This window comes from Phascolarctos cinereus, unplaced genomic scaffold (assembly GCF_003287225.1).
Source record: "Phascolarctos cinereus isolate Bilbo 61053 unplaced genomic scaffold, phaCin_HiC Scaffold_5;HRSCAF=322, whole genome shotgun sequence".
In the NCBI taxonomy this organism is placed as follows: Eukaryota; Metazoa; Chordata; class Mammalia; order Diprotodontia; family Phascolarctidae; genus Phascolarctos; species Phascolarctos cinereus.
Genome location: NW_027555958.1, coordinates 405,177,512 through 405,465,869, shown reverse-complemented (window position 1 = coordinate 405,465,869; position 288,358 = coordinate 405,177,512). Strand labels below are relative to the sequence as shown.

The 288,358-nt window shown below is 40.1% G+C and overlaps 4 protein-coding genes and 1 pseudogene across 4 annotated transcripts; 1 reads left to right on the top strand and 4 right to left on the bottom strand.

The window, feature by feature from the left end:
- Positions 1 to 23,166: 23,166 nt before the first annotated feature.
- GLUL (glutamate-ammonia ligase) lies at positions 23,167 to 34,345 on the bottom strand. The gene is made up of 7 exons (XM_020984358.2): positions 34,170 to 34,345; positions 31,417 to 31,595; positions 30,071 to 30,232; positions 27,774 to 27,920; positions 27,290 to 27,417; positions 26,599 to 26,798; positions 23,167 to 25,543 (listed from the first exon to the last, which is right to left on the bottom strand). The coding sequence occupies exons 2-7, from the start codon at positions 31,580 to 31,582 to the stop codon at positions 25,225 to 25,227; spliced, it is 1,122 nt and encodes a 373-aa protein (XP_020840017.1). The 5' UTR covers positions 31,583 to 31,595; positions 34,170 to 34,345; the 3' UTR covers positions 23,167 to 25,224.
- A 10,901-nt stretch (positions 34,346 to 45,246) lies between these two features.
- TEDDM1 (transmembrane epididymal protein 1) lies at positions 45,247 to 46,170 on the bottom strand. The gene has a single exon (XM_020984282.1). The coding sequence runs from the start codon at positions 46,168 to 46,170 to the stop codon at positions 45,247 to 45,249; it is 924 nt and encodes a 307-aa protein (XP_020839941.1).
- A 74,643-nt stretch (positions 46,171 to 120,813) lies between these two features.
- On the top strand, positions 120,814 to 245,044 carry RGSL1 (regulator of G protein signaling like 1). The gene is made up of 26 exons (XM_078155784.1): positions 120,814 to 120,857; positions 121,997 to 122,124; positions 132,469 to 132,617; positions 159,676 to 159,804; positions 167,864 to 167,938; positions 168,651 to 168,780; positions 170,345 to 170,449; positions 171,646 to 171,807; positions 172,881 to 173,908; positions 180,656 to 180,718; positions 181,186 to 181,420; positions 181,879 to 181,989; positions 182,625 to 182,736; positions 197,184 to 197,377; positions 202,078 to 202,195; positions 204,884 to 205,001; positions 205,881 to 206,010; positions 210,888 to 211,071; positions 212,819 to 212,957; positions 213,130 to 213,254; positions 228,303 to 228,412; positions 229,491 to 229,583; positions 236,814 to 236,871; positions 237,332 to 237,422; positions 237,733 to 237,839; positions 244,920 to 245,044. Exons 1-25 carry the CDS (start codon positions 120,814 to 120,816, stop codon positions 237,745 to 237,747), a joined length of 3,846 nt encoding a protein of 1,281 aa, XP_078011910.1. The 3' UTR covers positions 237,748 to 237,839; positions 244,920 to 245,044.
- An 8,938-nt stretch (positions 245,045 to 253,982) lies between these two features.
- Positions 253,983 to 254,847, bottom strand: LOC110206763 (F-box only protein 3 pseudogene; annotated as a pseudogene).
- Positions 254,848 to 257,739: 2,892 nt separating this feature from the next.
- Positions 257,740 to 284,682, bottom strand: RNASEL (ribonuclease L). Its single transcript, XM_020984364.2, has 7 exons — positions 284,505 to 284,682; positions 277,147 to 278,774; positions 271,845 to 271,930; positions 267,275 to 267,480; positions 267,029 to 267,146; positions 260,705 to 260,835; positions 257,740 to 258,396 (listed from the first exon to the last, which is right to left on the bottom strand). The coding sequence occupies exons 2-7, from the start codon at positions 278,612 to 278,614 to the stop codon at positions 258,267 to 258,269; spliced, it is 2,139 nt and encodes a 712-aa protein (XP_020840023.1). The 5' UTR covers positions 278,615 to 278,774; positions 284,505 to 284,682; the 3' UTR covers positions 257,740 to 258,266.
- Positions 284,683 to 288,358: the final 3,676 nt, after the last annotated feature.

Below are 288,358 nucleotides of genomic sequence, written 5' to 3'. Positions count from 1 at the left end.
AGATGGAGAGGGAGGGAGGAAGGGAGGGACTGGCTCATGAGGTCCTCACTCTCCTAATATTCATCATGAAAGTTTCTTATCTGGAAGATTCTAGCAAAGAAAAGGGTATGGGAAGAAGGATGTCTAAAGCAGACATAGTCTGTTGCAAGAAAAGCTAGGAACTCGCTCCCCACCCCCACTAGATTTTATTTCAGACTATTACAAGCTGCTTGGAGAAAAATCCCAGACCTGGGTTATTTTTCTCTATGATTTTGCTTTCAGTTCAGTCACACAACAGTGGAATACAAATCACTGGCTCTGATCCTTAGCAACTGGGTAGTCTGGACAAAGTCAGTAAACCCACCTGCACCTCAGTTTCCTGCACTTCTACAAAATGGAAGGGTTGGACTCTTAGATGGCCCCCAAAGTCCCTTCCAGGTCTAAATCTTCGGTCTTATGCCCTCTGGCAAGTTTATCATCACCATCTGAGGTCAGAGCTAGAAGGGATCAAGAGGTCATCTAGAAAAGTGACTTGTCCCAAGTCACACAGCTAATTAGTTAGTAGCAGAATTAGGTCTAGAAACCCAAGTGTTGTGACCCTCAGTCTAATCCTCTTTCCAACACATAATACTATCTTCCATCCACAAAGTCAGCATTATTAACAACCAGTCCATTCTATTTGCAAAGAATAAATTAGTCCTACTCATTCCTTACGTAGGTTCTTCCCGTATTTGATGCTCCATCAGGGGAGACTGAGAATATTACCTCTGTCTTCTTGGTACAGTTGGCACTACTCTCTCCATGCTGTATGTGTGAGGCGTGCTAAAATCACAGCTACTGAAGACCGAGGAAAGAAAGCTCTTGCCACCAAAGTCCTTGGCACTGTCAAATGACAGTCAACATCGGGTATTTTAGTGTAAATTAGATTAAAGAAGAGGCATTAGCTCAGACCATGTGACATTTCCATCTGACTTGCACCTGAAGCCTTCTACAATTATGAGCTCCTTTAAAAGCAAGGACTTTTAAAGTCCAGTGCTCTAGTCCAGCACTTTGTATGTGCTAAGTGCTGAATAAACACATTTTTTCATTCATCCACACACCATACATGTATGTTGTCCAGTTCCCTCTGTTGTTAGAAACTCTCAGTATGGAACTCCTTCCAAAATTGAAGATAAACAACTCATCTGAAACAGTCTCAGAAAGTTGCCTGAATGACTGAGAGGTCAAGTGCAAGAGTCACTGATCCATGTCACAGGCTGAACCTGAACCTAAATTTCTTGAATCCAAGCCTGGTTCTCTAGCCACTGCCTACATGCAACCTCTCATTGCCATAATACTAGTGAAAAAAACTGGAATTTACCAAGTTGTCCAAGCCATAGACATGCCCAGGGACAGTTATAGAACCAGTAAGTCTTACCTCATGAGAGGCAGTATGAACTAGGGGAAAGGGCCTTAGGATTTGAGTCCTGACTCTGCCTCTTACCAGATTGTCACCTGATCCAAGTAATTTAAGCTCTCTAAGATTCTATTTCTTCATTAGTAAGGTTGCATTGATATTTTCTCTAACTATCTACCTCATTCATGGTTCAGGAAACACGAATTCATTTGAAGCAACTAGGTGTTTGCTTACAATTGCTTCACTTGGGCTCTAATCACACTTTAATCATGTTAGTTCCACATTTTCCAGCATGGACACAATCCTTCCTACATTATTAGGGCAAGAACTTGTACCCGAAGGTCAAATGGACAATGTGTAAGCACTGAAAGGAAAATGTATGGGAGAGTGCTTTGTAACAATAGAACAAGAAAAGGAATGAGAAATTATTTTAATGATTTAATTCAGTGACCTATAGCTGCCTTTCCCTGTTCTCTGGAACAACCAAACCAGATATAAACAGCTAAACTTTAGTATTCCCTTGGGGCTCTAAATCCTATGATCCTATGAGATTAGCCTGAGAACCTAGAAAGGCTATTTATGTAAGAATGGACAAAGGCAGAGATGGCTTGGTCCAGCCAGCATTCACACAAACCATACACACACAGACACACACAGACACACACACACACACACACACACACACATACGCACTCGCCCACAGCTCCTTGGGTAGAAAGTCATGGTCACAGTGGGCAGAAAGCTGAAGTAACCAAGGCAAGAGCTACTCTAGACCAAATTGGTGACATGGAATTGAAAGGAACCTCGAGATGGATCTAGAAGTATACAGGATCACAGAGGCCATCTAATCCAAGGACATCATTTTACAGATGAGGAAACTGAGGAACAGGTGGGCTAAGTGACTTGTTTAAAGTCACATAGGTAATACCAGAGGTAGGATTTGAATCCAAGTCCTCTGACTCCAGAACCAAATCTCTAACTACTTGTACCACATTGCCTCCCAGTGACTATGTTATTATAGTATATATAGTATAGGCCAGAGATGTCAAACATGCCACACATGGCAATCCTCTCAAGTACAGCCCAAACTAGATTAAAATGTAGCTGGGAATTATTTAACAAAATAAACAAAAATCCAATGGAACATAAATAATGTAAATATGTGGCTTTCTACATCAGTACATAGTTTGCTCCCTGGATTTTTCACCATGCCTGTGGCCTGATTGCTTGGTTCCTCCTAGACCCTCTTTGAGGGTAAGCACTATCTGTTACACTTTCTTTCTACTTGCACTTGTATTCTCTTAGCACAGTGCCTGGCCCAAGTAAATCCATAACAAATGGATGGTGACTTGTTGAAGTAGAAGTTTCTAAGCTCTTTCACTGCCTTTTTTTTTTGTTCTTAACAGAGCCTATTTCATATCATACTTATTTATATACATATTCTAGCTCCTTATTAGATTTCAAACTTCTGAAGGGCAGGAAGTGTCATTTAAAAAAAAGAAAAGCTTTCACCAGAACCCATGACAAAGTTTTACATCTAGTACATACTATAAAAATGCATATTGAATTATATTTAACTGAATTCTCTGTGAGGCAATGGAGTGGGGTGAGGCATATAAAAGTATGAACAAGGCTGTCCGAGAAGGAGATTCTCTCAAGAAGTCAAATTTTAAAAGGATAGTTATAAAAAATGGAAGGCTAATCAATGAAAAAAGGAAGGAAGGAAAGAACAAAGGAAGGAAGGAAAAAATGAAGGAAAGAAGAGAGGAAGAAAGGAAGGGAAGGAAGTGAAGGAGGAAGGAAGGAAGGGAAGAAGGAAGAAAGGAAGAGAAGAAGGAAAGCAGGAAGGGAAGAATGGAGAGAGGAAGGAAGGATGAAAAAGGCCCCCAAACAGTAAGAATAGTGCCAGAATAGCAAAAATTCATTAAGGACAACAACAAGAAATAAAGTTTTTTGGCTGAGTCTATAACAGGGAAGAACAAACAAGAAAAGTACAGCTTGTGGTTGAAGGTACATGACATCATGTTAACTAATGATTGAGGAAACCAAGCGGCTGAGCTCCTGTCAATTTCTTCTCCTTGATGAATCTGGAAAAATCCCCTTTTACAGCTGGAAGATGCCCCAGAGGCCAGTTTGTCCAAACTGTATCTGAAAATATATCCCCTTAAGAACATACCTGACGAATGCATGAAGGCCTCGAGTGAGGGGGGATTCACTACCTCTCAAAGACACTTTTTTTTTGATAACTCTGATCATTGGGAAGCTTCTCCTGTCGAGCCTAGATTGGCCTCTCTGCAACTCCCACCTATTGCTCCTAGTCCTTAACCAATCAATATAGTGAATAATGAGGCTATGTGGCTCTGGGCAAGTCACTTAGCCTCTCCCAGTCTCAGTTTCCTCATCTGTAAAATGGGGACACCTGTCTCCCAAAGTTGTGTAAGGATTAAGTGAATTAACATAGGTAAAGTGCTTTGTAAACCCTAAAGTGCTATACAAATGCTAACTATTATTATTCTGTATGATGGACTTCAAATACTTAAACACAGCTATGTTCTTTGACCCCCTGATTCTTCTCTTTTCCAAATGAAAAATCTCCAGCTCCTCCAAAGGGTCTTCATTTGATAGGCACTTGAGGTCTTTCACCCTTCTAGTCGTCCTTCTCTGGGCTCTCGCTAGCTCATGAATGTCTTTCTCAAAATATAGTACTGTTGGGGTGCTTGGGTGCTTATGCTTGGGTGCTTATGTTTGGGTGCTTGTACGTGGGCCCCAATTTCTCCCTAGCCTCAGAAACACTGTCCCTTGATAATCATTTAAGATCAATTGAGCCCCAATAAGGGCCAAAAACCTAAATTAATCTTTTTCCCTCTGAGTGAACTAAAAACACCCCTTCCTGTGTCAGCAAATTCCAGGATCACATAGAGCTGATCAGTATTCTTCCTGTTGTTATCACTGGGCCCAGGATGTCTGGCACCAGATACTCTCTTGAATAATGGGACTTTTCTTATCTTGAGTTTCAATTGAGAACTGACCACTCCTTAACCACTCCCTAATCCCACCCTGAATCTCCTAGTTAGCATATTTGGCACATGTTTTATTGTATTTTATCCTATATAAACTTTAACTGTACCTCTCTAAGGTTGCAGGGTCCTTAAGAATCCTTGCCCGCTGAAAAGCATAACAATAAATCTTTGCCACCTTGAATTAAAGAATGCTTGAGTCTGTGAATTCATTCCAGAGGACCCGTCCTGTACTCTGGTCTTTGAGGGGTCACAACCTCTCAACCTCTCAGCCCACAACAGTACCTCAAACTGAACACAGTTAGACCATACTCCAGATTTGGTGCAACCAGAGTAGAGTAGAGTAGGACCACAATTTCCTCATTCCAGGTCTTTCTTAATGATGTCTAACGTCATATGTGCTTTTTTGGATATCATATCATTGCATTGACTTATATTGTTGAGATTCAAGTTTCCTGAGACCCCAACACTTTTTTAAAAACCAATTGTCCCCCATCTCATACTTGTGAATTTGATTTTTTTCCCCCCAATCCAAACTTAGGATGTCACACTTATCCCTATGTGATTTCATCTTTTTTTAAAAATTTGACCCAACATTCTAGCCTGTCAAGATACTCATAAGTTATGGTTGCCACTGAGCATGAAGCTATATAACAACAGCAACAACAACAGCTAGCATTTATATAGTGTCTAGTATGTGCCAGGCCTCGTGCTAAACATTTAACAAATATTACTTCATTTGATCCTCACAGCAACGTTGGGAGGGATATGCTATTATTCTTCCCATTTCACAGTTGGGAAAACCAAGGCAGTCAGAGGTTACCTCATCCAACTTTGTGTCATCTTCAAGTCTGATGAGCATGCAATCTATGCCTTCAACTAAATCATTGATAAAAATGTTAAATAACACAGATCCTTAAGATATTCTATTGGATGGTCATCCTTCCAAGCTGACTTTAAACCAGGAAATACTGCTTTTGGGGTCTAGAATTTCAATCAGTTCTGAATCTGGTTGCTCTATTATCATCAGGCCACATCTCTCCATCTTTTCCACAAGAAGAACATGAAAGACTTCTTCAAATTTTCCGTTAAAATCTGGACAAGCCAGGTCTCTCTAGTATTGTACCCTGAATGATCAGTTTTTCCAAAAAAGTATTAAGGTTAGCTTGGCATGACTTGATCTTGATGAAACCATGTTGACTCTTTGTGATCACCACTTCCTTTTCAAGATGTTCACTAACCACCCTTTCAGTAATATGTTCAGAATATTGTCAAGAATAGCATTATGGATAGAGTCAGATGGACCTAGATTCCAATTATTCTTCTGAGACTTACTAACTGAATGAAAATAGACAAGTAACAACCCCTCTACACTTCAGGAGATGCTCCAAGACTCTAAGTTATGTAGATGGGCTTCATCAGTGAAGGAAGTTCCCGCACCTACAATAAAGAAAGTTCCCACACCTACAATAAAGAAGGATTGCCTCTTTACTAGAAAATGTAGACAAACAGGGTTATGGGGTAAAACTCAGGCTGGGTGAGGCTATTGTAAGGAATCACCTAACTGTTTGAAATGAGTTCATGTTTCCAGGGTTACACCCTTGGCAACTGAAATAAACTTGCTTAACGATTGAAGAATTACATCAATAAACTTGGAGAAATCAAGGAAAATGAGAGATTCCAGAAAACTGTTAATAGTCTAGTGCTTCTCAGATATTGGAAAAGGTGTATTATAAGCTTGTTACTCCAAGGAAATTTCCCAAATAGATCATTAAATAAAATGTGAGTACTTAGACAGTAAGGTGGGATTCATTCACTGATTACTTCATTCTTTCATTCACTAACCATTTATTTTTTAAGAGAATCTATAGTGTGCAGAGCACTGTGTTAAGCTCTAGGGAAGATCCTAAATTTCATAAAATGGGATCGCTATCCATGCGATTTGCAATTTAAAATGGGTAACAATACACGTGACAACAAAGTATAATTCAAAACAGTCTCTTTTGCTAGTTTGTCATCCCTCTCTGATCCCCTAAATATCAGTCTCCTCTGGTCCTTTTCTCTCTCTATGCTGTGTTCTTTAATGAGCTCACCGTCTTCCATGGCTTCAACTATCTTCTCTATGAATCATGAGCCTTGATCTCTCTCCTGAAGTCTAGCTCTGATGAGGATGGGATCTAGACCCCAGAAAGAAAAAAACCCTGGACTTTCCCATATGGCCAAATTTCTGGTGTTCCCACCACCCCAGGCTATAATCCAATCAACTGGCCTTTTATTGTGGCTACATCCAATCTCCCCTCCATTGTCTTGCCTCCCTATGGCCCCAGGCCACTTCCCACCCTTGGTAATTCTATTACCACATTACTTGGCTACTCCTAGATCCCTCCCACAGGCTTTCTGTATATAAGGTCCATCTTGTCTCCATTAAGATACTGAGATTCTTATAATCTAGCCATTGCTCTGATTCCTAAAATCTAGCCAATAGACCACAGATGCTCATATTCCTTAAGAGTCTAGCTAATATGGCAAATCTTCAATAAACCTTGTCTTTGGCTGAAAGAAGGCTTGGGTCGAATTCTTTTGGATAGCACCAGCATGTTGTGATTTTGGGGTCCCAGCACCCCTGAGCCACTAAACTGCATCAATATCATTTGGGTCCTCTTCAAGAATTAAGGACAATAACAAGTTGCACACATCTCCAACTGCCACCTGGATACCATGTCAGCTTCTCAAACTCAACATGTCCATAGTGGAATTCATCATCTTTGACTCTTCATGACCCATGAATTATCCATATGATCCAATATCATCTAATCAGTTAACAATATCAGCTGGATGTTCCTTCACATTGCTGACTGTCACCATTTATATAGCCACCACACTTGATCAGGACAGTTTCTCTCCTAGTCTATATTTTATACAGCTACCAAAGCAATCTGCCTAAAGCATAGGTCTGATCATGTTATTCCCACCAGAGATTAAATTAGGAAAGAACTTCTACCCTGGGGCTCCAGGCCCCACCGGCCTCCTGTCCATTCACTACTGCCCTGAGGGTGTCCTTTACCTTTCCCTCTTCACTAATCCAATCAATCCTCTAATCTGCTGCCAAAGAGATTTTGCCTAAAGTATGTCTAACTATGTCACATACATGGCTCCTTCAGTAAACAAAAGGCTCACTACCACCTGTAGGATCAAATGTAAAGTCCTGTAACTTGCATTTAAAGCCCTTCAAAAGAATGAAATAGTTTTTAAAAAAATCTTTGTATCAAATTTCTCTGATAAGGGTTTAGTATCTTAGACATAAACAATTTGCAGAAATACGTATAACTAAAAGCTATTCCCCAATAGATGAAGTCAAAGGATATGAACAAACAATTCTCAAAAGAAGAATTGCAGGGGCAGCTAGGTGGCACAGTGGATAGAGCACCAACCCTGAAGCCAGGAGGACCTGAGTTCAAATTCAACCTCAGACCAAACACTGGATATTTACTAGCTGTGTGACCCGGGGCAAGTCACTTAACCCCAATTGCCTAAAAGCAAAAAATAAAAAATTTTTAAAAATTAAAAAAAAAGAATTGCAAATATTAACAACCACACCAAAGAATTCTCCAAATCATCAATAAGAGAGATGCAAATCAAAACAACCTTGACATTCTACCTCATATTCTGCAAATTGGCAAAGATGACAAAAAATGGAAATAGTCAATGTTGGAGGGATCATGGGTAGATAGGCACACTGATGCATTAAAGCTGGGAATCTGTGCAACCATTTTAGAAAGCAATTTGGAATTAGGCAAATAAAGTGATATTAATGTCCACACTCTTGGTCCTAGATTGTTCATTACTGGGCTTGTATACTAAGAAGGACTTTGGTTAAAAAAAAAAGTCCTCATATACAACAAAGTTATTTATAGCCACACTTTTTGTGATAGCAAAGAATTGGAAACAAAGCAGATGGCCATCAATTGGGAAATGACTAAACAAATAGTGGTACATAAATGGAATAGAATAGAATATGGCTATGCTGAAAGAAATGACAAATGGGATGACTGTAGAGACGCATGGAGTGATCTACATGAACTGATTCAGAGTAAAGTAAGCAGACCCAAGAAAACAAGGACTATAACAATATAAATGGAGACAACAACCACATATAAAAAAAATTAAATTGAATGCTGCAAAATTATAAAGAACAAGCATGGCTCAAAAGAATAGACATGCAGGGCAGTTAAGTGGTACAATGGATAGAGCACCAGCCTTGAAGTCTGGAGGACCTGAGTTCAAATCTGGCCTCAGACCAAACACTTGACATTTGCTAGCTGTGTGTCCCTGGGCAAGTCACTTACCCCCAGTTGCCTTTAAAAAAAAAAAAAGGATATGAGAAGACACTCTAACCCCACACTTTTGTAGTAGAGGGAGGTCCACAAGTATTGCACATTGCTCACATTTCCAGACTTTTTCAGTGCATTAGTTAGTTATGCTGCTTTCCATCTCTGTTTTTCTTTTTTTTTTTAATTTTTTTTTAAGTGTTATTTGTGTTTCACAGTCCTCTGGGAAGGAGAACGGGAGAGATACTGGAGAAAAATATAATGTAAGAAACAAATACGTAAATAAAACATCAGAGGATAGATAGATAGATAGATAGATAGATAGATAGATAGATAGATAGATAGATAAAACATTTCACTACCTTGCCCCTTCCTGGGCCCCTTTTCAGTTTTCTTACACCTTACTTCTCACCACCTACTCTACAATTCAACAGCATTGGCCTTTTTGCTTTCCCTCAAACACTAGATGCCATCTCTCCATTCTGTGTCTTTTAACTGATAATTCTCACACCCGGAAAGTCTCCTATCTCCTTAGGCTTCCTTGAAGACTCAGCTTAAATCCCACCTCCTGTGAGAAGTTGATAAGATAAAATGAAGAGTGTGTACAAAAATACTGTTAGTCTAGTGTGAGAATCAGAAGGACCAATCAGATTCTATCTTGTGAATTCTGACTCCATCTTGTGCTGCCATATGTACTCTCCATTTTGTTGTTTTTCTGTTATTCCATACATAGGGAAATTAGATTATATAAGCCATCTATTGTTTCATACATGCAGGTGGATGTAATTAATCAACATCTTTTCATTTTATGTATAGAGGACCCCAAAATGTACTCATTCCCCACCCAACTCAGAAAGGCTTTTAAATTTCTTCCAACTAGAAATTAGATTATCTAATTTTGTAACCTGATTGTTTTTGTTAAAATTAATTGGACTTTTGGACTTATTTGATTAATTGAGGTTTTTTTTGTGATTAAAAATCTGCTTTACTCTGTATTCAGGGTCTCTGGACTGACTGGAAGTCCACTGACACATTCTTTCTGACTGCTTAGCCAATAATTCTGGGATTATGCTGGAATTATGCTCGGATTGTTTTCTCAATTATTATGTTACAAAGCCTTTCCAGGACCCTCTCCCACCCCACTCTCCCTTCCAGCTAGTGTTTCTCTCTGAGATTATGTTCCTTTAACACTATATAAATCTCGTATGTACAATCTTTTTGCATGTTGTAGCCTCCATTAAGATATAAGCTCCTTGAATTCATGTATTTGCCTTTCTTTTGTATGCTTGACCTTATCACATTTCTGGATCTTAATAAGTGCTTATTAACCAACTGACTAGGTTCCTTCCCCCTCCCTTCTGTTCTGAAACCATCAACCAAGATCAAACCAAATCTACTGTTGTTACTGAATGGGGTGTTCCAGTCTACTCCCATTGGCCCCACTCAAAAACCTGTAACTCTCTGGCCAAAGTGCCCTTCCCTGGCTTCTACTTCTTGCCAGAAGGGGAAATAGGAGGTTGGGACCCGAGGTCACTCTGCTGTCCTCAGAGAGAGCTAATAACTGGCTACAGTGATATTTATCTGATCCCTTAAATATTATGAGTCAAAGGGATATGATTATGTTCAATCTAATTTCTGATTGCTTTTTCATTACTATGGGGAAGGAAGATTCCAAGTTTATATCCACAGCTTCAATCCTTTCCACCCAAATATCAGTTTCACAGTGAACACACATACCAAGTCACAATGAATTCCATTTATCTAAATATAGCAAGATAGAAATCAGAGAAAGTATAGATAGGAGAAAATATGCTAGACAATACAGAGAAAAGGAGCTCTCCTATTGGGAGTGAGATAATTCAGCTCAATGAGGAGAGGGTCCTGGATCTCACCCAAGGGTGAGAAACTTGCTAAAACTCTAGTATAGCAAGATGTGAATAGGGACATGATGGACACTGCCAACTCTTCTCTTATTTTCCCATTCCTTCAGCAACCTAAAGTGGGGTTGGCCTCTTCCATCTTCCTCTAAAAGATAAAAGCCAAAAGCACTGGAAATGACTAGAAACTTGAAAACCTGAAGAAAGCTGGAGCTTGTCCTCTCTCACCAACTCTGCCCCACCTCTCACTCAAGGCAAGACATTCATCTCCACCAATAAGGAGTTTTGTTGTTCAATCGTTTCAGTAGTGTCCAACTTTTTGCAACCCCATTTGGAGTTTTCTTGGCAAAGATGCTGGAGTGGTTTGCCATTTCCTTCTCCAGCTCATTTTACAGATGAAGAAATTGAGGCAAACAAGGCTAAGTAACTTGCCCAGTGTCACCCAGTTAGTATGGGTCTAAGGCCAGATTTGAACTCAGGTCTTCCTGACTCCAGGCTCAGAACTCTATCTACTGCACCAGAAATAAGGAGAGAGTCCCATATCAATAGGCTTTGGGACAAGGGTTACATACATATATGGTATCCACTATATAGTGTAAATGGAAGGTAATTTTGGATAAAAGGGAATGAGGTGGGGAAAGCCTTCTGAAGAAGATGGGTCCTTGAGTCTTGAAGGAAACCTGAGAAGCTATAAAATTGGAGATGAGTGGGGAGGGCATTGTAGTCCTGGAGGACAGCTAGTGAAAGATACCCATTACAGGGAGAGATGGAATGCAATGTGTGAGGATAGCAAGTAAGTTGGTGTCACTGGATAGTAGAGAGAATGGGGAGAGAAAAACACAAGAAGACTGGAGAGCTAGGAAGAAGCTAGTCCAGAGGTTCCTGAAGTGGGTGGTACCACCCCCTGGGGGGTGCTGGAGAGATCCAGGGGAGTGGTAGTAGCCTCAGGTGCAATTGGCCAGCGTTGAATAAAAATAAGGGGGTGATGGAAGCATAAGGAAAGAGAAGAGAAGAAAATTTTGAAAAACCTTTCATACACGTTTCATCTATTGTATAACAGAGTTAGAGGCATAGTGATTACATTAATTTCCAAATAAACACACGAAATGCAAGTTACAACCCGTCAGCGGTCAAGTATGTCAAAAGGTCTTAACAAGCAAGTGTTGGCAGGTGAGTACCATACATTGGTGGGAAGCCTAGCATGCATCAGCAGGAACACGAGCATGTAATGACTCGTTTACAATACCAGACTATATGGTAACATGATGCAATATTGCATCATCAAAAATTCAATGCAGGGAAAAAACCAAATTTACAATGAATTATTAAATTTAAGATGTGTCATTTTTTTTTAAAAATTATATTTTTTTGAAATGATGCAAATTTCAAAAAAAAAAATTAAAGGGTTAAAGATTTCCAGAAAGGCACTGAGCATTTTTTTTTAAGGGAATGGTAAGCCAAATAAGTCTGGGAACCTCCGGGCTAGTCAGTCAATAAACATTTATTAAGGCCTACCACATACCAGGTATTGTGCTAAGCACTGAGGATACAAAGAGGCAAAAGATAGTCCCTGCTTCAAGGAGCTCACAAGCTAATGAACAAATAGGTATAATCAGGAAATTGTGCAAAAGAAAATAATTAACAGAAAGAAGGCAGTAGAATTAAGAGGGATTGGGGAAAGAATCCTACAGAAGACGGGATTTTAGTTGAGACCTAAAGGAAGCCAGGGAAGCCAAGAGGAAGAGATGAGAGAGGAGATCATTGTAAGTAGGGCAGACATCCGGTGAAAATGCCCAGAGCTGAAAGGTATATGTTTTGTTAATGGAACAAACAGGATGTCAATATCACTGGATCAAACGTGGATAAGGTTGTAGAGGGCAAAATGCCAAACTAACCTTTAATCAATCATGGAATTAATTGACATAGCAAGCACTTCATAAATAGCTTTTCAATTGCTTGTTTTTCTACTCAAAAAGCTTCAGGAGTTCACCTTTGTTTCTAAGATGAAATGCAATCTCCCCAACCCAACATTTATGGTTCTCCACAGTTCAGTTCCAGATGACTATCGAAGCCCTTTCATACACTCTCTGTTCCAGATAAACTGGACAACACCAGCAATTCTTTGGAGCGTTCATACAAGCACCACCACCCCAGCCTTAGAATGGATTCTTTTCTCACCTCTCTATCTTTCAGATTCCTTATCTTCCTTCTAGAATCAGCTCTAGAGCTACCTTCTTCTCTTAGCCTTCCCTGATCCTTCCTAGTTCATAATGTTGTCTCTGAGCTCAAACACTCCTGGAGCACATTGTCTAAAATCCGTTTGCTGCTTATAGAAGATTTATTGGGTCCAGCACATACATTCATCCTACCCCAGCCTACTAGAGTCTGTGTAAGCTCCTGTGGGCAGAGAAGTTTTCATTTTTGACCAGGAGAAGCAGTTAATAGATATTTGTTATACTGTTTAATGGCAACCGCCTGAGGAGAGCAGCATGAATTGCTTAGAAGAGATAGAATGGGAAAGATTGTTAGTGACAATGGTGAGTCAGGAGAGGCTTCATGTAAGAGGTAGCATTTGGAGTGGATTTGAAGGAGTTAAAATTCAGGTGAAAAGTTGGGGAAGGACATTTTGGCGAGAGGGAACAGTTTGAGAAAAAGGCATCAAGATAGGGAAGCCCAGGAGACAGGGCAGAGTGAGCAAAAGGGTAGTAGAAAGAATCAAAGAGACAGAAGATCTGGGTGAGAATGCTCCTCGCTGCTTGCTACTTGGTACCTGTGGGAGCTCCCTGGACAAATCTCTTCACTTCTCTTGCCACTGGACTCCAATGACTGGAGGAGAGAGGGAGGCTGACAACTTTGTACAGCTCTACCCCAGTCAAATCCAATCCACTTACAAGTGAGGGTATCACCCTCCTGATGTCATTGGTCCTCTTCGAGAACAAAGGAGGAACAGCAGCGAACAAGGGAGGCAGAGGAGAGTGATGTAAAACACAATCAGGAGCAGACACATGTTCACTAAGAATGACTCACAACAAATCAGCCTCATTCACTTTTTTGATAAGATTACATTACAAGGGTAAACTGAGGCACCTATAGGTAGAATCTATTTTGATTACAACTAAGCTTTGATAAAGGTTGCCCAATAGACTATGAGCTCCTTTAAAAAATTAAGTTTTTATTGATGTCTTTTGTTTTTTATATTAGCATAGTTTCCCCTTGGGTCCTACTGAACCCCTATGAAATAACTTACATGAAGTCCTTTGTAAACCTTAAAGTGTTAAGTAAATGCTAGCTAGTATTTTGCAAACAAATTGTCCATGTTTTGATCTTCTTTGTCACCAAAGTAAGATAATATAGTCTGACTCTTTTTGCGCTGCTTGCTCATGATCCCAGACAACTACTTGAGTTTTAAACTCTTTGTTAAGGTAAGATTCTGCTTCCAATGTGGAGAATGTATTGTCCCAAGCTTTGGGTGTTTGTATAGCTGTTTTCAGAGATACTTCTAGGGACCTGTAAATTTCAGTTCTTTCAAGGTGGTATGATAAGGGTCCAGGTGTTTACTCTTTTCCTGGCCTGAGCTCTGGTCTTTGAGTGACCAACCACAAGCAGTCTTTTCTCTCTTGGAACTGTGAGGAGGATTCCATCTACACCACCACTACAAGCTCCACCTCACCAGCACTCCTCCTCACCCCAGGACCGCCACCCAGAACTGTGACCCAGATCCAAGCACGGCAAAGCAAGAGATTCCTGCCTCAGCACCGGAAAAGAGATCCCTGCAGTCCCCCTCTGATCAGTTGCTTGATTCCCCCTTGGTCTGTGGGCTGGAAGCTCAGGACACAGCCACCGCCTTGGCACCTGCGCTCTGCGCCCTGGAATTGGCTCTGACCTAGCTCTTCTCTCACCGCGAAAACAGACTTTTCCCACTGACCTTCTAAGTTGTCTTTGGCATTCGTGGATTGAGGAGTCTGGAAACCGCCAGAGCTGCCAGTGATTCAGTCCTCTGAGGCCTGCTCAAGGTTCCCTATGGCCTGCATCCCATGCTGAACTGTGCTCCTCTATCCGCCTGGTGTGATATACCTTTCTGATCAACCTTCCAGGCTGTCTTGGGCTGGACATTTGTTTTACTCTGTCTTTTTGTGGGTTCTGCTGCTTTAGAATTTGTTTAGAGCCATTTTTTTATGGGTATTTGGAGGGGTTTGGGGGAGAGCTCAAGCAAGTCACTGCTTTCACGCTGCCATCTTGGCTCTGCCCCCCCAAACAAATTATCTATAGATATTTTAAAGATTATCATATTGATTAAGAATAACATTTATTAAGAATTGGAAATTGAGGGGATGCCCATCAATTGGGGGAATGGCTAAACAAGTTGTAGTATATGACTGTGAGGGAATACTACTGCACTATAATATATAATGAGTGGGAATGGTTACAGAAAAACCTAAGAAGACTTACAGGAACTGATTTAAAATGAAGTGAGAACTAGGGAAACACCACACATAGTAACAGCAATATTGCAACAATGATCAACTTACCTACTCTGATCAAGGCAATGACACCAGACAATTCCAAAGGACCCAAGATGAAAAATGCTATCCACCTCCAGAGAGAGAACTGATGAAACTCCAAGTAAAGAATGAAACATATTTTTTTTTACTTTCTTTATTTTTCTTGCTTTTTTTTTGCAACATGGCTAATATGAAATGTTTTGTATGATTTCACTTACATAATTGATATCCCGCTTGCTTTTTCAATGGGTGGGAGAAGGGTTGGAGAGAAGGAGAGAATTTAGAACTCAAAATTGTATAAAATCAGTGCTTAAAAATTAATAAATAATAAATTGAGGAGAGGAGTTAAATTCCTTCAGAGGGCTGAATGTGTGGAAGTTAAAGTGAGGCTGATTTTGGTTCAATACACTCACAGGATCACAGATTTAAACCTGGAAAGGACAGTAGAATTCATCTAGTATTATTCCATTTTACAGATGAGAAAATTGAGTTTTTAACTAAAGGATTAACTTATTTGTCTAAGGTCACATGGGGAGTTAGCCAGGGAGTCAAGTTTTGAACTCAAGGCCTCTGATCCCAAGTCCAGCTAGCTTTTTGCTATATCACTGAAGAACTTTCTTCTGTTCAAAAATGTAATGGCCTTCTTTATAAGGTAGTGAACTATGCTTTTCTTTCCCCCCAACCCCAATTTGAAATGTTTGAAGAAAGTCTAGATGATCAGTCAGAGGAATACTCTGGGGGGAGGGGAGATTTCCTGAATTGGATAAGAGGTCAGCTTCAAAGGCCCCTTCAAATTCTATAACTGAACGCACATGAAAAAATTCTTTGAAAAACAAAGGGCAACGTGGTGGGAGATTTTTGTTAATTGAAGAAAAAAAATTTGGAAAAAAATAGGACTTTTTTGGGTTAATTTTATTGATTTTTAATTGAGAAAAGATTATTTTGGAAAAAATAAAAAACTGGGCTAGCCATAGTCTCACTGCACTGGGACTAGAGGGAGGGAGGGATCATGTACATGGGCCGCAGATCGTCATGCCACACACAGCTTCCTAGAAAACGGGAAGGAAAAAAATGTCTTTTCCATTCTCCAGGCCCCTGTCTCCTCACTTCTTTTCCTGTCTCAGTGAAGGCAGTTTGCAGGTGTGAAGGCCAAACAAAGTCAAGCGTGTTTGTTTTCCCCAGAGAACACTGTGTGCCACGCTGGCTGCTTGTACTTCCTCCTCCTACCGAACTGCCGCCTCCTTGTACTGGGGAAACAGGAGCCTAACCCATGGGCTGTCGGCTTTTGGCTTCGGGCTCTGGGCTCCCCACCGAGCCTGCCCCTCCCTTCTCGGGGTGGGGGAAGAGGAGGCCTTGGAGGGAGGGGGAAGAGGGGGAAGGAGGAGGTCTGGGAGAGGGAGGGGGCGAAGGGAGAGGAAAAAGGGAAAGTGGGGAGGAGGGAGAGAGGGAGGGACAGGAGGGGGGGGACAACAAATGAAGAGGTGTTGTGCCATTCTCCAAACAAGGCTGCTGCTGGGGCTAGGGTAAGATCCAGAGCCTGGCATACTAACTTAGATGGGGAGGTGTGAGGAGAACCTGGGCAGGAACCCTCAGGTCACTAACTTGGTTATTTAAACCCTGGGCTAGGAACAAGCAGGAAAGAAAAAAAATAAGTATTTCCCCACTCCCCTTTCCTCCTCTTTCTCTATTCCTTTGTCTCTTACTCTTCCCTTTCCATGTTTCTCTCCTTTTCTCTATTCCTCTTTCTCTTCCTCTCCCCTTCCCTCCAGTAGTGATCTTCAAATTGGCACAGTGTCATTCTTCAAGATGTGAGTTACATAATGTGGCTTATGAAAACAAAATTACCCCAAGCTTGCCAGCCTGGGTAAAGTCCACAGTCTTCTGAAAAGAATAACACCCATTTGGCTAAAGGCTGTTGCAGGAAAGGATGTCCCGATTCTGACATACCTGAGAGATCCAAAGTCCTCCATAGGCTAACCTCATCAATGAGACTGGGGCTCTTAGACAGTCCTGAAGCAACAGAGACTGAGGAAGGAGTGATTGAGAGGAAAAGGGAGGGGGAAGAAGAGAGGAAAGAGAGACAGAGACAGATAGACAAAGCAGAGAGAGAATAAATAGGCAGACAGAAAGGAAGAGTTAGTGACAAAAAAAAGACAGAGACAGAAAGACAAAGAGACCGTGAAAGAAACAGAGAAAGACAGAGGCTCAGAAAATCAAAGGGGGACAGGAGAGAGAGAGAGAGGGAGAGAGAGAGAGAGAGTGATGATCAAAGAGACAGAGAAGAGAGAAAGAAGGGAAAAGACAGGAGAGAGACAAAATGAGAGGAGAGATAGAGACAGAGAGAATCCGCAAAAATGAGGCAGACCGAACAAGCAAGGAGATAGGGGAACAGGGTGAGAACTAACCCAAAGATGTCTTCATTCTTCCCATGTTGTCACTTGGCTTAGGCCTCTCACAGCAGCTTCCTTGACAAGTTTCAACAATTCAATTTAGTGATATTTCCTGGAGGTTTTGAGGCTGTGTAGAAAACAGAGCCAAACAAATGCCTTCAGGACCTGAAAGTAATTGTTGTAGGGTAACATTGGCTTTTGGGAGACTTCAAAAGTCCCTGGCACAATCTGCCTGGCTTCTGGCAGTCCACAGGGAACAAACAAGAGGAAGGAGGACTTTGGGTAAGTATCTCCTTCCCACGGTGGGTCCCTTGACACAAGAAAAAGGACTTAACAGCGAGAATTAGATCATTAATCAGAGAATGCTAGAGCCCAAAGACACCTCAGAGATTATATAGTCCAATCTTCTTATTTTACATGTTAAGAAATACACATACAGATGAATTGACTGGTTCAGGGTCATCCAGATAGATGGTAAATGTCTGGATTTGATCTTAAAATACTTGAGTTGAAGTTCCCTTCTCTTTCCATTTATACCATAGGAGGAAACTAAGACCAGTGTCAGATTCAAGGATGATGCAGATGGGGTGGGTTAGGGAGGGTGATGCTGATGGTATATAATGGAAGGACTGAAAGGGACCTTAAAGATGATTTAATCTGACCCACTCACATAGTAGATACTTAATAAATGTTTGTTAATTGACTAATTGATTGAACTGTAATCAAATCAATACTGCCATGGCTACCAGAAAGAAAAATGTCAGTCAGTTCCCTTAGGTTCCATCCGTCAACTTATTTGATTTCCCATACCAAAGCACCCCAAGTGACTGACACTCCCCTTTTTTAAAAATTCTCCCCCTCCTCCCATAAGGCTGTAAAAACTTTTTGAGGTCAGAGTCTCTTTTGTATGTGTATCCATAGCACTTAATATGCTGCTTAGTACATAATTAATTAATTAATGTTTTTTACATTCATTCAAGACTCCTTGTCTTTGTCCTCTGATAGATCCTTCTCTGGACTCCATCCATCTACTGCAGATCTGTCTTTTTACTTTATGTGAGTACTAATAAAGTACACGTTCTCATTCTCACTACCAACTTTTCTTTAGGTTTAGAAATACAGGCCTTTGTTTCAGGAAAACATTTGGTGTCAATAAAAGCACTGAGCAGTTGCCCAAAAGCAAACCAGCCTGCTCTCATCCTATTCAATTTTAGTCTCATTTGACTATCAGTGCCAAGATAGATAGACCAGCTCTAAGAAGTTTCCATTCAGTCACATATCACAGAAAAGCCAATAGGCTTGACCCCTCTACTGGACTTGTGCTAAACTTGTGTAGTTGGGCTAAACTGATTTCCTTGATGATGGCTTTCATTTAGGAAGCCCTGAAATGTTCTTTGTCTTAATATAATCAATAAAATGTCACCAATGTGATTTGAAGAACCTCACTATCAACAGAATATAAATGCCTTGAGGGTAGGAATGAATTCATTCTTGTCTTCGTAGCATCACTATATGGTACATCTTGGGGACTTAATAAATTATTGTTGATTAACTGAACTATAGGGAATCTCTCTTCCATTTGGGATCTATGCTGGACATTCTCAATGACAGTGGCAAACAACATTATCAATTATACATCTCCCAGTTTTGTGCCTCACTTGATATTAAAATTGCATGCTATGAAGCAAAATTCTGTTATTACATCATCTTTCAAAGGAATTTTGTGTAATTTTAACATTTTCATGGCATGGTTCATAGATGGCAGTCCTTAAGGTATTTTTTGCTCTATTGGGTCCATTTATTTTAATAATCAACAGATAAGCAAAGTGAGATCTTTTCATCTTCTATTCAATCATACATTCATGACTCTAAAAGTGTGGTCTGCTATGGAATAGGGTTTGAGGAAGCCAGTTTTCTTCTCATACTTTAATCAAGAATGGCTTCCCTATGAGTTTGGATTTTTCTCAGAAGTGATTTTGAAGAAGTTTTCTCAATCCAGTTTTTTTTTTGGTAGTAACAATTAGATTTCATCTGTATTAAAAAAAAAAGTTAAGGTTTGTGAGGATTGGAACAGCCTAATAGTAGGATTTGCTGAGGGTCCTCAACCTTTCCAGACTTGAAGACCTTGCTAGGAAGCTTGGAAATTTGATATAGTAGTTGGGTAATTTGATATAGTAGAAAACAAATTGATCTCTCTGGAAGAAAACCATTTCAAATTTCAACTCTGATAATTTTCTCATTTGTAAAATGGGGATAATAATATCAATCTCATAGGTTTTGTTTTTGTTTTTTTCCAATGACAATCAATAGATACATGTGTAGACTTTGCAGCTACTTTCCCAACTCCCATTCCCAATGGCAGCCTGGGTCCACAGAGTATTGCTATTACTTATCCCCTCAGAGACTAGGAGAAATTTTTTTTCTACTGCTATATATATAGCTCGTGGGCCGAACCAGTACACTCTTACCCAGGGAGCTGGACTTTGATATCTGTTAAGGTTTCCAGCCTCTAGATCAATGATCTTACTTCAAACCATTTCATTTCAGGAAACTGAAACCCAGAGGTTTGTTACACGACTTGCCCAAGATCACACAGGTAATAAAACAAGGGAATTAGAATTTGAAACCAGGTCTTATGACTACAAAATCTAAAGTTCTTCTCATGACTGATAGATATTCTGTACAACATACATCAACAAAAAATGTGAATGCTTATTATGTCTAATAGATGTACTCTAATCACATATCAATTTCCCTAACAAGGATAGCCTTTGCTTTAAGGATGGGGAAATAGCTGTAGGTATTTAGATTAGGGGGGGGTAGGAGTGGGGGGGGGCAAGGTGCAGTGGATACAGTGCTGAGCCTGGAGTCAGGAAGATTCACCTTTCTAAGTTCCGATCTGTCCTCAGACACTTATTAGCTGTGTGAACCTAGGCAAGTCAATTAACCCTGTTTGTCTCAGCTTCCTGATCTGTAAAATGAGCTGGGGAACAAAATGGCAAACAACTCCAGTATCTTTGCCAAGAAAGCCCCAAAGGGGGTCAGGAAGAGTTGGACATGACTGAAAAAACAATTGAGCAACATTTAGGTACAATTGGGGGGGTCAGGAACAGTGTGATGCTACATCTTAATATGTTTTGATTTGTACTTTCAAAATGTACAGTTTAAGGATTACTTGTAATTTTCTTTCGATTACCTCTTGTTGGTGCTAGGGCTGGTGAAGACTGGAATGACTAGCATCTGATGGATTTGGGTAGAAATAATTACAGTCTGTGAATTAATCAGAGATGCCTAATTTTCTAAGATAGCCAACTACATAAGGCATAATGAATCCCTTTGGGAAGCACCATTCCACCACTCAGATATGGTACTTCATAAAGCAAACTGACTTTCTGGCCCAATTCATCATTTCAAGAAAGTGAAAATACCCCCCTTCTCCACAATATCCTGGCCCTTTCTCCCCTATTCCCTCTCAGTTTTATATAGGACTTCTTTGACTTCTCCACAATGTCCCCAGTAAATTCATCTTTGGGAAATGTCATCTTGTAAAAGCCAATCAACCTTAGTAGTCACACCCCATCAGTACCCTCTGATTGGAGGACCGAATCAACTACTTAACTAACTCCTTAAGGTGAGACTGCAGAGACATCCCATTACCCACTAAAGCTCATTTTTTAAAAAATTTCTTTGATTCCTCCACCTGGCCTTCCATTAATCCTTCCTCACTTCTCCCACCCCAATATTTTCCCTAACTCCCCCCCTTCAGTTTTCTTTTGTTCACCTTCCTCTACCAAAAGCAATCTCCTTAAGGGCAGGGGCTATCTTTTTTTGTGTGTTTGTATCCCCACTTAGCACTGTGCTTGGCACACCAGCAGGCACTTAATCAATGTTGATCAACTTATTATCTCTTCTATAAACCAGAGTAATACACTTTTCTTTTAAAGATTCAAGCTCAGAAGAAAGGGAGTCTTTAATATCCCAGCAGTTCTAAGAGTAAGGGTTTGTTTCCTTATTTTACTAAACACTCAAGCTAGGGACAAATTGGTTTGACAAAACCCAACTGGAGAGTTGCAGTCTTGGGATACAACTTAAAATAGTTAAGTTTAATGCCAGCACAAGATAGTGGTATTAGCTGTCTGGATTCCTAAGTTTCTTTTCAGACTTTGGATTTTACTGGCCAAGTGTCTAGTGACAACAAGGGAAGGAAGGATTCATCCAAAACCTTATTGGTTTAGGAACTGGGACAGGCAAAGATGTTACCCTTAGCACCTACAGCTCTACCAGAAGAGTTTCATCTTCGAGGTTTGTGGCTATGCCTGACTTTTTAATCTTTTATCCTGACAGAATTCAATGGAATATGTTCTTGACGTCTGGAGTGGGTTGAGTTCCTTAAACTACTATTATCCTAGAAGATCCAACCAGTTCTGTCTCTAACACTGAAGGTGTGGTTACCAATTTGTCAGGGATAAGTTATCAATTAACTCAAAAGTCTGTTAAATGAGCAGAGCCACAAAACACGCCTGAAAACACAAATTGGTGACTGCGGCTCAGAGCAAACACCAGGTGGAGATGGGAATATGGTAATTCATTCCTACTCTCATTCTGACTGCAGTAGTATCCCTTTCCACCAGAAGGCAAATTGGAACCAGTGAAATGGCCTAGAATCCCAAGACTTAAAAGTATTAAAAATCAGCTAGAAGCATGGGAGACAAGAGATGAGGTAGCTAGGTGATTGGTTGAACAAGTCGACAGTGACTTTATTTTGGACAATAAACCACATTAACCTTGATAAAAGATTTTTTTTAAGTAATGACTGAGAATATAGGTTACAATATTAGTCAGTTTCCCATCCATCTCTTTAGCAAAAGCTTCTTGAAAAGAGTCTAGAAGGGCAATCCTGGACCTTTAAAGATTAAATTCAGAACTTTTTGGAAGTGACATTGGACAGAGCTTGAGAGAAGCTGTCCCTCTATGGATGTAACCACATCCTGTGAGATTTCAATTTAGTACTGCCTTTGCTAATCTCTATTTTCTGTTGCTTTTTCAACTACTGGTCATAATTGATAACTTTTTTCTCTGGTGAGGCAATTAAGGTTAAGTGACTTGCCTACGGTCACACAGCTAGTAACTTTTTTCTTAAAGCACTATGTCAAATGAAAATAATAGTGGGACTGGGGAGCAGACTGGGTCCGTATTACTTAGGGTTATGACCAAATTTAGAGCTACAATTTAAAGGTAATCTAGTCCAATCCCCCATAATGCCACCAAAATTAGTCAGGAACGGTAAATAACTTAAGGTCAGGTAGACACATTCAATCATTGGAAACCAGGTCCTGCCTCCAAGTCCTCCCTCATTCCACACACCCGCCCCCCCCCCCAGTACTTAGTTGAGAGCAGGGACTGCTTTGTTGCATGCCAAGCTAAGTAAATTAGAGTTGAATTCTACTACAAATTCCAGTGAAAGTTTTTCAGAGTAGAGGAAGTTATACCACCAATGGTTGGAATACCCAGAACAAGGCCTGGAAGCTTCTGAAAGACAAAGTAAATGTCTCTACAACACACAAACTCTCCTGGCTATTAGGTTAAGCAAGAACATTTCAATTTGCTATTTAATAAGACTTCTCCTAAAACAGACTTTTTTCTTCTCTGAAATGATGACAATAGCATCCCTAAGCAGTATGTTCAGATTAATTGTTTAATTCTCTAGTTCACAAACTCTCCGGGCAATTAGAGTATGAGGTTAAGTACACAAATATCTATTAAAGAAGCAAGAACGTTTCAAGTAATTTACTATTTAATGATAAGACTTCTCTAAAAGAGGTAATAAGACCTTTTTCTTCTCTGAAATGATGACAATAGCATCCCTAAGCAGTATGTTCAGATAATTGTTTATCTAGTTCTCAAAAACCATCAGCTCCCAAGCAGAGTGAGGTACATGGAACTTGTGATTTGAAGGGCAGGGGAAAGGAGGACCTTTTCTTTTTTTGTAAAGGGAAGACAGGTTAGCCTCATATATAGGTATATACAAAACTTGGTAAGAATGTCAATGGAATCTATAAAGTCTGGGTTGATTTACAGGAGCTATCCTAGCAATAAGTAGCTTGTTTAAAATACAGCAGTATTAAGTTCTGAACATGCTGTACATGGCCGAAAGAATTCTTCATGGTAAGGGTAATGGGAAAAAAAAAAAACTAGCTCGAGGTCAAAGCCAGGAAATCCACACAACCCTGTCCAATGGTGTCCAACTAACCAAGCCAGTAATGGCGTAATAAACCAGAGAAACCAGCAAGGGAGAGAGCTGGAAATTAAGGGTATTTTTTTTTATTATAAAAGGAAAAAAAACTAATCAGGAATCTTTTGACAAAAAGGCAAAGGAAGATCTGGCACTCAGAAAAGATACCAGGGTACAAAATCACAAATGCCTGAATCCAGTTCTGTTAAGCCCAACCTCATCACTAAAAGGCAAGGGGATGGTTTGAGCATACTAGGGCATACATGCATGCAACTCTGAAAAACTGTACAACTTAGAAACCTTATAAACATTAGAATCTAAAATTGTTTTGCCTTTATAAAGGTTTTTTAATATATCAAAAGGCCTGCTTTAGTGACATGCTAGTCCCACCAGAAAATAAACACCCACAACCCTTCCCCGCCTTGTCAGTAACATGGTTGACCAGCCAACTCATACTTTTTACCAACCCCCCCCCCAACTCCCACCCACCCCCATTCCTTTCCCATATATGTGCGCTTCTCTCAATGTGTGCTTGTTAAAATCACAGCCACCAGGTGCTTCCTGCTGCCTTTAGCTGTGACCACTTCTACATGGACAGGGCCAAGAGGTTAAGCTCAAAAGATGGCCAGCCACCAAAGCTGGCTTTTTTATACCAATTCCCTTCTAGCACAGTCTTTTCTTCTTAGCAGAGCTCTTTCCCTGCTTCTGACCACACCTTCCCACCTGCGCTGCCTGTCTACCTCTGACCCATGTACATATATACCCCATAAAGTTTTTTTGTTTTTAAATTTAAATATAAAAATACTACTCTGCTTTGGGTGAAGGGAGGATGAGTGGGCAAGATTCCTTTTCTCTTTTCTAAAGCTGAGCAGTCCCCATTGGTTCACAAAGCCTATGGCCTAGCTTCTGGCCAAAGGGTTTCCCCACTAGGCCAGGGAAAATATAAGAGGCCCATACAGAGGTTTGTTTTCCTGTAAGCTGAGACCACCACTCCTTACTAATTCTTAGCTTTTAAGAAAAGTAGATTAGAGTCTCATGAATTTAATACTCTTCTCTCTCCCTTCCAAAAAACTCAATAAATTCCTCCTCCTACCCACCTTCCACTCTCCCCCAACCCTCCCCTATCTCAAATACTTATTCTTTTATTTTTTTCCTTTGAAGTCACAAGTCTATGTTGATGTACAAACTTGATTAGATGGAAGCAGTGGTTATGTTCCCCAACCCCCTTTTTCCCCACTAACATACTATTTCTCAGTCTTCAAAAAGTCATCAATGATGGGAAAAAAAAAAAGATTAAAAACATCCCCCAACCCTACTCCCCTTCCCCCACAAAGAAAAAAAAAAAGCAAGGAGTTATCTGTGGGCACAAAAATCATGGTATTTTGTGCCCTGAGTTACATCTAATAGGGAAAATTGGAAGAGGGGAAAGGTGAGGTTGGAAGAGGGAGTGAGAAAAGGGTTATGGGGTGAGGGATACATAAGGTATCTGTAGGTCTAGTCCACTTAGTTTTTATACTGAAAGGGTTCTTCTCCTGTCTCATTGAGAAGACAGGTACGGATAAGCGCCTCTGTCACTGCGTAAGGGTCACAGTTGGCAGAGGGACGGCGATCTTCAAAGTAGCCTTTCTTGTCCTGCCCAACCATCCTAGGAATTCGAATGCTGGCTCCTCGGTTGGCCACACCAGCAGAGAACTCATTGATGTTAGATGTCTCATTGAAACCTGTCAGGCGACGGGCATTGTCCAGACCCCCCTTGGGGTCATAAGCTCGGATGTGATACTTGTGTCTCTTACTTAGCCTCTCGATGGCTTCTTCAATAAACCTGAACAAAAAGCATGTGCAAGATGAGGTCAGAGAAACAGCCGTTGAAAGGCAAAGATGGTGGAAAGGAGCTGATATGGGGATCAAATGGGGAGTTCTCAACCTGGTTTTTCCCCAATATACTTTTATGTCATTAAATACTTCCTAATTTAAATGCAAAAACTTTTTCTTTTTTTAAAATTTGAGTTCTAAATTCTCTCCCTCTTTGAGAAGGCAATCAATTTCTCAACCTGTTTTTAAGTAAAAGCACTGTGGCTCATGGCTCAAGACTTTATAGTATAATAAGAGAAGTGTCTAAGTCATAGGAGACCCAGAATTTGAGGCAGATTAACCAGGGACAAGGCATTTAACTCATCTCTCATCTGCAAAAAGAGACTAGTATCTATCCTTCCTCACAACCCTGGAAATACACTCTGTAAATGTAAGCCACTAGGTATAGACCAGCTCTATAAACTCATTAATTCTATTCCCTCCTCATTTATGATTTATATCAGCCTGTATTAGTACAAATTTGGTTTTTAGTCATTGAAATTTAATGCCAAGATGAGGAAATGAATCTCCCTCTTTTAGCTGGAGAGGGGAATTATGGGTAAGGAATGTAGTACAGCTGTGAGATTGCAATCCCTATCTTGGTTGGGTAGTGGGCTGTGTGTTGTGCCTTGGATGGGCAACTGGAAAAGAGCAAAAAGGTATCAATAACTTTAAATGTCAATCGTTGCTCACTGAATTTTCTTCCTTGACCAGCATTTAACACCAAGTCACTGAATTTGTTCCTCTGAAAAGAGTACTCTTCCCAAATGTGCCACATGCTTTAAGGACCATAGTCAAACTGAGAATCCCAAACATAACCAAAAAAGTTATTTTCTTTCCAGCTAGAAGGATCAATGTGAACAGGATGTGCCTTAGGGAAGCACGGGGGACCTATTTCTAGCTATCTGGACTTCCTAAACTGCCCTCTATTCTCATTTCTCCCACATCTCCATATCCCCCCTTCCTCTGCCTCCATGGTAAAAGACTAAATATCAGCAAAGCGACCCAGAAGAATCAGTTTCTTACTTTAAACCATTCTCTTCTCTCATGGCCTTGGTACTGAAGTTAGTATGGCAACCAGCTCCGTTCCAGTTTCCAGGGATTGGCTTGGGATCAAATGTTACAATCATTCCAAAATCTTCACACACGCGATGGAGGATGAAGCGGGCAACCCAGAGGTGATCTCCCATTTCAATCCCTTCACACGGTCCTATCTGGAACTCCCACTGAAGAGAACACCAACAGGATTCATTTGGTTTCAAAATTTAGCTGCCACCATCCCCCTCCAGTTCAGAGACCATCACAAGTCAGAAGTGTGTCCTTTCCAATGTCTCCACTGTTTGTACTCTCCCACTCCCACCTTCAAATTACTCCGGGTGTATTTCATCTTGCCTGCCTCATAGTAGGTGCTTAATGAATTGACTTGTTGATTTATCAGTGTACATGTTACCATCCAGTAGAAGGTAAGCTCCTTGAGGGCAGAGTTTTGTTTTTGATTTTTAACTTTGTATTTTCAAAGTGTAGGTGTCAGGAAGAGACCCCTTCCCTTCAAAATCACTTATTCCCCATCTCCATCCCTAAACTTTTACCACAGAAATCAAGGATGCCTTGTGTAAAAGCTGTAGTTTCTACCAGCTGTCCTGTCCTACCCTGGCCCAGTGATTCAGAAGCAACTTCCTCTACCCAGTTTCCTCTAGGACCAAAGGGAAGTCTTTACCTGAGATGGCATTGCTTCTGCATTCGTTCCCACAATTTTGACTCCAGCATATAGACAAGCACGGTAATGAGCTTCTGCTATATCTCTCCCATAAGCTTTATCGGCTCCCACACCGCAGTAATATGGACCTATGGGCATGGGAGGATAGGAGGCAAACACATAAGGCAGAAATATAAGAGGAAATTCAAGCCCTTTTCCAAGCCCAAGCCCGTTTAAGGAGGGAAAGAGTGTCCTTAAGACCTGCACAGCTATCCGTTGGTTGACTATTATTCCTTTAGTCTGGAGATGACCCCTCTCCCTTCCTCACAGGCCTTGGCTGGGTCTCCAGCACCCACCAATCCTCCCTCCACATTATAATGTAAGATCTTTGTTACTAGGATCTGACTACATGTAGACACAGCAGGATTGGCCCCCGGGGATAATGTCATAGCTTTCTGATGAAGGTGAAGGAACTAGCTGGGTTCTGTAGTGAAGGAGAGCTTACCCTGGGGCCCCGGGAACCCATTGGAAGGCCAACCAAAAGGGTGTCCATCTGTTCCCATGAGAGTGTACTCTTGCTCCATACCAAACCAAGGTTTCTGGTTGGTCACCATATCCATTATCCGTTTACAGGTATGCCTCAAATTGGTCTCTGCAATAGAAGAAAAACATAAAGAAACCTTTAGGAACAGAACGTTACTTGTCACATCTGACTAGCTATGTGAACTTTGAACTCCAGATTTGATGCAGAGCTCACATTCTACACATATCTGAAGGCCAAAGAAAAGTTTGTTCTAATTACAAAAGAAAGCTGTCCTTGGATTTATCACATGCATTAAGTCTTATTCTTTCCCAAAAGAAGTATGGCTGGAAAACTGAATTTGAAGCCAGAAGGACTAGGTTCAAAGCCCCCTCAGAAACAAGTAGCTACGTGACCCTAGGCAAGTTATCCACAGGCTCCCCCCCAAAAGGCTAACCAAAACCAAATTTTAACTCATTAAAAATATAGACAATTCAAGTTAAAGGTCAAGGACTTAGAAGAAAGCAATTTAAACCTTATTATCTCTCTCTATACTGGATTACTTCTCCAGAACAAGACAACACTGGGTGAGAACACAGATTATCTTTCTTTCTTTTTTTTTTTTTTAAGTGAGGCAATTGGGGTTAAGTGACTTGCCCAAAGTCACACAACTAGGAAGTATTATGTGTCTGAGACTGGAATTGAACTCAGGTCCTCCTGACTCCAGGGCCAGTGCTCTATCCACTGCACCACCTAGCTGCCCCCCACAGATTACCTTTCATTCAATGACATTGTCCCTACAAGGATGTTCAAATGTCTCATGCATGGATTAGGTCAACAACTGTGTGGGTGTGAGGGATAGAGAAACAATTTAAGATGTGATCCCTGTTCTTTGAATAATATTTGTAAAAAGCCCTTTAGCATACTGTAAAAACCCCATATGGGGTTTTCTTGGCAAAGATACTAGAGTGGTTTGCCATTTCCTTCTCCACATAATTTTACAGATAAGGTAAACTGAGGCAAAGAAGGTTGAGAAAGTCACTTGCCTAGGGTCACAAACCTAAGTGTTTGAGGCCAGATTTGAACTCAGGTCTTCCTGACTCCAGGCCTAGCACTCTATAACCACTACGTCACTTAGTCTGGCACGTAATAAAGCACTATATAAATGCTTGTTTTCTCTTCCCCCATAATAGTGATACTAAATAAAACTGAGGCTCAGAGAAAAAGAAATGGGTCGAAAAACAATTCAAAAGTTGTTAAATGCTAACTGGAACAGGCTAATATAGCCCAAAACTCCTCTCATTGTCTAAGTGAGATAGGTATGGAGCCCTAAAACATCACTTGGTAAAGAAGGTACGTGGACTGGGCCTGAGAAGATGGGAAAGGAGGGAAAGCTTATTCAAAAGGAGCATAGAGACTTCAGTTCAACCCCAGAACTCTTTATCAATCCAGTCTACACATTAATTAAGCAAGTATGAATCATATAGGCAGCCTCTGATAAAGACCTCCAATGACAACAAAAAGCTGCTTTTAAGGATTTCACATTCTAACAAGGGAGAGACAATAATTAAGTGGAAAAGCAGTGACTAGTAGCTAGGGAGAGCTGTAAAGGCCTCCCAGAGAGAGAGTACTGGAGATGAGTCTCTCAAGGAAAGGAAGCCAGGGGTTTTAAGAGGAGGAGATTACTAGGGAAAAGATTGCAGGGAATGGGAGACCGGCCAGTATAAAAGGCAGGAAATGGAGTCTCCATTACTCTCAAGCCAAATTCATTTTTTTCCTTATGTTTGGCCACAAATCTGCCTCCCCATAACTTTTAGCCATTAGTCCCAAGTAGAATCTCTCTTCCACATAAAGACCTTTTTCAAATACTTGCAAGACTGCCATGCTTCCTTCTTCAGTCTTTATCTTTTCCAGTCTAAAAAATATCTCCACTTTCTTCCACTGATCTTCATGACAAAGTTGAGTTCCCTTATTATCCTCTCTTCCAGGGGTACTCCTATTTGTCCCAAGTTCATGCTAAAAAAGATCTTTCCTTCCTACCTTTACAAATCTCTCTCCCATTTAGCCCCTTCTTTTTATTTGCATGGTGGCTCCTTATTCAGGATTGCAAGGAACCCTTGCCTGGGCTACTCTAAATACCTTTAACTGGTTCTCCCCTCCTCAAGGGCCAAGAGTTTATTAATCACTTTATCTTGCTCCATTATTTTGAAGACGGGGGGGGGGGGGGGGGGGGAGGATTCCCCTCATTCCCTATCAGAAGAAAAAAAAAGAACTATCCTTACCTGCAGGCTTGCGGTTATACTTGAAAACTTCACAGAAAACCAGTTTGTTGGGGTCCTTTCGGAAGGGGTCTCGGAACAGAGCAGCAGGAACAAGGTACATGTCACTGTTGGAGCCTTCAGACTGATAAGTGCTAGAGCCATCAAAATTCCATTCAGGTAGATCTGGGAGGGGTGGGGAGAGAAGAGATGGAGGTGAGCCAATCAATTCAGTTAAAAAATGAACATGTGTTTTCCAATCTAGATTATCATTCCCCCAACCTTCAACCTAATTGTTCCTTTTCTTCTATAGAGAAAATGAATTCTTGAGATGAGAGACAGAGAGCTCATTTTACAGATGAGGAAATGGAGGCCAACATGGTTAAGTGACTCACTTGTTGTCCAGGGTCACACAGCTAGTAAGTGTCCCAAGTCTTTCCTGCCTCTAAGCCAGTGCTCTATCCATTAAGCCACCTAGCTGACCTAACTTATAAAGTACAAAGGCTTTTACTATTGTTTTATATACATATGAAGTGACTTTGCCCATTCACTACTCCCCTCACTCCTCCTCAAGAAGATAAAAATTTGAGGTGGCGCAGTGGATAGAGCACTGGTCCTGGATTCAGGAGGACCTGAGTTCAAATCCGGTCTGAGAAAAATAACACTTACTAGCTGTGTGACTCTGGGCAACTCACTTACCCCCATTGCTTAGCCAAAAACAAAACAAAAAAAAAAACAAAAAAAAAGTGTCTAAGGCAGGATTCCAGCACTCATCCACTAACCTGCCTAGTGGTGGAGAGAAGACAAAACAAAAGAAATAAACAAGATAAAAATTATTTTCTAAGCTAGTTGGAGTCACTGTCCTGTTCTATTCTATAGAAGGAAGGTGCTGTGTGATCCTCCACAAATCACTTAACATCTGAGAAGTTTCCTCATTTGTAAAATATGGATCATAACTATATCTCCTTCACAAGGCTAAAATGAGATGAATATAAAGCACTTGCAACCTTAAAGCAAAGTCAGATGCCAACTATTATTACTACTGCCCTTGGATTCATACAGGAATAAAACTGAAGGTCAGACCAATTCACCAGGATCATAGATTTTTAATCTCTAATAATGATACCTGCAGTCAATGGGAAGGGGCAACTCCTCTCCTACAGATTTTGATTTAAATAAAAGAGGCCCCCATTCTTTGTCTCTAATTGGAATTCACTAAGTTTATCTGGTAGGAATTGGGCTAAGGGTTGCCTAGACTTTACTCTCAGAGTTCAGAGGATGATAGAATACAAAAACAGTCAAAGGAAAATGGTCAGAATGAAAATGGAAAGAAGTGTTAGCTGCAGGGATAGATCTCAGATCCCTCTTACCATCTATGCTCTTCGGTTCACTGTCTAGGGTCCGAGTTTTACAGCGCAGTCCCTCACCAGTGCCATCGATCCAAATGTACATAGCCAGGACTTTGTTCCCTTGAGGCAGGTTCATGTACATCTGCTTGATATTTTTGTTCAAGTGAGAACTGGCTGAGGTGGCCATGTTGGAAGCTGTCCTGGATAGTTATAAAGCAGGGGGAGAAGAAGGAAAGAGAGGGAGGGTGGGGAAAAAAAAAAAGAAAAATAACAGCATGAGAACACTGACCCCAAGCTGGCCTGTTGCTAGGATCCCTTAGAAAAACAGATTTATCCAGACAGGTAGAAGCATACCCAAAACATTAACACCCAAGCTGTCAATTAATATTTATTCATTTAACAAATATTGACCATATATATATATGTATGTATGTATGTATAAAACACACTAGTAGTTGGGTGGATGGAAATCAAGGAAGGCTTCAAAGATGATAGCTCCCCGCATAGAGATATACAGATATTGAATCAGTTTCAGTTATGCCTCTTCTCACATGGCATAACAAGGCCACAAATTCTATGAAATGCAAGAACAGAAAAGGTAGGAGGGCCTAGAGAAAAAAACCAAACAACTTTTTAAAATTAGAAGGCCAGCAGTAGAAATAGTTCAATCCCATAACACAGCTTAAGACAGGTAGATGCATTTTTCTTCATTCCTCTAAAGTGGTGAAGGAGCAACCATCCAATTTAAAAGTTGGGATCAAATCTAAATCTGCCAACCCTGCCCCAACTAGGGATAATTTCAAATCAGCCAGGAACATGGGTCAAGGATTACTCTATAATCAAAAGATGAAGGAGTCCTGAAAAACCATAGGACACCCAAAGATAACAATTCTAGCTTCTTTTAAAGAAGCAATACACTCCCAAATTTAAGAGAGAAAGTACAGTTAGGAGGGCAGAATAGTTAATGGGATCTTCCGGTGGATAACTTTGAACAGAGAAGCAACTGTTTTTCCATGGGTAACCACAACCCAGTTCCCACTTACCAAAACAGGTACTCCTGCCTTTGGGGGAAATTCACCTGGTCGGTCAAGTAATATTTGAGAAGTCAAACCTTCAGGCCAGGTCCTCCAGGACACCATTGCCCAAATGGGCCTTAAGTCAAAGACACACCTCAACCTCTTTCCCAATACCAGAGAAATCCATTTCTCCTTGGACTCTTCCCAGGAACCTCCCTTCCAACTAACTAGTCAGGTCTAGTCAATTCAACACGGGGCACTTTTTTAAAAGAAAGTACTTCCTCTACTGGCCAACGATTTTTTACTTCTGTGTCCCTAACCTCAGGCTAAACCACGTAAGGTAGGAACACCTGCAGGGACTTAAAAGTGGTCTGGGGTGGAACCCGCTGCTCCCCCGCATCTTTCTTCTTCTTTTTCTTCTTCTTCCTCTTCTTTCTTCTAGAACCCCCCTCCCCCTGTCTCCTCCTCTTCTCCACTCACCCCGTACATTGCGGGATAAGGAAATCGATCTGATTAGGCCTACGCTTCAACCGTCTCTTTCTCAGCTTCTGTCCATGCCTTTCCTCATAGTCACTAGTCTCATACTGATCGCTGTGGTTCCGCTTTTCCCCCTTTCCCCTCCGGACCCGAGGAGAAGAAGATCGAGAAGCAAGGTGAGGAGATATCGATCGAGGAGAAACAGTCTGGGAGGAAACTGCCTTCATAATCACTAAAGGGGTCCCCCCTGATGACTTCAATGTCCGAGGAATATAGGAGCTGTACGAGGAGGCGGATGACCCTGGAGTCTTCTGGGCTTTCCACCCTTTTCTCCCTCCCTTTCCCCCTCGCTTCTTTCCCTTCCAGTGGTTGGCAAGGAGATGGACCCCCTGCCCTCCTCCCCCCACCCTTCCCCTCCAGCTCCTGATTTTACGATCTTACAGATAACTGTAAGAAGGAGCATGCCCCTCCTTAAAAAAGAGGGTGCCGGGGGGAGGGTGAGGCAGCCAGGCAGAATGTAAAAGAGGCCAGGCCGGCTGCCTTCTGTCTCTGGCCTCTTCCAGTCTCCGCCGACTCTCAAGGTAACGCAGCAGCTAAGGAGGTCCCATTGTTTGGTCACAAATGGAAGCCTCGAATTGCCCCGGAATTTCCCCGGGACCTAGCGGGCAGTTGCAAGCAGCTGATGGGGTGCACAAGTAACAGTGAACTATGACCAGGCGCGCTGCTGTCTTTCCAATAAAATTTTAAAATAAAAGCTAAAAAGCTTTCTCCTCCCTCCTCCTAGAAGGACGAGGGACCTAATAAAACACACTCCGGTTTTCACAAACACAAAGAAAATAACAAAACAGAAACGCCGCGACCACAATCCAGATCCTCAAACATCGGGTCCCCAATGTCCAAGGCACTGTGAGTGTAAGGGCAACCACAGAAAAGGCCCTTAGGGGAGGTCCTGCGGCGAACATAACATACACACCAAGAAAAACAACACCCTCTTCCCTCTCCTTCCCGCCCCCCCTCCCCCAGTCTTTCCATGGAGGCGCCCGCCCTTAGAGTGCCCAGCATCATCACAATCCTTGGAAATAAGAAAGAGCATTCTTTGATGCTTGGGTGCGACTTCGCACCAAGAGGAAGGGGTGAGCCTAAGTGGGAACAAGAAAGACCTTCGGGCTTGGGGACAGGGAGGCGGGGTTAGGGAAAGGAAGAAACAAGTTTTGCAAAACATCCTTTGCAGGGTCCCTTCCCGCCCCTCTAAGGAAGGCTCTGGGTAGGCTGGCAGGTTACCTGGGTATGAAAGGACGCGGAAGCTAGCTGTCAAAGTGGGGGGCGCGGGCCGATCGTTCTGCTGGCTTGCTGGCCGAAGGCTCTAGCTGGTGGCCGTGGAGGTAGCTTTGAGGAATATGACCCACAGAAAAGCTTCCATTCTCAGCTCTGCCTGGTTCGCCAGCCTGCTTAGCTCCATTTATTCCCAGTACAAGGCCAGCCCACGCAAGCCCTGATTGGCTGCCAGCAGCCAAGCGCCCGACCTGCTCAGCTGATGCGGCGCGCAACAGTCCAGGCCATTGGGCAGGGGGTGGTGCCTGCCAAGGGGGCGGAGGGCTGGTGCCGGAGGGAGAAAGAAAGGGAAATGGGGGATGGGGCGAGCAGGGTGGGAGAAGCCGAGAAAGAGAAAGCAGGGCTGGGGGTGGGGAGGGTCATCTGAGCCAGCGCGCGCCTGGCCCGCCCGGGGAGGACCCCGCCCACTGCAGCTGAGAGCGAGAAAAACAACCCGGGCTGCACAGGGACGGGGACTTCCCTCCAGCTGCTGCAGCAGCCCGACCCCTGCCATGCAATCAGCATATTGTGTTCTCTCCCCCACCACCCCCTTTCCTCGGGCTGCAAAGCTCAAGAACCTGGCTCAGTTTGGGGTGGCTGCGCCGCGCCCTCCTTCCTTCCCCCGTTCACTCCCTGCCTTTGCCAGATCGCCCACTCCCCTCTGCACCCCGGAGGGTCTGTGCAACTTCTGTAAGGCCTGCGATCACGCCTCCCTCTCTGGGGCCCCCAGGAGCTGAGCCCCCGGGGCTTCCCCTCCCCCCCGAACTAGGGCAGGGTTGAAATGAGCCGAAATTTCCCCACCCTTCCAGCATAATGGTGCTGTGAAATGCTGCCCCCTCCAGAAGTGCATTTGCATTAGGCTCTTTCTTCGCTGTTGTTCCCACTTTTCCCCTTTAAATTGAGAGAGAAACAAGCGTGGGAAGGAGATAGGGTAAAAGTGTGAGACTTGGCTGGGTTGCAGCTCGGACCGACAGCAGGGCTTGGGGAGGACACAGAGAGACTAAAAAAGTCGGCCGGGATTCCTAAGGCCTGGAGGTTGTGGGTTGTTGTTTTTTTCTCTTCTCCCAAATGTTCTTGGAAAGTGACCTGAGCCCAATCTTTTCAAAATGTGCATGAATTAATCTTCCCTGTTCTCATAAAAATGAGAAGCTGACACTCCAAGCATGGAGGGGCACTTCCCCTTGCCCCATTTCCACTCCTAACTTCATTGGATTCTGAGCCCCTAAAATTATCTGTAAAATGGGGATAATAGCCTCTCCTGCGTACTTACCTCACTAGTATGTGAAAGCACTTTGAAAGTACCCAACTTGTAAAAATGCAAAAAAATGCCATTTGATGTATTAACTAAATGGTACTGTTATGTAGTCACTAGAAAACCAATTTATGATTAATAGCACTTCATCTTTAGGAAGTTTTAAGGCTTTACAAACCTCTTGCTCAAGGAGCTTGAAGAAAGTAGAATTCTTCTGCTCTGGCTTCTTAATTTGGAAGGAAAAAAAAGATGGGGAAACGACTTCTGCTCAATGTCTAGGCCGTGGAAGAGAAATCTGGCCTATGAGGGACCACATGCTTACATACTTGATCTCATTGGGTCCTCAGAATCCCCATTTCCTAAAATGTCGATAACAATATTTAAAAGATACTTAAGTAACATACCTTTTGTATGTTTAAAATAGGATTGTTCAGTACTTGAGAAGTTCTGAAAAAGCAAATAAATGCAAGCGGTGGGAGTGAAAGGAATATTGAACTGAGAGCCAAGAGTTTTTAGTTGTCCTTAAGTAACGAGCTGTATGTGACTTTGATGTAGGGGAAAGTGCTACTATACTCCAAATGAAGAGACCTGAATTCAGGTTTCTCCTCTGCTCCGTACCTCCTATGTGACCTTGAGTAAGTCATGCAACTCTTCCGGGCCTCAGTTTCCTCAGCTGTGAAATAAGGGGGTTGAATTAAAAGGTCCCTTCCAGCTCTAACATTTTATTTTTCTGTGAGGGAAGAGATGGAGATTTTTAAAAGCCAACAAAAAATGATGCTGTTGTTTTACTTCAAAGGAAAACTTTTGAATGTCCAGTTCTTGAAAGAGAAGGCCAAAGGGTTTTATTTTGCCTTTCTAGGACTTAAATAGGGACCTCAGGCCGTTAGTGAGATAATTCATTTATTCCTTCTTTCAAAGGCCATTTACTAAGCAAGTTCACTAAGCACTTGGGGGTTCAAAGCCAAAAGAATGAAAAGGTCCTTGCCTTCGGGGAGTTTACATTCTAATGGCTCATTACTTCCAATGGCTTTATAAATTTTCAATGTAATATCAAAGTAAGCTCATAATCAGTCATAGAGTATTGCCCATAATTATTATGAGTTTTTAATGCCAGAATTTGTTGTCCACTGTCAAGTGTCATCATCCCCACCCACTTTTAGCACTTGTTATATACCGGTAGTTTTAATAGCTTTTGGGATAAAAAAGAACTAGGCCGTCAGCTCCTTAAGTCAGCTAGCCTGCAGTGTGTCAGACACTTTAGTAAGTGCTAAATATACAAAGAAGGCAAAAGACCCACAATCCTTGCTCTCAAACTCAGTCTAGTGGGGGAGACAACAGGCAAAGAAACCATGTACAAATAAGCTATATATACATACACACACATCTATATACATAGACATATATACATATATATATATGACAAATTGGAAATGATCAAGAAAGAGAAGGGCTAAGAATAAAGAGAGCAGGAAAGGCTTTCTTAAAGGAAGATGTTACAGAGGATAACTACTAATATTTCCCACCATTATTAGTATATGAGTATATTCTTAAAGGTTTGGGGTATCTTTGTTGTCTTTTTTGGTTGATTCCTGAAAGTGAAGGTGTATTTACACTAATCCACAGTTTGACTCGTAGTGTAGGGTCCTAGGCTTTGGGTCTACATTCTAGGACCATAAAGTGGATTAAGAGTCAAACAAAGCTACTTCAGAACCAAACCTGTATTCTTTGCCTCCGCAGCATCATATTCTAACCATTTGAGCCAACCAGCCCATGCATGAGGATCCCAACCCAAACCCTAAAGAAAGTCAATCCTACAGGGTGTATTAGTGTATGGAGAAGGAAAGTTTGACTGGTTTGTCTTTCGGAACCCCAAGGCAAGTAGAGAAACTGAATGTTGGACAGCATTTTTTCCTCCATTTCTGCTCTGACCACCAGGAGTCCAGATGTCCTTTGCCCCATCTCTCTTCCCTCAGAAAAGAGCTGAGGATATCCGTACCCTTGGATTCTCGTTCTCAGCATCTCCTGGGACATAAATACCAGTGGTCTCATGGAGGGATAAGTCAAAGCTGTAGCTCTGAAATCATATTTTTTCTTTAGAGCAGAGTGAGCCAAAAGAGAAGCCAGATCAGGTTTTTTTCCATTTTGCTACTCATCTGTCTTGCATACAGTCACGTCACTTTTCTGGGTCCATTTCTTTCTTTCCTTCCTTCCTTCCTCCTTCCTTCCTCCTTCCTTCCTTCCTTCCTTCCTTCCTTCCTTCCTTCCTTCCTTCCTTCCTTCCTTCCTGCCTTCCTTCCTTCCTCCTTCCTTCCTTCCTTCCATCCTTCCTTCCTTCCTGCCTTCCTGCCTTTCTGACTGTTCCAATTTTATTTTATTTTTTCTCACCAATTTTTTATTGATTTAGTATTTTATTTTCCCCGAGTAACATGTAAAAACAATTTTAAACATTTGTTTTTAAAACTTTGAATTCCAAATTCTCTCCCTTCCTCCTTCCCCACCCCACCCTGCATTGAGAAGGCAAGCAATTCGATATAGGTTATACATGTGTAGTCATTCGAAACATTTCCATAATAGTCACGTTGTGGAAGAAAACATAGACTGAAAAAAAATCCTCAAGAAAAATAATGTAAAAAACATATGCTTCAATATGTATTCATACACCATCAGTTCTTTCTCTGGGAATGGATGGCATTTTTCATCATAAGTACTTCAGAGTTATCTTGGATCATTGTATTGCTGAGGATAGCTAAGTCATTCACAGCTTACAATATTGCTGTTACTTTGTACACAGTACATTTCATTTTGCATCAGCCCGTGCAAGTCTTTCCAGGTTTTTATAAGAGCATCCTGCTCATCATTCTTTATAGTACAATAGCATTCTATCACAATCACAACCCATAATTTGTTCAGCCATTCCCCCCAGTTGATGGACATCTCCTCAATTTCCAATTCTTTGCTCCCAGAAAAGAGCCGCTATAAATATTTTTGTACATATAGGTCTTTTCTTTTTAATCTCTTTTGGGATACAGACCTAGTAATGGTATTGTTAGGTCAAAGGGTATGATAGCCTTTTGGACATAGTTTCTGGGTCCATTTCCTCTGCAAGATGAGAACTTTAGTCTAAATGGAGGAGGTGGGGGTGGAATGGGGAGATGAATAAGGATTTACATGGCATTTGCTAAGTGCTAGATACTTTTTATTTATTCTCATTATTCTTTTTTTACAAATATTACAACCATGTTCATAGGTGCTATTATTTTTCCCATTTTATAGTTGAGGAAATGGAGGAAAACAGCAATTAAATGACTTGCCCAGGGTTACACAGTTAATAAGTATCTTATTATAAGAAGCCAGATTTGAAAGCAGGTCTTCCTGATTCCAGGCCCAGCACTATAACCATTGTGCCACCTGCTGCCAAATGCTAAATTACTTTTTGACCCTATTGGGTCTAAGATTCTATAATATGGGGATGGGGAGGGGTGGATAAGCAGGAAACATATTATGTACAGGTATGACCTTTTTATACTCTAGCAAGGACATGGCTTATGAGTATAAATTTGAATGGGGGGGAGAGAAAGTTTCGTAGTCGGTGATGCCTCAGTTACAGATCAAGACAATGCATTTAATGAGGGAATGAAAGAGTTTCTGACATGGGGATTTGTGGTGCTAAGAGTCTAAATGACTTTACAATCCTGGACACCGAGGTTGAGACTTCTGCAGGGTCAGAGTATGTGGAGAACTGGGCCTTGAACCCCTCTCTTCCTGATGCCAGGCCAGCTGTTCATTCACTTCAAACACTGGGCCGTTTTTATCTGAGACCTAGTTATCCCAGGTAAATTTCAGGCAATATTTGGTGACTGACTCTTTGTGCTTTGTGAGATGTAGGAATTTGGAGCTGGAGAGGATTTTTCAAAGACACAGAGGTTTCACTAATGACATACAAACTGCTACACTGGTCGTTTTAAAGTTTCAGCTTACATTTAAGAACATTTTTCTGATATTCAAATGACTTTTATGGGTACCCAGTGAAACCCATGTAAGCCCATTTAAACACACAGATTTAACTCCCAGAAGGGGAAAAAAAAAGGCACCAAACCCAAAGCTGGGGAACCCGAAAGAGAATCAGTGTCAGGAATATAAATGTAAACTTGTTCAGTAGTATTCAACTCTCCATGAGCCCATTTGGGGTTTTCTTGGAAAAGATACTGAAGTCGTTTGCTATTTCCTTCTCCAGCTCATTCTACAGATGAGGAAACTGAGGCAAACAGGGTGAAGTGACCTGCCCAAGGTCACACAGCTAGTGTCTGAGGCAGGATTTGAACTCAGAAAAATAAGTCTTCAGGCCCAGCGCTCTATCGACTGCACCCCACCTAGCTGCCCTCAAATGTAAAGCGGTCTTTTCTTTTTTAGAAGTCAACTCTACTCCTTCCCAAAAGTCAATACATTGGCTTCTAGGGAAGTAGCTTTCTTCTAAATTGATGGATTTTTTAATAAGAGTTACAGTAGTCCATTCTCACAAGCACATTTCCTCGAACACAATGAATGGAAGAATTCAACAGAGGTCTGATTGCACTTCTTTGCACAAGAAGCATAATTTTGGGCACACAGGTGGTAGCTTGGTGACAGCAATTGATCTTCAAGCCAAGGAGAGTGAGAAATCCAAAGGTGAATATAAATTACTCTTCAAATATAAAAATACACGTAGAAGCAAGGAGAAATCAGTTTCATCTCAGATACAAAGGAGGGAAGATATTTAAAATTTAATCAAATTTAATAAACAAAATTTAATCAAATCTATTGGGAAATTACTTAGCCTGTGTGGATTTGGAGTGAACACCTAGGTTCCTCTACCATCTTTCCTTAAGCAGTTACTTGAGGAGGTCATTAATCTCCTTGTGCCTCAGTTTCCCCATCAGTAAAATGAAGAGCTAAAACTACATAGCATCTAAGATCCCTTCCAACTCTAAATACCTCAATAGATAGGGATTGTGGGACTCAGAGTCAGGGAAACCTGAGTTTGAACCCTACCTCACAAGTTTACTAGCAAGTCACTTTACTTCTTTTTGGCCTCGGTTTCCTCCAATGTAAAATGGGGATAACAATAGCCCCTACCTCCCTGGGTGGTCATGGGGATCAAATGAGATCTAATTGTAAAGACCTAAAAAATAATCTAATCAAAGGCGTTTAAGAATTACTTAAGTGCTAAGTGCTGTGTTAAATGCTGGAGGTTCAAAAGTGAAAACAAACCTTAACCCTTAGGGATCTTATATTCTAAAGAAGGAACCAACATGTAAATTTTGTGTATACATTAGGGAAGGAAGGAAAAGGAATAAGCATTTCTATAACACCTACTAAGTGCCAGAAACAAATATTGTCTCATTTGATCCTCACAACCCTAAGACCTGGAGGCCGTTATTATCCCCATTTTATCGATGATGAAATGGAGACAAACCATTTTTTTTAAGTGACTTTGCCAGGCTTTCACAGCTACAACCATAGGAGGTTGGGGGGGGGGGGGAACGACACATCATTATCCCCATTATACAAATGAGGAAACTGAGGCAGATGTTTAAATGGTTTTCCCAGATTCTCACAACTATTAAGTTGATATTCATCAACTTCAAAAGTATCATTTTGGTTCCTCCTTCATTGTGATGAATATCCCTCGAGTACAGAGGCCAAATCTTTTAAATATTCTATAAATAGACAGGGCTAGACTTGAAGTAAAGAAGACACTGGTTTTCTAAATCCTGTCTCAGACAATTGCTAGCTTGTGTGACCCCTGGGCCAGTCACTTAACCTCTGTCTGCCTCAGTTTCCTCATCTGTAAAAACAGGCATAATTTTCCTGCACTTAGCATAGTGCTTAGAAAATAGTAGGCACTTCATAAATGCTTATTGATTGTTCACAAGGTTGTTATAAAGATAAAATGAGGTAATCAATCAGTCCACAAGTATTTGGCCAGGATCCTCTACTACCAGGCCCTGGATTCATTAGGAATATATTTGAAATTCTTTGTAAACACAGATTCAAAGACTCATCTAAATGTCAAATATTAGTATTATTTGTCATTGCCTAACTGGATGTTCACATGCAGGGTTTGCATAAAGTTCACCAATACTTGTCAATAAGAATTTTACCCAGATTAAGAAAAGGTATTTTTCCCTAGCTTCTATGGGCACTTAATGATTTTTTTCCCCTTTCATCCACGTGAACGTATAAATCTCTTTTGATTATCCAGGCTTGCCCTGAACATTATTAGAACCCATTAGAAAAACCAGAAATCTGAGGAGATTGAAAAACAAGGCTGGGGTTGGATTTATTGCTTTGCTTTTACTTTTTTCCCCAAGGAAATTCCAAATGGGTTTTTTCCCCTCCCTGTTTCTAAGAATTCCACTATTTTGAATCTCTGTTCATTCTGTATGAGCAGCCCAAGGTTTAATGGGAAACAGCCCCATAGCATGCTTTCTGGATATTCCCGCAAAGCAGCCCAGGGCTGGCCTCCCTGTTCCCATCCCCCACTTCTCTGGGTTAGTCACCTCTTGTTTATGAAGACTGGAAATTCTGGTCAGGCTAGTGTGAAGATGGTACCCCCTAGTGGAATTGGGTAGAAAATGCACATCTTTTGCAAGGCTTCAATTGAATAAATTCAACAGGGTTGTAGTGAATGGTACTGGATTTGGAGTTAGGAAGGTTTGCATTCAAATACCAACTTTGAGACTTACTACCTTTGTGACCCTGGGCAAATCATTAAAGTTCCTGGAGGCATTTTCAGTGCCTAGTCAATCAGTGGACATTTATTAAATGTCTACTGTATGCCAGGCACTGGGCAAAGCATTGGGCACTGGGCTTGGCATACAGCAAGTGTTTAATAAATGCTGATTGACTGAGCTTCAAGAAACTCTCTATGACTTATCTATTAAGCTATAGACTCCTAACTGCCTTGGTAGAGGTCATTTCTGTGTCCTTGAAATGCTATCTAACTTAGGACATCTTACATAGGGGGCTGTACAATGCTAGAAAACTCTAGAGTCAGGAAGATCTGAGTTGAAATATGACCTCAGACACTTACCAGCTAGTATGACCTTAGGTAGATCACCTCACTTCTATTATCCTCAGTTTCTTCGACTGTAAAATGGGGATAATAACATCAACTACTTCCTAATGTTGTGAGATAACATTTATAAAAAGTGCTTAGCACAATGTCTGGCATACAGTGGGCATCATATAAATGCTTACTCCCTTCCCTTCCTCTACCTGCCTATCATTTTTCTTTCTTTCCTATATGTTATCATTCCTTTAAGGTGAGATTTTGTGACTATAGGAAATCCCTCATAAAAATGCGCTCAGCTTAGCATGTATATTACAATGGAAAGAACCTCGAATTTGAAATCAGAGGAATTGTGTTCAAATTCTGGCGCTGTTATTACTTCCTGAGTGACCTCAGGAAACGTACATAATCTCTCTGGGCCTCAATTTTCAAATCTACAAAATGGAGAGGTTTGAACCCGAAGGAAGATTTTTAAGGTCCTTTCCAATCTTGGAACATGTTCCCTTACAGGGAAGGGCACTGATAGAGAGAGAATACCTTGAAGGCTAAGGACACGTTAGTGGGGATTTATTGGTAGAAAGCATCAGCTCTGATGGTCTGAGATAGGATGAGAATCTGATGATTGTCAGATCTCCTTATTCAGCCCTAATTTCTCTGCTGACCTCCAGTCAAGAATCTCCAATGGTGTCTATTAGACATCTTGAACCAGACAGACATCTTAGACTCAGCTTGTCCCAAGTGGAACTCAGGTGGGATTTGAACTCAGGTCCTCAAGACTCCAGGGTAGGCAGTCTATCTACTGTGCCACCAGGCTGCTCACTGGCCTCCTGGCTGTCCTCTAAGCAAAATGCTTCATCTCGTGGTTTCAGGCATTTTCTCTTGCTGTCACCTCCTGGCTTTCATGTTCCAGCTAAAATCCCACTTTTTTCAGGAAGCTTTCCCCACCCCTTCTTAATCCTAGTGCCCTCCCTCTAGTGATTACTTCCTATTTATCCTCTATATATCTTATTTGTACATATTTATAAGACTGAGCTCCTCAAGGGTGGGGTTGGATTTTTTTCTTTATTTCTGTCTTTAGAGTTTAAAACAGTTCTGAACGCACAGTAGACGCTTAGTAAATGTTTAATGACTGACTGAGAGGATCATAGAAGAGTTGGAAGAAACCTTAGAAGTCATCTTGTCCAACTCTCCTTAATTTTACAAATGAGGAAACAGAGGCCCGGGGAGATGAAGTCATTTTCCCAAGGGAGTAGGAGGAAGAGGTAGGATTCAAACCCAGGTCCCCTGACTCACATCTGGCATTCTTTCTGCTGTTGAGAAATGAATTTTGACAGAGGGGAAGTTGTCGGGGAAAGTTTAAAACATAGCGTGCTTCTGAGAAAGACAAATCCAGCTGAGGCAGTGATATGAGGGATCCTGGGGCATGTAGCAAAATACTGATCACATCAGAAACTTGAGGGATAACAGATGGAGAAAGAGATTCAAAATACAAAAAGTAGAGGTTGAGAAGACAGAATTAATAGTTTGATTGCTTTTATGTTTAGTACTTTATTGGATTCTCACAACAGTGCTAAGGAAAATCAGAGAATTATCAGTCCCATATTACAGATGAGAAAATGAAGGCAACTTGGCCAGAAATGCATAAATAACAAGGAGAATTAGGAGGAGTCCCATTCATAGTCTTCATCTGACCCCAAACCCAGATATTTGAGGAGAGATAGTGCAAAGACACTATTTGCAAGAGCCTAGGATAATTTTATTGTGCTATAGATTTGTCTTAGGTCTCTTCAGTTCCACTGCCTTTTCATTCTCCACCTTCTTCCATGACCAAGAAGGTTCAGTGATGGTGCAGACACAGATCAGAGGGCTTTATGGCACTCTAGAAGCAAAGACCACTTAGATAAACCTCTCCTCCTGTTTGGGAATTGATTCAGGCTTTGGGGTTGTGACAGCATTGGGTAGAATGAAGACGTGAGACAGGGCTATCCATCAACCCTGGGAGGGGGTGCTACAGACCATCTTTATCTAGGGGAAACTGGGAATGAAGGAATGCTAACAGGCCTTTGTTGAACACTTGCTGTGAGTGGAACATTCTACCAGGTACTGTTGAATGAACACAGAGAGTCCCATCCCTTGAGCCCACAATCTAATTGGTGAAATGCTGTACCCAGGAAGGAAGCACTTGTAAGTTGTATCAGCAAAGGCCAAAATAAGAAGATGGACCATTTGTCGGACGCCAAAGGGATGTGAAATGCCAGAGTAACACTATGGAGTGAAGCTCATCAGAAAAGCATTCCTAGAGGGGATGATTTTTGCCTTAAAAGCGTAGTGGATATGGATTGGGAGAAAGAAGAAACAGGAATTAGGGGATTATATAAAAAGTACAGGGTCAGGACCTAAGAATTTGGAATGTGGTGTGGCCATGCAAGCTTGGCCTGACCTGAACCCAGGGGAGCATCAGGGGATAAAAATGGAGACATATAGGGAAGCCCTTTTTGGAGGAAGAGCATAAATGTCAATCTAAAATGTTCCTTTACCTCCCCTTATCCTGCCTCCCTTCTTCCAATTTGTCCTCTTCCCTACATTCCTCCCTCCTCTTACCTCACTACCCCCACCCCGACCCCTCCAGGCAGATGTTAGATAGATAGATGGGAAGGATTGCTGCCTTCACTTGGGAATCAATGGGAGAGAGAAACACCCAGAGCAAGAAGCCAGGAAAAAAGGGAAGTATGAGGGAATCCAAGTTACTCTTTGACCCTGAAGTTTCTAGGACCTAAGGTGGGCTCTGCAAAAAAGAGGGTCCTCTGGATGTGACCTTCCAACTCTGCCTCCTGTAGCTCTTCATCTGGAGTTTCGGGAAGGCACAGGTGATACTTAGCCTCATTGTTCCCACCTAAGTCTGGGGCCAGGCCACAGTACTGGTGCCAAAGGATAGAGAAGGTGTAGATGACCCCTAGAATCAAAGCACCTGCTACTAGGTGCCAGCAGAAGAAGGTGGTGAGGAACATGATGTTTTCTGTGGTGTAGTGATGCCATGCGCGGGCAGTGACTGGGTAGAAGAGCATGAAGGCCATGTGCATCAACCATGTCCCAGTCACCAAGAAAAGCCAGGTCTTGATTAACCAAAGCTGGGGTTGGTTGGGAACCCAGAGCTCTATGGTCATTGCCAAGGCAAGCAGGGAGATGGAAAACAAGAGGAGGATATGGCTCTGTTTCTCCAGCCCTTCCATGTGCCACAGGTGACAGAACATCAGCGGGACCAGCACGAGTGTTGCCAAGATCTGGGCTGCCACCTCCAGGCCCAGCCGTCTCTTGGCCAGGCAGACCCGGCTCACCAGATCCACGAGTCCGCTCAAGATGAAGACAGTGAACATGGTGAAATGCTGCCACATCATGGGGAATATGATGCTAAAATACGGGTCATTGTAGTCTGTCACAATCATGGTGGCGTGAAGGCTTGAGATCTCATGCAGGAATGAGATGGTGCCAAACAGCACCTTCAGCAGCGCACCCACAGGTAGCTGCCATAGCCAGCCCGTCCTTTGGCTCGTGGGAGGGTGTGGGGAAAGCTGGTCCCTGAGCAGCGACAGCGATGTCAGCACTCCTTGGTAGATCCCAAAGATGAAGATGGCAAGGCCCGGGATCATATGACCACCAAAGTCACCCATGGTCAGGGAGGCGTCTGAGATTGAAGAGTGTCCTCTTCAGTGAGTGGGCGCAAGTGTCTCCACTCACCCAGAGGAGCTGGAGGATCTGAGTGGACAAAGAATAGCTGGCTGTTTTCTCCAGGCCACACCCACCTTTACCCCCACCCCCACCCCCACCCCCCACTGCTTATATGGGGCAGATAAATCCTTAAGGGTTTAGCCCAGGGCTATGCTAGGTCTTTCTGTCAGTGTGTCCTAGAACACCGAGTTCAGCTGAAAAAATGCCTCCCTAACCCCTGTACCCCATCCTGTGGTCTCCCTTCTGTGCCTTTTCTCAGGGACCCTGCTAGCTCACTTCATTCTTCTTCCACTTTTGAGTTTCCTTCATAATTCTCTGCTCCCCCAACCCACAGAGCAGAGGAGGAGAGGTGAGTGACATACTTAAGGAAGGTGGGGAGGGGGCAATCACACTATCTGTAGCACAGGCAGGCTTTAACTTGTACAAATGCCAGTCACGGAACCGTAGAATCTCAGAGTTGGAAGGGATATCATTGGCCATCTCACCCCACCTCTACATCTGACTGTGCTTAATAAAGAGCTATTGATTTATTGATTGGTCAAGCATTCCTTCCATAACACACTGGACAAGCAAATCATCCAGCTTCTGCATGAGACCTTCAGGGGTGTGGAATCACCTCCCTTCTCAAGTACCCCATCCCCTTAATTGGTAGGCAGCCTTTCTACACAGCAAATTTAATCTGCCTCCTAGCAATTTCCACTTTCTAAGTTCTTATCTCTGAGGCTCAGCAGGGAAAGAATAATCCCTCTTCCACTCAACCGCCCCTCAAAGAGAATGGTCCTAACATGTGGCCAGATAAATTCTCTTTTTTTTTTCCTTTTTAGGCAATTGGGATTAAGTGACTTGCCCAGGGTCATACAGTTAGCAAGTGTCAAGTGATTGGTCTGAGGTCAAATTTGAACTCAGGTCCTCCTGACTTCAGGGCCGGTGCTTTATCCACTGCACCACCTAGCTGCCCCCAGGTAAATTCTCTCTGGGCACGTGCACTGACACACTTGTATTCTCAGAGTCAGCTTTGCCTATTGTTCCTTGTGTGGCACTATTTAATGGGTACCAAGAAAAATGAATACTGCATTTGGATTCAAAGGAGCTGTATTCGAATCCTGGCCAAATCACCTTACATCTCTTAGCCTCAGTATCCTTATCTAGAAAATGAAGAGGTTGGACAAGTCTTCAAAGGTGACTTCCATGTTCTCAATCTACTATCCTATATGCCATACCACCCCTCAAATTTTCCTCCACTGTAGAGGTACCAGAAATTTGCCATTAGAAATTCATGCCTTTGGTAACCTTATTTTGTACTTAAGGGAAAAGGGATAAAATGAGATCTCTTGGCTGGACGATCATTACGGCCCCTTTGAGCTATCAGGTTATATGGTTGTAGTCTTTAGGCAGAAGCTGGTCATAGTATAGATTAGTATAGATTTGCCTTTTGGGGAGAAACATTAGGAGGGAATAAGGTTAAATGAGTAGAAAGACTTCCTAACCCAGGAAAACTGGTTAGCTTTGGATGTTGTCACCTAGAGGAGAAAGTCTAGGGATCCAGGTATTATAGATGTGGCACTAGAATGGATCTCATATATAACAGAGCTGGGAAGGACCTTAGAGGCTAGTTATCTGTGGAATAAGAAGAGAATGCTAAGCCTGGAGTCAGGGAGAGCTAAGTTCAGATCTTGACATCAGATGCTTATGTGACATGATTGGGCAAGTCACTTAGCCTCTCTCTGCCTCAGTTTCCTCAACTGTAAAATGAGAGTAATAATGGCAATTCCCAAGGTTGTTGTGAGGATCAAGTGAGGTAAATTTTGTAAAACACTTACTGTCAGGCTTGTAGTAGGCACTTAATAATTAATTTCCTTCTAAAGATGAAAAAAACCTTGAAGGCAATTATGGTCAACTGTTTCATTCTACAGATAAAGAAACTAGAGTCCTTCAGACATCAGAGAATTAAGTGAATCCCCCAAGGTCATAGATGTAGTAGGTGACAAAGGCAGAATTTTAACCTTCTGACTACAGAAGTTGTGATCTTTCCATTTTAACAAGCTCCTGAGGTATCTGAAGGTTATGGTCCTGTTTTCTCTGGCTAAAGTCCTACTTGAAGGTGGGGGGGTAGGGGGATGACCAAGAAGATCTCTGAAATGTCCTTTTGCACATCCTACAAAAAGATAGTGTCAAGTCAGGTAGTTTGCATCAAAGGAGCAGAGGGAGGGGATAAAGACAGTAGGTGATAAGGGGTGTGGAAAGAGCCCACTGCCCCAAATGATTCTGAGCCAAGGAGGACAGGTTTCACAGCTTTGAGGTCACAGCTACTGCTAGTATTAGCATTTTGCCTTCATTTACCATATTTGGATCTTTTCAAGTCTTCCCTACATAAGATGTCAGTGTGGAACAAGCTGATGAGCTCTAAGAGGCCCATGGACAAAATCATTACATTAGCTTAGAATAAAGCTAAGGTCAAAGGTTCAGTCCCTGTGAGGGCCAGTTGGCTGCAATGTGTTCCATGATCACAGGTTGCACCCTGCCCCCCCCCAGTTATCTATCCTTCATGTACATGTTCCCAAGAGGCCCAAGTGGGAAAAAAATATGGAAGACCTGGGAACTAGCTGGGTAATCTCTGGCCATTCATTAATCTGTTTCCTTATCTGTAAAGCCTCAGCCCCACATTCCCTGTTGGACCTCTCCACCTGCAGGTGTCATTAGCATCTCAAAATCAACATGTCTGAAATAGAACCTGGTGTATTTCCCAAAAACAATCATTCTCTCCTTTCTGCTAATCATTTCTTTTTAGGGTATCACCATTCTTCTAATCGTTCAGAATTCAGAATCATAACCCTCATTCAGGACCTCATCACCTCTTGCCTGGACTTTTCTTCCTGCTTCCAGTGTCTCCCATCTCCAGCCTATCCTTTCCACAGGTGCCAAATAATATTCCTAAAATGCAGGTCTGATTGTGTCTCTTTCCAATTTACTCCCAACGCCTATTGCCTCTAGGATCCCATATAAACTCTATACAGCTTTGCATTTCCATCCCTCCTCAATTGTTTGGTTTCCCACCAACCTTTCCAGACATATTTCATATTCCTGCTCGTCACAAAGTTGATGTTCCAGACAAACTGGCCAAAATTTGATGTACCAGCTCCCTGTTAGTGCCCTGGCACAGATTACCTCCCTCTCCCCTATCTGTGGAATGTAAATCTTCCACACCATCTCAGAGAATCTCCAGTTTCCTTCGAGTTTGGCTTGGGAGTTGCCTCGTATGTAAGACTTTTTCTGCTTTCTACCCCCCCCATCCTCTCTTCTAGTGCTCCCACCCTCCTGAAATTGCTTTTTTTAAACCTCATCTCCATATAGTGTATCCTTCTAGTGAACTGGAAGCTTCATGTTTTTTTTTTAGTTTTGGGTCCCCCAGTATTTAGCACATAGTAGGCACTTAATACACATTGACTGAATGGGCATTGATTTATCTAAGCTCACAAAGCTAGAAAGATGAAGAGCCAAGTTTTAAACCCAGACCCTTTGACTCTCATAAGTCATCTCCCCATGCTGGTTAGGAACTTTACATATTTATTTTACATGTCTGTGTCCACCTTATGCATTCACTAGACTGTATGCTAGGAGGCAAGGTAGATAGAGTACTGGGCTTTGGATCAAGAAGAGCTGAGTTCAAATCCTGCCTCAGACACCTACTAGCTGAGTGACCTTAGGTGAGTCACTTAGTCTCTCTGCCTACATGTTCTTGTCTACAAATGGGGATAATAACAGCATCTACTTCCCAGGGTTGTTGTGAAGATAAAATGAGTTACTGTTTATAAAGCACTGTCCAAACTTTGAAGTGCTTTATAAATGCTAGATACCATTACTGTTATTAATATTATTATTATTATTACTAAAGATAGATAGGATGGTGGATCATAGATGGAGAATTGGAAGGGACCTTAGAATTTCTCTAGTACAGTCCTCTTGTTTTATAGATAGGGAAACCGAGGCCCACAGAGTTAAGTGAATTGTCTGAAGTCACAGATGTAGTTTCTCTGACTCCAAATCCACCTCTATTTTCAAAATATCCTGGAATAATCAGTCCATCAACAAGCATTTAATCAAGGCCTATTAGGTTCCAGGGACTGTCGAGGCTCTGGGAAATGCAAAGACAAAAATAGAGTAGTCCTTCCCTTTCAGGTGTTTACATTCTTGAGAGGTTTATCATGAGAATGAGAAAAAAGATCGTGGCAATGATGATGAAGACACCTCTGGAAGGAGCTTTAGTATAGAGCAGCAAAATCATCTTCTCCGAGCTATAACCTTAGGGCTAAGTGCTTGAATAAGAGTCTAAGTAGTCTGGCACTTGAAATAGGCAAGATGTTGGCCTAGAGAGGGATATATTTCCATCCGTCTGTTGCTTCTGACACCTGGGAAGACTGAGGAGACATGAGGTGGAAGGAATGGGTACATATATTTATTTTTTAATTAATTAATTTTCTTTCAGTTAACAAACATTGATTTTCTTTCTCTCTCAATTACTCCCATTGGGGAAAAGAAAAAATAAAATCTTTATTGCAAATATGTATGGCTAAGCAAAGCAAATTCCTGCATTGTTCATGTCTAAAAAATGTCTTTCTCATTTTGCATCTTGAGTCTATCACTTCTCTGTCAGGAGGTGGACATCACATTTCATCTTTGGTCTTCTGGAAGCATGGTTGTTCAAACTTCTCAAGTCTTTCAAAGTTGTTTTTCTTTATAACTTTGTTATTGCATACATTCTGTTGTTACAGTATATGTTCTTTTGGTTCTGCTTACTTCACTTTGCATCAGTTTATACAGGTCTTCTTAGTTTTCTCTAGTTTCTACTAGCGCCAGCACACATCTCTGCTAGCCTAGTTGTTTGTTGCCAATATGACTAGGATGCCAACAGTGGGTGAAGGAAAGGGCCAGAAATGATGGTGGATGTAAACACTGGGGCTGGAGAGGCATTAGAGGCAGAATAAAATTCAAGCTGGCCCCATGAAGGGTCTCCAAGAGGGATATTTGTGTCCTTCCCTGGCAAAGTCTCAGTAATGCGTTCTGTTCCCATAAGGCATGCTTATCCTGACCCTGTGGCTTTGAAGATAGAGATCACCCATCTCAAACCATCAGCTCCCCAGCTGTAGCAGAGAGGGAAAGCCGAAAGAGGGTGAATGATTACCAACAGAGGCAGCTTCAAAGCAATGAAATAGAGCAGAACTGGGAGGTTGCTCCACATGAAATCAACTGTCCCTTTGCCCTCCCAAAGTCATTTGGTGTGAGTTCCCAGTTCATTCTCAAGGGGTCTCGTAGCTGATGCCATACTCTTGCCAAAGTGAAATACTTTCCTGAACAACTTTCAGGAAAGGAAGGTCTGATCTGAAAGGGGGAAAATGATCCCCAGCCAAGTGAATTCAACACATTGTTATTGGACACCTACTATATTCTTAGCACTATTGTAGTGGGGATATAATAGGGGATATAGACTGTAAAAATGGCACAGTCCCTGATCATAGGAAGTGTACAATTTAGTTGGCCAGGGACAGTTTGGGCAGAGTCACCTCCAGAAAGCTATCTAGAACCATCAACATGACTACAGGAAATTGGCATGGAATGAAGCTTTTTAAAGGCACTCAAGAATTCACTGCCATCTTGAAATCTGTGAGCAGATTTCATCAGTATCAACAAAAAAAATAAAGTACTTCAAACTTCTATTTCATTCCTCATTGAGACTAGGCTTTAAATATATTAAATGAAGGCGCTTATGAAGAGAGCTCCAAGGTGCTAGAAGGTGCTAGAAGGCTAATGTAGCCACCACAAAACAGCTTTGTGGACCCATCCCATATTGACAAGAATGACAAAAGTTAAAACCCACTTTGTTAATAATAATTGTAACTTGAGGTTCAAGCAATGGGAAAATACATATCATCAGTATTATGCAATCTTGTTTTACTTATGTGTATGTATATATATATATATATATATTTGGCGAGGTAGTCAGGGTTAAGTGACTTGCCCAGGGTCACACAGCTGGTATCATGTGTCTGAGGCCAGATTTGAACACAGGTCCTTCTGACTTCAGGACCAGTGCTCTATCCACTGTGTCACCTAGCTGCCCCTCAAAATATTTTTACTTAAACACCAAAGAAAGAACACTTCCATATGCACAGCAAAATACAGAAAAAGGATCATATATGAAACTGTGAACTTCCATTTCATAGCATTCACTTAAAAAAATTCACTTAAATACTTTCGAAACTGTTCTGCTTACCTGTGTTTCCTTCTGAAAATCCTTCTGTTGTTCTCTTTTGTGCATTTTGCAATGCTTTTTTTAAAAACAATATGCTTTTGTGCATTAGGATTTTCTTAAATAATTTCTTTTGTCATTTCCTACAGTGCAATAATATTAAATTAAATTTATATACCACAGTTGTTCTTTTTTGTGCATTTAAAAATGTTTCAATGATCCTTTTTTTTGCATTACTATTATTAATTCTCCCTCCTTTTCCTATCCCCAATTAAAAAAACAAGAAGAAAAAAAATTGTTGTAACAATTAGGCATAGTTAAGCATTGGACATGCCAAAAATTTTGTGTTTCTTTCTGTACCTTAAGTCCATATGCTTATTCATAAGACCTCTGGAAACATCATTCATCATTGCATTGGTCAGAATTCTCAAGTCTTTCAAAGCTGTTTCTTTTCATACTCTTGTTGCCCTAGTATAAATTGTTCTCCTGATTCTATTGACATTAATCTCCATTGGTTCATTCTATCGAAGATTTTCTAAAATAATCTCTTCTGCCATTTCCTTACAATGCAATATTATTCAATTAAACTCATATACCCCATTTTATTTGAGTTTTCCTCAGTTGATGGGTAGTCATCCCCTTAGATTCTAGTTCTTCGCTTTTCATTTTTTTCTTTTAACCCACCCTTCAGGATCAAAGTTTGTTTTGATTGCTCCTTTACCTGATGAGTTTGATGTATCTCTACATTAAACTCTGTCTGAATGTTTAATACTCTTGTCTGTTTCAGATGAGTGAGGTTCATCTGATGCCTATACCTTCCACCTTTTTTGCCATGCTTGCATATTCTATTTCTCACATACTTCAGTTATGAGAAATAGCACATTCTATCCCCTTCTTCTACCTTTTATCCTTTCCATTTACCTTCCATTCTCTTTACCCTTCTAAAACCCTCAGAACAGAACCAATATATCCCCATGTCCTCTTTTTTCAAATTTAACTCCTCAATGTCCTTTAAAGATGTAGAGATTCTGAAAAAACACTTATTCTTTCTCCCTCATTAGAATGATAGCACTGCATTATCATATCCCTCCTAACTACTCAAATAAATTTACTTTCTGAGTTTCTCTTGATTCTTGTATTTGCATTTCAAAGTTCCTATTCAGTTCTGGTCTGTTCATCAGAAATGCTTGAAGTCCTCCTGTTTCTTTAAAAGTCCATTTTCCCTGTAGTATTATACTCAAATTTTCAGATTAAGTTATTCTCTGTTGTAAGCCTGGCTCTTTTGTCTTTTGGGCTATTGTTTTCCAAGATCTCTTTTCATTAATAGGAGAAGATGCCAGGTCTTATGTGATCCTGGCCATTTGTAGTTGGTATTTGAACTCCTTCTTTCTGAATATGCAATACATGCTGTTCTGCTATAACTTGACCTATATAATTTCTGAAAGCACTACACTGTGCAAAATTGTGCAAAAAAAAAAAGAGAGAGAGAGAGCATATGAGGAAAATGGGGTTGGGGGCACAATGTTTAAAAACTTCTTCACTGACATTAAAACAAAAAAAAATTAGGAATCTAAAAATGGTAGCATAGTTTTATTTGTGTTACATGTTAAGAAATACGTAAATACTGCAATAAATAGTAGTCAAATCCACAGCCCCAGGCTTCTGTTCTGACTGTGGCAGGAAGCATGAGCCAGTTGGGTAGGGGCATGTCTCATCTGTGGGTCTCAGATGAGAGGCCATGGCAAAAGGGGGTGTGGGAAAGTCAGGGTGAAGGTGGTAAGGACCTTTTCAGCTTACAATTCCTATCGCATCAAAAGATATACAATAAAAATTTAATTTTACCTGGACAAAAATCTGAAGTTTGCTTGTAGAAGTGTGTGTCAGAAGGGTTGCAATTTATGAGAGCAGCTAGGTTTCACAATGTATAGAGTATTGGACCTGGGGTCAGGAAGGTCTGAGTTCAAATCTGGCCTCAGATACTTACTAGCTGTGTGACCTTAGGAAAGTCACTTAACCCTTTTTTGGCCTCAGTTTTCTCATCTGTAAAATGGAGATTATAATAGCACCTAACTCACAGAGTTGTTGTGAGGATGAAATGAGATGATACTTGTAAAGTGCTTACTACAGTGCCTAGCACGTAGTAAATGATATATAATTGTCAGCTATTGTTGTTGTGGATAAAAATTCACTAATAAAAAATAAAGAATATCACCATCAAGTTGGAACAATTTCTCATTTAAAAAATATGAATTATAGTAGAACTGGCTATTTTTTTCTTTTATGTGGGAGCACTCTATTTTGGCTAGGAAATTCTTAGGACTTTTCCCTTTTGGGTTTCTTTCAGCAGGCAGCTGATTAGTGGATTCTATTTTTACTTTGTGGTCTCATGCCAATAGAGAAGTTTCCATTTACAATCTTTAAAATGTAGGGTCCAGGCATGTTTTCTTCTTCTCATGGTTTTCAGTGAATCCAAATGATTCCTAAATTATATTTCCTTGATCTGCTTTTCAGGTCAATTGATTTTTATATCAAATAGCTTCCATTTTCTTCTATTTTTCAATACTTGAATTTTGTTTTAGTATTTCTTAGTATCTTGTGGAGTCATTGATTCCTGTTTCTTCCATTCCAGTTTTCAGGGAGACTGTTTTGGGGTTAGGTTTACCTCCTTCTATGCTAAGCTATTTATTCTTTCTCCATTTTTTCCTTCCAAGAGCTTTTATTTAATTTTGTTAAACCTTTTAAATTATTTCTTCTAGGTGTTCTTGTTTTCCTTGTGTAAAACCACTTTCCCCCTTGCATTACTGCTTGCATGGTTATGAAGTTGTTCTTTACTTGGGGACATCTAAATATCTACAATTTTTTTTAAAGATTAGTGGCACTGTCTTTAACTTACTCATCTCTCCAGGCTTAGTTCATGAATTAGAACTTTGTCCAAGGACCCGGCTCTGCCCCCTGGTATGGTTCTGGTGAAATTGGGTGGAAGGACAATGTTTGGTCCCATCTTGTATTCTTACACTGATCCAGAGTATTAGATCTCAGAATAGAAAGCCAGGGACCTTGGAGACTGGAGGTGTCTGAGCATGGCTATTCCATTTTCCCATGTATCCAGAGCTCTAAGGACCCTACCCTGAGACTTTCTGAGCTCTTTCTGGGGCTTTCTGACCTCCTTTGGGTTCATTGGAGAGAGCCCTCTATTATTGCTCTGACGTTGCTAATCACTGGCTTTTCTGGTTTGCCCTTTTCCTATTGCCTATGGGCTGCTAGCTGACCCTTTGTGGAGTTCTTGAATGGAAGAAATTACTTATAGTTTCTTATTAGACTTCTTGGTTGTTAGTGGGCGTGAATTTCAGGTTTCTGATGGCATTGGTATGTTTGAGTTGAGTGATCAGTCGCTGTTAAGACAGCTACCTTAACTGGAAACCCCTCTTCCACTTATTTTTAATGGAAATGACCTTTCAGAACCACAAGCTCATTGGTACATAGTCACTGTAATCTTTGGAAATTTCTTTGAAATTTCAGTGCTGTTGTTTATCAGAAAACTCAAAAGGAAGACCTTTAGCCCGTGTAGCATTCCACCTTGGAAAAAGGTCTTTGGTATCCCTCACAGGAAGCATCTTGTGCAACAGTTAGGGCTTTCACTAAGGTACTCCTCCAACTTAATCTTGGCGTGAAGGTGACCCTGAATTCTCAGTGGCTACAATGGCTATATTAAGCAAAGCTTAAGTTATGTCAGGTCCCACTATGCCCTGAGGGTAAAACCAGATTAGTAACTTTCCAAGAAGCTCTTCACCAGAAGATTGGCCACAAAGGTGATGCCCCTATGGCAGCTCTTGAAGACTGTCTACTATTGGTTTCAAGTTTCATTTCAAGAGGAAATGTCCCAAGCAGAGGAAATTATCATTCTTCCAAAGTATTGGAGCATGGCAGGCAATTTAAGATGGAATTTCAAAACTCCCTGGGTAGAAAAACAAAGATTTATTGAATCAAATCAAATTTCAAAAGAAATTTGAGGGTAACCAATGGGCCTAAATAACCATCAGTGAGTTAGTGGGGTATCTAATCCTAGCATGTGAAGACTTCCCTCGGCACAATGGGTGGATGAGAACAATTTGTTCCAAAGGCCATGAAGGCAACTGAAGCAGATGATGTAAAACACTTAGAGCCTGGCAGACATTGAAGATGCCAAGGTCATCCACTGCATCTCAGGCCATCTCCAGTTGCCTTGACTTTTGTCTTACCACTGGACTTTGGAAGAGAGAGTGAGGCTGATGACTTTGTGCTACTCTGCCTCACTTAAATCCAATTTACTCATGAGTCAAAACTTCACTCAGTGATGACATTGATCCTCTTCAAAAACAAAGGACAAATAACGACAATATGAGAGGCTATAAGCTTTGAGATCAAGCACTGACCCTGGAGCTAGGAAGAACTGAATTCAAATTCAGCCTCAGGAGCTCTCTAGCCATATGACCCTGTTTGCTTTAATTTCCTCAGCTGTAAAATGGGGATAATAACAACCCTTTCCTTCAGAGTTGTTAAGAAAATCAAATGAGACAATATTTCTGAGAAAGTGCTTCACATAGTGCCTGGTACGTAGTAGGCACTGTATAAATTCTTATTCCCTTCCTTCGTAAAGACAGGAGCTATCATACGTCTTTATGTCCCACAGTGCCTAACTGATTGATACAAGGTAAGTCATCAATGAATACTTGTTGAATTGAATTTTAAAAGAAGGATAGGGCTACATTTTTTTTTTTAGGTTTTCAGATCTCATGTAAGACAATGGTAGCAGCATTCTTTCTGAAAAAATGAGATATTCTTTTTTCTTTTAAATATTTCCTCAGATGGGCCAGTTTCAAGAACATCAGTGTTTCACAGAATACTACTACTTCCTAATATTTATAAAATATTAGACTTCAGACCACTTTTAATTAAAACTCTCACGAAATCTTAGGGACCTTGAGATATAACCCACTCCAGCAGACCCCAAAGTGTGGTTCTCAAATTGCAAAACACGAAAATAAGCCTCCTCCATGACCACTGGGCTCGTCACTCATCTGCTCAAAAAATCTTTGGTGAGTGTCTTAAGCTTTTGAACAAAGGTCACACGTCTTTGTCTGGCAACCAAGGACCTTCACAATCTGGCGCCAACCTTATCTCATGTTATTCTTCTCTAGGTACTTTATGTGGCAGCCAAACTGGACTATCCTTTATCTACCAAACACAGCCTGTGTGTTCCCACCTCTGTGCCCTGACTTACATTATTTCTTGTGCCTGGGACATCCTCTCTCACCATATTCACCCATTGTATTCCTCCTCAATACTTTAAAATCCAACTCAAATATTACCCTCTTCCATGAGGTCATAGGCTCACAAGTCACACGATCATTCATATAGAGATAAAAGGGATTATGGAAGCCATCGAGTCCAAACCCCTTTATTTTACAAATGAAGAAACTGAGGTCCATGAAATTAAGTGACTTGCCCAAAGTCACAAAGATAGTGTCAGAAATAGAATTTGAACCCAGGCCCTTTGCCTCTAGAGCTAGGTCTCTATCTACTATGTCAAGCTGCCTATTTGAGCCAGCCAGGTGGCACGATGGATAAAGCACCAGACCTGGAGCCAGGAAGACCTGAGTTCAAATGTGACCCCAGACACTAACTATGTGACTTTGAATCAGTCACTTAACTGCTTTTTGCCTCAGTTTCCTCATCTGAAAACAGAGGTAATAATAACACCTACCTCTCAGAGTTGTTGTGAGAATCAAGTTAGATAATAATTATAAAGCACTCAGTGCAGTCCCTGGCACATAGTAAGCACTAAATAAATTTAAACTATTATTATTACTGCCACCTTTTTGTTAATGATGTTTTCCATGGAGAACCTTATATAATATTTTGTTTTACATTGAATACATTTATCAAATCCTATTGTATCTCTTTTGTCTTTTCATAAGACTTTGTTTTAAAATTTTGCATTAATATCTATCAATGATGTTGGTCTATAGTTCTCTTTCTCTGCATTATCCTTTCTGGGCTTAAGTATTAGGACCATATTTGACTCATAAAAGGAGTTTGGTAGGGTACTTTATTTCTCAGTTATTAAAAATTATTTGCATAGAAATTATCAATTGCTCTTTAAAGATTCAATGGAATTCACCAGATGTACTTCATTCTCTGGAACTATTTCCAACCCTCCCCCACCCCCCTGCCCTTTTCACCTGTCACCACCCCCTCCTCACAACCCCCAATTTAGTAATACCTTTATCTATTGTACAATTTTATTTTCTGAGACTAGGTTGCTCCAGATCTCTAGCACAGCAGAAAAAATCATTGTTTTTAAAGCACAGAGATCTGTTTTCAAATCCTGCCTCTGCTACTTAGTTCCTATGTGACTTTTAGGCAAGTCTTCCAACTTCCATAATTCTCACTTTCCTCACCTATGAAATGGAACATTGAAATAGAGACTTCTGAGGTCCCTTCCAGTTTTAGAGCTATGATATGCTATCAATTTGGGTATTTTATATTTTGTAGGTAATCATTCACTACCTTTAGGTTTTGCTAACATCTAATCATGCACCATAGGTTCTTTTCATTCATAATTTTTTATGATCATGCTATTATGTATTATAGTTATCTATCTGTGCAAGGAAGAGCAATGTGATAGGAAGAGATCCAGGCTTAGAGTCAGGCAGACCCTGGGTTCAAGTACTGTCTCTGACATAGAATCATCTATAGCCTCTTTTATTAAAAAAAATTAAATGATTTTTATTACAATTAGTTATCACTACAATTTTCTTTTCAATTTTTTAATTTTTATTTTCACTTCCAATTTTTCTCCTTTCCTCTACCCCTTCCCAAGATATGTGGTACACATTATACATGTGAAGTCATGCAAAACATATTTCCGCAGTCCCTGGGTCTCTTAGTGTTCCCAGTAACTCTTTCTAGGGATGGGGAATCTTCGTTCTCAAGGCCACATGTGGCCCTCTAGGTCCTCAAGTGCAGCCCTTTGACTGAATCCAAACTCCACAGAACAAATCCTTTTATTAAGGGGATTGGTTCTGTGAAGTTTGGATTAAGGATTGCCCCTACTAAGTTATAAGTTTCATGTGGTGGTTACTATTTCTTATCTAAAGCACCCAATGTGGCACTCTGTGCTTAGCAGTGACTTACTAAATGTTTGATGTTGATGAGAGGAAGAGACCCAGGAAAAAGAATAGAATTTCAGCCAAAAGAGGCATAAACAGTGAGATAAGACCCAGGTAGACACACTGACCTTGACAGAGACAGAGGGAGGCAGACACCAAAGAGAGATACATGAAAGGAAGGCACAAATAGAGGGACTTGGAGCCAGATGAAATGTGCCTCTCTTCAGGTACCACTGGTCCCAACCTTTCTTGTTTGCAGTTGGGATAAACGAATTCTGAGGGTCAGCTCTATCACTAAAAGCAAACGCTGGCCCATCTCCAGACCCTGGCCCCCTTCCAGAGGGCATCTACCCCATCCTGGCTACTGCTTCAAAGGTACCCCCGAGTCCATTGGCAGCCCTCTTGATCTTTCTGTGTTTGCTCATTAAAGTTAATTTGGGACATTAAAAGATCAGAACTAATGATTCCATTAAGTCAGAGCTTTCTGGATGCAGCAACTTTGGGAGGGGGGAAGAAAGGGAAAAAAAGCAGGATGAAAACAGGGCAGAGGGTTTCAGTACAAGGTCACTGAATGCTGTACCTATTCAAATCCTTGAGCTATACCTGATTTCCTGTTCTGTAGCAAGGCACTGAGCCCTACCCTCTCTATCTGTCCTGGTCAGTGACAATAGGAATGCCAAATGTCATTAAATGGTCCCCTTCCCACCTCCATACATTTAAGGAACATACTTCTGCTTCTTTCCCCAGGTGATTCATGTAAGTAGGGATTTTCATCTTTTGTATTTGATTTCTTAGGCCTAGCAAAATGCCTAGGACTTGGTAGGTCCTTGATATGTCCTGATTGATTGATTGAATCTTCTTCACTAGAACAGAGGACCACCCAAATTGGATTCCCCCGGAGACTAAGGACAAGGCGGGGAGTGGATTTTGCCTAGAGAACTAGATCAGGAATTTTCAGATACTTTTTTTCATCTACTGATGACTTCTGTGTGGGCAGAGAGAAAAAACAAATCCACTCATTACCCACTGACCCCAATCTCCATGTTCTCTAAAATTTGTGCCATGGCAACTGCTTTTTATGCCGTCAGTGAATGATCTTTGGGGGCCAGTGTGGTACAGCGGAAAGATCTCTAGAGTCTGAGGATCTGGGTTCCAATTCTGCCCCTGAAGCTTACTATCTGTGTGACCTTCCTTGGCAAGTCACTTAACCCAAAAGACATTCTTCTTTCTTCCTCAATGAGTTCTGTGCTTGGCTCACCCCAGCTCTTGATTTCATACTAGAGGATTTCAGCATATGTATTGATGCTTCTCCAAGCATCCTCAATGGTCCACCCACCTAAACTCCTCAGGATTAGGGATTGCAGGTACCACTATGGCTTGTAATTTAAACTCCCTTCTGTGTATGTACTATGGGCAGCTAGGTGGCACAGTACACAGAGTGCCAGGTTTGGGGTCAGAAAGATCTGAGTTCAATTCTGGCCTCAGACATTTACTAGTTGTGTGACCCTGAGCAAGTCATTTAACTCTGTTTGCCTCAGTTTCCTCATCTGTAAAATGATCTGGAAATGGCAAACCACTCCAGTATCTTTGCTAAGAAAACCTCAAATGGGGTCTTGAAGAGTTAGATATGAATGAAAAGACTCAACAGCAAATGAATGCATGTACTCTAGAATCTCTAGCTGCACTGGCTTCCTTGTTGTTTCTTGAACTCCGAACTCTGTCTCCTCCCTTTTCACTGACTATCTCCCAGGTCTGGAGTGATTTCCCCCCTTACATTTCCTTTCTGGCTTCCTTGACTTCTTGAAAGATTCAGCTCAAATCTTACCATCCACAGGAGGCCTTTTCTGGTTTCCTTCTCTAGGTAGTGTCTTCCCTCTAAGATTCCCTTCCAATTACACTGTATACACCTTGCATGTGGGTATAAGTCATTCACATGTTATCTCCACCATTAGACTGTGAGCTCCTTGAGGGAAGGGACCGTTTTTGCTCTTCTGGGTATCCTCAGTGCTTAGCACAGTGCCTAACACACAGTAAATGCTTACTAAATGCTCATTGTCTGACTGACAACTTTCCTGGATCTCTCATCTGCCATAAGGGGTTGTACTAAATACTCTCTGGAGTCCCTTCAAGGTGTTTATCTATGAATACAGGAATGACTAAATGGATGGATAGATGATCCTAAGTATGGTATGCCTATTCATTCCTACCAGAAATGAAAGTGTGGGTGTCATTATCAAAATACTAATGCTGTAAGACACATTTTAAAGGAACCTGTATATTCCTCTCACTTACTATGGATCTAACCAACTGTGATATCATGCAACATAGTATAGGCAAAATTCTTTTCAGATCTTAAAGCCTTATATAAAAGTTAGTTATTATTATTATTTTCCCCCCACAAGAAAAAGAGATGTTATGAATTGAGTGGTTGAAGTAATGATATACTACACCCATGGCAAGAGATGGTGGGGTACAGCAGATAAAGGGCCAGCCTTGGAATGAGGAGGACCTGGGTTCCCGTCCTGCCTTTGGCCATGGACAAGTTCTTTAAGTTTTTAAGGTTGCCCTATGCAGTTCTATAAGACAGTAAATTACAGATCAGTTGTACATCTATATCAGTGGAAGGAGTTTACCCACCAGGAGTATCCTGTGTTGGTGAAATCATAGGTTTGGACCAAAAATATCTATGGCATTCTTGTCATCATAATTTAGGAATGTATTCAAAGAAAGGAAATGAGATTAGTTTGCCATAATGTGTCACTAATATAACCACACTGACACCAAATCATCCATTCAACATTCCTTTGTTCAATGCTTACTATGTACAGTACAGTGTGCTATGCCATGGGAATAAATACAAGAATAAATGTGACAGAGTTTCTGCCCTCAAGGAATTTGCAATAATTCATTTAATTATCCATTCTGGATTTTTTCCTGGAATTAATGCAGTGTTACTCTCTGACCTATAGCTTTTAGAATCAACTTTTTTTCCCCTTGCAAAAATGGAAATAACATTGCCCAGCTCCTATCTTTTGGCACTTTTCCCATTCTCCATGATTTCTCAGAGATTACGTATCTTCAAGTTCTTCCAGGTTCCTGGTACATAGAGACATAAACTTATTTAAAGAGACCAGGTACTCTCTCCTTTTCTTTCTAATTAGGATTTTTTTTGTGTGTGTGATTGAAACATTAGAATGGTTTGCCTTAGAGCTGTCCATCTCCTTTCAGATCTTGGTCCATGGAATCATGGAATCTTTTCTGCTCTCTGATTTTTTTTTTAATATGTCTTATAAAATCTAGCACACATATATGACCATGGCTAGCTTTTCCTCCTTTCATTCTGTGGATTTCCAAGGTGACATGAAATCTTTCTCCTAAGGTTCTTATCACTCACTTCCAAATCACCAACCAAATATTTGTTGGTGGTTGTTATTCCAGAGTATCAGTTTCTATTCCTTGTTTGCTCTCTCTTCTGAGATCTGACATTTATGCTGGAGCTGAGCAAGAATTTAGCTACCCTTTAGCAGAAAGGCATTTCCAGTAAATGTCCAAATAGCTGCCCTTCCCCCATGGCTGCTGTATCTTGCTCTTTGTCAGTCCAGACAGCATGCTATAAGTGGAAAGAAATCAGCTTGGATACTAGTTTGAATTCTGCCTCCAACACTAGCTCTGTGGCCAATCGGCTAATCTCTGTGAACTTCTGTTTTCTCATCTGTGAAGTGGGGATAATAACATATGCATTACTCACTTCACAAGGTTGTTGTTGAGAAAGCAATTTGTAAACCTTGAACCCCATAAACTTGACAACTACTCTTATGTCAGTTCTGTAATTTGGTCACAGTAGTACCAATGAATGATAAGTTTAGATTTAGAAAGAACCTGAAGAGGTCATCCAGTACAACCCTTTCATTTTACAGATAAGGAAATTGAGGCAGAGGACAGCTAAATTAATTACTCAAGATGACCTATCAGAGAAGGTATTTGAATCCGGGTCTTCTGACTCCAGAGAAAGTTTCCTTTCCAATATACCAAAATGGGACAGCTGTGAGAGATGTTTTAAAGGTAGAAATTATAAAACTTTACATTTGTGTGCATTTTGTAATTTATAAAGTACCCCCACACTTACTCTTCACAGGGACTAAATCCTCAATCTCTCACACAATCCCCTGATGGACCCTGAGGAGCACATCCAGGGGAAGAGTTATTATCCTGATTTTACAGATAAAGGAACTCAGGCTTAGAAACATAAAGTCACCCGGTGGCGAATCCAGGTCAGGACACTAGCATACCTGTTGTTCTTTCTACAATTTGTTTTGTGCAAAAAGAAGTTTCTGACATCATGGAAGTATTCAGTCCTGGCCCTCTTTATGTCCCAAATCAACCTAAATGATCAAACACTGAAAGATCAGAAGGTCTGCTAAGGGGGCTCAGAGCTTTGAAGCATTAGCCAAGATGAGGCAGATGCCACCTGGAAAGAGAGCAGAGTCCTCTGATCCCTACCCCTCAAAACCTGTACATAGACTTGCTCAACCAATTGAATGTGTGGGAAAAGAGTGTGGAAGAGCAGGCTAGTAGTAATCAAATTTTTGGTCACAAACAACTTTTTACCCTTCCTTCTCTTATCAGCTGAACAAAAGACTCCCTCGGGGTCAATGTCCTTTGGCCACTCAGTGCTTATATTACTGGTGCTCATCAAACCATGAAGATAAAGGCTGGGCTTGGGAGTGGGAGCTGCAGGCAAGTAAGGAATAGGGTCCTACATAGTCTTCATCAAAAAGGCTTTTCCATGTTCCTTTCTCCACACTTCCTCTGTCAAGTGGGAGAGATGATAGATGGAATCATAGAGTTGGAATGGAAAGTGATGTTAGAGGTCATAGAATCCAACTCCTCCCTTTTAGAAATTAAAAAAGTCACTGTACATATCTTGCATGTACATTTTTTTTCCATTATATTTTCACCATTAGAATGTAAGATCCTTGAAGGCAGGGACTGTTTTACTCTCTCCTTGTATTTGTATTCCCAGAATTAGCACAATACCTTGATCATAGTAAATGATTAATAAATTCTTCTTGACTTGATTTGGCCTGAGTGAATTGGATTTAAGTGAGGCAGAGATGCAAAAGTCATCAGGCTCACTTTCTCTTCTAGAGTCATCAAAGTCCAGTGGCGAGATCAAAGTCAAGATGACTGAAGACAGCCCGGTATGCACTGGATGACCTAGGCATCTTCAATGTCTCCACAACACAAGCTCTCCACAACACCTGCTTCAGCTGTCTTCATCACTATTGGAACAAATTGTTCTCATTCACTTATTCTGTGGGGGAATTCTTCATAAGGTTGGGGTAGACATTCCTCTAATTCACCAACAGGTTTTCAGTTACCCTCAACCTGGTTTATAGGTTTCACTAGACTTCCAGAGGGGTCTATGACACACATATACATAAAGGTGAAGAACCCCTACCCTGAAAAATAGGGGCGTCTAGATGGTGCAGTGGATACAGTACTGGGCCTGGGAATCAAAAAGACTCCCCTCTCTGAATTCAACTCTGGCCTCATACAATTACTAGCTGTGTGACCCTAGGCAAGTCACTTAACCCTGTTTGCCTCAGTTTCCTCATCTGTAAAATGGGTTGGAGAAAGAAATGGCAAACCACTCCAATATCTTTGCCAAGAAAACCCCAAATGGGGTCATGAAGAGTCAGACATGACTGAAACAACTGAACAACAACAACCTAAAAAATAAACTGAATGATAAAATTAATTTTTTGTTAGAATAATATTTTCAATAACTTTTAAACTGTGTCTGATTCCTGTACTTTTATATAGTTTGTCTTTAATTCCTAATCTTCACTTAGCAGGCTTTATTTTAACTTTTTTTTTCATTCTTACATAACCTTCCAGTGGTTTACTCTTCCCTAGCTACTTTTTTTTGTTATTGTTGTCTTCTGGTCATTTCCCCTCAAACTATCACCTCCCACTCATTGAACCCTTCTTTGTAACAAAGAAATAACAAAGCAAAATCAGCTGACCAGCAACCGTATCTGACAGCATTCTACCACATTCTTTATCTGTGGTCCCCACTTTTTTTTTTCTGAGAAAAGGAAAATATTTCAGCATCAGTTCTCTGAGACTGAGATGGGTCATTACAACTAAATAAAATTAAATGGCTTTTTCATTTTGTTTTGTAATAACTGTGATTACTATTTTCCTGATTCTGCTTACTTTACTTTGTATCAGTTCAGACAGGTTTTCCCATGTTCCTCTCACTTCCTCACATTCGTTGTTTCGTATGATACGATAATATTCCATTTCATTCATGTATAATTCAGAGGCAACTAAGATGAGGAGTTGCAGAATAAGTGGCTGCTATGCATTGGTAAAGGTAGTTTCTGCACTAGGAATTTCCCTACAAGAAAACCCCACTTGTCTCTCTACTTGTCATTCATTTGACTGGTCTCTACTTGTTCCCAGGTATTTGCTACCGCAAAATGATCTTTCAGGAATATTTTTTGGGGGGGTGGGGGGTGGGCAATGGGGTTAAGTGACTGGCCCAAGCTCACACAGCTAGTAAGCATTATGTGTCTAAGGCCAAATTTGAACTCAGGTCCTCCTGAATCCAGGGCCAGTGCTCTATCCACCTAGCTGCACCACCTAGCTGCCCCCCCCAGGAATGTTTTAGTATGTATGGTGACTATTATTCTATTTTTAAACTTTTTGAAGGTATATGTCCCATAGTGGGATTGATGGATGAAAGGACATCATAGACAGCTTAGTAACTTTCCTGACATAATTTCAAATTGTTTTCCAACATGGCTGGAACCATTCACAGCTCTGTTGTTGTTCAGTCATTTCAATTGTGTCCAACTCTCCATGACCCCATTTGGGGTTTTTGTGGCAAAGATGCTGGAGTGGTTTGCCATTTCCTTCTCCAGATCATTTTATAGATGAGGAAACTGAGTCAGAGTTAAGTAACTTGCCCAGGATCACACAGCTAGTAGTAAGTATCTGAGATCAGATTTGAGCTCAGGTCTTCCTGATTCTACACCCAGCACTCTATGCACTGCACCACTTGACTTCCCCATTCATAGTTCTACCAACAGTATAACTGTCTTCTCACAGCCCTTCAAGCTCTGATTATTTCCATCTTTATCCAGGGCCTTCTTCTCATTACTCTGTACGCTCTCTCATTTGGTGCCCTCATTATCAGCCCTGAGTTCAATTATCATGACTATAAAGATGACTCCCAGATAAATATGTATATCCAGCCCTAATCTCTCTCCTTAGTTTTAGTGCTATACCACCAATTGTTTATTTGACATTTTGAACTGATTGTCCCATAGATACCTAAGACTCAGTAAGCTTAAAGCAGAACTTATCTTTCTCCTCAAATTAATTCCTTTTCTGAACTTTTCTTTTTCTCTACATGGCACCATCATCCTTCCAGTCACCCAGGTTAGCAACTGTGGCATCATCTTTGACTCTTTACTCTCTTGTGGCATATATCTAGCCAACGACTAAATCTCATTTTTATCTCCCAATATCTTTTGCATGGAAGGCAATCAGTAATCACTTCTTTGTATTCATTCAGCCATAACCTAATTCAAGCCCTCATCATGTCCAACCTAGAGTATTACAATTGCTTCCTAATTGCCTCAAATCTCTCTCTATTCTAATCTGTCCTCCACTCAGCTGACAAAGTGATTTTCCTAGAGCAAAGGTCTGAACATGTCACTCCACTACTCAGTAAATGCCAGGGGTCCTTATTTGGACCAAATATAAATCTTGTTTTGCATTAGCCTGACTTCATCCTACCTCTTCAGCCTTCTTTAACATCACTCCCCTCCATGCCTTCTAGAATCCTGTAATACAGGATATTTATTATTACTCACACAAAAGACTCCATTTCCTATCTCTGTGTCTTTGCACTGGCTGTCCTATATGCCTGAAATGCTGTCCCTCCTCACTCAATTTCTCAGAATCCCAGGTTTCCTTCAAGATTCAGTTCATGTGCCTCCTTCTGTATGAAACCTTTCCTGTTCTCTTCAGCTACTAATGCTTTTCCCTCCAAGGCCACTTTTTATTTGTGTCATGTGCTTTGTAAATACCTAGTTATGTGTTTATACATATGTATGTCATGCTTGCCAATAGAATGTCAGCTCCTCGAGGTCAGCAACTGGTTTGCTTCTGTCTTTGTTTACTTAGCACCTTGTACTGAGTTGAAATCTAGCCATGGAATTTCTATCCATGGCTAGAACTAGAGTCAAAGCAGAACTTGGGTCATCTTCGATATGACTGCCCATAAAAGGGAAGGGAATTAGCAGTTATATAGAATCTATGATGTGCCAGGCACTGTGCTAAGCACTTTATAAATATTATCTCTGTTTGATCCTTTCAACAACCCTGGGAAGTAGGTAGTACTATTATCTTCATTCTACAATTTAAGAAACTGAGGCAGACAAGGGTTAAATGATTTGCATGGATCACACAGTTACTAAATGTCTGGGGTCACATTTGAACTCAGGTCTTCCTGATTCCCAGGCTTACTGATGCATCTACTGTACCATCTGGCTGCCTTGTCCTCCTACAGCTTACTTGGTCATTGGGCTCTTCTTCCAGTAGGGTGTCTCTGTTGGACAGGGGGATCAGCTGGTACCTAAAGTGGCACTTTTATGGGCAGCTACAGTCTTTTTTCCACCCTTAAGCCACTGATGGGGCAAGGGTGGCAATGGTATACTGGCTTTCTGTGTTAACAAGTTTTGTCAGCTAGGGCAATAACCAGCAGAACCTTTTTCCCATTGACTCATCTCTGAGGTTATCACCTCTAGGTAGAAGATGAGAAAAGCTTCTTGTTGTTGCTGAGTCATTTCAGTCATATCTGAGTCTTCATGGCCCCATTTGGGGTTTTCTTAGCAAAGATACTGGAGTGGTTTGTGTTTCCTTCTCCAGCTCATTTTACAGATGAAGAAACTGAAGGAAACAGGGTTAAGTGACTTGCCCAAGGTCACACAGTTAATGTCTAAGGCCAGATTTGAACTCAGGAAGACAAGTGTTTCTGATTCCAAGCCTGACATTCTATCTACTGCACCATCTAGCTGATAAATAGAGTGTGTTTCAAAAGTCTCAGGCCCAAAAAAAGAACTCTTGGAAGAGCTTAAAAAGGATTTAAAAATCAAATAAGAAAGGTAGAAAAACTGGGGAAAGAAATGAAGGTAAAACAAAAGAATCAAGAAGAAAGAATTAACAGCCTGGTAAAGGAAGCACAAAAAAAAAAAAGAAAAAGACATACAAAAATTCACCAAAGAAAATGACTCCTTAAAAATTAGAACTGGACAAATGGAAAAGGAGGTACAAAAGCTAACTGAAGAAAATAATTCCTAATTGGGCAAGTGGAACTAATGACTCCATGAGACATCAAGAAACAATAAAACAAAATCATAAAAATGAAAAAATACAAGAAAAATGTGAAATATGTCATTGCAAAAACAATTGATCTGGAAAATAGATCCAGGAGAGATAACTTAAGAATTATTGGACTTTGGACTACCTGAAAGCTTTGATGAAAAAAAAAGAGCCTGGGCATCATATTTCAAGAAATTTTATAATTTTGATTATATTAAATAATGAGATTTTCACAAACAAAACCAATGCAAGTAAGATTAGAAGAAAAGAAGAAAACTGGGGAAAACATTAATAGCAAGTTTCTCTGATAAAGGCCTCATTACTCAAATATGTAGAGAACTGAGTCAAATTTATGAGAATACAAGTCCTTCCCCAATTGGTAAGTGGTCAAAGGATATGAACAGGCAGTTTTCAGAAGAAAAAAAAAATCAATGCTATCTATAGTCATATGAAGAAATGCCCTAAAATCACTATTGATTACAAAAATGTAAATTAAAACAACTCTGAGGTACCACACTACACCTATAAGATTGGCTAATATGAAAGAAAAGGAAAATGATAAATATTGGAAGGGATACGGAGAAATTGGGACACTAATGTGCTATTGGTGGAGTTGTGAATTGATCCAACCATTCTGGAGAGCAATTTGGAACTATGCCCAAAAGGCTATAAAACTGTGCATACTCTTTGATCCAGCAATACCACTACTAGGTCTATATCCCAGAGATTTAAAAAAGAAAAAAAGGAAAAGGACCTACTTATACAAAAAAAACCTTATAGCAGCATTTCAAAGAACTGAAAATTGAAGGGATGCTCATGAATTGGGTAATGGCTGAACAAGTTGTGGTATGTGATTGTAAAGGAATACTATTGTATTATAAGAAATGATGAGTAGGATGCTCTCAGAAAAACCTGGAAAGATTTACATGAACTGATGCAGAGTAAAATGAGCAGAACCAGAAGATTGTACAGCAATGTAGTGAGTGACTACAGAATGATTTAGCTATTCTCAGCAATACAAAGATCTAAAACAATTTTAAAGGATTTACAATGAAAAATTATATCCACCTCCAGAGAAGGAACTGATGGAGTCTGAATGTGTATCGAAGCATACTCTCTTTTTTTTTTTGTTCTGTTGTTTCCTTTTACAACATGACTAATAAGGAAATGAGCTTTGCTGATTGTACATATATAACCCATATGAAATTGCTTATTGTTTCAGACAGGGGGAGGATATGGAGAGGAGCAAGGAATTTGGAACTCAAAATTCTAAAAACTGAATGTTAAAAATTATTTTTTTACATGTAATTAGGAAAAAATAAAATATTCAAAAATTTTTTAAAATTTTTCCTAGATCAAAAGTCCCTTTCCTCCTTAAGCCTTAAGATGATTGTTTCAATTCAATCATCTTCTTCTCCCATAGTCCTTTGAGAAATTTAGCAAACCAGTGGCTAGGGACAGAGGTGCGAATGCAGTTTATGCTCTAGGGGCACATCCCTTTTCCTTCAAACCTCTTCCTAAGCATTAAGATATTTATACCTCCAGCCCTTTCTAGGGTTAAGGAAAAGTCTTTTTGTATCTGAAAGCTTTCACCTTTACCTTTGAATTTCTCCTTCTTTTCAGCCTCAGTAGATCTCCCTCCAGCTTCTGGGGATGTTTCTCTGGAATACTCCCCATCATCATCACCACTACCACCACTAAATATCTGTTTTCATGTGGTTTCAAGCCTTTCCTGAACCTGGGAAATCCTGGGAATAAGGATTAAAATTATGTAGAAGTCCACTCTGAGAAAGGAAGGAAGATGGGAGAGGCTGAGATGAAAGGCTTGGCTCCTGATTCTCAATGCCAACTGTTTCTGCCAAAAGTGGTAGCATTTTCTTGTCATCTGGTGTTCATTGGGGTTTTATTTTCTTTAAAAATAAATGTGCCTCAGTGATTCTTCAATACAGGTCTGTGTGGTTGCCTGAATCAGGCTCTTTGGCTCTGGGTGATTAAAATGCATCATACTGCAAATGCAATAACAATCGTTCACATTCACATAAGATCTCACAGTTTAGATAAGTGCTTTCCTCAAATAGCTCTGAGAAGTATGGCCATTGTTACTGTTTTAGAGATGCGGAAACATAGTTTCCCAAGAGTAAGAATGGTTTCCTTATTTGAACTTATGTGCCTTACATTTACTAAGTGCTTGATGAATATGCGTTGATTGATTGCCTGGTACCACGGCCACATGGCTCAGTAGACGCCAGCAGTTTCTCTGGCTATTCATCCATTCTATCATTCACTGAATCAGCAAACACACCAGCTAATAGCTATTTCATTTATATAACACTTGAAGGTTTGCAAAGTGCTTGACAGATAGTACTTCATTTGATTCTCACAACCACCCTGGGAGGAAAGTGCTATTATTAACCCCATTTTAGAGATGAGGAAAGTGAGGCAGAGGTTTAATGACTTGCCCAGGATCACACAGCTAGGAAGTGTCTGAGGCCAGAATGTTTATAAAGTATCTACTATGAGGCAAGACCTTTGATTGGGAGATGACTTGGAGGTATTTTTCAAACTGTTAGAAGGTGACTTTTAAGCCTACATTTTACTCTATTGAATTAAATTACTTTTATGTAAGGGGTGCATATACATGTATGCATAGCCTATGTAGGGTATGTATCCAGTTTTTTACTTTAATAGCACTAAGACTTTTGAGGCACTTTGTATGCTATTTCTTTTGATATCACTACAATCTTAGGAGGTAGTTGCCACAGGTATTGTTATGAGTCTGTTTATGGTGGCTGGAATGGAGCTATGAACAGATGTTTCTATAGAGTCTCCTCTGTTCACCCTTCTCCAAGGGAGAATTGGATTTCTGATATGAGGGGAGCAGGAGATTGGGGCTCCTTAAGTTGCTTTCAATCTGGTGAGAGGGATAAGATTTGTGTGCAAATAATTATATAATAATAATAATATAATGATAACTGGTTTTAAAGTAGCCAAATCACCTTGCATTTAGAGCGTCTCAAAAGTCTTAGCTCACTTGTTGATCTTTTTTTGTTTGTTTGTTTGTTTTGGTGGGGCAATTAGGATTAAATGACTTTGCCCAGGGTCACACAGCTAGTAAGTGTCAAGTATCTGGTCTGAGACTGGATTTGAACTCAGGTCCTCTTGGACTCCAGAGCCAGTGCTCTATCCACTGCACCACCTAGCTGCCCCCAGTTTTTAGCTCTAATAGCTTAAAACTATGCTAAGACTTTTGAGATACCCTTTATGCCATTTCTTCTAATATCATTACAATCCTGTGAGGTGGGTACCACAGGTATTATGATCCTCATTTTTAAAATAAGGAAATTGAGACATTTGATATGTGTTAGGGGCAGGATTTCATTTGAGGTCCTTCCTCATCTCCAGCTCCAATGATCTTTCCACTACCATGCCTAGCTCTCCATAATACAAATAGAATATGATAAGGCCATTAAGTAGAGGCATGAACAAGAGGTGATATTTCTGGGAGGGAAAACTCACTTTTGGCTAAGGGTATCAGAGAAATCTTCATGGACAAAGTTACATCTGTGGTGAGACTTGAAGGATAGGTAGGATTTGAGTCAATTAGTCAATGTTCATTGAGCACCTACTATGTGCCAGGTACTGGGCTAAGTGCTGGGAATACAAAGAAAGGCAAAAGACAGTCCCTGTCCTCAAGGAGTTCACAATCTAATGGGGGGGGGGAGCAGAGGAGGATATAATATGCAAACAATTCTGTACAAACACACTATATAGAGGATAAACTGGAGACAATCAACAGAGGAAAAGTATTAGCATTAAGGAAGATCAGGAAAGGCAGAAGTAGGGGACAATATTCTAATATGCAGGGAATGCCATGAATACAAATTCTGTACCTCTAAGGATATGTTCTGTGGGACACTGAATGTCCTTTTCATACTACATGTTTAGTTTACTTGTTTATTTGTTTTTAGTACGTAATAAATCCCACAAGTTTCTTTCAGAACTGTGCTATTTGTCTATGCTTCCTTCTGAGCTTCCTTTTGTTTTTCTGTCCATTAAAATCTCTTTCAAGGGTCCCCCTTTTTTATTATCACTATTTCTAATCCCCTTTCCCCAATTAAATGAAAAAAAGAAGTGGGGAAGGGAACCCTTGTAACAAATAAACATAGTCAAGCAAAATGCCAGGAGTCAGGAAGACTCATCTTCCAGAGCTCAAATCTGGTCTCAGATACTTACTAGCCATATGACCCTAGGTAAGTCACTTAACCCTGTTTGCCTCAGTTTCCTTATCTGTAAAATGTGCTGGTTTATTTAAACAAATTGTTGATGCCGCAATGTGGGAAATGGATAAAAGAATAGTTACTGACACAGATTATCTTTATTTCCCAAGGAAGTTTAAATGATGTAAATAATAGGGAGGAAAGAAAAAAAAGTCTTAATATACTTCAGCCAGTAAGCGCTTGCCAAAAAGATAGGCAGCTAAAGGTTAACGATGGTATAAAATATAAGCACTAGGCTCACACTCCCAACTCTCACTCTCACTGGAAGGTGAGGTCCTCACAGCTCATCAGGCTATATATCTCTTTGTAGAGTTCTATTGACAACCCTGAAGTGTTAGATGGTTTTTCTACTACAATTGCCTAAGAGCCTCCATCCAGTGTGCCACCCCCAACATCAATGGATTCATTACTATCTTTCCAATATCAGTTTGATTAGTTGATCTCTCTTCAAGATCAATTAACCAATTAGTGTCAATTAGGTTTTAGCTAAGTGGCACAATGATCAGAGTGCTGGGCCTAATGTCAGGAAGACTCATTTTCATGAGCTCAAATCTGACCTCACATACTTACTAGCTGTGTGACCATGGGCAAGTCACTTAATCCTGTTTGCTTCATTTTTCTCATGTATAAAATGAGCTGGAGAAGGAAATGGCAAACCACTCCAGCATCTTTGCCAAGAAAACCCCAAATGGGGTCATGAAGAGTCAGAAAGATCTGAAACAGCTCAACAACAGCAAAGGTTTTAGAGGAATATTTACTTAGAAAGTATCACAACTACCTGATACAAACATCTTCCCCCAAACTGGGGTACCTTCTCTCCTCTGTAAACAGGCACTCAGTCCTTGAGAGAGAGTAACCTCAAATACAAAGTATTCTCCCTACCAACTTTGCTCCTGGGTGTGGCCTGGTTGATGGATGACTCAAGCCCTTGCTTGCAGGATACAATGTCTTAGTTGTGGAGTCACTCGACTGGTAGGCCGAGTCAAGCAGATCATCTCCAGGGCCTATTCCTCTCTGACCTCAGCTGCTGCAGCTACAGGCAAACTCTGCTACGAATTTTGAATTACTGGACCTTCATCCTACTGAAAACTCATGACATTGTTACTCAGTCTGTTCCATCTCTGATGCTCATTCTCCCTAAGGTCAGGAAACAATAAACACAACAGAAACAGAACATTAGTGCCTCGTATTCATGTAGATGGTGGGTGGATGAGAGAGGAGTCCTGAGACCCCTTTAGCATCTAGAATCCAACAGCAGTTCTAGCCTCTCACAATAGAAGGCAGAGAGAGGTTTCTTCTGATCAAGTCTTTTTATGCACCAGCCTATTGATTTCCTCTTTGTTACCAGCAAGGAAAGAGTTAAGAGGGTATCTGAATTGAGGATAAGGACCCTTCCATTACATATACCCAGAAACAAGCTCATCAAGTCTTCATGTGAATTGATACCAGAAAGAGTAGTTCATGCTCCAGGTCAGAGGTGTCAACGTGTGGCCCACAGGCAATGATTGGGGCCCAAACTAGGTAAAAATGTAATTGGGAAATACTTGACAAAATAAATAAAAATACAATAAAATATGGGTAATATTACATTTAAAACTAAGTTGACATGAGACCTGTGGGGATTGTTATGTACAGGTTAGTGGCCCTGCTTCTATTTGAATATGACACCACTGCTCCAGGCATTCAGCCCTAGCCAGTATCTCTACTACAGTGGCTTGAAATGTATATAGAGGGAAAGATACCAAAGGCTTAAGGGGAAAATATCAAATTTTTTTGTTGCCAAAAAGTTGATTTAGAAAATATCAGTAACACCCAATCCACCTTCTGTGCAAAATTTTAATGAGAATAATCTATGTATACATTAAAGTACATTCTTTTTTTGTGTGAGGCAGTTAGGGTTACGTGACTTGCCCAAGGTCACACAGCTAATGAGTATCAAATAGCTGAGCCCAGATTTGAACTCAGGTCCCCCGAATCCAAGGCCAGAGCTCTATCCACTGCACCACCTAGCTACCCCCTTGCATTAAGTACATTCTTAATGAAGACATGAGGAAGGAATAGAGATTTTCCCAAACAATAGTGCAGAGTGGAACAAATACTTCTAGTCATGAGATTAACTGGAAGGTGTAGAATATAAGATCCTACTGTACTTATTTTTTGTTGATTATTTAAAAAAAATTTGGTTTGGTAGAGCAAAATAGAAACTTAAAGGCTCTTTTCCAAAAAGTTGTCTCTGTTGTCTACATTAATATCTTATAAAACTACTTGACAAATGTAATGCCAGAAATCACTTCTTCAATAGCCTTCTAATTATTAAGTGAGACCTAAAACAAGGATGCTTAGGAAAGATGTTTGCCATCAACATGGAGAATATCCCACAGAGAATAAAAATGGCAGCAGACATCTTTTTGGCTGGCCAAGTCCTTCAAGTGCTACTGTGTGTAGAGGACATTATGTTGTTTATGTCAAGTACCAGAATAGTGCAGAGTGTCCTAGATGAGGCCTGAAGTCACTAGATGAGTTTGGTGTAACTGTCTACACAGGGGAAAAACCACAGAGGGTAAAGAATACCTATGGATGGACAACCAATAGCACTGGTTTTCATATCCCCGGGGCTTAGCATAGTCCTGGGCACATAATTGTAGATGCTTAACAAATTCTTATTAAATAACTGATTGCTCCATTAACATATATATCATGAACAGATATTGTAGATAGTCAAAGAGTGGGCCCAGAACCAAGCAGTGTGAATAGGCTAGATTTCCTTTGAAAAAACTACACAATTTTTCCCCCCTTTTTTTGGCAATTGGGGTTAAGTGACTTGCCCAGGGTCATACATCTAGTAAGTGTCAAGTGTTTGGTCTGAGGCCGGATTTGAACTCATCCTCCTGACTTCAGAGCCAGTGCCACCTAGCTGCCCCTACAGTTCTTTTAATCACCTCAAATTTCTTTCTAAAACAGAGGCTCACCTTTTTTTTCCAATTTAATTCATCTGATGATAGCTGTGAATCATGGAACCACAGTCTCCAAGGAATTAAAGCTGCAGTTCTCCTGAGAGGCAATGAAGAAGCACAGAGTGGGCATGAGTAGGTTGCAATTCCCAGAGGAAAAACTTGCCAGGAAAAGTAGCATAAAAACCTCATGGAGTATGGAGTATGACTGGAAATGGTGGTAGGCTAGTCATGCAGTGAGGACCTCAAGTTACATGGTCCATTGGTATCCAGCAATGTTGAGGGCTAAATGGGGAGACCCCCAGCATATTGGAGGGCTTCCCAGTTCAGATTTTTAGAATAACCCAGACAAGAATCATAGAAGATGAATAGTATGGATGGGTTTTGATCTGAATTCGAGGAAGTATCCACATAGGGAGGATCTTGGATCCACCAAAACATGGAGATATGTAGGTTTCCTGGAAAGCCATACTGGAACAACTCCCTAACAGACATATTCTTTCTGTCCTTCGACACAGAAATTGAGCAAGTTTTCCTTTGGAAAGAACGTGGGTCTTTGAATCTGTGCCTGGGCCCCAGGTCTGATTTAAATTATGACGCCACAAGGGTCTATTCTGCTGTCCCTTAGCCCTTTTGGGGAGTTGACTCAAGGCCCTGAGTGTCACTAGATCAGTGTATATGGGATAGGTCCTGAGGTCACTAAGCTCATTGGCACAGAGGTGACCTAAGAGAAATGTCCCCTCCCTTCCAGGAAACCAGCTGCCTTTTCTGGGCACTGAGTCCTGGAAGTGAAGATCTCATCATGAAGATGATGATGATGAGAGTGGGCAGGTCTCTTCAATAACAGGATTATGAGCATTAATACTAATTAAGGAGCTTAGTGGGATATTTGAGGGATGTACTTAGTTGTAACCACAAAGGGGATTGATCTCGTAAATTGCACAGGCTCCAAACTCTAAGTTCTTTTGGCTTTTCTTAGAGTGCCTCTTCTGTGTCGACCCTTATTCTCTCTAGAAGAAGAGAAATCAAAATCCCTTTCAGCTGGCTGGACTCAGTGCCCAGCCAAACTTTCCCTGTGACTGGTCATGAGGACAGAAGGGGCAGGGTTGTAAAATGCTCTCTTCCCACCTGTATACGTATTGAAGGCTCACACACACACTTCCTTACTTTGCAGGAAGAAGGAAAGCCAAATTAGGTTTTATCATTATATTGTTCTTATTAGCTTGCATCATAGGTTTGCAAAGCACTTTATGTGCTTGATCTCATTTGTTATTCACAAAAACACTGTGAAGAAGGTGTTCTCGTTGTCCCCATTCCACAGAGGAGGAAATTCAGCCTGACAATTGCAGGGGGTAAGGGGTGTGGCTGCAGCTTCAGCTACTGAAGATCCCCCCAAAAAGAAAGTTCTTGGAACTAGTTCAGTATCAGAACCTGATATGAATTTATCACTGGGAATGACAAAGAATGGACATTCTCATCAGCTTTGCTGCTGCACTCTAAGGACCTTTGGATCTGACTTAAAAATCTGACTTTTGATCTGAGCTGCATATGTGTTCTGTGCAGCTTAATTTCTCGTATGAGAACATGAGCTACTAGAGAGCAGGGTCTGCCTTGCTTATCTCTGCATTTCCAAGGTTCACACAGTTCACTATTTGTAGTTTAGTGACATTCATTCAGTTTGCCTTTTGTGGCCTCTCCCCTCCCTGTGGGGCCAAAGCCCTAAAAAGATGGGAGTGACAGGAGAGATGGAATTTTGGTTATGTTAATGTTGTTATATTTGGCACAGAACTGCCCAAGGAGTGAGGGGACTGGTTCAAGACCATCCCTGACATGTATGTGTCAGTAGGTACTGGCTAAATGACCCTAGCACAGTTACCACCTCTCTGTGCCCCCAGGCCACTCTGAGTCTGTTGGTTGCAGAGCAATCTGCATTGGCAGTGAATTTCCTCCCTGGGAGTTCACTGTAGTAAAAAAGCCACAGACAGAAACATTTATAAGGCACTTACTGTATGCCAAGTACTGAAAGCATGAACAGAAGTGAGGCAGCCCTGGCTGTCAAAGAGCGCCCCTTCTAACTGAGAGTGCAACACACAAAGGAGTTCAGCTGTAGGGTAGGTGGAAACGGTAACATGGCAGATGGCAAGGTTCATGATTGCTCAGCGTGTAGCAGATGATCATGTGGCCATACCTGGGAGGGGTCCTGCTGGTCTACTGGGCACAGCAGCAGGGCAGATGATGAAACCCAAAGATTAGGGCCTGGTGGCAAGGTAAATCATAAGGCCTGGTCAGGGTCTTCCACTGTAATAAAGATCCTTTCTCATTAAAGGGATATGAGCAACTATGTCTGTCTCATAGCAATGGACCCGGAGTGTGCTGAACCCATGACCATTGGGAAGGGGAAATCCTGCTGGGATCTGGGCAGACCGTCTATCTTCTCTCCCTAACTAAATCTCAGCTCCTGGAGCAGTGATAGAAGCAGAATAGGTAGTCAATTTATGCTTGTTGGTTGTTCTTCATGCTTCAGTGGGGATCACGTAATATTGTCTGTTTGTACATATGGCGTATCTTCTGCTAGACTGAGCCTCCAGGACAGTGTTTAATCTGTGACCTGCACAGACCCCTGAGGGCAGGGCTGGTGTCATATCTAGGCATTTTATTTCTCCCAGTACCTAACACAATGTTCTGCCTATGAAAGGTTTTTGATAAATGCATGATGAATGAATGAATTTTTAATGGAAATGTAGCTCTAATACAGGGATGTTGGTGATGTGAAGTCTTAGTATTTCTAGCTTCCCCTTCTATTACAAGTCTTTCCTGATTTCTCCAGTTGCTAGTTCTCCCCTTGCTCTCTAAAAACTCCTTAATTTGTATGCATTTTCTATTTAGGTATCTGCATACATCTGCTGATTCCTTTTTGTCTTTGTGCCACTGGGAGCTGACCTGACATTTGGCACACAGTAGGCATTTTCTAAATGAGTGAAGAAGTATTCTTTCCTTTGGGCTCCTGGAAAGTATGTTTTGAATCGTCTCAGGAAAGAAAATAGACTCTGTGATAACTCAGAGATTTTTCAAGAAAGGAAAGGGTGGCCAGACCTCTCTGAAGTTGGCAGAAAGAATCTCTCTCTTCTCAGAGGAGACCTACGAAGGCTCAGGGATCATCATCTGTGCTTGACTGAACTGGGGGAAGGAGAACTTTTTCCCAGAAAGCCCTCCAGGGAGAAACTAGTGTGAATCCAAGTGACTACGTGTCCACCTCCCACCAAGGTCTCCATGTTGATAAGCTGCCAGGAATGCAGGTGTCCTGGCAAGAGATCTGAGACTGTATCCTTTACAGACTACAAAGTATCAGGCATCTATCCCTCCCGGGCATGGAGAGCAAGGGCCAGGGGGAGAGTGACCATCCTCAGATCCCAAGCCAGTGTACACTTAGTGACTGATGTCTGAGGTTTGTTCAGCTAATTCTACATCTGTTCTGCCTGCCCCAACCCCATGACAGGGGGAGTTGAGCTATTAGCATCTGGGAAGGTCGGGGAGTGAAACCATGGAATAGGCACTTTTGTGACAGATAGCAAGAAGAAAGCAGAACTACTTTACCTAAATGCAGTTGGATAAGACCTGCAAACAGGACAGTAGGGTTCTCCAAGAGAGCAATTAGGCATGGAGCTAGGTCAGGAGTTTTTAACCTTGGGTCCGTGGACCCCCAAAGGGTTTGAAGACAGATTTCAGTAGGTCTATGAACTTTCGAGGGAAAAAAGAAATACAGTACATCTTTATTTTGCAATAATTGGTTTCCTTTCTAATCCTATGCATTTTTCTTTTAAAATTCAGTTAAAGACATTATTCTGAGGAACCCATAAGTTTCACTAGAATGCCAAAGGGGTCCAAGACACACACAAAAAGGGGTTTTTTAGAAATTTTTATATTTTTTTTATTTTTAGTATTGGGGTTAAGTGACTTGCCCAGGGTCACACAGCTACTGTCAAGTGTTTGGTCTGAGGTCGGATTTGAACTCAGGTCCTCCTGACTTCAGGGCCAGTGCTTTATCCACTGTGCCACCTAGCTGCCACCTTTCTTAAAAAATTTTTATTTTTTATTTTTATTTTTAGTACTCACAAAAAGTTTTAAACCCCCTGGTTTAAACTGAAGGATACAGCCATTTATGAATGAATGAATGAATGAAAAGGCTTATTTATTATTTCTTAGCACTTATTTGTTAAGTGCTAACTATGGACAAAGTAATGAACTAAGCACAGGGGACAAGTGCAAAAGTGAGAAATCCTTGCCTTCAAGGTGCTTACATTCTAGTAGGAGGAGCCGATGCTAGTGGACCTGTCATGCAGAGGTCACAGAAGCAAAGTGGATACCCAAACCCGGAGGTGCAGAGGGTGACCATCATGAACTGTGTCCTTTTTCTGCTATAAAAATTGCAGCTGGTTGCCATCCTTTGTTTAAACTGAATCTGCAACTTTCATGTGAAATAATAATAGTGGCTAGCATTTATATGGCACTTTAAGGTTTGCACAGTACTTTACATGTATTATCCCACTTGGTCCTCACAAGGGTAGGGGCTATTGTTATCCCTGTTTTACAGATGAGGAAACTGAGGCTGCGAGAGGTTCAGTGACTTGACCGGTTGGCTTGAAGAGCCCTGGAAAGTCTGCTTGTCCCCACATAACTTCCCTCTGCCTGCTGCCTGAATTTCTCACCTGTAGAATCATCCTTCTAGCACAGGCAGTGTAGGTCCTTGTTAAAATGCAGTTGTGCTACTTGGAATCACAAACAGCCCCAGTGGCTTTGTCAGAGCAGCTTTGGAAGGGGAGGGCAGGGCCCTTGGGCAGGGACCTGGAATAGTTGTCCATGCAGATATGCTTTTAATAGAGGGAGAGAAGCTGACCCGGGAGGCTTCTGAAATGGCTCAAGCCTGATGTATCCTCAGTGGGAGAGCACGGGCAGCCAGTATGTAGGAAAATCACACAATTCTACAAGTGGAGAAGATTCTAAAGGTCACCTGGTCCACTCCCTACCTAATACACCTCCACAGGATCCTTGGCAGTTAGGCTTCTAGCATCCATCTAAATGCCTGTAAAGATCAGGAGCTCACGGGGAAGCTAGGTGGATAGAGCACTGGCCCTGAAGTCAGGAGGACCCGAGTTCAAATTTGACCTCAGACCAAACCCTTGACATTTACTAGTTGTGTGACCCTGGGCAAGTCACTTAGCCCCAATTGCTTAAAAAAAACAAAAAACAGACAAAAAATGGTTGGGAGCTTACTCCTTAAGGAGGCAGAGCTTTCTGGACAGCTCTTATTGTCAGCAAATTCTTTCTTACGCTGAACTAAAGTCTGCCTGTTCAAATAATAGTAACATTAAACAAAAATTAAACTAAAAACAAGAGTAATAGCTAACATTTATGTAGCACCGCAGTTATTATTTCGTTTGATTCTCACAACCCTGAGAGGCAGGTACTACTATCATCCTCATCTTCCAGATGATGAAACTGAGGCAGATAGCACTGAAATTACTTGCCCAGGATCACACAGTTAGAAAATGTCTGAGGCCTAATTCGAACTCAGATCTTCCTGACTGGAGGCCCTTCTCTCCACCCACTGAACCGGCAGCTGCCGTCTCTGCCCCTTTATTCTAGTGCTAGTCTCTGGAGCCACGACAACTCACCCATATCCATGTTCCACATGATAGCTTTTCAGATATTTTATAATAATAATCATAATTGGCTATCATTATGATGTTTCATCTGTCCTGTGTGGATGCCACGTCCACCCCCAACACGCACACTTATCTTCTCAAGACCAAGGTGGTTCCTTCACTTGTCGTGGTTCTCTTTGTTGTGGTTGTATGTTTAATGCTTTTGTCTTCCTCTAGAGATAAGACCCTTCTCTCTTCAAATATGATATCCAGAATTATGCTCCAGATTTGGTCTGAGCCATCTAAAAGTCAGTGGACAATGACTTTTCTTGGCATTTTGCTTCCAAGACAGCATTAGCTTTTATGACTGCCAGGTGATATCCATGACTCATACTGAGTTTGCCATTAAGAAGTGGTGGGAAGGGGAAAGAGGAGAATAAGCGTTTATTTATATAGCACCCACTATGAGCCAGGCACTAGGCTAAGCACTGTTTTACAAAACTATTTTGATCCTTACAACAACCCTGGGAGGTAGGTGTTATCATTATCCCCACTTTGCAGATGAGGCAACCAGGGCAAATAGAGGTTAAGTGACTTTCATATACACCTCATCAGTGTCTGAGTCCAAATTTTACCTCTGGACTTCCTGAATGCCTATTCCCTCCCTCCTCCCTCCTCCCTCCTCCCTCTTCCCTCCTCCTTCCTCCCTCCTCCCTCTTCCCTCCTCCCTCCTCCCTCCTCCTCCTCCTCCTCCCTCCTCCCTCCTCCCTCCTCCCTCTTCCCTCCTCCCTCCTCCCTCCTCCCTCTCCCTCCTCCTTCCTCCCTCCTCCCTCTTCCCTCCTCCTTCCTCCCTCCTCCCTCTTCCCTCCTCCTTCCTCCCTCCTCCCTCTTCCCTCCTCCTTCCTCCCTCCTCCCTTTTTGATTACAAACTTGGTGTGAGTCATCAATATGATACTTGATCGTGTAAGACCTCAACATTTTTTTAGGTTGTTTTCACATGAACTACTACCAAGCCTGAGCTCACCTATACTGTACTGGGGCAAATAAATGATTTTGAGGAAAACTGAGTGAAGGACCTTACATTTATCCTAGTACCTACCTTTCTGAGGTTAGGTTTTAGTGACCTTAGAATAAGAAATCTAGGCTCTACAGACTCCTAGATTCTATGCTTTTATATTTCATAAAATTCTAGGATTTCAGTTAGAGGAAAATTAATTCTGTTTCCAGCTCAATCATTAACTGGCCAGCAATCTGCTCTCCAGATATCCCCAACAAGAGGTCATGACTGCATCCTCTTGATGGGTGATGGGGAACCTCCTGCTTCCTGAGGCAACCGCCCCCCCCATGTTGGGACTGCTATAAGTGTTGGTGGGTCACATCAGTTTGAAGTCTGTGTCTCTGCTCCTTCCACTTATTGCCCTCTGGGGCCAAGCCAAACAAGTCTGATCCTGCTTCCATGTGGTCTTCCTTCAAACACAACATTTATCAAGCATTGACTGTGTGCAGAGGACATTCTGGGTGCAGGGACCAGCAAGACAAAGGTACAGAGTCTGGATGCCCTCCAGCGGGAGTTGTACTGGGAGGGGGGACCAGGTTGGCTAGACTAAAAAGTGTATGGAAAGGAGTAGCAGCTAACCAACAGGCAGCTAGGTTGCACAATAGAAAGAGTGTCTAGCCTGGAATCAGAATGACCTGAGTTCAAATCTGACCTCAGACTGGTATTATCTGTGTGACCCTGGTCAAGTCACTTAACCCTGTTTGCCTCAGTTTCTTCATCTGTAAAATGAGCTGGAGAAGGAATGGCAAACCACTCCAGTATCTCTGCCAAGAAAAAGAGTTGGATGTGAATGAAACAACACAACAACAAACAGCTAAAGTGGAAAAGTGGGAGGTACCATATTGGGTTGGAGTCTGTGATAGGTGAAGGTATTTGAACTGCTATTAAAGATTTTTTTTTGAGAGGGAAGTGGCATGACCATATTTGTCCATTAAAAGTGTGTGTCCTGGTAGTGGTATGAAGGACAATTTGTGGGAGGGAGCAGAGGTGAGGAAAACCTCCGCCATGTTGGGAGGCTATTGCCGTAGACTAGGTGGGTGATAATGAGAGCTCGTATCAGGGTGGTGGCAATGTGCCAGATGTGAGAGCTGTTACAAAGGTATGAGCGTAGGAATCAGAAAAGCCTGGGTTCTGACTCCTGCTTCAGACACTTAACCTCAGCCACATGATTAACCTCTCTTTGCCTCAGTTTCCTCATCTTTAAAATGGAAATAATATCATGGGATTGCTGTGAGGATAGAGTAAGAAAATATACATATGTAAGACAAGTGGTGAACCTTAAAGTGTTATATAAAACACTGTTCATAAATGTATTATTAATAAATAATCAACAACAGTAGCATATTATTATCAAAGTTATTATTAAGATTATTAATAAACAACAATGGATTAACAATTAACCAACAAATATTAATAAAACAATATATGAAATATTCTTTATATAATAAAACTATTATTCAAGTTAAGGTGGACAGGGCTTGGGAATTATTTGTATATGAAAGAAAAGAGTCAGAGGTTACAAACATGGGGGACAGGGTGGATGTAAATGTTATAGACAGCAGTAGGAAATTCCTCTCTAATAGAGCTGGAAGGGACTGCAGAGATTTTCTGGTTGAACCCTGTCGTTTTCCAGGTGAGAAATCTGAGGCCCCTTCTATGGGATTTAATACTCTCAGCTCTGAAGCTTCTGCTCTGGGGCCTCACTGTCCAGATGGTGAGGGAGGGACATGGCTCACCATATCCATCTGTCCCCAGTGACCCTTCATCCTATGCATTTGTCCTTATGTGTCCCGGCTGATGCTGCATCCTACTCAGCACCACTAGGTCCCTCTATCTGTCATTTTAGCTGAGTGACCTTCTTACCCACTCACTTTCTAGCTGAAACCATGATCAGATCAATATTGCCATTGCTCCTAGAGAGGTCCTGCCAATCTAGACCCTCAGGATTCCATTCACTGCTTCCCAAACCAAACACCCCTCCTTGGTCACCTCTCTCCAATATATGTTTTCTCTTCATATTAAAATGTAAATTCCTTGGAGGCAGGGACTTTATGGGTTTTGTATTTGTATCCTCAGGGCTCAGCACAGTACTCAGCACATGATAAGCATTCTTCATTCATTCATTCATTCATTCATTCATTCATAGAGATGAGGGGGCCATCTCCAGTCATCCTGATCTATATCTTGCCACTGGACCCAGATGGCTCCAGAGAAGAAAGTGAGGCTAGTGGCTTTGCACAACTCTCCCTCACTTAAATCCAATTCTCTTGCAAGTCATGTCATCATCTTCCTGAAGCCATGGTCCTCTTTGAAAGCACAGGACAAACAACAACACAGAGACGAAATTATTTGCCCAGGGTCACATAAGAGGTAAATAGCAAAGCCGGGATTCAATTTCAGGTCCTTGCCTCCAAATTTAGTGCTCTTCTCATTATACCATTCAGCCTCAAAAGTCAGGAGGAGGGTCAAGATCAAGGGGACAGGGAATAAACTCAGTTTGGGGGTTCTTGAAGTTTAAGGGTGCTACTGAAACTCCCAGGTCCTTTTCGCATTGTATAGTAACACCTCAGCCACCCTGGCCTTGTCTACTTTGTTCTGTTTTTCCGTGAGTTTTCTGATAGAGTTCCTCTAAGAAAATTCTTGCCTTAAATTGGCCTAATTAGGCAGAAGTAAATGATCCCCAGAGGGCTGGTGGTAGGGGCTGTCTCAGAGAACTGCTAGAGAACACCTGAGAAGAGCGACTCACTCATCCCTTTAAACATAGGGCTTTTAAAGCACCGTGCAATTTTAGAGTTAGAAGGGACCTTTGAGATCTCATCCCACCCCCTACTTTAACAGGTGAGGAAACTGAGACCTATCCAAGGTCACATAGATGAGGTAGCAGAGGCATATTTCAGACGTGGGTCTTCTGCCTCCAACTACAAAAATCACCAGACTTTCTACTCCCACCTTGCTCTCCCTCACAGTCACCCATTTGCCATTTAGAGGTGGCTTGGTATAGGTGAAAGTATGTATGGAATGTGGAGGGGGAGGCTAGGCTAGGCTTAGAGTGGAAAGAGACCTGGATTCAAATCCTTCCTTTGTCACTTATTTGCTGGGTCACCATGTACATACAACTCAGACCCATAACCTTTCCTGAGCCTAAGTCTCCTTATCTGTGAAAAGGGGATAATAAAACCTGTAGTACTCTCTTATGGGCTGTTAGGAGGATAAAATAGGCCCAAGATATTGTGCAGTCTTTAAAGTGCTATATAGGGGCAGTGGATAGAACACTGGACCTGGGGTCAGGAGAACCTGAGTTCAAATGCAGCATCAGACACATAATACTCACTAGCTGTGTGACTCTGGGCAAGTCATTTAATCCCAATTGCCTCACCAAAACATAATAATAATGAAGTGTCTTATAAATGTTAGCTATTATTACTGTGCATATTCATTCATCCTTTTAAGGTGTATCCCAAAGAATCTAGAACTTAATTGTCTACAGGTTCATTTTCTTCATTTTTTTCCTGTGTGCTCATCTTGTCTGTCCCAACAAAATTGTAGGTTTCATGATGTCCCAGGGATCATGTCTTATACTTTAGGGAATCTGTCACAGCCTAATGTACATTCTGAGTGCTCTGGCTAACAACAGGCCAAGCAGACAAAGAGTTTTCAATAAAGAGGACTGTGGTGAATGGGCTGATTTCACTGTGTGCACTACTGGGTGGGTATGAGGAACAGATGGACAGATGTGCAATTGCTTCATCAAAATAATACTTTTTTAAATTATTATTATTATTATTATTATTATTATTATTATTATTATTATTATTATTATTATTATTATTATTATTATTATTAAACTTGTTAACAAGATACTTTAACCCTTATGAGTTAGCCAGTCAAGCCAAGGCTTTCTGTGGTCCATTTAATTCTGAAAAACTACCCAAGCTGTTTGCATGTAAAGGGAGGTGGAAGGTAGCAGTCTTACCTTGGACCCGTCCATTCAAATCAAAACCAATACAGATTGAAGCCTCAGGGTCAGGAAGAATTACCTGTTAATTCCTCTAGCTTTGCATGGACTTCAGAACGCGATTTATATAATTTTACCAAATCCAGTAGCACAAGAGCATTCTGAATCACTTACAGCAGGTTTGTTTGTACTACGTGGCCTAGGGAAAAAAACATAATTGGGGAATAGTGATGGTACATATGAATATTTGCACTGAATTTGGAAACCGGAGCTGAGTTTAAATACCAATTTTGTTACTTACTACCTGTGACTTTAGTTCCCTCAGCTGCAAAATGAGAGGGTTGGGCTAAGTGATCCCTAAGGCCCTTTACAACTTTAAATACCATGTCCATGTGAACTTTCATCATAATGACCATGAGGGGTAGTAAGGGTTATAATTAACCCCATTTCACAGAAGAGGAGACACTAAATAATTTGCCCAAGGCCACACACCTAGCAAAGGATAATAAAACGGTGCTTCCCTAGGCAGATAAATCCATCTGCAAATCATGTTGCCTCCCCTCCAGCCTTCATCCCCATCTCACCTAGAAGTTTGCCTTTGGGACAGTGAACTCTGATGGGTAAGCATTTACGCTATTTTTCCAGGAAGCAGTCCTCTAAGACATTTCTGGGCAGCTAGATGGCGCAGTAAATAGAGTACTGGGAGTGGAATGAGACTCATCTTTACGAATTCAAATCCAACCCCAGACACTTACTAGTTGTGCTACCCTGGGCAAGTCACTCAACCCTGTTTGAATCACTTTTCTCATCTATAAAATGAGCTGGAGAAGGAAATGGCAAACTGCTCCAGTATCTTTGCCAGGAAAACCCCGAAAAAGGGGTCATTAAGAGCTGGACATGACTGAACAACAAAAAGACATTTCTCAACCGTCTATGTATTATGTCATCTCTAGCTGCTCTTTATGTGTTATCTTTCCCAATTGAAAACTAAGCACCTTGCAGTCAGGGACTGTCTTGTTTGCTTATGTTTGTGTTTCTAGGATTTAATATAGTTCCTGGCACTCTGCTAGTTAAAGCACTGATCAACGCTTTATTTATGTAACTATATATCTTATTTATGCAAAAACATCATGGAAAATTTGCCAAAGACACAAAGAAATGATCTCTGGGCTACTGCCTTCAACTTACATTGCAACATTGAGTCCCCAAGAAGGCAACTGACAACTGCAGGTTACAGGAGGGGAGTGATTCTGGGGGGATATACTAACAGCGATTTAGCTCTTGAGCACCTATCAATTTGCTCCTCATTAACAATCAGCCGGCACACTTAACCAGCTTTTAGTAACATGCTCTCAGCTGTTTTAGTAAAAATTGTTCATACAAACCATTCTCTCCACAAGCCTGAGGCACGCTCCGTCTGAAACGCACCAAGTGCTCATGGGAAGAGTGGACTCAAAATCATGGGACACTGGTAGTGAGGCATGCCTATGGGATACACATGCTGCAAAGAGTAACTCACAACTTGGGACTTTGAAGTCCCTTCCCTTTTTGTCAAGTCCTCACACAACTCCCCTTCCTTAGGTGGGTCACCTCTCCTGGCCAAGCTAGGTACCCAGATTGGCTACTTTGGGGACTCCATAGCTGGTAGTTTCCTCTGTCATGAGATGCCACATTCTCTGAAGCTTCTTGGGCAACTTGCATTGGAATGTCTCTGCACTGACTCCTACCGGTCCTGTCTTTCGAACAACATGATGAATGAGGGAGGGGAGGACAGCACAGAAAATCCCTCTCTCTCTCCCCACTTCCTGACCTCTGATATGAGTGGGAAGGTCTACTTCCCTGACTCCCAAGCTGGTAACCTGAACCTATAGTCCTCCCCACAGGTGCAGCGGGGAACAGCTGAAATTCCTCCTACCATTGAAAGCTGGAGAGGATACTTGGCTTATTTGTTTGGTCTTCACCTTGTTCCCCCTTTGACCCAATCAAAGAAGTTCACACCGTGTAAAGAGATCACAGAGCATAAAGGAATCTTGTTTACACAATGAAACTCCATCATATGTAGTTACACTCTGGTATTATGTCAGCTATGTCTGGAAAAGTTGAGAACCAGGATATACACACATATGGGTATATGTATATATGTCTATACACACACGTGTGCTTGTGTATATATACACAATTGATTTCCAAATGTTTCTAATGGAACATTCAGGCCTTAGGTATGTTTTCATAACAAGTTCTCAAAATTAGATTAAAGATTTTGCATATAAAATTACATTAATAATTGTAAAGAAATTTTAAATCATCTTTTTCCTATTTTGAAATCTCTGCCTGGTAATTTTAGGAGACAGAAGGGTTCGTTTTTCAAGTCAGGCCCTCATGGTTTTGTTTTTTTTTTTTACTTCTTCCTTCAGCCTGTTGATGGCAGTGTCCATATGAGGTGCAGGGTTTAGGGAATGATAGAAACAATAAAAGGTATACAAAAACTGAAATTTTCTGAAGTTTCAGATGAATTATGGGTTCCTGATTGGATGTTCTTTTTATGGAAGAAGTTAGATGGCTCAGTAGATAGAATGTTGGACCTGGAGTCAAGAAGAGCTGAGTGCAAATCCAGCCTCAGATACTTAGAAGCTAGATGACCCTGCGTAAGTCACTTGTTTTGGCCTTAATCCACTGGAAAAGGAAATGGTAAGCCACTCCAGTATCTTTGCCAAGAAAACTGCATGGACAGTATTGGCATGCTGTGGTTTACAGGGTCATGAAGAGTTAGACACGATTTAACAACAACAACAATTTGATGTTCTTTTTATAGCTCCGTTGTTAATAGGGTTAGAACCATAAGGTCTGAACTGGTTTTCATCATGTGAACTGGAAATTGGAAAACCAAATTTAGCAGGTTTTACTAGATTGTATTGAGTCTTGTTACTGGCAGATTTTAGTAGAATTCCCTAGGAATCTCTGCAAGTGACTTGGAATCAGAGAAGCAGATCTACTACTAGGAGACACCCCTTCAGAGCTAGACAAACATGAAGGAAAGGGTGGGAGCAGGCAGAAGATGTACCTTGTATTTGCACTGGACACAGGAGGTTGAACACACACACAGAGAAAGAAAGAAAAGAATTCTGGTATAGAAATAGATGAAACTGATTTGGGGCAGGGGAGGAATGGCAATAACATAATGTCCAGAAGGGAAAACTTTTGTCCTGAAAGCAAAGCAAATTTCCTGATCCTTAAAGGGAGATTAAAGGAGGTGGAGGGCGGGGGGAGATGAGGAAGGAGGAAGGAAGGAAACAAAAAAAATTGTAAGCTAAGTGGAGTACATCTCAGGATATGGCTGAACAAATTATGATGTAGGAATATTATTATTATTGCACTATAAGAAATGATGAGAAGTAATTTCAGAGAATCCTGAACAATACGAACTGATGCACAGTGAATAAAACTATGAGAACAATTTATGCAAGATTAAACTACATCATAAAGAAGTAGAACTTTGAAAGACTTATGAACTCTGATCAATGCAGTGAGTAACCACATATCAAGAGGAAGCATGTTATCTACCTTCTGACAAAGGTGATGGAGTCAGGGACAAAAAGAGATACGCAGATTACAACATGGGCAATGCATGGACTTGCTTTTCTTGACTCTGCTGCTTTGCTTCGAGAGGTTTTCTCCCCATTCTGTTTCAAACTGGAAAGAAGGGTTAGCAATAGTGATGGAGAGAGAAAGAGAGAGAGAGAGAGAGAGAGAGAGAGAGAGAGAGAGAGAGAGAGAGAGAGAGAGAGAGAGTCATTGAAACTATTTTTTTTAAACATGGAAAGAAATAGAAGGAAGTTCAAAAGGACACATAGGCAAACAGGACAGTTTTGAAAATAATTGAAATACATGTATATATATATATTTTTTTAAAAAAAAGCAAATTCATGGAGTTCATGGTTTCATATAAAATCCTCTTTCGAGGTCATGATGTGTGTATGAAAATGATCTTTTTAAATTTAAGTTCAGGATTAAAAAGATAATAAAAATAATAAAAAGATAATAAAATAAAAAAATAAAAGAATCCACTCTTGCCTTCAGCCTATGATGCTGTTGCACTTCTCAGATTTCCAATGAGAAGTAACTCCTTATCTCTCCTACCTACCTAGCACTCTGCTTATATTATTGGTCCTATCTGTTGCCAAGCCCATCTGCAGAATTTGTTATACTAAGGGAGCTTTTGAAATAGTTATTGGTATGGCCCCAAGTTTTGTGTTAAATATTTTGTTCTATTATTCTCATAAATCATTAAGTTGTCAGTGAAATTCTAATGTTTCAGTGAAAAAAAAGTACTGGCATATCAAAAATAAATAAATAAATAACATTAGTGATTCCATTTTGCCTTTATCCATCATTTTGTGAAGCTAAGTTTCAGCTGCTTGTAAGTCGCCTGATTTTGAATAAGTTATAAGAGTATTCACCTCCCAAAGGTCACCGGACTTAAGGAATGTCACCAACCACCCTTCCCACCTTAGTGTCTCAAGATCCCCTCCACCAATAAGAAACCAGGTGTTTCAATCCTATTTTTTTTTTTACTCCCTTCAAATTGTATATTAAACTGTGCAGAAACCAAGGTTCTGGATCATTGGCTACTGAGAACCTTGGCCCTGATTTGTTTCTGCAACCACATGCATTGCTAAATAAGGTCTGGTTGGAAAAAAAAAATCACATCATCCCTTCCCCTTCCACCCAGCCAAACTGAATTGCTCCCTGTGCTCTGTTCGAATGCCACTATCTCCCACTTGTATGCCTTTGCTCAATCCCTTATGCCTACCCAGTACCTTCCCCTTTCTCCCTGTTAAAGTGTTCCCCTTCATTCAGAGGACCTTCACGTTCTGTCTTCTCCAGGAAGCCTTCCCTGCTATTCCTCTGCTTGCACCTTTCCCATGTGAAAATTACCTTTGCCCCTTCAAATCTCTCATGGTACTTTGCCTGGACCTCTCCTTCACACTTGTTTTACTGTTTTGTGTTTCATGTCATCCTTTCATTCCTCTCTGGGCTCTGCCCCTATATCTTCAGGCTTCTTTCTCCACCATTTCCCAGAACCCTTTTCACTGTTGAAGATACTGTCAACACTATGTCCCAGCAGCCTCCTCATCCTAGAAGATCCCTCCACCCCTATATTCTCTTCCTCTGATTAGTCAGTTCCTCCTGGAAAATCCATTTTAAGGTCAGCCATATTCATTAAATAAATGATTGAAAAGTTTATCTGACTCACAGATCTGTGTTCATCCATGATAATAATGGAACCATAACATCTAGACTGTAAAAGCTCATTAACTGATATGAGGAAAAGCTAAAGGCATTAAGAAAGGGAAGCAGCTGGGCCTGACTAAATGCATATGGAAGAAATCCGGAAAGATCATCATGGTGTGGTCCCTACCCTCCCACCCACCTCCTCACCCCACAGTGGAAAGGCTCACAGAAGACAACAACAAGCCCAGCATATACCAAACCTTAAGCCTACTTTCACATTTCTTTAGAATTGTTATGCGAGTGGTCTGTGTGAACCTAGGATCTCTTTGATGGAAATGGAAGAAGGGAACAGGCAGGCTTTTCGTGGATGTTTTTCCTTAAAGCAAAGTACATCTTTATAGTCACACAACAGACTGAGAAGGGTAAAGAACATCTGGTCTTTCTGCTCTTTCTATTGTTTATTGATTTTTTTTCAAGGTTATTTGCCTCAAATTTTTAGCTCTCTCTTAGAACATCACATTCTCAAAGACTCAAAGCTGCTGGTGACCCATATGTCAATGGAGAGATACACAGTTGGAGGCGAACAGAATGCAGCATACAATGAGGATTTAGACCCAGGAAGCACAAATAGGGGTAGCAGAGAAGAAATGAATGATCAAGAAGGGAGATGGGAAGAACGACAGATGAAAAGTCTGAGCACTGCACTGAGACATGCAGAATGTAAACAGGCCGAAAATGGGATGAAAGGAGTCCTGCCAGCACCAGATTTTAAACTGTACCACAAACCAGTAATCACCAAAACTATTTGGTACAGCTTAAAAAAATAGGAAAGTTGATCAGTGGAAGAGATTAAAAGCGCAAGATCCAGAAGCAGTCAACACAATAGCATGATGTTCATTATAGCCAACGTCACAAACCGCTTGCATAAGGACTCGCCATTCAATAAAAACTGCGGGGAAAATTGGAAAGCAGCCTGAAAGAACTTGGGCGTAGATCAACATCTCACCCCATATACCAATAAGCTCCCAGTGGATCCTTGAAAGGATCCATTAGATCTCTTAGAACCAAAGGGCAAAGTGGAAATAGAATCCACTGGTCACCTCCTGAAAGAAACTCCAAAAGGAAAACTCCCGAGAACATCACTGCCAAAATCTAGAGCTTCCAGGTCAAAGCTACCACAAACAGCTAAAAAGAAAGGTCAGATGGAAAAGGTCAGATCATAAATGAGTTAGAGAGAATGGAAGGAGATCTTTTACAACTTTTTTTTAAAATTACAATTTACCTTTTCAATCAGCAAAAATCTACCTTTTTGCCTTCCCAGCATCTCCTCCACACTACTTGAGAACTAAAGAAAAACAAACCCTGTTACAAACAAGTAGAGTCAATCAAAATCAATTTCCACATTGGCCATGTCCAAAAAAAATTTGCCTTATTTGGTACTCTGAGTTCTTCACCTTGCTGTCATGAAGTAAGTGCATGTTTCATCATTAGTCCTCTGGAATCATGGCTTATCATTATACTGATGAGATCCTGATTCTTTCAAAACTCTTTGCTTGTACTTTGCTGCTATCACTGTACACATTGTTCTCCTGGTTTCATTCATTTTATTGTGTGTCAGTTTACAAAAGTCTTCCCAAGTTTCTCTGATATCATCACCTTCATTATTTCTTACAACACAATAGTATTACATCACATTTATGTATGATAACTTGTTCTTCTATTCTTCAATTTGTGGGGACCCCCCTCAGATTCCCATTCTTTTCTCCTCAAAAGAGCTATAAATATGTTTGTACATCCTTAGAATTTGTTTTGATTAGGACTAATCCCTCCCTTGATCTGCCCTTTTAATTCCCCCTTCCTCTTTCTTCCTTTTTCTCCTTTTTCCCCATTGAATGAAATATATTTCTGTACCCAACTCTGTGTGTGTGTGTGTGTGTGTGTGTGTGTGTGTGTGTGTATTCTTCCTTACTTTAACCAGTTCATATGAGAGTGAGGCTGAGGTGTGAGCTGTTCCCCTCTACTCCCTCCTCTTTTATAGAGATATCTACTTGTGTACCCTAATTATGTGAAATAATTTCCCCATCCTTCCTCTCCCCCTTTCCCCTGCCTGCCGTTGTATTCTTCTTTTCTTCCTTTTCCATTCTTCTTCCATGATCATCAGAACATAACAGAACTGTTTCCAGGATTTGTCTAACTAGACCCTATCTTTTACCCCTGATGATGATAGAGCTCAGAGGAAACACAATTATCATCTACCTATATTAGAATATAGGCAGTTCATCCTTGTTTAGTCATTATCATTGTTTGTTTACATTTCCTGCTTTATGTTTCTCTTAAATCCTGTGTTTGAATTTCAAGGTTTCTATGCAGCTCTTGTCTTTTCATCACGCATGATTGAAAGGCCTCTATTTCATTAAAATTTGATTTTCTCCTTCGTAGGATTATACTCAGTTTTGATGCAGAAGGATATGTCAGCCCATATCCTTTTCCTTCTGTAATGTGGTATTCTAAGTTCTCCAATTTTTGTTTTTTTGTAGTGGCTGCTAAATCACATGGGATTCTGATTTGGCTCCTGGTACTTACATTCTTTCTTGTCTGCTTGTGGTAGCTTTGACCTGGAAGCTCTAGATTTTGGTGGTGATGTTCTTGGGAGTTTTCATTTTGGAGTTTCTTTCAGGAGGTGACCAGTGGATTCTGTTTCCATTTTGCCCTCTGGTTCTAAGAGATCTGGGCAGTTTTCTCTTAAGATTTCTAGAAATGTGATGTCTAGGCTCTTCTTTTGTTGTTGTTCTTATGTTCAGATAGTCCAATGATTCTAAAATTTTTTGTCCTTGATCTATTTTCCAGTTGTTTTTGCTATGAGATACCTTTTCCCCCCTATTTTTTCAATCATTTGACTTTGTTTTTAATATTTCTTGCTGTCTTGTGGAGTCATTGGCTTCTATTTGGCCCATTCTAATTTTCAGAGAGTGCGTTGATGGAGCAAAGTTTTGTACCTCTTTTTGCAAAGTGGTTAATTCCCTTTCCAATCTTTCTTCCATAGCACTCATTTCTTTTCCAGGTTTTTTTTTCCTCAAACACTCTCATTTCATTAAAAAAATGTTTTTTAAATGACTGTCTTATTTCTTTCATGAATTCTGGTTGTTTATGCCCAAGTTATATTTTTCTCAGAGGTTTTGCTTGTAGATAGATGTTTTAGAGTTGTTCTTTTCTTCTGTGTTTATATCTTGAGCACCCCTGACACCATAATAGCTCAATATGGTAAAGTTCTTTTTCTGTTTGCTCATTCCAGTCTACTTCCTGATTTTGGACTTGAAATTAGGGCTAGGTTCTATAGTACTTCTGGAAGGAAGGTCTGTGCAGGTCCTGTTGCTACTTTCTTGGGGTATTGAGTGTTGTATTATTCCAGCATTTCAGGGACAGGCTGTGAACCTGCAAGTTTTCAGTGTTCCCAGAAAGGTTTGATCCAGGCCAAAGTCTGATTGTCACCACCACCATCACCACGGACCCCAGTCTGAGCTTTGTAAGTTGCTGGCATAAATTTCAGTCAGATCAACAATAGTATGCTGCTAAACTTAGCACCTATCAGCCAGCCAGGAAGTTCTACTGGTTCAAAGTGACAGAACCACAGGCTCCCATTTGGTCTGGGATTCTTGCCTTGGTCATTCCTCTGCAGGCTGGGGCTAGATGCTGGAATGAAGATCCCACTCTGCTCTTGGGGTCTGAGCCAAACTGCTGTCTTTTTTTTTTTTTTCTCACTTAGTACATAGCCCAAGACCTCCCTATGTGGGAACACCATCTTCCTGTGCAGGTCCCTTTCTCAGTCCACCATGGATCTGTGACTCAGAACTGGGTGGTGGGCAGTAAAGATGCTAGTTTACACCTGGGCCATTGCAGTGACCCAATATGGGTTTGGGTATGCCCAGTATAGGTGTGGGACCTTCTCTTGCTCTGGTGCTCAGCCTCTCCAAGAGCTGCTGTGCTTCCCACATAGCATGCCTTCATCAGTATTATGGACAATATCTGCCTTCTTTCTGTTCCATGGATCAACTGCCCTGCCTTCGCAATTGTGGTAACATGTAGGCTCTTAAGTTGAAGGAGATAGTAGAAGTCATCAACATGAGCTTCCTATCCAAAGCAGGAGTCATCCCACAGCATCCCAGATGAATGATCTTCCATCTCCTGTTTGAATACTTCCAGTGACTCATTCTAGTTTTAGGACATTCCTATGTTACCACATACCAAAGTTCTTTTATATATTTATATATTAAGCCCAACATCAATCCTTTCTCTAACTTCTGTAATATCCACTCATTTGATATCATCCCCTCAAGAATCATGCAATTCGTTACGGGCAGCAACTGGTTAGGAGATCATCTTAAGGTGGGCATTTTCATTTTCTAAGGGGCCTGTTGTACATGGTCAGTCGACAACATTTGCTTAGCATTGGCTGTGGAAAAAGCACTGTGTTAGGCACTGAGTGGAAGAAGCAAAATAAAGATAGGACATGAAAATCTGTTTGTAATCTAGCCAGTAAACTGCAAACCCAAAGTCTAAAAACAGGATTCCTACAAAAGAATGACATTACAGTGCATTAAAGACAAGAATGAACTGAGGCTGATGATGAATGCAGAAAACAACAAAGAAGGACCATTTTCATCCTTTAGCTACCCTCAGTCATTTTAAAGCGGCAGACCTAGGGAAGCTTTATCCTAGGGTACTAAAATAATGGGTGGATGTAGTTACTGAGCCGCACAATGATCTTTGAAAAACCACAGAGAACAGGAAAGGTGTTATAGGAGTGGGAATGGTCAAATGTCTCAATTTTAAAGAATGGAAAAGGGTGGAGTCTTTTAACAATAGCCAGTGAGTTTGACTTCAATTCCTGGCAAAATTCTCAAATGTATTATTAAAGAGATGGCTTGTGAATGTTGAGGAAAATAAAGATCATGGACAGCCAACATGTTTTCTTTTAAAAACAGGTCATGCCAGACCAATCCCATTTCCTCCTTTGACAGAGTTACTAGACTGGTATTCCAGGGTGATACTGTAAACAGATTATGTTTGGATTTCAGCAAAGCTTCCCTTGCTGTCCTTGTGAACAAGAGGGAGAGGTACAGGCCAGATCAGGTGAATTCAGAATTACTTAAATGCCTGGACCCAAAGTACAGACGTTAATGGGTCAATGTGAACCATCCTAGAGGAAAGTCTCTATTGAAATGCATCAGACACCTTTCCGTGACCCTTTACTGTTCAATGTTTTATAAGCAGTTTACAAGAAGACATGAATAGCAATGCTGACAAAGTCTTATCAGAGCTAAGATGGAGATCAGATAACAGCCAAGGTCCAAAAAAATGTCTAAAAGCTGGAATGCTGGACCAAGACTAATAAGATGAAAGCTAATAAGCATAAATGCAAAGACTCATACTTGGCTCCAAAAAATCAGCTATACAAGTCTAGGGAGAGGGAGAGGTGATAAGACAGCATTTGGTGTGAACAATCTTTGGGCATTTCAGTCAATCAGTCAAACACTAAGTGTTTATTAAGCACCTACTATGTGCCAAGCATTGTGCTAGGTGCTGGGATATAAATATGAGTTAATGGTATGCCATGGGAGCCAAAAAATGAATGTGAATTTAGTGTGCATTAAGAGAAGACTTATGCCCAAAGAAAACAGACATGAGTTGTGTTCAACCCTGCCCTGGTCATTCTACTGTATTGACAATATCTGCAGTTTCTAGACTATCGTCCTTAGACCTGGGCACAAAAACCTAAGAAAGCCATATTCATGGGAAGGGACTGGAAACTGTGCTGGGTGAGGATCAGCTGAAGGGAGGAGGGATGATTATCCTTGAGGAGAGAAGACTTGGGGAGGGGGGAAATGATAGCAGTCTTCAAAAATTTAAGGACTAGCATTTGGAAGAGGGAATATACCCATTCTGCTTGGTCACAAAAAGAGAACAACATGCAGAAATTTGACATCAATTTCAGCTAAATATAAGGGAAAACATTTCTAGTGATTAGAGCTGTCCAAAAGTGGAATGTGCTGCCCCAGGAGATCTTAGCATAAAGAGTTAGAAAAGGCTTGAGAAAACATCTGGGTTAATACCTGTGTAGCAGGAGGCCCAGGGCAGTCTAGGGACATCAGTAGGCACCTGGCATTCTAGACATCAGGGATGGGATTATAAGTGCATGAAAAGGGCACCAGAAGGAGCCCAGCTCGTACCCACTTCCATGAACAATTGCTGCTTAATAGACTAAGAATTTTTTCCACAGATATTTTCCTGGGGAAAAAAAGAAAAGAAAAGAAAAGGGAACCATCTGGGGAAAAGGAAGCCTGCCAATTATGGGTGACCTAGACTGTTTCTCCAGGTTGTGGAGAATCTTCTGAGGAGGTAGAGACCTCAAGGCCTGGCCAAATTTGTACAAGGGAGGGACTGAGGAAGGGCTAGGGAGAATCAACCAACATTATGCTCAAAGTAGCTCATTGTTGCTCCCAAGCTGCCTGTCAAGATAGTCCTGCAATCTAGGAAACAGAAAGTGTTTGATGACTTGTCCCTTGGGGTTACCATGTTAATCTCTATGTCTGAAAGACTTGCATCTGAAACTAGGAAACATTGAAGCCTCTAGCATTGCCTCCCAATAAGAAAGTGGCAAAACTTCCACTCCAAAATGTAGTTACCTGGGTATCTGAAAGGGCACTGTGCCCTCAGCATCCAACAGTCAAGTATGGCATGATCGATGTGAAGCCTCCCAATACTAGTGATGATTCAACAATCAATAAACTTTAAGTGGTTACTATGTGCCAGGCACTGTGCTAAGCACTGAAGATGCACACGCACACACACAAAAGATACTCCCTGACCACAAGAATCTTACAATCTAATGAAGAGTGAAGTGTCGGAAGGGAAGGGCTAGGAAGGTACCTGATGCAAGGGCAAAGTGGAGAAGCCAGAGAAGACCCAAAGTAGTGCAGCCAGGTAAGAAATTATATCCTTAAATGGAGGCTGGGAGCTAATGGACCCATCCTCTAATCAGAGGCTGAGGGGAGTGACAAGGTGGACCCACAGGTGGGGGGAAGTCTCCTGGTTCTGCATCCCTTCCAGATTCCTCCCCAGCTCTGACTTTTATCCCTGACACTCAGCACTCCTCTGACATGTATTTCAGCTTCCTTTTTCTTGAGAGCTCATATCGCCTGCCTGGCACTGCAGTAAATTTAAGAAGGTTCAATCGCTGTCCCTACAATAGGGATTACACATTCAAGGTAGAAGGGCTATAGGTGGTCATTTAGTCATGAGCCTCTTGGACATTTGAAACAATAATCCAAGGTATTCAGCTAAAAAGTCTTTAATGGTGCCTTAAGCAGTAAATAATTGCAGAGAGTATAATGAGCAGTATATTAAATTACCTTGAAAGTGTGCAACACTTTTTTTTTTGAAAGAAGTCAATGGAACAAAAGGTACTGGCAACCACATATGTAGTTCAACCCACTCATTTCATAGATGGGGAAACTGAAGCCAGCTTCTCATCCAGTAGTGCCTCCTATATCCCATAGGCTCCCAGCTTACACTGGCCAGTTGCCCACTATTCCCATAACCGACTTTTTTCCAGTCTCAGCAACCCATCCCTTTCTCTCCTTGGAGAAATGCAAAGGAAGTGGTCCAATTGGAAAAATAACAAAAGGTACTTTTTAAAATGGCAAGAGCATTGGATTTTAAGTCTAGGGCTTGCATTAAAATCCTGCCTCTGATATTTATTACATGTGACCCTAAATTAACCTCCAGGGGCCTCAGTTTTCTCACCTCTCAAATGAGGAGGTTGGACTACATGAATTTTGAGGTTCTTTCCAGCTTTCACTCTATAGTGCTGTGCTATAATCCTCCATGCCAGACCAATTACAACAGCCTACCCCACTGGTCTTTGCTTCCCATACAACCGAAACAGGAAGAATGGACCTGTCTTCACTGTTCTCTGTCTGCAGGGTATTCCCACAAGTGGAAGGAGCAACTGATAAGAGCTGTAGAAAGCCAGAGAGTATAACATCATCACAGTGCTAATTCACAAACCAAATGAAACCTTATTAACTTGGTCATACAAACAAAATGGAACGAGGTAGTTCTGGCCTGGGAGGAGGAAATCCCCTGGAAGTGAAGCTTTGGGGAGGAGCAGCACCTAAGCCACTATTCAAATCAGGAGGGGTGCACTCAACTCCTAATTGGCTAAATGATGCCTTCCTGGTGGCTTTAGCAGAGACTGGTGGGGCATTACCACTTACTCTGGTATTTATGATGTTACTGGCTGGATTTTGTCAATGAGGAAGTGACACCCTGAGAGTTGGGGTTCGGGGAAGGGCAGTCCCTCTTTTCTGCCACGAAGGCTGTCTATTACACCACTTTGCTGCAATCACTCATGATAAAATAGGCTGGAAAGCTGGAGGGAGGAGACCATTGTGTACTGTCATTTACAGGAAAAACAAATGTTTTCTTTGAGTTGTTCCTGGTATTTGTCATTGATGGGGCATCTATAGCAGGTAACAATGACAATGTCCTATTTACTCCTGTTTATTTTTATGTTTTCCAGCCACTTTTCACAGTCACTGACCCTCGAACTTGGAAGAGACCCTAAAGGCCATCTAGACCAAGTCACACCTGAACAAGAATCCTGGCAAGAGTATATCCGACACCCAGCAGCATGCCCTTGCCCTTACATATGTTGTCTCATTTGATCTTCAGAAACACCCTGTGAGGAAGGTGCTATTAGCCCCATTTTACAAATGAGGACATAGAGAGGTCAAGTGATTTGTCTGGGTCATATAGTAACTGAGGGAGGATTTGAACTCATGTCTTCCTAACCGCAGGACCAGCACTCTGTCCACTAAACTACCTAGATAACTTACTGGTACAGTAGAAAAAAGCATACATTCTCGAGTCAGAGTGTCTGGGTTCAAATTCTATTTTGGATTTTTTGTTGTTGTTGTTTTTACTGCCTGTGTGACTTGGGGCCAAGTCATGAAGGAAAAGGGCAGGGGATGGATAGACTAGTAGATTTCCAAGTTCCCTTCTGTCTTCCGGTCCATGACCTTACTAAAAAGATCCCTTCTAGCTCTAAAACAATGGCCTTGTGATCCTTATCTGGTCTGCATTTGTTTCTAAAAGGTAACAGGAGGAAAGGACAAAAAGAAAAGATGGAATCTACACAGCTTTTTTTTTTAAGAATTTTTTTTCTCTATTACATGTAAAAACAATTTAAAAAATTTGTTTTTTATTTTTGAGTTCCCAAACCCCTTCACCCCCTTGAGAAAGCAAGCACTTTGATATAAATTAAACATGTACAGTCATGCAAAACATTTCCATATTAGCCATATTGCAAAAGAGAACAGAACAAAAAAAGTTACAAAAGTATGCTTTGATCTGCATTCAGACTCCATCAGTTCTTTCACTGGAGGTGGATAGCATTTTTCAGTATAAGTCCTTCAGAATTATCTCTACACAGCTTTGAGAGAATCTCTTTTTAACTGAGTTTTTAAAAATTGAATTTGATTTTTTTTTAGTTATCAAGCATTTTTTTTTCTCCTCATCTTGCTCTCCTCACTGGGAAAAAAAAAATAATGGTCACATAACAAGTAAGTATAGTCAAGGAAAACAAATCCCAATGTTGACCATGTTCAACAATGTCTCATTCTGCATCTTGAAGTGAGCAGCGTTTTCTTTCTCATCAGTCCTTTGGAATTATGGTTGATCGTTGCAGTGATGAGAGTTCTCAAGTCTTTCAAAATTACTCATTCTACGAGGTTGATGTTAAAGTATCAGCTGTTCTCCTGATTCTGCTCACTTCCCAGTTTTTTTGAAATTGGCTTGTATTTTCATTTCCAGTTTGGCTAGGCTTGCCTGCTTAGGAAGGAGAGGTATAGCTAATTCCATTAAATCTCTCCAATCACCTCCTGGGCTGGCCTAGCCTGTCTGCTGTGAAAGGAGTAAAATGCCACTTCATCCTATTTGCTTCACAGGTAACCTGCCTGAGGGGCCTAATAGCCTGAGAGGACTCTTCCCTGAGTTTGAACCTCTGGAAAAGCTGATAACCTAACTGAACTCATTCCTTGAGGATTAACAAACTCCCTTCTCCTCAGACCCTTCCCTGTTTCAGTGATTGACTCCCTGGCTGTTGTTATTCAAACACATCCTCAGTCCTCAACTGCCTACTCCCCCATTCCCACTCCCCTCAATCTACTTCCCCCAAAATCTCCCTCTAAAGACACCTGGTCCTTCACTATGTTCTAGAATGCCTGCTCTATAAGCAACAAATTTGCTTTTATCTTAAACCATTTGCTTTCCTATTCCTACTCCTTCCGTCTTCTGCCTTTCACTGAAATCTGGTTCCATCTTGGTGACACAGTGTCCCTGGCCATGTTTTCCCATACTGGTTGCACTTTCATCCATCTCATTTTTTCCCCGGTCCAACTTGTTGAGGTAAGGGAATTGGAATACTCTCTCCTTCCCCCATTGCCATTTTCAAGCTCTTCCTATTAATCTCACATCACCCAAACGCTACATGTCACTGTATCTTCCATACTCCTGTCTCACATGAAGAGATAACCCTGCTCCTTGCCAAGGCAAAGCCCTCTGTATGCACAAGTGATCCAGTTGCATCCCATCTTCTCGCTCTACTATGCCCACTCTCTTACTCGTCTTCAATCTCTGCTTACTGGCCACTTCCCTCCTACTTACAAATATGCACATTCTCCCCCCATCCCCATCCTCAAAAAAACTGCCACTTGAGCCGTTCCTCCCTACCTGGTATCATCCCATATCTCTTTTGCCATTTGTGGCTAAACTCCTTTAAAAGGCCATCCATAGTGGGTGCCTCTACTGCCTTTCTTCTCCCTCTTTTTGAACCTCTACAATCTGGCTTCCAGCTGTAATTACTCTCTCCAAAATTACCAGTGATCTCTTAATTACCAAATCCAATAGCCTTTTCTGAAGAGTCAGACGTGAAAGGACTGAACAACAACAAAAACGGCCTTTTTCAGTCATCGTCCTTCTTGACCTGTCTGCAATGGTTGACCCTGTGGATCACCCTCTTCTCCTTGATACTCTCTTTTTCAGTTTCCGTGATACCACACTATCTTGGTGCTCCTAAGTCTCTGTTTATTACTTCATCATCCAGGGTCATGTCCACTAACAGGGTGTGTACTGCATGGTTCTGTCCTGGATCCTTTCTCCTCTCCCTCTATGCCATTTCTCCTGGACATCTCAATTACTCTCATGGATTCTATTATCATCTCTATGTTGATAATTCACAGATCTACTTATCCAGCTCTAAACTTTCTCCTAACCCCCAGACTCACATCTTCAACTGCTCATTAGATATCTTGAATTGTACGCCCCATAGACATCTTAAACTTAACATGTCTAAAACTAAACTCAATTATCTTACCTACCTCAAAGAGTTCTTCTGAGGATCAAATGAGATATTTGGAAAAAGTGCTTAGCACAGAGCCTGGCACAAAGTCAGTGCTATTTAAACACTCCTTTTCATCCTTTACTTCTTCTCTTCTCTTCCCTCTTTCTTCTTCTCTTCCCATCCTTCCATACTCCCTTCCCCTTTCTGCCCAAGCTTTCCCCTCATCATATCTTTCTTATTATTGTGGAGGGAACCACCATCCTCCCAGTCACTTAGTCTTGCAACTCAGGACTGGACCTTTCAGTCTCTCACTCATATCCAATTTGTTGCTATGTCCTATCAACATTTTTATCTTTTTTTTTTATTAGTTTTATTGTCTTTTTTCACATTAACATTTCCCCCAGTATCTCTTCCCCCTTGCCCTCTCAAAGAATCATCCTATGTAACAAATAGTATTTTTTAAAAAGGAAAAAAATATCAGTGCTGTTGTTTAGTTGCGTCCAATTCTTTGTGACCCCATTTGGGTTTTTGTTTGTTTCTGGCAAAGATGCTGAGATGGTTTGCCACTTCCTTCTCCAGCTCATTTTATAGATGAGGAAACTGAGGCAAACAGGGTTGAGTGACTTGCTCAGGGTCACACAGCTAGCAAGCGTCTCAAGCCAGATTTTAACTAAGGAAGATGAGTCTTCCTGACCTCAGGCCCAGTATTCTATCCACTATACCACCTCACTGCCTAAAGTTAAAAAAAAAAATCAGTACAACCAACCAATATATTGAAAAGTTTAAAAACATGGAATATGCAACACTGGTATACCTCCCACCTCCACGAAAGAGTGGGCTGGGAATGTCCTTTTATATTTCTTTTTGGTCATGCTTGATCTTTATAATTTTACTATGTTCACTTTCGATATTTTTGTGTACGTGGCTGTTCTTTCCATTAACATTGTTGTGGATGCTGTACATATTTTGAAGGGGGGTTCTGCTTACCTTTCTCTGCATCAGTTCATATAGATCTTTCCATGCGTCTCTGTATTCATTGCCTTCATCATTTCTTATAGTGCAGTAATAGTCCATTACATTCATGTACCACAATTTGTTTAGCCATCCTCCAATTGATGGGGATCTACTTCATAACCAATTCCTTACTATCACAACAAGTGCTGTTATAATGTTTTTGGTGAATATGTTAACTGTCTTCTTACCAGTGCTTCTTTGGGCTCTAAGTCATGTAAATATGAATACCCTTTGACCCAGAATCTCTGGGGTTAAATCAATGGGAACTAAAATTTTTAGTCCCCCTATTTGCGTAATTCCAAACTGCTTCCCAAATGGCTGTACCAGTTAACAGTTCCATCAACAATGCATCAGTGTGCATATCATCCCACAATCAATCTTCCAACATAGAGTATTGCCATTTTTTGTCATCTATTCAAATTTGCAGGGTGTGAAGGAAAACCTCAGCATTACTTTGATTTGCATTTCTCTCATTATAAATCTTTTCCAAATAATTTTGTTACTATTTTGTCAATTTCTACAAGTATCCCTTTGATAATTTGGTGGTATAGCATTAAAAGTGTAGTTAACTTTGGCAGTATTGTTATTTTTAGTATATTGGCATGGCCCTGGCATGAGTATTAAATATTCTCCCAGATTTGTGTGTTTGTTGTTGTTGTTGTTGTTTTTAAGGAGCATTTGTAATTGAGTCTATACAAGTCTTTTGTTTGCTTTGGTAGCTCAATCCACAGATATCTGATGAATTTTCTAGTTATTTAAGATAGGATTTCTTTTTCCATCGTTGCTTCTTACATTTTGTTACTATTGTATAGGAAAGCAGTTAATTTTTGAAGGTTAATTTTGTAACCTGCAACTTTGCTGAGATCATTAAGTATCTCAAGCAGCATCTTCACTTATTCCCTAAGATTTTCGAAGTATAGTGTCATATCATCAGCAAATAGGAATTGTTTTAATTTTTCTTTATCTATCTTTATGGCTTTAATTTCTTTCTCTTGTCTTTTTTGCTACTGCTAGCATTTCCAGAACTATATGAAATAATCAGTGGGGAGACTTGGCAACCTACTTTACTCCAAAAGATTCTAGTATATCCCCATTGCATATGATACTTTTTGTTTTAGATGTATGCTCTTTTTGATATTAAAAAAGGTCCCACTATGCTATACTTTATAGCGCTTTTAGTATAAGTGAGTGTTGGACTTTGACAAAAGCTTTTTCTGCGTCTGAGATCATCTTGTGATTTTAAATTTGGATGTGTTTATTGTTTTCCATATATTGAATTATCCTTGCATTCCTCAAATCTATTTATTTTTTGTTTTTTGCTTTTTTATGTCTTTTTTTACATCAACATTTTCCTTAGTATCTCTTCCCTTTGAAAGAATCATCCTATGTAACAAATAGTATTTTTAAAAGAGGAAAAAAATTCAGTCCTGTTATTTAGTTGTTAAAATTAAATTAAAATTAAATAAACAACAAAAAATAAGTTTAACTTAGTCATAATGAATGATTTCTTGGGTAAATCATGGTAACGTGATAAGATTGTTTAAAATTTAATGAATCAATATTCATTAATGACAGTTGTCTATAATTTTCTGGGTTTTATCTTTCCCTGATTTAGGGATTAAAGCTATATTTGTCTTCTAAAAGGATTTTGGTAAGGTGCTTTCTTTCTAGATTTTTGAGAATAATTTGTTTAGATGGATACTAATTTTTCTTTAAAAGTTTCATAGAATTTTCCTGTGAATCCATCAGCACTAGATTTTTTTACTTTACTAGTTTGTTTTTAATGGTTAGTTCTATTTCCTTTCTTTTTTTTTTTTTTAAGGCAATTGGGGTTAAATGACTTGCCCAGGGTCACACAGCTAGTAAGTGTCAAGTGTTTAGTCTGAGGTCAGATTTGAGCTCAGGTTCTCCTGACTCCAGGGCTGGTGCTCTATCCACTGCACCACCTAGCTGCCCCCCATTTCCTTTTCTGAGACTGAGTTAAAATCTCTATTTGGTCTTCTATCAGTTTGACCATTTTATGTTTGTGAAGGTATTCTTCTACTGTTTTTGTGTTCTCTATTTTATAAGCATATAACTGTGCATAATAGTATCTGATTATTCTTTTTACTTCTGGTTTTGAAGCATAGGCATAGTGGGACCTTTTTTAAATATCAAAAAGAACATATTTCTAAAACAAAAAGTATCACATGCCTCTATGCCCCCAAAGGCCTATTCTTCTTGAGAGATCGAGGGAGTCATCTTCCTCCCACCACTAACCCTTAACTTGACCAATGAATGTCCTATACGTTTCTCTATCCTCTTCTGCTCTCCCTTTCCATGCATCCTCCTGGTCTATAATTGAATCCCACCAAAAAAAAAATGGATTCCACCGTAGGGGAAGTTCAGTCCATAATGCTCCAGGCCTACCACCCCACCATCACTGCTTCGACTTTCACCTTCCTCTTGATTCCTTGTGTGCATGTCTTCTCTCGGCATGCAAGAAGCCTCTTCATGGTCCCTCTCCTGTCACTCTGTCGTTGCTGTCCTTGGCCACTATATTCATTTGCCCCTGCATTTCTGTTGTCTGAGGGGTTTGAGAAGCAAATAATCTCTTTGGATCTGGTTTTCTTTCTAAGAATGTTTCAAATTCCTCTTTATTATTGAATAGGCATCTTTATCCATCTATCTATCTATCTATCTAATCTATTTCTTGTTAAGCTTAGATCTGTAGGGTGGGTTAGCATAAGCTGCATCTTGATATTTGCTGTTCTTCAGAGCCCATTATTCTATTACCACCTGTTTTCTGGTGGGTACACAATAATTTTATGTTACTTGAATTTCCTTTCATTTGTATTTGAAGGTCTTTTCTCTCAGTTGCTTACAAAATGCCTTGTTTCTCAACAGGATTTTAAAAATTAACCACTATGTGTCTTGAAGTCTTGTTTCCCACCTCAACCCCAACTCTCACTGGGGAAATCTATGGATTCTTTCTATTGGTACCTTTGTTTCCTGTATTAAGAATTTCTGGACAGTTTTCTTGTATTATACTTTGCATTATGGTGTTTAGGTTTTTTGACTTTTCACGTTCTTCTGGGAGATCTATGATCTTGAGATTGTCTATATGCGTCCTGTCTTCAAGAATCAATGTTTTGCTTGCACAAAATGTTTTCTTTTCAGGTTATTTCTTTTTGCTTTGAGATTGTCCTTTACTCCTATGGATTTACATTCCCAATTAGTTGTTCTCTCTCTCTCTCTCTCTCTCTCTCTCTCTCTCTCTCTCTCTCTCTCTCTCTCTCTCTGCCAACATGGATGCCAATTTTTCTATTCTGTTAATTTCTGCTGTGCAGGCAATAAATTCTGCTCTCCCCATTCTCACTTCTCTTTTAAACCATTCAGGAACAGTATGCTGTGGGTCCATACTCTCCTCAACGTCCACAGGGTCCTCTGCATTGTCAGTTGTTGAATCATTTTCCTTTGTTTTGCAGTATTTATTTGTAGATGCCTCAATCCATTTACTAGATCTGGAGACCATATTTCCTTCTGCTATTAATATCTTCATTATTGCTTTATCTGCTTATACTAAAGGTCTTTGAGTTTCTTTCTGCTGAAATATTTGGTAATTTTAGTCTCTTTCCCCTTATTTTCTCCTCTTACTCAATTCCTGACTTTTCCCCTTCTGATGGTGGTTTCCCTGGGGGCCGGATCTTAAAGCATCTCAGCCTCTTTTCTTGCTGGGCAATTCACAGTTCATTAGCCTAAGTTTCTGTTCCATTGAGTCTTTGGGGGGACAGAACTGGTCAGAGCCAGATGCTGGAATCTCTTTTTTAGGCTTAATGGAAGACCACATAGGCCTACACAGCCAGAGTCCTGTTCTGCTCCTTCTGTTCCTCGGAGCACTGTTGCTCTCCTAGCCTGGGCAAATTTCTGCCATTTGGAGTTTGGGTGTCCCTGGTCCTGGGAAAAGGAAGGAGTCAATTTATAGGGATGAACTCTATTGAGCCTGGATGTGTTCAGCCCCATTACCTCTGTTCCTCTACTCTCCTGCAGAGCTCTGTTGCAGTGCAGAATGCCCCCAATCCACTATCATGGTCTCAGCAAATTTCTGCAGTTTGGAATTTGGATCTTCAGGCATTGGAAAGAGGAGTGGGGAGGAGGGATAGGGTATGTAGTTACATTCTCTTGCAAATCCATGGGTTGGATTAGATAGTGCAGACCTGCTGCTAGGAACATGGCAGTGAATGGGGGAGGGATGCTGAGTGAGTGATCATGAGTTATACATTAGTTCGTGGAATTTTGACTTTCTCTGGGTTCTTAGTGTCCCAGACCATGGAGCAGCTGTCCATCACTGGCTCATAATTTCCATTTTGAGAGGTTGTAAGCATTAGAGAGAATGCCCTCCATCTTGTTGTCTATGTAACCTAGAAGTCCAACTTTATCTTTATAACCTCTCTTGTATTACCACTACCCCACCTCTTACACAGTCACCCCTCAGGTACAGGTCTCCAGCAACTGACCCCTGGACTACTGCAACACCTTGCTGGTTGGTCTGCCTGCTCCAAATCTCTTTCCACTCCAATCCGTCCTCCACTCAACTGTCAAATTGATTTTCCTAAAGCATAGGTCTGATCCAGCGGATCTCTATCGCTTTCAGGACTGTATATAAAACCCTCTGTTTGGCATTCAAGTTCTTCGTGACCTGGCCCCCTTCCCCTTTTCCAGCCTCCTTAAACCAGCAGCTCCCCTCCTCCCCAGTGCTCTGGGACTCATCGTGATGCTGGCCTCCTGGTTGTTCCTTTAAAGACATACTCTGTGTCCCATCTCTGAGCATTTTCACTTGGTGTCCTCTTTTCAAGTCTCTCCTCAGCTCTGCATCCTGACTTCTGTGGCTTCCTCCAAGCCCCAGCTCAAATCTCACCTTCCATAAGGAGGCAATTCCTCCGATTTCCCCTTGGGATTAATGTCTCTCTTTTGCTGATTATCTCCAATTTCTCCTGTATGTGCCTTGTTTATACAGAGCTGTTTGCATGTTTCCCCCCATTAGATTGCGATATCCTTAAGAGTAGGTGCTGGCTTTTGCCTTTTTGTTTGGATATGCAACCCTAAGGATTCTCACAGTACCTGACACGTACAAGATGCTTAATAAATGTTTGTTGTTTTGACTTACAGTACAGTAGTATTCCATTACATTCAAAGATTATCATTTGTTCAGCCATTCCCCAATTAATGGGTATCCCCTTAGTTTCCAGTTTTTTGACATCACAAAGAGAGCTGCTATAAATGGTTCTTTGTACATATGAAAGCTTTCCTTTTTTCTTTTTTAGTTCTTTGGGTAACAGGCCTAGTAGTGGTATTGCTGAGTCCATGGGTATGCACAATTTAGTAACTTTTAGAGCAGAATTCCAAATGTTTTCCAGAATGGAGAGACCAATTCACAACTCCACCAATGCTGCATCAATGGATTCATTTTCTTGTTGCCTTTACATTTGTCTTTTCCCTTTTTGGTCCACTTTGCCAATATGATGAGTGTGAGGTAGAGCCTCAGAGTTTCTTTAACTTGTATTTTTCTAATTATTGGCAATTAAGAGGAAATTTTTTCATATGGTTATAATTAGCATGAATTTCTTCCCTTGAGAACTCCTTATTCTTACACTTTGACAATTCATCATTTGAGAAAAAGCTCTTATAAATTTTAATTGGTTCCTTATTAACATGGATAAGACCTTTATCAGAAAAAGTTGCTACAAAGATTTTTTTCTCAGTTAACTCTTTCCTTCCTAATCATTGCATTGGATTTGTGGGGGGGGGGGAATTTTAATTTTATGTTATTTCCCTCCATTCTATTATCTTTCTATGTTTCTTCTCTTTGCTCCTTGATATCTCTTTACGTAGAAGATAGGTATGGAACAGGAGTAAACTCAGTACCAATGCTCTATGTTTAATGCAAATAGTTTCCATTCCCCTCTTCCCTTTCCCCCACTGATCACATCTTTCACCTTTTGGAATATTATATTTCATAATTTCTATTCCTGTGTGACCCTGATTGTGCTTCCTCAGTATTGGAATGCTTTTTTTTGGTTGTTTACATTATTTTTTCTTTGACTCAGAAATTCTGGATTTTGGTTTTGACATTCCTGGGAGTTTTCATTTTGTGGTTTCTTTGAGGAGGTGACCAGTGGAATCCTTTCCACCTATACAGCAACATGTTTGTAATTTATATTCTTTGAGAGTTGCCCGAGAACATTGAGAAGGAAAGCAATCTGCCCAGAGTTACACAGCTTGTACCCACCAGAGGCAAGATTTGCACCCAGGTCCTCTTGATTTCAAGGCCATCCCTCTAGCTAGGATACCATGATATTTCTATGGTTTACACTGATTCAAAATCCAGGGATAAAGCAGTTTGTGAATTTTATATTGTCAGAGCAATTGGGATGATTTTGGAGCCTCTACCAGGCTGCTTGGGGTTTTGAAAAGAACTTTGTGAGGATTTCATCCAGCAGGGCCAAACTAAAGATTTTGTTCATGCTCTTTATGAATGGAACGGTAGTTTGGGAAATACTTTCCAAATTCAGTCTTTCCAACTTTTCAGCCTTTGCTCCTATACTTCCTCTGACCTGGAACATCATCTTAACCATCTTCAGAGACCAAACTCAAATGTCATCTTTTCCACATCTCAGCTCATAGCTCTTTATGGTTCTTTGATGCGTTTGGCATGGATAATCTCTCCATTAACTCAGACTACCAATCTGCCATGCCTTAGTCTATAGTCTTCATTAATTGCGGTAGACTCAAAAGTTCTCTACTTGGTGGTCAAATTTTTAGTGACGATCCTCTCCAGACTTGTGCAGCAAGGTACAACAGATACATCATCTGTCCCCAGAGCAATATACAAAGCCTTTCTAGCTTGCTACAACCCACCAATGCTTATGCCCTATTAATATAGTTTACAGGAGTGAAGGTCACACCTCCGTGCCATGACAGAGCATGACAGGAGGATTTTAGTGATAGTTTACGCTGTAGCCATAGTCTAATTTGGATAATAGCTAGCTCGAGATTAATATAAGTTTGAATAATGTGAAATTCAATTTATACAAATTATGAAAAGATGCCAAGGCACATTTAATGTGAGCCAAAATTCAATTAATGGGGCATGTTATAAAATTATTGAAGGTCTGAATTTGCTTATCGTTGTGTGTGGATGTGATGTACTGCAGCTGCGTATCATATCACCAAGAGCTGTGTTAATTTTTTCTTAAAAAAAAAGATCCTTTAACAAAATGGACAAAAGGAAGACTACTTCAGATGGGAACACTGTCAGCACAAAAAAGGAAGATGTTTATAATACATCAGGACAAAAATGTTATGTAATTGAATGACGTGAACACAGTCATAGTCACTCTAAGACAGGATAAGATGTTAAAATGCCCGAATCTATTGTGAAATATTATGTAAGATGAAGGCAAAATGACAGAAAAAATGCAAAATTTCGTAAAGGGGTGTGTGTGTGTGTGTGTGTGTGTGTGTGTGTGTGTGTGTGTGTGTGTGTGGTTTGCAAACAACTACAAGGAAGAAAAGTGTTACAGTGAAAGAAATGGAGCCCCCTTTAGCCACGTGGATTAAAGATTGCAATAAAAAAAAAAGTTCCTTTTAGCAGAGTAACCATTCAGACAAAAGCTTCAGGTTTATGTAAGGCAGTAAAGAAAAACTTTTATTTTCAAAATACTTTAAAAATAGAGTTCAATTACATAATGTTAAAATTATCAAGGAAATGGCCAGTGCAGATGGAGATACAGCCAGTGCAGATGAAGATGTGGCAATAAATGTCCTGATGTTTTGAACAAAGTAATCAATGATGGTGGATACAACAAATTTTTAATGTAGATGAACAGGCTTATTCTGTTGGGGGTGGGGAGGGGAATGTCTTATAGAATTTACATTTCTAAGAAAGGAAAAAAAAACTCAACCTGGATTTAAAGTGTCTAGGGATTGTCTAACACTTTTATTGGAAGGTAATGTAGAAAGGTAAAACCAATGCTAACTTATCAGTCTCGAAATCGTCACACTCTGGGAGACTACAACCACTGATCACTTTCAGTTTTTTGGTGATCAAATTAAAAAGCATAGATGATTAAAGCAGTTTTTGAAAAGTTGTTTTCAAGTTATTTTAGCTCAGCTGTTGAAAAATATTGCAAGGACAAGAGTATTGCTGATTTTAGATAATGCCCCAGGTCATCCAATTATACTTGGTTCATTGCATGAGAATGAGACCATTCAAATTTGCTGAGATGTGGATAGAGCTCTCTGTATTTACCAGTGTACATGTGAAGATTTAAAGAAAGATAAGATAGTTTGGTCTATGCTGCTAAAATATTTTAAAAGACAATGATAACATTTTTGTGATATGAGTTTAGACTTTAGATGTAATATTCAATGATTTTTAAATTTTTTAACTTTTAAAACTGTGCTTTCTATAACTATTTTATTACTCTGTAATAAACTTGAATAGGAAATACATTTTTCTTATTCTTTGCTATCATATAATAAAAAAGTCTTATTTTTCAAAAAAAATTTCATTGCGTATTTTCATTGGAGTAGAATCAATTGCCATATTTTACATGTACTTATACATATTACATACTTATACATACATTTTACATATACATATACTTGAATAATGCAAATTCAAATAATGTGACCATTTCACAGGATTCATTATTTGCTCTAATTGGGACCTAATTTGTTGGATATGTATCACCTTCCCTTCCTAGAATGTTAGCCCTTAAAGTCAGGCACTTTATCTTTATTTTTGTATACCCAGAACCTAGTAGATTTCATTGAACACAATTAGTTTTTTTTCTTTTTTCTTTTTTTGGCTAGGCAATGGGGTTAAGTGACTTGCCCAGGGTCACACAGCTAATAAGTGTTATGTGTCTGAGGCCGAATTTGAACTCAGGTCCTCCTGAATCCGGGGCTGGTGCTCTATCCACTGCACCACCTAGTTGCCCCTCACAATTAGTTTTTAATAAATGTTTTACAGCTAGATGAAAGCACGTATATCCCAATAAATTAGCAGCTTCACTAAAAGCATTAGATATATTTTAATTTGGGGCTAGGGAATATAGTATGACATAGGGATATGTCAAGAGGAGGATGGGACTTATGACCTTTTAGGTGAATGAAGAGTGTGCCTCAAGTATTAACAACCACCACTGTGGGGTGCAGGAGCTTGGGGCGCTGCAATCTCTCCCTCTTTACTAAGGATCCAAACATTCATATAGACCTGATTCAAAACTTGAGAAGCCTGGCCTCCAAATAAAGGAATAGGGGTCTTTTTGTCTCATTGTCTTTTTTGTTCTTTTCACACGGACCCTGAAACCCCAGGAGAAATTACTTCAAGTTAGGTTTTAGCTGATGTCCAAGATCTACTCAAATGGGAGGAATAGAAAGCTACTTAATGTTTAATGTGAATCAGGTATAGGACAGCTATCTATTTTCTCCCCGAAAAAGAACTGTTTAACAAACACAAAACCCACAAGCATGCACTGACAGAAAAATCACAAGCAAAAATTAAGACACACTCTACTGGTAGCTGGTTACTTCAAATATCAGTACATGGTGCAGTTTGCAGGACTGTCAAATAGGCATTTTACATTTCACTTTGGCCCTGCACTGTCCCAACAAATTCCTCCATGTCCATGTCTTCTGGCAAACCAGGCCAGAGCTTGGGTTCATCCACTTATTAGTGATCTTTTTCTCCAAGCAACACCATATAGTAGTTACAGAAAGGACTATGCCCCCTGTATCTATTGAGGACCCAGATTCTCTGGTCACCTAGACCTCATGAGATGGTAGATAAAGCTGGAAATTTCCATTTAGGGGCTACTATTTGGTCACCCACAACTAATCAAAGAAACACAAAGCAAAAGAGGCAGCTATTGCTCTGAAATAGTCTCGAGCTCTCCCAGGCAGGATATGTGCTTTAATGACAAATGCTCACAGTTGCCAGGGAGCTGAAGAGACAAGGAGGGGGTCCTCTCCCCTACACCTTATAGGAGAGTTACCTGTCATGTGGAAGAGCTGAAGGAAGAGAGAGAAACAGAGAGCTGTCATCCATCCAACGAACAACTCCCCTTGACTTGGGGCCCGTTTCATCTGATGCAGATTACTGGAATGAGGGACCAAGGGACCACCTGGGGTTGACTGTGCCATCCCAAAGAGGCAAGCCCTTTGTAGTCGAACACATGTTTCCCTTAGAATGGCCAGGTCAACTTCATCTATAGCTTCTTGGTAAAGCCTCTGAAACACTCAGCCCTTGGAGTGTTCCATGAAGCACAACTGACCTCCTTCTCTTTCAGTAAACATCATTTGAGCATAAAATTAAACCAGGAAAAGTGTTTTAAGAGGCAACAATGCCTCCTCTAAAAAGAGAGTTATGTATAACTTTTGGGGGTAAAAGGGAGGAATAGTTATACAACCTCTTGAAAAGCATTTTTAGAAAATTTAAAGGCAGGAAATATCTGGACCTTTTTCCTTGATCTTTTTTTTTTGTTTGTTTTGTTTCTGATTTTTTGTTTGTTTGTTTTTGCTAGGCAGTGGGGTTAAGTAGATCTTTTTTTTTTTTGGTGAGGCAAATGAGGTTAAGTGACTTGCCTAGAGTCACACAGCTAGTGAGTATTATGTATCTGAGGCCAAATTTGAACGCAGGTCCTCCTGACTTCAGGGCCAGTGCTCTATCCACTGCACCACCTAGCTACACCCTATCTCTTTTCAAAGATACAAAATGAAAGAAGGAAAGTAAAGTGGAAGTGATCACACCTGGCCAAATAAATTCAGAGAAGTTACCTGGACCTGTAGGAAGAGAGAACAGTGAGAAATTATATTTATAGAATTAAAGTGGAAATAAATAAGATGGAATTCAGATTATGATGTGAGGAGAAAAGAAAAAAAAAAAGAAATACAAAGTGGCCAAGGATGCAGTCAGATAATTGGAGGGAGAAGAGAGTTCTCAAAGAACAGAGAGCACCCAACTTTTGAAGATCCAGCTTGTCAAGGACAATGTAGTGAGCAAAGTAAGCAGAAAGATAAGTTATCTTTCATGCCTTTCACCATAAGAAGAGTCAGCGGTGCTGGGAAGGGAAGGACTTCAACTGTCTGTCTAATTAAAAGGTAGAATATGGAAGTAACCAAGAAGTGACCTATGAAACCTAATCTAAATAGGACTTCTTGAATACAAAATCAAATGATGCCTATTTAGGTGACTATGGTATCAGACTGAAACACACTTACAAAAATGGGAAGCAAGCCACCAGAATTGTTGACATTTGTCAGTAGAAAGAATAGATGCTGGGAAATGCAAAGAGAAAGAGCCTTCTTCTTCCAATCATTCTGTGGCAATAGATGAAAGCAATTTTTCCAAAGTTGAGAAAGTTGGCAGCAGAATAGGGAAAATGAGCAAATTCCTGTTTGATCATTCCTCTTATATCTTTGAATCTCTTCCTGTTCTAAGTCTGGTGATCCCTTTCAAGATGTCAGAGAATGATGGGACATGTTAAAGTAAAGAACATTTTAGGGAGGGGGTAAAGCCAAAGGTTTTCAGAGTAGTGCAGACATTCATAGCTGTGAAGGCATATAATTCAGAGTAGCCTTTTTATATGAGGAAATCTAAACAGAAATAGTACCAAACAAAGAATAAATTAATGAATTGAGGAGAAAGAGTCAGGGTGATGAAACACAAAAAGTAAGACCCATCAAGAATAATGGCACTACCGATTATCAGCCAAGGGTAATTCAACAGCCATTTATTGTGTCCAGTATGTTCAAAACACTAAAGTGGGCAAAGTACTAACACATTTTAAAGTGTAAAAGAGGAAGATGAGAAGATAATGGAGGGCTTAAGAGAGAGAAGTGGACCAGTAAAGTTTGAAATCAAAGACTGTGAATAATGCAAGTGTTCATTAGGGAATTTTACTATTATATTCCTTGGTGTTGTCAATTTGGGATCTCTTTCAGGTGGTGAGTGGTGCATGTATCCTTTCTATGGTTATTTTACTTTCTGGTTCTAGGACTTTCAGGCAGTTTTCCTTTATGATTTCCTGAAAGATGCTGTCCAGGATCTTTTTTTCATCATGATTTTCAGGTAGTCTAATAATTTTTAAATTGTCTTTCCTGAATCAATTTTCCAGGTCGGTTGTTTTACCAAAGAGGTATTTTATGTTTTCATCTATTTTTTTTTGTTTCTGTTTGACTGATTCTTGCTCTGTCATAGAGACATTAGTTTCCATTTGTCCAATTCTAGTTTTTAACAGATTGTTTTCTTCTGTTAGTTTTTGTGCTTCCTTCTTCAATTGGCCAATTGTGTTTTTTTAGGGATTTGTTTTCTTCAGTGTATTTTCTTCTCACAATGTGAATCTATGGTACGTTTCTTTTTACTCATGGTGTTTCTTTATTCCCTGGCCTTTAAAGAGATTGAGCTCTCCTGCTGGGGCACAGAGGGTACTGACCCAAGCTTCTTGTGTTGGGAGCCTAGGTCTTGGTCACTGGCTTTGTGTACTGGGGCCTCTTATGTTGGCAATTGGAGGCTGTAGGTTTCTGGCAGCTTACCTTGTGTTGAGCTGGAATCATCAAGGCTGGAACTTTCAGGCAATTCTAGGTTGCCTGCTTTTCCTTTCCTTTCCTTTAGCTTTCTTCAGCTTCTTTTAGATGGGTGCTTCAGGGGTGTTTATCTGCCTGGGGCTCCTTGTAATGCTGCCTCCCTTGTTTCTACTAATGCACTGGGAGATTCCTTTTCAGTAGAGTGCTGAGGCACCTGGTGATTTTCTGAGCTGCCCTCACTGAGGCACCTGAAGGTCCAGGTGTTGGTGCTTACCAGCTCCACCACCTGGGCTTCAGGATCTCTTCCTGGGGTTCTGACAGCTTACCTGGTGCTGCGCTGGAATCAGCAAGGCTGGGGCTTTATGAAGACTTTAGGTTGCTTTCTTCGACTCCTTTCAGATGAATGCTGCAGTGCGCTTATCCTCCTGGGCCTCCCTGCAGTGCTGCTCCCCATCTTTCTTCCAGTTCAGCTGTTCCAGGTTTTTTTTCTGGTGCGGTATTTTCTGGGTTTTCAGAGGTTGATAGGGGAGAGTGAGAGCTACTACCTTTTCACTCCACCATCTTAGCTCCCAGAAGTGGAAATGTTCATTATGGAACCCTTTCCAAAATCCATCGAGGTAGAGAGAGGAGACTGGTCTGTAGGCTGGTGCTGTGGTCCAATTCAAGGATGAAGTGGCTAACGACTTAACAGTGAGCACCAGAACTCAAGAGGCAGGTGGTACAATCTGGTCGCTAAAGAAGGAAGAACTCCTTGGTTTGATAACTTCACAGCAGAGTTCATCAAGCCTTTTCAAAACAAATTTTTATTAATGTTATTTGGCTTGATGTAATCTACATTTCTCAATGTATCCCATCCTCTTCCCCCCAATTCTATTCCAAGAGCCATCGTTTATGATTTTTAAAAAATTTAAGGAAGGAGGAACCCAATATATAGAAAATGTCTGACATTGTAAGTAGTGTCCCCCCACCTCTGTGAAGGAGTGGGTGGAGATGCTTTTTCATATCTTTCTTCAAGGCCAAACTCTATTAGCTTAATTTTTCTACATTCTGTTTTTATCGTTTTGTTATTTTCTTTCCATTTACATCATAGTCATGGCATATATTGCTTTCTTGGCCTTGTTTACTCATTGAGGCTCTTGAAGGATACCCAGAAAAGGCTTTGTTTTCTGTTTTTCACGCTAGCCATATAGATCTATTCAAGAGAACCAGCACTATGGCATGAAGAACATTAGCAGTGTGTTTTGTCAAAGGAGAATGGAAGGATACTGATTAACTGAAGGTCAGGAGCATCACTCAACACAATTAGACCTGTTTTCATGAATCTTGTAGCAAAGGCTGACAAGATTAGCAGAAGATATGATCATTACAAGGTGTCATAGCACGTCTTAAAGGATTTTGAAAGAGCTGACTGGTGAACTTAAAAAAAATCACAGGACATGGCAAAGGATAGAGGTGGAAAGATATTTGTGACATTGAGATGAAGAGCTACTGAGCAGACAATTGAGGATTTTCATCTTAAGACAACAGTGTGAAGATACAAGGAAAAGCAACATGGCATAATGACTAGAGTGAAAGAATTGGAGTATGTAAGATGGTGGGCTCATATCCCACCTCTGACACTAGTTATGTGACTGTGGCCAAGACACCCAACTTCTCTGTGCTTCAGGCAGCTCTCTAGGATCTATTGACTAAGTTGCACCAGGCTTGGTAGAGGAATCTCCCACATCCGTGAAATTACAGATCCTTGATAGTGGATTTTTTTTAAAAATGGGTGCAAGATGTGTGTGTGGGGGAGGGGAGTCTTTGGGTAGAATGTTACCTGGACTTTCAAACATGGTTGATATTTGGGTTTTACCGAATTGCTCTTTTTTCTTTTATGTTGATCACTACAAGAGATTGTTCATTGGATGTGGGGGGGGGAAATGACATGTTTGGATAATGTAATGAAAAAAAAAACTATGCCAATATAAAAAAAATTTTAAGTGTGTTCTAGATAAACTGTTGAAATGTTACCAGCTCCCTCTGATACTTTGTGGCCGCAAATCATTGAATATCTCCACCTTGTTGTTTGTCCTTAGCTCTTGAATTCTTGAAGAGGACCATGACATCAGGAAGATGATGCCATGACTTGCAAGTGAGTTGAATTTAAGTGAGGGAGGGCGGGCTGCGCAAGGTCACCAGCCTCACTTTCTCCTTCAGAGCCATCTGGGTCCAGTGGCAAGATACAGATTAGGATGACTGGAGATGGCCCAGGATGCAGTGGGGGACCTTGGCCCTTTTAAGCTAATTTGCTTCTGAGTTTTCAGTTTCAGTGAGGCAATGCCCATTCTGATTAGGGATGGTTAAAAAATGAGCCAAGAAATGGCCCCTTTTGTTTAAAAAAAAAATCAATCTGAGAGGGGAAGACTTTCAGGGTTTCTGGCCAAAACAGAAACAATTGCTATTTACATTCACTCTGAGCCATCAGGGCCCAAACAATGACCACTAAACGATGCTTGGGCTGGGACCTATTGTTGGTCAATCAGTGGGGGCCAGAGTGAATTGGGTTTCAGGCATGGTCTTTAAGAGAGAAATCTAGCCAGTAAACCCCAAGATATCTTGCTAGGTTTCAGCCATCACAATTTCCTTTGCTTTGGGCAGAGCACCACCCCATGTGGATAGAGGGAGAGGAAGGAGGGAAGGGAAAGGGAAGAGGAGAAGAGAGGAGAAGATAAGAGAGGAGAGTCAGAACTGTAATCTGATCCAAAGGGTAGAGGAGAATTGTCCCTTTGGTTGTAAGTAGACTGTAGCATGTCACCAATGATGAGTTGGATACAAGAAGTGGTATAAAAATATACTCAAGGTCATGTAAACTTGAAAAAGAGCTGAATTGATTATGAAGCAAGAGAAGATAGCAGAGAAACCGACCTTGTGTTGTATTGGGATTCATGAATTCAATTTAATCTAACAAGCATTTATTAAGAATCTACTATGTGCAAATCACTAGAAATATTAAAAGGATGATAGGAAGATCTCCAGCATGTTGGGTAGGTCCTCTACTGTAGATATATGGAAGAGCATGGACAAAGATGCACAGGATGAGAAGGTGTGGCTAAGTTGTATCTTACCATGGGAGGAGAACCCACAATGATAAATCATTGATGTACTTCATTATCTATCCCATGAGTTAGTGAGAGAAGTAGTAAAAATAAGAAGGGAAAAAACCCAAGCCTGTTCATGTAGTCCCCTTGCCGTGGGTATGGTTTTTAGACCCATATAAAAATCTATGACAAAACATGAGAGAATTAAAGAGTAAAGATGAAAAAAAAAATGTTTATATTGTGTCTTATGGCTTGCAAAATAATTTACATATTTAGTGGGTGGCTACTTCCATTCCTCTCTCCCTCTCATTCTTCTCTACCCCTTAATCCTACTTCTCTCTTTTTCTTGGCTTACTTCTCTCCTTTCTCTAACATGCCCTTGCGCTGACAGGTTGGGGTTCCCCAGAGGAGACAGCTTCTACAACTACTCAGAGTTCTAAGGGTAACCCTGATGGGTGGCTACTATCCTGAAACTGTAGTTCCTGAGCCTCCACCAGTGTGCTTTCCATTAACAAGTCAGCCAGCTGACTCCGTTAACTCTTAACAAAAAGCATTTATTCAAAAGGCAGAGATAACACACTGCCCACAAAGGTAGGGAACACTCTTGTGCCAATGCATACAGTGCCCATGGGAGAGAGTGGACACAAAGTACCAGGGTAATGAGGTACACACATGTGAGGAATGTATGTGGCAAGAGCAACACACAACCCTGGGACTGTGGGCCTCAGTTTCTTCTGTCTGTCCTAAAGACTGTCCTTACAAAGCTCACTGTGTGCATATGGTGTCTGGGTCAGGCTTGTGTCTGCTGCGCTGGTTTGCCGCTGCTCCATCACCGGGCTAGCCCAAGATGCTCCTTTGTAGGGGCAGAAAGGGCAGAGACCCTTCCTTATCTTGGGATTTGCAGAAGCCTCTCCAGTTCTGCTCCCTTGCCTGGGTTCTAAGGGGTTTGTTTTCCAAACAGCAGTTGATAAAGCAGAGAAGAATTGCCTCTCTTTTGCCAACCAACTCTTCAATGTAGGAGGTGTGGAAAGGTATTATTGCCTTTTCTATGGAATTGTAAAGTCTATTATTAGGCCAGTCCTTCTGGGTGCAGGACTAGGTCCTCTCAGTAAGAAACCTCACTCTAGCTTATGGTGATTAACCAGTACATTACCAAAACTTTATCTTTGCCAGCTAAGCTATAACTAGGCAATGTACCTTTGGCCAATAATCACAAAACAGTTCTGGGTTCAGGGTTTCCCAGTTATTAAGTACAAAATTCTCTTGTTGGTCACATGCAAGTAAGCAGAAAAGAAACAAAACGCTGAGACTGAGGCAGACTTTTCCCTCGGTCAGTGCACTGTCTCCATGGGCTGCTTTCTTAATATTTTTCAAATATCTCACATTTCTCTTTGTCTTTTCTCTTTTCCCTGTCAAAGCCTAAAAGAGGCACACCCTTACATGTTTATTATCTCCTCCCAAAAATCCCATGAGAAAAGTAGGATGGACAAGTATCATGCACTCATTAAAGATGAGGAAATGGAGTCTCAGAGAGGTTAAGGGAATTGCCCAAAGTCACACAGTTAGTAAGTGTCAGAGCTAGCACCAATCATGAGTACCAAAGGTACCAAGTCTATTGCTTTTCCCCCTCCTACCTCAGGTGATACGAAGGCTGAGCCTCTGCTCTGCCACATGAGCTGAGGTGGCATCAATGAGAATAACAGGAAAAGGGGCACAAGCATTCAACTCGACCGTGGACATCTGAGCACAGCCTGGCCAAGTGTGGCATTAAGACCTGTCACCTCTTTTTCTGCAGAACGAGGATTTTTGGATTTGGGGTTGCAGCAACCCTTGACGACCGCAGTGGTGGAAAGAGCTGTGTCTCTGGAGTCAACAAACTTGCGTCCAGAGCCCTCCTGACGCTCACTGCTTCTCTGACCTTGGGTGAGTTATTTCAGTGCCCTGGGACTCAGTTTTCTCTTTTGCAAAATGGGGAACTGGATGCAAGAGCCTGTGAAGCCCCTGTCCCTTTTCCAGCTCTGCATCTCTGACTCTAAAGAAGGGGCACATCAGGAAAGATCAAACAGGAGACCACCAAAGAGCCATGCAGTCACATGGTGAGGCAAAAGGAAATTGGAATCATTAAAGGAGGAAAACATGAAGTTGATTAACACTGACATTAACATTAGGTTAAAACATTAGGCCAATAAGAATTCTGATTATAGGCTTTGAAGAGGGAAGATGCACAAAAACAAAGTAAAACATTATTATAAAGGGAATGGCAATGAACACAAACACAGAAGAAATTTTAAAACTATCATTAAAAAGTAGACGGAGATTGAATTGCAGCATGGTATCTTAGAGAGTACATTGGACTTAAGAAAAACCGGGTTCAAATCTTAACTTTTTGCTTTGTGGCCTTGGGTAAATCACTTTCACTTTCTGGTCCTCAGTTTCTTCATGGGTAATTGTGGGCAGATGTGGGGGTGGGGAGAAGGAGTAGGAATAGGTTTCCTTGCAGTTCTAAAATTCATGTTCTGATAACCAAGCAGTTTCTGGTACTGACATGCTTTTTTTCAACATCCGCCAACAGGATATGGTATCTTGCTCCAGGGGAATTTTTTATGGACCCTTAAAAACAAAAACAGTGCTCAAGGCAAACTAAGAAATCACATTTAGCATCTTCTACTGGATGGTGAAGGAGTAGGTCTAACGCAAAACCATGTTACAGTTTCAAGGTTGTTTTTTTCTATTTCAACTTTAAGAAGGGAGTTGACAACAACAGCTGGGGTACAAGCTGAGGGGTTAGGAGAAAGACTAGTGGGGAAAGGATATTCTGATGAAGAGAAAAGTCAGAGCAGAGAATCAAGGCAAGGAGCCAGGAGAGAAGAACAGGAAGTTATTCTACAAAGATACGACAAAGGGTTCTGTACAAGTTACAGAGGGTGCAGATTCCAACTCAGTGTAAGGAAAAACTTCCTAACAATAAGAACTGTCCAAAAGAGGAATGGTAGGCCTCAAGTGATCTTCCTCATCAGAAGTCAGCAGGCCAAGGTGAGACAACCACTTTGGGGGAGACTGAAGAAGATATTCCTGTTCAGGTATCAATTGGACTAAGTGACTTCAGGGTACTTTCCTACTCTGTTTCATTAAGGATGAAGCTTTTGAAAATAATCTTTCTGAGCAAGGCTTTTTAATCCAAGATCTGTGAACTTTTTTTTTTAAGTATGTTGACAATTACATTTCAATAAAATTGGTTTCCACTGTAATCTCACATATTTTATTTAATGCATCAAAGTGTTATTCTGAGAAGGAGTTCATGGGTTTGACCAGACTGTCAAAGGGGTCCATGATACAAAAAATTTTAAAAAAGGATCCCTGGTTCAGAGGTTATAAGCAATGCAAAAAGCAGAGCAAAATGTAGGTGCCATAAGGAACATCTTACATAATCAACCATGAGCTGCCGAAAGAACATTTTGGAGCAAGGGAAACAATATTGTCCAAGACAAGGGTTATGGGTAGGAGAAAAGACCACACTCAGTCTGAACCATAATGGATTTTAACAGATCACTTTTGCAGGCAATTAGCTGGGATTACTTTCTTCCTTCAAGGATCTGCCATTTGGTGATGTGAACACTTTCTACCAACACAGATCTCGACCCCTCTGCTTCTCTGTCAATGGTCTTGATGAGTCGTTGTGGCCAAAGAAACTTGTCACCTGGTGACAGAATATCTGGTTATGAGGCTCTCTGAGCTCAGCTAGGTAGGTCCTTAAACCATGGCCACACAGTCTCACGTGATCGAACTTCAAAGCCTTTCTGGATTGACTGGACTACTAGACAGAGCCTGCAATCCTCTGGCTTGACCGTCAAGGACCCAGGGTCACCTCCATGCCATGAAGAGGCATCAGCAGAGTTAGAACTAGTAAAATCATCACCCGTCATAAGGGTGGGAGGTTTCCAGTAGCAGCATTTGCCGATTCATTAAATTGATAATAACTAGGGTTAATAATAATAACCAGAAAGGAACTCAATCCACAAAGAAGGTTAGACGTGGCCTCAAGCCCCTCTGACACTTGTGCTTTTCCAGCTGTCAGGGAGCCTACTGACGGCATAGCGAAGTACCATTTTGTGGTAGGCCTGGGTGATCAGCTTCATGTGAGCAGTCAGTCTCTCACCCCTGTGTAGTTTTGTCCTCATAGGTGGAAGGTATCTGGCCTAGGGCCCTTAGCAGATGCAGAAGGTGGGTCCTATGACCTGACTAGGACCAAGGTTCTCACTTTTTCCTCCTCTCTCTCATGATCAGGGTACCATGCTCCCAGGCTGGGCCCTTATGTGTTGTCCTTGCCTAGAAAATGCTGTTACTTCCGAGGGTGGAGCTGGGCATGGGAAAAAGGGTTTTTAGTGAATGATGCTGGGGAGGGGTTGCCCATAAAGAAGGAATTGTGGCTTCCAAGGCACAGACGGGCAAGAGAACAAGAACAGCACTGATGAGGTCCTAGTGAGGTTGGTTGAAGAAGACAGGATGCACTATCATTTCAGGAGGTAGAGTTGGGGACAGTGGGCAGTGAAAATATATTCTGGGCTGAGCCTGACCATTACCCTGGCAGCTTATGTTTGATAATGGAATAAATTGAGACACTTATAGGTCATTCAACAATTTATAAAAAAAAGGGATTTATTTATTCATTTATGGCAGGAGAAAGATATTCAACAAAGATATACATTAAGGACACTCTGAATTAATACAGCTAAGCCATCCTGCCTCTGAGTTGCCCATGGTGGTCCACAGGTCAATCAGTCAATAAACATTTATTAAACACCTACTATGTGTCAGGCACTGTGCTAAGTGGTAGGAATACAAATATGCAAAAGACATTCCTTGCCCTCAAAGAGCTTACAATCTAACAGGAGACCTGCTTGCAAGAGCTGATTAATTAAATCTTTAGTAGAAATTGGCAAATGCTACAAATCAGGGCTTGATTTATTTATTTTTTATTGATTGTCTAGACTTGAGTGTGTAATGCAGATTAAATTTAAAAGTGTTCTGTGCATACACTTTCCCTCCTGGAGAGCCAGTTTTTAATGTTAAACATTAATTTAATTAAATGATGGGTCACAGAGGGTGGGCCACTTCAAAAATTTAAACTTGGTAGGAGTCAGCTCACTTCTCCAATTCTGTCATTAAGGAAAATAATGTCTATCTTTATATTTCTTAGGTTTCCCCCTTTTAAGCATTCCCATCTATTTCTCTTCTGACATGAAGTAAACATCATTAATGTGAAAGGTCATCTGTGCTAGAGGTTTTAATAACTCAGACAAATGTGACTGAGAAAAAAAGGTTACAAAAAAGTATCATCCAAAATGGGGTTAAATCAGTCACATGAGCACGGTAAAACCTGGGTACTATCAAAGATCAAGTTGTGTTTCGGAGATAAAGTAATGTTGGAACATAGAAGCTCCTGCATTTTAGGAGCAATGAATCGCCATTATATTTTCACTCGCACTTTTCAAAGTGTAGGTAGTATCTTTTCACAAAGTAAAGATTGACTCTAACTCATGTTTTTAAAGCGATTTTGCTCCATCTTTGTGTTCAGTGTTTTCTATGCTCCTCTTTGGTGCCTCATTATGGTTCAGAGTTGACCTTGAGTTCTTGAAGGGTAGGCCAGAAGAACCTGAATTCTGTCAGATTCTCCTAAAAATGATGTTATTTGAGAGACCACATGGCATTGCAAATAGGGTGCTTTCATATAGATCCAAACACAAACATTATACATTATAGAACTGGACAATATCATGAGGTAGGGTAGAACAAAAAATTAAGAATATCAAAAGAAATCATATTTTAAAAAATCAAGATTAGGAATTTGAATTTCCAGATCTCAGATTATACCATAAAGCAACAATTATCAAGTCTATTTGGTACTGGATAGAAAATAGAAAAATTGTTTGGTGGAATGGTTTAGAAAATGAGCTGCAAACTGATACATACAGTACTTAATAGAACAAAGCTAGAATTCTTAGAAGCTGGAGAAAGTATTCACTATTCAACAAAACTGGTTGGGAAACCTAGATTTCAATTTGGCAAAAAAATATGAAGAGACCATCATCTTCTATCATACACCACAATATGTCCCAAGTGGCCCTACCATTTAAATATTTTTTAGGAAAATATTTTTCTTAAAAAAAAGAAGAGGTCAAAGGATCGTTACCGCTTTCAAAGTCCAATCCAACAAGCGCTTACTAAGCTCTTCTTTCTGCAACAAAAATGAATTAGGTGCTGGGAATGAGGAACAAAATGCAAAACAGTCCCTGATCTTAAGGAGGAGGTGTTATTCTATTAAAAGAAGATATTTTCTAATCTGTGAGTTAGAGGAAATTATGAGACAAAACAGATGGATTTATTTTGTTAAATGCTTTTGTACAACAAGAAGTAACGTAACCAGGAAAAGAACCTAAAAGGTTTAAAATCCCTATAAATCATGGAAATGCAAATTAAAAGAACTCTGAGATTCTGTCTAAAACCCACCAAATTAACTAAGATAATAAAAGGCAAAAATCCAGTACAGACAGGATTGTAGCCCAGTAGGCACACTATTACGCTGCTGGTGAAGTTGTACATTGGGCCTCCCTATGGAAAGTAGAATGGAATTATACAATAGCAGTCACAAAATTTGTATATTCTTTGACCCAGTGGTCTTCTTATTCAGACTGCACTGGCCCCAAGGAAGTTATTTACATGACTGTACAAAAATTTTCTAGCAGCACTACTTGTATTAGCAAGAAACTGGAAAACAACTAGATGCCCATCAGCTAGACAACAGCTAAAGAAACTCAGATCTGCACACATACATAATAGAATATTGCTGCATCATAAGAAGTAATGAGTATGAAGAAATTAAAGTAATATAAAGAGACAAACAGGTGAGCAGAGTGAAAAAAGCAGAACCGAGAGAAGAGCACCTCGCTGGCTGAGATGTTGGTCAAGATCGCAATAACAGCAGTGAATCCTGGCTTTATGCACAGAAAAGAAGGTAAAAGAGGACACAAAAACAAAGACAATGTACTACCTCTCTGCTGAAGTCAATCTATGTGTGTTCTTTTTGATGTAGTTAACAACAGTAAAGAAGCGGACTTTTTCAAATAATACCACATAATAATGCTGGCATTGCCTTAGCTTTTTTATAGTTTGCAAAGCATGTTCCAATGCATTATCCGGTTTCATTCACATAACCCTATGAGGAAGGGTATAATAATACTCTATGTGTTATATATACTATACTATAAATTATATAATGCTGTATCCTATGATGGACCATAATAGTCATTCAATAGGTCTGATGATTCTATCTTAACTGCTAGGTCACCCCTTTTGCCATCCATATCCTATATACAGGATTGTCTCAAAAGTCTTCCTGCAATTTTTAACCATTGAAGCTTACAATTACACCAAGATTTCAGGGGACACCCTGTGTTCTGTATGTACTTGCACTCGTTGTCTCCCCTACTTGAATCTAAGCTTCCTGAGAACAGTGATTGTTTCACTTTTCTCTTCATATCCCCTATGCTTAGTATAGGGGCTGGTGCTAATAAGTGCTTCATAAATGCTGGCTGATTGATCTCCATTTTATATATGAAGAAACTGGCTCAGAAAGGTTAAGTAACTTTCCTAGGGTCACACAGCTAGTAAGTGGCAAGGGCAGCATTTGAACCTAAGTCAAGTGCTCCATTATTCTCTGCTGTCTCTAATCATCACTTCTGTCATTTCTTGGCCTTTTCTTCATTGTGCATCTTCATTTTTCTTATTTTCTCTTAGGCTGTTATATTTATTTTTTAATTCCAATATTTAAAATTTATATTTAAAGAAAATGTCATTCAAGGAAGCAGCAGATGTAGATCAAGACATTAGAGCCCGCATTGAGCTTCTCAGATGATTCATCATCAGATGCAAAGCTTTGGTTAACAGATTCACCTCAGGTTGCTCCACTGAGCGATCCAGAATACAGAAACCCACCAGCATTCTTGGAGGGTCTCCCAGAAGAAAAGATAGCTCAAGCTCTATCCTTGGCTATCTCAGAGGAAGAGATAGGAATGGAAGAATCATCAACAGAAGAATTGAGACTTTGAGTGGCCCAAATGAAGAGAAGGAGGCAGGATGAGGAGTCAACAGGTAATGATGTATCTTATGACATCCAAGAGCTAAGGGACCACCTTGTAGATGATCAGATAGCATTGCAGCATCTGTTGTACTGACTTTGTACAGAAAAGGAGATGCCAAGCACCCTTACCATTCTCTCTACCCCTCTAATATATGCTCCTAGCAGCTCTACCGATAGATAGAGTGATTGGTGATTGCGAAATGTAGCTCACACTCCTTGAGTGCTTCACCAGGAAGACTTCTCAACACACCAGCCAAAAGTTGCTTGTTTCTCATCATGGAGACTCTAAGAAAAGACACCAAATGCAATGTAACCATAAGGTTCTTTGGACTAGACCAACCCAAATCATCAACCATCCATACAACACACATGGACCAAGAACTGATATCTCTGGAAAGCTTTATACATCCCACTATCATTTCACCCATCCCAACAACATACTGTGTAACACCAATCTCCCCTCACTTTACCCCTCAATTCCTCTAGGGTGGGCAATGGACCCAACATCTTGCACTGCATGGATAGGAAGTATCCAACACTGATCACACCATGCCTCCATGTAGTGAGCACTGCGTTTTTAAGTGGTGTTTATAACTGCTAATTTTTAAAAAATGTCATTCAAGCTAAGTGTCAAGCAGTCATCTGATTGTACTGATTGTCATTTTGAGAAATTGTTTGTATGTTGGTCTTGGAGCTAAATTTTCTCCAACACAAGGAATGTCTAGTTTAATTCTGTATACATACGTTTTTAAATTATACTGTCTCAAAAGGGAAAAAAAATGATTTGGGAAATGTATGCCCCCCTAAGGTATCTGCCATGTAACAGAAGGTGTCCTGCCCAGAGTCCAAAAGGATGAGAAACTCCTTATCAATGGTGAGGTCCTCCAGATACTCCAGTTTGTGCATGACATTGTGCTAATTACACCAAACCCACAAATAATGCAGGGCTTCCTCAATTAATCTGGTAGCTACTGAAAAGAGATCAACTCAATAATCCACAAAGATAAGGAATGGATTATAGCTAGAAATTGTAGAGCACGCTAAGGCTCACAGAGAGCTTTAGTACAGATTATGTCATTTGATTCTCATAACAATTCTAGGAGGTGGGTGCTGTCATTATCCTTATTTTACATTTGAGGAAACTGAGGCGGAGATGAGTTAAGCAACCTGCTCAGGATCACACAGCTAGGAAGTGTCAGAGGCAGGATTTGAACTTGTCTTCCTTTACTCCCAGCCTGTCATTCTATCCACAGCACATAGCCAAACATAAGAAAAATGACTAAGCTGACATACAAGTAGCTGGATGACCCACTGAGTCCCTGTATCTGTGCCTTTACCTCGGACAGACACAGAGTGGGAGGAAGAGGAGGACCTATATTGCATTTGGGAAAGTTGCCCAGTACCTTATCAATGCTCTCTCACAAAAACCCATCATTATGACACGAGTTTCCCTCCACTATACAACATGGCCACAATACTACATCTTGGAAGAATCTAAATTTGGGATGACCCAAAGGTCACGGAGAGATGCATGGTGGACATAAATAGTCTGTGGCATTTTGCCACAGGTGGCTTTGTTAGAAGAAGTAGCAAACATCCTGACAAGGAGACAAGACACCGAAAGAAGGAGGCGCTTGTGGGGCTTCCATGCATTCCTCCCCCACCCCCCACAAACCTACTCTGAGATTCTTCAACTCCCACTGTAGCTGAAAACTCTGCCATCTAGCCTGATCTTCTGTTAGCATCCTTTCTTCCCAAGATGGGAAGAAATTCAACTCTCAGAGTTTTTAGTAACTTAAGAGGCCCTTCAAGAAACAGTCAGTCCAAGCCTGGCCAGAAGGCCTATTACACTGTAGTCCTGTGAGCTTTGTGAAAAGATCAAACTCTTTCTCACTCTCCCTCCTGTCCCCCCACAGAGGTCGGCATTCAGTAGGTAACAGCTACCAGAACCTGGATTGAGCGATGAATTTGAATTGCATGAGTCTCAAAGGAGGACAGGCTACTGAGTAATAGAAGGAGAGGGAGAAGGCTGGGAGGGCCAATAAGGAGCAAGGATTATCGGGACTCTCCCACTGCAAACAATGACTAAGAATACATGAGTGAAAGCACTGCCAATACTAAAAAAAGGGTGACTACGGATGTAGCGCCATCCTGAGAGAACCAGGCCCCAGAGAATGCCCGAGGATAGAAGGAGAAAGGGAGGAACTAGTGTTTGTTAATTATGGAGCAGGAGTTCCAGAGGGCACTGTGGGAGAAGTGGGAAGATTTGGAAGGGTGCATTACAAGGGTAAGCTTGAAGCTAAAGAGAACAGGGAAATGGACAGCTAAAATTGGGGAGAGAGGCTATTATTCTTTGATAGTAGGGAATTCCATATCTCTGGGTCAGGGAGGGAAGGAAGAGATGGGAGAACACAAACCACTGGGGAATGAAACTAGGCAAAGTATCATCAACACTGATGAAGGTAGAAGCTCAGGAGGTTCAAAGTCAGTCCTCTGGGATTCACTCAGCCCTCATCTTGCCCTGACCTAAGAGATGTCTAGACACAACTCCTTGAAGGTATAAGCAGGAGGTGATGTGTTCTGAGCCAGAGGACTGTTGTGTCCTAGGCTGTTTAAGGACAAGCCTGGTAATGTTGTGGCCCACTAGGCTTCCAAATATTTATGGAGGAGGCAAGAAATGGTGTGAAGGAATCTTAAAAATCATCTCCTTTGATCTCTTCATTTTATAGGTAAGCAAACTGCTTATCACAGAGGCCAAGTGACATGTCACAGTCACATTAGTGGTCAGTGACATATCTGAAAATAGAACCTTGATTCTCAGGTAGTGCCAGAAGTTTTTCACTTCATTTTTAATTTTAATTCTGCCAATTACAGATTTATGTCAGGATCATAAAACTGCAGAATCCTAGCACTGGGATAGACCTCAGCAGTCTTATACCCAATCCTCTATATCTTAAACAAGAATCCCTGACAAGTGGTCATCCAGCCTTTGCTTGAAGATACCCAATAATGAAAAGCTAACTTCACATGGAAGCCGCCCATCCCATTTAAAATTCACCTAATTGTTAGGAATTCTTCCTTGCACGGGATAGCCTAGGCAACTCTCCCTCTTCTCAGCAGCTGTACCGACAGCCAGCTCAGACCTGCCTCCTGAGCGCCACCCAGCATTTTTGGAAATATTTTCCTGTAACAACAAAGTAATTTGGAAAAATCTTGCCCAGCTGCTCTTCCAGGGGGAGGCAGGGAACAGAGGGAGAACTCAAAAGAGAACGCAAAAGGTTCTGTTGCCTTGAACTCTGTTTCCTAGCAAGGCATGTGGGTTTTCGTGTGAGCAGCAGGTGCACCATTTGAGGGAGGGGGAAAGGAAACAATTGGTGCTGACCCAGAAGTTGGGATGAGTCACAGACTTATCTGAGAAGTGAGAGTGGTTCTCATGGTCCCATTCTACCCACCCCTGCCCTCCGTAACCCTGCTGTATCGAGCTTGGGGCTGTGGGACCATGTACAAGAGAAGTCTTAAGACTAACGGAAACACATAATTAGGCTTTAAAAAAAATACCTACAGATTTACCTCACTCAACTTGTAAGAATATAGCAGAAAGAGCACTGGCTCTGGAGTTGGAGGGCCTGGGTTCAAACCCCAACTGTATGACCTTGGACAAATCGCTTAACTTTCCTCGGCCTCAGTTTCCTCATCTGTAAAATGAGGGCATTGGATTAGATGACTTTCCATCTCTACAGCTACCGTTCCATTATCCTAGAATGAGCGAGCCGGTTACCTAAAAAAGGGAATGATGCCATCTACTGGAGGAAAGCTGAACTGCAGAGTCAAAGGAAGGAGAAGCAGATGGTTCATGGACATCATCTGCTAGAGGAGAGCTGAACAGCAGAGGCCAACTGGGGATCCCTTCTCCCCATCCCAGCCCTGCCCTAAGCGAAGATGGGGAATATAGAGAAAGGCAGCCAGGTTGACTGGTGCATTCCCCAACGCAGCCTCTGAGCACCAAAATCATTTGCCAAACCCTATTTTCATGTGCCTCTAGCTCAATCATGATCGGTGCGGCCAAAGGTTCCTGGGGTCAGCCCAGCCCAGACTGGTCCCTTCATAAAAGGCTCCAGCTCCTTTTGCAGAACCAGCCACGACGTCCGGTTCCACTACGTTGGTCAAATGCCAGTCCTGGCAGATCTGGCAAGCTCCCGGACCAATGTCTTGTGTCCCGTGCTATGGCATGGATCACATTGTCTATGTCACAGGCTGCCATATGTCCTTGCTGTCCCCTGTATTATTTTGAACATGAATAAATCACATCTAGGTAAATTCCCATGTGAACATGAGCTTCCTCTTTCCCCCTCAGATCCAAATGGACTTGGTACAGTAGGGATGAAGGGGAGACTAGCATCTCAGACACTAGTGCTTCTCGGACCAGTGAAAAGCTGTGGGAGAGCAGTTGGAGGAGTGTATGGAGAGGGAGTGTAGACCATTAACTTCTGGGTGTGGAGAAGAGCTGCAGAGGGAAGCAGCATAGTCTAGACGGGGGAACCATGTAGAACACAGCCCTGCCTCACACATTGGAAGCCTACCCAGGGCAGTACTGTAAGCCACAGAGACTGTACAGGTCTTTGAGTGAAGCTTTTATGTCTCCTAGGGTCCTTGGTCACTGTCCTCTAATCTAAACACTCTCTGATTTGCCATTTTCCTTCTTAAAATGAGGTTTCCAGAACTGAACACAATACCCCAAATATGCTTTAAAAGAGTGTAGAGGTAAAGAAAGGCTCCATTTTAATCCAAAGTATTTATTTTATCCTTTTATTTCAGAGCATTCTAAAGTATTTATCATTTTATTTTAGATATTAGGCTTCTTTTATATGTTTCTATTATAGGATCAGTGAGTGATTCAGCAAGAGAAAGAATCTTAGTATTCATCAAGTCCGCTGTATTTGTACAGATGAGGAAACCGAGGCTTGAGGAATGACTACTGAATATGAACATCTCTTTCCTTTTTACGTTCTTATAAAACCCCCTTTTAGTAAACTGTTGGACTATTTTCCCAAGGTTTGCCTGTCTAGGTCTATAAACGTCCTCTTGTAAAGATACAGTGGGAGTTTTATGGGACAATCTTTCATTCACTTCTTAAAATGAAGCAGCCCAACCATATTGATTTCCTAACTCTAGCTGAGATCAGCTGTATTTAGGAGTTTTGGTTGTGAAAAGGAGCACAAGGAGGTTAAATTGGGATTATTTAGGAGCAGGCAAAGCCTGGACAAAGTGGTTTAATTAAGAGTTATCACACACCTGTTGATGAGGGTTGAGAGGTTGGGACCCCTCAAAAAACCAAAGTACAAAATGGGTTGTCTGGAATGAATTCACAAACTCAAGCAATTTTAAGACAAGTTGCAAAAAGTTTATTGTTACGCTTTTAAGCGGGCAAGGATTCTTAAGGAACCAGCAATCTTAAAACAGTATAGTTAAAGTTTATATATTATACAATATGATAAGACATGTGTCAAATATGCTAACTAGGGGATTCAGGGTGCGATTAGGGAGTGGTTAAGGAGTGGTCAGTTCTTAAACATGCACTTGTTGTATCTACTTCGTGGGCGATTTACCCAGAGTTCTCTGGGAAAAGCCCACAAGGGGGGGCCACATGGAGGTATGGTTTTAGGCCTGCTACGTCACTAAGTCAACCAGAGTTCAGGGTAACTGAGAGTTGTCCAGTCTGCCACCAGTCAACGTCTTGTTTGACAAGATAGATGTAGGAAGTATACATATATCTTAAGTCTAGAAAACAGTTAATGAGGAGTCCAGGATGTAGATAATGAGGTAGGGTGGTAGAATAGATAGTTCAGTGGGTAAAATGTCTTTATGACCCAGTGCAAAGCCAGTTCAAACTAATAAATCCTTCAGGTGCTGTTTGGAACTGCACCAGGGAGAGAGATAAGGGTCTTGCTGGGGCCCACTCATGAGTAATTGCTAAGCATAGGGTCCTTGGGCTGGGGAGAAACTGGCAGGGTCAGTGTTTCTGAGGCTAAAGAGAAATTGGGGTCCAAGTACAAGCACCCAAACATAAGCACCCAAGCATAAGCACCCAAGCACCCCAACACTGTGACCTGTTTTGACAATTACAAGTTACCAAGCTGGGGAGGCTGTCGGTGTTAATAATAAGAACACCAACTAAGGCAGTTCAAAAGGACCATTATTGTGATAAAAAGCTGAGGAAAGCAATGTGCTTAAGGACAATATGCTTCATTGATGCTAGTTTGCTATCTCTCATGGTTTTAACCTGCAAATTCTTAGATTGAGCCTTTCTCAGCTACTGCTGGTGACTCAGCCCTGCTCCACTCTGACTGCCGACTGGTGATCTCTCATCTTTCCCTAAGGAAAGATATTTCTCTCTAGTAGGGCTTGGCCCTCAGTGTCCCTCCAGACCACCAGTCCCTGCCTCAGTTCATCTGACCCTGACAACCTCCCACCATTCCCATAGCCTGAGGTCGACTCCTGCCTGCTTCCTCCCCAGTGAAGGACAGCAAATTCCTCATTTGTCAAGCACCATCTCTGCAAGTTGACAGGTGGGGCAGAGAGGGTGGACGGGGCTTAAGAAAGTGGAGAGCCTTGAGTAGAGGAATGAGGTGAAAAGGGGATAAGAAGGTGACATCAAAATCATCCATTTCAAAAAGTTGCCTTGAGGCAATCCTGGGCCTAAGAAATGAGGAGGTAACAAACTCTTCCACCCCCTTCCTCTTTCTCATCTCCTCTCTTTCCTTTTATCCCCTCATCTTCCCTTCTTCCCACTTCCCTTTGCCTCACTACCACCACCACCACCATACAGCCTTCTGTTCCCAGGATCCAGAGCTGAGGGTCACCTAAATCATGGATCAAATTGACCTTTAAGAAATTCTTATGTCTGCCTTTTGTTTTTCCACCGCACTCATTGCCCAGGATACCTTCTTCTCTTTCTACAGCACTCTTTTAACAAAGAAAGGCAGTTAAGCAGGACCAACTGACATCTCACCTGCAACTTTCCGTGCCCATGCCCCCTCTATCTCTACTTTCAGCTGGACAGTTTGTGGTTTAACTATGCTTTAGAAAATCACTTGGGGGGGGGGAATGTGTTCCTAGTTCTAAACAATCAAATTACAAAATTACTTTTGTAATAAGACTGTTTTATGTGTTGGGGGATCACCTATATATTTCACGAGGTGTGACTCTAAATTGTTGAGGACTGTTGTATTTTAAATATAGAAACAACACACATGCCCCAAAGTGCCTTCAGTAATATTGTGAGTTTCATAAGAAAACGCATCTTGTACCCATGTAATCTCATTTAATTTTTGATTCCATATTACCTTGCCCACCTTGACCCACCCATTCATTGGATGTGGCTCCAAATAACTTTTATCCAGAAATCAAATCTGTCCTCAGAGAATGAAGTTTTGACCCCAGAAGGGATATGACAACTTCAGGGCCTGAACGTAATTTCCAAAGGAGATTCCAAAGCCTCATGATCTGTGGGGTGGTGAGGACTCAGAGGCCAGGTCACGACAATGCTCCCTTGGCATGCATTTCTCTTCACAATCCCTACAATCTGTCTAAGGATAGAGTCACCAAGTAACTGTTCCAACTTATTACAAGTTTGAAGAAAAAAGAGAAAATCTCAGAAAAAAAAGAGCTGCTTTTTAGATGTAAGGAGGGAAGATGAGAGAACATAGGATTCCTGAAGAAGTTAGAGAAGTTAGCTATTCAATCCAATCCAACACACATGATGAAACACGCATTACATGCAAAGCATTGTGTAAGGAGCTGGGTATGTGAAAACAAAAATACTGTCCTTGCTCTCTTCTAAGAAGGCCTTTTGGGCTTCAGACCAGTTCCTATTCCCTTTTGACTTTGTCCTCTTCAGAATTTCTGTCTTGATCTTCACTCTTCTCATAATATGAATCTTTTTACTCGTGGTGTTTCTTTATTCCCTTGACTTTAAAGAGATTGAGCTCGCCTTCTGGGGAGCAGAGGGCACTGACCCAAGTTTCTTGTGCTGGGACAGTCACTGACTTTGTGTGCTGGGGCCTCTTCTGTTGGCAATTGGAGGCTGTAGAGTTCTGGCAGCTTAGTGTTGGGCTGGAATCAGCAAGGCCGTAACTTTCAGGCAATTCTAGGTTGCCTGCTTTTCCTTTCCTTTAGCTTTCTTCAGCTCCTTTTAGATGTGTGCTGCAGGGTGTTTGTCTGCCTGGGGCCCCTTGCAGTGCTGTCTCCCTCTTTCTGCTAATGCACTGGGAGATTCCTTTGTGATAGAGTGCTGAGGCACCTGGTGATTTTCTGAGCTGGTTTCCACCAGTTCCCATTTCCCCTCCCTCACCCCCCACTTCCCACCCTCACTGAGGCACTCAGAGGTCCAGGTGTTGATGTTTGCCTGCTCTACCACCTGGGCCTCAGGATCTCTTCCTGGTTGACAATTGGAGGTTCTGACAGCTTACCTGGTGTTGGGCTAGAATCAGCAAGGCTGGGACTTTAGGGAGACTTTAGGTTGCTTTCTTCAGCTTTTTTCAGATGAATGCTGCAGGGTACTTATCTGCCTGGGGGCCTTTTGTAGTATCAGCTTCCCTTATTTTTGCTGAGGCACTGGGAGACCCATTTGCTGGCCTGCTGCACTGCTGCTCCCTGTCTTTCTTCTTGTTCAGCTGTTTCAGGGGTTTTTTCTGGGGTGATATTTTCTGGGTTTTCAGAGGTTGATAGGGGAGAGTGAGAGTGACTACCTTTTTACTCCGCCATCTTGGCTTCTGAAGAGGAACCTGTCCTTGCTCCCAAGGAGCATAATTACATTTTAGGGGATATAATACATACATAAATGTCAAATGAGTATCCACATAAAACTTTTTAACCCTTTTAAAACCTGAGATTATTATAAATAGATATAACACCTGGTAAATGAAAAGATGGAAAGAGTACTAATAATGGTGCATGAGGTAAGACTGTGGAAAGAAAGTGCTACCTGAGCTAAACCTTATAGAAATAGAAGGATTCTGAGAGTTGGAGATGAGGGAGAGCATTCCAAGCATGGGGGATGGCATGTACAAATGCATGGAAGTGAGTGTGGAATTCAGGGGAGAGATCCAGTTTGGGTGAAGTAGAGAGCTCATGAAGGGAAGTAATTGTGGAAAGGTTGGAAACAGATTGTTCAGAGATTTAAAATACCAGACTGAGAAGTTATTTTTTTTTTTGTCTTAGCAGTATTAGAGAGCAACTGAAGGTTAACGCGGTCAGACCTGCATTCTGTGTGTTAAGGATCACTTATATAATTTGTGAGGTGTGATTACAAATTGTTGAGAATCACTATATCTTAAATATAGACAAAACACAAATGCTTCAAAGTGCTTTCAGAAATTTTGCCAGCAAATTTCGGGAGGATGGATTAGAGAAAGGATTAGAAGCAAAAGAACTATTAAGTAGTCAAGGTAAAGGGTGATGAGGAATTGGACTTTGAATGGTGGTTATAGGAACAGAGAAAAGGAGATAGCCATGAGAGATGGAGCAAGAAGGAATAATACTTAGCAACTAGTAAGTGGTGAAAGAGAAGATAAAATTAAAGATAGTTCCAGGTTATGAACCTGAGTAACTAAGGATAGTGGTAACCTCAACAGAATTAGGGAATTTTGAAGGAAAGAGTGACTTTAAGGAGAAGGGTTGTTCCATTTTGACCACTTTGGGTTTGAAATACTAACAGGACATGGAAAGGAGATGTTCAACAGGCAACCGATGGTGTGTGATTGGAATTCAGGAGAGAGACTTGGACTTGATATAGGGATTTGAGAAATTATCCCAACAGACATAAAAACTGAACTCATGAGAACAGATAAAATAACCAAAAGAAAGTAAGGAGAGAGCAAACTAGGAGAGCAGGGAATATGTTACCTGTCAGATCTGTGGTGAGGGAAGTATTTATAACCAAACGAAAGATAGAGAATACTATGAAATGCAAAATGGATGGCTTTGATTATATTAAATTGAAAAGTTTTTGCACAAACAAAGCCAATACAACCAAGATTAGAAGGGAAGCAGAAAGCTGGGAAACAATTTTTACAGCCAGTGTTTCTGATAAAGGCCTCATTTCTAAAATATATAAAGAACTGAGTCAAATTCATAAGAATAGAAGTCATTCCCAATTGATAAATGGTCAAAGGATATGAACAGGCAGTTTTCAGATAAAGAAATTAAAGCTATCTATAGTCACACGAAAAATTGCTCTAAATCACGATTGATTAGAGAAATGCAAATCAAAACAACTCAGAGATACCACATCTATCAGATTGGCTAACATGATAATACAGGAAAATGATAAATGTTGGAAAAAATCCTAAAGGGAGGCTCTTATCTACAGCACAGATCAGCAACTGAGGCCCCTCAGTCCTGGCTCAACAAGTCAGCAGCGAAACCTCCAGTGCCAGCACAGAAGGCAAGTTGCCAGTCCTAGAAACCAGGCCACAACAGGCATGACTAGGCCAAGCCATCCCAGTGCAGTGAGTAAGCCATCAGCACCTGAGGCCCCAGCACATAAAACCAATGCCCAGGCCACTAGCCCCCAGTACAAGAAGCTTGGGACAGTGCCCCCTGTACCCCAGGAGGACAGTCAACTTTAAAAGCCATGAAATAGGCAAAAAATAAGCAAGAAGCAAAAACGACCATTGACAATAAAAAGTTGCTATGGTGACAGGGAAGATCAAAATACAAAGTCAGAAGAGGACAACACTGTTAATATACCTACATGTGAAGCCTCAAAAGGGAATATGAATCAGTCTCAAGCACAAAAAGCCTACTTGGAAGAGCTCCAAAAGGATTTTAAAAGAAAAATTAGAGAGAGAAGAAAAATTGGGAAAAGAAATGCAAGAGAGAGTCAACAGTTTGGAAGAGGAAAGACAAAAACTGACTGAAGAAAATAGTTCCTTGAAAAATACAACTGGTCAAATGGGGAGAAAAATCTGCTGAAGAAAACAGCTCCTTAAAAAGTAGAAATGGCTAAATGGAAAAGGAGGTACAAAAGCTAAATGAAGAAAATAATTCCTTAAAAATTAGAATTGGGCAAGTGGAAGCTAATAATTCTATCAAGAATCAGTCAAACAAAATCAAAAGAATGAAAAAATAGAAGAAAATATAAAATATCTGATTGGAAAAACAACTGACCTGGAAAATAGATCCAGGAGAGATAATTTAGGAACTATGGGACTACCTGAAAGCCATAATCAAAAAAAGAGCCTAGACAGCATCTTTCAAGAAATTATCAAGGACAACTGCCTTAATATCCTGGAACCAGAATGTAAAATAGTTATTGAAAGAATCCACTAATCACCTCCTGAAAGAGATCCCCAAATGAAAACTCCAAGGAATATCATATCCAAATTCCAGAATTATCAGGTCAAGGAGAAAATACTACAAGAAGCTAGAAAGAAACAATTTAAATATCATGGAGCTACAGGCAGGATTATATGGAACTTAGCAGCTTCTACATTAAAAGATCAGAGGGCTTAGAATATGATATTCTGGAAAACAAAGGAGCTTGGATTACAACCAAGAATCAACTACTCAGCAAAATTGAATGCGATCTTTCTGGGGGAAAGATGGACATTCAATGAAATAGGGGACTTTCAATCATGCCTGATGAAAAGACCAGAGCTGAACAGAAAATTCAATACTCAAATACAAGACTCAAGAGAAGCATAAAAAGGTAAACAGGAAAGAAACAAACAAACAAACAAACATGGTATTCAATAACTATTTATATCTCTACATGGGAAGATGATATTAGTAATGATTGAGAACTGTACCCTTTCTTAGTTAGAAGGAGTATACACAGACAGAGGGTATGGGTACAAGTTGTCTTTGATGTGATTATATAAAAAAAAATTGAAGGTTAAAAAAAATTATACTCACAGAAAAAGAAAGGAGGAGGCAGAATAAGATAAATTATACCACATGAAGAAACACAAAGACCTACTATACTAGGGAAAGAAGGGAGGGGGGTGAGCATTGTTTGAGTCTTACTCTCATTGGATTTGGCTCAAAGAGGGAATAACATAAACACTCAATTGGATATAGAAATCTATCTTACCCTATAGAGAAGTAGGAGGAGAAAGGGGAAAGAAAAGGAAGGGGAGTAGATGGAAAGAAGGGCAGGTTAAGGGAGGCAGTGGTCAAAAGCAAAACACTGGTGAGGAAGGAAAGGGTAAAAGAAGAGAGAAAAGTATAAACGAGGTGGGGATAGGATGGAGGGAAAGATGCAGTATTCATAACTATGAATGTGAATGGGATGAACTCTTCTATAAAATGGAAGCAGGTAAGAGTGCATTAAAAACCATAATCCTACAATATATTGTTTACACAAAACATATTGGAAGCAGAGAGATACACACAGAGTAAAGGTAAAAGACTTGGGCAGAATATATTATGCTTCAGATGAAGGGGAAAAAAAAGCAGGGGTAGCAATCTTGATCTCAGACAAAGCAAAAGCAAAAACAGATCTAATTAAAAGAGATAAGGAAGGAAACTACATAACATTCAGATTTTTAGAGGAGAAGTTAAATGAGTTACAGGAAGAAGTAGAAAGCAAAACTATACTAGTGGGGGATCTCAACCTTCCCTTCTCAAAACTAAATAACTAACCATAAAATAAACAAGAAAGAAGTTAAGAAGGTGAATAGAATTTTAGAAAAGTTAGATATGATAGACCTCTGGAGAAAACTGAATAGAGATAAAAAGGAATATATTTTTTTTCTCAATAGTACATGTCACTTATACAAAAACTGATTATGTATTAGGGCAGAAAGGCAGAATTATTAAATGCATCCTTTTCAGATCATGATGCAATAAAAATTACATGTGATAAAGAGCCATGGAAAAATAGATTAAAAATTAATTGGAAACAAAATAATCTAATCCTAAAGAATGAGTTAGTTAAACAAGAAATCATAGAAACAATCAATAATTTCATCAAAGAGAATAACAATAACGAGACCACATACCAAAACTTATGGGGTGGAGCCAAAGCAGTTCTTATGGGAAATTTTATATCTCTAAATGCTTACATGAATAAAATAGAGAAAGGGGAGATCGATGAGTTAAGCATGCAATTAAAAAAAGCTAGAAAAAGAACAAATTAAAAATCACCAAATACACACCAAATCAGAAATTCTGAAAATCAGAGGAGAGGTTAATAAAATAGAAATTATGAAAACTATTGAACTAATAAATAAAACCAAGAGCTGGTTTTATGAAAAATTCAATAAAATAGATATACCTTTGGTTAATTTGATTAAAAAAAAGAAAGAAAGCCAAAGAGCCAGTATAAAAAATGAAAAGGGTGAATTCACCACCAATGAAGAGTAAATTAAAGCAATAATTAGGAGCTATTTTGCCCAACTGCATGCCAATAAATCTGGCAATCTAAGTGAAATATATGAATATTTACAGAAATATAAATTGCCCAGATTAACAGAAGAGGACATAAAATACTTAACCCCATTTCAGAAAAAGAAATTGAACAAGCCATCAATGAACTCCCTAAGAAAAAATATCTCTAGGGCCAGATGGATTTACAAGTGAATTCTACCATACATTCAAAGAACAATTAATTCCAAATACTATATAAACTATTTAAAAAATAGGAGAAGGAGGAGTCCTACCAAATTCTTTTTATGATACTGATACCTAAACCAGGAAGAGCCAAAACAGAGAAATGAAATTATAGACCAATTTCACTAACGAATATTGATGCAAAAATTTTAAATAAAACATTAGCAAAGACTTTACAGCAATTTATCACAAGGTAGGATTTACACCAGGAATTCAGGGCTAGTTCAATATTAGGAAAACTGTCAGAATAATTGACTGTATCAATAAGAAAACTAACAGAAATCATATGATTATCTCAATAGATAGAGAAAAGGCCTTTGACAAAATATAATACCCATTCCTATTAAAAATACAGAGAACAGGAGAATAGGAACAAATTGACCTTTCCTTAAAATGATAAGTAATATCTATCTAAAACCATTAGCAACCATTATATAGAATGGAAATAAGCTAGAAGCTTCCCCACTAAGATCAAGGGTAAAACCAAGATATCCATTATCATCACTATTATTCAATATCATACTAGAAATGTTAGCTTTAGCAATGAGAGAAGAAAAAGAAATTGAAGGAATTAGAATAAGCAATGAGGAAACAAAGCTCTCACTGATATGATGGTATACTTAGGGAATCCTAGAGAATGAACTAAAAAACTACTTGAAATAATGAACAACTTTAGCAAAGTTGCAGGATATAAAATAAACCTACACAAACTACCAGCATTTCTTTTTGTTACTAATAAAGCCTAGCAGCAAGAGATAAAAAGAGAAATTCCATTTAAAATAAATGCAGACTACATAAAATATTTGGGAGTCTACCTGCCAAGACAAACCCAGGAACTATATGAGCACAATTATAAAACACTTTTTTACACAACAGATCTAAATAATTGGAAAAATATCTGCTGCTCATCACTAGGCCAAGCTAATATAATAAAAATGACAATTCTACCTAAATTAATTTATGTGTTCAGTGCCATACCAATCAAACTACCAAAAAAAAAATGATTATGTATGGCTAGAAAAAATGTTAACAAAATTCATCTGGAAAAACAAGAGGTCAAGAATATCAAGGGAATTAATGAAAAAAAATGCAAAGGAATATGGCCTACCTGTATACTAGATCTAAAACTATAGCAGCAATCATCAAACCCTTTTTATATTAGCTAAGAAATAGAGTGGTGGAGCAGTGGAATAGGTTGAGTACACATGACACAGTAGTAAATGACTGTAGTAATCTACTATTTGATAAACTCAAAGACTCCAGCTTCTGGAATAAGAACTCACTATTTGACAAAAACTGCTGGAAAAACTGAAAAATAGTATGGCAGAAACTACACATAGACCAACATCTCACACCATATGCCAAGATACGGTCAAAATGGGTGCATGATTTAGGCATAAAAGGTGATACCATAAGCAAATTAGGAGAGCAAGGAATAATTTATCTGTCATGTCTATGGAGAACGGAAGAATTTATGATCAAACAAGAGATAGAGAAAATTATGAAACGCAAAATGGATAATTTTGATTATATTAAATTAAAAAGAGTTTGCACAAACAAAGCCAATGCAACCAAGATTGCAAGGAAAGCAGAAAGCTGGGAAACAATTTTTACTGCCAGTGTTTCTGATAGAGGCCTCATTTCTAAAATATATAGAGAAGTTAGTCAAATTTACAAGAATACAAGTCATTCCCCAATCGATAAATGGTAAAAGGGTATGAACAGCCAATTTTCAGATGAAGAAATTAAAGCTATCTATAGTGACATAAAAATGCTCTAAATCACTATTGATTAGAGAAATGTAAATAAAAACAACTCTGAGATGCCACATCACACCTATCAGATTGGCTAATATGACAAAGAAGGAAAATGATAAATGTTGGAGAAGACATGGGGAAATTGGAATACTAATGAATTATTGGTAGAATTGTGAACTGATGCAACCATTCTGGAGAGCAATTTGGAACTATGCCTAAAGATCTATAAAATTGTTCATGCTCTTTGATCCAGCAATACCACTACTAGGCCCATATCCAAAGAGTTGATAACAAAAGGGAAAGGACCCACATGTACAAAAATATTTATAGCAGTTCTTCTGGTGGTGGCAAAGAATTGGAAATTGAGGGAATGCCCATCAGTTGGGGAAGTGATTGAACAAGTTGTGGTATGTGATGTAATGGAATACTATTGTGATATGAGAAATGATGAGCAGTCAGTTTTCAGAAAAACCTGGAAAGACTTGTATAGACTGATGCTGAGTGAAGTGAGTAGAACCAGGAGAACATTGTACACAGTAACAGCCACACTGTGCGATGACTGACTTTGATAGACTTAGCTCTTCTCAGCAATGCAAGGATCTAAGACAATTCCAAAAGTCTCATGATGGAAAACATTATCCACATCCAAAGAAAGAAATATGGAATCTGAATGCAGATTGAAGCAGACTATTTGCTAATTTTTGTGGTTTTTTTTCTTTCTTGTGGTTTTTCTCTTTTGTTCAAACTCTTTTTTCACAACATGACTAATGTGGAAATGTTTAATATGATTGCACATAAATAGCCTATATCAGACTGCTTTCCGTCTTGGAGAGGGAGAAGGGAAAGAGGGAGAAAAAAATTTGGAACTCAAAATCTTATAAAAGTGAATATTGAAAACTATATTCACATGTAATTGGAAAAAATAAAATACTTTTAAGTGGGGAAAATAAAAAATACTTTTGTAAAAAAAATTACTATTAATCTATTTTGCTTTGGTCCTGTTTTCTTACAAGATCTAGGAATTAGGTGATAGTCACACTGTATTCTACCTTAGTCAGACTTTATCTAGAGTATTTTGTTTAGTTTCAGGTACCACTTTCTATGAAAGAAGTTGAGAAGCTTGGGATCATTCTAAAGAGAGTAGCCAGGTCACAAGTTCATGAGGACTGGTTAAGGAAACTAGGGATGGTTAGCCAGGAAAAGAGAAGACTTGGGGATGGAGGTGCATGGTAGCCATCATCAAGTATTTCAAGGACTCTCCTGATAGTCTTTAAGATGGTGGCAAGGTAAGGGGGATAGTGGAGAAACAGTGCATGGAAGCTGCAGAGGAAGATTTTTTCCACAGTACCATGAACAACTTGCTCACACTTAGAGCTACCCCAAAGTGTAATGGGCTGTCCCAGGAAGGAGAGGCCTTACCTTTCACTTCTCTGCCAATTCTGAAGTTCTGCTGTACTGTGATGTGATTATGTCTAAGGATCCTTCTTATGCTTCTTTCTAACAAAACAGACATTTGATCAGTTAGGTGTGACGAGTTCAGTTAGTACAATTCAGCCAACAGGAAAAAGGAAAGAGGCAGACAGAGACAGTGAAACAGAGACACAGAGAGAGACAGGCACACAGACAGAAAAAAGAGAGATAGAAACAAAAGAGGAAAGGAAGGAGAGGAGAGGGAGAAAGATAGAGGGGGAGAAGAGAGAGAAAGGGGAGAGAAAGAAGTAAAAAACAAGACAGAAAAAGAGAGGGGGAGGAAAAGGAGGAGAGAGAGGGAGAGAAAGAGAGAGAATGACATGACAGCCAGAAGGCTTATTAGAGCTTTGGTCACATTAAGAGAATCAAGACGGTCTCTGTTGGTGATAATTCTACTATACTCTGCCATGGTTATTTTTCTTACACCTTTTGGATGACAGATTTTAATCAAGAAATATTTATGATTTTTCCCTCGTCTATTTTTTCCCTTTTTACTCTTAACTGATTTTTGGTTGTACAAAAACCCAATATATGTATGTAAACAAGTCCATCCATTTTGTTTCCTATAGTATCTTTTGGTTGTTATAGGATCATAGATTCAGTGCTGGAAGGGATCAATGAGGTCCTACCCTTCATTTTATTTTTTTAGAATTTTCACTTTTATTATGAACTCCATAACCAATTAATATTTCAATATACAAACAAGAACAGAAAATAGAATTTTGTAGGTAACTTTGGAGTTCTATTACACACACTTTATCAAGGAGTATATTAAATTTAATATCATAGTAACAAAATTTCCCTCTTCATGTCTCCTTCTGAACTTTTTCTGCTCTCTTCTGACTTTTTTTAATGTTTCATTGACTCTGTTTTCTTTTATTCTCTCTTGGAATTAACAGAATCACAGGATTTGAGCATTGGAAAGGCCATCTAGACCAACCTGTGAGCCAAAGAAATCGTCACTCTCACATACACACCAAGCAGTTGTCCAACTTTGGCTTCAAGGTACCCAAGGTGGAGGAGTCCACCACTTTGGAGGCAGCCTCTTTCCACTTTTGCACAGCTCTCATTATGAAGAAGGTTTTCCCAACCTAAAGCCAAAATTGGTTTCTTTGTCACTTCTACCCTTTGTTCCAGGTTCTGTCATCTGGGGCTAAACTGAGTAAGTCCAAACCTTCGTGCACAAGATAATCCTTCAGTCACTTGCAAGCAGCTATCAGGTGCCCCCTGAGACTTCTTTTCTCCAGACTAAACATGCCCAGTTCCTTCAACCTATCATTATACGACATGAACTCAAGGCCCTTCACTAGAGTTGAATCAGCAGCACTCCAGATTAGGGCTGATGGGGGCAGAATACAGTGGGATTACCACTTCTCTATTTCTGGAAGCCAAATCCCTCTTAATTCAGCCCAAGATTTCATTAGGTTTTTGGCTGCGACGTCACAATGCTGGCTCATAGTGAGCTGGCAGTCCACTAAAACCCCAAATATTTTTCAGAACTGTCATCTATCTATGTCTTCCCCATATTATACTTGTGAAAATAATTGTTTGGGCCCAAGCGTAAGACTTTACATTTATCTCTATTGAATGTCATCTTATTAGATACAGCCCAATGCTATACCACCTATCAAGATCCTTTTAGTTCATGAGTCATTTACCCAGTGTGTTAGGGATCCCTCCCAGCTTTGTGGCATCTGCAGATTCAGTGGGCACACCTTCCATAGGATGTTATCCAAGTCATTGAAAAAATGTTAAACAGTACAGGGCCACAAACAGATCTTTGGAGTACTTCTCTGGACACCTCTTGCCAATGCTGACACTGAACAATCACTAGCAATTACTTTTTTGAGTTCAACCATCCAATCAGTTCTGGATCCTTCTAATTGTATTATGTAATTCTTATCATTAGCAATCAGTCAACAAATATTAAGCATCTACTGCATGCCAGTCATTGTGCTAAGCACTGGGGGTACAAAAAGAGGCACCAAAAAAAAAAGAGCCATTTTCCTCAAGGAGCTCACAGGCTAATGGAGACAACAAGCAAAAAATAAGTATGAACAAATGCTACGTAAGGTAAATAGGAAATCATGAATAGAGGGAAGGCACTAGAACTAAGGGGTTGGGAAAATCTACCTGATCATTACCCACCAAATAGAAGCCCTCCCTTGTGACGAGAGTTGTGCGAAACACATCCCCATGATGCCCATTTCTGATCTACATCTGCAGTCTACCATCTCTCTCATGCTTCATCATCAGCCTTCTGAAGCCCTGGCTGGTCATTGCATTTATCAGAGTGAGTTGTCACAGTTATTTCTCTTTGTGTTATTGTAGTCAGTCTATAACAAAGTTCATTTTATTCTGCACCAGTTCATGAAGTCTCGGGTTTCTCAGAATCCTTCACATTTATCATTTCTTATGGTACGATATTCTACTATCGTATGCCGTAATTGTTCAGCTGTTAATTAATAGGTACCCACTTTGCTTCCAGCTGCTATAATAAAAAATACTGCTTATAAATATTTTTGTCAATATGAGTTCTTTTCCTCCGTTTTTGACCTCTTTGGTATAGGCAGCTAGGTGGTATAGTATATAGAAGAAAGGACTTGAAGTCAGGAAGACCCAAGTTTAATCCTGCCTCATATACTTATTAGCTATAAGAGCCAGAACAAATCATTTAACCTCTGTCTGCCTCAGTTTCTTCATCTATAAAGCGGGAATAATAATAGCACCTACCTCACAGGATTATTTTGAGAATCAAATGAGTTAACATATATAAAGTGCTTTGCAAACCTAAAAGCTATATATAAATGTTAGCTATTAGTGTTGTTCAGTCATATCCAACTCTTCAATGCCTTTTTGGGTTTTCTTGGCAAAGATAGTGGAGTGGTTTGCCATTTCCTTCTGTAGCTCATTTTACAGATGAGGAAACTGAGGCAAGCAAGGTTAAGTGACCTGTCCAGGATCACACAACTGGCAAACGCTTTAGGTCAGACTGAACTCAGGTGTTCTTGATTCCCAAGCCTCACGCTTTCTCCACTGCTCCACTTGGCTGTAGCTATTAGTATCATATGCCCAGTAGTAGCATCACTGGGTCAAAGGGTATGCTCCGTTTAAAGATTTTTTGCAATGGTTTCATTTGTGGATAAAGTCAGTGAGGCTCACAGAAGTGAAATTATTTTCCCAAATCACACTGGCAGCCAGGTGGTGCAGAGGATAAACTGCCAGGCCTGGAGGCAGGTAGACTCATCTTTCTGGGTTTAGATCTCTGGCCTCAGACACTTACTATCTGTGTGACCTTGGGAAGTCACTTAACCCTGTTGGCCTCAGTTTCCTCATCTGTAAAATGAGCTGGAGAAGGAAATGGCAAACGACCCCAGTATCTTTGCCAAGAAAACCCCAAATAGGGTCATGAAGAGTCAGACATGACTGAAAAACAAATGAGCAACAATAATTAGAAGACCCAGGATTCAAACCGAGTTCCAATTATGCCAAATCCTATATTTCATTGAATCAAGCTACCTTCCTAATAGATAGGAATTTTCCTCCTTGGTACAATTGTGATAAATGATGGTAATTTCAGAATAGATTGAAACCGATTCTTTTTCACTTACCTATGGAGACATTGCCTTGATTGGATTTTTTTTTTCTGGTAAAATAGAGAATACCACAGGACCTCTGATGCATTAGATGGAAGAAATAGTAGGGGAAAGTGATTTGGAAGCTTTCACTGTACTTTCCTTCCATTTTGAACCAGTGTAACTTAGAGTCAATTGCTCTGCTACCCTCCTCATTTTATTTCCTATCCTTAATATTTCTGAAAGCTCAAAGTGTTCAGTGAGATTGGGAGAAAGGGAATCAAAGTTGGAGGATCATGAAAAGGGATGATGGTAAAGAATTAGTCCAAGTTCCTTTTCATACACCCCACTCCTCATTTAACCAGTTGTTTTGATCTGGCATAGTCATCACTGGAGAAAAACACAATACAAATGTTAACATCAACATAGACAGGTGTGGTGTAGTGGAGAGAGTATTTGCCTTGGAGTAAGAGAGCCCTGTGATTGAATCTTTCTAGCTGTGTGACCTTGGGTAAATCATTTAATCTTTCTGGGCCTCAGTTTCTTTAATTGAGGAAGTTGGATTCAATGACCTACTAGAAGTCCCTGTCACCTTGAAGAGCTATGATCCCCTGACCTCAGACTTACACAGCTCCTTTGTTACAAGCAGCTCCAAAGGGAAATTTTGTAGAGTTAGAAGAATGCTGGCCTTTAACCGTGTAACTTCTGTGTTTCTATCACCAGAGTCTAGCACACTGCCTGGCGCATAGTAGGTACTTAAATATACATAATGCTGATTAATGACTGAAACCTGGGTTTGTACCCCAGTTCTAATAGTCACTGGCTTGGTAGGGGCAGAAAAGCCACCCACGTTTCTGAACTTGGGTTTCCTCCTTAGCAAAACTCCTTTCATTGCCTACCTGACAGGGTGATTGTGAGGAAAAGATGCTTTCTATAGCTTAAAGTAGTAAAGAACTGTCACCTGTTACAAGGGTTAGTAATATATTCTTACTGTCTGGGATGTAGACAGCAGTCAGAGAATAGGCTGAAGCATGCTATAATAATGCTATCATAATTACTTGGGAGTCACATGAATCCAGGCTCTGCCATGTAATAATATCCACTCATTTTTCTGTGCCTCAGTTTACCAAAAGAGGCCAATCAGGTTTTCACTGCCTACCTCACTGGGTAGTGAATGAGATAATACAAACACACTTTCTTTCAAATGGTAAAGTACTATCTAACAACGAGATGTTTTGCACATCTTGGAGGAAAGGGACATTTGATCTATTTGTGAGAAATTAATGCAAATCAAGGTGTTGTACTATAGCAGAAAGGACACTGGATTTACAGTCAGATGACCTTGATTCAACTACCAGTCTTTGTTCAAATCTTTACCTTACCTCCTCCCATCTGTGTGATCTTGGTCAAGTCTCCTTCTCTGGCCTTCAGTTGTCTCATCTGTAAAATGAGGGATTTACACTAGATAGGTGGCCTGCAAGGCCTTTTCCAGCCATCCATCTGTGGTCCTAAGGCCCACAGGCAATCAGCATAAAAAGATGGATTCAGGAATAGAAGGAAAGGTAAAGACACCTCTACCTTGTCTAAAAACCGGGCTCAGAAGCACTCACTGGTCACCTGCCTCTTTGGATTCCTCACTGTATGAGGCTGGGGAGGGAAAACACAAGATGAAGTTCTTAACTCTCCAGAAACTATGGCTGGGGAGACAAAAAACAAAACATAAATGCAGGAAAGTCTTGCCACTAGTCAGGAATCAGTCTATGGGCCAGTGAAGGCCAGTACTGATTAAAAGGCATCCATGAGGAAGCAGCGTAGATGGGCCCAACCAACTGCTCCCAGAGCCCCTGAGAGATCAGGTAAAATACCAGCCGTGCTAGAACCTGGAACTCTTTCAAGCAGCTGCCACTGTTGTTTCACAAAGGTTCTGGTGGCTGCTGAGAGAGACAACATGAGCCATGTGGGTAGGTAACTCCAGGTTTTGAGTTGAAATGCCTCAGATCCCCTCATCCAAGAGCCTAGTAGAGTCCATGCTGCTTTTCAGGGCTGGACCATAGACGTTTCAGCAGGTCCAGCAGGCTTTTCCAATTGCCTAAGCCCTTTGTTTACCCCCCCCCCTTCTGTTGCTAGCCTTTTGGGGACACTGGAGCAGCTCCACTTTAGGATGGGGAATGGAAGGGAAGCAAAATTCAGTTAATTTTATTCCTCCTTGACATCCCCAGAGAGAGCATTTGTTGTGGTGAGGAGGTTAGAACTGTTGGCTACCATGGAGAGTTGGCAATAATTGGTAGTATCTCTGTTCCCAATACCGGCTCTAATGTTATCACCAATAATGTGAGCTCCTCCTTTAGAATGTGAGCTTCCTGAGGGCAAGGACTATGTTTTGGCCCTTCCTTGTTTCTCTAGCACTTGGCACAGTGCCTAGTAAATAGTAAGAGCTTAATCAATGCTTGTTGAGTGACTGAATGACTACTACAAGTTTTCAAGGATCTATAGGAATAGATAGGATAGGAGTGATGAGAACTGAGAATCAGAAGGAAATGAGGAAATAAATAGAAAATAAAGCTGCCTGAGGGCAGGGCCATGTTTTAATCTGTGCATCTCTAATATTTAGCATTGTGCCTTGCAGATGATAGATACTAGATAAATGTTTAAATGGTGAAAATAAAGGGAGATTCAGGAGAAAAAGGGAAATAATGGCCACACCGAGGCTAGGACCATGGCAAAACTGGATACCATTGAAACCTTTGATGGATCGAATTTTCCAGGGTTTGTCAAAAGCTGCCACATAAACAGTAGAGACTGGAAATCACAGACCTCTTGTCACTTCTAGAGCCAAGGAGCGAGGAAAAATGTAAAGCTGGTCCATCTCTGTCATGTTTGATGCTTCTCATGCAGACCCACAGGAAACATAATTCAGTAATCCATTATTTACTCACTTGACAAACATTTATTCCTGGGATCCTTGACTTGAAGTACCTCTACTGACAGCAAGATCTAGCTACGCGTTTGGGGGCTGCCTTTGTCAAAATCTGTCCAGGAGATATTTTCCCTAACACAGAGGAACCCTGGGCACTTCAAAAACTGATTTGTTCTGTTTCCTAGAAAAGTCTCTCAGCAACCCTGCAATTACTAAAGTTAAAAAGATATTTAAACTTAGAAATCATTTTACCTATGTAACAAAAAGAGAAATTACTTTTATCCAAACCCACACAGAGCCAAGAAAGTGCTCCCAATTCCCCTAGGAATGATAGGAATGATAGAAATGCCTCATACCCAAGCTGAAAGTTTAAAATCATTTCTCACACTTCCTACATAGTCCCCACAACCTAGCCAACCTCTGTGGCTCAGTGTCACCTCAAAGACAACAAAGGAAGAGCTTATATGACTCGTGTTGGTGCATACCTACTACATTGGGCACCTACTGTGTGCATTGAACCGTATTAGGTGCTGTGTCAGTTGCAAAGATGAACAAGGCACAGTCTGTGACCTCAAAGAGTCTATGATTTAATAGGACAGATAAGACTAACCTAACACAATAAAAGGAGAAGCAGTACAGTAAATTGAGAAGAATGCTAAACTTGGAATCAGGAAGGACCCTGTGTTAAAATTCTGACTCTGACATTTACCAACCAGTTATGTGGCCCTGAGCAAGTCCCATTATGTCTCTGAGCCTCAATTTCCTCATCTATGAAATGGAGATTCGATTAATTGGAACAAACATTTAAGTACCTACTTTGTATAAGACACTGAGCCAGAGACTAGAGTGGCAAAGGCTAAAACTAAAAGCGTTCCCTACTCTCAATTAACTTACTTTCTACTACTAAGAGAGAATACAACAGGTACAGAGAAATATGAGAGAACTAGGGGGAGTTAGGGAAGGCTCTGTATAAAAGGTAGTATTTGAGATGACCCCTGAAGGAAGTTTGGCATTCTAAGAGGCAGAGAGGAAGAGAGAATACATTCTAGGAATTGGGAACAGCCTAGTGAAGGTAGGGTGGTAAAAGATGGAATATTCTGGGCCCAGTGAGTAGGCAAATTCAGTTAGAACAAAGCATGCTTGAAAGGAGCTAATATTAAGTCTGGAAAGGGTAGGTGAAAACCAAGTGTGGAGGGTTTTAAACATCAGGCTAAGAGCCTCATATTTTATTCTGAGGCAATAGTGAACCATCAAAGGCAGCTAGGTGGCATAGTGAATACAGTGCTAGAATTGGGAGTCAGAAAGACCTGAGTTCAAATCCCACTTCAGATATCTACCAGCTGTGACTCTGTGCAAGTCATCTAAACTCTCTGTGCCTCAGTTTCCCCATTTGGAAAAAAGGGAGTTGGATAGACTTGGATAGTCCCTTCTAGCTTTAAATCTATTTATCCTGCAAGATTTTTGAAGAGAGTGAGATAATGATACCAGTGTCTAAGAGATATTGATTTTGCAGCTATGTGGAATATGAATTGTCAATGAAGAAACTATTTTAAGAATCAAGGAGAGAGATGAGGAGGACCTGAACTAAGGGAGTGGAGGTGAGAGATGCTGTGGAGGTTGAATCAATAAGATTTGGAAAGTGAGTGGTAGAGGACTGGGATGAGGAAGAGGGAGGAATGAAGGATGATTCCAAGAATGTGTACCTGGGAGTGACTGGAAGGAGTGAATTCAATTCAATATTTTTAAGCATCTCCTCCATGAAAGGCACTGTCATCAGCATTTAGAATACAAGGAAAACAACAAAGCAGACAACCTTAAAGAAGTTTACATCCTACTGGGGGCTACAATATGTAAATTGATAAATGAATGAATGAATGGAATGAAATAATAAAATAAGCAACATTATTCTAAAGTAGAAAATAAATAATAAAATATATAAAAAGTTAATTTGAGAAAAGGAAGAACACCAGGAACCATGAGGACCAGGAAAGAGTTCATGAAAGAGTCACTATCTCACCTGAATCCTAAAGGAAATTCAAGTACTCCAGAGTCAAGGGTGAAGGAGTGCTTTCCAAGCCTATGAGACCCCGACTGAGTGAGATCAATGCCAAAGATATTGTAGAGACAAAATAAACAAGACTTGGATCCTGTTTGGATATGGGGAAGAAGAGGGGTGAGAGAGAATGTAGAATCAAGAATGACCCTGAGCTACTGGAAGGATGGCATTGCTGTCAAGAGAAAGAGGAAAAGCTGGGGATGGGGAATGGGGGGAAGGGGCCTTGGAGAAAGAAGGCCACCGAAGCCTAGTCTCCAAACTGGAAGAGACTTCTAAGGCCATCTAATCCAGCCTACTAGAACAAGAATTCCTTCTACAATGAACATGACAAGCAATCATCTACATAGATCCAATGAGGAGAAACCTACTACATCCCAGGGGAGCTCGTTTCATTTGTGTAGACTTCTGGGGGTCAATGAAAGGACCCTGGATGTAGAGTTGGGAGATCTTTGCCCCAATTCCAGCTCTGCCACCTGTGTGACCTTGGGTAAGTCATTTCTCCTGGTCCAGCTGAGTCTGAGCTTTAGCACCCGACACAAGATTCCCCTTTCTGAGCTTTGGATTCCTTATTGTAAAATAGAAATATCAGACAAATCAAGGTTTCCAGAGCTTTTCTTTTTGTCTCATACACTCTCATGGTAATCTGGTGAAGCCTAAGGACCCCTTTTCAAAAGATGTTCTAAAAATAAATGAAATAAAATACATAGAGTTACAAAGGAAACCAATTATATTGGAAATATAGTTACCAAAATATTTAAAAAACAAGCTTCATGGACCCTCAGTTAAGAAGACTAGCAGATAAATTGTCAGGTGTCTTCTTGTTCTAAAGCAAGTTTCTCTAGACCTCATGCTTAATCTTTACACATGGCAACTTATAACCATTGTTAAGGTAATGGTTAAAAGAGAGGTCTGTGGCTGCTAGGTGGTACAGTGGTTAGAGCACCAGGCTTGGAGTCAGGAAGATTTGAGTTCAAATCTGGCCTCAGACCCTAGCTGTGTGACCCTGGGCAAGTCACTTAACTTCCCTGCCTGCTTCTGTTTCCTCAACTGTATAACAGATAATAACAGCATCTGCCTCCCAGGGTGGTTGTGAGGATCAAATGAGGTAATAATTATAAAGTGCTTAGCGCAGTGCCTGGCACACACAGTAGGTGCTATAAAAATGTTAGTGATAAGGGTAATTATAATTCTTATTGCTCCCAGTTCTGCTTTCCCAGACCTGAAAAGAACATATCTAATCCCTCTTCCACAAAACAGCCTCTCACATACTTGAAAACAGACATAACGTTTCCCTAGTCTTCTCTTGAACACGTTATACGTCCCCATATCCTTCAGCTGATCTTTACGTGGAATGAACTTCATCATTATAGTTGGTCTTCTGTGGCTGCTCTCCAGCTTATCAATATGACAAATGTAATGCCCAAAGCTGACCCTAGTTTATGAAATGGTCTAAGCCAGCCAGAGCACCCAGGGCTTAATGCCTCCTCATCCCCAGAGACTGGGCCAGTCTCAGTGCAGAATGAGACCAAATTAACTTTTTTTACTGGTATATTGTAGAGTCATACTGGGTTTGTAGTGCATTCACATCCCCAGATTGTTTTCAGGCCAATTGTAGTTTAGCGATGCTTACTCCATCTTACATTTGTGGATTCTATGTTTTGAGCACACACTTAAAGTAAGTTTATCTATACAGCTTTGACATTTCATCTCTTTAGAATTGATTCAGCCTGTCCAGCCTTTTTGGATGCCAATTATCACCCTATGCCACAGCCACAGTGTGCTGTCACTCTCTCTCTGTCTGTCTCTCTCTCTGTCTCTCTCTCTCTCTCTCCCTCTGTCTTTCTCTCTCTGTCTCTCTCTCTTTCTCTTTCTCTCTGTCTGTGTCTCTCTCTCTGCCTCTGTCTTTCTTTCTCTGTTTCTCTCTGTTTCTGTCTATGTCTGTCTCTGTCTTTCCAAATTTCTGTCATCTGCAAATTTGATTAAAATTCTATGTTTTTATCCAAGTCACTGGTAAATAGTGGCATGGGTGAAGAACAGATACCTGAGGACTTTTTCTAGAGACTACCTTCCAATTTGATATCTAATCATTAATAGCTACTCTTCGCATTGACACTCAACCTCTTCCAAATCTACCTACTCTTACTATTTTCCAGCCAACATGTCTCCATCTATTTCACCAGGAATAAAGGTAATCTGGCATAATCAATCCTTTATCAAGTCTTGCTATCTCATTGCTATCTTTTCTTTCTTTTGTAGGTGATCATTAACCATTTTAAAAAAAAATACATTCTAAAATTTTGCCTGGAGTTAAGTCAAGCTCACTGACTTAGCGTTTGCAGATTCTATTCCTTTCCCATTTTTGAAAATAAGGATAATATTTGCCTCATTCCATTCCTGTGGCACCTTTCTTATTCTCCATGACCTTTTCTGATAGCTCTGACGGTGGTTCAGCAATCCTTCCTTTCAGTCCCCAAAATTGTAGTTCATGCAGGGCAGGTGTCTTCAACTCGCCAAGGCTCCCTCAGTGTTCTCCCACTAATTCCTTATTTATCTTGGGTGCCAATTCCCTTCAATTATCCTGCCCTTTCTAGTGCAAAGGTTATTCTTTTGAAAGAGAAAACAGAAGCAAAATAAGAACTGTACAACTACATTCTATCTGTTATCAATTACCAACAACCCATACACTCCGAGCTACCCTTGTTTTCCATCATGCTATTTTCCCAAATATGACTAAAAATATTTTGTTGCTATTGTCAATGTCATTATTGTAGTTAGCTTTCCTCCTGGTCACAGCTCATTCTGAGTTTTAGGATTCATCAGAGTATTCTTACAGTAAACACTGTACCACTTCTGTGCTCTTCCTCTGCTACCTGCCCTCACTTCCATCCTTTGCATCTATCTTTTTAAAGACTAAGATGGCTGTTGAGTTCCTTCTGTATTCACATCTGTTTGCTTAAATAACTTCCCTTTTTCTTCCTCATCAGCATTGCTTCTCTTTGAGTTTTTGAAATGTTATTCTTGAGCTTCCCCTTCCTCCTGGGCTCACTTTCCCTGTAGAGTTTGACAAGGTTGTCCTACCCATCCTAGCCCAAAACCCTGTGAAATCTGCTCCTCCATAATCTAATGTGCATGTCAGTCCGCCATGTCTGACTTTCATCTCTTCTATCCCAAGCCCAAGGAAGACCAATCACTTCCCTCTAAGGTGGCCATCATTTCTACCCCACTAAGAAATTCCTTCCTATTGTTGACAATTATATTTGGAATAGAATTCCCCCTTGTTGGTTCCTAAACATTTTGAAGGATAAAGTTTTTGTTAGGAAGAGGCAAAAAAAAATTTTAATTGCCCTGCTTTTGGCAGAAGGGTCAAAGCAATCTTTGTTTTAAAAAAAAAAATCGTGGATTGAGACCAGGCACTAAGGGCAACTTCAACTGAGAGCTGGAAACTGCATTGTTTGCAGTTAAGGTATTAATTGGAAATGAGGTGTTGTTTGTTCTTCATTCTCAAAGAGGACCAATGATATCAGGAAGGGGATGTCATGACTTGTAAGTGAATTCGATTTAAGTGAGGCAGGGCTATGCAAAGTCACCAACCTCACTCTCTCCTCCTAAGCCATTTGGGTTCAGTGGCAAGATATAGATTAGGACAACTGGAGATGGTCCCCAAATGCAGTGGGAGACCTTGGTTTTTTTAAGCTAAGATTGTTCCCAGGTCTCAGTTTGTCTGAGGCAATGCCCATTCAGTGATTAAGGCTAGGTAAGAAATGAAGCAAAAAGTGAGTTCTTTTACCTAGTTAAAAAAAAATCAATCTGGGAGGGGAAGACCCTCAGGGAAATGAGTGGAGGATTAAAATGGTTTCTTAAAAAGGAAAATAAAATCAAAGGTCATTGAAGATCTGATGTATGTGTAAATAACTTAGAAATAACATTTTAATTTTAGAATCATAGATTGTCAGGACTAGAAGGGACTTTAACGATTATTTAGTCCAGGTCAAAGCCAAGGGAGAAAGTCTAATAGGGAAAGGAGGTTAAAACTCTTGAGAAAATGTTACTTGCTAAACTTAGTCACACAGCAAATCCATGTCAGTCAGGAGAACCAAGGCATCCTGATCACAAGTCCAACTTCTTTCCACTCTACATTCTGACTTCCCTTACTTATTTAGCTTCCAAATGAAATCTCATGTTCTTATGTCTCCAGTTCACGGGGAGGGCTTAATCAAGTCAGTCAACAAGTCAACAAGCTTTTATGCAGCTGACTCTGTGGCTAGGCACTGTGCTAAGCACCAAGGATATAAAGAAAGGCAAAAGCGATTTCTGCAGGAGGAAATGAAATGCAAACAACTATGCATAAACAAGATATAGACAGGAGGAACTGGAGAAAACCTCAGAAGGAACAGAAATATTTTTTGAGGCAGGGGTAAGCAGCTAATAGCAGTGGTGTTTCTGCTGCCCAAAGAAATTGATGCATTCATTCAGCATTTCTCGAGCGCCTACTTTGTTCTAGGCAGGGATGATTGCAGCTCACAAGGTGTTCACAGTACGATGGCTAGCCTGGCTGTTTCTGCTCCTCCCATTCCCTTCTCCTCTCTGCCCCCAACCCCATTACGAAGCTCAGACGTCCCAAATGATGTTTTCTGTCCCAATTCCCATCCCATTTAAACACATGATGGGGGAAGGGGCTGGTTACAGCACAGTAGCTGGAACACCAGCCTTGGAGTCAGGGAGTCCTGGTTCAAATCTTATCTCTGATGTATACCAGCCACACATGCTTCAGATCTAAACTTTTTATATCGGCTCATTAAGAAATCATAAGTGAAAATGTCAGTTAGAAATAATTATATGGTGAGTACAGAGGTGGCCTTTAAGCCAAGAAGATTAGGGCCAAATGTCACTTGTGACACACATTGGCCATGTCCCTACATGACCCTAAGCAAGTCATGTAACTTCTCACTCCTCTAGGCAACTTTCCTAGCAGATGCAGAGAAGATGCTGACCTGTATTGGTAGAGGGATCTTCCTCATCTGGGAGTTTCCTATATCAATGAAATCACAGGTACATATACTATCCCCAGATAATGACCATAGGCATTACTGTACAATATGTTTTTGTTAGATAGTATTCTTCTGTTTTATTCTTCTGTTTGTCTACTATGCATGACATCACGGATACGGCACTGACTGGAAATCCAAAGGACCTTGTCTCATGTCCCATGTCTGATGCTTATTATGTCATGACTGCTCTGAGCCTCAGGCATCTCTCTAAATCTAAAAACTATATGGAGATTTTAGTGTGCTTGCCAGACTAATGAATTTACAGGTCTCTTTGATGCATTGACTTCAGTGCACATGCAAATATGTACTACAAATTTGAAAATACAATACTTTGTAGAAACACAAGTTGAAGATAGGCTGCAAAGAGCTTTAAATGTGTAACAGGGGGGAAACTGGGCGCCACAGAAATTTCTTGACCCGCAATTAGAGAGCCGCATTGACAAATCTTCAGCACATCCAGAAGTGAAGATGGTGAAGGGTCTGGAAAGTTTGTCGTATGACTAAGAGTTGAAGACTCTGGGGATGCCTGTCCTGAAGAACAGAAGACTTGGGGAGTAGAGATGGAACTTTCTTTAAATATTTAAAAGATGGTCAAGGGTAAAAAGGATTTGACTGATTTAGTGTGGCTTCAAAGGGGAAATCTGGATCCCTGGATGGAAGTTACAGGGGGGAAGATTTTGGCTCAGTATGAGAAAGAACTTGCAAACACTTAGAACTGTTTGGAAATGGCAAGGATTGCCTTCAGAATGAGCGAGTTCTTGATCCTTGGAAGTTTCTGAGCAAAGGCTGAAGGCCCATGTGTCACAGACAATCATTCAGGCACTGGGTGGGAGGTGGGTGGGACCTTTAAGGTCCCTTGCAAAGATAAGATTTTTCGTCATCTTATTATCTTATTTCTAGATGTTGACTGTGAGCCTAGTTTATTGGTTTCTTATTCCTCATATAGATGTCATTGCTTCAACAAATCTTATAGTACTGCTGGAAGATGAAGTCTTTGCTGATTTTTTCAACACATTTCTGTCTCTCCCAGTAAGTATCTGTTGCATTCAGGAATCTGAACCCAAACTTCTGAAAGTTTAACTTAGACGCTGTGTATTAAATTGTATTGTGTTGCACAGGTAGTATAGCGGATACAGCTCTGGGCCTGGAGTCAGGAAGAACAGATTTAAATCCTGCCTCAAGCACTTAGTAGCTATGTGTCCTTGGGCAAGTCACTTAACTCATGTCTGCCTCAGTTTCTTCATCTGTAAAATTGGAGATAATAATAGACCTACCTCACAGGGTGGTTGTGAGGATCAAATATGATAAAAATTATAAAAAGAGGACTTTTGGAAATGCCTGGAAAGTAGTAGGCACTATATAAATGTTAGCTATTATTACTGTGTCATATTGTATTATATCATATTATATCTTGTATTATATTTCTTTTATTTAACTGAGAAACAAACCAAAGTATTTTAATCTAATTTGATTTAATAATTAATGGCAGAAGTGAATGAGATCTTTTTTTTAGGTGGCTAGGGGACACAGTAGATAAAGGGAGTCAGGAAGACCTGAGTTCCATAACAGCCTCACACACTCAGACATTAGTTGTGTGACCCTGGGAAAGTTATTTAACCTCTGTTGGCCTCAATTCCTCCATCTGTAAAATGGCAATAGTAACAGCACCTATTTCCCAGGGTTGTTGTGAGGATCAGATGAGACTACGTGAAAAGCATTTTTCAGCTATTATTATTAAAATGACTAACCTCCAACTTCAAAACACTAAGTCTCTAGTCATATTTTAACTGGTTTGGTTTGAACTACAGTGGAAGGAGAAGATACTAAAGATACAGCACTAGTCCAACCAAAAGTCTGTGGAAACTCCACAGTTGGTATAAAAATGATTCCACTGGACTTCGCCCTTTAGAGCCTTCTCTTTTTATTCATTGTTGTTGCTCAGTCGTTTTCATTTTTTAAACAATATTTTATTTTTCCCCGATTACATGAAAAAACAATTTTAACATTCTTTTTTTTTTAAATTTGCATTTTAAATTCTCTCCTTCTCTCCCTCCTTTTTCTCTCCTTCTCTGAGACAGTAAGCAATTTGAGATAGGTTATATATGAGCAATCATGTAAAACATATCTCCATTATTAGTCATGGTGTGAAAGAAAACACGGACCAAAAAATATACAAACAAACCAGAAAAACAAAAATAAAGCAAGCAAAAAATAGTACGCTTTGATCTGCATTCAGATTCCACCAGTTTTTCTCTGAAGGTGGATAGCATTTCTCATCATGAGTCCTTTGGAATTATTTTGGATCATTGTTTTGCTGACAATAGCTAAAATCACTCACAATTGATCATCATACAATATTGTTGTTACCATGTACAATATTCTCCTGGTTCTGCTCACTTTACTTTGCATCAGTTAGTGTAAGTCTTTCCAGGTTTTTCTGAAATCATCCTGTTCATTTCTTATAGCACAATAATATCCCATTAAAATCATATGTCACAACTTGTTCAGCCATTTCCCATTTGATGGGCATCCCCTCAATTTCCACTTCTTAGCCACCACAAAAAAAGCTATTGTAAATATTTTTACAAATAGGTCCTCTCCCCCCCCCTTTTTTTTTATCTCTTTGGGATGCAGACCTAGCAGTGGTATTGCTGGATCAGAGTATGCATACTTTTAAAGCCCTTTGGGCATAATTCCAAATTGCTCTCCGGAATACATGGAACAGTTCACGGTTCCACCAACAATGCATCAGTGTCCCAATTTTCCCACATCCTCACCAACATTTATCATATTCCTTTTCTGTCATATTAGTCAATCTGATAGGTGTGAGGTGGTACCTCAGAGTTGTTTTAATTTGTATTTCTCTGATCAATAGTGATTTAGATCATTTTTATATGATTATTAATAGCTTTGATTTCCTTACCTGAAAACTACCTGTTCATATCCTTTGGCCATTTATCAGTTGGGGAATGACTTATATTCTTATAAATTTGATTCAGCTCTCTATATATGTGAGAAATGAGGCCTTGCTGTAAAAAAGTTATGTCTCATCTTTCTGCTCTCCTTCTAATCTTGGTGGCATTTGTTTGCACAAAACCTTTTTAATTTAATATAATCAAATTTATCCATTTTACATCTCGTAATGCTCTCTGTCTCTTGTTTGCTCACAAATTCTTCCTTTCTCCATAGATCTGACAGGTAAACTATTCCATGCTAACCTAATTTGCTTATGGTATCACCCTTTTTGTCTAGATCATATACCCATTTTGGCCTCATTTTGGTATATGGTGTGAGATGTTGGTCTATACCTAGTTTCTGCCATATTATTTTTCTAGTTTTCCCAGAAGGTTTTATTAAATAGTGAGTTCTTGTTCCAAAAGTTTGAGTCTTTGGATCTAGATTACTATGGTCATTGACTACTGTGTATTATGTACCTAATCTATTCCACTGATACACCGCTCTATTCCTTAGCCAGTACCAGATTGTTTTGATGATTACCACTTTATACTAGAGATCTGGTACAGCTGGGCTACCTTCCTTTACATTTTTTTTGCATTGATTTTCTTTATATTGTAGACTTTTTGCTCTTTCAGATGAATTTTGTTATTATTTATTTCTAGCTCTATAAAATCATTTTTTGGTAGTTTGATTTACATGGCACTGAATAAAATAATTTAGGTAAATTGTCATTTTTATTATAGTGGCTCAGTCCATGCACAAGCAATTGATATTTTTTCTAGTTGTTTAGATTTCATTTTAATTGTGTGAAAAGTGTTTTGTAATTGTGTTCATATAGTTCCTGGGTTTGTCTTAGCAGGTAGACTCCCAAGTATTTTGCATTGTCTACAGTTATTTTAAATGGAATGTCCCTTTCTATCTCTTGCTCCTGGACCTTATTAGTAATATAGAAATGCTGATGAATTATGTGGTTTTATTTTATATCCTGCAACTTTGCTCAAATTGTTCATTATTTTGACTAGTTTTTAATTGCTTCTCTATGATTCTCTAAGTATACTATCATTTCATCTGCTAAGAGTGATAGTTTTCTTTCCTCATTGCCTATTTTAATTCCTTTGATTTCTTTTTCTTCTATTTCTAGAGCTAACATTTCTAGTACAATATCAAATAATAATGGTGATAATGTACATCATTGTTTCACCCTTGATCTCATTGGGAAGACTTCTAGCTTATTCCAATTACAGATAATGCTTGCTGATGGTTTTAGATAGATACTACTTATCATTTTAGGGAAAGCTCCATTTGTTCCTATTCTCTAGTATTTTTAATAGGAATGGGTACTGTATTTTGTTAAAGGCTTTTTCTGAATCTATTGAGATAATCTTATAATTTCTATTTGTTTCATTATCGATACAGTAAATTATGTGGATAGTTTTCCTAATATTGAACCAGCCATGCATTCCTGATATAAATCCCAGCTGGTCATAGTGTATGATCCTCGTGATATATTGCTATAATCTCCTTACTAGTGTTTCATTAAATTTTATTTGCATTTTTTGCATTAATATTCAGACCACTTTGGGGAAATTGGTTTATAGTTATAGGTCTATGGTTTTCTTTCTCTGAATTCACACTTTCTTTTTTGTCTATCAGCACCATATTTGTGTCATCAAAAAGACTCCTTCATCTATTTTATCAAATAGTTTATATAGTATTGGAATTCATTGTTCTTTAAATGTTTCACTTACGAATCTATCTGGCCCTGGGATTTTTTTTTCTTAGGGACTTTTTTGAAAGCTTGTTCAATTTCTTTTTCTAAGATGGGATTCTTTAAGTATTCTATTTTCTCTTCTATTAATCTGGGAAAATTATATTTTGCACATATTCATCCATTTCAACTAGATAGTCAGATTTATTGGCATATAATTGGGCAAAATACCTCCTAATAATTGTTTTAATTTCCTCTTCATTGGTGGTGAATTCGCTTTTTTCTTTTTTTCTTTTTTATTTTTGATACAGGTAATTTGGTTTCCTTTTTTTTTTAAATCAAATTAACCAATGGTTTCTCTATTTTATTTTTTATAAAACCAGCTCCTAGTTTTATTTATCAATTCAATGGTTTTATTACTTTCAATTTTTTTAATCTCTCCTTTAATTTTCAGGATTTCCAATTTGGTGTTTAATTGGGGATTTTTAATTTGTTCTTTTTCTAGGTTGTTTTTTTTTTTTAGTTCCATGCCCAATTCATTGATCTACTCTTTCTCTATTTTCTTGTTGTCTAGAGATATAAATTTTCCCGGAAGTGGTGCTTTGGCTGCATCCTATAAATTTTGATGTGCTGTCTCATTGTTTCCATTCTCTTTCATGAAATTTTTGTTTCTGTGATTTGTTCTTTGACTCACTCATTCTTTAGGATTAGATTATTTAGTTTCCAATTAATTTTTAATCTATCCTTCCATGGCCCTTTATTGAATATAATATTTATTATATTGTAATCTGAAAGGGGTACATTTAATATTTCTGCTTTTCTGCATTTTAGTGTGAGGTTTTTATGCCCTAATACATGGTCAATTTTTGTGTAGGTGCTACGTACCACCAAGAAAAAGGTATATTCCTTTCTATCCTCATTCAATTTTCTCCATAGGTCTATTATATCTAACTTTTCTAAAATTCTATTCACCTAAACTTCTTTCATGTTTGTCTTGGGGTTAAATTTATCTAGTTCTGAGAGGGGAAAGTTGAGGTCTTCTAGTAGTATAGTATTACTGTTGATTTCCTCCCATAACTCAATGGATAGAGCACTGGGCCTGGAGGCAGGAAGACCTGAGTTCAAATCTGACCTCAGACACTTACTAGCTGTGTGAATCCTAGGCAAATAACTTAACCTTTTTTGCCTCAGTTTCCTCATCTATAAAATAAGCTAGAGAATGAAATAGCAAACCACTCTAGCATCTTTGTCAAAAAAAAAAAGGAAAAAAAAATCAACTCGGATGGGGTCCTGAAGAGTCCATCATAACCGAAATGACTGAACAACAAAAACTAATATAGTCTTACTGTCTATTTCCTGTAACTCATTTGACTTCTCCTTTTAAAATTTGGAAACTATACCATTTGGTGCATATATGTTTAATATTGATATTATTTCATTATCTATGGTACCTTTTAGTATGATATAGTTTTTTTTAATCTTTTAGTTAGATCTATTTTTGCTTTTGCTTTGCCCAAAATCATAATTGCTACTTCTCCTTTTTACTTCAGCTGAAGCATAGTACACTCTGCTCCAGCCCCTTACGTTTACTCTGTATGTGTCTTTCTGCTTCAGATGCATTTCTTTTAAACAACAAATTGTAAGATTCTGGTTTTTAATCCACTCTGATATCTGCTTCCATTTTATGGGTGAGTTCATCACCTTCATATTCATGGTTATGATTACTGTGTATTTCCCTCTATCCTTTTTTCTCTGGTTTATGCTTTTCTCTGTCTCCATCTGTGTGCGTATGTCTCTCTGTCTCTCTGTGTGTCTCTATTTCTCTCTGTCTCTGTGTCTTTCCATCTCTGTTTCTGTCTGTCTCTGTTTCTTTGTCTCTCTCCTTTCACCCTGTCCTTCCTCATGAGTGTTTTGCTTCTGACCACTGCCGCCCCTAATCTGCCCTCCCTTCTATCAGTACCTTCCTCTCTCATTCCCATCCCCTCCTACTTCCCTATAGAGTAAGATAGATTTCTATACCCAAGTGAGTGTGCATGTTATTCCCTTTTTGAGTCAATTCTGATGAGAGTAAGGTTCAAGTGTTGTCCCCACCCCATCTTTCCTTTCACTACAGAAGGTCTTTTGTGCCTCTTCCTGTGACATAATATACTCTATCCCACCTCATCCTTCCCTCTTCTCCCAATACAATCATCTTTCTCAATCCTTAATTTTGGTATTTTTTTAATATCATCCCATCATAGTCAACTTATACTTGTGCCCTCTGTCTGTATATACTCTAACTGGCCTAATAGTGACAAAATTCTTAAGAGTTACAAATATCATCTTCCCCTGTAGGAACATAAACAGTTTAACCTTACTGAATCCCTTATGTTTTTTTTTTCTTTCTGGTTTACTTTTTTATGCTTCTCTTGAGTCTCATATTTGAAGATCAAATTTTCTATTCAGTTCTGGTCTTTTCATCGAGAATGCTTGAAAGTCTATTTCGTTGAATATTCATTTTTCTCCCTGAAGGATTGTATGCAGTTTTGCTGGAAAGATGGTTTTTGGTAGTAATCCTAGTTCCTTTGCCCTCCAGAATATCATATTCTGTGGAATATGTGGAAGATACTAAATATTGTGTGATCCCAACTGTGTCTCTATGATATTTGAATTGGTTTTTTTTTTCTGGCTGCTTGCAATATTTTCTCCTTTACCTGGGAGCTCTGGAATTCATCTAAATATTCCTAGTGGTTTTCATTTTGAACTTTCTTTCAGGAGGTGATCAATGGATTCTTTCAATTTATATTTTGCCCTCTGGTTCTAGGATATCAGACAATTTTCCTTGATAATTTCTTGAAATACGATGTTCAGACTTTTTTCCCATCTTAATCAATCATGGCTTTCAGGTAATCCAATAATTCTTAAATTATCTCTCCTGGATTTATTTTCCAGGTTTGTTGTTTTATCAATGAGATATTTCACATTTTCTTCTTTCTTTTTCATTCTTTTGATCTTGTTTTATTGTTTCTTGATGTTTCATGGAGTCATTAGCCTCTACTTGTCCAATTCTAATTTTTAAGGAATTAGTTCTTCAGTGGATTTTTATATATCTTTTTTACCATTTGGTCAATTCTACTTTTTAAGGAGTTGTTTTCTTCAGTGAATTTTTGTACATCTTTTTCCATTTTTTGTGCTTCCTTTACCATTGACTCTCTTTTTCATGATTGTCATGTATCATTCTCATTTCTTTTCTCAATTTTTCCTCCACCTCTCTTATTTGATTTTTAAAGTCCTTTTTGAGTTCCTCTAAGAGGTTTGTTTTTGTTTTTTTTTTGATCTGAGACCAATTCACATTCTTCTTCGAGGCTTCACAGGTGGCCATTTTGACATTGTTGTTCTCTTCTGAGTTTGTGTGTTCATCTTCCCTGTCACCATAGTAACTTTCTATTGTCAGGGTTTTTTTATTTGTTTGTTTGTTTTTTGCTCATTCTTCTAACCTACCTCATGACTTTTAATTTTATGTTAAAAGCAGGCTTTGCTCCTGGGGTGAGGGGGCACCGTCCCAAGCTTCTTGTGCCAGAGGAACAAGATCTTATTGCTGGCTTGCACCAGGGGAATGGGGCCTTGCTGATGGCTTGTTCTGGGGCTTGAGACCTCATTGCTGGCTTGCCAGACCTGTTGCTGGATTGCCCAGATGCCACATCTGCTGGACTGTGCTCCTCTTTTACCTGAGTGAGACAGAAGTTTCCTGCTGACCTTCTAAGCTGTCATGGGCTGGAAAATTATTTCACCCTATCTTTTCCAGTTTTACACTATACTCCCCTTGGTGTGTTATGCAATCCAGTCTCACTGGCCTACTGAATGAGGATAGCTCCGTGTCTTTCTACTAGCTATCTCTCATGCCTAGACTGCTCTATCTCCTCAGTTCCCTCACTTCCTTCAAGATTCAGATCAAATCCTACATTCTTGGTCCCATCTGCTGCTACTGGCTTCCTCTCACAAATTACTTTCTGTTTGCTCTCTATATATTTAACACACACCTAGCTGCTTACACATTGTCTCTCCCATTAAACTTGCTTCTGTTTATATCTCCAGTGCTTAGCACAGTGGTGCCTAGCAAATAGTAAATATTTAATAAGTTCTTGTTGACTGACTGATTGACTGACTGACTTGTATATACAGGCTGGATAAGAAGAACTAGTTAAAAATACACACAAGCACACATATGCACATGCAGTAGGCTGGTCAATTTGGGCTATGTATCTGCAAGGTTACTCTGCTCTAGTGGTCAGTATTGTTAAGTTGGGAATGTTTTGAGGATAATATCTTCTGAAATAGTTGAGCATGGCCCCAAGAAACACTGTTCTGTAAAGAGTCGGTATTTTATACACATGAGTGAGGAAACTCCATTCTACTGACTGGATTCTTCTTTTTCTTTTGCAGGTCTTTGGTCAAACACCAATTTATATACTTCAAGATTTAGAGTGGCTCCTATGGCCAGAGTTACCCTGTACTTTGGTAAGTCAAGTTCTAACCTTCATTAAATGGAATAGGCATATGGGGGGATTTCGGGGTAAGTTGAAGTGTGGCTGGGGAAAGGAGGAGTGGGTTGGGAACAAAACTTGAGGCAAGTTGAAGGCACATGAGGAGTGGGACAACCCATGTTGAACCAGGTAAATAATTCTCCTAATATATACAGAGAGGCTCCTCACCAGTACACTGGCTGTCTCCTTGTTAAGTGTTTACTTAACTGCTTGACAGGCATTGGGCTAAGATTTGTGCATATAAATACAAAAATTAAGACCCTGCCTTCTCAGGAAGAGCTTAATAGGGAAAAATGATCCTTTTGTGGGGGCCTGGGGAGTGGTGGCTATGGAAGGATGTTTTGGGAAGGAAGGCCCATTTTTCACATAGACCATAGATTCTGTTTCAAACAACATTAACACATTCAGAGAAATGGATTTGGAAATGAAAGAACATTGCAGGAGCTCAAACCACTACTTTTCTTCCTTCCTAATACAACTTCCTCTTTGCCAGCCTCAACCAAAGACTAGAGTTTCCTCTCTTTGGACTCTGTCTTCAGCACCCTCAGCTTCCAATCTCAAATAGTGGGATTCAGCTTGATCGGGAAGAGAGGGAGAGGACTGTCATTTACCCTGTTCTGACATGGGCAGGGAGATTCCCATTGGCCATTATTTTCTCTTCTATTCCTGTCCTTCTTGAATTTTAGATTGCCAAGTACAAAGGTTTATTGACATGGTTGGAAAAATACAGATTACCTTATTTCTGCAAGACCAACTTATGTCACCATTATATGCTCTGTAAGGAACTCCTCAGTTTCATCAAATCCCCAGAGGGTGGTGAGCACAATTCAATTTCAATTCAACTGAACAACTTTTAAATGATTATTCTGTGCAGAGAACTATGCCATGTGCAGGAAGAGCTACAAAGTCTAGTAGACACAAGATACAAAGTAAGATACAAACACAAATAATTTAATACACAATAACATATGGTTTAATCAATTAGAAGGATGCAAAAAAAATTTAATAGGAAGCAAAGTGTTCAGGTCACTACAGACAGGAAAGATCACAGAAATTTTTATGGAGAAGGTGGTATTTAAGCGGGAATGAATGAATGGGTAGGAATCCAACAAGCAAATAGTTGTAGGGAAGACATTCCAGTCCTAGACGGCAGCATGAACAAAGATTTTCATCTTTGTTCATCTTTAGGGCATGTTTAGGAAACAGAATATTTTGGTTTGACTAGATCATAGAGTGAATGAAGATGAGGAATATAAAGTGATAGAAGGCTAGGTATGGAGGTGCACTGAATGCCAGGAAAAGAAAATTGAATTTAATTGGTAGGCTTCAAAATATTGAAGATTGAACAATCTCTTGAAGATTGAAGCTTCAATCAAGTGAGTAGAAGACACAGGAGCCAGATATCTAAGGGGGAAAGAGTCCAGCATTATTTTATGATGGCCAACAAGGAGATAATAGCAAAACATGGAGAATACATGGAAGGCCACAAGGCCTTCCAACAAGAATTCCATGTCTGGGGCAGCTAGGTGGTGCAGTGGATAGAGCATCAGCTCTGGATTCAGGAGGACCTGAATTCAAATCTGGCTTCAGACATATAACACTCACTAGCTATGTGACTCTGGGCAAGTCACTTAACCCCATTGCTTAGCCAAAAAAAAAAAAGAATTCCATGTCCAATAGTCTTCATTAAGGGTCCACATGTTCATATTGCTATGCTATGGTGCCTTTGGAAAAGTTGGTACATGAAAACACCTGTCTTCATGAGACAAGACAGCATAAGGATTAAGATCTCTTCTATAGGTTACTGCTTATAGTAATGGGCTTATAAGGCAGAAGACCTGGCTTCTTGAACTAGCCTAGCCAGAGTTAAAAGCATGTATGGAGAAATTGTTTTATAGACAGAGGTCAGACATTCAATTTTATTTTCAAGAGTACATGTTCTAATCCATGGAGCTAACTGACCATGGCCAAGGGGATTCAGGGCCAACCCTAGGGCAAAACCAGTTTAAGTCACAATGTGTTAACTCCTTTGACACATGGAGTAAAAATCAACATCAAAGAGGACCTTGAACAGGAAAAATGGTCAGTCAGCAAAGGACAGCATGTGAAGGAGGAGAGGGATAATTCTAGCCATTTATTTAAAGGAATTCATGGGATGACTATACTTAGGTACGTGAACGTCTGCCAAGGCAGCTGTCCCCAGAACCTGGGTACTCTAGAAATGACTGCTTCCAATATTTGAGACAATGGCCTTGGTTTCCTGAGCACAGTGGTCTAATGGGCTGAGATGACTGGCCACAGCTAAGAAGAGATTGGCTATTTGCAAAGCCGCTCTGGCGGGGTTGGGGACCACCTTCTCACTGTCAGCTTTTTCTGGTAGCCAACATGATGAGATGGAAGACCGCAGACCAATGGCTCCTCTACAAATGTGTTGGCAGTGTCCGGGGAATGTGGCGTTTCTGTGCCTACCTCAGTGGCACAGCAGGTGGGTTACTGTAGCTATTCCTGTGACCTGCTTCCCTCCCCCTCCTTTACTCCATCTCTTTTCTGTTGAATCACGGTGGGGGGGCTGCAGTTCCTAGGATACAAAATAAGGGTGTTGAGGCCTCTTTAAATCAAGATTTAAGAAAATGAAGACGTAGCGTGTTCCCTTTGCTAACTCATGGGTTGGAGTTCGGATTTATGTAAGCCAATGGAGGAAATCTTGGAAATTGATACCGTATAGAAAGAGGACAAAAACAGGCCTCTGTCCACTCTGTGCTGGAAACTGCGTGAGTGCTTATGAAGCAGGCACACACATCCTGGGCCCTCTCCAGGGAGACGTGGCGGTGCTTAGTTTCTCTTCCCCACTTGCCTGTTGGTGACACAGTTAGAATCTTGCGTCCCGCATTGCTGGCTTGGGTTCAGCCCTCCGTGGCCAAGACCACGGTTTGAACAAAGAATCAGAGAAGAGAGGCTTTTTCCCTCCGGCTTCCTCCACCTCTTCAGCATACGCTACTGTGTTCTGAGGAATAAGGAAGGGAGGAGTGAACAGACTCTGCTCTGAATTTCCTTCATAGAGTTATCACTGTCCCCTATCCCATCCTGCCAGCTGCTTCAAGTCTCCTACTCTGGTGTGCCATTCAGGATTGCCCTTTCTATCAGTGCACTGAGGAGAGGCAGAAAGACAATGGATGGAGGTCTGAACTCAGAGTCAGGAAGACTTTGCTTCAAGTCCTATTTCTGACACTTAGCTGTGACCTTAGGCAAGTTGCAGAACCTCTTTGAGCCTCAGTTTCTTCCTCTGTACCCCTTTTCCTAGCATGACTGTCCCCAGTGAGGCTGCCTCTCACTGGCACCATGACTGGAGACCCACCATCACACCTTTTCCAGGGGATGCCCAAGATCAGCAAGGATGTGGGATCCCAAACCCCAAGAGAGCTCTTCCCCTTACTAACCGAATTTGCATCAGGCACCAGAATTCCTATTTGTGACTCTATACCCTACCTTTCCTTCCAGGTAATGGGGCTTTTGTAGAGAGAGTAATTTCACTCCAAGAAGCTTTTCCTGGCAAAATTCCAGGCTGTGTGGCAGGGGGTTCAGGCAGATGGGTCAGTTCTTCAAGACATACTAGGATGGAGGCTGCCAACTCTTACTATGCATAGAGTCTACTCTGCTCTTACTTTGCCGTCTGCTCTGCAGGGGAGGAACTGATGGAGTTCTGGATAATTGCTGAGAGAATCCTCGGGATAGATGAGACCAATGATAAGCAGAAGGATGCCTACCTGTCCCTCCTCTTGGTGCTGAAGGCCACTCACTTGCAGGAAGGGTCCTCTGTACTGATTCTTTGCAATATGAACGTCAGTAAGAATCTGAAAGGCACCATAAGTGGGGAAACTCATGGAGGGATCAATAGAATCAAATCATTTTTTAATTGTCCACCTCATCACTTGTTTTCTTTGTTATTGGTAGTTACTGTAGCTCTCTAGTTAATTGCTTCACTGATAGCTCACTTTAAAAAAAAAAGTCTCTTTTTATGCTTGATAAAAATCCTATGGAGCCCAAACAGGAAGGGTCTGAAAGAAGGCACCTCCACTTAGGCAGGCACTTTGCATTAGCCTGAGAGATGAGCTGCCTTTTTCCAGAGTGGTATAGATAGCTAGGAGGACCCAATACTGGGTTGGAGCAAATGAGCAGCTGCTCACTTCCTCCTGAACCAGCGTAGCTTCATCATTTTGTCTGAAAGGAATTCCCAGACATCCCCATATTCAATTACAAGTACATTAAAGTTTCATTCCAAATCCTACTAGCAATACTTCCTGTTTTAGACTAGCTATGCCTCTAATCACTACCATTTATATGGATGCATAAGAGTTGGCTAGAGAAACACAGGGCTGGAAAGTCCCCTATGTAGTCATTTAGCATACCCTTCATTCAAAAAGACTTCAATACTGGGACTCTTCATAATCTGCAACGTTTCCTCAGATTTTTTTTTCTTTTATTTATCTAAACCCATTCAATAGTCTAGGTTAGACTTTATTACACAAGGCAAGGACAACATGTGTTCCCCTCTCCACTCCATAGCTCAGTCAGAACACTGGGCACAGTCCAGATAACCATCACCATTGCTGTCAGCAGATCTGAGCTCAACCCACGGTCTTTACTACTGGTTCACTGGTTCAGTTATTCCATCAGTTAAATGAGGATAATGGGGTTAATGTTTGGATCCCCCTTCCCTCCCAGGGTGGCTGTAAGAAACAAACGAGATAATATGTTGAAAAGCACTTGGAGTAGCAAAATGATAATATCTTCACTTTTTTTATTCTAATTTCAACTAACCATCATTTATTTTGTCTCTTTCCCATTCCTTTCCCCCATGCACTGAGAGAGAAATCATCATCCTGCCTTCACCCTTTGTTTCTCTGTGTGCTTTCCAGAGTCGCTGATGAACCTCTCTGTGTGGCATCCCAAACAGTCCACCACCAGAAGGAAGATCCTGAGCCATATGCAGAAAGTGGCTCTGTTCAAAATCCAGAGCTATTGGCTCCCAAACTTCTACATGCACTGCAAGATCAATATGGCCAAGGAGGAAAAGTGCCAGGCTCTGCTCCAGGAGTATGAAGACCGCCTCTGTCAGGTGGAGGAGGAAGACACTGACTCTTTGCTAAGTGACCTCCCCCTTAATATGAACGTCAGGAGGCTTTATGTGACCCAGAAGCCATACTGCAGCAAGAAAACCAAGAAGAAGATGTGGCGGTTCATTGACCAGGGCACATGGACTGTTGAACCTGAACTGCCCATCATACACACTTTGCAACCCCAAAAGAGCAAGTTGCTTGACAAAGGATTTCAACGCTTCCCTGATGTCTTCTGTCCTCCATCAAAACTCGTTGTGCGGATGGGTGCCCTGAGACCACTGCATTTTAGAGACAGCACGTGTGACTTCAAGGTAAAGGACAGCTTCAGTTCCATAACCTTCAACTCCAAGGCAAATGATAATAAAACTTGTCTGCCCTTTTCCCTAGAAGAAATCTGTGAGAAGAAATTCACAGCCAAATTGCGTAATGCCACCCCTGTCATCAACCAGTCCTCCCTGATATCCCTAAAGAAGGTGATTCGGAAAAGTTATTCCTTTGAATATCTCCACTGGGCTTTCACTGCCGATTCCTGTGCAGGGAATCCTTTTGGAGACTACCTTAAGAGTAAGCACTACAAGACGGAGAACCGCCTCCTACATCTCTGGAAAGATCTGGACAACTTCCTGACCGTTTGCGTCAGTGCCAAGAAAGGTGGCAATCTGCTATTTCGGCATACTCTTGGAAATCGCATCTGTGAGCTCTACCTAAATGAAGACAATGGCCCCATCCTGCCGCTCAAACCTCAAACCATCCGGCACCTGAAAGAGCTGCTGCCCTCTGGGGATGTGATTCCCTGGATCCCCAAAGCACAGAAAGAGATATGCAAGGTAGGCTAGGATGTGGAGAGCTAGCTAGCATGGCACCTGGCCCCTTGTGAGGGCAAGTGCCTCCATCAGTGCGTGGATTCCAACAGTGTTGTTCCTATGGTTTCTAATATTAATTCCTTGTAACTATGGAGGAAGACGGTACAAGGTTGAATGAGCTTCCTAAAGCCACCAGGTACATTGAATCTTCCAGGTCACTGGACAGCAGGCCACTCTTTGTTCACTTTCCCCTTGAAAGTACACAAATCAGGGGTAGCTAGGTGGCACAGTGGATAGAGCACCAGCCCTGAAGTTAGGAGGACCTGAGTTCAAATCTGGATTCAGACCAAACACTTGACACTTACTAGTTGTATGACCCTAGGCAAGTCACTTAACCCCAATTGCCTAAAAAAAAAAGTACACAAATGAAAATTCACCAATAGTCCACCTGGAGAGTTGCTGTTTATTGTCTAGGCCTAGTATAGCCATGATCTTACATACTGAGTTTGTCGTAGGGTCACCATACACTCCTCTCCTCTAGGAAGGCTTAAGAAAACGATTCCTCCTCCCAAGAGAGCTGTGGCAGTTTGAATAAGGGATTTAGTACCCCAGTCTATACATCTAAGATCTTCCAGCAGGGTTCATAGGATCAGATAGCAGGTGGGAAGACAAAGGAAGAGAATCATAGCAGGAAAACCCTGACAAGAAATGTATCTTCTATGGTCTGAGCTCAGGCTCCATACTAACTAGTTTACAGTTAGAAAGTTAAGCTGTGGTGTGATGAAGTCCATAGTTTTGGACTTTATTAGAGGATGTGACATTAGCCAGTAGCCTTGGGCTAATATTGAAGAAGCCTAGGGCCAAAAGCAATGGCTTAAGTTAGAACCCTCAGCTCCCAGTTCAATTTAATTCAATGATTGTTAAATCATTCCACATACAAGGAACTGTGTGAATGGTGTGGTCCCTTCCCTCAAGGAATAAGACAGGAGAAGATCTAATAAAAAAAGATAAGATAAATATAAATGCCCACAATGCAAGATAAAACATGTTAAGAGAGATACAAAAATAGGAGGAAGGACTATGAGTGTTCAGAGGAGGGAGATATCACTTTGAACTGGGTAAATCAGGCAAATTTAAGTGAATCTATAAATGTGGGTAGGATTTCAACAAGTCATGATGGACAGGGAGGGCATTCCTCATGGAAGGAATGTTTCATTGATGGTCAAGCATGGTATGCCATTCTCTCCATCTGCCAGTCTAAAACCAGCCTTTAAAATGCCTTCAATTAAAAATTAAAATTAAATTTAAAATTAAAATTGTTTTAGAATCTTTAAATTCTTTTAAAAAATTTTTATTTTATTCTAAACTTAAGAAATGAAACAGGCATTTCCATAACAGTAAAATAGGGGGGGGGGAAGATTATATATTAAACTCCAAATTATGTACAACTTACTAGTCCTTTTATGTATAGGATAAAGTTATCATGTAACTTTTTTAAAAATGAAGCCATGCTAGCTCATGATAATAATTGTTTCCCGTTCTAAATTTTCACAAACCACCCCTTCAGTAAATGTGCTTTGGAATGCTGCCATAAAAGTTCACTATCTTATAATTTGAAAATTTCACCCTCTTCTCTTTAAAAAATGAGGGGTGGGGGTCAGCATTTGTCCATTTTCAACCCTTCAGTACTTCTCTTATTTTCCTTAATTTTTCAAGAATCACTGGCAGCAGCTTAGCAGTCACATTTTCCAGTCCTCTACTTACTGTGAGATGTAATTCGTTTGGGTCATTTGAGGGTAGTTAAGGGTTCCTTTTCCATCTCTTCACTTGGGTGAACCATTTCCTGTTAACTATTTTTTAATCACCCTTGTTTGCCACTTTCAGTCTACCCTTCCTAGTTCAAAACTTGTTGTCCTCTCTTAAAAACAAAACCAGAAGCACGTCAAGAATTAGGTCCTCCCTCATCCGTTCTCCTCCCTCTGTTCATCCAGAACAGCGCTTCTATCCCTTTAGGCTTCTTCTTGTGCCTAACCAGAGCAAAACCAGCCATTTCCGTGCCATCAGCCTGAGCTCGTCTTGGCCCATCATTCATGTCCCTATTTCCAGTTACTTCCCCTTGCCTCCATCCTCTCTCCACGTTGTCAGCCGGAAATGAGGAGGACTACCGAAGGAGTAACGACAAGGGTCTTTCATCAAGGCAAGGGAATTGCAGTTCAGGACACCTCACAGCACCAGAGTGTAGGAGTGCTCACAAGGGACGGAGATGGCAGGGTCTAAATACCCTTCAACAGAGAAAGATGCGTGGGTAGGGCAGCAACAGGGAGGGCCAAAGGCTGGGGAGGTTGGAGAGTGGCAGCATCGAGTCAGAATGGCTGGCTCCAGGTGCAGCTGGTTGTTTTGATAACTGGTTTGGACCAGCTTAACCTTCCTCAGGCTCTGGGGTGGGGGCAAGGTCAGCTCACAGCTAGCTGCGTTCAACATTCCCCTTTGCTGCCGAGGTTAATTCTATCACTGGCCAAGCAAGGCTTGGTTTGATGAGCTGCTGGACCATGATAGCATTCATTCCCTTGGTCCCACGCTTCACTGAGCAAGCAAGGCAAGATCTTGCTGCATCCAAAAGCCAGATCCTTCCACCACGGAGCTGTAGGTTGGGATTTATCAGCCCACCAAAGCTCATTTAATCAGCACATTTCATCTTGAACCTCAAAGGTCCTTCCTTTGTAGCCATCTGGAACAACTTCTCTTAGATATTCTGGAAGTTCTCAGGACAGCTTTCAACTGTTAGCAGGGCTGATAAGATCTTAGGACTCTGCTTTTTATAGATGAGGAAATTTTAAAGAGATTCTTGATTTATTAAAATCACAATAAAAACATTATTATTTATTGCATTTCCAAATGAACAGAGCAAATTACGTTGGTTTTTTTTTTTTTTGCTTTTTTGGTGAGTATCCAGGGTTAAGTGACTTGCCCAGGGTCACACAGCTAGTAAGTATCAAGTGTCTGAGCCTGGATTTGAACTCAGGTCCTCCTGACTCCAAGGCCAGAGCTCTATCCAATGTGTCACATACCTGCCCGATTCACATTATTCTTTTAACAATTGGATGTATAACAATTAAACCTATAAACCAAAAGAATCCAGATTTTTAAAAGAATTTACCATTTTAATGATAGGTCATATTATGGAGCCCTCCATTTCCAGTCAAATACTGCCAAATACTTTAAAAGTGGCAGAGTCTGATATTAGGTTATAATCTATCCCAATCATGCTTTTAATCATGCTTAAATTTAATTCAAATCTGGGTGTTCTGATGGCAACATTTAAAATCTCTTAGCTCCCATTTCTTTCAGATTACCCGCAGCTCTCTATAATTTTCCCCTATATACTTCTAAATCAAGGTACAAATTTTTTTCGCTGTTGTTCCCAATAAAATAAGACACATGAAGTTTCACAACATTCCCACTTAAACAAAGTCAAAAATTTCTTCAAACCTTTCTGTCAACATACTCAAACCTTCTTTTCCTTCACTTAAACTTCCTTTTATTTTGTTCAAATTCTGTTATTCCCTATAAAAGATGGAAGCACCAAAACTCCTTTTAAGATGCTTTCAGCAATTATTTTACAAAAACTTAGTCCATTCAAATAACAATTAAGTTCTAATATGGCATTCACAGAAGTTACACAAATAATTTTTCTAAATAAATATCATATACATTTCAAGTTGCTTTCTTAAATAAGCTTCTCTTTTGTGGTCAAGAAACAGAATAGTTCTCAAAAATTCAAATACATCATCTATTATAAAAATGGGTAAGACTCAGATAATTTGAAGCAAAATTTATAATTTCAAAACACATGCCAATTCAAAAGTTATTCTACTTCAATTTTTAAAAAATTCTCAAGTATCCAATTAGGTTTTCTAAAATGTATTCACTTAATTTATGCAAACTTTTCTCTTTTCTATGAAGCAGAAAAGAGTTAACATTTATTCACAGTAGAGAACTTACATTTCAGTCAAACTCAGTTTCTGATATAGTCTACAATGTAAAAACATTATACAACCTTATTTCTTATCTGTCTGCCTCCACACTCTCCAAAGCTTCTTCAGATTTCAGAAATACAAAGAAAAAGAGAAATTTGGTCTGAAGACTTAAAGAACCAAAAACAAACAAATCTTCTCTCCAAACTCCATGTGTATAATTACAGATTGTGAGACCGTGGCCCCAGTATTCCCTTACTAGCGAGGCTTTTCAGTTACCACCTCTTTTCACAAGCCCGTTGCTCTTCTCAATTTGGTCCTTACTAGTTGTCGCCAGAGCCCATGTGTGCTCTCTCTTTTCTCTTTCTCTCTCTCTCCTCTCTCTCTCTCTCTCTCTCTCTCTCTCTCTCTCTCTCTCTCTCTCTCACACACACACACACACACACACAACACATACACACACACCCCCTACATTTAAAACAAATAGCATTCTGTACAAAACACACCTGGCAGCCATCCCTTTAGGGACCTATTGGAACAGACCAAAATTGCCCATGGGTCTTTCAACACACCCTTGACCAAAGATCCAGGAACTCAACTAAAAGAGATAGGAGCTCAGAAATTCAGGAGATCATGATGCACCCTAGCTGGACTGCCAAATCAAATCCAGACTGGATACATGGGGTCCTGTGCTAGTACCAGGTACCCATGGTTGAAAACAAAGGAGGGCCAGGCAGAGGTCTTCAGATTCCATTTCTGACATCAGATATGTCAACCTGAAATAAAGAGGACTACCAAAGTAGCAACAACAACGGTCTTAACAGAGGTAAGGTAATTGCAATTCAGGACACCACACAGCACCAGAGTGTAGGAGTGCCCACAAGGGGCAGAAGAGGCAGGGTTTAAATACAGTTCAGCAGGAAGGAGTGCTTGGGAGGGGCAGCAACAAGGAGGGTTAAGTTGTATTATATATTGTTATTATATATATTATATAGCAAAGGCTGGGATGGCTAGGGAGTGGTAATATCCAGTCATAATAATGGGCTCCAGGTGCAACCAGTTGTTTTTGTTGTTGTTGTTGTTGTTGTTGTTTTTTAACTGGTTTGGACCATTCTCAGGCAGTTTGCAGCTCTGGGGTTTGGGCAAGGTCAGCTCATAGCTAGCTGCATTCAATAATGTCTTTTAGAATCTAAGTAGTTCCAAGAGTTTCCTGTGCAAACACCATGGCCTCTTTAACTTCCAGCCTAACATATCCTTTTTTTCCTCATTGGAATAATTTTTTTCTTTGTTTCTTTAGGACTTCTTTCATGTCGTGGTATGCTGTCACCTCTTCCCTGAACCCTTCCTCTTTTTTTCCAGCTGTTAGTAATCTCTCCCTTGTCTGAACTGAGGGCACTTTGTTTATCCTGTCTCATAAAGATGTCATATTTTATTTGCATTACTTTCATTTGTAATGCAAATTTGTAAATGCCTTATCATCCCTGGAAGATTCATTCACATTGCATGAAGGCAACGAATGTGTCTTGATCATTTTTTAAAATCTCCCCAGTGCATAGCAAAGTGCCTGGCACATAAGAACTCAATAAATGTTTATTGAATGAATAGTGTACTGGTCTTTCCTATGTGTATCAAACACTTACAAAGTGCTCTCACATTTAGCCAGACAACTAGCATTTATTAAGCCCTTAATTGTGTGCCAGGCACTGTGTTAAGCACTGGAGATATAGAGAAGGGAAAAAAAGTCATCAGTCCAATTACATTCGGCCTAGCTCCCTTTTTATAAGATATTCTAGGCTTACAAAGAACTTTCCTTGCAACTGTGAGATAGACATTGTTGATATTATCCTCATTTTATAAATGGAGAATGGCCATTCAGACAGTTCAAGTAAATTGCTTACACCAAACACCTAGTTGTGGCCTCAAGTTCATGTACTATGGGAGTCAGCTGAAGGAGCAGGGCATGTTTAGCTTGAAGAACAGAAGATTTAGGAAAGCGAACACAGCTGTCTCCAAACATTCAAAGGGCTCTCTTGTAGTTACACTTGGCCCCACAGGTCAAAATTAGTAGCAGTAGGAGGAAATTACAAAGAGACTAATCTGGGCTCAGTATAAGGGGAAAAAACTCTAAATAGCTGAGTTCTCTCCATGTGGAAAGGGCTACTGCCAGAGGCAGTGTGTGGTCCCCTTGTTAGGGATCTTCAAGTAAAACTGGATGGCCATTTCCCAGGTAGTCTACAGAGGCGATCCTGGTTCAGAGATGGGTTGAACTAGCCAACTGTGTCGTTCGATGATTCTCTGAAGTGTGAGCAATGGAACCGGAACCTAAGGCTTCTGCTTCCAAGTCCACTAGACACTAAAACGTGCATCTTCTCTTCTGAATCTCACACAACCCTGATATCACACACATGCAAAACTCTGACTTGCTTTTATTGTTATTTTTTTCAGCAAATTACACAAAATGACACCCTTTATGTAAACAGTAATTAGCTGAGGCTCAGAGACTTCCAGAATGAAGTATCATCCTAGAGGCAAAGGAATGGGTGTGGCTGGTATTGTCTGTCGAGTATCACTGTTGAGTTTTTCTTCCAGTTCAGAGTTTCCTGAAGAAAACAGCTTATTCAAATGAAATGATGCATGCAAAGTGCTTTGTAAATTGTCAAGCACCTTATAAATGTTGGCAGTCACTATTCTTATTCTTATTCTTATTATTGTTATTATTATCCCAGATGAACTTAAGCCCTAGAGGGCCAGAGAGTACACTTGTCTCAATACTTGATATTTTGTGTTTGGATTTTAGATTCTTGCTTCCTTGTTTGATGACTTCCTCGACCTTGATGACCACTGGTTTCTCATCTTTGCGGTAGGAGGGGTGAAGGGGTCGGCACTGGGTGGAGAAGGTACTGGGGGATTCTTGTGAGTGTTTGCACAAAGGAGGTGGTTGTTCTGCCACGGACTATCTGACAACATAGAATTTAATATTTTTATGGTTTCAACAAAAGGTATTGAGACACCCACTTATGCTTCAGGGATGAATAATGGTCATGGTGTCCAGCATAAAAGAAGCTGAGTACTCTCACTTTCTTTAAAATAATTCCCATCCATCCACACCTGGCCCCAACTTCTTTCCACAGACTAGCAGACCAGGAAGATTTCATTTCTTATAGGAACCGGGTCCAATGGTGAGGTGGAAGTAGTAGAGGGAACTTATACAAAGAGGGATTATTCTTCTCAATTTTGACACCAATTGGCACGTGTCAGCCTGGAGGGATGAACCAGAAGGAAACTGCTTCTGGTTCTTGTGGCAAACTCACTACCTCTTTCTATTAGTCTCAAACCAGTGGTGATGAAATCGAGAGGCAGAAAGCCAAGGAACCTTTGGACAGCCTGGAGTACATTCTATTGTGTAAGAGAATACAGGAATCCCTAGGGTTGTGCCTGGCCTTGTCCACCCTGGAAGACATGGAAGCCCTGACAGAAACTCACTGGCAAATGATAGCTACTCAGGATATGAAAAGAGGAGGATCTCTCCATTTGGAACTACAGCCTTCGGTGTTTAAGGAAGGTAAAGTCATTAGTCTCTGTGCTTGGGAGCCACAGTCAGGTGAGAAAGAGGGAGTCATGCCACAGTATTGGAATCATCTGAAACCTCTTGTGAACTAAGACATTAATGTGGTTTTCTGAATCAGCTCCAAATCCTCACATTCTTTCTTTCAGTGGCCCTTTGCCCTTTATCTGTAATTATTTTTGTAGGTTCCTGAGGAGCAGAGGCTTCAATTCCAGCAGGTCTCTGGACTCTGTCCCTTACTTCTAACTTGGATGAGAGGCCCTTGTGGGCCCACATGTATCATGATGCATGATACCATTCCAACGTGGTATCATGTTTAAATAAAACACATACATATACAGATATGTATATGTAATGCATTTTAATGGAAAATTTTCACCAGGCCAACATCAGTCAACTTTTGGGCTCATTATTGGTAAGCAATTTGTCCCCCGAATCCTCTCCTCCTTTGACAGACACAGGGAAAATGAACTTTGAAGAGCTGTGCAGGAAGAACCCAAAGCTGGCCATAGAAAGAATAAGTGAAGACTTTAGGAAGTATTATGAAAAGAAACCCATAATTTCAGGTGAGTGTATATACTCCAGGAAATAAGGCTTAAATCCTGAGGGAGGAGAAAGGGAGTACCAAACTCAAAGGAAGTCAGCTTATGGTGGAGCTATGTTTTGTTTCAGAGGACCATTGGATGGAGGCAATGGCTTTAGGGAAAGATACCCTGTCTTCCCTACTCTGCACCTACCTAGAGTAGTCATCATGGACATAAGGTCTTCTATGGATTTAAATATACTTTAATTAATTGAGAATTGTGATTATAATAAGTTGGCCACCAAATCTGTGGACTGTGAAATTCTATCCATCTTGATCTTGAAGCCGGGGATGTCAGTCTTCCTTTTCCCTATGCAAATAGGGATAGAGAAAAAGATAGATAGAAGTGGTCCAAGTTAAAAATTGCTTTCTGTATTGCTTGTTTCCATATTCCTTTGTGACTATAGGTAGACCTCTTCTCCATTGGAGATTTCTTGTTCTTTGGTGATGATGCCATGGTGCCATGCCTCTCCCATCATCTCTCACTCCTGTCCTCTTCAGTCCTCGTCATTCTCCTTTTGATAAACCTTAACTTAGTCAATTTCACCCAACCATTCTTGTATAAATATAGGATTTCTCAAATTTCAAAATCCTATAACACTTGTATTTTCCCTTTAGGAAAGCCAGTGGGAACAGCTAAGAAATCACCCTCTCATCTTCAATTTCCAAGTGCCTTAGCCTTCCTCAAGAAGGGAAGCTATGCTTTAAGGAAACCCTCACTAAGACCCAGGTAAGTAATAGAGTTGCTGCACATACTCTACCTCTGCAGGCCTGACCTCTCTGAATTCCACTTCTGTATGATCTTTCTATGATCTGACACCAACAAATTCAGTGTGTCTGATGCCAGTACTTCCACTGATAGATCTGATCCTTCCATTTATTTTTCTAAGCTGTTTACTTCTGTATGTATTAATGGTGTCACCATTCTCCTAGTCAGACTCAAAGCCTCAGAATCCTTTCTGATGCTTCCACTTTCACTGGCCCCTCACATCCTGTAAGTCACCTGGATTCTTGCTTTGATAGTGTCTATTAATTACGTCCCTTCCCCTTGTTTCCACACTAATCCAGGCCCTTACTACTCCTCATCTGGAGAACTGCAGTAGTCTTCTAACTAGTCACCTTTCCTGAAGTCACTCTTCCCTTGAATCTATCAGGGAATCATAGAATTATGAAAGAGTAGATGTGGAAGGGGACAAAGAAGCGATGTGATCCAGGAGATCACCATAATCCTCTGCTTAAAGATGACTCCCTCCTCCAGTAATGGGGAATTGTCTACTTTCTATGACAATCCATTCCATTTTTGAAGCATTCCATTCTTCAGAAGATCCAGAAGACGAATTTACCACATTGTCCTGACCAGGACAGAGGGCAGAAGAGTTCTAATAACACCCATTGTTGTCTCTGTATACTCAGAGCCTGTTACAGTGCCTGACATAGAGAGAGTGCTGAATGAGGGCTTGCTAAATGGGTTAATTCATTTTGGACACTACATAATTATGATATGATATATAGAGCTTTAAGGTTTATGAAATACTTTATTTACACTACGTTATTTATCCTCACAACAGCCCTGGGAGACAAGTACTCCAGAGATTATCTTCATTTTACAGGTGAGGAAACTGAAACTCAAGTTAAATGACAAGCTGACGGTCATGCTATTAGTAGGTGGTAGAAGCAGAATTTGCACCCAAAGATCAAATGAGATAACAATTGCAGAACACTTAACACAGTGCCTAGCACTTATTAAGTGCTACATAAATGTTAGCTATTATTATTACCAGGAGAACGAGAAGAAGAAGAAAAGAAGATTAGAAGAAGTAGTAATGTAATCGTCATAGTAGTAGTCATAATCATATCATTCAGAACCTGAGGGTTCAGATAATCTCTTTAGTAAAAACATATTCAAGTGCTTCCAGGTAAAACTAGTCCCTAAGAGCAGCAGTGGATAGAGCGCCAGTCCTGGAGTCCAGAAGACTCATCTTTCTGAGTTCAAATCTGGCCTCAGACACTTAGTAGTTGTGTGACCCTGGGCAAGTCACTTAACCCTGTTTGCCTCAGTTTTCTCATTTGTAAAATGAACGGGGAAGGAAATGGCAAACCACTCCAGTATCTCTGTCAAGAAAACCCCAGTGGGGTCATGAAGAGTCAAACATGACTGAAACAACTAAACAGTAGCAACAATAACAAAAAAAAAACAGTCAAAAAGCAGTTCAGAGGAAGACAAAAGCAGATGAAAAGCCACAGGCAAGAAGATTACAAGAAATGAGCAAGCAAGTTCTCTGGGGTCCCAAGAAGAACTTCCTGTGAGAGTCCTAGAGTTTATTTTACATCCTCCTTCCCAAAGGTCTCACATGCAGGTTGCAGATCGATCCACTTGGAAGCAAAGTTAATTCGACCTGTCCCAGATGTACTGCATGACGTTATGGCTCACAACAGTTTCAGTTGGCTTTACAGTATCCTGGAGAGTTAACCCAAAGTCTTCTCAGTTCCACAAGTATCCCAGCTCCCAATGCCATGTCTTTCCAACTCCAAGTCCAATACTCTTTCCACCTTACTATGATCACATGAGCCTTTTTGACTGCCATTTTACATTATTTGCAATACACAAACAGTTACAGGTCTTTTCCACACAAACTGCCATCTAAATTATTTTCTAACCTTCCTCCCTTGTGCAGTTGATTTTTTTTTCAATCCAAGTGCAGGTCTTTGCATTTACCTACTGTATATGTAACGCCCTATTCCCTACCCTATCCTAAACCGCTACACACACAACTTGTTTCATTACATTTTCTATGGAAGTCTTACTCTGATACATTATTGTGTCTACAACACAAGGTGTCCCAAGTCTACACCAACAGAGAACAAGTTTCATAAGGTACTACTAAGTTGGAAAGATTTCTAATATGGACCAAGTGACAAACTGCATGTCTCCTCCTGCCTGTCTCAGTCTGTCTTTGTCATCTTTGCTAGACTGCCATCCATCTCCTACCCCCTAATCTCTCCTGGCTCTCTCTTGAACCCCTTTCTTTCTCTATACCTACTCTCTTAAGTGATATCCTCCCCCATGGATTCAACTATAATAGCTACACAAATGATTTCCAAATCTGCATTTTAGCCACATCTCTTTCTTAAATTCTAGTGTTGTATCAATGACCTGCTGGATGTCTCTAAGGCATTTCCCACTCAACGTGTCCAAAACAGAACTTTATCTCCTATTAAATGAGCTTCTTCTATCAACTTCCTGATTTGTTGAAGGTGCCATCATTCTTCCAGTCAACTAAGTTTGAATCTTCAGAGTAATCCTTGACTCTTTCTTCTTGTTTATTCCCTCTGTCTAGCCAGTTTCAAGTTTTGTTAATTTTCTCTTCATAAAATCTTTCAGATTTATAGCTTTGCCCTCACTCCCAATGACCACCACCCTAATTCAGGCACTCATCACTTGTCATCTGTTACTATCGCAATAGCCTCCTACTCAGAGTTTCTTCTCTCTAAGACATCCTTCACATGGCTGACAAAATAAAGTTATCTTCTATTTATTTATGTACTTATAGCTTTGTGCCCTCTATAGAGTGAAAGCCTTTTGAGAGACCATTTTATTTCATTTTTTTCTATCATATCCACAGTGCTGGGTGTAGTGCATTACACATGGCATGCATTCAATATATGCTTGTTGAAGTTAATGAAATTGTCCCCTAAGAACCAGCTTTGCTATGTTCAAAGAAGCTTGTAACTAGAAGTTTGATCATCAGGTTATGGATTTTCTTAATCACAGCAACTCACGAATGTCGTCTATTAAAGCACAGAAAAGTTGTGTCTATACAGATAAAATTATGGATTTTTTTTAAGTAATAAGAAAAATGTCATCATCTTAGCACTCTCCCATCATTTTAGCCTGTGGACATATGTTTGGATCTTGATTCTATAATCCACGTTAGCAATCCTTCTTTGTGTCACCTGCAAACTTGAGAGCCACGCCATTGGTGTTTTCACCTAAGTCATTGATAACAATGACGAACCTAACAGGGCCAAGGAGACAACCTTGAAGAATACTGTTAGACAGAAGCCATATGAAAAATGCTTCAAATCAGTGATAATGAGAAAAATAAATTAATAGAACTCCAAGGTTTTACCTCACCTCTATCTGACTGGCAAAGACAAATGATAAAAAAAAAAGTTGGAGAAGCTGCAAGAGATAGGTGCACTAATACACTATTTTGGTGATGTGAACTGTTTCAAATATTTTAGAAAACAATTTGGAATTATACTTAGAAATGTCACTAAACTGAACATACCCTTTGACCTAGAATGCTACTCCTAAGCATAATCTCCTTATAGGAAAGAGGTCAAAGACAGATGGAAAAGTTTCTCATGCACAAAAATATCTATCGTAATACTGTAGTAACAAAGAACTAGAAGGAAAATGGGACCCAATGATTGTGAAACAATTGAACAAATTGTAGTGCATGGACATAATGTAATATTACTCTTTTATAAGAAACGACAGATATAAAGAATTCTGAGAAACTTGGGAAGACTTATATGAATTGATGCACAATAAAGTATGCAAACTTAGTAAAACAATTTAGACAGCAACCACAATGATGTAAAAGAAAAACAACAATGGATGACTTCAAAATTCTGATTAACAAAATGATTGATTATGACTTCAGTAAAGTGACAGTGAAGCATGCTTCCCACCTCTCACTAGGGAGGTATGAGACTAGGGATGTTATAAGTCATATATTACCAGACACACTTATTTGTTTTCATTTATTGTAATTGTTACAATTTGGGGGGGGGGAATTTTTTTGGAAGTGACAGTGATATTAGAAAAATGGCATTGATAGACCTCTTAGGGAAAGGGAAAAAAAAAAACACTGTTAGACATCTTCTCCAGTTAATACTGATTCTCTAATCAAACACTTAGCATTTTCTCATTCTACCGCTCTGAATTCTCTTTAACTGCATGATCAACCAGCCCACAATTCTCCTTCCCTCTTATCCATGAAGATGCAGTGAGAGACTTTGTCACATATCATTCTTGAAATCCAAGTAGACTATACCATGTCAATGGTGTTTGATCTAGTAGTCCAATAAGGTCATTTAAAAAAGGAAACTAAGTAGTTGTATGCTTGTAAATATTTAACAACTAGCTCTCTATGTCTAATACATTTTTCAGTTTAATCTGATTTATTAACGTTTTCTCTATCACTTAAGTCTAAACTATCAACAAAACAAGAAGTCAAGCTCTGATTGGTAGTATTTGCTGATTTCTGAAGTGTAAATGTTCACACTGAAAATTTCATAATTGGCTCCCAGTAGAATGTATGAGCTGTCTTAAGTACACTCCTAAAATTAGGTTAATCTGGCATGCCTTTGGAGGTGGAGCCAAGATGGCTAAGAAAAGGCCAGGACTTGCTTGAGCTGTCCCATATACCCCTCCAAATAACTTTAAATAATGCCTCAAAACAAATTCTAGAGTGGCAGAACCCACGAAAGGAAGGAGTGAAACAATTTTCTAGTACAAGACAACTAAGGTCTGCAGGAAAGATCTGTTGCACCAGGGTGAGAGTGGAGTACAGTCTAGCACAGGCCATGCCAGTGCAGACCTTGGGAGTAACTGACTCAGTGACAGTAGTGGCAGTTTCCAGACTTCTCAACCAATAGAGAGTGAGGGTTTCAGACAACTGGTCAGAAGGAGTTTACAGGGCTCCCCTTTCTGGCACCAGGGGCAGACCTCTGTTGAATTGCTCATACATACTTGAATCTGGATCGCAATCCTGGGTATCAGTCCCAGGGCAAGAAGGAGCACTAGCACACCAGAGCTTGTGGCTGCATGGGAATAGGGACCCTGGTCACAGTTCCAGGGCTGAAAAGAGTACTAGTGGTTGCTCACAGACCAGTGCACAATACAGGAGAGTAGTAAACATACCTCTCCCTAGATTATACTACCTTGAAAGAACCCAAAACTTACAGGTCCCCAGAATTACCTCTGAAAACAGCGGCACAAAAAACCTGAAGCTTGGGACACTGCCCCCTTCACTTTGGAAGCAGAGCCCCACATTAGTAAGAGTTAAAAGTCAAGAAATAGGCTGAAAAAATGAGCAAAAAGCAGAAAAAGATCCTGACTATAGAAAGTTAGTATGCTGACAGAGAAGATCAAAACACAAACTCAGAAGAAGACAACACAGTCAAAACTCCTACATCGAAAGCCTAATATATATATATATATATATGAATTGGCCCCAGGCCATGGAAGAGCTCAAAAAGGATTTTCAAAATCAAGTAAGAGAGATGGGGGGAAATTAGAAGGAGAAATGAGAGTGATGCAAGAAAATCATGAAAAAAAGAGTCAATAGCTTGATAAAAGAGACACAAAAAATACTGAAGAAAAGAACACCTTAAGAAAAAAAAAAAGAATAAGCCAAATGGTAAAAGAGGTGCAAAAGTCTAATGAAGATAAGAATGCCTTAAAAAGCAGAACTGGCCAAATAGAAAAAGAGATACAAAAATCCACTGAAGAAAAGAACTCCTTAAAAAGTAGAATTGACCAAATGGAAAAGGAGGTACAAAAACTCACTGAAGAAAATAAATAATTCCTTAAAATTTAGAATCAAGCAAGTGGAAGCCAATGACTTTATGATACATCAAGAATGAAAAAATAAAAGAAAATGTGAAATATTTCATTTGAAAAACAACTGACCTAGAAAATAGATTGATAAGAGATAATTTAAGAATTATTGGACTACCTAACAGCTATGATCTATAAAAGTGCCTAGACATCATATTGCAAGAAATTGTCCCGGAAAACTGCCCCAATAGTTTAGAGCCAGAGGGTAAAATAGAAATTGAAAGAATCCACTGATCACTTCCTGAAAGAGATCCCAAAATGAAAACTCTCAGGAATATTATAGCCAAACTCCAGAGTTCCCCGGTCAAGGAGAAAATATTGCAAGCAGCCAAAAAGAAACAATTCCAATATCGTGGAGCCACAATTAGGATCACAAAAGATTTAGCAGCTTCCACATTAAAGGATCAGAGGTCTTGGAATATAATATTCTGGAGGTCAAAAGAGCTAGGATCACAACCAAGAATCACCCAGCAGAACTGAGTATAGTCTTCCAGGGGGGAAAAAATGGACATTCTATGAAATAGAGGACTTTTGAGCATTCCTGATGAAAATACCAGAGCTTAACAGAAAATTTGACTTTCAAATATAAGACTCAAGAAAAGCATAAAAAGGTAAACAAGAAAGAGAAATCATAAGGGATTCAATAAGGTTAACCTGTTTATATTCCTACATGGGAAAAATGATACTTGTAATTCCTAAAAACTTTCTCATTATTAAGGCAGTTATAAGGAGTATGCATAGATAGAAAGCACAGGTGTAAGTTGAATATGATGAGATGATTGTCTGAAAAAATAAAATTAAGGGATGAGAAAGAAGAATGCACTAGGAGAAAGGGAAGGGAGAGGTAGAATGGGGTTAATTATCTGACATAAAAGAGGCCTGAAAGAGATTTACAGTGGAGAGGAAGATGGGGAAGGGGGGGGGGCAGAGTGCATGAACCTTACTTTCATTGGAATTGGCTCAAAATGGGAATAATATGTATACTCAGTTGGGTATAGAAATCCATCTTACCTTACAGGAAAGTAGGAGGAGACAGGGACAGGGAAGAGTGGGGCAGGGTGGGGGGCTGATAGAAGGGAGGGTGGAGAAAGTAAAAGCCAGAAGCAAAACACTTTGGAGAATGGATGGGGTGAAATTTAGAAAGAGAGTATGATAAACGGGAAAAGAGGATAGAGGGAAATACATAGTTGGTAATCATTACTGGGGGGAAACATTTACAGCAAGTTTGTCTGATAAAGACCTCATTTCTCAAGATATAGAGAACTGAGTAAAGTTTATAGAAATAAGAGTCAATTGATAAGTGGTCAAAGGGTATGAATGAGAAGCTTTCAGACAAAGTAATCAAAGCTATCTATAGTCATATGAAAAAAAAATGTTATAAATCACTATTGATCAGAGAAATCCAAATTAAAACAACTCTGAGCTACCATCACACACCTATGAGATTGGCTGATATGACAGGAAAGGAAAATGATAAATGTTTATGGGGATGTGAGAAAGTTAAAACACTAATGCACTGTTGATGAAGTTTTATTCAATCATTCTGGAGAACAATTTAGAACTATGCCCAAAGAGCTATAAAACCATGCATACCATTTGACCAAGCAATACCACAACTGGGTCTGTATCCCAAAAAGATAAAAAAAGAAAAGAAAAGAAAAGGGTCTATATGTACAAAAAATATTTATAGCAGCTCTTTTAGTGGTGGCAAAGAATTGGAAATTGAGGGAATATCCATCAACTAGTAAATGGTTGAACAAGTTCTTGTATATGATTATGATGGAATACTATTGTGCTGTAAGAAATGATGAGCAGGATGCTGTCAGAAAAACCTGGAAAGACTTACATGAACTGATTCAAAGTGAAATGAGCAGAACCATAACATAATACACAGTAACAGCAATATTGTATGAGGATCTATTATGAATAATTTAGCTATTCTCAGCAATACAATGATCCAAGACATTCTGAAAGACGTATGATGAAAGGTGCTATCCCCTCCAGAGAAAGAATTGCTGGAATCTGAATACAGATTGAAGATACTTTTTTCTTTATTTTTCTTGGGGTTTTTTTCTCTGTGTTTTCTTTCACAGCATAACTTACATAGAAATGTGTTTTGCATGACCACATATGTAAAACCGATGTCAAATTGCTTACCTTTTCAATGCAGGTGAAGGGAGAGAGAAAGAGAATTTGGAACTCAAAAAATTTTTTGTGGGGGGAAAGAATGTTAAAATTGTTTTTACTTGTAATTGAGAAAAAATATTGTTCTTTTTTTAAAATCTGGCAAGCTCTCTTGGCAAATGCATTTCTTTCTGTTCTAATTGTTCACAAATTCTCCTTTACTAGCCCATTCCTTTTCGTTGTAATGAGGAATTAATATAAAGTTCACTGGTTTATGGAATCTGCTTTTTCAGAATCTGCTTTCTTTCTCCTTCTCAGAAATTAAACATTTTCTCACCTCTGGTCCCACAGGGCCTCCCTCTTCATCCGTGTTTCCTCAGAGGTCACAAATAGCAGTAAAATATACAAGTTATTTCATAGATGATGTGGTAGAATAGGAAGAATCTTAGACTTAGCAGCAAGAACTTATAAGCTCAAAAACTAGGTTTTGAATCCTGTCTCTGACAATCCCCTAGCTGTGTTGACCATGCAGCAAATCACTTAGCTTTTCTGAGCATCAGTTTCTTTCTCTGTAAAAGAAAGGGTAATAATATCTATAGCACTTCGATTTAATTCAATACAATAAATATTCTTTTTTATTAATTATTTTTAGTTTTCAACATTCACTTCCATAAGATTTTGAGTTTTAAATTTTCTCCCCCTTCCTCTCCTCCCATCTCCCCGGGATAGCATGCAATCTGATATAGGCTGCATTCATAGTAAACATATTTTCACATTAGTCATGATGTAAAGAAGAATTAAAACTAATGGGAGGAACCATGAGAAAGAAGAAACAAAACAACAAAAGAAAAGGAGAGCAAATAGTATGCTTCTATCTGCATGCAGACTCCAAAGTTCTTTCTCTGGATTTTCCTTTGTGAGTCTTTTGGAGTTGTCTTAGATCCTTCCATTGCTGAGAAAAGCTGAGCCTATCAAAGTCAGTTGTCACAGAATGTGGCTGTTACTGTGTACAGTATTCTCCTGGTTCTGCTCATTTCACTCAGCATCAGTTCGTATATGTCTTTCCAGGTTTTTTTGAAGTCTGCCTGCTCATCATTTCTTATAGCACAATCGTATTCCATTACATTCATACACCACAACTTGTTCATCCATTCCTCAATTGATGGGCATCCCCTCAATTTCCAGTTCTTGGACACCACAAAAAGAGCTACTATAAATATTTTTGTACATGTGGGTCCTTTTCCTTTTTTTCTGATCTCTTTGGGATACAGCCCTAGAGTGGTATTGCTGGGTCAAAGGAATAAATATTCTTTAAGCACCTATTATGTGCCAGGCACTGTGCTAATCCCTGAGGATACATAACACTTCTTCATGAGATTGTTGTGAAAATCAAATAAGCCGATGCAGGGAAAGCATTTTGAAAAACTTTAAGCACTATATAAATGCCACTTATTATTTAGGCACCCGAGATTGGATTCTTCTGGCCTAGGTGAACCAGCTTAGGGCAGTTAAGTGTTCTTGTTTTGTTTCCTCACTTATCTTGGGTTTTGATTTTCTCATTCATTTTTGTCTCTTTCTTTCCAATCTAAAGATCTTTCTCCTTTAAAGAAGATGTATAATATTTGTATAATACCTGAAGGTTTACAGACCACTTCCCTCATAACAAGTCTGTGGAATAGGCACTCACATTCTTCTCCCCACTCAACAGGGAAGGAAACTGGCACTCGGTAAGGTTGAATGACTTTTTTCTGTTGTCACACAGTCAACAAGCATTTGTTAAACTTTTACCATGTGCCAGACAACTGTGCTAAGCTCTAGGGATACAAAGAGAAGCAAAAATATAGTCCTTACCCTCAAGGAGCTCACATCCTAAAAGGGGAAACATATACAAATAACTATGTGCATACAAGGTATATACAGGGTCAATGGTAGGTTATCTTAGAAAGAAGACACATCATAGCTGAGAATAAAAGACAGGCCTCATAAGGCCAGGTCCAGTTTTCTTTCAAGGAGTTCACAGGTCTAATTAAAACAGAAAGTGAGCAGGTCTGCTTTTTCAATGTCATGGGTGTGTCATTTGCTCTATCTGGGGCCTGAGCAAACAGATGAGCCCTAAGAGGCAAGGGCAACTGTGCTCCTATATTGATTCATTATTGAAGGGAAGAATGTCTACACGTGGAAGCAGCAAAGCCTCTCCACCTTGGTGACATAACAATCTGAGAACTGCCACCATAGGAACCCTAGAATGGCCATTTGAATAGTCTGTTAGCAGTCATTGCATCGTGCTAGTGGTAGTGGAAAGCAGGTCAGGCTCATCTAAGTGAGCATCAGGAGCTTTTCCTTTTTCCAGAAGCACCACTCAAGGAATACAGCAAATTACGACAAGGTCCTAGAAGCCTCTACTCCCTGTGGTCTTGGGTTTCTTACCCTCTACTTCTCCCTTTGTGGGTTTGTGGAGCACCCTGGTATTTCTTCTTGAGAGTTTTGAAGCCCAGCGAATTGTTGCTGTCTACACAGGAACTAAGAAAGTACGAATTACTGGTAGGAGCCCTGTTTCTTTTTGGGTAGAGAGTAGGGGTAATCCAGAAGCATGGTCTGGTCCATAAAGTTCCTGGACTCTATTGACTCAGCTTGTACCTATCTCTGTCCATGGGTAGAAGGAAGGGACAAGCATGTATTAAATATTTACTATGAGTCAGGCACTAGGCTAAGTGCTTTACAGATACGAACTCATTTGATTTGCACAACAACCATGGGAAGTTGGTGCTATTATTATCCCTATTTTACAATTGAGAAAACTGAGGCAGCCAGAGGCTAAGTGATTTGCCCAAGGTCACACCTTAGATCTTCCTAACTCTAAGCCTAGCACTCTCTCTATCATGCCACCTTGATGCCATGGGAACCTGTACTTCTTAAAAAGAAGGAAGTAGTCCTTCACAGGCCTTAAGCACTGGGGCTGTTCCTCCTTTGTTCCCTCTTCCCCAATATAGCCTTTTTTTCCCTCTGTAAGTACTTTCCCTTAGGACTTTTCAAAAGCCTGAGCCCATTAAGAGCTTTTAGCCTTCCTAACACCATTCTCTTTTTGTTTTAAAACAATCCTGGGTTATATGTCCTCACTTCTGCATTTCATTGTGTGTGTTTTTAAAATCTTTACCCCTACCAGCAAATAATCATAAAGACCATTCCACTGAGTTCTGGTGATACCTGTGAAATTTTATTTATAGCTGAGCTTAACATAACAAGTTCATTGGTTTATCTATCACACTCTGTGCATTGTTATATAGATGTTTAAGGCAAGGAGCATAATTTATATTTCTCTTCCTGATGGGAGAGAAAGACAGAGACAGAGTGAAAGACAGAAAGATACAGAGAGAAAAGACAGAGAAAGATAGTGAAAGACAGAGAGAGGAAAAAAAGCAAAAAGAGTGAAAAGACAGAGAAAGAAAAAGAGAAAGAGAGAGAGAAAGAAAAAGAAAGAAAGAAAGAAAGAAAGAAAGAAAGAAAGAAAGAAAGAAAGAAAGAAAGAAAGAAAGAAAGAAAGAAAGAAAGAAAGAAAGGAAGGAAGGAAGGAAGGAAGGAAGGAAGGAAGGAAGGAAGGAAGGAAGGAAGGAAGGAAGGAAGATACCTATCCTTTTTCATGTACTTAATCAGGTTTAGAAGTTTTATCTGAACATTTTTCTCCTTCTCCATGCCATTTTCAGTTTAAAATGTATATTGATCCAATCAGATCTCCAAGGAAATGGCTTCATTCCTATGAGCTTCATTAGATTTAGCCATGCTATTACAGGATTATATGAGGATCATGCCATGAGGATATATATTTGAAGTCATCTAGCTCAACTTGATTATTTTCTAGATGAGGAAATTGAAGGCCAGAGAGAATAAGTGATTTTCTAAGGTCAAAGAGTAGAAGAACCGAGATTCAAACCCAGGTCCTCTGACTCCCAAACCCTGTGCTCTTTCCACAATGCTATGCTTTCATGGCCAAATGCTCTTCATTCTAATGCCTTAATTCATGGTCCAGGAAGCAAAATCCCATTCATTGACATCATTTTAGTTCACTTTAAACATCTTTCTTTCTCTTCTAAAGTCCTCACCTTCAATTCTGTCAGAAAATCTTCCCAAAACATTGCTATTGTACAAGACACTTTCCTACTCAAAAGCTTTGAATGGCTTCCTCTATTTGAGAAATAAAGTCCAAACTTCTTAGCCTGGCACACAGTCCCAAACACTCTGGATTCAGTTTTATGTATCTCCAACCCAAACTAATACTTCTCTAGTCTCATTGATCTCCAAATGGGCATTGCATTTCTGCCTCCATCTTTGCTCTTCTCCTTGCCTGGAATGCCTTTCCTTCCACTCATCTGATCTAAATTTCCCTTATACTCCTCTAGTCAGGCCACATTTGGAGTTCAGTTGGGTTCAGTTCTTTGTGCCAAGTTCCAGGACATAGGTTAACATATGTGTGTACCTCTAGAAGACAGTGATCATGAGCTTCAAAAATTAGTTGAAGGAACTGGGGATTTTTAGCCTGTGGCAGAGATAACTTAAGGTAGATTGTCATTTTCTACAGAAGTAGGAGTAATCAGTGAAATGTGCAAGGGTTCACATTTAAGGGGAAATTTCCTGACAATTAGCTGTCCAAAAGTGGCATGTGCTACATGGGGAGGTATTGGGTTTTCCCATCACTAGAGGTGTTTAAGCAGAGGCTAGATGACCGTCCATTGTTGATACTGTGAGGGGGATTCACATTCTAGCGGGGATTGGGCTAGATGGCCTTTCAAACCCATTACAGCTCTAATATTTCATGTTATCTATTCTTCAAGACCCAGCTCAAGTCCTCACTTCTTCATGAAACTTTATTTGACTGTCCTAATATTCTGTGATCTCTTCCTCTTCCAGACTTCTCTGGCATTATCTGTACCCATTCATTTGGTACTTCATAGATACTATGTTGTATTTTTATTAAAATCTTTTTATGCTTATTTCCTGGTTTCCCCACCTACAAAGAGGCTGAAAGATAGATAGAGAAATAGCTAGAGATAGATACACACATATATGTACATATATAATATTATATATGTATATTTATACATATATATAGTATCTCAAATAAATATGTATTGTATCTCAAACACTTGTATCTTGATGAAATACAGCATGACATAGTATATAAGAACTTTCCTTGGAAGACTGGAAGACCTAGGCTTTAGACCTGCATCTGGCAGGTGCTAGCTATGTGACTCTGGGCAAGACTCTTAAATTTTCTGTGCCTTGGGCTATTCTTGAAATCAATGAGTTACAAATGAGTTGCTACAGCACAGCTATGGTAAAGGACGTTTCCATGTCAGGAGTCCCCTACATGATGAAATCAGAAGTCTAGTCCAAAAAGAAAATCCCCAACACATAGCATAGTGTACTATGTTTTCATGCAGAAGATGCTCAATAAGTATTTGTTACTGATCATAGTCATGATGACAAAGCCATCATACTCCAGATCCACAAGCCCTCTTCCCTTTCTTTTGTCATATCTACCTAAGCTCTACTTATTCTGGCACACCAAATCTCACAAAAGCTAATCCCAGTCCACCCAAATTGGTTTATTCACCAAACATTTTCCTCTTCTCTTGTGATGGTATTAATTCTTGACATTCATTCATGTCCACTTCCTTCTTCCCCATTTTAGACACCACCATCCTTACACCCAACTCCAACCCTAGTCTCACTTCCCTTCATGTTATAAAGAAATGTCATATAAGACACAGAGAATCAGAGAATCCTGGATTTAGAAGGACCTTTCTTTAGAAAAAGCATCTAGATTTATTCTCTACCTTTTGAACTTTATACTTTGAACTCTTGGGTCCTCTTTCACCCCTTCACTCATTCACTATAGTTAACAGAAATGGACTCTTCCTTCAAGATTGCCAATTGTTTTGGGAATTTTTTGTAGTTGCAGTGCAAAAGAAAAACATTTCTTGAAAATTTACCACTTTTACCCCTCCTCCTCCCTGGAGTTCTTACTTGATTGGACCAAACTTAAGAAAGAGGCACAAACACTCAAGTTTTTCCATGAAGAAAATTACAGTTTGTGTTGCTTCTTCCCCCAGAACCTAAATCCATTTTCTAAAGATTCCTCAAGCTGTCCATTCCTGTCTCTACTCCACTGTACCACTAATACAAGGATAACATCATTTGGAACTGAAAGGGATCTTAGACATTAACTCTATTTTTATAGGTAAGGAAAAAGAGGCCCAGAGAAATTGATGTGACTTGCCAAAAGTCACACTGGTAGTAAGTGACTAAGCCAGGATCAGAACCTCAGGCTTTGACTCCAAATGCAATGTGTCCTCTGTCATAACAAAAAACCTATGTCCCCAAAAAACTATTATGTCTGCCACTGCTGCTTTCTTCTTGTCTTGCAGGAGTATCATGGAAATCCTCCAACACCCTGTCCATTTGGATTACTTCAAGGAATTCCTTAGAATAAACCATGCTGAGAATCTACTGAATTTCATCCTTGCCATGCAGAAGGCCAGTAGTGAACCCAATGAAAAATTACAGAAAATTCTCATTGATGCCATCATCAAGACTTTCTTCCATAACAAAATTAATGTTGGTATGAAACCCCAACCCAGCCCCCACCTCATAAGTTTCTCTCCAAATTTCTTCGAATGGGCATGGAGTTCTCCCAATACTTTCCAAATACGGAATTCTGCAAGAAGGGCTTATGATCCAAGTTGTATATCTCTTAATGTCTACAAGTTCACTAAGTCCAGGAAAGGAAAATGTCTGTTGATCACATAGACAGACTATCACCATGTACCACTGGGATAAGGGGCTATGTGTAGGGATTGGGGCATTGAGAGATGAAGTTTGAGAGGAGAGGCAGACAGGAAAGGAAGAGACATGTGGTGAAAACTCAATGAATGTCAAGCAAAGAAACTTTGGTTTAATATGTTGAGTACCATGCTGGCTCTCTTAGACATGTTCCAAAGGTAATTGGGACAGTCTCAGAGAATTCCTTGTCAAGTACAACTTGAGCTATCTCTGAATTTCTTTGTCATAAAAGACTCAACCGTATAAGAAAACTGGTCCCTATTGCCAACAAGGTATTGAGCATATAAAACACCAGAAAGGCAGAGGAAATGCATGCTCACTATTCTGCTATTTTAGCCACTTGCCATTGGTTAATATATTGAAATACTTGGAGACATGCTGACATTGGGGAAGTTTCTTGGATAGCCCAGATAATCTAACTTTCCTGAACCCCAAAGGCTAACTTGATTCTAAATCCCACTCCACAAATAATCAAATTTTCCAAAGGAGAACATAGTTAAATCTAGCCTAATTATCTATAAACAGCAGTCATCACTCTTCCTTCTCCTTAAATATCTCATAAAATGGTAGCATAATACAGCTCAGCTACAACAACCTTGCCTTCCCTAGCTATGATGCTAAGATAGCTCAGCTGCTTCTGGTTCTGCTACTCTTCCTAGTCATGGTACTACTTTTATTCTTTTCTACAGTCTCCTTCCCACACATATAACAAAACTAGCTATGGACCAATATCTCACACTTTACATCAAAATAAGTTCAAAATAGATATATGATTTACATACAAAAGATGATACCATAAGCAAATTAGGAGAGCATGAAATAGTTTACCTGTCAGATCTAGGGATAAAGGAAGAATTTAGGACTAAACAAGGTATAAAGAATATTACTAGATGTAAAATGGATAATTTTGATTATTTTAAATTTTTAATAGTATTTAATTTTTTTCCAATTACATGTAAAGACAATTTTAACATTTTTTTTAAAATTTTGAGTTTCAGATTTTTTTCCCTCCCTCTTGCCCCCTCCTTTCCTAAAAAAGGTAAGAATTTTAAATGTTATATATGTGCATTGATTATATTAAAATAAAAAGGGGTTGCACAAACAAAACCAATGCAGCCAACATTAAACAGAAAGCAAGAAACTGGGGGGAAAGTTTACAGCCAGTATCTCTGATAAAGTCCTCATTACTAAAATAGACAGCTGAGTTAAATTTATAAGAATATATGTCATTCACCAATTGATAAATGGTCAAAGGATATGAATAGGCAGTTTTCAGACAAAGAAATCTATAGTCATATAAAAATATTCTAAATCACTACTAATTAGAGAAATGCCAACTAAAACAACTCTGTGGTACCACCTCACACCTCTGACTAAGATGTCAGAAAAGAAAAATAATAAATGTTGGAGGGGGTGTGGGAAAACTGGGACACTAGTGCACTGTTGGTGGAGCAATTTGGAACTATGCCCAAAGGGCTATAAAACTCTGCATCCTCTTTGATCCAGCAATACCGCTACTAGGTCTGTATTGCAAAGAGATGGAAAAAAAAAAGGGGGGGGTGGAGAACCTATTTGTAGAAAAATATTTATAGCAGCCCTTTTTGTGGTGGCTAAGAATTGGAAACAGAAGGGAATTAGTCAAGGAACAGCTAAACAAGTTGTGGTATATCATTGTGATGGAATATTATTGTGCTATAAGAAATGACAAGCAGGATAATTTCAGAAAAGCCTGGAAAGACTTAAATGCACTAATAAAAAGTGAAGTGAGCAGAACCAGGGAACATTGTATACAGTAAGAACAATATCATACAATGAAGAACTATGAATGACTTAGCTATTCTCAGCAATACCCAAGACGAAACCAAAGGACTCATGATAAAAAATGCTATCCACCTCCAGAGAAATAACTGATGTTGTCTGACTGCAGACTGAAGCATACTATTTTTTCCTTCCTTCCTTCCTTCCACCTTTCCTTCCTTTTTTCCTTCCTTTCACCTTCCTTTCACCTTCCTTCCTTCCTTCCTTCCTTCCTTCCTTCCTTCCTTCCTTTCTTTCTTTCTTTCTTTCTTTCTTTCTTTCTTTCTTTCTTTCTTTCTTTCTCTCTTTCTTTCTCTCTTTCTTTCTTCCTGTCTTCTTTCACAAAACTACTGAAATGGAAATGTTTTACATCATTGCACACGTACAACCCTTATCAGATCGCTTACCATCTCAGGGAGGGGGATAGCAGGGAAGGAAGAATAGAATTTGAAACTTAAAACTTTTTTAAAATGTTAAAAATTTTACATGTAATTGGGGAAAATAAAATACTTAAAAGAAAAAAAAAGAAAAAAGCAGAGTACCCTCTATCAGGACAAGAGTGAAAACAAGAGTAGGTAGAGATTTTTGTGATGTGATGACTGATGCATCTTTCAGATTTAAAATATCACCCATCAATTTCTCATAATGCCTTTTTAATTAATTAATTTGATTATTATTTTTCCAAAAAGCTGGGACAATTTAATTTTTGTCCTGTGCAGTTTTCATTTATGGTTTCTTGAAATAGAGCTCAGAAAAACAGGCTTCTAAAAAGCCCATTGTGTTTCGAATGGAGCTACCTGACTATGCATTTAAACCCAAATCACTTTGGCTTTCACTGAATGGTTAACAATAGCCCCCAGCCCAAAGCTCAGAGGCTCATTGTTTAGGGTTTGATGGCTTAGAATAAGTTTAAATAGCCATTGTTTTCAGTTCTAGCCCCAAACTCTGAGGGTCTTCCCCTCCCAGATTGATACTTTTGTGATGGTAAATAAGGCCATCTTTTATCTCAGTTCTTACCTAGCTCTTAGTCATTGAATGGGCATTGCCTCAGATAAACTGAGACTTGAAAAAGACTTAATTTAGAAAGGCCATTGTCAGTTGTCTTGACTTATGTCTTGCCACTGGACTTTGATGACTCTAGAGGAAAAAATGAGGCTGATAACTTTACACAGCTCTGCCTCACTTAAATCCTATCCATGTGCAAGTCAAAACATCACCCTCAGGATGTTATTGGTCCCCTTCTAGAATCCAGGACAACAACAACGACAACAAATGCTAAGTACTTAGTTGTCCATTTGCAATCAAGAGATAGCCTGAGGTATCCTCTAGGAGACAACATATGTCTCTGAATTGAAGGAATGATAGAAGCAGAAAAGATACACGGTTATCTAGTCAGACTGGTGTGAAGAAGACAGAAAAGGAGAAGGCATATAGTTCCAAAAAGACAGATTTCCAAGAGAGGGAAATTTAGCCGATATTGAATACAGGTGGGTCAGAAAGTCATAAATGGGATACTGGATGGTGAATTGGCTCACCTTGTATGACTACATGGCAGTATATTAGTCAAAGAGATCTCAGTCAGACTTATCTGCTAAGCTGGACGAAACTATATCCTCACACTTAGCTACTGGAGTAGAATTCCCTACCTTAGAGTTCCCTCATACCCTGAGTAAAGCCATTTCAAGTTAAAAAGACTTGAAGAGAGAACATGCAGAATAATAGAAGAGTCCAGGTGTTAGGAAGGTATGACATTTAGAAGGTGTGAGAGACATAATTTCTGGGTAATTAATAATTTTATCAATAATACTAGTACTTTATTAATAAAAAGAATGGTCATTTGGCTGTCTTTCTTGGACCAAAGATGACTCATGATGGTGGGCTCAAAATTTGTAAGAGTCGGTGTTCCTGAGGGCAGCAATCAACAAGGAATTGGGGGGGGGGGAAGGAGAGAATATTACAATGAGAAAGTGGACCCATTTCAATAAGGGACTAGGGGATGTAACTTTTTGTCATTTACTTCTAAATTGCCAGCCCTTGGCCAATCCATTCAAAGAATGTATATCCCCCACCCAAGCCTGAGCAGAACACAATGGGCTGGGAGTTTCACCTTCCATCAAATTTCTGGTAAGGTAGAGAGGGATCTGAACAAGATGGAGAAGAGAGTTAATTCAATGTCATTATCATTAATGTCCTTCAGAGACTGAACTTTGAAATAAAGACTTTAGAAAAAGGGGAAAACTATGGATCTCCCCAGATCATTAGTTATTAATATTCATTTCTCTCAGAGACCTGGAGTCAAGTCCCACCTTGGACACATACTATTCGACATTAGGCAAGTTGCTCAACCTTTTAGTATCTCAAGCATGTAAGATCCTCTAAGTTACAGATGAGTTTCTGATTTCCCTCGGTGGAGAGCTTTTCCCGACTGGTATTTCCTTACATTGATGAAATCACAGGCCCTGATCCTGCCATACCTTTCCCCACCTCAAAAGAAAAAAAAAAAGTCAAAGTGAATGCTAAGGGAATTCAGAGAAAAAAAGTAATTGAACTAGAGTGGAAGTAAAGGTTAGGAAGGTCAAAGGTCAAGGGGGGATGTCTCACATGAGAAAGCAAACCATAGCATTTACCTATGAGAAAAATATGGTGTTTCCTGATTTCCTCCTCTTCCTTTGTATTTTACAGAGGATATCCTACAGTGTACTTCCCCTATCCTCAAAGAAATTTCTCACATGCGCCGTGTTCCTTTAGCAATGTTGATACAGGCCCAGAACCAAGTCCTGAAATATCTAGAAGAAAAATGGTAAGTAGCATGGGCTGAAGAGATGCATTCATATAATATTTGTTGGCTTCATTAAGTCATAAGGTCATAGAATCTATTCCCATTGCCAAGTTATACCTCATTGTCTTATCTCAGGTCCTTCCTTGTCCATTTGTCTTGGTACCAGTCTCTACAGGCATTCCTCAGAGGATTAAAGTGGCCACAGAATGTGCAAACCAGATATTAGATTTCTAGACACTTATCATAGACCTTGAGATAGTTTAGCAAAGATAATAGAACAATCTAGGGTAAAGATAGAGGGCATGTCCTGGTGAATGAATGGCTATATTTATTTATTTATACACACACACACACACACACATACACACATGTGTGGATATGTACGTATAGAGTTTATACCATTAGAATATGCTCACACCCTGAGTGAGGCTATTTCAAAACAAAAAGACTTGAAGAGAGAAGGCACAGGCAGATAAGACATGTCTGAATTAATAAGCATTTATTAAGCACTTTATGACAGACAATGGTGCTAAGTGATATAAATAGGGATACAAATATAAAAGCAAGGTCATCCCTGCCCTCAAGAAATTTCCTAAAAAAGAATCTCTCTCTCTCTGTATATATACTGTGTGTGTGTGTGTGTGTGTGTGTGTGTGTGTGTGTGTGTGTGAGTGGTGGTCAGGTTACAGATATATACGTGTGTGTAGATATAGATATAGATATAGATATAGATATAGATATAGATATAGATATAGATATAGATATAGATAGATATAGATATAATGTGAGTGGTGATCAGGGAGGGATGTTTTAATCAGGGAAATAACAGAGATGGTGGATAGGAGAATTGATTGGTATGTCTTTTTATCAGTGCTGAGGAAAGAGAGTCCTAAGCAGGACACCAAAATAGGAACATAAAGGGAAAATAGTGATCATGAACCCAAGCCACCACATTTGTGCTATCCCACCACATTATCTCCTTGGTGACTCCTTTCCTCTCCTTGACCTGTTAGTGATACTGTAAAGGGTAGTCTTAGAAAAACCAGAAATGATTGTGATATCTCTCCCACTTAAATACACTAGCTGCACACAGCCCCAGGATGAAGCCCAGGTGCCATTATGTTCTTCTAGGGACAGACTCCTTGCTCTCCTCCTTCTTTCTTGTTTCAATGGCAATGCTTTCTCTACAGTGCTAATGCCTTTATTCTCAAATCACAGGGGGATATTGTAAGATGAGCAAGAGCTTAGATATCAAACTAGACTTTCTCTTCAGAGTCACCAGCATTGCTAAGCTAGATACAAGATCTCTCCCCTCAATACCTTCTACTTTCCTCATCTCAAAGGCCCAGTCCATATTATGGTCTGGTTAGGAAGTCTCAAAACTATGGGAATATAAAACATATATTTGTTGCCCAGAGTGACCTCATTCTGAGGCATCAGACCACATGGAAGATCTCTCAGAACAACACTACTAGAGTAAGGAAGTGACATTCATCCCAGGATTGTGTGCACAGTTATATTACATCCTAAACACCCAACATGTGACTTTTTGACCGAATGTGACTCATCTGACTCTGGGGAGTTGTCAACCTCAATTTTTTATTCTCCAGTTTAAAAAAAAATCTAATTACTTATCACATATGAACTAAACAGCCAGTAGCATCTAATCATGTGAAATTTCTTATTATGTGGCTGAACTCTAGATGATGAGCAGGTCCACCTGACCCATTGTGAAAGTATATTCACTTTCATGAAACTGATAAAATTGATATTCATTCACCTTTAATACATATGGATTACTGATAATATAGCCAACTATTTTTTAAAAAAGAAAACAACCATCAACAGCCTAGTCATATACCATTGTAACTTTAGTTCCATCAACCAATCAACAAATTTTTATTCCATTCCTGCTATGTGCCAGGTGTGATGATGCTATATGCTGGGGATACAGAGACTAGAATGAAACTGTCCCCTGCCCTCAAACCTACAGACTAGTAGGGAGAGACAGCTTAGAGATATGAAGATATAGATAAAATTGGTACTATGTGATGGGAAGGGAAACTATAGAGGGTGAGTAGGGATCAGGAAAGACTTCATGGAGAACATGGTCCTTGAGCTGAGCCTTGAAGGAAGCTAGAAATGCTAAGAGGCAAAGGGGAGGAGGGAGTGCATTCCAGGCATGAGGAACAGCCCATGCAAAGGCACTGAAGTGGAAGCTGACATGTTAGGCATAAGGAACAGTACGGAGGCCAGTCAGTGTGCACGGAAGGGAATAGTGTGTAATAAGTTTGGAAATGTGGGCTAGGACTAAGTTGTGAAGGGCTTGAAATGTCAAAAAGAGGATTTCACATTACAAATAAGCAAGCTCTCCTGGTTAGTCCCCTCTTGGATCGATATCAGCTGTCCAAGAATAATATTTCTCAAGACTTCAGGCACAGCCAGCCTATCAGCTCATAAAAGCTGCCTCTTCTCCTATGCCATTCTCCTACATACACTTTGATTAAGATTCTTAATTTAAGAGTAAAACAAGAAAGCAGCGATGGAGAAAAGCAAGGCTTAAAGGGACAAGATAAATGGTAAATACGCCTAAGGCCACAGCTGCCTCAATATTCAGGAGTTACTCTAACACCTTATCTGTATCCTGGTTGGTGTTTGACTAGTGTGTTTTTCCAAATATGTTTAATACCCTCTGTCTCTTGCTGGCAGGTTCAAAATTTACCAAGACATGTTCCCACCTCGTCTTCAAATTCAAACTTCAGACCCTGAGATACGACAAAGGCAACAGAAAAGGGAAACAAAGATGATTCGCTTACAACTCAAGAAGGTCAGCGAGCAAGATACAGAACTAGGCCTTGTCTCAACCTCAGCGCATCCAGATGTTATCTAGACTCCTGGAGAGGGGAGGGGGGAATCTCTGAATGTAAGGATTGGGCTGCAAAGACACAAGATATGTTCAAAGGAACGGTCTGCCCTGATTCTGCCAGATGTAAGGTGCTAGATCCTCTGAGTGAACACTGAGATACTGAAGAAAGAAGGGCAATCTGTGCCAGTGTGGGTTATGTGTGTAGATTTATTAGGGTTTGGCTGGTTAATTGGGTTGTGTAAGGTAGTTTACTCACAAGAGGCCAGTCATCCTAGGTGGCAAGAGGCCAGAGTGATGGCAGAGTAATTTCAGGTCACGTATTATATAGAAACAACAAAGAAGGCATAGTGCCAGGAATGGCCCAGGGTCATGGGCAAATGCTCCCATGAGATACAGCTTCTTTTGCTGTTCAAGGCAGTTCACATTAACTGTAAGACTTGAGGTCACATTTTCAGGCTCTGGCTCCCACCATCCATAGACTTGCGGATCCCAAGCCCTGAAGAAGCCAGTGGGTCCAATGAGAGGCAGTTTCTTTCCCCTGCACCTCTCCTCTTTTCCTCACTGCCTAGCTGTGTAATCTTGCACAAGTCACTTTATCTCCACAGGACCCAGTTTTTACCATTTATAAAATGGGGGTGGGAGGTGAGAGGGGCAAGAAAAGAAACGACCGCTAATATCCAGCTCAGATATTCTGTGATTAAAGAACTGTTACCCTGTTGCCTTACTCACTGACTTTGTCTGCTCATTTGCTTCCCACTTTCTGCTGCCACTCTCCTAGGCTTGCAGGTTCTGCAGCAGGCTGCCTGTGCTCACAACCCTTCTGTATCTCTCTCTCTCCAGAAAAAGGTATGGATCTACTTGATCGCCATCATTAAAAGCTTCTGCAAATTTCAAAGGGAAATGAAGAAACCAAAAGTCCGCCTCCAATTTGAGGAATTTCTACTTAAGGAAATGAATAATTATAAGGAAAGTAAGTGTCACTGCCCTTCAGAAATCCTCTGGTTGCCAATGGTGACAACTCTTCTCTGCTTAGAGAACCACAGAGAGGTATCTGCAGAGCTTAGTATCAGTCTTCTTTTAAGTATCATAGAATTTGGAGGTGAAAGGGACTTCAGAGGTTACATAGTTCAACCCTTACAAGTTTTACAGGTGAGGAAACTGAGGCCAAGAGACATTAAGTGCCTTGTCCACGGTCAAACAGGAAGAAGAAGCAGAGTTAGGATTCCAGTCTGGGTCTCCAAAGTCAATGAGTGCTCTTGGCATCATAGCACACCAAGCCTGTGACTTCCTAGGAAACAAGACATGGCCTAGTTCTGCTGGGGAGAAAGCTGTAGGACAGTACCAGGTCTGCCTAAATGTTCACCCATTTCACTCTGCAGATACTGTTTTGGGTATGTGGCAAAAAGGTTCTCAGCATTGTTCTCCAAATTAAAAAGTCAGAGCAGAAGAAGGAGTAAGTTAGAGAGCTCCACAAGCCTTTTCTTTTCCAGTCTCCCAAACAGCAGAATTCCTTTTCTTCTCCAGCACCCTCCAGAAGCCCGGTCTGTGTTTCTACTGTAGAAGTTAAAATTCTGGAGCAAGCCTCAGCCTTCCTCCATGGCTTCTGGAAAGGAGCAAAATCATAAACCTCCAGAGCCATGTAACATCTCTTCAGGCGCCTATAGCCTACCACGTGATTCCTACTTCTTAATCTGTAAAACTTGAATCATTTCTTTTTTTTTAATTTAATTTTATTAATTTATTTTGATTTATCAACAATCACTTCCATATGCTTTTGAGTTGAAAATTTTTCTCCCCCTTCCTCCTCCCCACCCTCCCCAAGACGGTGCACAATCTGATATAGGCTTTACATTTACATACCCATTAAGCATATTTTCACATTAGTGAAGTTGTAAGTAAAAATTAAAACCAATAGGAGGAACCATCAGAAAGATGAAACAAAACTCAACAGGAGGTAAAAATAAGTGATAGCAATTCGACTACCATAGTTCTTTCTTTGGATGTGGACAGCATTTTCCATCCCAAGGCCTCTGGAGATGTCTTAGATCCTCGTAATGCTGAGAAGGGTTCAGTTTAACAATCTTAGTCATTGCATTACATGGCTTTTATTGTGTACAAAGTCCTCTTGCTTCTGCTCACTTCACTCAGCAGCAGACCATATAAGTCTTTCCAGGTTTTTCTGAAGTCAGCCTGTTCATCATTTCTTATAGCACAATAGTATTCCATTACATTCATATATCACAACTTGCTCAGCCATTCCCCGATTGATGGGCATCCTCTCAATTTCCAGTTCTTTGCCACCACAAAAAGAGCTTCTGTGAATATTGTTGTACATGTAGGTCCTTTTCCCATTTGTTTGATCTCTTTGGGATATAGCCCTAGAAGTGGTATTGCTGGATCAAAGGGTATGCACATTTTTGTAGCCCTTTGGGCATAGTTCCAAATTGTTCTCCAAAATGTTTGGATCATTTCACAACTCCACCAACAATGTATTAGTGTTCCAATTTTTCCACATCTTCTCCAACGTTTATCATTTTCCTGTTTTGTCATGTTGGCCAATCTGATAGGTGTGATGTGGTACCTCAGAGTTGTTTTGATTTGTATTTCTCTAATCAATAACGATTTAGAGCATTTTTTCATATGACTATAGATGGCTTTAATTTCTTCATCTGAGAACTGTCTGTTCATATCCTTTGACCATTTATCAATTGGGGAATGGCTTGTGTTCTTATAAATTTGTCTTAATTCTCTATATATTTTAGAAATGAGGCCTTTATCAGAGAGACTGGTTGTAAAAATTCTTTCCCAATTTTCTACCTTCCTTCTAATTTTAGTTGCATTGGCTTTGTTTGTACAAAAACTTTTCAATTTAATGTAATCAAAATTATCCATTTTGCTTTTCATAATGTTCTCTATCTCCTATTTGGTCATGAATTCTTCTGTTCTCCATAGATCTGATAGGTAAACTATTCCTTGTTCTCCCAGTTTACTTATGGTATCAGCTTTTATATCTAAGTCATGAACCCATTTTGACTTTATTTTGGTGTGAGATTTGGGTCTATGCCTAGTTTCTGCCATACTCTTTTCCAGTTTTCCCAGCAGTTTTTTTCAAAGAGTGGGTTCTCATCCCAGAAGCTGGGGTCTTTGGGTTTATCAAATAATAGATTACTATAGTCATTGACTACTGTGTCTTGCATATTTAACCTATTCCACTGATCCACCTCCCTATTTCTTAGCCAGTACCAAGCAGTTTTGATGATTGCTGCTTTATAATACAATTTAAGATCTGGAATTGCTGTGCCACCTTCCCCTGCATTTCTTTTCATTAGTTCCTTTGATATTCTGGACCTTTTGTTTTTCCAAATGAATCTTGTTATTATTTTTTCTAACTCTATAAAATAATTTCTTGGTAGTTTGATTGGTATGGCACTGAATAAATAAATTAACTTAGGTAGGATTGTCATTTTTATTATATTAGCTCAGCCTATCCATGAGTAACTAATGTTTTTCCAATTATTTAGATCTGATTTTATTTGTGTGAAAAGTGTTTTGTAATTGTGTTCAGAGAGTTCCTGGGTTTTTTTCGGGAGGTAGACTCCTAAACATTTTATAATGTCTACAGTAAGTTTAAATGGGATTTCTCTTTCTATCTCTTGCTGTTGGGCTTTGTTGGTAATATATAGAAATGCTGATGATTTATGTGGGTTTATTTTATAGCCTGCAACTTTGCTAAAGTTGTTTATTATTTCAAGTAGTTTTTTACTTGATTCTCTAGGATTCTCTAAGTATATCATCATGTCATCTGCAAAGAGTGATAGCTTTGTTTCTTCTTTGCCTATTCTAATGCCTTCAATTTCTTTTTCTTCTCACTTGAATCATTTCTTCCGAATTACATTCATTCATTCATTCATCAAGCACATATACTATTTATGTGCAATGCACAAATGACAAAAATTCTAGATAAAATGAAGCAGCCCCTGTCCTCAAGGAGCTTATATTCTTCTGGGAGCAAGCACAATGTACAGAGATAAGTGATTACATGTTGATGTGGATCAGAAAGGGTTCTGGACTTGGAATACATTAAGTTACAAATTCAAATTTTGCTTTCTTGTTACTACAAGAAAGTCTCTGAGCTTCAGTTTTCTCATCTGCAAAATGAGAATAATAACCCCTGTAGTACCTACAGTGGTGGGGGCAGGGACCATTGTGGGGACAGTGAGAGGATGTGTGGAAAGTACTTTGCAAACCTTATAGCACTATAAAAATGTCTGCTCTTATTAAGGAGAGGATGAAGCTTGGAACAACCTTTTGGGGTAAAAAATATCCAAAATAAATATCTCTGCCTTCCCTTAATCATGCTTTTCTCCTTTCTTATTATCTCATTTCCTACTTGTATTTCCTGCTATACTCTATTCAACAATAATAACAGTAATCATAATAGTATTTATAGGGCATTTTAAGCTTTACAAAGCACATTACAAATATTTTCTCACTCTCAACAATCCTAGGAGGTAGATGCTACTATTATTCCCCATTTTACAGATGAGGAAACTGAATCCAACAAAGATTAAGATATTACCCAGGGTCACACAGCTAGTGAGTGTCTTGAGACAGGATTCAAACTCTGGTCTTCCTAAGGACAAGTCTAGCACTGTATCCACTACACCACCTAGTTGACAGGAAGTCACATGTCTCATGCCCAAGATAGATTGTCTTCTTGTAACTTTAATAGAAGAATTAGCACAGCTAATTTTTAAAAAGTTTTATTGATGCTTTGTGTGTGTTTTAAAATTAGACATATACTCTCTTGTCACAAAGAAAACAGTGAAACAAAATCAACACAGTGACTTGATGTGACAGCATATGCCACCCTCATCATCCCCTATATATATGTGTGTGTGTGTATATATATAATGTATGTAATTATTAAGTAATATGATATATTATTAATTCCATATTATATGTGTGCTTATTAATAATAAATTATTCTTATTATAGTCATAGTGTCAGAGGCAGTGTGGTTTAGTGAGCAAGAATATTGGACTTTAAATCAGGAAGATCTGGATCCAAATCCTGACTATTGCTTATTGGCTATGTGATCATATGTAAATCACATAACCTTTCAAAGCCTTAGTTTCTTCATCTACAAAATGGAAATAGCAATACCTCTAGTACCCACCTCAATGAGGTTGTTAGAAGGATACAATGAGATAACATATGTAAAATACTCTGCAAACTTTAAATCAATGTCAATCATTCTTCTCAATTACATGCTGATGGCTCTAGCTTCAGCTAAAACATTCATGATTCATATACAATCTGAGGAGAGAGGAAATTATGGGGTAGAGTGTAGTTGTGCCATTAATCCAAAGACTTACCTTGGGCTGACTAACTTGTCAGCTATTTGTGTCCAAAGGGTTAAATCCTGAGTTAAAAGAGTGGCTACCCAATAGACCCAAGTTCTGGGTCCTCTACAGTAGTGGTGTCAAGCTCAAGTAGAAATGGGGACCAGCAAACCATTCACAAGGATCCCTGTTGGCCACATATTGACCAAGAAAACCACTATCTATCTATGTTTTATGGTATTTTTATTTATTTTATTAAATATTTCCCAATTACATTTGAACTGGTTCAGTCCTGACTCAGGAGTGCTGTGGGCCACATAGTGTTTGACATCTTCACTTTAGAGTTTCTCCCTTGACTTTAGATGCTTATTATGGGCTCCAGGCTCATGAAAGCCTTGGGCAAAGAGATGTTAACTTCTCTCTCTCTCTCTCTCTCTCTCTCTCTCTCTCTCTCTCTCTCTCTGTGTGTGTGTGTGTGTGTGTGTGTGTATTTGTCTTTCAGATATAGTTGCATCAGGGTCATTCAGAAACACAACCGCAACCACAAGCACTTGTGTCCTCCAAAAGTCGGGCTTAGATATTGACATGGAAGATTTTGTACTTGTAAAGCGCCGTATATTTGGCCATAAGATAATCATCATCAACTTTCTGGTCAATGACTTAAGTTATTTTATTGAAATAGGAAAGTAAGTTGACACCACTACCTTCTTTCTTCTTGTACTCCCTCATTACTCATACCTTTCCTCTGGGACAGGGTTTTCCTAGACCTAGCAAAATGGGTTGGCTTTCCATGTGGTAGAATTTGAGGGATTGCCAGATTGGCTCTCTGCTCAAAAACATCTCCTTCAGTGCCCATCGTAACTCCTGACATTTTCATTATTAGAGATTCATTCTTTGGGATGTAAAGGTTTTTCGATCTTCAAGGGTAGGCTTTTGTTGTCATTGAGTTGTTTCAGTGGTGTCTGACTCTATGACCCCATTTGGGATGTTGTTGGCAGATGCTGGAGTGGTTTGTCATTGCCTTCTCCAGCTCATTTTACAGATGGGAAAACTCTTGGCAAATTTTCTAGGGATACAATGTACTAAGGAAGAATATTTAGGGACTACCCCTGTAGAGTGTGACATCATAAGACGATTGTTAGCCAGTGGGCATAGTGCATAAGCTGACCTTGGAGTCAAAAAGTCCGAAGTTTGTATCCTACTTCATATATGTACTATCAGTGCAACTTTTTGAGCTTATCTGAGCCAAGGTTTCTACGTCTATAAGTGGGAATAACAATAGCACCCATCTCCCAGTGTCATTGTGAAGATCAAGTAAGATAATATATTAAAACACTTTGCAAACCTTAAAGTGAAATGTTTATTATCATCATCGTCGTTATTATTCTGCTATGAGCCATAGGTGGTTATAGCTAGAATTAGAAGGCATCTAGTCCAATCTTCTAGAGTAGCTAGGTGGTTCAGTGGATAGAGAACTGAGCCTGGAGTCAAGAAGACCTGAGTTCAAATCTGGCCTCAGACACTTACAAACTGTGTGACCCTGGGCAAGCCACTAAACCCCATGTAACCCCCATTTCCTCATTTATAAAATGAGCTGGAGAAGAAAATGGCAAACTACTCCTGTGCTTTTGCCTAGAAAAGCACAAATGGGGTCACAAAAGATCAGACGTGACTAAAAAACAACTGAACAACAATCCATGTTATGGTTGAAGAGACTGAAGTCCAGAGAGAGAAATGACTTGGTCAAGGTCATACAGCTAATAAGTGGGAAAGCTTGAGCTTAAGCATAGATATTCTGGTTCCAAGTTGAGTTTTCTTTCCACCATACCTTAATGCAAGAGACCACCTGTACAAACCTTGGAAAAGTCAATAAATACTTCAAACTTTTTACATCATGGAACACAAAAGCTATAATTGACCTTCTGGTCCAAACCCTTCATCCAAGAGGAGGGCTGGGAAGGCCCTCCTAAACCCAAAAAGTGCCCCTTCCCACTGTTCATTGTTGCATGAAAATTCATCGAACAGGGAACCCCACCTTCCACTCCACTGTTATAAAGTATAGGATTCAAATAACCCCAGGAAAGGTAACATTTTGACTTAAAGCTAATTCACAGCAAGTTAGAAATGATATCTGAGGAATAGCAGATCCCTTTAGGGGAAGAGATTTTGGTATGGGAGAGAAGAAGACAGCAAACGGATGTGGAGCTTCTGGAGGGGGTGGGTGAGGATAAAACTGAGGGTCTACAGAAGGACACAGTAAAGGGGAGACTCGGATTCCTGACAATGAACTGTCCTGACTTTCCAGTTTTGCTAACAGTTAATCCAAAGGGGAGAGTCCATCTTTAGGCCAAAAGAGAAAGCTTGGGCCTGGTGTCTTCTGCCTCCAGTGACCCAACTTTGTCTTTCTTGGTATCCCACTCAACACTATTTCAGATTCAATGACCTGGTTGCTTCAGCCTTAGTACTGCAAGTTAACAAGATCTTCAATGAAAATGATATTGCGCTGATGAAAGCCAAGGCAAATATTATCTACAAACTCTTCCTTGCATCTGAAATTCCTCCAAAACTACGGGTAAGAGGGGACCTAAGCTCAACTCTGGTCTGGTTGGCTTCCAGTCTCAAAGCTTCTGATGGCAGAAAAGAAAGAGCCACTAGAGGAAGCAGAGTAGCACTTTCTTGCTTAGGAATGGGCATCAGACTATGACTCACTCAGCAATGACATAAATTTCCTTCTCTTTGGGTAGGTGAATATTTCTGAAAACATGAAGGACGCCATCTACAATGCAGTTACAGATGGGCACCTGGATCGCACCACTTTCTATAGTTCTCTCATGACAATTTTCCCTATTATTATGCACTTCTGGAAAAAGTAAGTATCTGCTTTAGTGCCATAAAGCTAGAATGGAACCAAATTTAACTCCCTCATTTTAAAGATGGGAAAACTGAGAACAAGAGAGGGGAAGAGACTTGTCTAAGGTCACAAGTCAAGTCAGAGACAGCATCAAGACTGAAATCAGTCTCCTGATGCTTAGTTTGAGGTTTTGTTTTATGGGTTTTTTTGGATTTTTTTTTTTTACTGTCTCATAGGATGGTTATAAGCCAGGCAATCTTCATCACCATTTTTTTTTGTTTGATAAGTGTTTTATCTCTTTTTAGTTCTCCTTTTTGGATGTTCCTATCTTATACCTGGGGCAGCTAGGTGGCACCATAGTGTGTAGAGTACCAGGCCTCGAGTCAGGAAGACTCATCTTCCTGAGTTCAAATCTGGCTTCAGGCACTTACTAGCTAGGTGACCCTGGAGAAGTCATTTAACTCTGTTTGCCTCAGTTTCCTCATCTATAAATTGAGCTGCAGAAGAAAGTGGCAAACCATTCTAGTATCTTTGCTAAGAAAACCCCAAATGGGGTCACAGAGTTAGACACAACTGTAATGACTGAACAACAACAGCAAAAAAATCTTACATTTGAAGAAATTTCTTTACTTTTCATCCCATTCTCTTTATGCTTGTCATTGCCCTATTCTAAACACTGACAAATAAATAAATAAATGAGAGAGTGAGACAGAGAGAGACAGAGAGTATATGGGCTAGTGATCATGGCCCTACACTATAAGTAAGGAGGTGTGATTTTTTTTTGCCTCAGTTTGAATGAATGAAAAAGCATTCATTAAGTGCTTATGATGTGTCAAGTGATATGCTAAGTGCTGGAGATACAAAATGGGAAACTGAGACAATTTATCTTTCAAGGAATTCAGACTCTAGTTGGGGAAGACAACACATAAAAGAAAATTCAACTTCAGGGCAGATGTCAAGGCCCAGGCATCTTTCAGCTACAACAGTAGATTAAATGACAATTGACAGGACGTAGAGGCAAGGCAGAGAGTAAGATCTGAAGAAAGGAAAGAAGCAAGCATTCATTAATCTACTACTGTATATCACACCCTGTTCTAAGCATTTTACAATTATCGTCTCACTTGATCCTCAAAATAACCATAGAAGGTAGATACTATTATTATCATGTCCATTTTGCATTTGAAGAAATTGAGGTAGACAGAAGTTAAGTAATTTACCCAGAGTCACACATCTAGTCTCAGGCCAAGTTTCAACTCAAGTCTTTTCAACTCCAGACCCAATGCTCTATCCACTGCACCATCTAGCTAAAAAACCTTAGGACACAGTGGCCAGTCCAACAGTAAGGATTAGAGATCCTCCATCTCACTGAAAGAAATAGAATCGATGACTTCCTCTTATTCAAGCCCGAGAACAGTCAAATAGTACATGTGAATTCTCAGGCAGCCTGGGGTGAGGGAAAGGGGGCAACATATTTGTCGGAACAAGCTCATGAACACCGCTAAATCTCATTTTCTTCTACTGTAGGATAAATGAGGATAGCAATATTTTCTCAGAACAGAAATAGTATCAAGCACTTATAAAAATGTGATTGTTTATAGTTTGCCTTTCTTCTTTTCAGAAAGACTCATTTATTATTGTCTTGTCTGAGAGACTTGCACTCTTACTTTTTAAAATTTACTTGAAGCAAAATAGATTCTTCTCCAATCCCTCATTTTAACCCTCCGAGCCTTTGTTTTCAAGTATGTGTTCCTTTCTAATATACTTTTAGCCTCCTTTGTTTTATGGGTGGATTCGTGAGATATTCGTATTCACTATTATGACTGTTAATTATGTATTTACCTGAATGTATTTACCTCTTCCACTTTTTCTTTATTTCCACCTCTCTTCTTTACAAAGAAGTAGAAGGAGAAAGAGAAACTTTTTGATCACTACTCATAATCTGTCATTGAAAAGGTCTATTCCTACTCTTTTGCCTCCTCTGTCTTCAAGGTCAGACCTTCACCTCTGGTTCTTAGACTTTTTAATCTCCTTTTTATGACCAGTCCTCAAAGTTAAAGTTTATTTTGTTTGTGACTACTCTCTGCTTCAATCTGCTCCTCTTCTTAACGTTGCCTTTCATTTTCCTGTGCCCATCTTTATCTCTATTGAGTTAAGTTGATATTGCTATACCAAACTCTGTGTGTTAGCCTGGTTCAGATAATAGTGACGAATGGATGCCTACTCTCCTTTTGGAAAATCATAGTCCAAGATTTTTTCTATTTTGTTATAGTTTGCTGCCAAGTCTTGTGCATTCCTGAATTGTAATTCCTTGATACCTGAACTTTGTCCTTTTGGAAGTTTCTGGTATTTTTTTCTTTGACACAGAAGCTCTGGGTTTTGACTGTGACATTCCTGTACGCTTTCAGTTTGGGGTTTCTTTCAGGAGGTAAACAAAGGACTCTCCTAATTCTTCACTTCTTGAAATATGTTCCTCAGGAGGTTTTTGTTTGCTTGTTTCTTTGTTTGATTGAACGAGATAGCAGATGTAAAGTATCTTAGAAAACTTAAAGGGCTATTTAAATTCCATCCATCTATCTATCTTAATTATTATTATTATTATTAGCCATTATGATCATGGTTTATAGGGAGTCTAATGATTCTTACCTTATCCTTGACTTGTTTTCCAAGTCAGTTATTTTTTATAGTAAATATCTTATATTTTCTCTTTTTGAAATAAGATATATAATATAATAATAATAATAATAGCTATAATTTACATAGTGCTTTAAGATTCACAGAGTGATTCACAAATGTTTAGTCAAACATTTTCTCTTGCCTTGTGGAGCCATTGAATTCTTTTTGTTCTGTTTTGTTTTATTTTTTTGATGTCTCTACTACTTCAGTAAGGTTCCACTTCTGTTCTAAACTGTTATTCTACTTTTACTTTTTTTCTTTCTGAGCTTTAATTTCATGTCTAATTTCATCTTTTATTTCTTGCTTCATTTTCCAGCTACTCTTATAGACCTTGTGCCCAAATCATTTTTCTTCTCTGAGGTTCACCTTATATTTGTGAGATTATTCTCTTCCTCTGGATTTATCTCTTAGGCTTCTCTTAACCCATAGTATTTCTTCATTGTGTTTTGTCTTTTCTTCTTTTACTATTTTCAGGCTCAGTTCTTGGTTTGGGATTTTGAACACAGGTCAGTCCACTCCAGATAGGGTCAGCTCTGTTTGATTCTTCAACTGCTGATGCATATTCAGTTTGGGTGACTGTATTTAGATCCTACTCTCTAACTCAATTTCAAGATTCTGTCTAAGTCTCCTGATAGTCCACTGTAGGTTCTGGCTTGAGGAAATTAAACTGATTCTCTAACATTTTATAATCAATTGTATTCTATAATTGATCCATTTCTGTATTACTGCCCCATTTTGAATGATTGTTCAAGCCACATTTCTTTGTCTTTTTATCTATGAGCTAAGTTTACAAGTTAATCCTTCTCGTCTGAGTTAAGTTAAAGTCATAATTAAAGAGAAAAACTGTTATCTGCTATTCCTGTAGTTCCTGAGAAAATTCTAGGACATATGTTTGCTATCTTTAAAGGCCTACAGTCTGGCCTAGTATATTTCCACAAGATATATTATCCATCCTTGCATGTCCTTGTCCAATTAAGGAGGGTCTTATCCCCCTCTTAGGAGCTAGGCAGTCTACTATCCCTGGTCCACGAACAACATCCTCAAGATGCTGATGGGTCCCACAAATCAATCAAGCATTCCTTAATGACAGAAATAGGTGATTGCTAGCCCCATGCAGTTGCTAGCTCACTTTCTTTGATGTAACCAATCATGTTGTCTTCACCACCATGAAGCTATCAGCCCTATAACCTTTCACATTGTCTTCCCCACCTACCCACTTCTGTTCCTTGTTCTATGTTTATGAAAAGGAGCTGTGCATCCTACTCTGGGTCATTGGCCTAACTGAGGTAGCCACTGGACCCACTTTATTATCAGATTCATACCCTGCTAATACACTGATAAAGTTCAAAACTCCGTACCCCAATTTACCTTTATTAAATCCTATTGAGACAATTAGGGGCTACCTAGGATTAGGGGAGAAAGGTTGGTCCCCAAAATAGCTTGTCAAGGGAACCCGCCTTTCTTTGGGCACTCCCTGGTGAAGTTTTTTTTAACTGAAGTGAGGTTTCTCTTACAGAATTAAAGACCTGACTCTCCTCGTGACCTCAGATTCCCAAGCAATTCCTTCTGAGCTTAAGGGAAGCACTGTGTTGAGAAAAGCCGCAGCTTTTTGTCTGTTTATGTCTGTCTTTGGGATGCTATTTATGCTCACTGTGAGCATTTAGAAATAATTGGCAATGTAAAGGCCCAGAAAAATCCTTATAGGTACTTCTAAAACAGTGGGAAACTTTGATTCTCCAAAAAAAGCACTTAGGTCAAAGGCAGGTGAAGGTCTAAAGCAGGCCTGCACAATACACAGCCTGTGAGATTTCAGGAAGCCCACAAAAAATGTAGAGGATATGAAAGAAAGTAAAGACATGAGGAGTGCTTTGTCTGTGCCCGGCCTAACCTGCCTTCTACTAGTCACTACTGAGCCCATCATGTAGCATGGCAGGTGGGTTCCTGTTTGTCATGTGACCATGCAGCAGCCAGCTGTCTGCCATCTGTCTCTAGTCTGAGAGGAGTGAATCATATCTTTTCACTGTGTTTTTGATCATTACTAAATGTAAAAACAATAAGAAAACTTGGAAAAATATATTAAAACTTGTACTGCCTAGAAAAGTAATTTTTAAACATTAATATGATGTTATGATAAAAATCTTAAGTAATAAGTATAATTAATTGATATTAATTGACATTTCTCTTTTTTAAATATGGTTTATTTGCAAAATAGTTTAATCATTAATTATGCCTTTACTTGGAAAGTGAACCGTTAAAAACCTATCTGCAGCCCAAAGAAGGTTAGCCTTTTTAATTTTGGCCCTTAGCTACTGCCAAGTTGTGTGGGTCTGGTCTAAGGCCTCGGTTTTTAAAGCCTTGAAGAATTTATCTTTCTTCAAGGAAAGCTCTCAGTTCTTATAACACAGGAGAAATCAGAGGAGAAGAGCAATCAAAATATAGAGAGAAAAGTGGCAGAATCAGCCTGACAATCAACCTTTTAATACGCACTAATTTCTTAGAGCTCCCTGACTTTGTGTGGGTCTCTGTGTATCATAGCACGGTCTCTGGAGACATCTAGGGACCAAAGTAAAAATGGCAATGACACACTTGATTGTAAACATTTCTTTTGTTTGTTTCAATACCAGTGTTTAGTGTTTGTTACAATCTCTCATTTTTAATCACCATAAGTATAAAGAGATGGTCTCTTTGTTCTGTCATAAATACCATCCTTTCATTTAGCTCATAAACTGGGTCCCCGATAAAAAGATTGAAACTATTGGCAGTCGCATCTATGCTGGAGGATACGGCACTGTGAACCCAGACACAGAAATCAAGAGTCACTAAAGGAAACCTGAGTCCTCCCTGAAGGGATTCATTTATAACAAGAGCACCAACGAGCCTTTACTTAGCCGTTCGTTGGCTACCCATTCTGCCACTATGGTTCGTAACTTGATTGCAAAATCTACCAATTGAAATGCCATGAACTGTTAGAGGGACCCTGTTAAAGATTCCTGAGCCTTTCTTAAATCTATAAACCAAGGACCAGACCTGTGACTAGGCTACCCCTTGGGGAGAAACTCCTGGGGAAAATATTAAAATCTTAATGAGGAACTCTTTGTAGTGAGGAGATTATCTCTATCAGTCACTCAAAAAGCCGTTTAAAAAAAAAAATTGGACCGGTAAAAGATCTTTTTAACTTCTCCAGACTGGTACCTTACCTCACAAGAAAAAGACAGAATTCAGCCCTCAAAGGAGAAGCAGAGACTTCTGCTAAAGTGTCAAATTAACAATGAGAAGTCTTCATATTCATTGTTTTAATTGGGCCTCATGGGAGATGCTCCACAAAAGTCTATCAGCCCCAAGTCTATTTATCTGTATTTCTCTGTGTGTGATTGTTTCTTACAAGTTTTTTTTGGTCACATCTGAAAATTATTTAGGATAATGGGAACAAAAAATTCTAAATCTAGCATGAAAAAAGGAACTCCCTTGGAAAAACTTCTCAAAGCATGGGAAAAGGGGAGCACTCCCAGTAGAGCCAGGAATGAACAAAACAAAACCAAAAAAAAAATTTGTGGAATTAGATTATGCAATATTTGGTTTAAAACAGCAATAAATTTAGCTGATGAACTATTTTGGTCTCAATTTGGTCATAATTTAAAAGATTTAAGGCTAGCCGTAGCAGATAAACAAAGTCAGGTGGAATACTGGTGTTTGTTGTGGCAAATTAAATGATCCTCTAGTGATAAACCTAGGCCATCAGAAGACATCAGTCTGACCCCTCCTTCTCTGCCCTTCCTGATCCTTTGCACTCTCCTGTTCCTTTACGATGTTCTATTACTCTCTCTGTGCCTTCCCTGCCTACCAAGACTTCCCTTCCTCTTTCTCCTACTCCTTCCCTCACTGCTATTCCTTCTTCCTCCCACCCCCCCACTCCTGCTCCACTGCCTTCTGCATCTCCCTCATACTCTCCTACCAAACTGGTGGAAGATTTAATCACTTCTGGTACTGAGGAAAAGCCTACTGGTGTTTTCCTTCTTCAGGAAAGGCTTATCCACAACCATCTGGGTCACTTGGTTGTTAGGAGAAGCCATGAGCCTTTCAGTCCTGCTGACCTCTCCACTTGGAGAAGGAGCACCCCTAAATTTAATGAGGATCCTGTAACCATTGTCACCCAATTTAAAGCCATTTTTAGAGGATACAAAACCACTTGGAGAGATGTTATTGATTTGATGATGACATTATTTTCTGTTGGGAAAAGACAGACTATTATAGAAATAACAAATTAGTTGATTCCTGGAGGTAATCCTGTGGGTTTTCCCAATTGGCTTTTGTAGGACCCAGAAGCTAAGGAGTTCCTACTTCTGGGTATGGAGGCCTGAACAATTAGACCAGAAAACTGGAATAATTCCAGGATACACTACAGGAAGAGAAAGAGACCCTAACTCTTTTTCTGATAGATTGTGCAAAAGTGCTAAGCAGTATGCTGGATGAAAACTCAATAACCTGCAAGACCCACATATCATTTGCACACACTTTGTTAATCAATCACTGCCCAAGACACAAAAGCATTTCCATAAGAGATATCCTGGATGGCATGGAATGACCATAGAGCAGATTAAGAGCCTTGCCTTCCATGTTTATGAAGGAAAAGAGGAAAAGGAGAAACAGGAAAAAGAAAAGCAGGAAAAGGAAAGACAGGAAAAAGAACAAAACTGCAGAAGAAGAATAGACTTTGCCCTGTTCTTGCCTTCAGTCCACACCATTCTTGTCCTGCAGAGGCTGTCTTTGAGGCCCCTGTACAGACTGCTTTGGAAGCTACTGGACAGGCCATTAAAGGGGCTGTTACACAAGCCGTTTCAGAAGCTGTATCTAAATCTCTGGAATTGTGAGAGTATTTTTACTAGAGGAGGAAGGGCTACGTTGCTCAAAATTGCTACAAGAAACAAAGATCTCCAAAGTGGAAAAAAAAAAAAGAATGACTATAGAAGTTCCCAGGGCAAGTATAATGACTGAAGGTGCAGGCTCTGAGGTGAAGGGATGGAAAGCCCTGCTGAAGATTCTTTCGTTTTCCACAGACTTGATGTTCTGGTCCCCATTATTCCCAGTCCATTCCTCTCTCCACAATAATGAACTCCATCTCACCCTTAAAGTTGGTGATACACTAGATGTTTGTCTGTTGGAAAATGAAGCCTTTAGTTCAGTTCTGATGAGTAGACTTGGCTCCAACTGTACCTCCACTGGCTCTTTAAGTGTTTTGGGGGTCTCAGGGAAGCCCTGGAACATTCCAAGGCTGTCCTATCAAACGGTGTCTATGGGTCCCCTTTCTGCAGAGCATTCCTTTCTCCTTCTGCCTTAATCCCCCACAAACCTGCTGGTGCAGGAACTCGTATGCAAATTTAGGGCTGCTATTTTCTGTTCCCTCAATGGTACTCTGTCCCTATAGCTACTTGAGGATTTTGTCTCCTTATTCCGATTTCTCATTCAGAATGACCAAGAGTTAGTCGGGAACACTCCTAGAATCCTCTCTGACATCCCTGACTCACTCTGGGCCTTCACATCTTCAGGCCTGAAATCTGCTGTCCCTGTTACTAACAAAACCACAAAGGGATCCCCCCACCCCCATCCATCTCCCAGGATCTTTCATCTAGGGAAGCTGTTTCAGGCATTTCACCTGTCATTGACTCTTTGAAAGATCAGAGTATTATTATACCTTGCAATTCTCTTTGCAATATGCCAATCCTCCCTGTTAAGAAACCTAAACCAATGAAAGATGTAGCTTCTTTATTACTTTGTTTAAGATTTGTGCGCAATTATTGCTTGTCATAAACTACCCTGCTAGCCCCATTTCCTCAATACCTTGTGAGGCTATCTACTTTACCGTGATAGATCTTTGCTCAGCATTTTTTAGCATCTGCCTCCCCCCAGGCTCTCAGCAATTGTTTGCCTTCACCTGGAAAAACTCACACTGGACATGGACCCAACTATATCAAGGTTATGTAGAAAGCCTGACTTCAGTCTCTCAAATTTTGCAGCAAGATTTAGCTTCTAACACTTTTTAAGATGCCCCTCAGTCCAGTATATTGATGACCTACTCCTAAGTGCTCCAGATACTGACATCTGCCATGTGGTGTCAAGGACCATTCCAGCTGCTGCTGACCACCCCAACAGCAATCACAATCAGAGAAAAGGATTCATGGATACATTGTTCACATGTGAAATCTGCCCCATGTGCCAATACAAAACCTGCCTCTTGCACCAATACAAAACCTGCCTCTTGTGCCAATATGATTAATATTGACACATAATATTAGTTTCATTACTAATATCAACCATTTTTCCCTTTCTAAGAAGTAAAAATAATGATACTAATAGGGAAATATATAAATCCATAGGGGAATGGATCAGTCGTTGTTTTTTAATTTCCTTATCATTTGTATTAAGCCTTATAAGCTCTTGCATAATAATGTGAAGGGCAGGTAAGACAGGGCCAAATCTCCAACTCTTCTCTATACACATCCTTATAATGTTGCTACTGCTTCATATTGCCCTTTCCCAATGAGTGGAGGAGCCCTCAGCTGTTGTGATAATAGTTTCTACTGCTTCCCTAAGTTCCCTCAAAGTCCCTCCAGACCTAGACCTTCCCTTCTATCTTCCACAGTTATAACTACAATGTCTCCTACCCCCACCCACCCACCCCAACCAGATACTAATAATAGAGGAAGAATTGTCTGGTGGCAGAAAAGTATCAGTCAACCCAAGGAATGAATATTTTCATGGGAAAACTACACAAGCTTACAGCCCATGAGAATTCTTCTGTTCAGGTTTTACCACTGCTACTATTCCTACAACATCTGGGGCAGTGAGTCTCCATTTTTTTAAAAAATACTTGGTTAAAATTGAAAAGTTGATTGCCTTTTGCCTTAAAAGTTGTTTTGGTTATTACATTTTTTTCCTTTTATACTTATGATCAAACTTCCCCCTGTTGCCTGGTTATGATTTCAGCAATGTTACCCATAGCCTTGTGTTCTCCAGTTCACTCTTCTCATGAAGAATGGGTAACAAACAATGCTAATATTGGCCATCCGCAATCAGTGGGGCATGTTCTGTACCGTGCTAGAGCTATGGGGCCCCATGGTTGCTGGGTTTGTCACCATGTCCACCAATACAGTCCTGACCCATGAGTAGCTGTTCCTGTCCAACTTAATGAGGCCATGCCATAGTTAATAATCAAAGAGAATAGTAACTCTTTATCATCTTTTGTAGAGCCATTTACACTTTTTGACTTCACAGTAACAATTGGAATATAAGTGTTTGGGACTGTCCAGTACAGTTTACAATTAAATCTCTTAATTATCCCCAGACGCAAGGAAAATTTCATACAACCTTAAGCCATCAGGCCACTGTGAGTGTTAAGACCAGGATACCATCACTCCTCAACAAACTGTGACACCAACATTCCCTCTTTGTATTAAGTTCAAGATCCATACAATAGATACTGATGTAGGAGATAAGGTAGATTGCATTCTTAGTATCCCTAAGTATAATGATGCCCATTCATTAATTTGTGCTAAAACCAGCCTCTTTAAAAGTAAAGATGACCCCCCCAGCCTAGAAACCTTTTTTTTTTTAAATAGTCCTTGCAGTAATAACACAGCCTTTGACGGCAAATCAGAAATAATCCCAGAGTTGCCATGGGGATTAGTAACCCCATTTTTTAAAGTTTGCTTTGGCCTATCTTTTTCTCCTCTTTCCCCCAGGATGGTACAGGACCTGCAGAATCACCCCACCTGGTCTCACCAGTATTAGTTTTTAACTACTCCATAGAGAAAGAAACCACCAGAAACTTGAGAGCACGGTGGCACACACGTGGCAAAAGAGCCATAGGTGCAAGAGAATATCCCAATTTTGCAGCAGAATTTAGTCATATTCAGAGGGGAGTTTTTTGGCATATATTTGCTTCTTTGGGGATTTCTAGAGTAATACATACAATTAGAAACCTTTCTCTGAAGGCTGAGAAACTAGCCTAAGAAACAACCTCAGCCACTGCTAACACCACTAGTACTGTCCCCTCCTTCCAGATGGAAATCAATTCCCTAGCAGAGGTAGTCATGCAAAATCATCTGGTATTACACATTATCACTGCTTTCCAGGGAGAAGACTGTGCTGTTATTAATTAATCATGCTGCTCCTATATCAATAGGACAGAAGTTGTCCCAAACATTCATGATCTCCAGTGGATCATGTCCAAAACTCAGTGGATTACAGGAGAAACCCACATAACAAATGATGGTCATGATAACTGGTGCAATTTCTCTTCCTGGTTTACTTGGCTCCAGGGGAACGGCCTGTCAGCCACCCTTGGTAAATGGGTCCTTCGTCTTGTTATTCTTTCTAGGCTTTGCCTCAGTTTCTATATTACGGCATGTATCCAGTCTTTCATCAAAAGGGAGACTCATGGTAGTACATGTTAATGATAATGACTGTGTTAAAAATCTTATAGAATTATCTTATAGAGAGGTGATCCATGGGAGTCCTGTCTCCCATTGATCAAAGGGGGAAATAGAGGAAATTAAATTGATTCTATGTCACTTTATGATCAATTCTATTCTGTAATAGATCCATTTCTGTATTACTGCCCCACTTTAAAGGATTGTTGAAGCCACATTTCTTTTGTCTCTTTGTCTATGAGCTAAATTTAAAAGTTCCGCCTTCTCCTCTGAATTCCTTTAAAGTTATAATTAAAGGCAAAAACTTTACCCACCATTCCTGTAGTTCCTGGGAAAATTCCAGGACGTGTTTGTTGACCTAGTATATTTCCAGATGATATATTGCACATCCTTCCATGTCCCTGTACAATTAAAGAGGTTCTTATCTCCCTCTTAGGAACCAGGCAGTCTGCTATCTCTGGTCCACTAACAACATCCTCAGGATGCTGACAGGTCTCATAAACCAATTAAACATTCCTTAATGACAGAAATAGGAGGTTGCTAGCCCCATGTAGGTGCTAGCCCATTTTCTTTGATGTAACCGGTCATGTTGTCCCCACCTCCATGAAGCTGTCAACCCTACAAACTTTCACATTGTTTTCTCTACCTACCAAGGTCTGTCCTTTGTTCTATATTTATAAAAGGAGCTATGCTTCCTCCTCTGGTCATTGGCTTAACTGAGGCAGCACTTGACCCACTTTATTAACAGGTTCGTGCCCTGCTAATAAACCAATAAAGCTCAGAATTCTGTACCTCAATTTACCTTTATTAAATCCTATCAAGACAGGCCTCAGCTGTATTCTCCTCCTTCCCAATTCTCAGTTGGAAGTCGGCTCCATCATTTGCTGTGGCCTTGCCAGGCCCTAGTTGGATTCCAGAGATGACGATGTCATCACATCTCCTACATAGCCCCCCAGGAGATAGTGACCAGGTGCCGGATTGACACTGTCTTCTGCTACTGCTCTCAGGGCTCCTAGAATTGCAAAGTCTTAATGCACAGTGATTGGGGGGGGGGGCCTGTAATTCTGTTCCTGATTCTGTTCTAACAGACCAGAGTTGAGACCTGATGCATCTCCTTTCCCCCGCTCTGCCAGCTTCTGATTAGGACTTGAGTTTGGCTTTCCTGGCTTCCCTGGTGAGGCCCCTCTATCTACTACTATCAATGTCTTACTGTCTTTTTGTGTAATTTGGGCCTGGATGGAGGAGCTTACTTCTGAACCTTTTCAGTTTTATCACTTATCTTTCTTGGGTCCTTTTTGAATATGAATTAGGGTTTATGTGAGAGAGCTGGACTTTTCAATAACCTTTTCTATTGTAATCTTAACTGGAAATCTGTGTTCTTTTGAAAAACAAATGGGACAGTTCTTTGAATACATACACACATACATACATATATATGCACACACATATACTTACTTGAATTTGAATATATATATATATATATATATATATATTTATACAATTTCATTATTGTCTCCTCAAAAACTATTCAAAAATGCGTTAGAAAAACACAGTACTCTACAAAACTTCCTCAGTTTGACAAGGCTTTGGGGGGGAGGTTAGTGGCTACATGTGATAGTAACAGTAATTATGCATATTTACTTTTCTTTTTCTCCCTTGTCTTGTACTGTTCACACCTCTGAGTATCTTTGTGGCATTTCTGCTATACTGTAGCATTGACAAATCACTTTTTTTATCACAACCCTGAGAAGTACAAAGCCCAAGTACTAGGATACCAATTTTATAGGTAAGGAAACTGACCTAGGGTCCCACAACTTGTATGAGAAAGAGCTAGGATTTAACCTCTTGCTCTCCTGAATTTAAGACCAAAACTCAGAAACACAGAATTTTCCAAGTGGAAGAGGCCCCAGTTGCCCCACAGTTCAACCCATCTACAAAGGAATTCCTAATTTAACATTCCAAACAAGCCGTCACTGAGCCTGTGTTTGAAACCTTCTAATGAGGGGAGAACCATTGGCTCTCCAGGGTGCCCATTCTACTTTGGGACAGCTCTGGTTGTTAGGAAGGGTTTTGTTTAATTTTTGCTGACATCAAGCCTACATCTGGCCCTTTGCAAATTTCAAACAGTATAATGCTTTGCAGATATTAAATCTAGTTCCATTTTTAGCTTTTTATTTTTTACAGAAGCAAAAGAGAAATCAAAGAAGTTTTGTGGTTTTTTTTGGTCTGTGAATGCTCATATGAAAATCAATTCACTATTAAGGAATGAGAAACAGAGCAATGGTACAGTAGATATATTGGAGATCCAAAATAAATTGAAAAAAGCTGAAAAGGGAGAAGAAGAAGAAACTTGGAGGATTTAAAGATATTTAGAAAATTAGCTGGAAGAAAAGACCAGCTTTCAAAACTTAACCCAGTCTGAGGCATAGAAGACAGATTTGGCGATAAGGTTCAGTTCTAGATCTGTGGTTTCGTCAGTGTACGAATGACTACAGGTCAGCCATTCTTCCTTAGGAACTCCTCTATAACAGTTGAATAGAATTAACTGGGACAATTTGAATTTAAATGACTTTCCCATGATCACACAGCTGTTAATTATCAAAGGCATGACTTTGAATATAGGCCTTTTTAATCCCAGGGGTATTCCATATTTCCAGATCTATACTTATAGATTCTATCCAATATGTTTTAAGCCCCAGAACATTCTGTGGCAAGTTAGTTTGGGAAATTCTTGGTTAGAGATTACTAGGCTAGTGCCTTGGAGACTGGCTATTTACACCTAGATTCTATTTTTTCTAGCATTTGTTCTTTGACATACCCTTAGTTAGGATTTAATTATTAAGTTTCCATTTAGGTCTGTCTTTTGTTTGTGTTCCCTGAATTGGTTTCCATTTTTATTTACTTATTTATTTTTGTGAGGCAATTGGGGTTGAATGATTTACCCAGGGTCACACAGTGAGTGTTAAGTGTCTGAGGTCAGATTTGCCAGGACTGGTGCTCTATCCACTTGTTTCTATTTTTATTGAGTATAGTCTGTAAAGGATATGCTTTTTAAAATTATGCCTTTTTATCTTTATTTCTAATTTCTCTACTCCCCAATACATGGTTAACCTTTAACTGGGGTGATAAACCATATGTGCCGTGTGGTGACAAACAGCACATGTATTTTTTAGTGATTCCATTCAGAAGGTACCATAAGTCTTTTAGCTCTAAATGTCTCTAACATTTTGGTCAATTCTGTTTTTCCCTTTTGTTTTTTTTCTTTCTTTTTTTGTTTTTTTGGCTAGGCAATCAGGGTTAAGTGACTTGTCCAAGGTCACACAGCTAGTTAAGTGTCAAGGGTCTGAGGCTGGATTTGAACTCAGGTCCTCCTGACTCCAAGGCTGGAGCTCCATCCACTGCACCATCTAGCTGCCCCTGTTTTTTTCTTACTCTTAGATTTGTCTGACTCTGATAAACATTACAATTTTCTACTATTATTATGTAACTATGTTTATGATCTTTCTACATAAACATGACTCATTTAAAAGAAAACAAAATTTGATAATCATTTTAAGTGACTAAGAAATTGCATAATTTGAAGTAAGATACAAAGTAATTTAATACATCTGCCCACTAAATTTTGGCTCGTATCTGTCTCATTGCTTAACTCAATTGATCAGAGGAGAACAGAAACTCACCTGGAACTTTCCTTAGTATCATAAGCCTTCTGAGGAACATACATTGCTCAAACATATATTGGTTCACTGCAGCTTTCAGTTTGCTTTATACAAGTCCTTCAGTGGTCCTTGGGGCTAGAAAGAGGTCCTAAACCAAAAATTCCCTTCAGGTGAACCCACAACTTTTACTTAGCTTTTATTTATTAGACAGAGATTTCCTGTCCTATTACCACCACCCACCCTCTTTGTCTGTGAGTATTCCTAGCTAGTTATTTCCATTCTGTAACCAGAAGCAATTCTTCCCACAGGTACTCTAACTGGAGAGCAATGCGTGCCTACTTTCATTATTTGGGAACGAAAAGCAAGGACACCTCCCTTGGTGGTACCATATCTCCTAAACAGCCTCAGTGGAGTGGAGGTAAGCTTGGGTCATGGTTTCTTGTTTCTGATCCTTCAGCAGCACTCTGCACAAGATCTGCAACAGAAGAAGCTGTGGACCAATTGAGATGGTTTGCCAGAAAGGAATGAGTCATTTGGTGTTGGATTACCATATCTAAATGACCTAGATATAATGCATTTCAGGTATCAGGAAGTTCTAGGAGATATTTGACTTTTTTTTTTCTCACATGGCCCTTAGAGGCAAAGTATTAGACTCCAGTCACTATTACATCTCTGTCTTATAAGATATGAGTAGATGAGGTGGTCTTCTCTAGTTTAGGAGTGCTTTGTCCAAAAAAAAAAAGAAAAAAGGTCTTTACATAAAGTTCTTCTAATGGCAATTCATTCCTTTATAATAATGAATCCTTTTTTTTAATTTTTAGGAAATGTGTTCATGGCAGTATATACTATTAATAATTTATCTAAAATTGTCATTTTGCCATTTAAATATACAATTAAGAAGTTGATGGCGTTAAAAAAAAAAACTGCAGATACCCCTGCAAAGGTTAACATTCATTTGGCTAGACATCATTCCTACTTCAGAGTCAGCTAGTTTAATCATATTCTTCCCTATTAATAATTAACTTAAATAAATTCACCTAGGAAATAGGAAGAGTTGGCTTTTGGGTTTTTTTGTTTGTTTTGTTTTTTTCGAGGCGATCAAGGTTAAGTGACTAGCCCAGGGTCACACAGCTAGTGAGTATCTCAGGTCCTCCTGATTCCAGAGCCAGTGCTCTATCCACTGTGTCATCTAGCTGCCCCAGAATTTGATTTTTTGAAAGGAGGAAGACCTGAGTTCAAATCCCAACTCTGACATTCTAGTTCTGTGACAGGAAAGTCATTTAGCCTCTCAATGTCCCTCGGCAACTTGGATACAGAATGATTGCTCAACAGCATTGATAAAGAGAGCTTCCTAAACAGAAAGTTTCCCTACTTCAATGAAATCACAGGTCTAAACCATTTTTTTAAAGTTGTGAGGAATGGAGTGAGATTAATGCTTGGTTTTTTGTTTTGTTTTGTTTTGCTTTTGTTTCCCTCCCTCATTTTTCCATTTGTAGGGGACCATGTCGTCCTGAGATTTTCTCTGTTGAAGGGCATTGAGTGGCTGCTGCCTCAGCCCCGGGAAGATGCGGAGAGTGCAGCTATGTTATGTAAGTCTTTTGATGTCAAGTTCACGTAACCAGATGAGCTTCTATAGCCCTGACATGAGAGCAGACTTCTAGCCTTTATAGGGCTGTCACACAGAAGACAGATCAGATTGATTCTACCTGGCCCCAGAGAGCAGAACTGGAAGAAATGAAGAGAAGCTGCACAGAGGAAAATTTTGACTCGATATAAGGAAAAACTTCTGGCCTTCCTTCCTACACTGGACTCTGGTCACGGTCCCCTTTCTCTGTATCCCTCTCCCACCTTCCTCCCTTTATTCTTATTCATGCACTCTCCTTTTGCTTTCAAACCCTTGTGCCTCCAGCTGCCCTTCCCCCTTCTCCACATCCTGTTATCTTAGGATCCTCCCTATCCAGAACTTTGCAAGTTCAGTCCTTTTCTAAACACAGCCCTCCTTCTCCATGTGGTTTCTAGCATCAGCCTCTTTCTCTTTTTCTCCACTGTCAGTTCTTTTCTCAAGCGTCTTGCCATTTGACATCTCTGTCTCTTTAAAGAGCAGAAAGGGCCACAGTCCGTAAGTGTTGGGAGGTGAACTTTCTGACCTTAAAGTCAGTCTTCAAGGCCTGATATCATCACCTGAGACCCAGTACCCAGTCAGCCATTGACCAACATAAGGTACCTCAAACACCCCCAGCAAGATGAATCATCATTAGCTCCAAGGGATGGCATTCTTTAGTTGGTTCAATTTTGTCACACCTCCCTAGGTGTGAGAGCCAGTGAACTGATGCACTGTCCAAGAAATCTTAGCACAGGGAAGCAGCCAAGAGGCTGAACCTGAAAGTGTTCCTGAGAACAAGAAATTCTCAAGATATGGCCCCTCATAGACATGACCATCCAACTCTATCAGCATTGAGATTTCTATGTCCAAGCATAACCAAGAACCCTGAAATAAGTCTTTCCCTTGGCTTTAGAAAGAGGCTTCCTATACATTAGATTCTTGTGCTTAGGTTTCTACCAAAGTTGTATGTATGTATGTATGTATGTATGTATGTACTCCCTAAGTTGGCCCAGGCAGAAATACTATAACTAAGTCATGATGGACCAGCTGTTTACAATCTCCTGTGACTTATGGCAGCTATGTGTCCAGCGTGACGTTAACTGTAACCCTACAGAATGTGAGACTTCCACCTGTCCATGGACTTGCTTTCACCCCTGGGACAAAGTCTCATCTTGGTGTAGTAGATATGCTCTTAAAAAATGCCCCATCTTCTGCTCTGACCACTCTCACCCATCCACGGTTGCCAAAACAGCCTACCCATTTCTTGAGAGAACCTTCTATAATCTCCATTCACTCATGGACCAACCATACTTGTGAACTGATGAGCTCACATTGCTTCCCACTGCCAAGTTATGAAGTCCACCATGCACCTAGAATAACACTCTCTTCTATAAAAACTAGTAATTTTTTTTTTTACCCTTAGGTTTTCCCAATATTTACACTCCAGTTTGCATCTCCTGTAGGAAAGACAATGACTTTGGGAAGCTCTAGGGAGATCTCTAATTTATGATTCAAACAGTTAGGACCTCTTGCAGTTGAGCTCCCAGGGAAGCTGCAGGATCAAGTGCGATTTTTTTTCCTGCCTGGAACTTCCACTCTAGACATCCATCCAGGGAATAAAGGAATTGTAACACTGGCTTCTTCCAGCTCACCTGGTGGCCTTTCAACTGCAGCGACATGCTTCATATTAGCATGTATTCCACCAGTCCCTGTTATGACAAGGATTCTTGGAACTCAGCCTTCATCCACTAGCCCCAAATATACCATCATTCAAGTTAATAGATGAGAAAAGGAGTTTCCCACGATAGCATCCTCAGAATCTCAATGCTGGTAGAATTATCTATGGTACCTTGTTGATTAGAAGGTCATCAGAGCAAATTAACCAACCTGGCACTTATATGCACCTGTGGTAGTGAAAGCTTCTACCATCAGAAACCCACCAAACCCCAGACCTAAGAAGGAATCCAAAGGAAAGGGTTTGCATATTGACTACCAAAAGCTCTGCCTCTTTAATTTTCAGGAAGGTGAATGGCTACTATATGCCAGCCCACCATAAAAGGAATTCATTCTAGAAGATAAGCTAAGCATAGTGAATTGTCAATTAAGTTGGTAGTGTAGAGTTCCTATCTTTGCCTTTCTGACCCTTAAGTTCATGCTAATGCTCCATTCTTCTCTTAGCCCCTAACCCTTACTACTCTTGTGCATCCTACCTGGTCTGAACTTCCTGATTCATGCTTTTACTGCCTTCCTTGGCATGAAAACTCCCTCCCTTCAACTCTCTGTTTGGACCCCAAATTGACATATTGACAACCATTTTGCTTGCCTCTACTCCTCAAGAGAAGAATTGCTGCTACTTACTGCTGGTGGCCTGACCCTTAACCTTTACCTGGGATAGGCCAGTTGACTGGACAGTTGAATGGACATCATCTAACATAACAACCTTAGCATCACAGAACCTCAGAGTTGGAAGGGAGCTCAGAACTCACTAGCCCAACACGTAACAAAAGTAGGAATTCCCATCATAGCCTCCTTGCCGAGTAGTCAGCTAGCCCATGCTTGAACAGGTATACCCTCTTCACTAGCCTCCCCCACTTTCACCTGGTTCTTGGTTGTGGTGAATGCCACCCACAAGAATGTCTTCCATTTCCATTATTTTGAACATGGTAAGTACCTATCAAAAGCCTTACAATTAGTGTACCCATCTTCCTACACGTTATGCTTAAGATTTTATCCCTTATGTCTGTCACTGGAGAGTTCCTTTCCAACTTGCTCCTCGTTCAGCATTGTCTTATCCATCTCTCCTAATGCAGTAAGTTTCATCTGTGTGCCTCTCCTCCCTGTTTCAGCTGCTGTCCTTAGTTCATATCTTTATTAGTGTCTAGAACTCTTCTCTTTGTACTGAAAGGCTATGTCTTTCTCCTCTCTTTAATAATCTATCTAGAGTCACATCTTCTCTAATAAGACAGATGGCATATTGTTTTCCTAGTATGTCCATATATTGATCTCTGTTACTTAGATTGATATAGCTTTTGCTTTTTTAGCATTGATCTTTCTTGACTAAACTTGTCATTTTAAAGAAGACAGTGACTTGGTCTTCCTTTTTTCAACAGCTCTGTAATCTCATCATTGTGGGCATTCCTTCCAATAGTGCAAGGTCACAATTCATTCACACACACACACACACACACATACACTCTCTCTCTCTCTCTCTCTCTCTCTCTCTCTCTCTCTCTCTCTCTCATCCTGTGTGACTCTTGATCATATCCTCCTATACATTATTCACAAGAGGTTTTGCTCAGTGTCCTAGGGCCCTCATCCTAGGTCTCTTGACATTATGTGAGTGTAAATCACCTTTTCCCCTTATTCTTTCTACATGATTGGTTCACTTCCTTTTCCGTCTCTTTGATATCTTTTGTGATGCTTTTTGCATATATTTGAAGTCAAAACAAGCTGGTAAAACAAATTAGGGAAGCCATACAGGTTAAGTGCTAGCATATATAAGAGTCAGGACACTCTTTGACCCCAGAAATCTCAGCACAACCAGGGTAACAACTGTCTTACCCTATGAGTCTCCCCTTGGTGGTCTCTGGTGTTGCATACCCTAGGAATTGAAGGACGTGTTTGGGGCTCCAGTTTTTCCTCATATGCCTACAGATTTGGGGGGGTCTCCTGTTTTTCTATTCACAGTCTGTGCCTCACCCTTTCTTCCCCCTCCTTTTCTCTCTTTCTCCCTCACTCTCTTCCTATCTTACTTTCCCCCCCTTTCCTTTTGCTTTCTCTCTCATTCAGGAGTCATATCTCTCTACAGAAATGCACGATCATATGGGCTCTCCTGCAGGGGGACTGCCAAGCCTACCTGGGGTGGGGCTATCATAGATAGGTAATGTGCTGAAGACTATTTATACCATCACTCCAAAGCCCTTTGGGTGATCTGAAATATTTATTCTTCAGAAACTATAGTGTTCTATGCTTGTCACCTAAATACCATTACTGGGAAAATATTTGTGATAAAAAGGTAAGTTTTTGTTTCAGGGAAAAGCTTAGCTCTTTGAAAATGCTACAGAATTTCCAAAATGCAGTCACACTTGCTTTCTTCTTTCCATTTAATTCTGGGCTTAATTTATTATCTGTTTATAGTTTCTGTCCTAGACATGTTATACTGCTGAATTAGCTCAATGAACTGTCTATCTAACTGCATATTATAGCTTGGACCATGGGGGATTCTTCATCTACTTTCATTTTACTGTACAGAGGGTTAAGCCAAATCCTTTGGCAGTTAAATGAATCTCATTTAGGAGACTCTGAAATGTTCCAGGGTTGAATATAATTAGCACAATGGTATCCACAAACTAGGGAATCTGGAGAACCTCATTGTCTGTAGGGAATCTCTCTTCCATAGGAAGTCTATGATGAATGTTCTCCATAATAATGGCAAACATTGGTAAGTCTTATCTCCCTATTTTATACCTTGATATTAATAATTAGAGGATTATGGAACAATCATCTCCATTATTACATCTATCATAAAAATCTTGTATAATCTCTACTTACTCATGGGAGAGACACATCATTGGAGGAGAGGCTTTTAAGCTCCATTTGCTCTACTAATCAAATGCTTTTTTTTAATCATCCAGTAATAAGTCCAATGGGATCTTATGTTCTCTGCATCTATCAGTCAGTTGAATGACTCTAAAGTTACAATCTCCTATTGTTGTTATTGTTTATTCTTTGTTTTTGAAGAGGACCAACTGCATCATGGGTGATGTCTTGACTTAGTTATGAACTACTTGTGACAATTTGCCTCTTCCCATCTCATCTTTTTTTTAATCAAGAATACTGTTGAAACAAGTATAAATCATTCTCAAAGATTTTGTAGAGATGAGAAAGTAGGTACGGGTTTTGGTGGTAATTGATGTAGTCAGGTGGTCACCATTTTTCTACAGGAATGACATTTGAAATTCTCCCTCCCAATTATTAATTTGTCTTTCAGATATCCCAAAAGCTGATCCTCAGTGCTCTTAAAATTGTGTCACCTTCACCAAGCTTTTCCTCTGTGTATTGTTATTGAAGGAAAAAATTGTTTCTCATAGAAAGATAGAGACATTTTTGTTCCATTTTCATTCCTTTTATCTTTCTTCCAGTTTTATCCTTAAATACCCTTGGGATTCCAAATAGGCAAATTAATTGATCCCCTCAATTTGGGAACTCCCTTGTCAAGCACAGAGCACAACCTATCCATCCATGCCTGCCATCTATTATGATTCTTGCTCACTTCCTCCCCCATTTCCCAAACAATATCACTTCTCACAGCGTGCTGGAGCCATACTATTTCCTCCCAACCTTTGCAAAGGCACCAGTGGAGCAGGATGGCTCTCCATCTGAAATCCTGATATAGGATTAATTGTATAACCCCTGAGGGCTTCTTTTATTTGAGTTCTCCTTTGAAGTTCCTCATTGGCTCTCTGTTGCCATCTGCTCTTGGGATAATCTGACTTAATTTGCTATCATGCAAACCTTTCTACAATCTCATTTTTTCCCTTCCCAGCTTCTCACTGTTATGTGAGGATTTGTCTTTGTTTCATAGGTTTAGTTGATATTTCTACAGCTCTTTAAGGTTTGAAAATTGCTTAATGCCGATGACCTTATTTTGATTCTCACAACAAAAATATGAGATGTAGGTGCTATTATCCTCATTGGATCAGGAGTTAAACGACTTGCAAAACATAGGAAAAGATAACCCTGGCAAAACTATAACATGGCTCAGGAAAGATTATAACCCTGATTTTCCTGCCTCTAGGTCTGCCACTGCCATCTATGATGCCAAGGTTGTGATGGCCAAATAATTCATCACCCAGTGGCTAGCCTACTGAGTGATGATCCTGGTAATGATGCTTAGATGGGTTGGACCCAAATGGGCTAGTCCTTGTCTATGTTTGAATATAACATCTTCTATAGGCAGTCAAGACCCCTGAGGTTGGTCAACAAATATTAGATAAGTGAATGTGCAATGGATAGAGTCCCAGTCTGGAGTCAGGAAGGCTCATCTCCTGAGTTCAAATATGGCCTCAAACATGGACAAGTCACTTCAACCTGTTTGCCTCAGTTTCCTCAGCTGTAAAATGATATAGAGGAGGAAATGGCAAACCACTCTAGTATCTTTGCCAAGAAAACCCCAAATGGGTGATAGAGAGTAAGGCATGACTGAAAAAATAACTGAACAACAAAATCTATAAAATTGGGATAATGATACAATATTTGTACTACCTAATATTCAAGGTCATTGTGACAGAAGCACTTTACAAACACCAAAGTGAGTTATTACTACTAGCATTCATTTAATAAATGTGGCATGGGGTGGGGGGAGAAGAGAAGCACAAACTAAGATAAACCTTAGTCAAGACTAACCTGATGGGAAGGAAGAAGCCTGAAAGATTCCAAGCTACCTTGTTCCCACCCCTCTCTTTGGTCAACAGGATGCCCCTGCTCAAGTCTTCTCCCTCCCAATTCAAAGTACTTTCTGGAAAAGAATTAATTCTTTGGTGTTCCAATGTAAGACATTTGACTCTAGAGAGGAAGATATAAGCAAAGTTCAGACTTAGGGAGTCTAAATTTTAGAGCAGAAGTTTTAGAGATCAACTTATCCAACTCCCTCATTTTATACTGAGGGAGACTAAGATTAAGTGACTTGTCCAAGGTCGCACAGTCATTTACCTGCAAAGCCGGAGCTGGAACCCAAAGTTCCTGTCTCCAAGTTCAATACTCTTTGAATGATGCCATGTTATTGCAAGAACAGCCAAGTTCTCAGTAATCCCATCCCTCACTGACAAAGCATCTTCACTGGGAAGAGATGCTGCCACCCCTGGAGAAGAGACACCTAGTCCACTTTCTCCAGATTTGTTCTGGTTTGATCATATGACATCTGGGTACTGAGGAAAGCTCACATGGACTGAAAAGGACCCGTGAGTTGAACTGGGTCCTCTGCTACCACCTTCCAACTGCCTTGCTCCACCTCCACATTCCCAGAGCCTAGCCACTGCTGCTCGGTCCGACGTTCACACCCAAGCTCCCCCTTGCAACTCACAGGGAGGGTCTGACATCTGCACCGACTGCTTTTCCAGATTAATTGTGTTGACAAAGGTCCTTCCCAAACCTGATACCCTCAATAATCACTACTTCCTCTCCATGGGCTCTGATGGGAACTTTTATTTATCTTTAGCTTCATCTAGCAGCATGTCCCAGAAGAGAAAACGGACAAGCACCTTCCAGTCAATAGGGTAGGCAAAACTGGGGGACCCCCTTTGAATCTGAGTTGCCTTATCTCTGAATAGAAGAGTGTGGTTGGGGATGGGGAAGCCTTCTTTTATCCCAAGAAGAGGCTTTGTTTCCCATGGACCTTAGTTTCACAGCTGAAATCCAATTCTTCATGTAACAAATAGAAGACAAAGTCTAGTCCCCAACCACTCCCACCCCATTCTGCCTTGTGAATGAAATGGGATACCTAGGGAGCTGGGAACCATTTCCAGAGACAGGTCAATTACAGAAGGAAAGGGGTCCCTCTGTGGTAGTCCTTGGCCTGATTACCAACACTAAGTAGCTCCCATCAGGACTAATCTAACCAGGTTCTGAAAAACTAGGCCAAGAGCCAGAGCCCTTCTGTGAGAAGAGAACCCCAAATGTTCTCAAGTCATATATGATCCTAATACTGCTCGTCTCTCACTTTACACATCACTCAAGAGAACCGGTGAAGGAAGAAGAGAATTTTAGCATCAAGCTTGAAAGAGAAGAAAAGAACAAGAAGGGGCTGCTGATGCCTTTGGAAATTCAGGTCAGTCTCTGCTGACCTGGTTCAGCTCTGTCAGAGTCCCAAGCCTAAGACATAGGCAGGTTTTGGAGAAAAGTTGAGCCCTTCCATCGTTTGAGAACTGCTGCAGTGTGCAGAGGAGGCTCAGAGCTACCGAGCTCTCAATAGTTATTAGCTGGGCCTAGCACCTGAGAAGTAGATCAACACCTTTGGGACTCTGCTCCCTAGAGGGTCAAGGTAGGGCTTGAGCCTCCTGAAGGGGAGTGGTCTAGAAGGTTAGTGCTACAACCAGCCTCCCTGTTGCAATTAACTGACTGTTCTTTTTTCCCTTCAGACAAAAACACTCTGACATCACTAAAGTCAACTCACTAGTCACATAATACACCTGACAGAGTCAGACCAGTGCTCAGGAGGCACCTAACATGGATGGATTTTTTACAGGTGAGAACTGGGATGCTTTGGCATCAGCAAGAAGAGGCATCAGGCACCACCAGCCTGGGAATGGCAGGGATGGCTATTCTGAGTGCAAATGGAAAGACAATGCCTACACAGAATGATGGGCAGCAGATCTGCTGCTGTGTTTGAGCCTGGCCTTACCACCAGAGCAGGATGTTTCTACATTCAGTAATTGTTTCTGAAAGAGTATTCCGCTTGAATCAGGAGGCATGGGTTCTAATCTTGGCTCAGCCGCTATATATAACTATATGATTTCGGTCAAGACAACTTAATCTTTCTAAGCCTATTTCTGCATCTGTGAAATGGAAATAATATCTGGATCATCGTACTTGCATCAAATGAGATAATATTTGGGAAAGTATTTTGAAAAATAGAAAATGTTTCCATTTCACAGTTGATTCAAATATAAGGCATTATTATTACTATGAATGCCATTGACACAGGATATCATTCATAAATGTTAATCCTATCTAGACAAATTAATCCTGCCCCCTCTCAAAAACAAAGAATCCCTCCTTCCTCAGAGATCTATTTTATTTTTATTAATTTGTTTTAGTTAAGAAAGAGTAAAGGGATCGATCTTGAAATTTTTACCTCCAGTCCTAGGTTTTAAACTGAGTTCATTACTGTTAGTTATAAGGCACACTCTCAAAGCAAAGAGTTCCATTGTCTGCTCCATAATTTTTCAGGAAAATAAAGGGCAGATGGGTCCAGATTAATTTCATTCTTGACCCCAGAGAAATAAGAAGGAAATTTCTCTCTCCTTTCAGTAGACTTTCAGGGAACTACAGGTATGGAATGTTGCATATACTACCAGACATGGTTGCTTTGTCATTTCATTTTAGTTAGAATTTTGCTTTGTTATAAGAGAGAAATCACCGGGTAGGGGTAGAGGAGGGAAAGGGTTTCATAGTGGAAAAAAATTATTGTGATGTTAAAAAGGCAAAAATATAAAGTATTAAGAAAAATAACCAAAATGAAGGACAGAGTCTCAAGTGGTAAGTTCACACTGGAGATGAGTAGAGTGGCTTATTGTCTCCTTGGGATCTAGAATAAGAGGGAAGAAAGGAAGCATGGGAAGGCAAGTAAGGGGGTTCCACTGATGGCAGCCATTAACTGTGTTACAGTTTTTAAAAAGGGAATTGGATTTAGACTCAGAGAATCTAGGTACAAATAGTGACTCTGCTAATTCCTCCCTGTGTGACCTTGGGCATGAGTTTCCTTCTCTGTAAAGAAAGGAAGTTAGACTAAAAGACCTCTAAAATAGATTCTGGTGCTAAATTGATGCCTTTTATGCCTTTGGGGTTTTTTTCTAGTGTTTTCTTTCTACCTAATATATCCCACAGTCATTTCTCTGCCCATTTTCTTAAGAATGGAGGACGTTTAGAAAGAAGGCCTGGTTGATGATGGTAGGATGGATCAAGTAAAGGATGGCCAGAATGGGAGTAGGGGTAGGTGCATGAGAGAAGGTGAGGCAGTGGGAAAAGGGGGACTCTAAATGGGAGAGCACTGGAAAGAATAGGCAGCAGGTAGTAGAGACCCAGTCATGGAGGCTAGAGTTCAGTTATTTGATTTCCTTTGTGATCCTATGTATTTCATTTTATGCATTTAAAAATATTCTGAGAAGGGATAAATAGGCTTTACCAGACTGCCAAGGGAGACCTTGACATTAAAAATAAGGTTAAGAACCTCTGTTTTTGTTCCTGGAAGAACTGGAGGAGTAGAAGACAGGACCAATCCTAGAGAAACCATGGTACATGCAATATATTTCAAACAGAGAGTGGATAAAACAAGTTGCTGGGACTGGAGCATAAAATAGGGCCTTGATTACCAAAGCGAACAAAAAAGAACAGTTCAGCGAAGGGCCATCAGCAAAGCTGATTTGAGGTTGCATCCAGGAACATCATATTCTCCTTACCTAGGTGTGGAATCAGGGCTAAATCTATAGGCGGGGATTAAGTTTCTCACCCCCCCACCCATCTACCCTCTTCCCAGTGCAAGAGAAATAGGAAAGGTCTTATCCTTGCTATGGGGGGGGGGGGGGGAGATGGCTTTTGCCATTACCTTTATTTTTTTTTTTGGCTAGGCAATGGCGTTAAGTGATTTGCCCAGGGTCACACAGCTAGTAAGTGTTATGTGTCTCAGGCCGGATTTGAACTCAGGTCCTCCTGAATCCAGGGCCAGTGCTCTATCCACTGTGCCACCTAGCTGTCCCCCACTTCTATTTTTTAAAGGATTTTTTTCTTAACAAAATTAATCCCAAGGTCCTGAGACCTTTGATATGAGTAAGGAAAATGGACCTCCCCAAGAATCCCACTCCAGTGCTCAGTCATGACATACAGATGAACCATGGGTTTTCAAAGGCTGTGTGAGTGAAAGGCAAGTTCTATTCAGCTTCAACCATGGAAACAACAACAAATTATATATTTGTTGTCCAAGGACTAACCTCATTAAAAATAGAATGGTTTGGGGGGCAGCTAGATCTTGCAGTGGGTAGAGCACCAGCCGTGGATTCAGAAAGACCTCAGTTCAAATTCAGCCTCAGACACTTCACATTTACTAGCTGTGTGACCCTGGGCAAGTCACTTCACCCAATTGCCTCACCAAAAAAAAAAAAAAACACAAGTTTGTCAACAATCTGGCCTCCAGATGAGGGTTTTGGTTTTGGTTTTGGTTTTTTTGCCCAAGGTGACCCATGAAATGGACAAAAATTCACAATCATTTCAGTTCTGTGTAGCTTCTGTTGTTCTTTCTCCTGGAGAAATTACATTACACACATATTTGTATTTTTGCTATAAATGAATCTTAAAGACTTAAATGTAATGAAAGCTAGCCCACAGCTTTTCCTTGGAGTTGATGGAAATAGTTTCATCTTATGCTAAAAGACGAGAAACATCGTTATCAGAAACACTTGATAATCTTGCCTGGCATCGCCTATGATGAGCACGAGCAAAGAGGCTGCTATAAAGAACAATTATAATTTATGTCCCAACACACATTGCAAAAGATGATGTGGAAAAGTCTACCAAGACTTGACAAGACATTCTTAAGTAAGTCAGCAATGTGCCATGATATACTCATTAATTTCAAGGAGAATACAAGCCTAGCGTTGGAAAATATAGCTCTTGAACAAGAAGTGAAAGAAGCCACATGCACAATTATAGCCTACTCTGGAATGATACTTGAACATTAGCAAAAGAATTAGAAGTCACTTAAAGAACTGAGAAAAAAAAATTTTAATGAAATTGTTCTTTTTTGGAGGCAAGAAATAATTTCATTGGTGGGTTCCTCCCAGAGCCTCCATTTTGTAGAGTTGCCCAGGGCAGCTTTCATTCTTCTCTGAGCTTTGCTACTGGCTTTGGGACTTTAAAACCATGCCCCCAAATCATGACCCTGCATCTCCTTTCTGGTCCCTTTTGAGAGATGTCTTCCCCCGTTACAAAGTATGCTCCTTGAGGGCAGGGACTGTGTATTCCCAGCACTTAGTACAATGTCTGGCACATAATACTTAACAAACGCTTGCTTCCATTTTTGGAAATTCCTTCCATTTATACACAGGCAACTCATCTACCAATGTTGCCATTAAGTTGTGTGGGGCCCTGAGAAATTGAGTGGATTGGCTAAAGTCCCATACTTATTCTATGTCAAAGATCTTGAACTCAGTGGAAAAGGCACCTCTGGAGTCAGAGAACCTGGGTTCAAATTCCAACTCTAGTGCTTCCTACCTATGTGACCTTGTGTAAATTCTCCCTTGCCTCCGTTTCTTCATCTGTAAGATGAAGGTCCCTAGCCAACCTATGAGGCCACTTATGCTTCTAATTTGTGATTCTATAATCCTGTAAGGATTGGCTCTCCATTATCTCCTTGCTGCCTCTGAACTACCTCTGAGCAGGCAAACAAGTAATGGTTTTAGATCAATTCAGAGTCAGCTACAAAGGTGGCAACATTCCAAAGTCATCGAAGGGGATAAGATTCCAAAAAAAGAAAAAATTTAGAGGGCTGCCAAGAAAGGGAAGAAAACAACGATCAGATTATATGCCTCTACCTTCTAGAAAATTCTATATAATTTAGGGAATTATGTTGTGTAATTCTATAAAGTCTTTGTGAGAAGGATCTATTCAGTCATCAAATGTATCCTTGATTTAAAAAAAATACCATAAGAAATGAAAAGGATACTTGCTGGTGATTTTCTACAGCTCCTACATACCTTATAGTCACACATCTTCCTGAGAGGATTAAAGAGCATATGATCCCTCTTTGTCTGTAGTTTATTTTTTAAATGATTTAGACTATAAAACACAAGCCATGAAGCCTCACTTTTTAAAAACAAGATGTCTCCTATGCATATGAGAAAATTATGTATGACGATGGATGAAACTGTGAAGATAACTTTGTTCTTTGATGTGAACAATGAAGGAAGTATCAAATTGTACAGCATGTGCCCCACCTAAGGTATTCTCCAGTTTCATGAAAAATGTTCCATGCAAAATCTGAACAAAGTAGGATTCTTTATTAATGGTGAATGTCAACAAATGCTGCTATTCTCAAATAACATCATCACACTAATTATATCAAGCTCTTCATAAAATGCCCAGAAATGTGAAATGAATTGACTTATTTACACTGAAAAAAAATGAAAAATCTACATTGCTGAGGTTATGACACAGCAGAAAGAGGTTCATGAAGTTAGTCTATTAATGAAAATCTCCATATGTAGCTATGTATGTATGTATGTATGTATGTATGTATTTTTGTATGTACGTATGTACGTATCTTGGACCAGCACTGCTAAGTGGACACTGAGCTGATTCCAGAATTGTGTAGGAGGAAATCAGAATCCATCACACTTGGGAAACTCCACAATGCTTTCAGTGATTTCAGATTATCTTTCCTATCTTGACCAAATTTCTGGAGGGTCTCTTTAGTGACCTAGGTGGGGAGACAGAGATGTCACAGAATTGGAGACTCCATAGAGGTGGAGGGGACCTCAGAAGTCATTTACTCCAATTCACATTTGAACCAGAACCCCTTCCTACAACAAGCCCAACAAATGGTCATTGAGCAAATCTCACCTGAAGATCCCCAGGGAGAGAGAATCCATCTCAGGAGATAGTTCAAGCCTAAATTTGCCTCTCTTTCAATTTCACTCATTGCTCTTATTTCTGTTCATTGAGGCCAATCAGAATAAAACCAAACCCTCATCTACTTGGAGACAACTTTCACGTCTCCATCGAGTCTTCTCCAGGCTAAACATCCCCATTTCCTTCATTTTGTCTTCATCTGTCATGAATTCAAGGCACATAATCCTAGTTGTCCTTTTTCTGGACAGCTTTATCCTTGTCCTCCCTAAAAGTGGATCCTGATACCTCACATGACATTTTGCAGATGGTCTCTAACAAGTCACAGTGCAATGGTATGATCTCCCTAGTTCTGAATACTATACCTTTCAAATCAGCCTAACACCGCGTTAATTTTTTTTGGCTGCCATAACACACTGTCTATAATAGGCTCAAAGTCCACTAAAACCCCCAATGCTTTCTTCCCCCATCTTATGCTTTCAGTTGATTTTTTGAGCCCAACTGTAGAACTTTACAAATGTCACCATTAAACTTTAAGTTAACTTTATTCAATTTGGTTTAAGATTCTAACCTGTCTAAACCTTTTTGAATCCTGACTCTGATACCTAAGATGTGAGCTTATCCCTCCCAAGTCTGTCATCTAGAAAAATCAATGATAAAATTGGTAAATAGCACAAACTGAGAACAAATTCTGAGGGAATGCTACTAAAGCCCTCCTTCCAAAGTGGCATTGAACCATAAATTACTGTCCCATCAGGCAATTCAACCATTGGGCCCTTGGATCCCAGAAAGCACAATACTATTCTAGTGTCTCTTCCCTAGGCCCATTTTCATGAAATATGTGTTCAACTTTGGGACCTGCATCTTTAATGAAATTTTCTTTAAGGGCTCTGAGACTATTCAGTTCAACTCCACAAATATTAAGCATTCAACCATGCTGAAGGCATGTTGTTAGGCACTGGAAGAGAGAAAAGGTAAATAAGAAAACTAACTCTACCCTGAAAAGAGTTTACACTCTGAAAGAGAGATACAGCACATACACAAATAATTTATAAAAAGTAGAACATAAATATAGCAGAGAAATATAAAATGCTAAGTGAAAACTAAGGGAAGTCTGATTAGAGGAATCATGGAAGGCTTCATGCATGAAGTAGCATTTAGGACTTGAAAGGTCTTGAAGGATAAGTGGAATGTTAATAACTAGAAATAGCGGAAGGGAAAAAAGTATTCCAAACACAGAGTGTGGCATGAGCTAGAACACAAAGGCAGAAAGCTCAGGGCCAGTTTAGGGGACAATGCATCATCCAATTTATCCAGTATGCCGCATGGGTGATTAAGAATTTGGGCTAATGTTGTGCTATGATTAATATTGATAAACTTAACCCTTCTCAGCAATACAAGGATCTAAGACATCACCAGAGGCCTCGTGATGGAAAATGCTATCCACATCCAAAGAAACTATGGAAGTTGAATAGCTATCATTTTTTTTTCTCTTCTGTTGAGTTTTATTTCCTCTTTCTAATGGTTCCTCCTATTGGTTTTAATTTTTACTTGCAACTTCACTAATGTGAAAATATGTTTAATAGGAATGTAAATGTATAACCTATATGAGATTGTGCGCCGTCTTGGGGAGGGTGGTGTGGAGGAAGGGGGAGAAAAATTTTAAACCCAAAAGCATGTGGAAGTGATTGTGGATAAATCAAAATAAACTAATAAAAATTTTTTAAAAAAGAATTTGGGCTAACTTAGGTTGGAACAGTGGAGAGGCTTGCAGAGGATTGTAGAAGATCATCTTAGAATCTCAGAGTCTCTGAATTGAAAAGTGTCTTCTTATAGAGACAAGGTTTTTAAATCTTACATACTTTACTTACACTTAGGACTAAAGAGAGAGAAGCAGAGAAGTGAGAGAGAATAATAGACTTTTATTCTGTAGGGCTATTTTCATATGGTGCCTTGTAGTAACATGAAGACTCTCCTCTCTCCACAGGTTTCAATAATGATTATTTTTCTTATTCAAAATAAGCATCCCCTTCTGGAAACAGAGAAGGAAGAGGACTGAACTTCCAGCACCTAGTATCCCCAATCTCCCTGTCCTCCTTCCCTGCACTAGCATACCACTAAGAAAATTAACATGAATATTAGGAAGAATGAAAATAAAAATAAAAGAGTTTTATACAGAAAGCTGCTGGGTCTTGTGTCTTTAAAAGGAAGGAGAAAAAACTTTTGTCAGTGTTCACTTTTTGGGATGTTACTAATGGCGTTTCTCTTCTAATGGGAGGAGATTCATAAAACAAAATAGAAATGCCATTCGTAGTCAGGCACATGGACTAGAAAGTGAAATACCAAATAATCCCCAATGTATAAACTCTAAACTTGTTAACAACCCAGGGGAGTCTGAAACCAGGGTCTCTGAGGCATTCTGAACACCTACTGCCAATGATAGCAATTGTCTATTCCCCAACCTGTTCAGAATCCCAAAGAATAGACTTAGCCAACACAGTGCCTTCTTTTATGATGATCAGTGTAAATCAGTGGTGCCCAGAGCTATCTCCTCTCTCCATGCCAATACCCATAATGATACCACTATCAGGAAATGCTGCCATCAAGCAGTGGAGATACATGGAAGATTTAGTGTGTGTTCTTGTAAACCCCAGTTAAAACTTGAAATACGTTTTCCCCCAACAGAAACAATGTAAGAAATGGCATCAAAGTTGAAGTAGGACTTTTAGGCATAGGGCTGACTTGGAGCCAGGAAGCACTGAGTTCAAGCCCTATCTCTACCATGTACTACCTGTGTGACCCAGGCAAATCACTTAAACTCTCAGTGCCCCCAGGAAACTAAGATTCAACATTACAGAAAAGTTTCTCTATCATCTAGGGAGATCTGTATTGGGGTGGGGGGAGGGAGAATTTTCACACAAGAAGTTCGCTCTCTCGTAGAAATAAGGTACAGGGGAAAATGTTCATCCCCTTTTCCAAACAACCAATGCAACAATGTTTAAGTCACCCCCTTGGAACTGGTTAAATTCCTCCTTAGGCACAAAAGGATTTGTTTGCAAGAAAGTTTGTTTGTCCTTCCTGAGAACAAATTCTAAAGGTTAAGGATGTTCACCAATGTAACCCTTGTGTTAGACATTCTGCAAGACAGCCTAGGGAATTTTCCCTCTCACTTGTCTCTTTGCCCCTACCCAGGATTCCCAACTTACAGTCATGGAATCAGTAAGCATTTATTAGGCACCTACATTGTGCCAGGCACCATGCCTGAGGATACAAAGTCCCTGCCCTAGAGAAACTCACAATCTAATGGGAGACAACCTGGAAACAACTCTGCACAAACAAGATGTGTACATAGGAAAGCATTTTTACTGAAAGGCTAAATGAAACAACACTGCCAAAAGAACCCTTGAAAAATTAATAGAAACCCTCCAGTGAACTGCTATCTTACAAATATCTACACCAATTCTTACTGAATATACAGGCTTCTGGCCTTCTGCTGTAGTTCCTATTATTCCCAGCAGGTGTCACCAAATATTGCTCTCCATGGCAGCTCCCAATGGGAATGCTTGAGGTATGAATCTCTCTGGATCAGATCAAGAGGCAAAACTTTGGCTTTTTTAGATATAGATATCTCCACCACCACGGGAAATCTGAAATTTTTTCCTTGGCTGACAAAATACACAGTTTAAAATCACAACACTTGTGATGTTATACCCACCTAGGAATTTCCTCTCAATTTGGTGGTCCCCTTAAAATTCATAATTGAAGGAAATACTCAATTAAATAAATGTTTATTAAGCATCTACTAGGTAGCGAATGCACTGTGCTAAGCACAGGAGATACAAAAAGAGACCAAGGACAACCCCATTTCTGCCAATTTCGGGATACACAAAAGTTTACCTATCCAGAGAAACAGGATCCCACTCATTTCCCCTCTTTGTCACCAGTTCCAGGTTTGAGAGTGGATGTTGCAGATTAAGATACTTTTACTCCATTTGACGCCCAGGAGAGGTATCTTCCACCAGGAGAAATATTCCCCACTTGATCAGAAGCTGACAAAGCACCCCAATTTCTTCCTAATTCTTAACTAGCTGACTGGGTTGTAAAATGACAGTAATGGGTCCTACCTAAGATAGGTGCTATGTTTCTTCTGGTCCTTTGGTAGGACAAATGCTCTTAGGAGTCCGTGAATAGGTTTCAGGGGTCTGTGAACTTGGGTGGGGAAAAAGTTACATCTTTTATTTTCCCTGTTTATATATTTGTTTAAGCTCCTGTTTAAATGAAATTTGGTATTTCTTCTAATTATGAATTTTTAAGAAAAATTATTCTGAAAAGGATTCATAGGCTTCATCAGATTGCCAGATGAGTCCATGACATAAAAAAGGTTAAGGGTCCCTTTATACTCTCAAGGGAACACTCCATATTGGGAAGGAAGGTGAAGGAAAAGATAATGGCACCCTCTTTACCAGTATCCCTAGATTCTCCCAATAACCTATTGTATTATTCACTAATTTATCTAAACTCTTCTTGGGCCTACTGATATTTTCAGTACATACCACTTTTTAGAGGCAATAAGCTCCATAAGCTATTGCCCACTATATGAAATAATGTTCCCTTTTGTTGTCCTACCTCCCAGAGGCATTTTCCTTGGTTCAAATATTCTAGGATTTCATTTATTACTCTAAACTATACCTTTCACAGTTTTATGTAGGGAACACACATGACCAGGGAATATATGTGAGAAGTGTCATTCATGCAAGGAACATGTAGTTAGAGCAACACAATCCTATAGCAACCGATAAGCAAGAACTCACCTGTCTCCAAAAACATTGCTGCTTGCTGCTTCCCCTCAGTCAACGATGTTAACTTGCTTGTGGGGCCCATCAGAGATCACTTAGGAAAGGTCTGATAAGGGCTATTTCCAGGAGTATTTTAGCTTCCTGGCAGCACTGCCTGTTTGTTTGGTTTTTTATTGTAGTTTATTAATTTATTATTGTCTTGTGTCCCTGAGGTCTAGAGTAGAGCCCTTGGCAGGGGCTTAGTCAATGCTAGTTAATTTAATTAAATTAATATACCACTCACTAATACCCTAAGGTCTATATACTTACCAGTAAAAAGTGTGGCTGAGCTAGCGATATAAATCTAATGCAATCACCAAGCCCTGACACCATTGCCCAGCTATCTTTATCATGGATCAAAATTTAGAGAAACTTTTATGAAAGTTACAATCAACAACTTTAGGCCCATTGCCTTCCCACAGATGTGGGAAAACCACGGAGGAACCATATTACAGGGTAAATTGAGGGGAGAGGAGAGGGATGAGAGAGGTCACTAACTTTCTAAACGTCTGAAACACTTTATTTTTGGCCTCATGCTGGCAACCTGAAGATCAAGCATACGAGCGTAACCCATGATGTCCCGATGTGCAGACGTACTTAAGAAGCAAAGTCTCGGGTGGATATCTTCACTATTCCTTGGCCAATGAGTGGGATTCCGAGGTGCCTTTCTTCCCCTGCCTGAGTGACCGGAGTGATTGAAGAAGCCCTGTCACATAGCAACAGGAAACTGAAGGAGTGCATAGGGTTGGTTCTGCTAACCAGATTGAGCATCTTAGCATGCCCACCCTCAGACATGCATGCCAGGGAACTATGCATTCCTCTCTACTTCACAGGATGTTGAGCTAACAAATGGAAAAAGATTTGCAGCCCCTTCTTACTTGATCCCACAGGCCACCTTACTGCATTGAGGAGTTCTTCCTAGTTGAGGAAGGGCCCAGACCAGTCCTACCTCATTCTCTGGGATTTCCATACATGCCACAGCTGCCTCCTTCTCCCTACAGCCTTGCTATTGACTCGTCCTCCCTCCACCCTGCCCCATCCCATTCAGTTCCCATTTATGGAAGTTGCCTTCCCCCAGTAAAACATAGGCTGCTTTAGACCAGAGGGATTGTCTTACTTTTTTTTTCCTTGTCTTTATACGCCCAGCACTTAGTACAACATAGGGTACGTAGAAAGCACTTAATAAATGTGTGTTGGTTTGACTTCTGAAGATAGGCAGCTCCAGGCATATAAGTGCTTAATAAATGCCTATTTGATTGATTGACAAAAAAAAAATTTTTTTAATTACAGTTCGGCTTAGAAAAGCAAAAGGTAGGACAGGGGCTGTTTGGCTGTGGTGAATAGAAAGTGGTAAAGGACAGAAAGAGGAATTTTTGTTCAAAGCAGGCAATGTCAGAGCACTAACATCAGCACTGTTCTGGAAGCAGCCCATGCAGGCCTGGAAAGCCAATTGTGAAACATTCAGTATGAGCATTTACACCTCAGAAATCAACAAATACTACAAATCAGGATTCGATTTATTGTTTTGTTGATTCTTAGACATAAGAAAGTGATGGAGAAAATGTTGATAATGAAGATTAAACTTAAAAGTTTAATCTTTTTTCAAAAAACATAATTTTTAAAAAAAATAATTTAAAAAATTAAGTTAATTTTATTTATATGTAATATAATAAAATATTATTTTATAAATAATTTAATTTTAAATTAAATTTAAATTTTTTTGGGGGGGAAGGGGAAGAGCTGGTTGCTAAATATTTACCCACATACTCCTAGACATGTCATTTCCAACTTGAAGGGAATGAGGGAAGGCTCTTAAAAGCAAATGGCATCTGAGCTGGGTTTTTAAGCAAACGTAGAATTTTAACAGGTGGGAATAGAGAGAGTATTCCAGGCCCAGGAAATGGCATGAGCAAAAGTGCAAAGGAAGGAGATGATGGCAACTGATACTGTTTGGCTTCAGGGCAGATTGTGTAAGTGAAACCGAATAAACAGGAGCTGGAAAGAAGTTGCCACCTGATTGTGTAAAGCCTTAAATGCCAAAATAAGGATTTTGAACTTAATGGCTGGTGAATGTTAAAGGATTTTCAACAGATAATGACACGATCAGTACTGCACTTTGAAAAGAGTAATCTAGTAGCTGTATGTAGCACAGATTGGTGCCCAGGAGAGAGTGGAGGTTAGACCTTTAGAAGGTTGTAGAATTTGTCCATTAGTTCAGCTGAGAGCCATTGAGGACCCTGCAATGAAACAGTAGCAGTAGGAATGGAATGGAAGAGATGGACATGCGAAACACTGCAGGCAGAAAATCAATAGGAATTAGTGACTGAGTGTATGTGGCATGCAACAGAAAGGAGTCAAAGATAAATGTTTAGTCGGCTTTGAGTTTAATCATTGTTTTTGTCACTCATCAGGTCTAAGAATGCACAAATACCCCTGAGACAGCTTATATTCAATAATCAAATCTTTCTTAACTTTTCTGTCCACTGGTAGAAGGTCTTCTGATTGGTATCACTACAATATTTCAGAATTTGAGTGATGATGGATTTTGGTCCATGATTTCATTTCTAATATCCCAAAGCACTCTGACACATCTACCAAATTATAGATATGTCAAGGGTGTGTTAACCTCCCCCTAGAAGAATAGACTTTCAAGTTGTGGATTTCCAAAGAGGAATAGGCAACTATAAGTGTGATGGGCCTTTGATTTGAACATTCCAAGATCACCTAATATGGAAGCACCCACAAGGAAAATGCCAGAGACCTGCTTCTGAGAAATAACATTCTATACTTCCCTACCATGGCGGGGTGGGGAGGTGAAAACAGACTGTTTCCAAGGACTAGTCAAAACAGGCTGTCTCAATGACCAGACTAGGACACTTTGTCTCTCTCTATGTCTTTTCTTTTCACCCTCATCTAGAGAGGGTTAAGGTCCTATTCACCTAAAGATGGGCACCATAAACTGAAATGAGTAGAGGGAAGATCTACCTTCTCCCTCACCCTTTTAGGCCTTGTAGCCCCAAGAAACAGACTTGGGGTGTTGTTCTGTCCCATTTCATTTATCCTTTTCCACTGGATCCAGATTTGAACTATGACAACCTTAGAGGCTGGATTCCAGGCTACCTGTTGCTGCCAGGACAACAAGCCTAGAAAGGGCTTTGGGCTTGGTACTTCACGGGATTGTGCTATATAGAAATAGAATTAAGCTGTAAACTTAATCTAAGAGACTGAGGTAATTAGGAGGTGGGGATGGATGTTTGTATGTTTGTTATTGTTATAACTTTGACATGAATACTCTTTGTAAACGTTGCTCTAACTATTAAATGGTTAAATAAAACCAGGATGCAGGGCACCCCTAAAATCAAGGGAACACCATCGGTGGGAGCTGAAGCCAATGACACAGAGACTAGAAACCTCCAAACCCTCTTAAGACTGCTGGAGAACTCTAGGGAAGGGGTGAAATAGAAATAGCTGACCTTCAGACAGTGGGGGTGGGTGACGAGCAGGGTGGTCACTGTTACACAACTTAACCTTGCTTTACACAACAGATGCGCACTTGGAATACACAAATAAATTCTAAGTACACTAGATCATACTTTCCCTATTGGGCTGATTTACATTATAATTTCAGAAGTTCCATTTTTCTCTTATCATTATGTTAACAACTATACTTCATCCAATTGGGTAGGTGTAGGGCAAGGCATCTCTTATTCCCCCAGTTCAAAAAGACCCATCAGAATCTCAGAATTTGAGAGTTAGAAGAGATATTAGAGGTTATCTAATCCAACCCACTCACAAGGGAATCCCCAACTATAATCCTCAACAAATAGACTTCCACTCTCTGTGTGAAGACAAGACTTCCAAGGAGGAGGAGCTCACCACCTTGTATAGCAGCCCATTCCATTTTGGGGCAGCTCTGATTGTTAGGAAGCCTCAAGCCTAAAGCGGCCTGTTCACAACGTCCACTCATTTTCCTGGTTCTGTTTCCTGGGAACAAACAGAACAAGACCAATCCTTCCTCAACATGACAGTCATTCAAATCCCGAAAAAAAAAAAAAAGCTATCATGTCTCCCCTGATTCTTTCTTCTGCAGGCTAAGGATCTCCACTTCCTTCAACTGATCTTTACATTACATAGACTCAAAGCCCTTCACCAACCTGTTTAGCATCATCTGAATACTCTCCTGCCCATCAATAACCTTCTTAAACCATGGCACCCAGAACTGAGCAATGATCACAGAATACACTGAGACTATCCCTTCTCTATTTCTAGAAACTACGCCTTTCTTAATATAGCCCAAGCTTAGATTAGCTTTTAATTATTAATAATTAATTAATTTTGGCTGCAGCATCACACTGCTTGGTTTGATGTGTTATTTTAAAGTTATTTGAGGGGAATGTTGGGAGACTTGGGCCAGAATGCTCCCTCTACTCTGTGATCTTGGCTCAGCCTCCAACACTTTTATTTTACAAGTGAGCAAACCAAGGAACATTCAATGCTTTAAGCAAAGTCATACCTGCACCTTGTATGCATGTCACAAAGCTAAGATTTGAACCCGCATTGCACTGGACCACACTGCCTATCATATGAATTTTTCTAAAATTCTAGCCAATGATAATAAAGATATATAAAGATAATAAAGAATAAAATAGCAATAGAATAATAATGGAAATAGAATAAAATAGAAAAATAATATTCATGGAAGAAAATCGGTGCAAAGGAAACTGAGGCCAAAGAAGAGCAAATGACCTAACATATAATACATGGCAGAGTACAATTTGAACACTTCCTCCAAGTCAAGTGCTATTTGGATTGCCTTCAATTCCAGCTTGTTTTCTATATCATACTAATTTCCTCTTCCTATTTTAGCTGACACCCTGTCCTGTGAACAGCTACTTGTTTCCATCTCTGGAGTCTACCCCTTGCCTTCCTGGCCTTCGATATCTGCCAGATTGCTCCTGCCTAGCCAGAATTCTGGATCTGGCAGCCCTTGGCCAGGCCTTCCTTTCTTTTTTCTGCTAGCCTCACATGACAAAAGAGAGAGAGAGAGAGGAAGCTACATGGTAAGCCAGATTTCCTAGTTAGGTAATTAAAGCTGGCAAAGGGAGATGAATGTATTCTTGCTAGAAACATGGAGTTTTTTAAAGCTTCCTGAAGGCTAGAAGGAACAGAGAACGCTGAAGTGACAAGTTTTGATACCAAGTTAAATGGTCTTTCTAGCTTGAGGAAGTACCCAAGATGCTGCTGTGAGCAATGCAGTCTACCTAGAAGGTTTTTGACCTGGAGAATTTAGGAGGAAGCCAATGACCTTACTTTCTGTAATCAGTTTCAAAGGGAAAACCTCAGCAAGCTAATGGGTGAGTAAAATTTCTTGAAGTTTAGTCAAGAAAGTACTTAAATTGGTGCCTAATTATTATGTTTCTTTTAAATTTACACTTCATTGTGTTTGGACTTGAATTTGTTATGCAGGGATTACTAAGTATTTATCTAATATTTATTTCCATAAGGGAAAAAGCAGTAATTGGACTAAATTATGGTAAATCATCTCACTGCCTATCAGTTATTCATAACTGGAATAAGTCAAAATGTGCTGTTATGCTACCTTTAGCAAGCACCATCATCTGCCTACTGGCAGGTGCCCAAACTGCAGGCCTAGTCTGCGTTCTGGTCCTTACCCAGGAAGGGCCCCTGCTTCCTTATGACTGAAAGCATGAGCGCTCCTCTCTACCTCCTGTCTATGTGACCGAGAGCCAAGGTCCCCTACTCCCTCTCTGCCTTAGAAGTTGCTTGACTAAAGAGTGTAACCTCAAATTCTATCCTACTGATGCGGTCTCAGAGGTTCAGGGACCCCTGAAGGACCAAAGTAGAGGACCCAATCTTCTGGAATGAATTCACGGACTTAAGCAATCTTCAAGTCAAGTTGGCAAAGATTTATTGTTATACTATTCAGTGGGCAAAAGTTCTTAAGGAACTTTTGACCTTAGAGGGATTCAATTAAAGTTTATAGGATAAACTGCAGTAAAACATGAGCCAAATATGCTAACGAGGCGATGCAGGGTGGGATTAGGGAGTGGTTAAGGAGTGGTCAGTTCTTAAGGAACATGCACTTTTTATATCTACTGCATAGGCATTTTACCGAGTTCACCAAGAAAAGCCCAGGGGAGGGAGGCAGTGCACAGGGTGGTGTGGTTTTGAGGTCTGCTACATCACTAAATTAGCTACCCGTCACTATGATGTCTCCAGTTGTTGCTAGCCACCTCTTTATCATGAACTTATTTGAAAATCTGATCTCTGATGATAGGGTAGCCCCCATCCATTACAGCATTGTACACATAAGAGGTAAACCAGGCTAAGTAAGAAAGATCTGTAATGAACATGTTAGTTGCAAATGGATTCCGAGCCAACTGATCTGGATACTCACAGATTTCAGACTGATTTAGGCCCTCTATGCTTTCCAGTGCCACAGTTTGACTCAAATCAGTGTGTATGCAAAATTTTAGAGGAACACACTGCTTCAGTTTTTGCCTCTGTTGGAAACTACCAGTAGCTATATCAACATCTAGCAAATCCTCTGAGCAATATTGAGTTGATAATGCCCCTCAACCCAGGAACCACTAACTTCTGTCCACTGTGAATCCAAAAGGAGCATGGATAGTCATTGTGAAGCTTACGTCCTGAGTTCCAACACACCTAGTTCATACTCATCCAAATTGCCTTTCAGAAATCCAATCATCTACGGGCAACTTTGTCCCAAGCACCTCTCAAATTTATCCCAGTCTTTTTTATGAGTAAGTGATGTTGAATAGATTCTCCTAGGTCAGAATAAGTCTATATAAAGACTTCCAACTTTTGTTCTTCAACGTTTTCTCTATCTCTCATAAAAGCCGATGTTTTTTACAGTGTCTTTGTAGAGAAGCATGGTTTGATAGTCGGTTGAATCTTTATCTGCTATAACAGCAACTGGCAAGGTCCCAGTCATCCAGTAAAGAGAAGACAAACAGAAGGGGACGGGTGGAGCAGCAGTTCCAGGCTCAGCTCCAGCTCTTCCATGACATTTATCAAAGCAGCATTGACACTGCTCATCTGTCCTAGGTTAGGGGTAGAGGAGCCATTCATTAGACCCCAAGTACAGAGGAAAAACTAAGATGAAAGATTTCAGCTATCCAAGGTCACAAAGTAGTAAATCCAGGTCATACGGCTGGTTGTTTGATGTACTTTCCACTTAATGACATGCTTCCTAATGCAATAATAGCACTGAGCTTGAATTCAGAGAAGGCCTGAATTAAAATCCCTTGAGCCTAGTAGGCATAGGGGAAGCGACGGTAATAAGCATTTATATAGGACTTACTGTGTGCAAGGCACTGTGTTAAGCACTTCACAAGTATTATCTCTTTGATCCTCATAACAAGGATAATATTCTCCACTTTTACAGACAGGGAAATTGAGGCAAATAGTATTTTTTGAATGACTTGCCCAGAGTTTCACAGCTAGTAAATGTTTGGGGCCAAATTTGACTCCAGGCCTAACCCTCTACCTACTGCACCACCTAGCTCCCCACATCTTGGGTTAAGGTGAGGAAAGCATCTATAACCCTTAGGGGATGGGAATAATTACTGTTGTTAATCAACTGACATTTTATCACTTCAAAAGGAGAGGTGATAGTGTAAGTTACCTAGCCCTCTCTGGCGTTCTGATCTTCCCTGAGAAAGACTTTGATGAGGTCCAGAGTTTCATGATAATCTAATATTTCAGGTGCACAGACTTGGGCTACCTCCGTGTCACTTTCAACTGTGATTTCTCCTAACTCGGTGCTTCCCTTTTTGACTACACACAGGACCAGTTGGCCTAGGGCCTGTGTTGAACAAGAAGTTTGAATTATTTCATTACCAGAAACAAAACATTCTAAGTGTATAGAAAAAGGGAGGTTATACTCCTCGCCCCTCTGCCCCCTCAGCTGATACAGACACAGGGACTAATCACAAAGTGTTAGTGAGGTATTAAACTAAATATGAAGATACCCTGAGCCCTGATTCCTTTAGGATCAAGGTGTGAGTGATTTCAGATCACCTAGGATCAGGTGATTTTTAGGACAGGGTATAAACACTTTTCTCTGATGGAATTTAAGGGAGCAAACACATTACCCATACCCCTGGTGGGAGGTGGGAGGAGACTTTAAATAGTAAAACAGCCTTGGTGAGGGGAAAGTAATTATAATCCATGATGTGATTATGCAGGAAATCCCTGCAAGGAATAGGGGAAAGGCATTTCTCTCCGTCTCCCCATCAGTCATAGCATCTTAGCAGTACCTTGCCCAGAGGGAGACAGACACTCTGATCCAGAGTTCAGTGGTTCTAGAAAATTCAAGGCATAATGGAGAGAGAAGAGATACACACTCTAGATAGTTGCCTAGGGTAGGCTAACAACTTCAATGAATGTGACCCCTGGCAGCAGAGAAGAGAGCTGGGCTGTGGAGAGGAGCAGACCCTGGAAATCCAACTGAGCAATCCATGCAAAGAGACTGATGCCTCTAAGGGGACAAGTAGAGGAACACACTGCTTCAGTTTTTGCCTCTGTTGGAAACTACCAGTAGCTGTATGAATATCTAGCAAATCCTCTGAGCAATATTGAGTTGCTAATGCCCCTCAACCCAGGAACCACTAACTTCTGTCCATTTAGGATTCTAAAGGAGCATGGATAGTCATTGGGAAGCTTACACCGTCTGAGTTCCACAAAAAGAGAAAGGACAGACTTCCAGGCCCTGTCATACCAGGAGTTGTGAATTGCCTCTGTCACTCATTTATCCTACACTTGTTCCTCAGTTTGAGCTCATTCATTTTAAAGATACTTTGTACATTTCTGGAAGAGTATGCCCCAGGTTGATGAGGAAAATGTTCCATAGCTAGTGTTTTTGCTCTTCCATCTTAATGAATGCCTTTGCTAAAAGCTAATAGTGTCTACTGGCTGATGGCTAAAGGAAAGACACTGATGGGGGATAGGGGGTCCTGATCTATAGTAACAGGGGTCACCACCACTAAGCACCCTAGAATCTGGAATGGAAGTTGCCTCTTTGGGGACCCAATCTGTGAAAATAAGCATAACTTAGAGAAGTAACCCAGAGGGTCAGGAGGGGATCCTAACAGCTGGGTTCTTTGACTACCTTTCCTGTCACTCCCTCTCCCCAGAGATACAAACTCTCACCAGAGATTGAGTAAAGTGAGCCTTTAAGGGGGGCACATTCACCTGGAAAAGCTCCCCTCTCATTGGCTATAAACTGGCTGTAGATCAATCCCATTCTGTTGTCTGATAGACAACTCTAAATGACTACCCAGACATATGAATTTGGGCCTACCTGGGCCAGAATACTCTTTCCAGCTTTTGGCAGTATGGTACAATGAAAAGGACTTGAAGTCCCCAAATCCAAAGAATCTGGAATCGGATGAGACCTGGATTCTCAATTCATGGCTCTGACATTTAATAGTTACATAACCCTAGGTAAATAACCTAAAACTTTTTTAACCTATTTCCTCATGTAAAATGGGGACCATAGTACTATCACCTTCCCAGGACTGTTGTGAAAAAAAAAAGTGCCCTGTAAACCTTAAATACTCTAATACTTACGGATTTATAATTTCTTCACTGTAGATAACAGTCTCAAAGAGTTCTGTTTACAACCCCTTCTTATCTCAGTATATGGTCTTCATGAATATCAAAAACAATTAAAATCATCACGCGGTGACCAGCCTTCTGGTGATCAGTCTTTTTAAACTTAGCTTGACAGTTTCTCAGTTGATAAATGCTTCCAGTCCATTGCATGGTCTGTACTTAATATCTTTCCAAGTTGGAAGGATTTTCACTTTTTTATTTCCATAGCTTTTGAGAACCCAGTTACCCCCACGCCAGAATGCTATACTAAAGTAGGGTTTTAATGAAAAGCCCCCCCCATTTACATTAAAACAAAAAGGCAGACTCCTTAGCTTGACTTTCATGGTGATGGAACTTTTATTCAAACATCCTCAATTGATTACAGTTTTGGTTGTTTTGCGATAAGTGATCAGTGAAGGAGGTGTTTAAGATTTCTGCTGAGGTTACTGTGAAATGACATTTGGGAGTAGGAGTAGCGTTATGTCAGGTATGCCTATAGATCCATATTTGTAAGATTTTCTGGATTTAAATGAGAAAACCTAAAATAACTTCCTATCAAAACATCCTTCCTTTTATCAATTCATCACTTTTATACATTTTCACATGTGACTTTGCTTTATGTTTATCTATCTACATGCTTTAGCCTCCCTTCTAGGAGGTCAATTCCTTAAGAGCTGGGATCCAGCTTTCTCTTTTTCATAGCATTCAAAGTACCAAGCATAAGGCTTCATAAATAGTAGATCTTCAATATGCCCTTGTTGAATTGAGCAGGATTCATCCAATGGGCTACATGGAAGAAGTGATTTAAACAGAATATCCTTAGGTCCAGAGTCATGTTGGCATGGTGTCAACAACCCAGGCTAAGAACTGTTAACATTGGGGAAATGCTTCCTGTAGTCCATATTCCGCAGTCGATTATAGACATACATCACCAGACCAGGAAACAGCTCCTGAAAATACTGGGACATTTCTCCAATTTTTGGCTTCACACTGAAATGAAAAATAACATGTTCAATATGTTTGCTCCAGGGCATTCAGTTCTCCACTTTGACATTTATGAGTCTGACAACTCATTCATTCCTCAAGAAAATCTCCTTTAATTTCTGCAACACAGAAACTTTCTAAGTCGCCTCTTAACTCCTTGATCCTCTCAGCAAAGCAGGGCTACAGCCAGGACTTTTCTTATTTCATAGATAAGAAAGTGGACACACAGACAAGTTTAAGTAACCTGCTGATGGTCATATACTTAGCAAGTGTTGGAGGTGGGATTCAAACTTAGATGTCTCCTAATTGTAAGTCCTAACTCTACTGCACCATGTTGACCTCTTTGGAGGGACACTGGAAGTGGGGCTTTCTCATTTAGAGGGCCAGAGGTGAGGATTCAACAGTAGATTTAGAGCTGGAGGGAACTTTGAGGTTATATCATCCCACCATCCGATTTTATGAATGAGGAAAGCGAGGTTTAGGGAGATGAAGAGACTTTTCTGAGCTTTCTTTGAGACAGCTAGGTGGGGCCACAGTCTATAGAGTGCTGGGCATGGAGTCAGGATGAGCTGAGTTTAAATCTGACCTCAGACACTTATTAGCAAATCATTTAACCTCTCCCTACCTCAAAGTCTTAGTGTAGTTTTAAACTCTGTGTGTGTGTGTATGCATATATGTACGCACATATATGTAATACATAAATATCTGTATGTATTAATATTTGGGGGTGTGCCTACACACTCATACACACACACACATACACGCACACATACACATGTCAGTATGTGTGCTTAAGTGTGTCTCCCAAAACCCAGTTCCACATTGTCAATTGCCTATTGGACTTTTCCAAATGGATGCCTACAGGCATTTTAAATTCAGTATGTTTAAAATGGAACTCATCATTTTCCCTCATCCCCAAACCCACCCCTCTTCCCAATTTTTCTGTTCTATCAGGAATACCACCATTCTGCTGGTAATACAGTCGCCACCTTGGAATCATTCCCAACTCTTCATTTTCCCTCATCCTTCATAGCCACTCTTTTCCCCCACATCTTGTCAATACTGCCTTCATATCATCTCTCATATCCACCCCCTCCTCTCCTCTCTCTATGCATGTGATCACCTATGTAATTCAGGACCTCACCACCTCTTGCTTAGAGTATTGTAAAAGCTTCCTTGTCTCCAGACTTTCCATTCTCCAATCCTTCATACATACCATGACTAAGGATGTGATAATCACTTTATTTCTGCCCAGTCAGACCATATCATGTTCAGTTCTGGGCACCGTATTTTAGGAAGGGCATTGATAAATTGGACTGTGTCTAGAGTAGGGCAACCAGGAGAAAGAAAGGTCCTGAGATTGTGCCACACGAGGACTGGTTGAAGGAACTGGGGATGAGAAGTCTGAGTGGAGATATGATTGCTGGCTTCAACTGTCTAAAGAATTGTGAGATTAGACAAATTCTGCTTAATCCCAAAAAGTAGAGCCAGGGGCAAAGGATGAAGGCTATAAAGAAGCACAATTGATTCAGTGTAAGGAAAGTCTTCTTAATAACAAGAGCTATTCAAAAGAAAAATGGGCTGGCCTGGGTGGAAATGGATTCCCCTTCATTGAATATCTTTAAGCAGCAATTGTATGGCCACTTGACATAGGTAAGTAAGGTAAGATTCCTGTTTAGATATGGATTGGGCTAGATGAGCTCTGAGGTTCCTTCTAACTCTTCAACACCAGTTTTGTGGAATTAAAATAGTAACAGCTGAGACAATAGAACCCAGGTCTTCCAACTCTCAATTTGGACTCTTTCAACTAAGCCTTGCCTCTAATTATCAAACTATTATTCTGCTGCTTACTCCATCTTTGTAGAAAGCAGGAGAGACTTTCATCTAAAAGCATTCCCAATTCTAGCTATATGCCATAATATCCTACTCAAAGCAAAGAACATACAAAAGACCACCTTAGCTTTACAGAAATTTTAAACTACTACAACAACAGAAAAAGTTCAGAACTTTCTTTATTTGTTATATAGAGAAAGTCATTAAACTGTCTTTGTCTTTTATTCTCAACTTACATAAATTTAAGGACTGCTGCCACTCCAAGGTTAGCAAAAACTAGAAAAGAGATTGCAACCACCCTGTGTACACATTAGTAACAAGTCTTTCAGGATGATCAGAAAAGACTAATTCCTTCTCTGAAAGAGCTTTCCTTACCATCTGCCCCTCATCTACTGCTTCAGTCAGTGAACTGGAAAGTAATGTACAATTTGATGAAACTTCTTGTTTCATCCAAGGATTCAGGTATTAAGAGAACACTCACTCTTTATATGTTTCTTCTTCAATGTGCTCCCCCATATTCCGGATAAATTTCAGCAAGTCTCCCACAGTGTTCCGGTAGCATTTTTTAAATGAGTAAAATGAATCCATTTTTTCCATGACATCCTTATCAATCTGAAAAACAAATAAACATAAGTCATCACAAAGTGAGATCTGCTCATCGTCAAGGCAAGCAGCCATGGGCTTTAAGTGCACTAAGCTTTAAATCAGAATACCTGGATTCAAGTCCAGGATCTACTATTATTGGCCATATCACTTGAGAAAGTCATTTAAGCTGTATGACCTATGGATTCCTCATCTGTGAAAATGAGGACAGTAATGTTTACATTTCCTGAGGCACTGAGTTATTGTATAGATGAAAGAAATCCTCTACATACAGTAAGAGTGCCTTGTAGAGCAAAAGCAAGAAATAAAGGAACTATAGAAAAGTTAGTTATTATGATTATTAGCATTCTGACTTCCCCCCTCTCCCAAGTTCCCCTGATATCTTGATGCTAGAAGCAATGATTATTACAAAAAGTATACCCTCAAAGAGAGCTAGTAAGGCAAACTGGACCTTTCAGTGTGTACGGTCCCCCTTCGAGAATGCAGAACAAGCCACAAGCTTATCATATAATATACATATTTCCAAATTTGTCTAGTCGACAAACTAGTTCTTTCTGGGCCCCCATTTTCTCAATCATAAATTGATCCAGTTGGACTAGATGATCTCTTCTGACTCTAAACCTCAATCCAGGCAGGTATGCACAGAGTCACGGCAGGAAGAAGGCATGAGCAGGTCACTGAGGCCACCTTGATGTAGTGAGCTCTCACCAGTCACAGGAAAATGGAAGGCAGGGCTCGAAGACGATGCCTGAACCTCCAGAGATCTTAGGGAACTCTCTACTTTTGTCTCCCCCTTGTCTCACCTCTACCACTCTTATTTAAGATACAGGTTATAGTAAAAATGACTGATAATGTTTCCATCTTGGAAATGGATTCAAAGTAAAGACAATGATCAGCATTCTTGGTGCTAATGATGTTAACAGAAAGAATACTATGTACGAAGTCAGAAAACTTGAGCTCAACATCTTCTTCTCCCATTTACTTGTTGTGTGACTTTGGACAAGACACTCAACTGAAGTCCTCTGTGCCTCAGTTTCCTAATCTATAAAATTCAGCTAATATTTGTAATAACTATTCACAGGATTATTATGATGATTACATAATGTATTTAAAATACAATATAAATATGACATATTCATTGCACCATTAGAAAAACTAGGTTTACTCTGGGGCATAAAAACCTCATAAACAAATGGAGAAAAATAGAAATATTAAACACATAATTTGCTGACCATAATGCAATAAAAGTCATACTAAGGGACCTTAATTTAATCCTAAAGAACTGGAAGATCAAAAAAAAAAAAAAAACATAGAAAGAATAGGTAATTTCTTAAAAGTAAATGATGAGAAAATATATCAAAACTTTTAGAATTCAGTCAAAGGACTCCTGAGGGAAAATTTTTTTAGCGCTAAACAGTTTCGCTAATAACAGAGAGAAAAAAATTAATCAATGAATTGATCATGCAATCAAAAAATAGGAAAACAACAAATAACAAACTAAACACAAAAACAGACATTCTAAGAATCAAAGAAAAGAGAAAAAATAAAAGAAAAATGTTAAAATGATATAAATAGGAGCTGGGTTTTTTTAAACTGATAAAATAATTGTTATTCAGTCATTTTTCAGTCACATTAAACTCTTCACAAAAACCCCATTTGAGGTTTTCTTGGAAGAAATATTGGAATGGTTTGCCATTTCCTTCTCTGGTTCATTTTATAGATGAGGAAACTGAGGCAAACAGGATTAAGGGACTTGCCTGGGGTCACACAGCTAGTAGGTGTCTGAGGCCACATTTGAACTCAGGAAGATGAGTCTTCCTGACTTCAGGCCCAGCACTTACTGTATCACCTAGCAGAAAAACAAATTTCCAAAAGCAAAAATGAAAGAAATCATTCACAACAGATGAAGAAATAAAGGAAATCATTAGAAATAATTCTTGCCCAATTATATGCCAACAAAAATGATAAATGAAATGGGTAATTTTTTTTTACAAAAATATAAAATGCCCATATAAATGGAATAATAGATGATTTGAATAAAAAAATAAATTTCTCAGAAGAAGAAACTGAACAATGTATAAATGAACTACCAAAGAAAAAAACCACAGGACCAGGTGGATTTATAAATGAATTGTATCAAATGTTTAAAGAACAATTAATTCCAATTCTACGTAAAATGTTTGCAAAAATAGGGAAACATAGATTTTTATCAAATTCTCCCTATGAGAAAAATATGGTCCTGATACTTCAACCAAAGAGAGATAAAATAAATAAGGAGACATATAAACCAATATCTTTAATGAATATCAACACAAATTGAATCAAATATTAGCAAAAATGCTATAGCCATATGCTAAAAATATTATACCCATTATCAGGTTGGATTGATAGCAAGATTATAAGGTTGGTTGAATGTTAGAAAAACTACAAACACCATGGACATAAACAAAAACAATTAAAAATAATAAAAATCACATGATCAATTTAATATATGCAGAAAAGACTTCTGACAAAATACAAGATCTTTTTATGTTAAAAACACTAGAAAGAGTAGGAATAAATGGCCCTTTTCTTAATATTGTAAATAGTATCTATCTAAAACCAGAAGCTAGCATGTATCTGTAATAAAGAAATGTTTGCGGACTCTCCAATAAATTAATGAGTAAAGCAAACGCTTCTACTATCACCACTATTACTTGATATAGTTATAGAAATGTTGTTACAGCAATAAGAATAAAAATATTGAGGGAATAAGTGTAGGCAAAAAAAGAGACAAAATTATTGCCTTTTACAGATGATAAGATTATTTACTTACAGAACCCTAGTGATTCAACTAAAAATGAATAGAAACAACAATTTCAGTAGAGCAACAAAATATACAATAAACTCACAAAAGCTATCAGCCTTTCTGCATATTACAAAGTTCACCAGAAAGAAATAGAGAGAAAAAAATCCATTAGAAATAGCTCCGTAATGTTTAAAACATTTAGGAGTCTTTACCTACCAAGACACATTGGAGAAATGCCTCATTCTTTAACACACCACCACCCTGATATAGGCCTGAACTACTGTAGCAGTCTACTGGTTGGCTTCCTTCTCCCAAGTCTCTCCCCACTCCAGTCCATCCTCCTCTCAACTGTCAAATTTATCTGAAAGTGCAAGTCTGACCACGTCACCCCACTATTCAATCAATCCTAGTGATTCCCTATCACCTCAAATCAAATATAAAATTCTCTCTTTGACATAGAAAGCCCTTCATAACCCGACCTCTTCCTACCTTTTCAATCTTCTTATATTTTACACGAATGCCCTCCCCCCAACCTACTCAGAGATCCAGTGACACTGGTCTCCTCTCAACTCCTCACTTCATCTGGTCATTTTCACTGCCTTTCCCCTATGCCATTATCTCTATCTCTTGGCTTTTCTGGATTCCCTGAGTCTCAACTAAAGTCTCATCTTTTATAAGAAGTCTTTCCCAGTCCTCATTAATCTTAGTTCCTTCTTCTGTAATTATCTTCAGCGCCTGTATATATCTTCTTTGTATATAATATTGTCTTCCCCATTAGACCATGAAGACAGGGACTGTTTTTTGCCTTCTTTGTATCTCCAAAGCTTAGCACAGTGCCTGGCATATAGTCAGTGCTTAATAAATGCTTGTTACTTAGCTGCTCTGATCAATACAATGATCCAAGACAATTATGAAGGACTCATGATGAAAAAAATGCTATCCACTTCCAGAACTGATAAAGTTTGAGTGCAGATTAAAGCAGAATTGTTTCACTTTATTTTTCTTGTTTTTTTTCTTGTTGTTTCTTTGCAACTTGGCTAATATGGAAATATGTTTTGTGTGATTTCCCATGTGATAATATCATGTTGCTTCCTTCTCAATGAGTGGAGGAGAGGTAGAAGGGAAGGAGAAAATTCAGAACTCAAAAAGATTTTTAAATGAATGTTAAAAACAAATAAATAATAAATTGATTTTAAAAGAAATAAATGCTTGTTCATTTTTGTTAACTCTACTTGGAAAATTGCAGCCTTGAGTTCCCTCTCATCTCCTCTATGTCTCAAAACCCTTCGATACCATCCCCCATTCTCTTCTTAGTTTCCCTGGCTTCTTTTAAGACTTAACTCAAATATTTCCTTCTGTGAGAGGCCTTTCCTAATTCCCCAGCTGCTATTGCCTTCTCCTCTGAGATCTCCTTTCATTTACTTTATTTATACCTTGTATTACTTAGTTACTTACATGTTGTCACCCCCAACCCGAGGGTAGGGACTATTTTTACCAATGCTTAATATAGTGCCAGGCAAATACTAAGCACTTCATAAATGTTTATTGGCTGATTGACTTGCTCAGTCTCCTTTTTTCCTCCAAACTGGGATGAAAAGGATGCCCTGCTCTCAAAGTAAATCTCTTTCTTTCTTTTCTGTCTAAATCCCTCTACTTTTACCTTGATCTCATCTACCTCTGTAAATTGCCCTCAGGACCATCTCTGTGTGTGTGTGTGTGTGTGTGTGTGTGTGTGTGTGTGTGTGTGTGTGTCGCTGTCTCTCTGTGTCTCTGTCTCTGTCTCTGTCTCTGTCTGTCTCTCTGTCTCTCTGTCTCTCTCTCTGTCTCTGTCTCTCTCTCTCTCTCTCTCTCTCTCTCTCTCTCTCTCTCTCTCTCTCTCTCTCTGTGTCCCTGTCTCTCTGTGTCTCTGTTTCTCTTTCTGTCTCTCCTCTCTATCTCTCCCTTTCTCCTTTCTCATCTTCATTCTTTTCCTATCTTCTTTCCTATGGGTTAAAAGCAAGCTAAATGTTCCCCATTCTAGGTTCTTAACTTTGAGTTGAGCCTACCATCCCTTCGAGCTAACTTCCTATGTGGTAAACTACTGTACTCATTGCCTCCACTTCTCCTCACTCACTCACTCACTGATTTCCAACCTCATCACTTAACTGAAGCTGCTTTCTCCACAATTATCAAGGCTCCCTTAATCATTAAATCAAACACAGCTCAAACCATAGCTCCCCCCTCCTTAAGCAGAGGATTTTGCCTCATTCTTTATTATCATTCTTCTTGACCTCTTTGTGTTAACCATTCTCTCCTTTTGGATATGCTCTCCTTTCTGAATTTTTTTTTACACTTTTCTCTTGTTTCTCCTTCTTCCTGTTTGACACAATTTCCTTTACTTAATCATCATTTACATCCCACCCCCTAGATGTGGTTGTTCCCTAAAGCTCTGTCCTGGGACATCTCTCTCTATAGTTTCTCATCACCTCCCATTGGTTCAATTATTCAAATGATTCCCAAAGTTATGTAGTCAACCTTGTTCTTCTCCTAGATTCCAGTACCACATCACTAACTGCCTGGGCAGATATTTACAACTGGCTGTCCTTCCCAAGCTCCTGCCTAGCTTTCCTGATCCTATAATGGGTCTCACAATCTTTCCAGTCACCCACCTTCACAACCTCAGGATTATCTTTGACTCTTCCTTCTTCATTTCCCCACATCAATTCCTGTCTTCATAGTATTTCTTATGTTGTCCCCTTCTCTCTACTCACCACCCCAGTCTAATTCCTCATTAACTCTCACTTGACTCATTCATGGCTTTCTGATTGGTTTCCTGTCCTCAAAGCTCTCAACCTTTTCCACTCCATCCCTTCCATAGATTCAACATTGATAAATACTCAAACACAGATCTAAACATATTACTTCCATACTCAAAAAACTCAGTAGCTCCCGATTGTCTCTAGCTTTCTTCAAGGCCACCTTTAATCTAGGACCTCTTCAGATCCCTCCCAGTTCCCACCCAAACTGTCTTTGTGTATCTACTTTACCAATGGTATCTGCTTTGTGGTTGGTATTCATTTATGTGTTATTATGTTATTCTCCACTGACCCACCCCAGCAGAATGTTCGCTTATTGAGGGTAGAGACCATTTTCATTTTTATACTTATAATCCCAGCACCTAGCACAGTGCCTGACACATACATGTTTATTGATCAGTTTAGTGATCACCCACTTCCCAATTTTCTCTACAGTTTCACCCCTCTTCCATACAATAGCACTTCAAGTACTTGCAGACCTGTTGAATTACTTACTGCAGAAACTGATGCATAAAACAAGCAAGTAAAACACTTTGTAGCTACTTGTCAAGGACAAGTAACAACCCTCATTGACAGAGTCTCATTACCAGTAAAGCCTATTAGACCACACTGATCTTACCTTTTCTCTCCAATTTTCAAAAGCCTTAGTACGGTTGAGTTTCTTGAGGATTTTGCTGCGATAATTTCCTTTTTTGATGTCAGATTCATTCCCCACATCTCGAAGGAACCTGTTACGACTGAAAGATGACAGAATTACAAGAGTTCCATGTCGCTTCCTCCTTTCCCATCAAGGTATAAATGTTAGTGGTGCATTCATCCATTTCAATTCATTCATTCATCATTTGTGATCTGGGCTTTCACTTACGTTTTGCAGCTCCAGAAGAAAGGATGAGAGAGCATTTCACTTAGCTGATTCTGGCATTCTTCTCCAGGGCTAAGCAGGTTTTGCACAAGATCTTTAGTTTCCTCATTTACACAAGCTTCTATGACCTCGGTGTCACTTTGAGCTTGAATTTTTGAAAAGGGGTCTTTCCCCACCTGCACCACATACAGAACCAACCTTCCAAGAGCCTAGAAAGAATCAAAAAATCCATCAGCTTCTATTTCTTGAGCTAGACCTACTCTCTGCAAGGCATTCTAATAGACATGAGAGATGCAAAGATGAGTAAGACAAAGCCCTTGCCTTTCACATAAGCATAATCTAGTGGGAGAAATAAGGCAGGCACTTATACGTGAAAAGGCAAAGAACTAACCACTCCAGGGAGCCCCTACTAAGACCCCAGAGATTGGTGTAGACAATAAGTAGTGCAGGGATTCAAAATAGGTCACCATGGGGTACAGTGGTCAGGGAAAGCTTATTAGAGAAGATAGAACTTGAGGTGGGTCTTGACGGATGAGTAGGAATTATAACTATCCCTTCCACATCATGACTTTCCCCATTGTGGTTTTGATACACCTTAGGTTGGCATAAGAAATAAAATGGGAATTTTAGGGGAGTTTAGTGGTAGTTGAAGATGACATGCAGAGGCCAGAAGATGACACAGAGCCTATGACCAAATACTTAACCCAAATTTTATAATAAGATACTGTAAACACCCCATAAAAGAAAAAGAAAAAAATTAGACTTCTCTGGTATGAAGAGAGGGCCAAAAAATTTTACACAGATTCTCCATATTGCAGGGGGGTACACACCCCTAAGACCCCACCCCAGCGACCCACCTTATCCCCACCACTATGATGTAATGGAAGGGATAACTGTATATCAGTGGAGAGAATCAGAAGTAAAATTCAAGCCAGTGAAAATATCTAAGTGAAAATGTGCTCTTTCCTCTCTGGGTTTCACTTTTGACTCTCCAGACTTCTTTCTTTGTGAATGCCACCCCTCCCCTTGCCTATTTTCTTTTATGTGTTCTCTTCCCCATTAGAAGTAAGCTCCTTGTGGGCAGGCATTGTCTTTTGCTTATATTTGTATTTCCAGCACTCATTACAGTGACTGACACGTAGTAAATACTTAATAAATGCTTGTTGACTTGAGGGTGGTCATTGGGATATAGGCAGCTGGCATAGGGCAGGCTTTGCCAAAAGAAGGTTGGGTACACATGAAGGCAGGTAACTAGCTTAGTCAAGGTCTAGTTAGACAAGGATCAGGGGAGGTGATTGGCTTCAAAGGGAATAAAATATTTGAGGGCAAGGTTCTGTCAAGACTTAGACCAGAGCACATTTTAGAAGCCAAATCCTCGTCCTGAATCAGTGCAGGAGCTGATATTCAGAGGAGAGGAAAATAGAGAGGCCATTCTCAATAAGCCAAGAGAGAGGAGTACTTGAGCACTCTTCCTTCTTTGCCCTCCCCTTAGGGAGTTTCCAGCACTGCCCCCAGACTATCAGCAAGAAGTCCTGTGTAGAAGAAGACTCAATGCCTGTGGACTATGGGAAAAACAGACCACGGAGGATAGACCTAGCTCTTCAAAGCCAGACAAATTGCCTCAGGAGCTAATTAAAAAGACCTAAATAGCTTCTGGATAAAAGGGACTCATACGCCAGCTGGGCAGCTGGGCAGTGTAGTGTACCAGGCCTGGAGTCAGGAAGACTCATCTTCCTACATTTAAATCTGGCCTCACACACTTACTAACTGTATGATCTTGGGCAAGTCATTTAATCTTGTTTGCCTCGGTTTCTTCATATATGAAATGAGCTGGAGAAGGAAAAAGCAAACCACTCTAGTATCTTTGCCAAGAAAACCCCAAATGGGGTCACAAAGAGTCAGACACAACTGAAACAACTGAAAGACGTATACCATTTGCGTTGAAGTCAAAAGCTTTGTCTGGATTCATCTACTTCTACTGAGAGACTTCTGCCCAATCCATAAGCCAAAAGGCTCTCTGCATCTTTGCCTGGACTCCAATATCCCTATCCTGGATTCCCTGTCCTGATTCTTCTGACTTGTCTCAGTTGTGATCCCTATCTGTACCAACCATAGCCATCATCTGGTCCCTGCTGGTAACTCCAACCAATCCAACCCTTCCACTCCCAATCAACCATACCTTAGCAACATCCAGTCAGTATCCAAGCCCTTTCTGAACCCTAGCTCACCGATGAAAAGGCACAGTACAGCCCAACTCAGAGCAGGTTCAAATAATACAGTAGGTCAGGGGAAGAAATAGAAAGGTACTGCTCCAGGTGATGAGAGAAAACTTTAACCAGAAATGTCCCAGTGTGATGGGAAACCTCCTGCTCTGAAAGCAGCTGAGTTTCATTGATACATGAACGATGTGAGCCAAAGAAGCTGTCTTCAAAAACCAAAAGGCTAGAGGAGGGACTGCGTTGCTCTGCTCGGCCCAGGAAGGGAGAGAGGCAAATTTTTGGTTTGATATTCAGGCCATTGTCTCTTGGTCTACCTGCCTCTTTTCTCTCTCTTCTCTACTCCATCTTCCATTGAGCCATCAAAATGAGTTTCCTAAAAGATAGCTCTGTCTGTGACACTCCCCTGCTCATTAAATCTGATAATTCCCTATTACCTCTAGATCAAATGCAAACTCTTCTGTTGTATATCTTAAACCCTTTACAACCTGGCACCAGCCCACCTTTATAGGTTTATGCATACTTCCCCATCAAACATTCTACGGTCCAGTCAGATGGGCTTTGCTCTTTCTCACACCTGATGCTCCATACCTTTGCAGAGGGCATCCTCCAAGCATAGAAGGCACTCTTTCCTAATCCCTCTCCCTTTTAAGATCCACATCTGCCTTCAAAACTCAGTGTAAGCACTGCCTTCTACATGAAGACTTTATTGATTTCCACCCCACTTCTCCCACTCTGCCCTCCTCCCAAAAAATGACCATGTATTTACTACATTTATACATCATATACTTATATTAGTATATGTTTCTCCTGATAGAATAAATCAGCTTCTTGAGGGCAGGGACTATTTAATTTTGTCTTTGTATCATTAACACTTAACACCATATCTAGTACCTAGGAGAGACCCTTAATAAATGCTTGTTGATTGATTGACTGACTGACTGATTGATATAAGGAAGAATTCCATAACATTTAGAGCTAAACAAAAGTAGAACAGACTGCCTTGGAACTATATTTCCTTTCACTGAAAGTCTCTGTGCCATGCTACCTGTAGCTACGGCTTCCAGTCTTTTAGACAAGATAACCTCTGAGGTACCATCCAACTCAGAGGTTTTAATGTAACTGTGGTCTTAGAGTCATCTAGTCCAACCTTGTCTTATTACAGATGAGGAAACTGAGGCCCAGGTATGTTCAGTGACTTGTCTAGCAGAGAAGGGAGAGGGGAGGGAACACACATTTATTAAGCAGATAGCACAAGCACTGTGCTAAGTACTTTGTAAATATTATTTCATTTGTGCCAGGGTCATGTAAGTATTAAGTATCAGAAGAAGGATTCAAACGCAGTTCTTACAACTCCAAATTCTGGGATCTTTCAGGAACACAGCTACATAAATAGTTTTGATTTTTTTCCACAAAAAAAAGCACCTAGTTATCTTTGTTCTTTACATTTTTTGCCTCTTTTAATATTTCAACACTTAGCACAGTGCCTGGCACATAGTAGGTACTTAATCAATGTTTATTGCTTGATTGATTGATTGGTGTGACTTCAAGACCTTTCATCGTTGTGGTTGCTCTGTTCTATATGTTTTCTAGTTTGTCGACATCCTTCTTAACATGATTAAAATGAGATGATTCTCCACCACTTGTTAGGGAACTAAGATTTTTTTTTTACCAGAATTAATTTATTTATGAAAGTACTGATATTGGAAAAGTATAAGTGGAATGACTAGCAGAGGTGGGAACTAATACATAAAAGGAGGAGGATGAGCTCAGGCCATCTCTTTCCAAAGACCCACATTGATAGAAAAAAGGGGAAATGGGTAGAAGGCACAATACCACTTCCACTCTTGTTCTCTGAGTGCAGAGAAAACCAAATGTCTCCTGATGGATGAGCTGTCTGAGGGAATCCAGTAGGAGAAATTATTAAACCTCCAACTTACTTCTACGTTTTCACTTTTAGTTGCTTTCCTTAGAAATTATCATCCTTGTATCCCAAAGAGATCATAAAAATGGGAAAAAGACCCACATGTACAAAAATATTTATAGCAGCTCTTTTTGTGGTGACCGAGAATTGGAAATTGAGGGGATGCCCATCAATTGGGGAATGACTGAACAAGTTGTGGTATATGAATGTGATGGAATACTATTATGCTATAATAAATAATGAGCAGGTGGACTTCAAAAAAACCTGAAAAGACTTGTATGGATTGCTGCAGAGTGAAGTGAGCAGAACCAGAAGGAGAAACTAAGATATCGAAAGAAAGTGTCGGGGCAAAGGGAAGATCAGAAGTGGAGAGAGGGAGAGTATTTAGATAAAAGAAGAGAAGTAGATGTGATTCAGCATCAAAGGACTATACCTTTAGATCATCTTTAACTTTCTGCCAACCTTTATCCAACTTTTCGCTCTTATCAAAATCTGCCAAACAAACTTCGTCTTTAGAATCTGACAGAGAAAAAGACAAGAAATTGTTAAGTGGAATAAAAATTCCTCACCCCACCATGAATTGACTTAAACTCATATGAGTATGCATCTTAATATGCCGTCTTTCTTTTCTGAAGAAGACACTAATAATGCCTTACATTTATCAAGCGTGTTGCCCTTTTCAAAGCACCTTCACATGTATAAATGCCTAGCCCCCTATAATAGGACATGTACTTGTCTCGCTAGTAGTGGGCAGGGATTTGCAATCAGGCATCCACATGCTCCCCTATATGACCAATAATAATACACATTGATAAGACACTAGGTGCTCCTGAAAAGCTAAATGCATCTGACTCGGATGAATTCTATCCCAGGGTTCTGGAAGAGATGGAGAATATAATTGCTGAGCCCACTGTTAATGATGTTTGAAAGGTCACAGAGTGAGGGTGAAGTTCTGCAAAACAGGAAAAGGGCAAATAATGTTCCTGTTTTCAAAAGAGGAAATAACATGGAGTCTTCAAAATTTAGGCTAGGGAGCTTACTTTCTATTCCTGGCAAAAGTCTAGGATGTATTATTAAAGAGACGGTTTGTAAGCATTTAGAAGGGGAAGCACTGATCAGTAAGAGTCAGCATAATTATGTGAAAACATTATATTAGTGAACATATCTTAAGACTTTAAAAAAGTTTAAGACATTCCAAAAATTATTATACAAAAACAAAGGTACTTTGGAATTTGGGTAACTTCAATCTAATCCAATATGAATTTACTTAGGAAAGATCTCCCATGTGCATGGAACCATGTGCTTTGGAAATTGAAGTGGGGAAGGATGCCTGTCAAAAAGGGGAGTGGATGAACATTTGGTATATGTATGGTATGATATGGTATCCTCTCTAGGATGAACTCCTTCCCCCATCCTTTTCTCTTATTTTTTCCTGTAGTGACACTAGCAAAAGCAGCATCATTATTCACATTATATATCTAGCACTTTAAGTTGTAGAGAGTAAGTTGGTGAGTGTGGGCATTTTCTCCATTTTGCAGATGAGTAAACTAAGCCTAGGAAATATCTTGGGACCTGCCCATGGGTATATAACCAATCCAATCCAAAAAGCATTTATTAATGTAAGACACTGTGCTAAGTATTAGGACAGAGGGTTTTAACTTGGAAAATTTCAGAGAGTCTATAAATTTGAATGGGGAAAAAGAATTGCACCTTTATTTTCACTGCCTTCTGACTGAAATATAGAATTTTCTTCAATTACACATTTAAAAAAAACCAACATGATTTTGAGATGGAGTCCATAGGCTTCATCAGATTGCCAAAGGGACCTATGCCATAAAAAAGAGACATAGGAATGGACCACCTGATTCACAGCAGAGTGACAGAAAGATTTAAATTTCTGTGTGTAACCCATTACACAATCCCTCCCCAAGCTCTGGGCTTACATAGACTAGGTCCAATCTTAGGGGTTCACCCAAAAGCATCAATTTCTCTTTAGCTCCTTGCCCCTAGTAGGTACTCTGGGAAGTAGTCTACTTTAGGAAAATCTTGTCTAATAAGTATTGGAGTGGTATCTTTGATGATGGCAGTAAAATGGATATAAACCTGAAACCAAAGGTGGAGTTTTCTCTCTTTTTTTTACCTTTTGAAATGGCAAACTTTAGGAGTTAGGGCTTTTTGTGACTAGTAGGTTCATAGTCATGGGGCTAAAAGTTACCAGGCCATGTGATCTGAATTTCAGGATAGTTCAAGAGGACACCAGTCTGATGTAATTCCCTTCTATTTCATTTTTATATGTATACTTTATGTATACGTATGTGTGTATATTTGTTTTTGTTTTAGTCTGAATTCTTCGTACAAAGAAGTTATCTGAAAAATTGCTATATTCAATTTAACCTAAAATTTTCCACAGAGCAAGCAATGGATATTGTGCATCTGCACAATACCTATGCAGCTCTGTTTTCAAGGAGAAATGTCTATGTTAGATGTTTTGAGTGATATCTACCAAGATCCCCAGGTTTAGAAGACTTGCTCTGCTGGAGAATTTTGGGGAGGAACCTGGCCATATATGTACCTTCTTAATTAAATCCACTTCTAGAACACTATTAAGTTAGTCAAAGATGGAGGATTAAAGGCGAGGACTCATCTGAGCTCTTCCCCAAACCCCTCCAAATACCTTTAAAAATTACTCTGAACAAATTCTAGAGCAGCGGAACCCACAAAAAGACAGACTGACACAAATTTCCAGCCCAAGGCAACCTGGAAGGTCAATGAGAAAGGTCTGTTACACCAGGCTGAGAGAGGAGCATAGCCCAGCACAGATCTGGCCCCAGCAAAGCCGGCACAGGCTTTGGGGTGACTGAATCACTGGTAGCATTGGTGGCTTTCAGACTTCTCAGCCCACAGATGCCAAAGACAACTTAGAAAGTCAGCAGGAGGGGTCTGTCAGACCCGGGCGAGAGAGGAGTGCAGTCCAGCACAGCCTTGGCCCCAGCATGGCCCTGGCCCCAGCAGACCAGGAGCAGGCCTTGGAAGTGACTGAATCAGTAGCAGCAGAGGCAGTAGCAGTGGCAGTGGCTGCTTCTGGAGCTCTGAGCCCATACACGGTAAGGGGATCGAACAAGTGGTGAGAAGGACATTATAGGGATCTCTTTGCTAGCACTGAGGCAGGACTCTGTTGCTTTGTCCATACTTGGATCTGGGTCACAGGCCTGGGTGGCAGTCCTGGGGCAAGGAGGAGCACTAGCATAGCAGAGCTTATGGTAGCAGTGAAGAGGGTACCCTCCTCATAGTTTTAGGACAGAAAAGAGTGCTTGTGGTCACTCACAGACCAGAGCACAGGCCTGAAGAAGAGTAAACACCTCTCCTTAGATCACACTCACTTGAAAGAACTGAAAACTTACAAGTTCCTAGAAGTATCTCTGAAAACAGCTGTACAAAACCCCTGAAGCTTGGGACAGTTTGCCCTCCACACTGGAAGCAGAGTCCCACCTTAAAAAAGAATTAAAAAGTCAAGTAATACGCTGGGAAAATGAGCAAACAATGAGAAAAAACTCCAATTATAGGAATTTACTTTGGTGATGAGGAAGATCAAAACACACACTCAGAAGAAGACAACAAAGTTAAAGCTCCTACATCCAAAGCCTCCAAGAAAAATATGAATTGGCCTCAGGCCATGGAAGAGCTCAAAAGGGATTTTGAAAAGCAAGTGAGAGAAGTAGAGGAAAAATGGGAATGAGAAATGAAAGTGATGCAAGAAAATCATGACAAACAAGTCATGAGCTTGGTAAAGGAGACCCCAAAAAATACTGAAGAAAATAACACCTTAAATTATAGACTAGACCAAATGGCAAAAGAGGGACAAAAAGCCAATGAGGAGAAGACTGCCTTAAAAAGCAGAATTGGCCAAATGGAAAAGAAGATCCAAAAGCTTGCTGAGGAAAATAATTCCTTAAAAATTAGAATGGAGCAAATGGAAACTAATAACTTCATGAGAAGTCAAGAAATTGTAAAGCAAAATCAAAAGAATGAAAAAATAGAAGACAATGTGAAATATATCATTGGAAAAACAACTGACCTGGAGAATAGATCCAGGAGGGATAATTTTAAAATTATTGGACTATCTGAAAGCCGTGACCCAAAAAAAGAGCCTAGACATCATCTTTCAAGAAATTATCAAGGAAAACTGCTCTGATATTCTAGAACCAGAGGGTAAAATAAAAATTCAAAGAATCCACCAATCATCTCCTGAAAGAGATCCCAAAATGAAAACTCCCAGGAATATTATAGCCAAATTCTAGAGTTCCCAAGTCAAGGAGAAAATATTGCAAACAACCAGGAAGATTCCAGGATCATGGAGCCACAATCAGGATAACACAAGATTTAGCAGCTTCTACATTAAGGGATCAGAGGGCTTGGAATATGATACTCTAGAGGGCAAAGGAGCTCGGATTACAACCAGGAATTATCTACCCAGCAAAATTGAGTATAATCCATGAAGGGGAAAAATGGATATTCAATGATATAGAGGAATTTCATGAATTCTTGAGAAAAGACCAGAGCTAAATGGAAAATTTTACTTTCAAATACAATACTCAAGAGAAACGTGAAAAGGTAAACAGGAAAGAGAAATCATAAGGGACTTATTAAAGTTAATCTTTTACTTTCCTACCCAGAAAGATGATATTTATAACTCATAAGACCTTTCTCATTATTAGACTAGTTAAAAGGAGTATATACAGACAGAGGGCACAGGTTGAGTTGAATATGAAGGGGTGATATCTCAAAAATAAAATTAATGGGTGATAGAGGAATGTACTGGGAGAAAGAGAAAGATAGGATGGGGTAAATTATATCCCATGAAAAAGGCAAGAAAAAGCTTTTACAGTGGAAGGGAAGAGGCGGGAGGTGAAAGGGAGTGAGTAAACCTTCCTCTCATCAAGTTGGCTCAAAGAGGAAATAACATACACACTCAGTTGGGTATAAAAATCTATCTTACCCTAGGGGAGAGGGGGATAAGAGAAGAGGGAGTCATAGAAGGGACGGCAGATTAGAGGAGGGGGTAGTCAGAAGCAAAACACTTTTGAGGAGGGACAGGGTGAAATAAGAGAGAGAATAAATAAGGGAGATAGGATGAAGGGAAATAAAGCTAGTCTTTCACAACAGGACTATTATGGAAGTGTTTTGCATGACCACACATGTATAACCTATATTGAGTTGCTTGCTTTCTCAATGGGGAGTGGGGGTGTGGAGGGAGGAAGTGAGAGAATTTGGAACTCAAAGTTTTAAAAATGAATGTTAAAATTGTTTTTCCATGTAACTGGGGAAAAATAAAATACTAAATAATTTTTTAAAAAAAAGAGAAATCAGTAAACATCATAGGAAAGGACAGAAAATAATTAGTATTATATTTTGATGAAAAAGAAATAAAAAAGCAATGAAACCAATTAAAAAGGAAACATTAAAAATTAATATTGCATATTCCCCCAGAAAAAAATAAATAAAGTTAGTCTATGCTCCCTTGGCTGTCAACCAGTACATCTAGGAGAAAGGAGCCCAGGGTAGCAGAAGGAAATTGGCCTAGGATGAAGAATTTGCTATAGATAACCTTCAAAGTGAATGATCTCTATGTCAATCACCAAAAATTGACTGTAAGCCTTTGGTACGTGTTATGGTATGGTATAAAGAAAGCTAAATGATCTCATTTTTTAAGCTCGATGTCTGGGTTAGGGACTCACCTATCAAGATATTCCCCGGGTGCAGGTCCTGGTGGGTATAGTTGCTTCTGTGTAGTTCTTGCACTGCCTTAAATAAGGACCTGAGAATATTTTGGAAGTCCTCATTCTTCAAGGCTTCTGCTCCTTGATCAGTCAGATGTTCCTCCAGAGTCTTCTCACAAAGAGCGAAGCACAAATACAAACAGCCCTTTTGGCTCTCGCTCCCATAAAATGTCACCAAGTTGCTATTGTTCTGGCAATGGCGGATACAGGTTTTTTCTTGAAGAGCTCTTTTACTGTCTCCTTGGAATCGCTTCACAGCTGCCTCTTTCCCATCGTAGAACCCCAGGTATACACCACCTTCAGAAGTTTCTGCTATCCTGTACTTTTCTTGAATGAAAATCTTGAGTTTGCCAATCATGGGGCGCTGTATCCTATAGAGATTCCTCAAGCCATCCTGCCATCGTTGACTATTTGGCTCATAGACCTTATGAGGGAAAGGGACATTCTCACTGGCCCCATGATCTCGAAGAAGATTGACCATTTGCTGGTTGTAGTTATTCTGAGCCGTCCTAATGAGCTCTCCACAGTCTACTTTGGCTCCTTTTTCACACAGCAACCGGGCAATGTCATATTGATCCTTCATGACAGCAACCTGAAGAGCTGTATTGCCATCATTGTCCCTATCATTGATATCAATTCCATCATGTTCCAGGATTATATGTACTAACTCGACATCCTCTTTCTCTACCGCCAAAAATAAAGGTGTTTTCCCTTTTTCTCCCTTTACATTGACATCAGCTCTATGTTTTAGCAGTAAGCACACGATCTCTTTCACATTTTTGTTCTTAGGATTCAGAAAACTATGGATCAAGGCATTTCTGCCCATGTTGTCACGGGCATTCACGTCTGCATTCATCTTTTCGAGAAGGATTTTCAATGCATTGACATGACCTTGTTCGGCTGCATCCATGAGGGCTGTGTTCCCCCCTTTGCACAGTTTCTTTTGTTCCTCGCTAGTTTGTCGTCCCAAATTCACTTGCGCCCCATTTTCATACAGGAATTCTAAAGCATTCACCTGGCCATAACAGGCAGCTTCCATAAATGCTGTGAACCCATGGTTATCATATTCATTGATATTTGCTCCCTTGGAAAGAAAAAGTTTCAAGAGCTCCACATTGCCCACAATCCCAGCCACGATGAAGGGAGTGGCACCATTGTCTTTCTTGATATGAGCATCAGCACCTTTCTCTAGTAAAAGCTGGACAATGTCCTTGTGGCCTTCTTTCACAGCATTATGCAGTGGAGTCCAGCCACCCTCCACCTGGACATTGACATCTTCTCCTTCTTCTAACAGCTTTTGGACTAACCCAATGTCCCCTTTCTTAACGGCTTGAATCAAAGGACAATATTTCACCTTGGGGGAAGAAGAAAATGTGGGTTTATGCTGGGAGTTGTGATTACTGGCCTCCATGAATGTCAATGTCATATGATAACACTATGTCATGTGATCCTCTTTGCCTTAGAGAAAAATAAAGTACATCTCTTTTGGACCTGATTAAGACGTGGAATTTTGAGAGTCTTCAGTCTGGGAAGATGAGGATTGTCTTGCTAATGAACAGCATTCTCTGGGTCTTTTATTTCTCCATCTAATAAAGAATAATTTTGTCAGTTAACCAGATAAGCCATATTAAAAACAAATTTTTCTACCCAGTCCACATAATGGTGGCTATTGCATATCATCCCTCATCACTCTAACCTTCCTCAAGAAGTTCTGCACTTTTGCACCCCTTATACTAGAGGACTTCAGCTTCTACGTTGGTGTTGTCTCAAACTCTCCTGTCTTCACCTAGAGAATATCTTGATAGGTGAGTCATTGAGGTTTGGGGAGTTTAAAATGAGATGGCATTGTTTTATTTGTAATGCATCTTCACACATACAAAGGATCTATACTCAATTTTTGATAATCTGGTAATTCCTCAATCTCCTTAAATGCCACAGTCTACTCCTTCCTGCCACCTTAGTCACACCTAGGGATGGTGACACACTACTTAAAATTCTGATATTCTTCTATCTGACCACAATCTCCTATCATCCCATTCTGCCCCATGCCTCAACCCCTCCAAACCCATCTTTCACCTCACTAAGGTCTCTAAACCATCTGCCACCCACGACTTTTCAGGTCATTTCTCTTGCACCGACTTCCCTACCTTCCCTCTCTGATCTTGACCCTGGAGTTAATCAGTTCAATTGTACACTGTCTTCTGCTTCCCCTCCTCCCACATCTATCCTATTATGTCTCATCCCTTGCCAGACCACAGCCCAGGTTTGTGCCCTTCATCCTGTCTCCTCCTCCTATTCAAGAGCTGCTGATCAGAAATAGAGAAAATCACACAACTGTACATTCCAAGTTAATAATAATAACACATACAATAGTTACTGTGTGCCACACACTATTATCCCATTTGATCCTTAAAACAACCCTATGAAGCTGGTACTATTATTGTTCCCATTTTCCAGTTAGAGAAACTGTGAAGTGTCATCCACTTTCAACTAGGTTCTCACTGTAGCAGCACAATACTTGCAATCTTCCCTAACTGGTTTTCTATCTCTCTCCCCCTAAAAGCTCTTCTGAACCTTCTCCTTTTTCTTCCTATACCTCCCAGCTGAGGATCCCATCTCCCACTTTACTGAGAAAATTGAGGCCATTTGGCATGAATTCCTTCTTCTCCTCTTCTCTTCATGTTTAAGCCTTTTGATATAATCTCTTCTCTTTTCCTTTCTCCCGGTTTCTGACAAAGAGATGACCATACCTAATTAGACTTAACTAACTTCATCAGACTCTACCATCTCCTCAAGCTATCATTCTTTCTCAGTTCTCTTTTTCTCAGCCAAACATCCTGTCTATCAAAAACAGCTGGGAAAACTATAAAACAATATGGCCAAGACTAGGTGTAAACCAACATCCTACACCACATGCAAGATAATGTCAAAATGGGTACATGATTTAAACATAGAGGGTGACACCATAAACAAATAAGGAGAGTGCAGAATTGTTTACCTGTCAAATCTATGGAGAAGGGAAGAATTTATTTTTTCCACTTAATAGTATTTTTTCTAATTTTATGTAAAGATAGTTTTCAACGTTCACTTTTATAAGGTTTTGAGTTACAAATTTTTTCTTCCCCCTTCTCTCCCCCCTCCCCAAGATGGCACACACTCTGATATAGGCTATACATGTATTATCATATTAAGCATATTTCCACATTAGTCATCTTGTTAAAGAAGAATCAAAACAAAAGGGGAAAAGCATGAGAAAAAAAGAAAAAGAATGAAAATCATATGCTTTGATCTGCATTCAGACTCCATAGTTCTTTCTCTGGATGTGGATAGCATTTTCCATCATGATTCTTTTGGAGTTGTCTTAGATCATTGTATTGCTAAGAAGAACTAAGTCTATCAAAGCTGATCATTGACCAACGTTGTTGTTACTCCATATGTATATTACATATACAGGATAATGTTATCCTGGTTCTGCTCACTTCACTCAGCATCAGTTCATGTAAATCTTTCCAGATTTTTTTGAAATCCATCTGCTCATCATTTCTTATAGCACAATAGTATTCCATTACATACATATGCCACAACTTGTTCAGCCATTCCTCAATTGATGGGCATCCCCTCAATTTCCAGTTCTTTGCCATCACAAAAAGAGCTGCTATAAATATTTTTGTACATATGGGTCCTTTTCCATTTTTTATGATCTCTTTGGGATACAGACCTATTAGTGGCATTGCTGGATCAAAGGGTATATGCAAAGTTTTATAGTCCTTTGGGCATAGTTCCAAATTGCTCTCCAGAATGGTTAGATCAGTTCACAACTCCACCAACAATGCATTACTGTTCCAATTTTCCCACATCTCCAACATTTATCGTTTTCCTTTTTTGTCATATTAGCCACTCAGATAGGTGTGAGGTGGTACCTCAAAGTTGTTTTAATTTGCATTTCTCTAATCAATAATGATTAGAAAATTTTTCATACGACTATTCATAGCTTTTATTTCTTCATCTGAAAACTGCCTGTACATATCCTTTGACCATTTATCAATTGGGGAATGACAGAACGGAAGAATTTACAGCCAAACAAAAGATAGAGGGCTTTACGAGATATAAAATGGATCATTTTGATTATATTAAATTGAAAAGGATTTGCACAAACAAAACCAATGTAACAAGATTAGAAGGAAACAGAAAATTGGGGGAAAACTTTTACAGCCAGTGTGTCTGATAAAGGCCTCATTTCTCAAACATATGGGGAACTGAATCCAATTTGTAAGACTACAAGTCATTTCCCAATTGATAGATGGTCAAAGGATATAAATAGGCACTTTTCAGATGAAGAAATCAAAGCTATCTATAGTTATATGAAAAAATGCTCTAAATCACTATTGATTAGAAAAATGTGGACTAAAACAACTCTGACTTACCACCTCACACCTATTACATAAGCTAAAATAATGGAATACTATTGTGCTACAAGAAAAGGCAAACAAGATGATTTCAGAAAACCCTAGAAAGACTTATATAAATTGATTCAGAGTGAACTGAGAAGAACCAGAAGACTGTATACAGTAACAGCAATATAGTATGGTGATCAACCGTGAAAGAGCTCTTCTCAGCAATACAATGATCCAAGACAATTCCAAAGGACTCGTGATGAAAAATGCCATCATCTCCAGAGATAGAACTGTTTAGAGTCTGAATGCAGATTGAAGCATACTATTTTCTACTTTCTTTATTTTTTATGGTAGTGGGGTTTTTTTCTGTGTTTTCTTTCACAACATGACTCATATAGAAATGCTTTGCATGAGTACATTTGTATAACCTGTACCAAATCGCTTATTGTCATAAAAACAGAAAAAGGGAGGGAGAGAATTTGAAACTCAACTTTTTAAAAATGTGTTTTAGATTGTTTTTACACATAATTGGGAAAAATAAAATATTGTTGAATAAAAAAACTTTCTGTCTACGCTCACTGCCACTATTTCCTTTTCTCTCACTTACTCTTAAACCCTTTGCTATCTGACTTCCAACCTCACCACTCAACTGAAATTGCTCTCTCCAAAGTTGTCAGTGATAATCATGCCTAGCATTTTGGCTAGCATTCATACAGTGCTTTAAGGTCTAAAAAGCCTTTTTAAGGGGCAGCTAGGTGGTATAGTGGATAGAGCTCCAGCCTCAGATACTTGACACGTGTGACCCTGAGCAAGTCACTTAACCCCAATTGCCAAGCCAAAATAAATCCTTTTTAAAACTATCTGCTTCTCTTTTTTTTTACTTGTGCTTTCTCATTGGATCTATACATCAATTCTGGAAGTATGTGCCATTAGCATCCCCATTTTACAAATGAGGAAGCTGAGGCCAAGAGAACTTAAATGACTTGCCCAAGGTCACACAGCTAACAAGTGTCTGATGCAGGATTTGAATTCAGGTTTTCCTGACTACAAATCCAGCACCCTATCTCCTGTGCCACCTAGCTGTTTCATGTCTTAATTGCTAAATCTGATCATCCCTTTTTAATATTCATTCTTCTAGACTTATCTGCTGCATCTGACACTCGGAACTACCATCGCCCTCCTGAGCTTTCTGGACAGCACTCTTTCTCCTCCTACCTATCTAACTGCTTTCTTCTCAGTCCCTGTTTGTAGTTCATCAACCAGATCACTCTTCCTATCAATGGCTATTCCTCAAGGCTCTGCCTTAAGTCTCCTATTCCTCTTTCTACACTCTCAGTGACCTCATCAGCTCCTGCTGGTTTAATTGTCATCTCTACAACAATAACTAACAAATCTGTATATCCAACCCCAGTCTCTCCCCCATGTTTCCATCCCATATCACCAATTGCCTATTAGACATCCCAAACTGAATATCCTAGAGACATCTCAAACTCAACACGTCCAAAAAAAAGATCCTATCATCATCCCACCAAGCCTCCCTCTCTTCCAAACATCACTACTTCTTTTAAAGATATTCCTTCTTTATAGTTTCTCAGGTCCATAACCGTGGTGAACTCATCACTCTCTATCACTCAATGGGTCCAGTGTCTTGCAGCCAAGCCCTTCTTTCTACTCACACAGCCACCACCTTAGTTTAAGACCTTCACTATTTCTCACTTAGATTATTACAATGGCTTCCTATGTGGTCTCCCTGCCTCACAAGACTCCCCATTTAAGCCCATCCTCCTGATTGCTGCAAAAGTAATTTTACTTAAACACACATCTGCCCATGTGACTCTCAAATCACCTAACCTCTGCTTGCCTCAGTTTACTCAACTATAAAATGGGGGGGTTCTAATAGCACCTACTTCCCAGGGTTAAATAAGACAACAAAAGGAGGGAGGGGGGGGTTAAAAAAAGATTTTTAACCTTAAAGCACTGTATAAATGCTAGCCATAATCATAAATGCCAGGCATGATTATTACTGATTACTTTAGAGAGAGCAGTTTCAGTTGAGAAATAGGAGTGAGTGAAAGAAGAGGAAGTAGAGTCAGTAAATACAGAACGGAAATTTAGCTGAGAAAAGGAGAACTGATACAGGATGATATAGGCTAAGGGATCTAATGAAGTTATTTAAGTCTAGTTAAGTATGGTCATCTCATCGGTCAGAGACTGGAGGAAAGGAGAAGAGAAGATGTCAAAGGGTTTTAAGATAATGAGAAAAAAGATTTCCTGCTAAATGGCCTCAATTTTCTCAGTAAAGTAGGAGGTGGGATCCTCAGCTGAAAGTGGGGGAAGGTGTAGGAGAGAAGAAAAGGTTTGGAAGAGCTTCTGGGTGGAGAGAGATAGAAAATCAGTTAGGGAGGAATACAAGTATTTGCTGATGCAGTGAAAACCCAGTTGAAAGTGGATAACATTTTACAATTTCTTCAGTTGTAAACTAGGATATCTGTGTCACCTAAATACAGCCTCAGTCTCATCCTGACTCTGTCTTTCACGATTAGACTCACTCTGCCAAGTGCTTTCTAAACTCCCCATTCTAGAGCTGGGAGTGGAACGGGCCACAATGTGAATGAAATAAGAGGGAAGGAAAGATGATTAAGGAAAGAAAAGAAAGGGGATGTCTGCCAGCATCGTGCCTTGCTTTCAGTTTCATTTCTCTCTAGGAAGTAATTCCTTTGCTAGGTCAAAGAACTGCACTAATGATTTTAGCAGCAGACTCTCAAACAAGAGCCCAGACCACCCCAAGCCTGTTTTTGTCCAACGTTGCCCCCTCCGTACCATTCCCAGGCTGTGGTCCAGCGAGTCTCCCATCAGAAAAATCTTTAAAAGGACCATTTCTGCGACTCTCAGTCCAGCTCCCCTCCTCCTGCCCACGCTTACCTTCAGATCCCCTAATTCTGGGTCAGGTTTTCCTGTCAGCATCTCTTTGTCTCCCAAACTCACTGGCAGCTTTATAACTCCTCTCCTAGAAGGCTGGACGCTCAGTGCATCCAGCTGAGTAAATACATGGAATTTATCTGTAGGACTTTTTCTCTGTGTAACGTCATTAAGCAGGGGGCGGGACAAAGAGAGGGTTCTAGAAATGAGAAAGGGAGAGAGGAGGAGCAAAAAATTGTCTCAAGACTTGGCGTGCAAGGTCTCACTCAGAAACTATGGATTTTTATCTGAGTTTGAGGTCCAGGGAAAGCTCTCTAGGCGGAAAAGTGCTACATAAACTTGACCAATCAATAATGACCAACATGAACTTTTAGCCTCTCTCTGGACAGAGCATAGTCAATGAGCCTCAGGACATGCAGCTTTGCCCAATGTACCTGATTCTCAGACCTCACTCCAAATCCTACTGCCTTGAGTCATTAATAGTAATAATGGCATGCATTTGTATAGCGCTTCAAGTCTGCAAAACACACATTTGATCCTCGCTAAAGCCCTATGATATAGGTATGATTAACAACCCCTTTTTCTAGATGAGACAGAAAAGTCAAGTAATTTGCCTAGGACCACAGATAGCAAATGCTGCCAGTGAGTTTCAAAAAAATCAAATTCTGATTTAGAATTTGAACCCAAGTCTTTCTGACTCTAAGTCCAGAAACAGAGAGAAATTACATTTCAATTCTACAAGTTTCTGTCATGTGTCCAGCATTGGTCTGCATGTTGGAAAGCTGGGTGGCCATAGCAGAGAGAGGCCAGGTCTAGTCCATGACTATATTCTGACCCCCAGGATAACATCATAAATAGTGCCTCCTACACATTCCATTGATTGGGGAGGTGGTAGATGGAAATCTCAGGAAGCAACCTCCAGACCTTTAGACACAAGGCTGAAAGGAAGGAAAGACCTTGGGCTAACTCAAAGCTGCTGCTGGGGATTCTGCTAGGGCTAAAGAGGGAGAAGGGCAGAGACAGACTGGGACGGAACTCACCTACGATGCAGAAGGCTTTGGGCTCCCAGAACATGCCTTTTTTGAACATTGGGGACCAGCTCATCTTTCCAGATTTTCTTGCCTCTGTGCCTTTGTAGATATTGTCCCTGGTAACTGGGGCACTTTCCCTCCTAACTTGCAACTCTTGGAGTTTTGAGATCCATCAAAGACTCTGCTCATATGCCATCTTCTACCTGAGGGCTTTCATAATTCCCCCCCTCCAAATGTTAGGAATAGCCTCCCCCTAAGGTACTTTGTATTTATTTGATCTGTATATACCTGCCCGTATAATTGCATGGTGTTCAGATATTTACATGCATATTCATGTGATTCAGATATTTACATATATGTTTATATGTTGCTTGTATGTTTATCTATATGTTTATGTGTTGCTTTGTGTTTACACATATGCTTGTGTGTTGTTCAGGTGTTTGTATATGTGTGTGTGTTGTTCAGATATTTACCTATATGCTTATGTATTGTTCAGATATTTACATATGTGCTTGTGTGTTGTTCAGATATTTACCTATGTGTTTATGTGTTGTTCAGCTATTTACCTATATGTTTATGTGTTGTTTTCCTCAGTAGAATGAATGTTCCTTGAGGACACATGTTATTTTCACTTCCATCATTTCTGTTCCCAGGGCCTTGTAAAACCCTGGCCTGACCCATGGTAGGTGCTTAATAAATTCTTGTAGAATTGAATTAAATTGTCTGATCTCCTTATTATACTCTAAAGAATAGGTTAGGAAGTTAGTGGAAACAGCTAGGGATGCAGTGGATGGAGCACCAGGCCCAGAGTCAGGAAGGCCTAAATTCAAATCTAGCCTCAGACATTTACTAGTTGTGTGCTCTCAGGCAAGTCATTTGACTGCTGCCTGCCTCAGTTTCCTCATCTGTTAAATGGGGATAATAATTGCACCTACTCCCTGGGGTTGTTGTAAGGATCAGATGAGATAAGGATAAAGTGATTTGCTAATCTTAAGGAGCGATATAAACACTGGCTATCATCATTATAAGCCAGCAACCACAGCAGAGAAGAGGAAGAGAGCCCACATTCAAAGCTTATTCTAGTGAAATTTACTGAAGCATAGTCTTTGTATGGCTTGTGGATGCCTCCAAGGGATGACCCACAAGGGCTGTGGCTGTTCATTTCATTTAGATCTCAGGTTGAGCCTTTGCCAGTTCTGGAGTAACCCAGGTGCCTTTGTTCTCCCATCAGCACACGAACAGGGCAGCACCCCGAAAATCAACCCCAACTGTCCCTTTTTATATAGGAGATGCACATTGATAATGACATATGATACATACATATACGTGTATGTATATATATGTGTGTGGATGTATGTGTGTGTGTGTGTATATATATATATATATATATATATATATATATATATATATATATATATATATATATATATATGTATAAATTTTTTTTACCTTTCTTCCCCTTCAGTTTCCAAAGGTTCTATATCAGTGGGTGATTAACGGAGGAGTCAGATTTTATCTGTTGCCTCGGCTTACAGAGCTACCCTTGGGGATAGTGAGCATGATAATTGTTTGAGGGGACAAAAAGGGAGAAAGGAAAGAGGGGGAAGGGGAAGAGTTTGACACCCCAAGACTGACCTTGCAAATATATTGTTTATGTCACCTAAATTGCAATAAGAGCCTTCTTCCCTCTACCCCCTTTTCAGCTTTTTTTTAACGTGTTATCCTCTCCTATTAGAATGTAAGCTCTTTGAAGGCAGGAATGGTCTTTATTTTTGCTTCTATCTGTAGTCCCACCACTTAGCACAGTGCCTGTAAATGCTTAATAAATACATGTGTTTGGGGGTTTTCTCTCTCTCTCTCTCTCCTCTCTCTCTCTCTCTCTCTCTCTCTCTCTCTCTCTCTCTCTCTCTCTCTCTCAACTTTGGATACACTCAGAAATTTTTCCAGAGTACGTTGGGTCAGTCTTCCATACATCAGGTCATTGGGAATTTAGATGAGGGGCTTCTGGGTTAGAGAACTGGGCAGTTAGCAAAAGAATAAAGGCACGATTTACTTTATTAATGACCTAAAGTTCAAACTTAACTCTTTATTTTCCCAAATCAGTATCCGTACTCTAAAGGTGTAGCAAACAGGTTAACTTTCCCCCAGGGTATTTGTCTATGAGATGGATCAGTAAAAAAAAAATACTGGGGATAAAAAGAGACCTGATAACAGTGCACTCAAGATTACACCTTACTAAGCTAATATAACATGTAGAAAAGTTAATACAGGACAACTGGAGAGTATAAAAATATAAAGTGTAAAGCATAAAAGTATAACTTTTAAGGGAATTCAGGAAAGACTTAGAGGAGGAGGTGGCCCCTAAGTTGGAGTCCTCGAAAGATTCTAAAGCTATACCACATGATAAACATTTATTAAGCATCTATTATGTGCCAGGCACTAAGGTAAGTGTTAGGGACCTTAAAAGAAAAAAAAAACTTGCCCTTGAGGAGCTTACCATCTAATTCGGAAAAACAACGCACAAAAAGAAGTTGAAAAGGGGCGGGGGAAACAGAGCTACAAGAGCATGAGGAAGATGAAGGTGAAGTTGAAACCAAGTAGAGCCAATAGTGGCAAATGAAGAGATAGCTGGTTCTTTTGAGCCTTCTTTAAAGGGAGGCAATGGGGGAAGCTTTTCGTTCTACCCTCCAGGCAGAAGCAATTGGAGATATTTATGAGGTATGAGTAGTAAAGAAGCAAAGTCTATGACGACAAGTTCCCAGATGCTGAGTTTATCATATGATAAGTTTATCCTGGATGGGGCAGGATGAAAATGCCGGTGGCATC

Excerpts from the sequence above, each read along its gene's own strand:
- GLUL (XM_020984358.2), bottom strand. The coding sequence starts at position 31,582 with ATGGCCACCTCAGCCAGTTCTCACTTGAACAAAAATATCAAGCAGATG. Across the intron at positions 30,233-31,416 it reads TGAACCGAAGAGCATAGATG|ATCTACCTGAATGGAATTTT; the intron begins GTAAGAGGGATC and ends CACCCCTCCCAG. Across the intron at positions 25,544-26,598 it reads AGAGAAGAGAATGGTTTAAA|GTTTATTGAAGAAGCCATCG; the intron begins GTAAGAAACTGA and ends CTTTTTGTTCAG.
- TEDDM1 (XM_020984282.1), bottom strand. The coding sequence starts at position 46,170 with ATGGGTGACTTTGGTGGTCATATGATCCCGGGCCTTGCCATCTTCATC.
- RGSL1 (XM_078155784.1), top strand. The coding sequence starts at position 120,814 with ATGCATACAGTGCCCATGGGAGAGAGTGGACACAAAGTACCAGG. Across the intron at positions 120,858-121,996 it reads AGTGGACACAAAGTACCAGG|AACGAGGATTTTTGGATTTG; the intron begins GTAATGAGGTAC and ends CTTTTTCTGCAG. Across the intron at positions 206,011-210,887 it reads AATGAATAATTATAAGGAAA|ATATAGTTGCATCAGGGTCA; the intron begins GTAAGTGTCACT and ends TTTGTCTTTCAG.
- RNASEL (XM_020984364.2), bottom strand. The coding sequence starts at position 278,614 with ATGACATTGACATTCATGGAGGCCAGTAATCACAACTCCCAGCATAAA. Across the intron at positions 267,147-267,274 it reads TTCTTCTGGAGCTGCAAAAC|TCGTAACAGGTTCCTTCGAG; the intron begins GTAAGTGAAAGC and ends GTCATCTTTCAG. Across the intron at positions 258,397-260,704 it reads GAAGAAGAAACATATAAAGA|TGTGAAGCCAAAAATTGGAG; the intron begins GTGAGTGTTCTC and ends TTTTCATTTCAG.